The sequence below is a fragment of the Pelophylax lessonae genome, assembly GCF_965119305.1.
Source record: "Pelophylax lessonae genome assembly, chromosome: 1".
NCBI classification, from domain to species: Eukaryota; Metazoa; Chordata; class Amphibia; order Anura; family Ranidae; genus Pelophylax; species Pelophylax lessonae.
Window position 1 is genome coordinate 179,288,989 of NC_138768.1, and position 288,358 is coordinate 179,577,346.

Here is a 288,358-nt window from a genome sequence, read left to right on the forward strand (position 1 = left end):
TGTGGATACTCATAACCCTCACGCAGCGCACTGTCCCCACTGTAAGACACCAAGCCCAACCTTGGCTCATCGCTTTTGGCACCGCAAATCAATCTCTGCCTTCTGGGACCAGGTCATATCTTTTGTCTATGGCAGCCGTCATTAAATGGCGGCCTGCGGTCCAGGAGCAGCCCACACGATGCTTCCGCCCGGACCCGTCAGGCTGCCACTGTAAATAGTCATTGGTTTGCTGGGACCGCAGGTGTCCCAGCAACCAATGACATCCCGTGTGTGCGCCCCGCCCCCTGCTTCTTCTTCGGCTTCCTCCCTGCCGGTGTTCTGTCAGAAGTGTCATCGGCAGCGAGTTGGGGCGTGACGTTTTGTGCACGCCCCGCCCCCCTGCTCCTAACTGCGGCTCCTGACTCTCTCAGCCTAGCCGCGAGCTGGGGCGTGATATCACATGCACGCCCCACCCCCCTGATATTCGCGGCTCCTTTCTCTGGCATTTTCCGCTCCTAAAAGGTATGTGGGGCACATTTTTTTGTTGCTTATTTTTATAAAATGCAGACTTATGGGCATGTTTTGTTAAGGGGCAGACTTATGGGCATGTTTTGTTAAGGGGCAGACTTATGGGCATGTTTTGTTAAGGGGCACACAGATGGGCACATTTGTGCCCATTAGAGTGCCCCATAAAATAAAATATGCCCATTAGAGTGCCCCCTAACATAAAATGTGCCCATCAGCGTGCGCCTTATTTTATGTTAAGGGACACGCTGATGGGTATATTTTATGTTAAGGGTCACGCTGATGGGTATATTTTATGTTAAGGGGCACTCTAATGGAGATATTTTATGTTAAGAGCAACGCTGATGGACACGTTTTGTTTTGCCCATCAGTGCCCCTTAACATAAAATGTGCCCATCAGAATGCCCTCTAACATAAAATATGGCCATCAGCGTTCCCCTTATTTTATGTTAAGGGTCACTGATGGGCAAATTTTATGCTAAGGGTCACGCTGATGGGCATAAATAATGCTAAGGGTCACCCTGATGGGCATAAATAATGCTAAGGGTCACGGTGATGGGCAAATTTTATGCTAAGGGTCACGCTAATGGGCACATTTTATGTTAAGGGGCACTCTAATGGGCAGATTTTATGTTAAGGACCACTCTAATGGGCATATTATATGTTAAGAGCAATGCTGATGGACACGTTTTGTTTTGCCCATCAGCGTGCCCCTTAATATAAAATGTTCCCATCAGAGTGATCCCCAACATAAAAAATGCCCATCAGAACGCCCGCTAACATAAACTGTGCCCATCAGCGTTCCCCTTATTTTATGTTAAGGGTCACGCTGATGGGCACATTTTATATTAGGGGGTACTCTAATGGGCACATTTTACACATTTTATGTTAGGGGTCACTCTGATGGGCACATTTTATGTTAGGGGCACTCTAATGGGCATATTTTATGTTAAGAGCAACGCTGATGGACACATTTTGTTTTGCCCATCAGCGTGCCCCTAACATAAAATGTGCCCATCAGAGTGCCCCTTTACATAAAATGTGCCCATCAGAGTGCCCCTTTACATAAAATGTGCCCATCAGCGTGGCCCCTAACAGAAAATGTGCCCAACAGAGTGCCCCCTAACATAAAATGTGCCCAACAGAGTGCCCCCTAACATAAAATGTGCCCATCAGCGTGCCCCCTAACATAAAATGTGCCCATCAGCGTGCCCCTTATTTTATGTTAAGGGTCACGCTGATGGGCAAATTTTATGCTAAGGGTCACGCTGATGGACACATTTTATGTTAAGGGGCACTCAAATGGGCATATTTTATGTTAAGAGCAACGCTGATGTACACGTTTTGTTTTGCCCATCTTTCGGAGTCATAGCACAGACTTCAGATTCGGACCTCGGCCCAAAGAAAATTTTAGCGACCGGACCTCCTTGAATTTTAATTCATTACCCCTGGTCTATGGGATCACATTGGTACGCATACCCAAAGACCCCTTTCTACTACTTTTTGGTCACTGGGATCCCCAAATTCGTGTCAGACCCCCGGACACAACTACAAAGAGTGGATTTTTCTCTGTCTTCTAACGGCAAGAAAGTGCATATTTAATAAATGGACCTCCCCCTTTAGCCCCAGGACTTCTCACATCAGACAAGTGCTTTTACTGCTTCTATATAATGAAAAACTAAACGTGGATGATGCGAATGCGAACTCCCTCAAAAGTTTCTGAAATGATGGAATGTTTTTATTCTTTCTATGCTTTCTCCTGAGGAACAATTTAACCTCCACAATCGTCCGGCTTATCATGAAGGTTATCTACAACAGTATCGAAAGAAAGACCTACCACAGCTCTGAACTGTTCATGATCAATCCAGCTGCCTATCACACATAGGGCTAACACCACTGTTTCATGTGCTTTTGTTTTATTGTTTCAGATGAAATCCTCCATTCCCGGCTACACTCCTTAAGCCTATCTCCCACATCTTATTCTCTTTCTCTTCCCTTCTCCTCCCCTCCCCTATTTTCTATTTGCTCATTACCAAATCTCTCTGTCTTTTTGACCTTTTTGAACTTTGCAATCGACTCTATGGTTATCCCCATGGCCTAGTTCTACATTCCCTTTGACCTCCCCCTCTCAACTTCGTCGACAGGCCTGATAGCCTGTCTTGACTATACTCTAATTTTATTGTTTTGTTCGTTAATGGTTATTTTGTTACTATTCCTCTGTTACACTGCTCTTACCTCGATGGTTGTTGAAATTGACTATATTCTACTGTATTGCGAAATTCTCAATAAAATTTATTTAAAAAAAAAAAAAAAATACACAAAACCTATATTTAGGTTAACTAAGAGCGTCGATAACTTGATGCTTGCAAATCAAGAGATCAGTGATCAAGCTCTTGCAAGAGCAATATATGCTTCAGGATCAGCATTGTCAATTACTGAAAACACATATTGGCAGGAAGCTTTTACATTATTATGAGGGAAGGGGGGGGGGGAGTAGCTGTTCTCATATATTTCTTAACATATACAGTCTTTGTTATTCTATTTGTAATAAAAAAATACAAGTTTAGTTTATTTACTAAATAAGCTGTACTTTTATTTCAACAATACTACTTTTATATACACTGCATTTCATGTTTCCAGTGCAGCATCTCTAGTCTGAATATATGCCTGCCAGCAGGAGAACATAGCAGCGGAGAGCCAAGTCTGAATGAGGACACCCAGGGGCAGAGCAGCACCACCCACATCACAGCACTTGCACCGCAGCATCCCGGGGACTGGTGAAAGGGCTATTTTTCTATTGCTGATAATGCTAGCAGGAACTGAGCCACTGAGAGTAGGATACCAAGTGTACCAAATCCATACCAAACCCATACTGCACCCAATACCATGCTAATTCCAAACCTAGACTGCACCTATACCAACATATACTGCATTGTACTGAATCTTTATTGACTCTGAACCACATCTACCCTGTACCTGTGCTGAGACTATACCATATATTAACTGGGACTGCCGATCAGTGCACCGATGCTCATAAAGGGCTCCAACAATAGCCGGCACAAGTATATCTCAATGGACTTGCCTTCCCATAATAATTATTCTGCAAACCCCCTCTGTTCCCCTGCCCCCTCTGCCACCATCCTCCTGGTGAATTTAAAACATGGAAAGGTTATATCAACCCCAGTGTTTTCAGTGTATATAATCAGAGGAATTCATAAAATAGTCTGGTGGGGCAAATGATGGGGAACTAGCATCTCAGCTTCCCCATCAGGCTCTGCCAATGGGGAGGAAGAAGATGGTGGCAGCAAACATGCCACTTTGTGTCTTTGTATGCCAGCCTATACTTGGCCTTAATTGAACTGAATATGGCAAAGGGCCATAGCACCAGAAAAGTGTTAGGAAATATTAAATTCCCCCAATTATCTTTCCTAAACATAAACAATATGCACAGTAAAGTCCCCTAGCTAGAAATTATTATAATGTTTTTTTTTTTTTCTTTAAATTCTTTATTTACAGGTATGCAATAAAAGAAGACTGCAGTAATACATGGCAACACAGTCCTGAAATCGGTTATGTGTGGTACATAATAGGAAAGAAAAACTAATGTAGGTTGATAGTTATTGACCACAACATATACCAACTGTCAGTTCATTAACAGAACATAACTAGCAATTCAAAATAATAGGTAATTGTAGAAAAAGACATTGCCATGTGATAGACAGTACTAGATGGAACATGCCTTGTATGAATAGTGAGAGGATCAGGTTCCCTACCAGCACCTATCTCTTGGCCAGCATGAGGACATATATATCCATAGGGGTAATGAAGACCGCACACATGGGATAACACGCAGGATTATTTATTCTCCAACAATCTCTAGACATGCAAATAACACAATTAGACTTCTTACTGGCAAAACTTTTGGCCACGGCCTTTATTAATTGGTTTTCAAAATATTACACTTTTATTAAACTTCAACTTCACATGAATAACGACATCACTTATAACTTTTAACTTCCAAACCAAATTTCAACTCAGCTATTAAAGCTTGAGCTGAATAACCATATCACCATATTCTTACACTGTCCCCCTTTTCTTATGAAACAAGGCCGCGACAAGGGGAGGGGGGGGGGGGTGGGTGAGCTCTGCAGCTTCTCATATCCCGCGGCGTCTGGCGCCAGTTTTCAGTCAGCACCTAATATTTATAAACCCCAGTGGGCTTCCAGAAGCTTCTAGTAGCCTCCAAAGTTCCCACCTATCAGGTACCACCTTTATGTAACCACGCCCTCACCTGCAGGGGGAACCTAGAAACCTCCCGCTGTGGTAATCCCATGAGGAAAAGGGGGGTCCTTGAAACCCATTCCCCTTTTCCCAACATGGGATAACACGCAGCATTATTTATTCTCCAACAATCTCCAGACATGCAAATAACACAATTAGACTTCTTACTGGCAAAACTTTTGGCCACGGCCTTTATTAATTGGTTTTCAAAATATTACACTTTTATTAAACTTCAACTTCACATGAATAACGACATCACTTATAACTTTTAACTTCCAAACCAAATTTCAACTCAGCTATTAAAACTCGAGCTGAATAACCATATCACCATATTCTTACACTGTCCCCAAACAGACAGAGGACGTGCACCTAGCACCTCCTCTGTCTACCCCCAAACCGCGGCCTTCTCAATGCATGCCTGGAGATTGTTATTGAATATATCCATCCCTATTTCGGACAAATGAATCCCATCGCCCCTATACAACCCTTTAATGTTGCCTTCTAATTCTAAATGGCGAAAGGAAAACCCATAACCCAAAGACATGAACTTCTCCATTATTCTATTGATTCTTTTACGAATCTTATCCCCATACCGGCCAACACTTAAACTTATCTACTGCAACCTGGGAATGATTTCGGAAAAAAACACTACCGAACTAGGGTATATAGCTTTTATCGTTCGGACATAGTGTTTCATCTGAAAAACCAGATCCAACGTTCTCATATGCCCTATGTCATTTCCACCCAAATGTATTATCAATACATCGGGTGGGAACACATACCTGCCATAATTCCTAATTCTGTCAGAAGATCCGCCCACACCATACCCCTAATTCCATGCCAACAAACGGTATATAAACTTGTATCCAAACCAAGGGATTCAGTATAGCTTCCAGTAGCTGCTCTTCTTTTCGCCCAAAAGATATATGAATGTCCGACTATCCACACTATCCGGTGAATACCTAGGTAATTCAAAAAATATAGTTAGGTCTCACATACAACTTAAATGCATTTGACTTCCATCTTCCAATTTGCTTAATTTTCTCCGTTTTTAAACCTAACTTTGCAGCCTCAGTGGCCGCTCCTATTCGGAATGAATGTGACGATATTACTACATCATTTAACTTACAATATCTTACCACTTTTTTCAATACTGACTGGAATTGAAATCTAGTCATGGGCGAACCATCCTGATGGATAAATAAAAAACCTTCCTGCTTTGGTCTATCAAGTAAATATTTGTTTAGCAAACTCACTGGGCATACCAACCTTTTACCACACCTTGCTAGAGTAATCCAACAACCCTTACCTTCTTGATCCGTCTTTGACCGCTGCAAGAATAACTTAATGCCCTCCGAAGCAGCCCGAACATTATCAATCCTTAAACCATCCTTACCTTTTCTATTTTTTGGAACTAATTCTGATATCCTCAGGGCCGCGAAAAAACAAATTGAAAATGCTGCCCTAAACATATCAGCCTCAAACGGTGAATAACAAATTTTGTCCAAGCCTACACATAACTCGCTTAGCATCTGAACTGTAATAGGCTTTCTTTTATCTACTGCTAGGTTATTTTTTTTATACCCTTTCAACGCTTGTCTTATAGAGAAAAACTTTGCTAATGAAGGAAATGAGTGCAGCTGCAAGAAAAAAAGATACTCCTAATACAACCCTATTAATATGGGACCAGGAGTACCTCCTTTCCATTAAATTGTTCACAAATAACAAAGCTAAACTTTCGGACACTTAAAACTTTCTTATGCCAATCGAATTAAAAAAAGACAGCCATAATAACCACGCTGCCCTGTAACCCGACCAGGTCGAAGGAGCCAGCGACTTTATAACGTTATCCGTGATCACACTATATCCCATAGTTGCGGGGGGCAAGTAGATCCTTCCGCGTCTGCTTCTGGAAAAAGCTGGAAGAAATTATTCATGTGAAATCTCGATAAAGCATCAGCTACCACATTACTTTTTCCTCTTACATACTTCGCTTTCACCCACAATTTAAGGCACAAGCATTTATAAACCAAATATCTTAACAGACGAATCACCGGTTTGGACCTGGATGTTAGACAATTCACTGCATATACCACTCCCTGGTTGTCAGTAGAGCATACAATCCTTTTGTTCCTAAAATAAGGACCCCACAGCTCTATAGCAACAATTATCGGAAATAGTTCCAATAAAACTATATTTTTAACTAAACCGTTCTTAAACCATTCTAATGGCCATCTAGCTGCACACCAATGCGTTCTCCATATTGTACCAAAACCAACAGATCCTGCAGCATCAGAATATAAACTAAAATCCTGATCAATGATAAATTCATCCTGCCACGCTGATCTTCCATTGAATTCTCTCAAAAATTTTTGCCAAACTAAGAGGTCCTCTTTCAATTCTGCTGTAACCCTAATATGCGCGTATGGGTTTGTAAGACCTGTAATCGCTAAGTACATCCTGCGAGAGAAAATTCGCCCCATTGGGAGTACCCTCGTTGCAAATGCCAACAAACCCAACAGCTGCTGCATGTTTTTTACAGTAACCTTTTTAAGCCCAATTACCTTTGCAATTGTACTGCAAATGCTTTCAATTTTTTCTTGAGGTAATCTATATTCCATATTTACTGAATCTATTGTTATCCCTAGGAATTCAATGCAGGTGGTAGGATATACTGTTTTATCTTCTGCCAATGGGGTGCCAATGTTCCTGCACACTTCAAAGAACTTTTCAAGCAAAACTACACACTCTTGAGAGTCTGGACTTCCTATAAATAGGTAATCGTCTAAATAATGCACTAGATTACTCGATCTTGCCTCCTTTGCCACTACCCACTCCACAAATGACGAAAAACTCTCAAAGTATGCGCATGAAATAGAGCATCCCATTGGTAAACATTTGTCAAAAAAAAAATACATACCTTCAAATTGGAAACCCAATGAGTTAAAACTCTCTGGATTAATTGGCAGCAATCTAAATGCTGATTTTATGTCGGCCTTTGCCATCAAAGCCGCCTGACCTATTTTTTGCAATTTACTAATCGCTTCCTTAAAAGAAGTATATGTAACAGAACACAGGTCTTCACTAAATTGATCATTGAGGGAAGATTTTTTTGGGTAGGATAGATGATGTATTAATCTATAACTTCCTAACTCCTTCTTAGGTATGATTCCAAGTGGTGACAAGCGAAAATTTGGAAAAGGAGGAAAACTGAATGGACCTGCTATTCTTCCTTCTTGTAACTCTTTAATTAATTTGTTTCTAACAATATCCGAAAATTCATTTACCGATTTTAAATTCTGCACCCAACTACAGCCTAAACCTTCAAAAACTGGCAAGTTAAACCAGACATAAAGCCTTGTCTAATTAGCTGTGCTGTCACTTGGTCTGGGTAACTGCACAGCCATGGCTCCATGATTTCCAATTTCACTGGCGTTTTGGCTTTTTTGAAAACTATCCCTTCCAGATTGCTGAGACAATTTTTTGAAGCATTTGCTTATTGGGTGAGGTCCAGTGCAAAAAGCACACTCATGCCGAAATTTACAAGAATTCGGCCATCTGCATTGCGCGTCATTAAATGCAAAGCAAATACCTTTCTTGTAGCCCCCGGCCTGGTTACTCAACACTGTACTGTTCAAGCGGGGCAAATTAGGTCTCTGGGGAACAAATAGGTTCAGCCAGAGCCCAACATCCTTACTACCCCAAGCCATACTTGCATGTACTGCCATTTTTTGCCTGAACGCCTCATCATAGAAAAACCAACCTAGTCCTCGAAAATTTCTATAGGCTTCCAGTATTATCTCTATGTGCTGGAATAAACCTGTACTAAGCTCAGGAAACTTTTCACATAGAATGCTGGACAATGTTACAAAGGCTTGAAGCCAATTATTGAAGGACCTAGGTACCGGCTTCTTTTTATCCTCCTCATTTTTTTCTTTTAAATAATATTCCTTTTGACTAGGAAGTAAGGAAAATAATTCTTTATACTCTCTCCGCCAGATCTTTTCCTTTGTGCCCATGGGCACATGAAAACCAAGCGGCGACAGTATACAAGGCATCACCTCTCTATATGATTTTTCAATCTCTGGTGAAGGTACCCGCCTCTTTACTCACACACCAATTCGCTGGTGCTTCCATTGGCAGCTTTAATTCATTACCATTCATATGTGTTGCCCTATGCTCACCCCCCCATACTGATGCAAAATCATCATTCCTATCAGTTGTGGGGGCTGCTGACAATTTATTCACAAGCTGCAACAAAGTTGCTGACAATGAGGACAACACACCCAGCTGCCCACACTCACCACTATTTAGCCTTTCTTGGTCTTCAATTACTTCAGCCTCATTAACTGAAGCCACACCTCTTCTGCCAGGACCTGTGTTAACACCCACAGCGTCCCGCCTTGCATAATCTAGGTCTTCTCTTCTCCTTTGGTGTTCATGCAGGTTTACTTCTGTCCCCGCCTCCCAGCGGGACCTATATGTCTTCTGCTCTGCCCCTTTACTCTTCTCACAGCCTCTTTTCTTCTTGTCTTCCAACTCCTCCCTCCTTTCTTCCGCTTTGCTGTGCACTGGCCGTGGGCTATATGGCTTCTTCATTCCTCTTCCTCTGCGCTCCGTCCTTCTGCCTCGCCCAGCTCCACTCCTCCCTCCACCTTGCTGCTCCTTAGTCACCTCCTCAATATCTTCCCTCACAGACTCTGCACCGCTGCCTGCTTCTTTAATACAGCCTTCCACCGCTTGAGGTGACATACCGCTCACTCCAGCTATCTCACCAGTCTCTTCATGCCGCGCAGGCAGGCTCAAACAATGCCGAATCCACGCCTCTCCACCTTCAGCTTCAGCCCTTTCTATCAGCTGTCTGAGCAGAGTCTTCATCCTGAGGTAAACCGCCGACCGCCACAGAAAATAACTCTTGTCTGAGCTCTGCAGCTTCTCATATCCCGCGGCATCTGGCGCCAGTTTTCAGTCAGCACCTAATATTTATAAACCCCAGTGGGCTTCCAGAAGCTTCTAGTAGCCTCCAAAGTTCCCACCTATCAGGTACCACCTTTATGTAACCACGCCCTCACTTGCAGGGGGAACCTAGAAACCTCCCGCTGCGGTAATCCCATGAGGAAAAGGGGGATCCTTGAAACCCATTCCCCTTTTCCCAACAAGACATTCCTACCAGCTGATTTGTGCATACCGAAAGGCATTTTCAAATGTTTCCAGACCGTAAAGAGACACCCTCAGTGTCGTAGAGAAGAAGAAAAAAGTGGAAGGAGTGAGACAGATGAAAAGGATGGGGAAAGAAAGAAAGAAAGAAAGAAAGAAAGAAAGAAAGAAAGAAAGAAAGAAAGAAAGAAAGAAAGAAAGAAAGAAAGAAAGAAAGAAAGAAAGAAAGAAAGAAAGAAAGAAAGAAAGAAAGAAAGAAAGAAAGAAAGAAAAAAGGGGGGGCCACAGTGGGGGTTGTCAATATTAAGCAGTAAGCTCTCAGATAAATAGCCTCCGTTTTTTATGAGTAGGATAAATATTCATCCGAAAAATGACATGTCCCAATGAAACCAGCGCATATTGTGCTCCTCTGTCTATGTTTTTTTTTTAAACAATGTTTAAATGAAAACGTGTTTTATTCGTAAATACATTGGTTGAGTGTTTATTTTTGGTGAATGTATAGTCACTGTAATGTAATATAATCCCTGATACAGCACCGGTGAAATATTTAAAATCATAAACTGACGTGGATAGTTATAAAAACGAGGTTCCCTTTGCGTAGAAAGTGATATGATCAAGCTCTTGAGTTAATAAATCACATTTACAAATACAGCTGCAAATAATTACTGTCTGTGAGTAAGATTTTCAATAAGGTTAAATGGTTAGGTATTATTTTTAATTTGTTAATCCCCATGTTATATAGGTACACAATAATAGCCATCTACTGACCTAAATTAGAAGTATGAGTCAAAGGCTAAATAATCAAGTGGACATGTGAACAGCACCTGCTGAGTTAATAAAGTGGTTGTAAAGCTTAATTTTTTTTCTAAAATAATAAATGTGTTATACTTACCTTCTCTGTGCAGTGGTATTGCACAGAGCGGCCCCAAACCTTCACTTGTAGGGTCCCCTGCCAGGACTCTAGGATAGGATCCACCTTTTCTCTGCGTGCCACCAAAGGAAGTCGCATCCTATAGGAGCGTACCTGCGGGCTTGCTCCCAATCTGGGCTGTGTGTGTCTATTGACATGCACACAGCATGGCTAAGCCCTACCCCTGCTCCTTCCTCACAAGATTTTGCTCTCACTTAGTCCTGTGAGGAAAGGAAACTAAATCACAAGTCAGGAGAAAAGAGAACCGCTCCGGTGATAAAGCAATCCCACAAGCATCCAACACAGGTGCAGGCAAGGATCCGCGATCCAGGTAACAGAGATGTGTAGGGAAAAAGAGCCGCGCTCCAAGTTGCAGATGAACAATGAATAAAATCTGTTTATTGGTGTCAAAAACGAAGTAATAAAAACATTTCAAAGAGTATCCATAGCCAGAGACATGGGAAAAATGCACAGCGGTTGACGCGTTTCACGGAAAACGTCCGCTTAGTTGTAACCATGGTTACGACTAAGCGGACGTTTTCCGTGAAACGCATCAACCGCTGTGCATTTTTCCCATGTCTCTGGCTATGGATACTCTTTGAAATGTTTTTATTACGTCGTTTTTGACACCAATAAACAGATTTTATTCATCGTTCATCTGCAACTTGGAGTGCGGCTCTTTCTCCCTACACATCTCTAGGAAAGGAAACTAAAACAGCGCTGCTGCACTTGGGCACATCGCTGGATTGAGACACGACTCAGGTAAGCATTTAGGGAAGAGAAGGAGTGATACAAATACTGGGACACTTTTTCCCTTATTGCAGGGAATGCATTAAGGTAAAAATATCCTGCCTTTAGAGCCACTTTAAAGATTTAATTTACTTTTAAATAGTTCATTTGGACCAAGTCGGTCCAAACAAACTATTTACTTCATTAACAGTTGCAGCAGCTAGAAATGCTGCATAACCTGCATGCATGGGTAAATAATAGGGCAACCCGGCTTAACTAATTTAGAGCTTATTATTTATTATTCAGCTAAATAAAAAGTGAAAAAAATGTTTTGCAAATCCAAAAATTCTCCTAACCAAATTGCATCAGCAAGTGCGTCAATACAAGTGAAAATTTTCATAAAAGTGCAAACATTCAAAAAGAAAGTCCAAAAATGAAACGTTTAAAGTGCAAGTGTTCAAACAGTTAAATAAATATGTGTATTAGTCCAATTACACATATCTCAGGCTATCTAAGGCCACCACATCTAAAACTCCATTTACACCTGGGCATTCTGAATCACGGGCAGAATCGCAGCGATTCTGGTCATGATTCAGAATCGTGGCAAAAAGCACAACGCGTTTGAGATGTCATTTTTCCTCAATTGCACCCCGAACATGTTGCAATTTTGCGACAATCCCGACAAAGTTGCGCAAACAAAATTGCAGGTCGCATCCTGCTACTTTGCCACGATTTGTCAAGCAACAATCGGGGAAAAAACGCAACCGGATTCAGAATGCCCAGGTGTGAATGGGGCCTAATGGCTGGTAAAATGCCATATTTATGACATTTTTGTTTTTTTTATTTTGCTGCCAGTTCTGTATGGACCTGACAGCGGGGGGGGGGGGGGGGGGGGCGGGGTTCACACACAATCCAGTGGCTGCAACTACTGGAATTATATGTAAAAGTACAGGCAGGAGTCTGCCTCTCAGATGGAAGCATTAGTACTCAGTACCAGTGCACCCCCGAGTGCACCCCCACTGAATGTATTGCAACGCACATCACATTGCAATACATCCTTTCCCAGGTATGCTAGCCGGGGAAGGTGACAGGTGACCCAGAAGGGACATCATGCACATCGTTTTCCGGATCACTACAAGAAGGGAAGGAGAGCAGATGTGTGTCCCCTCTTCTCCCTCTCCTCCACCTGCCAGAACCCACCGCCACCTGTTATGTCAATTCTGGGCCCGCAGATGGGCAATCAGGGCCCGTAATATATGTAGGGTGCCAGGGGGTAGAGGGGGGGGAGAAGAGTGGACTGCTCTCCCCTCCCTTCTTTTAGTGACCCAGAAAGATACGTGTATGATGTCACTTCCGGGTCACCTATCACTTTCCCTGACTAACATACCTGGCAAAGGGCGTAATGCAATGCAATGTGCACTGCAATACTTTTAGTGGAGCCCGGGGAAGACATGCAGGGTCTTTTAAAAACATGAGAGGGGTTATAACCTTACCTTACTCTATCCAAAATGAGAAAAAAAAATGTTTTGCCTCTAGTTACACTGTAAGCAGAGAGAAACCCGTGGGTTCAACAATTTGGCTTGAATTCTATTAATGAAACAAAAAATGTAAGAGTTAGATTGCAGCATCCAGCAGACAGCAGGACCTGGTGTTTTCTTTAAAAAAAAAAAAAAGTCCTTTTGTGTTTAGGAAATGCTTTTACAATTCAGGAAATGCTTTTACAATCCTGTCACTCCAATCCTAATTTTACATCATTTCAAAACATTATGTAACAGATATCTCTCCTACATATCACTGCTATGCTGACATTATCGTTAATCGTTTAGTTGCCGGAGGCCTTTTTCCACTTTTTGCACACGTTTAAAAAACAATTTTAGGTCTGAAGATAACATAAACTCCCCAAACATTATATATTTTCTGAAAGCAGAGAAAGCAGACACCCTAGAAAATAAAATAATGGTAATGACAATTTTTTATGTCGTACAATATTACTGCAATGGTCTAGGGAAAGCAAAATTATAATTATAGCACAAGAACTCCTCTGTAACACTAACCTACAGGGAGTTTTTAAAGTATCGCCTAAATAAAATATAGTATACTGAAGTTTGTCGCCATTTCACGGGCACACACAAATTGAAGGTTTGACATATTGGGTATCTACTTATGGTGCAACCTCGTCATTTATATTTTACCAAAAATGTGGTTAGTTTATAGCGTTTATGTATCTTAACCACCCCCCATCCGCGCTACAGCCTATATACGCCTGCAGCGCGGACTCGAATTTTCGGGAGGCCGTTTTTAAACGGCCTCCCAGTGACACGCCCCCAGCGCGATCCCGCGAGCGCGCTGCGGGGAAAATCTGTGTCGGCCGTGTCCCTTGGACACGGCCGATCACAGATCGTGGTGAATGGCCAATCACAGCGGCCATTCACCACGTGATCTGGCCGTCCAATGAGCGATGATCTCATATGTAAACATATGAGATCATCTCTCATCGCCGGCGCTCCTTCCTCACACGGAGCCTGCAGTGTGAGGAAGGAGGGGGAGCCTAACAGCGTCGGGGACACAGGAGAATGTAATCAGGGCACCGATTACCAGTGCCCTGATTACACAAGGTAAAAACACACACACAGTGCCCCCCCATCAGTGCCCACAGTGCCCGCCATCAGTGCCCCCCATCAATGCCCACAATCAGTGCCCATAGTGCTGCCAGTCAGTGCCCATCAGTGCCGCTCATCAGTGCCACCCGTCAGTGTCCAGTGCCATCTGCCAGTGCCCATCAGTGCCGCCTATCAGTGCCCATCAGTGCCACCTCTCAGTGCCCAGCAGTGCCACCTGTCAGTGCCCAGCAGTGCCACCTCTCAGTGCCCAGCAGTGCCGCCTATCAGTGCCCAGCAGTGCCGCCTATCAGTGCTCATCAGTGCCGCCTCTCAGTGCCGCCTCTCAGTGCCGCCTATCAGTGCTCATCAGTGCGGCATATTAGTACCTCCTCATCAGTGCCCATAAGTGCCACCTCATCAGTGCCCATAAGTGCCACCTCATCAGTGCCCATCAGTGCAGCCTATCAGTGCCCATCAGTGCCGCCTCATCAGCGCACATCAGTGAAGGAGAGAAATTTATTTTCAAAATTTACTCACAGAAAATAAGAAAAACTTTTTTTTTTTTCAAAATTTTTTGTCTTTATTCTTTTTTTTTTGTAAAAAATAAAAAACCCAGAGATGATTAAATACCACCAAAAGAAAGCTCTATTTGTGTGAAAAAAATGATAAAAATTTCAAATGGGTACAGTGTAGCATGACCGCGCAATTGTCATTCAAAGTGTGACAGCGCTGAAAGCTGAAAATTGGCCTGGATGGGAAGGGTGTTTAAGTGCACAGAAGGCAAGTGGTTAAAATTCAATTGTATGTTTTTACAAAAATTTTGCGTTTCCTAGACCTTTGCGGTACTATCGTATGACATAAAAAATTAGAACTACCATTATTTTATTCTCTACGGTGTCTGCTTGAAGGAAATTTATAATGTTTGGGGGGGGGGGGGGGTTTATGTAATCTGTAGGATAAAAATGATTTTAGCATTTGTGTGTCCTACAATTCACTTTAGTGTGTTTTTTTACTGAAATTTTGCATTTCCTAGACCTTTGAGGTACTATCGCATGACATAAAAAATTGAAACTTCCATTATTTTACTCTGTAGGGTGTCTGCTTTCAGAAAATATATAATGTTTGGGGGGGGGGGGGGGTTATGTAATCTTTAGGCCAAAAATGATTTTAGTGTTTGTGTGTCCCACAAGCGTTTATGTGTCTTACAATTCACTTCTGGAAAAAATAGGAAGTTCCCCTGGGGTGGGATTTTTTAGGCAGAGCAATTCACTTCTGTGTTGTTTTTACTGAAATTTTGCATTTCCTAGACCTTCGCCAGAGGCAGACTGGCAACTTTCAGCCCAGGGTACAAACAAGAGTCCCATGGTGCAGCGACTTAGCCCCGCTCCCACTCTCCCTCTTCCTGTCCACCTCCTGACCCTCATTCCAGGCTGAAGCTCCGCTCCCGGTACTCTCTTCTCACCGGCTGAATCCTGGTTCCCAACCTGGCCAGCAGGGGGCAGTTGGGAGGGGCTGGGACAGCTTGGTTGGGGTTGGCCAGGGGAGGAGTGTCTCCTGTGGGGTAATAAACCGGCCTCTGCTCAGACATCATTTACGGCATCCATGCTGGGGGGGAAGGCTTGCGCTCTGTCCTTGTCTTCAACCTGCACTTGGTAGGTCAGCGGCAGGGGCTTTTTACTTCTCTTCACCAGGAATCCTTCAGGCATGTCTGTAGCAGAAGCGGTGCAGCCTTTTTCTGGGGCATCAGAGCGGCCCAGGGGGCAATTGCCCCCCTGCCCCCATGGCCCGGTCCTCCCATGACCTTTGCGGTACTATCGTACGACATAAAAAATTGGAACTACCATTATTTTTATTCTCTAGGGTGTCTGCTTGCAGAAAATATATAATGTTTGGGGGGTTTATGTAATCTTCAGGCCTAAAATGATTTTAGCGTTTGTGTGTCCTACAATTCAGTGTGTTTAAACTGAAATTTTGCATTTTCTAGACTTTTGCGATTCTATCGTACGACATAAAAAATTGAAACTACCATTATTTTATTCTCTAGGGTGTCTGCTTGCATAAAATATATAATGTTTGGGGGTTTATGTAATCTTCAGGCCTAAAATGATTTTTTAATCATGTGTGCAATAAAAAGGCAAAGACGGTTCTGGCAGTGAAGTGGTTAACGATAATGTCAGCACAGCGTGTGATATGTAAGAGAGATATCTGTTACATAATACACATTTAAGTTGCCAGTAATGACAGATTATTTGTTGCATCAAGAAACTCCCCATAGTACCAGAAACTACTGCTGAAAGAGATTTTCATGTTTCAATAGAATTCATCTACAAGAGACTGCGACATTTCACAATCACAGATTGTAAAGCAAATCTGCTGCTTCAGCTTTTGGTCTGGCTATAATTCAAGCCAAATGTCCCCAAGCACCCTTTGTCACACTGTCATGTGCAGTGTCTGTGATGTTGTATTCAGCAGCGCCATAAGAAATACAGGGCTGCAGTAACAAGATGACATGTTTAACCACTTTACGACCGCCCACCGCAGATATACTGCGGCAGGCAGGCACTCCTGGGCAAAGTGACGTAGGTATACGTCACTCGCTCTCAGGAGGCTAGAGGGCGAGCGCGTGCCGGCGGTCAGCGGGGAAGCCGATGCATGTGTCAGGCTGCTCTGATTGCCGCTAGACACCCGCGATCGTTCCCGGCTGAGAGGGAAGGACGGTCGGCTGTTGTAAACACAGCTGACCGTTCTTCTCCCTGCAATGATCATAGAGCCCCTGTGATCCTTCTATATAGGATCACATGTCTCTATGGTCATTTCAGAAGCCCCCCCCCCCCCGCCCCCACAGTTAGAATCACTCCCCTAGGCTCACATTTAACCCCTTGATCACCCATAATGTTAACCCCTTCCCTGCCAGTGTCATTATTACAGTAACAGTGCATATTTTTAGCATTGATTACTGTAGTAACGTCACTGGTCCCCTCAAAAGTGTCAAAAATATCAGTCAGGGGTCCGATCCGTCCGCCGCAACGTCGCAGTTCCGCAAAAAAACGCAGATTGCCGCCATTACTAATAAAAAGAAAAAAACAACAAAAATGACATAAATCTTTCCCGTAGTTAGTAGACGCAATAACTTTTGCGCAAACCAATCAAAATACGTTCGTTGCAATTTTTTTTACCAAAAATATGTAGCAGAAAACAAATTGGCCTAAAATGTTAAAAAAAAATTTGATTTAACGTTTTTTTTTTTTTTGAGAATGTCATATAGCAGAATGTGAAAAATATTGTTTTTTGTTTTTGTTTTTTTCAAAATTGTTGCTATTTTTTTGTTTATAGCTCAAAAAATATAAATCCCACAGGTCATTAAATACCACCAAAGGAAAGCTCTATTTGTGGGAAAAAAAATGGATTTTTGTAAGATCTTACCGTAAAATCCTTTTCTCTTAAGCTCATTGACAGACGTAGTCTTCTTGATTCTCAAGAGCTGGGTTATGTTGTCTCCGCAGGAGTAGGACTAGGCAGAAAGACAAAACGTTCTGGCTCCACCTTAGGGGCAGTCCCTGAGGGTATATCCTCCCTCTCTCTGCTACAGGGAATCAGTTCTGTTCTAAAGCAGTAACAGAGAATTTAACCCAACTCAACTCAATGATAGAGGGGCGGGTACTACGTCTGTCAATGAGCTTAAGAGAAAAGGATTTTACGGTAAGATCTTACAAAAATCCATTTTTCTCTATCGCTCATTGACAGACGTAGTCTTCTTGATTCTCAAGAGCTGGGACATCCAGAAGCAGTGCCACAAATGAGGGGTGGGATTGACAAAATCAAATCCAATCTAGAAGGCCCAACCGGTGCCAAACTAGAAGTTTTAAAGGCTCATTATAAACAAAGAATGAGACTAAAAGAAAAATTTCCAACGGAAAAAACCCTCGAGGTAGACCACTGGTCTCCTCAAATTGCGGCCTGCAAAACCTTGCGGCCAAACGAGGCATCAGACGATGCCATTACATCAACTTTATAATGTTTTGTAAAGGTATGCACCGACGACCAGGTAGCCGCCTTGCACACCTGGACCACTGACGCCTGATGGCGAAAGGCCCATGACGCACTAAGCGCCCGAGTGGAGTGCGCCTTAACAGGGAACGGGGGCTCCCGACCCTTAATAGAATAAGCCTGTACTACCGTCTGTCTGATCCATCTGGAAATGGTCGCGGCAGATGCAGGCAACCCCTTTTTGGGTCCATCCGGGATCACAAAAAGTGAATCCGTCTTGCGAAACGAGTCTGTCGTTTTCAAGTATACCCTGATCGCCCGGACCACATCCAAGGAGTGTAAAGCAAACTCCCGAGGATGACTGGGCTTAGGACACAGGGAAGGTAACACAATTTCTTCATTCAGATGAAATTCTGAAACCACTTTTGGTAGGAAGGATGGATTCGGACGAAGAACCACCTTATCTCTATGAACCACCAGATATGGTGAACGACAAGATAATGCGGCCAGTTCTGACACCCTGCGTGCAGAAGTAATAGCCACCAAGAAGGCCACCTTCTGGGAAAACGTAGGTAGAGGAATCTCCCTAATATCTTCAAAGGGAGGTTTCTGAAGAACCGACAACACTAAATTAAGATCCCAGGGGGGTAATGGCGCGTGCACTGGCGGAGCCAGATGTCGCACCCCCTGAATGAAATTCCGCACCAAGGAATGAGTAGCCAAAGGCTTCTGAAAGAAGATAGCTAATGCTGAGACCTGACCCTTGATAGTACTCAAGGCCAGTTTCTGCTCAACCCCTTGTTGCAGAAAAGCTAATATTCGACTAATCGAATAAGACCGAGGACGGAACCCCAAAGGTTCACACCATGCAATGTAGGACTTCCATGTGCGATGATAAATCTTTCTGGAAGTCGCTTTCCTTGCTTCAACTAGAGTAGGAATAACTGAAGCTGACAAACCTTTGTCCTTCAGCACCTGGGTCTCAATAGCCAGGCCGTTAAAGCCAGCGATCGTAAAGCAGGATGGAAGATCGGTCCCTGAGACAGTAGGTCCTCCCTGAGAGGAAGTCTCCACGGGACGTCCGCCACCAGTCTGACCACGTCAGCGTACCAAGCTCGACGAGGCCAGTCCGGAGCTACCAGAATTACTGGAATTCCTTCCTCCTCTATCCTGCGAAGAAGTCTTGGCAGTAACGCGAGAGGAGGGAAGGCATACATTAGCTGGTATTGCCCCCATGGGGCGATCAGTGCGTCTGCGGTTTCTGCTAGAGGATCGCGGGAGCGAGCCACGAATCTCTGAACTTTCCTGTTGAATCGTGATGCCAACAGATCCACATCCGGGGTGTCCCACCGTAGGCACAACTGGTGGAAAACGTCTGGATGGAGGGACCATTCCCCCTGATCCAGAGTCTGACGGCTGAGATAATCTGCCTGCCAATTCTCCACCCCCGGAATGAACACCGCAGAGATTGCTGGAACAAATCGTTCCGCCCAGCGAAGGATGCAAGCCACTTCTTTGGCCGCTCGGACACTCTTGGTGCCCCCCTGGTGATTGACATAAGCCACGGCCGTGGCATTGTCCGACTGGATCCGAACCGGGCTGCCCTGGAGCTGCTCTGTCCAGTGAATCAGACAAAGTCTGATCGCTCTCAGTTCCAATACATTTATCGGTAACCTGGATTCTTCCGGGGACCAAAGTCCCTGGACAGATAACTGACCGAGAATTCCTCCCCATCCGGATAGACTGGCATCCGTGGTCACTATCGTCCAATATATTGGCAGAAATGACTTTCCCTGGCTGAGCATCGGAGACCGAAGCCACCAGACCAGAGACTCTCTGGTCTGTTTGCTCAATCGGATCTGATTGTCCAGGGATTCCGGATTCCGATTCCATCTGAGAAGAATCTCTTGCTGAAGAATTCGGGTATGGGACTGGGCAAATGGGACTGCTTCGAACGAAGCCACCATCAACCCCAGAACCCTCATGCAAGTCCGAAGGGAAGACCAGCTGTTGGACAGTAACAACTGGACTGCTGATTGAATCTTTCGGAGTTTCCCTACCGGAAGAAAAACTCTTGTCCTGACTGTGTCTAGAATTAGACCCAGATATTCGAGCCTCTGGGTGGGAACCAGAAATGACTTTTGCTGGTTCACCAGCCACCCGAATTCCTGTAAAGAAATCATAGTAATTTCTATGTTTTGTAGCAAGGTCTGAGGAGACTCTGCATGAAGCAGAAGATCGTCTAGGTAACCAAGGATCGATATGCCTCTTTGGCGCAGAAGTGCCAACATTGGGGCCAACACCTTCGTGAAGACCCGCGGAGCCGTGGCGAGACCGAAAGGTAACGCCACAATCTGATAGTGGTTCTCTTCTACGGAAAATCGTAGAAACCGCTGATGTCCTGCGAAAATGGGAATGTGAAGATATGCGTCCTTGATGTCTATGGACGCTAGGACATCCCCTGGATGCAGGAAGGCTGCTACTGTGCGAATGGACTCCATTCTGAATCTTCTTATGTTGACAAAAGAATTGAGTGCCCTTAAGTCCAGAATTGGACGCACTTTGCCCTCTTTCCTGGGTATTGTAAATAGGTTTGAATAAAACCCTTGAAACCGTTCTGTCCAAGGAACGTGGACTACCACTCCTTGTTGTAGTAAATCTGTGACTGCTCTCCGCAGATCTTCTAAACGATCCGGGGATAGTCGGATATTGGAAGGGAAGAATCGCGCCGGTGGGAGAGATCGAAACTCGATCTTGTACCCTGACCTTATGACTTCGCAAACCCATCTGTCCGGGATTCTGGAAAGCCATGGATCCGGGAACCGGCGAAGACGTCCCCCCACCCCAGTTATGGGTGGGGGCGCACCTTCAGGCTTTGGACGGTTTATCTTCAGGTCTGGAGGGGGCGGGCTTTTGCTTGCCCGACCAACGACCCCTGACGCCTCCTGCAGGAGCTTTGGAGGACTTAATTTTTTCACCCGCGGGACGAAAAAACCTCTTGTGAGCAGAAAAAGAAGGCCCTCGTCTTTGACGAGTTCCTTTACCTTTAAAATTTTGCGGTAAAAAGGTGCTCTTTCCACCCGTGAGATCCTAATGATCTCATCTAAGTTGGCTCCAAATAGACGCTCTCCTAAAAAGGGGATATTAGCCAATGCTTTTTTGGAACCTTGGTCGGCTAACCAACCTTTTAGCCACAGTGTACGCCTGAGAACCACTGCTGAGACTGATGCTCGCGCCAATAATGGAGTGGCGTCTAACGCCGCATCACATACAAACTGTAACCCCTGTATCATTTGTTCCAACAAATCTGATACCGCCTGAGGGACCTCTTCTAAGTCCCGGCGTAACCACTTGGTCCATTCAGTTACAGCCTGCGAAACCAGACCAATAGCTATTATAGGTCTGAAAGCTGATCCAATCAAGGAAAACATGGTGCGAGACATAGCTTCTATCTTGCGATCCACTGGATCTTTAAAAGACGGAGCGTCTTCTAGAGGAATAACCGTGGCTTTATTCAATCTAGCAATTGGTGAATCCACCACAGGTGGTTCTGTCCATTTCTTAATGAGGGTTTCCTCAAACGGATAACGCCTGTTAATGCGTTTAGAAATAGTAAAAGTGCGCTTTGGCAGACGCCATTCTTCTTCGATTGGATTGCCAAAACATTTGGGCAATGGAAAAACCTTCGCCACTTTGATGCGTTTTTTAGTCCCAAAAGGGATTTCAGTTTCAGCTATTTCCGATGGAATACCCTGTAATCTTAAGGTTTCTTGAACAGATACAATGAGTGCGTTTACCAACGCTTCCTCTCGGGCTATGGCTGATGCCGAAACATCCTCCTCGCTGTCTGAAGAGACAGGACCCGAGACACCAATCCCAGATGAAGTACCTGCAACTGCAGAAATAGGCTCAGAGTCTGAATCCGAGGTTTCAGATAAAATGGGGGTAGGCGGGGGTCGCTTTCTTGCGACCTGTCCCTGACAAGCCACTTCCACCCGGGACACAAAAGTTTCCATAATAGCTGACAATGATTCAATTGTCAGTGGGGTGCTGGAGGATCCTGCAGACCCCACGAGGGGATCCGGAGGAGATACATGAGTGGCAGGGTCCATGTTAATTCAGGACACCTTTGCCAGCAAAAACAAAAAAACTTTTTTTTTTTTTTTTTGTGTGTCTCCCCCTAGCGCAATAGCACCCCTCAGAGTACCTGCTTCTCGATCCCACAGAGAGAGAGAGGGACCCCCAAGGCTCACCAACCGATGCAGTGAAGTTTCCAACCAACTGCAGTCAGCGTCTGTCTTTTACAGACTGGAAGGAGCTGTTGCTTTTTCCCGGGTAGAAGGACGTGGCTCCGCCCCCTGTGTACGCCTTCCGGCGTTCCCAGCTCTCCACGAGGTAGCTGGGCTCACGAAACATGGCCGCCCCCATAGAAGAGACATAAGACTCCAAAAACATGGCGGCCGGCGTGACCTGAGGACATACATGTACTTGGTCTACGGCAAAATGGCGGCGGACCGCCGAAATCGTTTTCCCAGCACATCCACCTGCATCTCTGCTAAGAGGCGATATATGGATCTACAGGAGATACACTACAAATAAGGTAGGATTATACCTCCTATGTCTGCTGTAATGTTACAGTCTGCTGGGTAGAGTGTTAGCTCTCAAACCAAGTCCACTTCCCACAAACACATGCTGTATTACAAGGGGGACTTATTAGTATCAGATATATACTGACCATATATGGAGGGGCCCATAATTCATACTGCCTCATAACGAGGAAAGAAAAAAGGGAACGTTTACTCACCATACCAAACCGACAGGCACCCTCTCTTCACAATACCCTCTCCACCGGGGTGGGGGGTTGTGGACCACTCCGGATGCCTCGACTCTCTGGTTCCTGGCGTCCAAGCGAGACTTTTAACTCGCAAGGTCAGTCCCTCCACTGGGACTCCGTCGCGGCCGACCCAGCGCGGAGCTCTGGTCTGCACGCGCTCGTAGGCAGAAACCGGGGTGACCACTGGATCTCAACATCCAGCCCGTCGCCCGGCCCCGCATACTTACTTGAATGTGTCGCGGCCGACCAAGCGCAATGCCATGGTCTGCGCGCGCTCGTAGGCCGGCTGGGGTGACCACAAGTGTCGCCCAGTCCGGCATTTTTGCTTGAAGATCTCACAGGAAAAACACACTGGAGAAAAACTACCTAAAAAATGTCTTTTTCTAAAGAAAAAAGTCTTGCCAGGACCAAAAGATCCCAGCAAGGAACTTAGGTCCTTACTCCTGACTAGACAGAAAAAAACTGATTCCCTGTAGCAGAGAGAGGGAGGATATACCCTCAGGGACTGCCCCTAAGGTGGTGCCAGAACGTTTTGTCTTTCTGCCTAGTCCTACTCCTGCGGAGACAACATAACCCAGCTCTTGAGAATCAAGAAGACTACGTCTGTCAATGAGCGATAGAGAAAAGGACATCCATTTTATTTGGGTACACCATCACACGACCGCGCAATTGTTTGTTAAACTAACACAGTGCCGAATCGCAAAATAGGGCCTGGTCATTAAGGGGGCAAATCCTTCCGGTCTTAAAGTGGTTAAAAAATCTGCGCAGTATTTTAAATTTTTACATGGATTGAAAACATTGCACAAGCGCAGTAGGTAGCCTAATAACATTTGTTTTCTGCCCTGTTCGCACAGATTGAATGTATCTGCACTTTTTCGCTGGGTGAATGCAAATATTTATAAATTCATTACTAAGTGAAGAGTAAAGGGATAAGATACACAATCTACACATTTTTTCTTGTAGCCCAGGTGTAGAGCACGGGACATGAGTACATTTTCATAATAGGTTTACTTAGCTTATTAAAGAAAATTATGGTTTTATTTACATATCTAAAAAGCTCTGCCCAGCTCTGAGATTAGAAACTGTAGTTAGTTCCTCATAAGATAAGATAACAGGAATATAATGCAGAATTCATTAAAAGATAGACTATATTACCAAAAGTATTGGGCCTGCCTTTACACGCACATGAACTTAAATGGCATCCCAATCTTAGTTCGTAGGGTTCAATATTGAGTTGGCCCATCCTTTTCAGCTATAACAGCTTCAACTCTTTGGGAAGGCTGTTGACAAGGTTTAGGAGTGTGGCTATGGGAATGTTTGACCATTCTTCCAGAAGCGCATTTGTGAAGTCAGACACTGGTGCTGGATGAGAAGGCCTGGCTCGCAGTCTCCATTCTAATTCATCTCAAAGGTTTTCTGTCTGGTTGAGGTCAGGACTCTGTGCAGGCCAGTCACGTTCCTCCACCCCAAACTCACTGAACTGTTGCTTTACATTTTTTGTTTAGCACTTTTATTGCTGTCACAAGTAATGTAAACATCCCTTGTGACAGCAATAGGCACATGACAGGTATTCTTATGGAGAGATCTAGAGTCTATAAGACCCCAAATCCCTAATTTGCACTTGAAAGCATTCAAAACACCAAGATCTGCATTTTTTTATGTTTTTCGATTTTTTTAAACTGGTGCCTTTAAGACTCCAGTAAACCATAAATGATGTCATGAAAACTTGTAAAACAGTGTTTTAGGTCTTTTTCTTTAAATAACAATTTTGATCTCTGAGTCTGATATGTACCAGATTCAGCCTCTAATAGTATGTATCATTCTTCTGTCATTCTCAGCATGCATTAGAAATTTTGTTTCGTAATCAAATAGTTGGTTATTTATATTTGCCACTGCATATAGATATTCAAGAATAAAAAACTTTACATATTAACTAAATTATACACTGCACTTTTTTGAGGTTTTTAATTGAAACAATAATTGACCAACTAATTGATTATGAAAAAATGTGTTAATTGCAGCCCTAGACAAGTACTGTATATGCTGGCGGTGAGCTGAAAGTTTGCTTTATTTTTGAGATTTATGGATTGTTTTGTTTATTTTTCACTTTGAGGATAAGCTGTTTTTCATTTATCATTGGAAAAAAAAAGGCCATTTGCTTTACGAATATGGCTGGCTGGATATCCGAACCCCCAAACATATTATACTCCACAATAAATTAATGGATTCTAATAAAGTAAAACCCAAATAAAATAAAGCACAAATACAAAGAACGTAAATAAAAAATTAACCCCAAAGACCCACCTGAAAACATCAAAGCAAAGTAAAACAATTATTTTTATTTTTTCTTAATGACTGTTTAAGAAAAGCATAGAAACACCTTAAACATTATCAACGCTAGAACACAGACTTTGGGGTTAAACTATTTGAGAACGATTTAATCCCATAAGGTAAGACAATGCTCAGGGACCTCCTGACACCATAAAAAAAAAAAAAACAACTTAATTTCAATGAAGTCGTTACGGTGCCTAACTGTTCCTTTAACATTTGTCGTCTTATAACAGTTAGCTATTATTATTTGATTATTTATGTTCGAATGCATGCTACGTGTTGTTACCATGCAATCTTTTACTGCTCTGAATTGTTCATATATATTGTTATCGTTAAACCGGAATTTTTTGGTAAGAGTAAAATACAAAATATGCATTGAAATGTTTTTTCTCTATCTTATCTTCTTAACCTTTGGTAGTCATATCCCGGAAAATTCTAAGAAGTATCTTTTTTTTTATCTCATAGATGAAATGTGAGAAATAATGTATATATCATACCATCATTCCATAAACACATACCACTTACACTGCATATATAATTTGAGGAAAATATGCTTATAGAATTGTAGCACTGTCCCCATAGGGCTTGCTGTGTGATGACTTGTTGGGCCTCCTCTGATTACCTGCAGACAGTCACTCAGGGACAGTTCACACATCCATCCTTACTCCCAATTACTCGTTACCCAATAAACAGTCCAGGGGTTTTGGTTTTTGGTATTTATTGTGGAACTTGGATGGAAGAAGGGAATAGTGGGATACTCCAACTTGAACTATTTACCGTTGATAAGGACAACTCTCACTTTGCCTCACCAGGTTACTTGTGGAAGCAGTCACACTGCTTTTACCATACTGCCATGTGTATGGAAAGCTTTAGGTCTCCTTGCTCTCTCTCAAGCAAGAGACTTGATGAACTACATTATCTTCTCTCTAGTATCTGCTTTACTAAAACCTGTCCACTGACTCTTCTAGATGAAGGGATGTCCCCCCTCAGGACAGGCCCCTTGACACAGATCTGTACTCACTGTATGCAAACTTAGATCCCTTCCTCTCTAGCTCTTAGGCTCTCAGGTCGACTACCAGAGGCCGCATGGCAACTTCTATAGAGGAGGAGGCACCCCCTCCCTCTGGGACTCCGCTCTCCAGCTGAAAGACCCCGAGCACATGTGCATTTATACAGTATCCCAGCATGCACCAAGGCACTTTCCTCTGCCAAATCACCAGGTCTGTACTAAAAGCCTGTGCACTCATTTGTCAGGTTTCCTCCTACTGTCCAATATGTCTCCCTATTGGACCGGTGTGAAACAGTCTTCAGACAGACTGAGTTGCACCTGAGCACATTGAGCAGACCTCACTAGCAGATCCTGCCCTCTGGTAGGCAGAGAACAATATAGATTTACCTGGAAATCCTTCTGGTAAGCAGAAAGGATCCAAAACTATACTCTCTCTCTAGCACCTACCTAGGAGTGTGCTACAAAATAGTTTACCATTTGCCAATAAAAAAAAAATATGTCCCCGGATTTAATTTAAAAAATATGGTCACCTTACTCTACATGTGTGCTAGATGTAAATAGGTTTGCTCTTAGAGTAAGCAAAACAGTTAGCTCAGGCCTAAGCCTGAGCTGGGAATCTGGGTCAGGGTTTAGTGACTCAGGGCTGGGCGACTCATCCTAGCAGCTTCTCTGGTGCCTCCCTTTGTGGAGGTTAGGAGGATCTGCTTGGAATATGCCTCAGTGAAGGGCTGGCAGGGGGAAGGCCACCTCATAAATAAGTATGAGATATGGAGCCCTTCCTGGAGACAAGGAGAGAAGACAGCAGGAGCAGCACGTTTGTGAGAACTCCTGAGAGTCAATTGGGTGGGCTGGTGAGTGTCAGTCTGGAGGACTGTAGGGAGAAGTTATCCTGGAGGGCTAGTGAAAGGGACAGCTGCAGCCAGATGGGTTGGCGGTGCCTGAAGAGGTGGTGCTGGGGACCAGTAGCCACAGGAGTGATGCAAGCTGGATGCTGAAATACTGCTACACAACCAAGGGGCCTCGGGTTCCTGCCTGTAATGGGTAATTGCTTTAGTCTGACTGAGTGACTGTCAGATATTCAAAGTGTTTCAGCTGGGTTCTGAAAGCAAGTGAGTGCTGGAGGAAGAAGTGTAGCTGTACATAGAGCTATATATTGAGACTGTATATACTGTAGGAAGAGTTGTCCTTGAAGTTTTTTGTTGAAGTCAAATGGCCATCCCATAACCTCCCATGCCTATTCAAGTTATTTACTCAAAAAAACAAAAAAAAAGAAAGTCACAGACTGTTCTCTGACTCAAGTGTGTCTGTGAATATTAGGTGTGCCTGGCTGTGCAAGGTGGAGGATCCCAGTTATTTGCAGCTCCTTAGGGGGTGCACTACACTCCACTGTACTAGATGTAACTAGATAGTGGGGACATGGTAGTACGTATATGATGGATAAATTAACTTTTCCTTTAATTGTGGCTCACTATGTACTGTATAATAAAGCCTCCAAATCCAGGTTAAGGAGCCATATATAGACATAAGAATGGCTTTACCTTAACAGACCTAATGGACCTAATGGCTATAGGAATGTCATTGTTAACTGATCAGAATGGTCGAGTCCACTTTCTTCTTTAAAAGGGCTTTTACTCTCCAAACAGTTATGATTGGTCATTTACTTTCACACTAGTCCTGTAAATCCCACAGACAAAACTTGTAATAATTGTTACTTCTCAGGGCTGCTTAAATGCATGTGCCTGGCTTAATCATCTCTGCCAAGCTGCAAGGATAGGGGACCCTTATATTAGAATAAGTATTCTTATTCTTATATTTTCTAATATTATTACATTTGTTATCTGTGTCTGTCATTACTTAATTAAATGTATATATCATAGGTAAAAAGGCGCTGGTAATCTTAATATATCACGTGTTATAAAAATTAATAGGTGATTTAAAGTGTAATATATGTGATTAAAAATTGCTACAAATATATATATGATCTACTATTGGTGCAATTAGCAAAGAAAAGTGCATACCAGTGCAATTTCAATTCAGAAGTGTTTGTGCTTCTCAAAGTAAATTAATCCACAAAGGTGTGGATCAGTGAACCAATAAATAGATATATAAAGAATTCCATACAAAAATCACATAAGAATATATAAAAATATAAATATATAAATGTGCTCCAAGTAGTGTTTAAAAGTCCAGGCAATAGCATGCAATCAAAATTGTGCTTGGTGGATTCTTATTAATCCCTTCACAGTGCTCCAGGTGCTGGGATGTGACAACCGTCAATTAAGAAGTGCTTGTGCTTCTCAAAGTAAATTAATCCACAAAGGTGTGGATCAGTGAACCAATAAATAAATATATAAAGAATTCCATACAAAAATCACATAAGGATATATAAAAAAATCACATAAGAATATATAAAAAAGTATAAATATATAAATGTGCTCCAAGTAGTGTTTAAAAGTCCAAGCAATAGCATGCAATCAAAATTGTGCTTGGTGAATTCTTATTAATCCATTCACAGTGCTCCAGGTGCTGGGATGTGACAACCGTGGCCTCTTACCAGCTAGCAGCAGGTCACAAGGACCCCCAACGCCTGTGATCCCTTTATTGGGTGGATCAGACCTCTCCTCGATTGCTTGGATCTCTGGCTCCTATATTACTCGAGTTGGACCATGTAGTCCCCCCATACACATAAAGATATAGAAGAACAAATAGCCTCCAATAGTGAAATACTGTTTTATTCTCCAAAAAACATACACTATAAGGTGACAATTAGCCTCTTACTATTTGTTGTGCCCTCCTGGCACTGGGCAATTCGGCAGTACAAAATCGTTTTTTTGGGTCTTAGGAAGATATTCTCCGGGGATCTGCAGCACCCTGTATCTCCTTAACTTAACTGAGGACGCTCGTTAAGCGAAATATATTACACTTTAAATCACCTATTAATTTTTATAACACGTGATATATTAAGATTACCAGCGCCTTTTTACCTATGATATATACCTATTTATTGTTTTATTACAATTAAAAGGGCAGCAGGTTCAACAATCTTTTATTTAAAGGGCCAGGCGCCTTCTCTTTTCTTTTTATTACTTAATTAAATGTAATACCTAAAAGTGTTTGTGTGATCTCTCTTTGCACATCCCGAATAAAGACCCAAAAACATAAATTATCACGTAACAGTATATTATATTTTCCTGACAGACTCCATTCGCAGACGTTTGGGTAGCTCTGCCCTCGCTTTTACCCCATAGGACGCCATTCAGAAGTATCGGCGACTGGGTCTCGCGTGGGACAGCTGTGCCGATGTCAGGAGCATCCTGTGGTATCCAGAAGTCTATCAGGATGGGTTGAGTGGTCACCGAATCCCCAGTTTTCAGCAGAGTGGTGTTATGGCACATATGTGCAGAGGAAAGATGCCTGAGAGTGGGACCTGCCATCAGCGGGCGTTTGCATTGGCTAGGAGCCTTGCTGTTAGTGGGTGGCCATTAAGTGTGCCCATTGCGAATACAGCAGCTGCGTTCCTGTCACTGTTATCTGGGTCTCTGTGAAAGAGGTCTAGGATATAAAGTATATGAGTGTGTTTGGCCTGAGGTCAGCAGAAGGGACCAGTTGCCATTTGGGCTGTTAGGAGGTAACTACACTTATGCAAAAAAAAAAAAAACATATGAAGGTGACTAAGCTCTTGGTGATCGATATGCATTGCAGAATTTTATCAAAGTTTTTCTTTTTTTTTGTTTCAGTAATCATCTGTTGGAGTGGTGCTCTGATGTGAGAAGCTGCAGTGTCAGTATTCCTTTAGCAGTAGTTAACCCCTTAGGGGTTTTCTCATCTAGAAAGCAACTATTAGCCCCGGTTCACACTTATGCGATGCGGGAAGGCTGCGAATTCGCAGCCTGTTCCCGCATCGCAAACGCACCCCCGGCAGTTCACACTGCCATATGCGATACGCTGGGGGTGTCAATGTAATCTTAACGACGCCCCCAGTTTGATCGCATATCGCAGTGCGATCTTGCAGTTCGCACATGATCGGATCGCACAAGTGTGAACCGCTGTGCGATCCGATCGTGATGCGGCTGCAAAAAAGAGTCCTGTGCGTGTTTGCTGCGGGTGCGGTGCGAATTTAGCCATACAAAGTGTATGGCTAAACTCGCACCGCACAGCCGATCGCAAGTAATGAAGGAGCAGTGCGCTCCGACATTACATGCGAACGCTGCAGCCGCATGAGTGTGAACCGGCTCTTAGGGCTCTTTCACACGGGCGTTCCGTATGTCCGTTTTTCATCCCATCCGTTTGCGGATGAAAAACGGACATAATGTATCTCTATGTAAATACGGATGTCAGAGGATGACCATCCGCTGACATCCATTTTTCGTCCTTTCAGTTCAGTTCAGTTTTTTGGAACGAAAGAGAAACCTATTTTTTCTTCCGCTCAAAAAACGGAACGGACACAAAACGGATGTCAGTGGTGTCATCTGCTGACATCCATATTTACATAGAGATATATTATGTCCGTTTTTCATCCGCAAGCGGATGGGATGAAAAACGGACAGACGGACCGGATGACACAAGTGTCATCCGTGTCCGTTTGAAAAAAAAAAAAAAGGACCTGATCGGGCAAAAAAAACTGAACGCCCGTGTGAAAGAGCCCTTACATTGCATAGCTGCCAACATTTAAAAAAAATTTCCAGGGACACTTTGTAGCACAGCTATCAATTACCACACCCACTTCCCTGAAGCTCCACCCACTCTACATAATTAATCTTGCCTACTTATCAGATTATAGAGTCTACTCAATATAGAGAGAATTACAGGAAATTATAAAGGGAATTTCAAACTTAAGGCCACAGTAGCAGAGTTGGAATAAGGCTCCCATTCAGCTGCACTACTTCTGTGTAACATTTATGGGCAGTCTAACAGGCGCTTCCAGGGATAATATAAATTACCTGGGACAGGCTCCTATTTGCAGGGACTGTCCCAGGAAAAAAGGGACAGTTGGCAAGTATGACATTGTCTTTTTGACAGTTTAGGAAACTTCAGCAGTTGCAGTTTTAATTGGGACAGTTATGTTACAAATTACTACATGGTTTGAGTAGCAATTGTACTGTACATGTTATAATATTTTTTGTTACCAATGTGGAGTTCTCCCTTAGACCTATTTAGCAGATATTTTTTTTCTTACTGCGACAGGTCCTTGTGCAGCCAGCAGTCTAATCCTCTATGCTGTGGCTGCGCTATGCAGTTTATAGCTGGAGAGGGGCAGTGTCTTCCTTATTGGTACTGTTTCCTGGATTGCCAGCCTTTCTGTGGGCCTCTTAAAGCTGGTGTGTGGGAAGGTGACTAATAGGCACTTGCTATTAGGTCTTTCCAGATCTGCATGTACATTATTATGCACCCCATAAACTGGACCCTTGGTGCTCATGCCTTGGCAGGCAAAACCCTGTATGAATTTCCTGCTTATTCAGGCATCCTGAGGAAGATGACAGTGACCAACAGGTTGCCACAGGTATTCAAGACACTCTAAAGGAGTCTGTTACAACTCTCCCTGTGCAAGGATTCTTTACTCTGAATATCAAGCTTTTTCCTTGCAAGTCCAGTCAACTGGCAATTTAACCCTCTTCAAACAATTCCTAAAAGGAAGATGTGGATAAGGATGATCTATATGCAGGTTTTTGCACCTCCTTTTTGTGAGGCTGTTAGGATGCCTAAAATGTAAGATCCTGTAGAGGTACCTGCAATGCAAATACTTTTAGCGCTTCCAAAGGAGTGTGTTGCCTATTTTCCCCCCTATGATTATTAAGCTAGAAGCCCATTCTAGAAGAGTAGTGCAAAACTGAACAGAAGGATAGAGCAGCAGAATGTCTTAGTGGTCAGCTCCTTGCAGCACTGGGTTGCTAAACTGAAACCCCCAACCAAGACACTTCTACCGGCACTGCAGGATGTCAGTTTAGGCACTTAGGAGAGGTTTTCCAGCATAATGAATCACCTATTTGGTTGATGTGGCCTTCTTGAGCTTAGTCCTATGCATGGAATTGCCATTGGAGGATGATGTGTCCTTCAGGGGTGAACTCAATCATGATGATTGGGTGCGTCTTTGGAGGGGAGTGTGGTATCTTCTGGTGGTAACTTTATGTGTTGGTCTTGTCCTTAGGGGGTATATCTGTCTGCAGTTTCAGCCTGTGAACCTGCCTTAACGCTTGCCTCTCTTCCAATGCAATGTAGGTTGTGATAAAGAATATTAATTCTACCCTAAATAAAAAATCTGACAAGTGTGACAATCTTGTCTGCATTGTGGGAGTTTAAACTGTCCCCTTCAAGAGCTAACTTCCTTTGATAGCAAAGAACTGGGAATTATTCTAACAAGTGGGACAATCTTGTTTGCATTGTGAGAGTTTAAACTGTCCCCTTCCAGGGCTAGCTTCATTTGATAGCAAAGAGCAGGGATTGTGTTTAGCCTGGCCTCCTGCCTCATAGTAAATGTCTGCTGAATGAAAGAAAATTACAGTTCTAGAGTGGGTGTCTAACTCCAAAGAAGTTTGATCCTGCAGTCCAGAAAGAATTGAAGAGAGAGAGTCCTCAACTAAGAAGTCAGCAAAGAGCTCAACTTCTGGAGAGAGGTTGCTTAGTGTTTTTTTTTTTTTCAGATTGTGCCACCTATGCATATCTTATGGGAACCCGGTTGCTCCAGTTCTGATAGGAGCGTACAGCTTTGGTCTCAGATGCTTGGACCCTCAGGACAAGAACTTCAGGCCATGTTGGACAATCAGTAATCTTCAAGCGTCTGACTGTGCCAGGAGGAATCCTTTGCTCCAGCAACAATAGTCACCTGACAGCAGGCTTTTTAGTCTCTATCACAATGGTGTTCTACATCAGGGGGCAGGTCAGAACCTGCAGGGTCAGTCCACTCAGAGAGGTAGAGATGATTGTGATCGAAGTGGAGAAGAATCTCTCTAACATCTCATTGAGTCTACATTCAGAAATTCTGCGAAGATTCCATATTTTGTGGACCAATTGGCCAAAAAGTGGTTCCTTTATTCAGGTTCCGCCAAGTGGATTTCATCTCTGGACAAGTAAGATCTGCTAGCATCCCCTTACTATTACAAGCTGGAAAGCTTTTTCCTTAGGGGCCTGGGCCAAGTTCTGAGTGCGGATGCTGTGACTGGTCAGAAAGGGTCTCACAAGCCATATACTTTCCCTCCAGTCCGTTCCATATACAGTTTTTTGGGGGTCTTTTGCTAGAGACAGTGGCAATTATTGCAGGAATTCCCTCCCTTGGCCAAACAGACCTTGGTTCCTGCTTTTGTCACCGAGTAATCAGATTAAAGTCCTTTATTTCGGATGAGATCTTGTTGCAGATTGCAATACTCCACTTTGGAGTTAGGATTGAGCCATGATGTCAACCTTTCTAAGGGCCACATCCTCAACAGGAAGTTTGCTAGAATAAGGGCCTTTAGGTCCCTTTAGTGGCTTGCAGTTCCAGATGGGATCTCTTTCAGTCCAGTTTTGAGTAAGGCTCAGTTATGAAGGCAGCCCCTCTAAGGATTCTATTTTTTCCTCAGTCAGGAGGCTTGCCAGGATCTGGGCCTTGGGCCATGAGGGATCTTTGGTGGCATTCTGCCTATTATTGGTAGTGTTTATATCCATACTGGGTTGCAATCTGAGGCGGCTTCCTTCCCAGTGTCATGAGTGCAGCCTCATCAGTACCCATCAGTGCTGCCTATCAGTTCTGCCCATCAATTCCATCTATCAGTTCGTACTCATCAGTGATGCCCAACAGTGCCTCCTATCAGTACCCATCAGTGCCATCTAGCAATGCCCATCAGTGCAGTCTATCAGTGCCCATCAGTGCCACATATTAGTGCAGCCTCATCAGTGCCTCCTCATCAGTGTCCATCAGTGCCGCACCATCAGTGGCCTGGGCAGGAAGTGGGTGAAAGTGCCCAGTATTGAATTGGTTAATGTGTGAACCTGAAAATGCATGATACACACATTTCCATGCATATTTGCACCTGAAGAATTCCTCTATTCCTATAAAACTGCTTTCATCTCCTTGCCCAGCCCAGGAAACAACCACTTAAAGCTTGATACACATGCGAAAACTTTTCTATAATGCAATATGGCTTTAAACACCGAAGAAAAGCTTCTTGCAGGGAAGGGAATATGCTCTGCTATGTTTTTTTTACTATTTCAGTTGTAAGGTTTGACATGTTTGTTATTTATCTATTCAATGCAACCCTATCTTTTATATGTTAACAAAAATCAGGTATTATGTTGTTTTGCACTAAAATTCATTCAATGTATATTCTAAAAATGTGTGTTTGATAAACATTTACGCATATATTGTGCAACATAAAAAATTGCAACTGCCACAAAATACCTCCTAAAATTTGAAGTTGAGAATATGGGACACTTCAGGGGGACAGCGGTGGTAAAAAGTGGGTTAAAAGTGTAGTAATACGCACAATATGTCAGTGAACAGTGGGTGTGGCCTACTGTTAACAGTTGGGGTGCATGGCTAAACAAACCTGGGCTTCCTTATACCAACAAAATAAGCTTTGATTGCTGTGCCACAAGCAAGAGTCTCACAAACACATTTAAACCTCAGCACAATCAGTAAAAAACAAAAAAAAAAAAGAGTTAGGTACCTGGTAACTCCTTTTCTAGGAAGTCTTCCAGGGCAGCATCTGAGATATAGGGCTCCTCCCACCTGCAAACAGGAAACACAATCTCCACCATTATAAAACCGGTGCACATACCTGCATGCCTCAGTAATATAAAAGTGCTGAAGGGACAACAGGTAGTCACAATGCCTTCTCACTGAGACAAAATAATTCCCCCTTTTTTTTTCAGAGGGACAAGCGATGCCCTGGAAGACTTCCTAGAAAAGGAGTTACCAGGTACCTAACTCTGTTTTTTCAAGTTGTCTTCCAGGGCAGCATCGGAGAGGATGTAGCAAGGAATACTTACTAGGGAGGGTCCACTGCCTGGAAAATGTTACTGCCGAACGTTTGATCTTGACTAGACAGGCGGTCGATGTGAAAGTGTCTTATGAAGGTTTTAAAGCTTGACCATGTCGCTGCCCTGCAGATCTGCTCTGGTGTAGCTCCTGCTTTTTCTGCAAAAGAGGAGGCCCAAGCTCTTGTAGAGTGGGCTGTAATGCCATTAGGTGGAAGTAGGCTTTGAGACGGATATGCCAGCTGGATGCCCTTCTTAATCCATCTTGCTATTGAGCTCTTTGAAGCTTGTTGGCCTCTATTTATTAGTGATGGGTGAACCGTTTGGCCCAAACAACATGTTTTTCAGAACACCCAAATTTCCTGTGCGTTTGGCAGGATGTTCACCCACGAGCGCACAGTCAATATGTTGTTAAAAAACGTGGCCAGGAGCCTGGTCCTTAACAATGAATGAGTCATCAGTTGTTAGCGGGCATCCCCTCTGGCAGAAGAAAAAAAAACAATTATTGTTGACAATACAAAAAAAAAAACACGCCAACATTTTAAAAGAAACGCGTGGGGTCCCCCTGAACCATTCCAGGCCACATGCCTTCAACCTCTGGGGGTGGGTGCTTTGGGGCTCTGTCCCCATGGCCGGTGGCTCATTTACCAACAAAAACTGTCAAAAATAAATAAAAACACTACAAGGGTTTTTGACAAGTCCTTTAGTAAAAAATAAAATAAGAAAACAATGTCACCTGATGTAGATCCATCGTCAATCACTCCATCCACCAACACTGCCAGACCTGAAAAAAGAAAAAAAAAACACTCTGCACTCGTCAAAGCAGCAAAGGGTGCATGCACCGGTTGGTGAGGTCACAAAGGTGCAGGACCACCAGGTGACGTCATCAGGTGGCCCTGCCCTTGCCTATTTAAGAACTGTCAGGCAGCAGAGGAGGCATTCGGCGGTCTGCCTTCAACTAGTGCAGAGCTTTTTTTTTTTGTTTTTTTCAGGTCCGGCTGTGCGGCAGGTACGAGTCGCGATTGACGATGGATCTACTTTAGGGGACATTGTTTTATTGTTTTTTTTTTAAATAAAGGACTTGTAGTGTTTTTTTTTATTTTTGACAGTTTTTTTGGTGAATGAGTAGAGGTACAATGTACCCCATACTTATTCACATGTGGGGGCTGGGATCTGGGGGACCCCTTGTATAAGTGGGGGTTCCAGATTCCGATAACCTCCCTGCCCGCAGACCCCCACAATCACCACTCAAGGTAGTGTGGAAGAGGCCCTTGTTTCCATTAACATGGGGACAAGGTGCTTTGGCACTTTGACAGTGCCTAGACCTCGCTGACTCTCCTGACAGACACCAGGGATACCAGTAGTACTGATTTAGGTTTAGTGTTTTGTCTGAACACTTGTCTAGAGGTTCAAAGGGAGTTGAGAGGAAACCCTTTAATACTGAAGGGGAATTTCAAATGACTTGGCAGTTTTTATTTGTTTACCCCCCCCCCCCGACTTTCTCTTTTCAAGCACCAAGATACAAACTTTTTCTGTACCTTTCTGAATATTGCCTGAGTGACTTTCTGCTGGCTAAGATGGTATTCACCACTTTGTCTGACAGACCTTTGCTCTGTAGCATTACCCTTTCAATAGCTAGGTTGAAAGCTTCAGTATTTTGATGTTTGGATGCCGGACTGGCCCTTGAGTTAGTAGTTCTGTCTTGTCCAGTATCGGGAGATGTGGCTGACAACTCATGTTCTTTAGATGGCTGAACCATGCTCTTTGAGGCCAGTATCATGCAATCACGATGACCGTGACCTTTTGATTTTTTGGATAACTCAGATTCAGATTGGGGATTCGATTTATTAGAGGGAACACATAGCATAGCGAGGAATGACTAATCTTGGGTAAAACTGTTCAATCCCAAACTCCCATCCCTTGGGGAAAAGGAAAAGAACCTTGGCACCTTGTTGATGTGTTTTAACGTGAATAGGTTTGCCGAAGGTGTCTCCCAGATCTGAGTGATCCAATTGAAGGCTGATTAGTCTAAACATCATCCTGTGTGCCTCACCATGTTTTCACTTAGGTAATCCGCTAGAATGTTCTCTGTCCCTTTCAGGTGTTTAGTGGATATCGACTAAGTTAGTTTCTGCCCATGTCAGAGTCGTGTTTACCGGAGACATGAGTTGAAGGGATCCAGTTCCCCCTGTCTGTTTATATATGCTGCTTTTGTAGCATTGTCCTTTTGTATGTTCCTTGATCGACTCTTAGAAGGCCTTCAGTGCTAGATGCACCACTTCCATCTCCCTCATGTTCGATGAGGCTAGTGACCAATCCTGCCTTGGGCTAAGCCCTCTGCTGAGTGCACTTCCCAGCCTCAGGTGCTGGCATCTGTGGTAATACAAATTACATTTGTTTGTGTCCATGGGCGCTCTTGGTTGTATAGGTGTTTGTTGAGCCACCATTGCAGAGGTGATCTGACCTGTTGTGGGACTGTGATCAAGATCTCCATAGATCACGGGTTCCCGTCCCAATGTGTCAGAATGATGTTCTGTAGTGGCCTTGTGTGCAGTTGTGCCCACGTGATGGCCGGTATAAATGACATCATGAGGCCCTTCCTGATCGGGTTAGAGTAACATAAAGATGCTGCCTCTTCCGTTAACCTCTGTTTTTTTTGTCCTGTGGGAGAAAAATCTTTGCTTTCTTTGTGTCCAGCACATACCTTAGATAGTTTACCTTTTGACTGGGTTAGGTAGGACTTTTGATTGTTTATGATCCACCCTAAACTTTATAGGTAATTCACGCTTGATTGCTTTTCTTCTGTTGACGAAAGGGTGCCTTGCTTTGCTTTGCTTTTTTTTTTTTTTTGGCTGAGGAAAACCCTTTTTCGTATCCACTGAACTGACAAGTACCGGTTCCAGATCTGGTCCGAAGAGAAGCATGCCTGTGAAGGGGATACCGCACAACTTGTTTTTGGAGGAAATATCTCCTTTCTACTCCTTAACCCATTAGGCCCTCCTGATGGAATTTATCAGCACCATGGTCCTGGCCATGGTCTTGACTGCCTCAGCGAAAGCATCTGCTACAAAGGCCACCACTCTTGTCGAAGTTGGATGTCACAAGTTAGCCTGTATATTCTTACCTCCTTGCAGCTATGCTTCTGTCTTGGCTCCCTTCACATGTGGTGTTTGGGCTTCTATGGGCGTCGCCTGCTCCACTGTGGGTTATATCCTGTTTCTATCAATTACTTCCTGGGTCACCTCCCTGTTTGCTTCCCTATATATACACAGGCTCAGTGCACTGTTCCTTGCTTGAGCAACAACCCTGTTCTCTGAGCTCCCATCCGTGTATCCCTTGGCTATTGTATCTGATCTCCTGTGTACCGACCCGGCTTTGTTTCTCCGTCTACGTTTGTCTGCTGCCTGTCCTGACCTCGGCTTGTCTCTTGGATCTCCTTATAGTCTCCTGTTTACCCTGCACACGCCAGCGGTCTCCACATTCTCAGCTGGGCCTACCTGGGGGCCGCGACCTGGTTCCAGTCTGCTGCAAGTCCATCCCCACCATCAGGGGCAAGGGTGAAGAAGCAGGCTGGGGCTTAGACTCCGCGCCCCGGGGAATCCTTAGCTGGGGATCTATAAGGGCTCACTACCACAGACCCGTGACAGTTTGCTCAAGCCATGAGCTCGTCGGAGACACCGCAGCCACTTCAGGATCAACTTCAGAGTTTGGAACAGAGAGTTAACGTTCAGCAGGCTTATCAAGAACAGATTATGCAGTGTCTGCAGGCTCTTTCTTCCCGTTTGGATCAGCTGCAGATTGTTCCTACTCCCGCTTCCTCCGTTCCAGCTCCTGTGTCCGCCCCTGTTGCTTCCGCTTCCGCAGTCCCTCCAGCAGAGGTCAGTCCTGCAAAACTCCAGCTGCCTCCGCCATCTCGCTTCTCTGGGGACCCCAAAGCTTGTCGGGGATTCATTAATCAGTGCTCAATCCACTTCGAGCTAGCAGGCCATTACTTTCCTACTGATCGTTCCAAGGTGGCGTACATGATTTCACTCCTGTCGGGACCAGCGTTGGCTTGGGCCTCGCCGCTGTGGGAACGTCAAGATCCTACCGTTTCCAGTCTCTCTGCCTTCCTACAAGCTTTCCGTAATACCTTTGATGTGCCTGCCAGGGCCTTATCTGCTTCCGGAGCCCTTCTTCGTCTTCGTCAAGGAAACATGACTGTTGGTCAATATGCAGTTCAGTTTCGCACCCTGGCTTCGGAACTGGCATGGAACAACAAGGCTCTTACTGCAACATTTTGGCAAGGTCTTGCAGATCGTATTAAGGACGAACTAGCTGGCAGAACTGTACCCACCACCTTGGATGGCTTGATTTCCCTTAGCATCCAAATTGATGTCCGCTTCCAGGAGCGAGATCTGGAAAGGACTGTGTCACGTCACCCCCCACTGGGTCACCTTGCTCCTGTTGTCCAGAACATTCTGGAACAACCCATCTCTCCCGCAGTATTGGCTTCTGAAGAACCCATGCAATTAGGCCGGACACGCCTCGCTCCAGAAGAAAGGTCCCGTCGCCTGAGACTCGGCCTGTGTCTTTACTGCGGAGCTGGTGGTCATATGATAAAATCCTGCCCCGTCCGTCCGGGAAACTCTCGGGTCTAGGTCGCTCAGAGGGAAGCGATCTAGACCAGAATCTGAACTCAGCCACCTACCCTCGATTTGTTATTCCCGTCTCTATTCATTGGGCCCTAAATTCTTATCAAGTTTCTGCATATGTAGACTCTGGAGCAGCCGGGAATTTCATTGAGCAGTCTTTGGCCACTGAACTTGGCATTCCTCTAGTTCCCCTGGCTATGCCTCTAGCTGTTTCGGCAGTGGATGGCTCTACCTTGGCCTTTGGACCTCTACGCTTCAGAACAGCCTCCATCACCATGCATGTCGGTGTTCTTCATCGGGAGGAAGTCTCCTTCCTGATACTTCCCAAGTCTTCTAGTCCCATCATTCTTGGACTTCCATGGTTGAAGAAACACTCACCTTATTTGGATTGGAACTCTGGCCAAGTATTATCTTGGGGGTCGCAATGCCATCAGACCTGTCTCCCTAAGGTGTCTCCACCTCTCCGTGTACCTGTGGCTGAGGTCTCTACCTCTCCAATCCTTCCTCAGCAGTATCTGGCCTTCCGAGATGTCTTTTGCAAGAAAGCTGCTGACAGTTTGCCTCCTCATCGTCCCTACGACTGTGCGATTGACCTCCAACCCGAGGTTTCACCACCCCGAGGTAGAGTCTACCCTCTCTCCATCCCAGAGACCCAAGCCATGTCCAAGTACATCCAGGAAAATCTGCAGAAAGGATTTATACGTAAATCCAATTCTCCTGCTGGGGCTGGGTTCTTCTTTGTGGAGAAAAAGGATGGTACACTCTGGCCCTGCATTGATTATAGAGGTCTCAACGCCATCACCATTAAAAATCGGTACCCATTACCCTTGATTTCCGAACTTTTTGACAGGCTACGAGATGCTCATATTTTCACCAAGTTGGACCTCCGTGGAGCATACAATTTGATTAGGATTCGAGACGGGGATGAATGGAAAACCGCTTTTAACACCAGAGATGGGCACTATGAATATCTTGTAATGCCTTTTGGCTTGTGTAACGCCCCAGCTGTCTTCCAGAACTTTGTTAATGAAATTTTTTCTGATCTCCTATATGTTTGTGTCATCGTGTATCTGGATGACATACTCATCTTTTCTCCAGATTTGAATACTCATCGCCAGCATGTTTGTACTGTTCTTCAACGTCTTCGGGACCACCGCTTATATGTGAAGTTGGAGAAGTGTCTCTTCGAGCAAACCCAAGTTCCTTTCCTAGGCTACATAGTCACAGATAAAGGACTGCTTATGGATCCTGCCAAACTTCAGGCCATCTCCAACTGGCCTCAGCCTTCTGGTCTAAAAGCTACGCAACGGTTCTTGGGATTCACCAATTTCTATCGCCAGTTCATCCCTGATTACTCCTCTCTGGTGGCACCCATTACCTCCTTGACCCGGAAGGGTGCCAATGCCAGAACCTGGCCCCCTGAAGCTGTCAAGGCTTTCCACAAGCTCAAATCGGCCTTCCTATCGGCATCTATTCTCAAACGTCCTGACATTCTTCAGCCTTTCTTCTTGGAAGTAGATGCCTCGTCCTTGGGAGTGGGGGCCGTCCTTCTCCAAAGACATGACAGTAAGCTCCGCCCCTGTGCCTTTTTCTCGAAGAAGTTTTCTGATGCAGAGAAAAACTACACCATCGGGGATCGGGAGCTTCTGGCTATCAAGCTGGCACTGCAAGAATGGCGACATCTACTGGAGGGGTCTCCTCATCGTATTCTGATCTATACCGATCATAAGAACCTCCAGTATCTGCAGTCCGCCCGACGTTTAAATCCCAGGCAAGCACGATGGGCTCTCTTTTTTGCCAGGTTTAATTTTGACATCACCTTCCGGCCTGGCTCCAAGAATGCTCGTGCGGATGCCTTGTCCAGATCATTTGACGTTGCTGACTCAGAGTGTCATATTGAACCTGAACATATTATTCCTGCCAATTGTTTCCTGGCCTCCACTCACCTTCAGTCTCCACGTATCCCTCCCGGAAAGACTTTTGTGAGGCCCTCCCTTCGCCCCAAGCTTCTCAAATGGGCACATGATTCCAAACTCTCTGGACATCCTGGTGTGCAACGCACCTGTGCCTTCCTGCTGCGTTACTACTGGTGGCCCTCACTCCGGAAGGATGTTGAGGAATATGTCCAGGCTTGCTCCATTTGCGTGCAGTCTAAGTCTTCTACTTCAGCTCCAGCAGGTCTCCTGTTACCTCTACCTGTTCCAGATGTACCGTGGCGCTGCATTTCTATGGACTTTATATCTGAACTACCCCCTTCAGCGGGCTCCACCGTTATCTGGGTGGTGGTGGACAGGTTTTCTAAAATGTGTCACTTAACTCCACTTCCAGGCCTACCCTCTGCTGTCACTTTGGCTTCCATCTTCATTAGGGAAATCTTTCGTCTCCATGGTATGCCCTCACACATTGTCTCAGATAGAGGAGTTCAGTTTACGGCCCGCTTCTGGAGAGCCCTGGCCACGTCATTTGGAATCAAGTTGGATTTCTCCTCAGCTTTTCATCCGCAGTCAAATGGTCAAACGGAAAGGGTTAACCAGAATGTGGAACGGTATCTTCGTGCCTTCATTTCTGCCCATCAGGATGATTGGGTAGACCTTTTACCCTGGGCAGAATTTGCCCTCAATAACCATGCTAATGCCAGCACTGGTGAGTCTCCCTTCTTCACGGTATTTGGCCGCCATCCTTCAGTACCATTTCCTGTTCCGATCTCTGCTGAAGTGCCGGCAGCCGCAGAGGTGCAACGGTCTCTCAATTCTATCTGGGCAGATGTTTCCAAGAATTTACATCTGGCGGCTTCCAGGTACAAGGTAGCTGCAGATCGTCATCGCCGTGCGAGCCCCAAAATTCTCCCTGGTGATAAGGTTTGGCTCTCTACCAAGAATATCCGTCTCAGGGTACCCTCTATGAAGTTTGCTCCCCGTTTCATTGGTCCCTTTACAGTCCTCTGCCAGGTTAACCCTGTCGCTTTTAAGCTCCGTCTCCCGTCACATCTAAAAATCCCCAATGTTTTCCATGTTTCTCTCCTGAGACCATACATCATCAATAGGTTTTCTCGTCCTATTCGTCGTCCTTCTCCAATAGCCAGTACTTCGGATCAGTACGAAATCAAGCAAATCTTGGATTCCAAATTCTCCAGGGGGAGGCTCTTGTATCTATTGGACTGGAAAGGATATGGTCCTGAGGAGAGATGTTGGATTCCTTCCACTGATGTTTCTGCACCTCGTTTGGTGAAACTTTTTCATCAGAAGTTTCCTCTCAAGGCTGGGCCCAAACGAGTGGGGAGGCCCCGTAAGAGGGGGGGTACTGTCACAAGTTAGCCTGTATATTCTTACCTCCTTGCAGCTATGCTTCTGTCTTGGCTCCCTTCACATGTGGTGTTTGGGCTTCTATGGGCGTCGCCTGCTCCACTGTGGGTTATATCCTGTTTCTGTCAATTACTTCCTGGGTCACCTCCCTGTTTGCTTCCCTATATATACACAGGCTCAGTGCACTGTTCCTTGCTTGAGCAACAACCCTGTTCTCTGAGCTCCCATCCGTGTATCCCTTGGCTATTGTATCTGATCTCCTGTGTACCGACCCGGCTTTGTTTCTCCGTCTACGTTTGTCTGCTGCCTGTCCTGACCTCGGCTTGTCTCTTGGATCTCCTTATAGTCTCCTGTTTACCCTGCACACGCCAGCGGTCTCCACATTCTCAGCTGGGCCTACCTGGGGGCCGCGACCTGGTTCCAGTCTGCTGCAAGTCCATCCCCACCATCAGGGGCAAGGGTGAAGAAGCAGGCTGGGGCTTAGACTCCGCGCCCCGGGGAATCCTTAGCTGGGGATCTATAAGGGCTCACTACCACAGACCCGTGACATTGGAATTGTTTTTAGTAACTCTTCCCTGGGGGTGCCCCCTAATAGGAGGTTTTGCAGCTGATTTAGCCATAGTAGCAGGGTTCTTGCAGTGCATGTGGATGCAATCACAGGGTTGAAATTTCATGCTCCTGCTTCCCATGCCCTCTTTAGCATGGAGTCTGCTTTCTTGTCAATGGGGTCTTTAACCACTTTAATACAGGGCACTTCCCTCCCTTCCCGCCCAGGCCAATTTTCCCCTTTTAGCGCTGTTGCATTTTGAATGAAAATTGCGCGGTCATGCAACACTGTACTTACACCAAATTTATATCATTTTCCCCCCACAAATAGAGCTTTCTTTTGGTGGTATTTGATCACCTGTGCGATTTTTACTTTTTGCTAAACAAATAAAAAAAGACAGAAAAGTTTGAAAAAAAAAAAAGTTTTTTTGTTTAGGTTATACAATTTTGTAAATAAATAAGTTTTTTCCTGCACTGATGAGCACTGATGAGACTGCACTGACAGGCACTGATGAGGAGGCAATGATGGGGTGGCACTGATGGGGTGGCACTGATGGGGTGGCACTGATAGGCGGCACTGATAGGCGGCACTGATAGGCACTGATATGTGTCACTGATAGGTAGCACTGATATGCAGCATTGGTGGGCACTGATAGGCGACACTGCTGGGCACTGATAGGCGGCACTGACGGGCACTGATAGGCGGCACTGACGGGCACTGATAGGCGGCACTGACGGGCACTAATGGGCACTGATAGGCAGCACTGGTGGGCACTGATGGGCGGCACTGATCGGCACTGACGGGCGGCACTGATGGGCACTAATGGGCACTGATAGGCGGCACTGGTGGGTAATAATGGGCACTGGTGTGCGACACTAAAGGATGGCAATGATGGGCACTTGTGGGCAGCACTGATAGGGAGGACACTAGTGGGCATAACTGATGGGGAGGGCAATGGGGGGCTCCCTGAGCCCTGATCGCCATCCCTGGTGGCCATAGTGGGCATCCCTGGGGTCATAGTGGGCATCCCTGGGGTCATAGTGGGCATCCCTGGTGGATCTAGTGGCATCTCCCCCCCCCCGAGGGTCTGCACTGGTAATCAATGATCTGATTACCAGTGCCGACCCCCCCCCTGTCAGGGGAGCCGCCGATCGGCGCTCCTTTACTCGTGCCTGTCAGGCACGAACTAAGGAAAGCCGATCAACGGCTGTTCCTGTTTTACTATGTGACCAGCCGTGATTGGACACGGCTGATCACATGGTAAAGAGCCTCCGTCAGAGGCTCTTTACCGAGATCGGAGATGCAGGGTGTCAGACTGACACCTCGCATCACCGATCGCCGCTCTGCGCGCCCCCGGGGGGCGCCTAGAGCGGTGTTATCCTGCCGCCGTCATATGACGTCCGGTCAGGATAACTCAACCACATTCCCGCCGTCAATTTGTAATAGGGCGGGCGGGAAGTGGTTAAGGTTCCAAAGTCCTCAAAAGAGATGTCCAACTTGTTAGCTATATTTGAAAGTGATGCATCTAGCTTATGGCATTTTGCCCAGGTTTGAGTGTCATCTTTGCTCAACAGATACCTGTGTTTTATTGCTGTTGGCGTAAATTTCTGTTCGAGTTCTTCACATTCCTTTTTGATATTTTCTTTTAGGGTTTGATGCACAGGGAAGGTCCTAGGTTTCTTTGGTTGCAGACCTTTGTACATCTTATCATGTAAAGACAACTCTGTTATTTTTTTCCAAAAGTATCTGTAATTGCCTTCAGTGGGTCCTCCATGTCCTTGTGCAGGAAAGAGGAGACTCTGAGAATCTTCCTCTTCACCATCCAAGTCTGAGCATAGGCCTACATCAGATTCTGAGGCAGAGGCCTCTAAATCCTTCTATTGGTCAAATCTTCCAGGGCCTCCCCTGATACAGGATAGAATGAATGCCTGACTGGTGGAGGGGTTGCTCCCTGATGCTTCGTGGGCTGAGGGTTTAAAGCTTTTTAATCACTGTGCATAAAGGGTTGAAAGTGTCCCACATTTCCTTTTTAAACATTGAAATTAGATCTTTAAAGAACCCCTGCAATTCCTTTGCCATCAAGTTGCTGATACATTTTTGGCATAAAGGTTTCACCCAACCTGACGCTAAATTGTGACATCATGAAGCACATGCTTTACTGCTGGTCCTGGCCTTTTTTTCTTCTGGGGCTTTTGTCTGTGAAATAAGTAATAAGGACCCAGAGTGAGGGGTGAGGTAAAAAAAAAGAACCCGCTGCATTACTACTACAATAGCCTGAGGCGCATAGTGGTTTGGAAAGTACCGACTAGTGATGGGCCGAACACCCCTCTGTTCGGTTCGCACCAGAACATCTCAAACAGGGAAAAAGTTCTAGCGAACATGCAAACTCTATCTATTAAAGTCTGTGGGACACGAAAATTAATTTTAAAGGCTTATTTTATGCAAGTTTTTGACATAAAAGGTGTGTGGGGACAAGGGTACTGCCCTGGGGGACATGTATTAATGCAAAATAATGTTTTTCAAAACAATCATTTTTATAGGAGCAGTGATTTTAATGATGCCTAAAGTGAAACAATTAAAATGAAAAATTCTTTAAATATCATGCCTGGGGGGTCCCCTTAGTCTGCCTGTAAAGTGGTGCATTTGTACAACGTATGGAGCCTGCGGCAGAATTACTAACATTTCTAAAGGAAATAAATGTCATATAAACTTGCTCGCAGCTCCTGGCAATACAGATAAAAAATGTTTTTAAAAACGGCGTAGGGCCCCCCCCCCCAGTCCATACCAGGCCCAAAAGTATAGATTTTAAGGGGAACCCCACGCTAAAGTTAAGAAAAAATACGGCGTGAGGTCCCCCCCCAAAATCCATACCAGACCCTTATCCGAGCATGCAGCCTGGCAGGTCAGGAAAGGGGGTGGATGAGCGAGCGCCCCCCGAACAATACCAGGCCACATGCCCCCAACATGGGGGGGTGGGTGCTTTGCGGCAGGGGGGGTTTTTCCCCCCGCCACCCAAAGCACCTTGTCCCCATGTTGATGGGGACAAGGGCCTCTTCCCGACAACCCTGGGCTGTGCTTGTCGGGGTCTGCGGGTAGGTGCTTATTGGAATTTGGAATCCCCCAGATCCCACCCCCCCTAAGTGAATGGGTACATAGGACCAGTACCCATTCACCAAAAAAGTGTAAAAAAGTAAAAACCACAGAACACAGTTTTTGACAAGTTCTTTATTAAAAAGAAAAAAAATTGTGTCCCTCAATGTAAATCCATCGTCAATCACGACGCTCGCCGAATCTAAAAAATAAAAAAAAAATTCAAAAACGCTTCGACTTTACTGGCCTACTGATTAGTCACAAATACATCATATTTATTAAATAATATTTAAAATCAAAAAGAACATGCATTGTGTAACGGACCGTTTCAGCAGACAAGGGGTTAAAATCCGTTTAGGCGATATGCCCCTTTCTGAGAGACAGGCACAGCTACTGCAGAACACCAAACTCTCAAACTGGATACAAAATAGCACTCCAACCTGGAACCTCACGAATAGCTGCTAGCAGACGAACAGGAAAAGCATACATCAGCTTACACTCCTAGCAATCAGTCTCCAACAGCATACAGTGAATCTTCCCAAGAACGAGACAAGGCTCCGCGTTGAGGTTAAAACAGGAACAACATTTATTGGAAGAACACAGCACACTTTTATACAGAATTTGGAACATCCTTCCCCCAACAACCGCTTTCCCATTGGTCAATTGCACAGTACCTGCAGTTCCCAATAAGGTCCTCTCCAGCCATGCAAATGAGGGCTTGAAAATGAGTCAGCAGTGATTGGTCAGATAACTTGACCAGAAGGACTGCCATGCAAATGAGGACTTGAAAATGAGTCAACAGGTATTGGTCAGATACAGAACAATGGTTCCCTAATGAGCCCTCAATACACATTACTCTGAGTGTCAATACATCCCTTAGCAGACAACAGGTGAGGTCATTAGCACACCTGACAATAGGTGAATGGAGAGCCACCTCAGACAGCCCGTCTCCTCAGAACTTCCTGTAATGACCATATTAGGAGTTGACTTCCTGTTCAGAGACCTCATGGCAAATGGGAACAAAAATCTTCATATTACAAGGGAGACATTTTTCCTGAATATGACTGTCCCATTTGTAGTAGTCCAAACCATATTTTCAGTGTTCAACACCCTCCTGGTCACCCTGCATTCACCAAATCCATACGAATTAGAACCAGGGGCTGTTTGTTCGGTAGATAGAATCTACCGAACGGCTGTGCAGAAAGGGAGAAATAAATCCTTCTGCACCGTAAAATTAACCCTTTAGCTGCCGGTCCATAATCCAAAGGCAGCAGGCGGGCAACCAGGCTCCTCCAATGCAATGTGGCGAGGTTGGTCTCGTCACACATTGAAATATGACATGGTGGCTACAACATAGAACCTATAATGGCACATATGAAAAAACCTTTTTTGACTACATGTGTACAAGATGCTGTACAAAGTGAGGGCCTGTTGCCTATCATGGGACCCTAGTCCAGAGAACACCCATCGCGTTTCTGACAGTTTCCTTCTTCAGGGGTGTGAGGTTCTCGAATGTTCGACACATTTATGGTTGTAGAGGTTATACAAAGAAGCCACCTAATATATATAAAAACAATGATAAGAATTGTACATGCTTTCTTGGTATTATGACTGTCACACTCGAGCACCCTCCGAACACTATACCTTAAACAACTATACAACAGACTCCGTGCCTGTACACTTCATTCTTGGTCTGCCGGGTCTCGCTTGAGCGTGCGGATGATGACAACTGAACTCACTATCTACTAAATACCTGCCTAATCTCTATCGTAACACACTACACACAGCTGCTGTGTAAGCAGCAGCCTTATATAGTGTGGGGCATGGACTTAGCCCCTGAGCCATGATTGGCCAAAGGTACCATGCCTCTATCAGCTCTGGGTTCTGGGATTTAGCCGAGACGGTGGGATTTCAATGAAATCTTGGGATGGTCCTGCCCATTCTGAGACAGTTGAGAGGTCTGCCACTATTTTATTCTACAGGGCCTCTGCTTTCAAAAAATATATAATTGTTTTGGGGGTAAAATAATTTCTAGCAAAAAATACAGATTTTAACGTGCGTGAAAAATAAAAATTGCCCTGGTAAAAAGTGGTTAATGTTAATGCAAGTAAACCAGAAAAGCCTATAGTAATGGGACTGAATGTCTAGTATTAGGGAAACTACAGTATATTCATGCCTGTGAAAGTTCTCTACCTTGTGGCTGAATATGAAATTCTTAAGCATAGCCAGGCTGAACAAGGGCACAAGGAGCATGGAGCTCCACCTACTGGCTGAAAATGGATTAAACTAGACAACATTTGCAATGCTTTCTGTCCATTCTACTAAAATTCCCTTTTTTATTTTTGTAAATGTTCTACCAGTGTTTAATGTAATTTTTTCCTCCCTATGTTCACCAAATATTTCTGAACTCAGTGAGTTAAAAGATAAGCTGATTGCTTAAGGACTGTACCAATTCACTTATCAGGAATAATAGATTTTAGTGGTAATGTTTTTATAATCATTTCAAATAAATGACTTTACATACTCAAAATAAGACCTTTTGTGAAAATGTTATAAAAAATTCAAAATATGTCCTATTTAAACCCCAAACAGCTAAGAAGATTTTGGAAATGGTTGCACAGTTGGCTGAAGTTTAGATTGTTCACCTTACAGTGGTTCTAAAGCAGGGGTGGGGAACCCTTTTTCTGCCAAGGGCCATTTGGGTATTTATAAAATCATTCGGGGGCCGTACAAAATTATCAACTTAAAAATGTGCCTGTTATATTTGGTCAAACATTTAATTAAGTCACCCCTAATGTGATGGCTGCAACTGCTTCTCTTTGGTGATGTGTGTGATGTTAGCAGGTATTGATGATGTTGCTACTCGCAACTGGTTTTCTAGGTTTGCGTCGGTCAGTCTGGAGCGCAGTCGACTCTTTGTGGTGGTAAGTTTTGAAAAGAACTGCTCACGGGTACTGCTGGTGGGGATAGCTGGGTGGTACTGCTGTGGGTACTGCTGGCTCAGGCTGGTACTGCTGGCTTGTACTGTGCTGTGGGTATTGCTGGCTGGTACTGCTGTGGGTACTGCTGGCTCAGGCTGGTACTACTGGCTAGTACTGCTGGCTGGTACTGCTGGCTCAGGCTGGTACTGCTGGCTGGTACTGTGCTGTGGGTACTGCTGGCTGGTATTGCTGTGGGTACTGCTGGCTCAGGCTGTTACTCCTGGCTGGTACTCTGCTGTAGGTACTGATGGCTGGTACTGCTGTGGGTATTTCTGTCTGGTACTGTTGTGGGTACTGCTGACTCTGGCTGGTACTGCTGGTTCTGCTGTGGGTACCGCTGGCTCTGGCTGGTACTGTAGTGAGTACTGCTGGCTCTGGCTGGTACCGCTATCGGTACTGCTGGTTCTGGCTGGTACTGCTGGCTCTGGCTGGTACTGCTGTGAGTACTGCTGGCTCTGGCTGGTACTGCTGGCTCTGGCTGGTACTGCTGGTTCTGGCTGGTACTGCTGGTTCTGGCTGGTACTGCTGTGTGTGCTGCTGGCAGGAAATGCAGGCTAGCAGCGGCGCAGCGCTGGAGGAAGAGGCAATGTTTCCTGTATTGGTCACAGACGGAGTGCATTTGATATCACTCCGCCTGTGACTCACTCAGACTGTCAGAACAGAGGCGGAACTATACAGGAAGCATCGGCTCCGTTCTGACAGATCAGCTGAGAGACACAGACTCGGCTGCACAGGGGGCCGGACCAAATGACTTCGAGGGCCGCATACGGCCCCCGGTCCGTAGGTTCCCCACCCCTGTTCTAAAGCATCCATGTTTTTATTGTATTCATTCTATGCATTAACCACTTACTGACCAGCCATCGTGTATACAGTCAGGTCCATAAATATTGGGACTTCGACACAATTCTTATCTTTTTGGCTCTATACACCACCACAATAGATTTGAAATGAAACAAACAAGATGTGCTTTAACTGCAGACTTTCAGCTTTAATTTGAGGGTATATACATCCAAATCAGGTGAAAGGTGTAGGAATTACAACAGTTTGTATATGTGCCTCCCACTTTTTAAGGGACCAAAAGTAATGGGACAATTGGCTGCTCAGCTGTTTCATGGCCACGTGTGTGCTATTCCTTCATTATCCCATTTACAACGAGCAGATAAAAGGTCCAGAGTTTATTTCAAGTGTGCTATTTGCATTTGGAATCTGTTACTGTCAACTCTCAATATGAGATACAAAGAGCTGTCACTATCAGTGAAGCAAGCCATCATTGGCTGAAAAAACAAAACAAACCCATCAGAGATAGCAAAAACATTAGGTGTGGCCAAATCAACTGTTTAGAACATCCTTATAAAGAAAGAACGCACCGGAGAGCTCAGCAACACCAAAAGACCCGGAAGACCACAGAAAAAAAATTGTGGTGGATAACCGAAGAATTCTTTCCCTGGTGAAGAAAACACCCTTCACAATAATTGGCCAGATCAAGAACACTCTCCAGGAGGTAGGTGTATGTGTGTCAAAGTCAACAATCAAAAGAAGACTTCACCAGAGTGAATACACCACAAGATGTAAACCATTGGTGAGCCTCAAAAACAGGAAGGCCAGATTAGAGTTTGCCAAACAACATCTAAAAAAGTCTTCACAGTTCTGGAACAACATCCTATGGACAGATGAGACCAAGACCAACTTTTACCAGAGTGATGGGAAGAGAAGAGTATGGAGAAGGAAAGGAACTGCTCATGATCCAAAGCATACCAGCTCATCAGTGAAGCATGGGGGTGGTAGTGTCATGGCATGGGCATGTATGGCTGCCAATGGAACTGGTTCTCTTGAATTTATTGATGATGTGACTGCTGACAAAAGCAGCAGGATGAATTCTGAAGTGTTTCGGGCAATATTATCTGCTCATTTTCAGCCAAATGCTTCAGAACTCATTGGACGGCTCTTCACTGTGCAGATGGACAATGACCCGAAGCATATTACGAAAGCAACCAAAGAGTTTTTGATTTCGTTTACTAGCCACTAGATGGTGACATTGCGATGTGATTGGCTAGCGGGGGATGTCAATCAACAGGTCCGGCGGACTTCTTCCAGGCACCTGCAATCATCCCCGGGAGAGGCAGAACAGCGATCTGCCTATGTAAACAAGATAGACCATCGTTCTGCAAGGGGACAAGATGGAGATCCTGTGTTCCTGCTAAAGAGGAACCCTAATCTTTGTCTTCCCCCAATAAGTGCAACCCCCCTGCAGTTAGTAAGCACCCCCTAGGGACACACTAAACCTTTGATCTCCCCTGATGTTAACCCCTTCCCTGCAAGTTTCATTTGTACAGTAACAGAGTGTTTTTTTTTTTAGCACTGATCACTGAATTAGTGTCACACTGGTCCCCAAAAATTGTAAAAAGTGTCAGCCCCGATACAAATCACTGATCGCTGCCATTACTAGTAAAAAAAATATAAAAACAATAATAATTCCATAAAAATTTTGCATCTTTGTAGAAGATATAACTTGCTCTAGGGATGAGCTTCGAGTTCGAGCTGAACTTAGCTGAACATCAGCTGTTCGTGTGTTTGCTGAACACACGTGCACATGGGGCGCTCAGGGGGAAGTTTGTCCGCCGATGAGCGCCCCATAATGCACTGCGCTAGTGCAGTGAATAAATTACCGATGATCTGATGATTGGCCAAAGCATGCACATGACCTCTATGCATTGGCCAATCACAGCACAGTGTCCTGTCAGAGGCATGATTGGCCAAAGGCAGGCTGCCTTTAGTCAATCATGGCTCAGGGGCTAAGTTCACGCCCCACACTATATAAAGGCTGCTGACTACACGGCAGCCATGTATAGTGTATGATAATAGAGGTTAGGCAGGTAGTTAGTGGATAGTGAGTTAAGTTAGATTAGTGCAGTCAGTGTAGTGAACAGGCATACCCCACTTTTATAATGTATAGATATGTTGGCTGGCCAATATCCAAGGGTATTCGGTGTACCGGAAGGACAGGGTAGGAAAAAGAGGGGGAGGGGTATGTCTCTATGTCAAGAATAATGTAAGGGTGATAGAGAGGAGTGATATTATGGAAGGGATGAGTATGGAGTTAGAATCCGTGTGGGTAGAACTCCATAGGGAAGAAGTAAAGGGAAAAGTAATTGTGGGGGTTTGCTATAGGCCACCCAACCAAAGGGAGGAGGTAGAGCTGGAATTTTTATCACTGTTGGGTAAAGTGGCAAAACTGGGATCAGTCATCATATTGGGGGACTTCAATTATCCCGACATTGACTGGGAAGAGGGGACTACACACTCACAGAAGGCCTGTCTATTCATGGAAAAGTTACAGGATAACTACATGTCTCAGTTGGTGGATTCTCCTACTAGAGAAAATGCAGTCCTGGATCTATTGATCACTAATGACCCAGACCTATTCTAGGAGGTAGGAGTCCAGGACAACCTGGGCTCTAGTGATCACAGGATGATCACATTTAGCGTAAATAACAATATAACAAGGCAAGAGGGGAACATAAGAACCCTAAACTTCAGAAGGGCAAACTTTCCCAAATTATGCTCAATGATGGAAAGGGTAAACTGGGACCAAACCCTGGGAACACTGACCACGGAGGAAAAATGGGAATGCTTTAGGAACATATTAAACAAATGCATCTTGCAGTGCATTCCTATGGGAAATAAATTTAGAAGAGACAAAGCCAAACCTGGCTGGCTAAACCGTAATGTTAAAAAACGTATTAGGGGAAAAAAAATGGCCTTCAAGAAATATAAATCAGAGGGCACGGTATCGGCTTTCGAGCAATACAAGGAGGCAAATAAGAAAAGTAAATACGAAATCAAAATGGCTAAAATCAACTTTGAGAGACAAATAGCGGATGATAGTAAAAGAACCCAAAGTAATTCTTTAAATATATCAACAGCAAAAAAACTAGGGCAGAGCATGTTGCACACATATTTAACGATGATGGGAGGATGGTTACAGAGGACACTGAAAAAGCAACCATGCTGAACGCTTTTTTCCCGTCAGTCTTTACTCATGAAAAGGAGGGGTACACTGACCATGACTGTATGGTTAGTAGTAATACACAGGACTTGCCGCTATGGCTAACAGAGGGTGAAATCAGGAAAAGGCTGGATAAAATTAACACAAATATATCACCAAGCCCGGATGGCGTACATCCAAGAGTACTCAAAGAACTTAGTAAGGTTATATCTAGACCACTGTTCGTGATCTTTGCTGACAGTATTATGACAGGAAATGTACCAGGGGATTGGAGGAAAGCAAACGTGGTACCGATATTCAAAAAAGGGCAGAGGCATGTCCCAGGAAATTATAGGCCTGTCAGTCTGACATCGATAGTATGTAAACTTCTGGAGGGGATGATAAGGGACTATATCAAAGAGTTTGCTAAAGACAACAACATCATCAGCAGTAATCAGCACGGGTTTTCAAATGGGCATTCTTGTCAAACCAATCTCTTAACATTCTATGAGGAGGTGAGCTGTGAGCTAGATAGGGGGAGACCAGTGGATGTGGTGTACCTGGATTTCGCTAAGGCGTTTGATACAGTTCCCCACAAGCGCTTAATTTATAAAATAAGGTCTGCAGGCATCGACCGCAGGGTTTGCTCTTGGATACGGAACTGGCTAAAAGGGCGTGTCCAAAGGGTGGTAATAAACAGCGCATACTCAGACTGGTCTGAGGTGGTAAGTGGGGTCCCCCAAGGCTCAGTACTGGGACCAACCTTGTTCAATTTATTCATAAACAGCATTGAGGACGGGATCAGTAGTTCTATATCAGTTTTTGCAGATGACACAAAATTGGGCAGGGCAATAACTGCACAGCATGAAGCAGATATCCTACAGAATGACCTGGACAAAATAACCGAGTGGGCAACGACATGGCAAATGAGGTTTAATGTGGAGAAGTGTAAGATTTTGCACTTGGGGACTAAAAACATAAAAGCACAATACACGTTAGGAGGGGAACCCTTGGGGGAATAAAAAATGGAGAAAGATCTGGGAGTCTTGGTAGAGGATAGACTAGGCAATAGCATGCAATGTCAAGCGGCAGCTGCCAAAGCCGGCAGAATATTAGCATGCATAAAAAAGGGATGTATTCCAGAGAAAAGACTATAATCCTTCCACTTTATAAAACTCTGGTCCGACCACATCTGGAGTACTCTGTCCAGTTCTGGTCACCAGTCCTCAGGAGGGATGTGCTGGAGCTGGAGAGAGTCCAGAGAAGGGAAACTAAACTAATTAGGGGATTGGAGGACCTTAATTATGAAGAGCGTCTGCAATCGCTTGATTTATTCTCCCTGGAGAAGAGACGCCTGAGAGGGGACATGATAGCAATTTATAAATATCTCAATGGGGATCTCAGCATAGAAAAAAAGCTATTCAGTCGAAAGGATTGCATGAGGACTTGGGGGCATACAATGCGATTGGAGGAGAAGCATTTTAACCTCAGGCAACGTGGGAGGTTATTTACTGTTAAGGCTACAAGATTGTGGAATTCTCTACCACAAGAGGTGGTTTCTGCAGGAGGTATGGAGGCTTTCAAAAGACTCTTAGACGTACATCTCAAGGAGAAAAACATTCAGGGGTATGAGAGATGATTACGGCCACACACACCTACACAGGTTGAACTGGATGGACTATGGTCTTTATTCAACCTCACCTACTATGTAACTATGTAACTATGTTGTAGTCCTGGTACAGATTTTAAGGGAAACTCCACACCAAAATTGAAAAAAAAAAAAAATGGCGTGGTGTCCCCCCCCAAAATCCATACCAGACCCTTATCCAAGCAAGCAGCCTGGCTGGCCAGAAGCTGTGCAGGAATGACGTGCCTAAACCGGACATGACGAGCGGGGCCGGTGCAGGGAATTCTGGGACGAAGAGGACACAGAAGAGGACGCCGAAGAGGACGCACTGGCTTCAGCTGCCCACACCTGAGATGGCAGCGCTGGACAAGACATTTTTAAGGTAAGTATTTCTTCTTAAAGGTAAGTGCGACCTGGGACAGTTCAGAGGCTATTCATTGTGGAATGCACTAGTCCTGACTGTCCCGGAGGTATTTTTATTCAAAAAAACTTTCCAAGGGTGGAACTCCGCTTTAAGTTTAAAATTCCCTTTTCAATTTCCTGTAATACTCTCTTTATTGAGTAGACCATATAATCTGATGATAAGTAGGCGGAGATTAATTATGTGGAGTGGGTGGAGCTTCAGGGAAGTGGGTGTGGTAAGTAATTGATAGCTGTGCTGCAAAGTGTCCCTGTAAATTGTTTTCAAATGTTGGAAACTATGTTAATGTAGCCTAACTTGTACAAGTTCTCTTCTTCTTGATATTGAACAGTAAACCAAAAGCAGCCAACCTTCCAATGTGTGAATGGGTTCTATACATAGTTATGGATACGGGGATACGAATACATCAGATGGTAATTGAGATGGCAGGATTGGCATCCTCAGGAAAGTTGTCTTTAACCACTTATGGACCACCCCACGCAGATATACTGTGGCAGGGCGGCCCTCCTGTACCTGTACGTGACTTTGTGCATAGGGTCTGGGGAATGCGCACCGCCGACGCGCTTACGCTGTGATTGGACACCCGTGACCAGCTGATCATTCACTGCCTATGTAAATAAGGTGGACCGCCATTCTGTCAGAAACGAAGATGGAGATGCAGAAACACAGGTCTCTGTCTTCCTCCACTTAAACCCTCCCCCACACACTTAGTAAGGACTCCTAGGAGCACACTTAACCCTTTGACCGCCCCCGATGATAACCCCTTCCCTGCCAGTGTCCAGTGTCATTTGTACAGTGACAGTGCATTTTTTTAACACTGATCACTGTATTCGTGTCACTGGTCCCTAAAAAGTGTTAAAAGTGTCAGTTAGGTGTCCAATTTGTCCGCTGCAATGTCGCAGTCTTGCTAAAAATAGCTAATCGCTGCCATTACTAGTGAAAAAATTTTTTTTAAAAATTAAATTAAAATATCCCATAGCTTGTAGATGCTATAACATTTGCGCAAACCAATCAATATACACTTATTGTGATTTTTTTTTTTTTTTTTACCAAAAATATGTAGCAGAATACATATTGGCTTAAATTAACCACTTTAGCCCCAGAGGATTTGGCTGCTCAATGACCAGGCCCTATTTTGCGATTCGGCACTGCGTTACCTTAACGGACAATTGCGTCCGATGCTGTAACCAAACAAAATTGATGTCCTTTTTTTCCCCACAAATAGAGCTTTCTTTTGGTGGTATTTGATCACCTGTGCGATTTTTATTGTTTGCGCTATAAACAAAAAAAGAGCGACAATTTTGAAAAAATTGCAATATTTTTCACATTCTTTTATATGAAATTCTCAAAAAAAAAAAAAAAAAAGTAAAAATATAAATTGTTTAACATTTTAGGCCACTTAGTTTTCTGCTACATATTTTTGGTAAAAAAAATGGCAATAAGCGTATTTTGATTGGTTTGCACAAAAGTTATTGCGTTTACTAACTACGGCAAATATTTGTCATTTTTATTGTTTTTTTTTTAATAGTAATGACAGGGATCTGCGATTTTTTTTTTTTTGCGGGACTGCGACATTGCGGCGGACAGATCGGACCCCTAACTGACATTTTTGACACTTTTGGGGGTACCAGTGACATTACTACAGTAATCAGTGCTATAAATATGCACTGTTACTGTAAACTGGCAGGGAAGGGGTTAACAGTATTAACAGTATGTGTGATCAAGGGGTTAAATGTGTCCCTAGAGGCGTGATTCTTACTGTCAGGGGGTGTGGCTTGTGATCTAAACACAGAGACATGCAATCCTATATAGTAGGCCCACATTGCCTCTGTGATCACTTCAGGGAGAATGACAGACGGCTGTGTTTACATCAGCCGTCTGTCCTTCTCTTTCTGCTGCGGGAGATCGCGAGTGGCCGGCGGCCATCGGAGCCGCTTTTCACAAGCACTGGCTCCCCAGCTAATGAGCGGGGTAGGAGCGTGCCGCCGGCAGCGCGCACTCGCCCCCTAGAGTCTCCTGAGCGAGCGACATAGTATAACGTCGCTTTGCCCAGGAGCGGCTCCCTGCCGCAGTAAAATTGCGGTAAGCGGTCGTTATGTGGGTAATGAGTACATTTGATTTTTTACATTTTTTTTATTGGATATATTTTATAGCAGAAAGTAAAAGATGTTTTTTTTTTTTTTTTCAAAATTGTCATTTTTTTTTTTTGTTTATAGCGCAAAAAATATAAACCGCAGAGGTGATCAAATACCACTAAAAGAAAGCTCAATTTGTGTGAAAAAAGGGCATGAATTTTATTTGGGTACAGTGTCACACGTTTGCGCAATTGTCAGTGAAAATAACCCAGTGCTGTATCACCAAAAATGGCCTGGTCGTGAAGGGGGGTAAACCTTCTGGGGCTGGAGTGGTTAATAGGCTGCATATTCTGGGAACACTGAGCTAATACACTGACAAATAGAAACAGAAAAAACTAGGTCTCTTGCTAGGAACCAACATGCAGGGAAAGCGGGAGGCGGAGGAGTTAGGGAACTGCACGCTCACCCGGAAGCTCTAGCGATAGGCTGTGTTGTGAAGCCACTAGCGGCTTGCACCCACGTGGTTATCGCTTTGCTGCCTGGAGTGAACATGGCAGCGGAGAAGACAAGTCGGGGCAGCGTTCTGTTCACCGGGTACCGGTCTTTGGGCTTGTACAGTAACCACATCCCCCATGTAGTCAGATACCACAAGAGGCACAAGGAGTTCTACGTGGTGACCGCCGTGGGGAAAAGCTTCCTCACTTATAATGTGAGTACGAGATACACAGGGCAGTGCAATGCTAATCACGTGTCACCCCCAGGCTGAGGCTGCAGGGAGCCCAGTGTCAGCACACACAGCTATCTTATCCTATACTACACCACAACACAACCTTCCAGGGCTTACTGACCCCCTAGGAATGCAAGTAATATTTATCTCAGAGAACTCATGTAATGATATAGTCAGTCCAGACATCCAAACCCCAGCGCATGGAGTTGGATCTATATGGTGCAATTGAAAGCAGGTGTGTTCCCCACGTGTTGGGCAGTCCATTCATTTCAATGGACTGCCCGATGCGTGAGAAATGTTAAAAAGTAGTCCCCCGAAACACACACCGTGTTTGTGTGTGAAAATCTGTGCGTTCGTAGATGCCATTAACAATGGCACCGCTGTCCGTCTGATAAATGGCAGCATGTTTCTCTGCATGTCAGGAAAGCACACATTTTGCAAGCATTCTAACACACAGGTCAGAACCTAGCCTTAAGTAGAACTAAAGACAAAACTCTTCATTTTGGATAGAACTGAAAGCGGAGTTCCACTCATTTTTACGTTTAATAAAAGTCAGCAGCTACAAAAAGCATAGCTACTGACTTTTAATAAACACACTTATCTGTCCCATAGTCCACGATGCGGCCACCCGAAGCTTTGCTCCTCTCTCTCGCCTCTCCCCGGCGCTGGCATCACAAATGTGACAGCTTGCAGCTTCGTAGCCGGGTGTGCACTGCGCCTCCTCATTGCCCGTGCAATTTTCTGGGACCTGTGACGTGTCTGAGAGGAGAACTTCTGCTCGAGTCGCCTAGGCTGCCCGAGTGGGAGCTGGGTACCTCTCAAAACTAGGTACCCGCTACCCCCCCCCCCCCAAAAAATAAAATTAAATGCCAAATGTGGCATGTGAGGGGATAAGTGTTGGGGACTTTCAGAACCGGACAGCTGGGGAACTCCCTACGAGGCCTTGGGAGCACAACAGAGACTTCTGACAACGGAGTAGAGTCAAAGCATGTTTGTTTATTTCAGGAAATGTCCCGAGCATATATACAATTTGAACAGCAGAGAGATTGATTCCATGATCAGGGGTTTGGTTTTAGTATGACTCACGGTCACATGACATGTTTTGGCATACTACACAAGTTAGAATATTGTCATAACAAACTTACCAATCAATATGTTCTCATATGAAACTATTTCTGCAAAGCCAGGCATATCTGATTAAACAAGATGTTATGACTATGAATCAAGCATAGTTGCATAAAAAAAAAAGAATATACAGCATGAAAACGCTATCAACCCTTCAGTAAGGAGTGCTTAAAACAGAAGTTCCACTTTTGGGTGGAACTCTGCTTTAGGTCAGAAAATAAAGTCCTGATAGAACACGTCAGGGTGGCCCCTTTTGCTGGTATAGCTACAGTGCCTTTCGAAAGTATTCGGCCCCCTTGAACTTTTCGACCTTTTGCCACATTTCAGGCTTCAAACATAAAGATATAAAACTGTAATTTTTTTAAGTGAAGAATCAACAAGTGGGACACAATCATGAAGTGGAACAAAATTTATTGGATATTTCAAACTTTAACAAATAAAAAACTGAAAAATTGGGCGTGCAAAATTATTCAGCCCCCTTAAGGTAATTTATTACATCTGGCCCTTTGACTACAAACGTGAACATCCTCTACTGCAGTTTGAAGACCCTCAGGATATCTTATGAGCCTATTTGACCCTTTTGTCATATAAGTTGGGTCCATTTGTTCCGGTGAGCATAATCATATGTCTTTCCTCTTGGTGTTGGAATCTGTTGTCCTACGTGGATCACGCACATCACCCTGGAATTGATTTTTACGTTTTTGCACTTGGGACTTTTATGATATTTTAGTCACATTGCTCACTTTAATCATTGTACTTCTTTATTTTTAAGCGCTGCATGTAAGTCCCCATTCACACTAGCGCGACTTGTCAGGCGACTTGGTCGTCTGACAAGTCGCGGTGGGTCACCTGCCATTGATTAGCACAGGACCCGTTCTAATAGGAGCGACACAAGTCGCTCCGACTTAGAAAAAGGGTCCTGTACTACTTTGGGGCGACCTGCATTGACTGCAAGTAGCGTCGCCCCTGTCTGAAAGGGGTCTTATTCTATACATAGTTGTTTTTTCTGCCAAAAGCTTTACTACATTGCATTATTACATTTGTAAATGTTTTTGAAGAGAAGAATAAACTGTTCCTGATGGTGCTTGTTATCGTTTTCTTAGGTCAACAGACTTGGTCAAGTTGCCGTCAGTAAGTATAACATATTGAAATGATTCCATCTGTCATTTTGGTTTAAATTCTCCTCTTGCTGTCCCCTTCCCCTTTTCTGTCACTGATCTATGGCATATGTTAGTGGCATCAGGGGTAGGATGTGGGGAGTGTATATGTGTGGTAGAGCTGCACAATTAATCGTTAAAAAAAATCACAAGCTCAATTCCCCCCCCATCTTAAAACAGCATTTCCTCGATTCTTACAGAGAGTGTTCTCTGCTCCCTCACAGCTTATCAACAGGCTGCTAGATAACTATAAACACAATGCTTTACAATGTATAATTTCATTCTTTTATATCAAGGAATTAACTTCTGTAAGTGAGGACAGTTTAGTCTCACATGTGTTCAATGCAGGAACGCTGCTAATATGCAGCGTGATCCCGCATCGCATCCGCACCTCTGGCAGTTCACACTGCCATATGCAATACACAGGGGGTGTCAATTACAAGTTAACGACACCCCCAGTTGCGATCGCATATCGCAGTGCAATCTGCAAGTTCACACAGAATCAGATAGCACTAGTGTGAACCACTATTCGATCCGATTCTGCTGCGAGTAAAAAAAGCCTCAATTCGTACCGCACATGAGATCGCATGTAATTTAGGAGCAGTGCGCTCCGAATTGCATGCGATCTCCGCAATCGCACTAATGTGAACCAGGGCTTAAAGAGGAAGTAAACTGGCTGAAAAAAGATGTGGAAAAAAAAAACCTGTAAAGACAAAGTCATAATGAGCTAGTATGCATCGCACAATTTATGAAGTACTTACCTAAAAACAAAGCCCCCCCGCAGTGCCGACAGGACGGCCGACATGTTCGGCCATCCTGCTTCCTGGATCTCGTCCTCCGGTCATCTGATTGGCCAGAGGCGCGGTTACATCACTCCCGCGCATGCGCGCAGGAGCCACCGTTCACAGCACTGGGCTCTGAAGGAACGGCACGGGTGGCCGTTCCTTCAGAGCGCATGCGCCAATGACGTCTTCGGCTGCATGCACTGTAAATATCTCCTAAACGGTACATGTTAGGAGATATTTATAGCAGCTATAGGTAAGCCTTAATTTAGGCTTACCTATAGGTAGATGTCAACAAAGTGGGTTTACAACCACTTTAAAGACTAAGCCTTTTTGTGATACAAGTTAAAATCAGTATTTTTTGCTAGAAAATTACTTGGAACCCCCAAAACATTCTATATGTATTTTTTAACAGAGACCCTGGAGAATAAAACGGCGATCGTTGCAAACTTTTATGTTGCACTGTATTTGCGTAGAAGTCTTTCAAATGCAGTTTTTTGGGAAAAAATACACTTTAATGGATTTAAAAAACAAAAAAACAAAACAGTTAAGTTAGCCCAATTCGTTTCTAGAACGTAAAAGATGCTTTTGCGCCCAGAATCGTGTTCTTTATTCTAATCCTTATTCTCATTTTATCCAGAATCGCGCAGCTCTAATGTGTGTGTATATGTATATATATATATATATATACAGATATATCTCATAAATTTAGAATATCATGAAAAAGTTAACTTCTTTCAGTAATTCAATTAAAAAAATGAAACTCATATTTTATCTAGATGCATTACACTCGGAGTGATATATTTCAAGCATTTCTTTCTTTTATTTTGATAATTATGGCTTACAGCTGGTTAAAACCCAAAATTCTGTATCTCAGAAAATTAGAATGTTACATAAGACCAATTAAAAAAATAAATAAATAAATACAGAAATATTGACTTTCCGAAAATACTTGGTTGGGGTCCTTTTGCATGAATTACTGCATTAAGGCTGCGTGGCATGGAGGTGATCAACTTGTGGCACTGCTGAGGTGTTATGGAAGCCCAGGTTGCTTAAGCCTTCAGCTTGTCTGCATTGTTGGGTCTGGTGTCTCTCATTTTCCTCTTGACAATATCCCACAGATTCTCTATGGGGTTTAGGTCAGGCGAGTTTGCTGGCCAATCAAGCACAGTGATAACATGATTGTTAAACCCGGTATTGGTACTTTTGGCAGTGTGGGCAGGTGCCAGGTCCTGCTGGAAAATGAAATCAGCATCTCCATAAAGCTGGTCAGCAGAGGGAAGCGTGAAGTGCTCTAGAATTTCCTGGTAGAGGGCTGCACTGACTTTGAACTAGATAAAACACAGTGGACCAACACCAGCATATGACATGGCTCCCCAAATCATTACTGTCTGTGGAAACTTCACACTGAACCTCATGCAACTTGGATTCTGTGCCTCTCCACTCTTCCTCCAGACTCTGGGACCTTGATTTCCAAATGAAATTCAACATTTTCCAGTCTGTAATGATTTGGGAAGCCATGCCATCTGCTGGTATTGGTCCGCTGTGTTTTATCAAGTTGAATATCAGCACAGCCCTCTACCAGGAAATTCTAGAGCACTTCATGCTTCCGTCTCCTAACCAGCTTAATGGAGATGCTGATTTCATTTTCCAGCAGGACTTGGCATCTGCCCACACTGCCAAAAGTACCAATACCGGGTTTAATGATCATGGTATTACTGTGCTTAAATGGCCAGCAAACTTGCCTGACCTAACCCCCATAGAGAATCTGTGGGATATTGTCAAGAGGACGATCAGACACCAGACCCAACAATGCAGACGAGCTGAAGGCCGCTATCGAAGCATCCTGGGCTTCCATAACACCTCAGCTATGGCATGCCACATTGATGCAGTAATTAATGCAAAAGGAGCCCCGACCGACTATTGAGTGCATACTATACTGTACATGAACACACTTTTCAGTAAACCAAATTTTCTGTATTAAAAATCCTTCTTTTTTTTTTTTTTTTGGTCTTAAGTAACATTATAATTTTCTGAGATACTGAATTTTAGGTTTTAACCAGCTGTAAGCCATAATTATCAAAATAAGAGAAAGAAATGCTTGAAATATATCACTCCGTGTTTAACACATGTATATAAAATATGAGTTTCACTTTTTTAATAGAATTATTACTGAAATTACATTTTTAATGATATTCTAATTTTATGAGATGCACCTGTGTGTGTGTGTATATATATATATATATATAATATAAATATACAGGTCCTTTTCAAAAAAATAAGCATATTGTGATAAAGTTCATTATTTTCTGTAATGTACTGATAAACATTAGACTTTCATATATTTTAGATTCATTACACACAACTGAAGTAGTGCAAGCCTTTTATTGTTTTAATATTGATGATTTTGGCATACAGCTCATGAAAACCCAAAATTCCTATCTCAAAAAATTAGCATATCATGAAAAGGTTCTCTAAACGAGCTATTAACCTAATCATCGGAATCAACTAATTAACTCTAAACACCTGCAAAAGATTCCTGAGGCTTTTAAAAACTCCCAGCCTGGTTCATTACTCAAAACCGCAATCATGGGTAAGACTGCCGACCTGACTGCTGTCCAGAAGGCCATCATTGACACCCTCAAGCAAGAGGGTAAGACACAGAAATTTCTGAACGAATAGGCTGTTCCCAGAGTGCTGTATCAAGGCACGTCAGTGGGAAGTCTGTGAGAAGGAAAAAGTGTGGCAGAAAACGCTGCATAACGAGAAGAGGTGACCGGACCCTGAGGAAGATTGTGGAGAAGGACCGATTCCAGACCTTGGGGGACCTGCGGAAGCAGTGGACTGAGTCTGGAGTAGAAACATCTAAAGCCACCGTGTACAGGCGTGTGCAGGAAATGGGCTACAGGTGCCGCATTCCCCAGGTCAAGCCACTTTTGAACCAGAAACAGCGGCAGAAGCGCCTGACCTGGGCTACATAGAAGCAGCACTGGACTGTTGCTCAGTGGTCCAAAGTACTTTTTTTGGATGAAAGCAAATTTTGCATGTCATTCGGAAATCAAGTTGCCAGAGTCTGGAGGAAGACTGGGGAGAGGGAAATGCCAAAATGCCTGAAGTCCAGTGTCAAGTACCCACAGTCAGTGATGGTTTGGGGTGCCATGTCAGCTGCTGGTGTTGGTCCACTGTGTTTTATCAAGGGCAGGGTCAATGCAGCTAGCTATCGGGAGATTTTGGAGCACTTCATGCTTCCATCTGCTGAAAAGCTTTATGGAGATGAAGATTTCATTTTTCAGCAGGACCTGGCACCTGCTCACAGTGCCAAAACCACTGGTAAATGGTTTACTGACCATGGTATTACAGTGCTCAATTGGCCTGCCAACTCTCCTGACCTGAACCCCATAGAGAATCTGTGGGATGTTGTGAAGAGAAAGTTGAGAGACACAAGACCCAACACTCTGGATGAGCTCAAGGCCGCTATCGAAGCATCCTGGGCCTCCATAACACCTCAGCAGTGCCACAGGCTGATTGCCTCCATGCCACGCCGCATTGAAGCAGTCATTTCTGCAAAAGGATTCCCAACCAAGTATTGAGTGCATAACTGAACATAATTATTTGAAGGTTGACTTTTTTTGTATTAAAAACACTTTTCTTTTATTGGTCGGATGAAATATGCTAATTTTTTGAGATAGGAATTTTGGGTTTTCATGAGCTGTATGCCAAAATCATCAATATTAAAACAATAAAAGGCTTGCACTACTTCAGTTGTGTGTAATGAATCTAAAATATATGAAAGTCTAATGTTTATCAGTACATTACAGAAAATAATGAACTTTATCACAATATGCTAATTTTTTTAAAGGACCTGTGTGTATGTATATATGTATATATATATATATATATATATATATATATATATATATATATATATATATATATATATATATATATATATATATATAATCTCAAAGCCAGCTTTCAGATGTGATTGGGCAGCTGTACAGATGCCTGAAAGCTTTCACAGACCCCCCCGAAATTGCAGGTCAAACCCATATCCCCCATCATGCATCCTGGGCTCCGCTGTCCCACCTGTGGGTAAAAGGGAGGCCAGTAAACATTTGTTTGCTGATCTTCCCTACCTAGTAAGAACCTGGAAGTAACATGTCATCTGGTTTCTGCTGTCACTTCCAGTGTCTGGGGCCAGGAAAGAAGCTAATAAAATACCACGAGCACCTTGGAGTGAGAGAAATAATTCTAAGCCCATTATAAATGGTTAATTCTAAAGTAAAAGCCTTTACAGGCCATCAAAAATTTGCTGATATGTTGTATTTATGTGACCTGACATTAACTTATTGTTTTTACTGGAAATTTCGGGCTTCATAAACCTTTGCACTAATATTGCTTGACATACAAAATTGGAACTACCACTATTTTATTCTCCTGGCGCTTTGCTTTCAGAAAGTACATAAAGTTTGAAGTTTCTAATCTTAAGGCCTAAAATAATTTTTTTAAACGGGTGCAATGGTTAAAGCATTTATCAATATTTTCACACTTATGATGATAGTGTGTGTACCTGACCATTTGTCTAAACTGAAAATTCAGTCTGATTTATCAAAGTCATTTCAATTAAAATGTTAATCTCAGTCCACCTCATAGTTGTAGCAACCACACTTATATGTGAACTTGCTATCTCCTGCAGGTTTTATTATTATTTTGAAGGGTAATAAACTACTAACTACTAAAGCTCAGTGATGTAACCGCTCCATACCACAGACTTCATGCCAATTTGGATTTAATCTACCTTTTTTGGCAATTTTAGGCAATGCTCTTCCAGAAGACATTAATTGTCTGGCTGCAGATCGCATGCTGGTATTTGTATCTCATGGGAACCTTCTTAAGGCATTTGCAAAAAACAAAGAGGTATGTGATTAACAATATTTTTTGAAGATTTATAAATTCTCTCATTTCCACACTAGAGCCATTGATGATTGTTTTAAAATGTGATGTAAGTGAACCTGTCAAAGTAATCCATAAAAGTAAAAAAAAGTAAAAATAACAAACACGCAAAAAAAAAATTGTATAATCATCCACTTGTCCCACTGCCCCTTCCGCAAATCTTCACCCTGTTCAAGTGCTATTACCTTTGGCAGAATCTTCACATCCAACACATTTGTAGGTGTGCTTAATGCTTGGCCTCCCACTGCACTGTGATTTCTTCCTCTGGCCCCCTACATCGGTACTGTGTCAGAAGTGTGTCTGTTGTAAAAATGTTGCCATAGATCTTGGACAGTCAGGGACATGTAGGAATTAAGTCATGAATTGCTTGAGTTCCAAAGTAAACCAATTTTTTTTGTACCAAAGAAGTACAGCCAATGCTCGTTTGGCTGTGCGTCTATAAATCACAGGAGTGCAGTTAGTTTTTCTCGCCTGTGAACTTTTTTCAGCAGAGTTTCGCAGGGTAGAGGTGCCGGTGGACAGGTGCTGCATCGGTCTGATGCTGCATCCTCCTAGGTAAGAATGTTTGTTTTTTTTTGCCAAACTAACCTGCCTCTCTTTTAAAACTGAAGTCTAGGCAAAAACTTTATTGGGTCATGAGCTAGATCAGGGTTTCTCAACCAGTGTGCCGCGGCACACAGGTGTGCCGTGAAGAGTCCCCAGGTGTGCCGCGGCAAAATGACCCTAATTTGCAGCAATCTTATAGAAAAAAAGCTTTTTCTTGCAGCAATCTTATAAAAAAAAAAAAAGTTTTCCATATGGTTTTGCCAGAAGGGACAGCTAAATTCCCTTCCCGCTGCCAAATACGCTCGGGAAGCTGTGCGGGCCTCCCGACCGTGTCGTGCCAACCAATGACGTCATCGGTTGCTATGGGAGGATCGGCATACGAAGTGCTTGCTGGGAGGTGAGAGCTGCGGGTCCCAGGAGATGCTGTTGGCTGGCGCACTTTGAGTTACAGCAGAGTGTGTGAGAAGAGAAATAACAGGGAAGAGGCGCTTCAGTGACGAATCTGGCTTTGTGAATTACATGAATTACATTGAATGATATATGACTGTCATTAACTTTACCTGGTATTGCTTTCACCAATATTTTTTTTTTTTTTTTTTAAGTAATATAAGTATACATAAGATATGTAGGTTTTAAATACTGTATTATTGATAATGGAAACTGCACTTCTTTTTTTTATGTTGTATTCCGCTTGCGCATCTGCTTCAGTTTGGCCGCAGTGCAGGTGCAAGTGGAATACAAAATAAAAAAGACGTGCAGTTTCCGTTAAAAAGAATCCTGCAAGAATAGAGCGGTTGTGTAGATCGTCCCAGGCTTAAGTATCCCATTGACTTAAGTAACAATTTAATTTTTTGGACATTTTTTAGTTGGTGTGCCTCGAGATTCTGCCAGATTGTAAACGGTGCCTTGGTTGAAAAAGGGTTGAAAAACACTGATAGATACCAATATTTGTTTCTCTTATGGTGGGTGCTCCACTGGTGTCTACTGCTTATTCCTTGAATAAAGGGTATTTACATGCAGCCTCTGACAGTGATGTCACCGCTGATCTGGTTGTGAAATTGATAGTTAGGACTTATCTTAGCAATCAAAGCAGTTTTGTTTGCTGTGCAGCTCCTCTATTCAGAAAATGTTTTCTATTCTTTTAAAAAAATTCAAGTCATTCTCTGATTGAACAGGGGACGTATGAACTTCACAATTTATCTTTTGCTCAAGCACCAAACTTTTTTTTTTTTTTTTTTTTTGCTGGCAGATGTTTACACATATCTGATTGTTTTTGACCTTGGCCTAATTTTTTTGTTAACTGATGTCCTTTTCTAGATAGAGTAAGTGCCGGTTCACATTTGTGCGATGCGGCAACGCTGCGAATATACAGCGTGTTCCTGCATCGCATCCGCACCCCTGGCAGTTCACACTGCCAAATGTGATACGCTGGGGGTGTCAATTCAAAGTTAACGATACCCCCAGATCAGATCGCATATCGCAGTGCGATCTGAGAGTTCGTACAGAATCGGATCAAACTAGTGTGAACCACCTTGCGATCCGATTCTGCTACGGACCAAAAAAGGGTCATGTGCGTGTTCAGTGCGATTGCGGTGCGAATTCAGCCATACAAACTGTATGGCTGAAATTTGCACCGCACAGACATCGCATGTAATTTTAGGAGCAGTGCGCTCCGAATTACATGCGATCTCTGTGATGGCATCAATGTGAACCGGCACTAAGGGAGGGTTATATAACCCCTGTTGGCTTATTTTTTGCCATATGTGCCCTGTTGTGGAGATTTCCTTCACTTCCTTTCTTATAGCTAAAACAGGAAGTGAGAGGAAATCCCTGCAATTAAGGGAATTTCTTTGGGGACCCCCAGGTCACTGGAACTAGTAATGTCCATTGGAAAAGTTCCACTCTTCTCTCGGGACAGCCCAAAATTTGGATTTTACTTTTACTTTCACTTTTAATGCTAATGGTAAACACTAAACAGGGCATACAGAGAAGGTGGATCTCATCAATGGGGACACAGACAGCGATAAAACCTGACACAGCTTCGAATCAATCTCCACTCTATCCAAAACGAAAGAAAATGTTTTGCCTTATAGTAGATGTTCTTGTGTTAATATTTTTTGTTTCCTTTTCCAGGTAGTTCACACATACAGTGGACATGAGGCAGAAATTCATCTAGTGCTCCCATTTGGTGATCATGTAATATCTGTGGACACTGATAATAACATGATAATTTGGGATGTTGCGTCAGAAGGTAAGATTGTTGGTTATTGCTAAATATGTATGTTTTTATGCCAAATACACCAGTGTAGTGTCTTAGCCAGAGATCTGCAAATTGTTAACTCTATTATGGTTTTATTTATTTTTTGCTTTTTCTAACCTTCAGAGGAATACTTACAGATGAATTTTGACAGAAGCAATTTCACTATCTCCGCTATAATGCACCCAAGTACTTACTTGAATAAAGTTCTTTTGGGGAGCCAGCAGGGAACTCTTCAACTTTGGAATGTCAAATCCAAGTAAGTAAAGAATAATGCAGAGAAACTTCTAACAGATGTATTTGGTAGTTTGACATTTTGGGGGAGATTTTCTAAAACTGGAGCACTCAGAATCTGGTGCAGCTGTGCATGTTAGCCAATCAACTTCTAACTTCAACTTGTTCAATTAAGCTTTCATCATAAAACTTGGAAGCTGATTGGTTTCTGTGCAGAGCTGCATCAGATTTTGTACTCTCCAGTTTACAGTGGGCACGGAAAGTATTCAGATCCCCTTAAATTTTTCACTCTTTGTTATATTGCAGCCATTTGCTAAAATCATTTAAGTTCATTCTTCTTCCTCATGAATGTACACATAGCACCCCATACTGACAGAAAAACACAGAATTGTTGACATTGTTGCAGATTTATTAAAAAAGAAAAACTGAAATATCACATGGTCCTAAGTATTCAGACCCTTTGCTGTGACACTCATATATTTAACTCAGGTGCTTTCCATTTCTTCTGATCATCCTTGAGATGGTTCTACACCTTCATTTGAGTCCAGCTGTGTTTGATTATACTGATTGGACTTGATTAGGAAAGCCAAACACCTGTCTATATAAGACCTTCCAGATCACAATGCATGTCAGAGCAAATGAGAATCATGAGGTCAAAGGAACTGCCTGAAGAGCTCAGAGACAGAATTGTGGCAAGGCACAGATCTGGCCAAGGTTACAAAAAGATTTCTGCTGCACTTAAGGTTCCTAAGAGCACAGTGGCCTCCATAATCCTCAAATGGAAGACGTTTGGGACGACCAGAACCCTTCCTAGAGCTGGCCGTCCGGCCAAACTGAGCTATCGGGGGAGAAGAGCCTTGGTGAGAGAGGTAAAGAAGAACCCAAAGATCACTGTGGCTGAGCTCCAGAGATGCAGTCAGGAGATGGGAGAAAGTTGTAGAAAGTCAACCATCACTGCAGCCCTCCACCAGTCGGGGCTTTATGGCAGAGTGGCCCGACGGAAGCCTCTCCTCAGTGTAAGACACATGAAAGCCCGCATGGAGTTTGCTAAAAAACACCTGAAGGACTCCAAGATGGTGAGAAATAAGATTCTCTGATCTGATGAGACCAAAATAGAACTTTTTGGCCTTAATTCTAAGCGGTATGTGTGGAGAAAACCAGGCACTGCTCATCACCTGTCCAATACAGTCCCAACAGTGAAGCATGGTGGTGGCAGCATCATGCTATGGGGTGTTTTTCAGCTGCAGGGACAGGACGACTGGTTGCAATGGAGGGAAAGATGAATGCGGCCAAGTACAGGGATATCCTGGACAAAAACCTTCTCCAGAGTGCTCTGGACCTCAGACTGGGCCGAAGGTTTACCTTCCAACAAGACAATGACCCTAAGCACACAGCTAAAATAACGAAGGAGTGGCTTCACAACAATTCCGTGACTGTTCTTGAATGGCCCAGCCAGAGCCCTGACTTAAACCCAATTGAGCATCTCTGGAGAGACCTAAAAATGGCTGTCCACCAACGTTTACCATCCAACCTGACAGAACTGGAGAGGATCTGCAAGGAGGAATGGCAGAGGATCCCCAAATCCAGGTGTGAAAAACTTGTTGCATCTTTCCCAAAAAGACTCCTGGCTGTATTAGATCAAAAGGGGGCTTCTACTAAATACTGAGCAAAGGGTCTGAATACTTAGGACCATGTGATATTTCAGTTTTTCTTTTTTAATAAATCTGCAACAATGTCAACAATTCTGTGTTTTTCTGTCAGTATGGGGTGCTATGTGTACATTCATGAGGAAGAAGAATGAACTTAAATGATTTTAGCAAATGGCTGCAATATAACAAAGAGTGAAAAATTTAAGGGGGTCTGAATACTTTCCGTACCCACTGTAAGTAAATCCCCTGTGTGTTAGGCTTTTGTTGATGTGTGCGGATGTCCATACTACTGTTAAAAAAAAATAAAATAAAAATCCACATGTTTTTAAGCTCAAGTATACTAAACTTCACATTTATTTATATATAGTGGGTATAGAAAAGAATCCCTCCCTTTTTAAAATCACGTTTTGTTGCTTTGCGGTGTGAAATGAAGACACACATGATTTGTTTTACACAGCTGTATTTATTGGATTTATATAATATCCAAGGAAAAGATATAACCCCAACATGCCAGAATTTTTTTCAAAAAACCGAATCTCTGAGTCACTACAAGTAACAAACTAGGCTCCATCAGGTCTCCTTTGATAATGGTTGCTTGTATCCATTGTAACAAAAAACGTTTAAGCCTCTGAAACCTAGGCATCCTGCAGTAGGCTATTAGGACATTTGTGCTTACACTCTATAATGAAGCCAGAGATTTGATATGCAAAATTCACAATTGGGTTTGAAGTAACCAAGATCAAACCGGTGAAAGAAAAATTCCAAATGTCTGCTTTTTGATTAGTACGTTTGTTATATACTTTTGTTTTTGTCTAAACAAATATTTGTTATTGTTTTGTCTAAACAAATAAGTTTGACTTTCAAACTTTAAAAAACAATCAAATTAACACAAAGAGAGCTGCTGTAAATATTTGATGGTATGAGATGGCATGAATGAAACCCTTAACATGTTTTGCTTAGTAAAGTACCATCTCCTACCTGCTGTTTAGAAGTACAAGACTACAGATCAGGCAACATACCATTGTACAGCTGCTTGGTATAACAATGCCATAAGTATGGGTTTATAATCCTGGAAGCATTTGTTATTGAGAGAAAATCGCTAACTATAACCGGACATGTCTGCATCCTGAATCACTCTAATGCAGGGAGTAGATAGAATCCAGCTGGTGCTGGGACCTACAATAGCTAGTCTCTCAGTGCTAGTTGTTTTGCTATCCTTGGCTTCAATACTTTAAGTTCCTTACCTAGTAAGAGCAGTAATCTTAAAATTTCTGGAACTATGAAAGCAATCAGCATGACAGTCAGGAAACTAGCATTCTTAAAAAGGGCTCAGTAATGGCAGCCACATTTTTTTCGTATATAAGTAAATTACCCCCAATGGCAAGTACTTCTGGACTCTGACAGCTGTGGCTTTTTGTGCTGTCTGCTTCCAGACCAAGAAAAAAATCTTGTGTGATGCTGCCCTGCATGCATCTGCGTTCCCTTCCACTCCGAATACAGACCTGCAGGGTTGCTTACAAAGTGATTGTATTGAGGGGCTAGAAAAAGGGGCTAGGGCATTTTTGTGTCGACATGAATTTGTGCTTTTAACCCCTATACAGACATAGAACACATATGGACTTTAATACCTGGGCTCTGCATTAATGTGTTCAGCTGTTTATGCTGGAAGCGCGCTCCTAGCAGTGAGACCGAGCTGTCAGTGACAGCTTCCAGTCTCATACTAATAATCGGGAGGTGGTAAATCCAGATCCTGATCATTGGATCACTGTGATTAGCCAATCGGCAGGAAACATGAGCTTTGCATGGGCTTGAGAGGAATATTTCTGTATGCATAAAAATATCTTTTTTTTTTTTTTTTTTTATTCTTTCTTAGCAAACTTCTGTTTACATTCAAAGGCTGGGAAACTGGCGTGACTGTTCTTCAGCAGGTATGTAAAAAAGGTTGTGGTTTCATCACAATTTATTAAATTACAACACCCACCGTGCTTTTGTGAGTACTTTAAAAACATTAACCTTATTCCAATCAACCCAATTCATTATAAAAATATGGTTCCAACAAACCAATAAAGAGGGCACATTAAAAATCCCTAAAATAAAATATAAATAAACCAGAAGAAATAAGCTAGATCAATACAGTGCTAAGTGCATATACTGTATATCACCTTGGTAATGTGCCACCAAAAAATAAACATACTGTATATAAAGGAATATATAATCATACAAACACAAGTCCCATGGGCCGAATCCAGTCCGCCAGGCCTTGACACGTAGCCCTCCCACACAGTTTTGCAGCCAGAATGTTCTGGAGCTCCATTCTGCCACCTCCGGCTCTCATCCTCCGCTCCCACTCTCCACGGTCACTTGTAAACACAGAAGCCTTCTGTGCTTACAAGGAACAGCTTTGCTCTTAACAGCTCCTGGATCTAACAGATCCCTGCACGTATTCAAGGCACAGACCAATCTCCAGAATGTGAGAGAGAACGGAGCTCCCTGCAAGGCAAAGCCTCTTACACAGGGAGCTAATAGAGCCAAATACATGGGTAGTAGAGGCACCTATACTGGGAGGCACTACAGCTGGGCCAGATGGGAGACAATGGAGGCTAAGGGGGGAGGGCTTGCATACTGTGAACAGTGCAGCTCTAGACCCTGCACCCCTGAACTCTGCACTCGGCGCGCCCCTGAACACTGCACTCTGTACGTAGCGCACCCCATTTACAATCCTCTCTTGGAGGGCAACCACACTGCTGATGCGGCCCGCAATTAAATTGATTTTGACACTCCTGATCTAAACTATATCCCTTTAAAACAGGTAGCGGTAAAAATTTGTACATAAATTCAAAAAAACAGAAGTCCTACAAAAGAGCTGAATCGGCTATAAAGTTATACAGTATCCCGAAAAAAGAAAAAAAAACAAATGTAGCAAAGCTTTTTTCTTCACTCTGTGTGGTGATGACCAAACCTCCGCCCTTAGTACTCCAAACCAAAAACCACATGCTGTCCACCCACATGGATCGGCACTCACCAAAAGTTATTGTCAGGCTTTCACAAACATGGCAATTGCACTCATCAATTACTGAGCCGTTTTCTGATGTTTACATGTAATCTCTCCACCAGCGAGCATACAAAGAGGCCACATACATAGTGCGATACTGTAGGATTAACAGCCTTTTATTAACACAAAACCATTATATAGAGAGTGTGTGTTGTTGCGCCTAATGCCCTTAGTAGTGTCAGTAAAAGAATTGTGTTGTAATGTGCAAACAAAGTCTAAAGTCTTCCTCAGTGTCTGGTAAATAGTATTTGGGTCATATATAAACATCAATATAAAATCAAACTCTGGTTCCTAGCTAAACTCTAATACACTGAGTGATTATAAATGTGAAACACAAATATGTACTGGAAAAAAAAAAAAACACGCAACTGAATGGCGTGATCGCATTATAATCACATAAAAAAAATCCTTAAAAATGCAACATGTATATGCAATTTATAAGTGAATCCCATATTATTACCAAAAACAAGTGCAACCAAAGTCAGAAACTTTCCTCCTTAGTGTCCTTTATAAATAATATTGGTGAATACACAAATATAAATCGATATCAATTCAAACCCTGGTTCCTAGGTATGCTCTCAAACAGTGCAAATAAATGTGAAATACAATGTGTAATGTGAAAAAATGCAAAATCACAATATTGCAGTGTAATCGGATAAACTGAAATAGTCCTTAAAAGCGCGACATGTATATACAATTCATAAGTGATTTCATAATAATCCGTAATCAGAAAAGGGCTGGTGCTTCGGTGATCCCCCCCACCACCTCTCATCTAATGTGCATACACACACAAAGCCTGGCTTTACCTTAATGCACTTTGTCAGTCTGATGAATTGTCAGTCTGATGAATTCTTCCAGAGGTAGCCCTGGTGGATGAGGTCCCTGTCTTTTAAAGATGCCACAGATAAGAGGGTAGAGTCCCTCTGTAAGACAACCTTCTCTCTGGTAAGAGAGAGATGTTCCAGGAAAACTGATCTGGAAGCTCCTGCCATATGGCAGCTTCCTATGGTGATACTCCTTCAGGCTAGATCCCGAGTTTCACTGTCCATAGACGTTCCTCGTCACTAGCTTTGAGCGGATGTGCCTTAGTAAAGCCTGTGAGAGGAGAGAGACACTGCTGATGGGCACAGTGCTGGATCTAGTGAGGACTCTGGTAAGCATAAAGGGGGGGTGAGGGGCAATACTTTTACCTAAACATTTTTTTACCTTAAGGCAAGAAATGCATTACAGTAAAAAAAATAATGTTTAGGCTTTAAAACCACTTTAACCACTTGCCGACCGCCGCACGACTATATACTGCGGCGGTCAGCCCCTCACAGGCAGAGTGACGTATCGGTACGTCACTAGCCTGGGAGGGTCTGGGGAGCGAGCGCGCGCCGCCGGCGGCGCGCTCCCGCGTGGTCACGCACCCCCCCCCCCCCGCGCGCGCATAACCAGCGGACCCCATGTATGCCGGTCACTCTGCGATCGTCGGGGGAAAGGGATCACAAGCTGCCTGTCAGTTCTCCCTGTGTAGAGACACTGATCATACGGTTCTACTATGTAGAACCGTTGATCAGTGTAACTACACCTCAAGCCACAGCCAATCACAGTTAGAATCACGCCCCTAGGGACACACACAGCCCCTCCCTCTCAAATAAAGTTAACCCCTTCACTGCCAGTGTATTTTTACAGTAACAGTGCATATATATAGCACTGATTACTGTAGAAATGTCACTGGTAACCCCAAAAGTGTCAAAAATATCAGTCAAGGGTCCGATCTGTCCGCCGCAATGTCGCAGTACCGCAAAAAAATCGCAGATCGCCGCCATTACGCGTTAAAAAAAAAACAACAAAAATGACAAAAATCTTTCCCTTTGTTAGTAAACGCGATAACTTTTGCGCAAACCAATGAAAAAACGCTTTTTATTTTTTTTTTTTTTTACCAAACGTAGCATAAAACAAATTGGCCGAAAATGTTAGAAAATTTTGATTTTTACTTTTTTTTTGGGAATTTCATATAAAAAAATGTTAAAAATATTGTATTTTTGCAAAATTGACGCACTTTTTTTGTTTATAGCGCGTGATCAAAAAATCGCACAGGTGATCAAATACCACCAAAAGAAAGCTCTGTTTGTGGGGAAAAAAAGGACGTCAAATTCGTTTAGGTACAGCGTCGCACGACCGCGCAATTGTCCGTTAAAGTCACGCAGTGCCGAATCGCAAAATACCCCCTGGTCAGGAAGGGGGTAAAATCTTCCGGGGCTTAAGTGGTTAAGGTGATGCAATAGAAAACTGTGTCCCTTCAGAATAAAAAAAATAATTCCTTTCATGAACAAGCAGAAGCCCACATTCCAGCTCTCAGCTCTCAGGTCCTCTGGTTCTGGGTGCATATCCTCCACACTGTAAAGATGCACCCCTGCTTGTGTGAGTGGGGTACATCTATTGACCTTTGTGGTTGTCTGAACTACAGCATGGTGTCTAGTGGCTACAAGCTGGAGTTTTGCCATTTTTTTTTCCCATCCGTGCTTAAGGGCTCATTCACACCATACGTGCATGAAAACTGAAGGGAACTGATGGTTTTTATGTGCATTTCAGAGTTTTTATGCAGGTTGACATCAGTTTTTATGCACCTCAGTTATGTGCCCTGTTCACACCAATGTTGATGTCATGTCAGTTTTTTTTTTTCCTGTGCAGAAAAAAATCTTCACATGATACCAATTTTGTGGTGTGAACAGAGCACACAAATAACCATTTTTTTTTTGTCCTTTGCAGAAAAGTGATGTCTCTGCACCATGGTGGGATCAAGGCCTAATGTTATCTTCAGATTCACAAAAAAAGTTTTTTATTTTTTTTTTGCCCTGGAAAGACTTCTTTCCCAAGGATTCATCCCACTTGTACCAGTACATGACATGCTGTACAGCTTCTACTGAAACTTGGTATGCTAGATGGAGGCGCCACACACTGTCAGTTCAATGTGTATCAAATAGCGAGAAGTGGACTTGGCTCAACCTGAGACCACACCCCATGATGCATTTCATCCCACCTCTGGGACTTAGTCATGACTGATGGTGATGCAAATTGAGCTGTTTTTGGCACCTCTGTATAATATATCTCATTAGGCTGCTGGAAAGAGAATTTTAGACGCCAGCGCCCCTTTCGGCTGTGAATCATTTGAACAGCATCTTTTGGCACCTAGAGAAAATCCAGGGTATCCCCATTGTGGGGTACCTGAATGACCTGCTTTTAGGGGAGCAATCGGCTCAGAAACTGGCATCCAAAGTAGTTAGGCTTAGTCCTCAATTCGGCTCAGGTAAGGGTACTGCTCATGCAGGAGAAATGCCTGTCTTTTCAAGTCCAGATGCCACCTTTGATGTGGTCCCCTTTGCCCAGCTTCTCTCCAATCCTACATCAGGAGTCCTTGGATCTACTGATGCAATTCAAGGCGAAGACTAAATTGACTCTGGAATTGTGGATTTCCATGTAGCTGCTGGATACCGGGAAATCTTTCCTTCTGAATTTGAAGTTCTTTATGATAGATTTCAGCCTTTTGCGATTTACCTGCACTAGGGAATGCCAGATGGGGATCTCCTGGTTTCCAGATTCAACAACAAACTGGACACATTCTGATAAGGGATACTTAGGCATATGTGATAGATGCCCTGATGTTTCCTTGGAACAGTTTTCCATGATCTGTGCATTAACTGCCTAAGAATATTTTCTTCTCCAATTCCTTAACCCATAATTGCTCACGTAGAACCACCTGCCACAGTACTTCTTTGAAATACAAATATATAAACTTTAAAGAGCACTGAAAAGAGTATGTAAAAATGGAGTTAAAGTGGTTGTAAAGCCTTAAGGTTTTTCACCGTAATGCATTCTATCCATTGCAGTGCAAAACCTGTGCTGCAGCTCCCCCCCCCCTTTTTTCTACCTATGCCTGATCGGCTCCAGCTACTGTCGCTCTCCTCATTGGACAGATTGATAGCAGCAGGAGCCCTTGGCTCCCCCTGATGTCACTCAATAGCTGAGACACGGGGGCGGGGCCGAGTCAATGAACACCGCAGGGAAAGTGGCTTTCAGTGAGGGCATCTGATGAAGAGGGGCCTAGAGCTTCGGCAGGGGACCCCAGAAGAAGAGGATTGGGGCTGCTTTGTGCAAAACAATTGCACAGAGCAGGTAAGTATAAGCATGTTTATTATTTTTATTAAAAAAATCAAAAGTTAAGTATCACTTTAGTATGGAAATTTCATGAGACCACAAACCTATAAACAGAGATAGCATGAAAACAAAAATGCTTTAATTTTTATGAGGAAATGATATGTATATACTTTGTTTTTGGGAAGGCAGGGGATATAATTTTTAATGCAACAAATAAAGTTTTATAGCAGTAAGAGAAGTTTTTAGTAAATAACTTCAATTTTATTTAATGTATTTTTTTTTTTTTTTTTTTTTTTATTGAAACAAAAATAATTTGTAATACAAAGATCATATAGCGTGATAAAAATTGACAAGGTTTATATATGCTTTATGCTATACTGGTGGCATTTGAAATTTTACTTTTGAAATTGTAATTCTAGGCTCCAGCAGTGGATGTGGTGGCTGTAGGGCTGACGAGCGGTAAAATTATTGTGCACAACATCAAATTTGATGAAACACTGATGATTTTTCATCAAGACTGGGGTCCGATTACTGCAATATCCTTCCGTACAGGTGAGTCCACATATTTGTTATGCAAGTTCCAATAACCTTAATTGAAATCTGTCATGAGAAAAACATAGTGTCTGCCACTTTTGAACTTTCCTTCTGAAAATGCTAGATGCCTGACTGTCAGCCTGTTATTTTTGCCTCAGTATTTGCCCACAATATTTCTATATATTTTTTCCAATACTTGACCGCAGTTACCAGAAGCGTAGTTCCACACCTTCAGCTGCAGGATAAGTATCTGATCTGCTATTGACAACTTGGAATATTCTCTGCTTGAGTCCCTGCCATCCTCTGTCTACTTTAGCTTAATCCGGTGTAACCTCTTCTTGGTTTGAGCCTGGGAGTATGTCACTGCACTTATGCAAGATTTCATGGTCCAAATTGCAATCTTGATAGCTTACTGCCTGCAGATGCTATAAACTTACTTCTGTGCCTTCCCCTGCATAATAACGGTCTGATCTGACTGTGGCCTCTGAACATTCCGCAGCAGATGCTTTGTCTGGTGCCAAGTCTCCAAAATCCTTAATGGACTGTGTTTCCTGTGATGAGTTGCAGGCCACTGCCATTAGAGGCTTAAAGCGGATCAAATAGTATCATTGTGTATTATAAACAATGTAAACTTCCACTTCTGTGTCCTGTGCCGTGGTCTCAGAACTCTCACCTCATATAGAATAAAGACAAGCCTTTGTATAATATATTTAATAAACGAGTACGCTGCTCCACCATTCTCTACCTCCAATAGGTACAATTCTCAGGGTTACTCAGGTATTGGTCCCTTTTAAACACATGCGGTCCATTTAAATCTCTGGTACATCTGCTCAGCAACCTCGCCTGGATGAAATTCTGTCACATGTAAAGTAATGCCTAGATACCAGCAACTAGGAAAGTCCCTATTAGCACTTGCACTTTATATTTGACTTTTATGAGCTGACACTTGCACTTATGTTTACTTATTCGTTTTATTGCATTGATTTTCACATATTTGATTTAGGCTGCGCAACCCTATTTTTCCACTATTATCTTATCGCATTGTGGGAACACTGTTCAGGGTTGCAGCAACCCATGCACCTATATTTGTATTCACTTTTGTTAAACCGATACTTTTGTTATACAGAGACAGTTTTGCAACACTTGATCCCATACACACAGCGCAGAGGTTCACAACACTGATTTTATTCACCTTTAGAAATATTTGTACCTAGAAAATGGTGACATGTTCAATACCTATTTTACCTACTGTATTTGCAAAATTGTATAACCGAAACTAAGGAGGTTTTTTCTTTTCAAAGTTTTCGATCTTTTTTTGTCTACCAAAAAATAAACGCAGTGGTGATAAAATTCCCCCAAAAGATCGCTATCTGTCTCAAAAAAATAATACAAATTTCTTATAGGTATAGTGCTGCCTGACCGAAAGCTAAAAATTGGCCTGGGCAGGAAGGTGGTGAATTTGCTCTACATTGAAGTGGTTCATCAAGGAAGTCACAAGGGACCTTTTCACTCTCCTAAGGCATTAACTTCCAAACCAATGCTTCGTTTTTGATTTCGTTGCAAGCCTTGGAACTTTAAAGATGAAGTAGGTGCCAAAGCTGTTCTGGAGCAAGGGGTCTTTGCCCCAGTTGCAAACAAACACTAAAGAGCTGCCTAATTAAATGCTACCATGCATAAATAACAAATTCATTTTCACACATGCAAAAAAAAAAAGGTCCATATCCACATGAAATGAACATATGTGCAGTCTTAGTAGTGCCGCGTGCTATTCCCTTAATTGAAGTGCAATTTTTTCAGTGCGGTGCTCCCCTCCAGTGTCCCACTCACTCACCAACTTTTGTGGACTCTTACATATGAGATAAGTGTCATATGTGCTTGATACTCAGTTGTCCTGGTGTTTCTGGGTCTTCTATTCTTCCTCAGGGACCACTCCTTTTTTGCAGCAAATAAAGAAAGGAGAAAGGGTGCCAGGTCAATGAGTAAAAGCAACCACAATTTATTTAATATCCACTTGCATAAAATAATCTTGCATGCAGAGGTGGTGTGGTGTACTGTTTGAGAAGACAGTGGACAGGATGGATTGGAGGACGGCCGCCAACACCAGCACAGACCTGCTGGGTGAGACACCAGAGACCGGCGTCAGCAGGCTCCAACACGCCATCATCAGGATGCCAGAGGATCGGACACCAGATGGAGAGTCAACAAAGTGCTAAAAAGCTGGTGGTGACAGCAGGCTCTCGCATTCCACTGTAGGCTGCTAAGAGAGGATACACGAGCTGGAGAGGGGGCGAGCAACCTCCTTTGGGATGAACCGACCCCCCTGGATGGACAGGCAGGCTGGTGATGTTAGGACCAATCAGTGAGGGGATGGGCGTAGCAAGGCTGCCCTGATTGGGACTCAAGCTAAAATTCTAAATTACTATATGTCGGGCAGCAATCTAATCGGGACTTATGGGGCATCACAAAAGCATAACAAAAAATATTTTGGGAAAATGGGATGATCTAGAAAGAATCCAATTATATAAGGAAAGAAAAGCAGGAAAAAAAGGGAATGCCAAGTCCCCACCACCAACAATGGATCTTCACCTTCGCTAACTAATGCTGAGATTAAGTTTGTTACACAATATCTTTAGTTACACAGAGAGATGGAAAAAATCAACAGGCGTTGTTTTTTTTGATGTCTCACATGTCCAGATTTAGGTTGTTGCCCGACATCCTCAAAATTTAGTTTTAGCATGAGTCCGGATCAGGGCTGCCGTGCTACTCGCCCATCACCTCTATGATTACCCCTAACATCACCAGCTTGAGAGTATAAATCCTCCCTGTCCGGGGGGGGGGGTGCCTCGGAAACACGTTGCGGCCTGCCCCCTCCCTAGCTCGTGTCTCGTCTCCTGGCAGCCTACTTGTATGTCTTTCACTACCACCTATTGAATCATCCAATTGGCCCCTCTTCCTCCCTTCTTTCAAACATCTTCCAGCTGCATATGGACTATATAGAATTTGCCCTTCGCATTTTAATTATTTATTTCTTCTGATATCAGTGAGTGCTGATTCACTTTTAGTTTGTGGTGTGTTTGGGTTTTTTTTTTTTGCAGCGGCACTTTTAGGATTGCTGGGGCTTGTGTTCTTTCTCTGTGACCTCTCCTTTAGTGTAGAGGAGGAACACAAGCCCCAGCAATCCTAGGAGTGCTGCTGCAAAAAAAGGAATGGTCGCAGAGGGGGAATACAAGTCAACACCAGGACACCTGAGTATCAAGCGCATATGACTCATCTCATATGTAAGAGTTCACCACAGTGAGGGGAGCACTACACTGAAAAGATTTTGCATTTCAGTTAAAGGAAAAGCACACAACTCTACTAAGACTGTACTTTTGTTATTCTCTTAAGAATTTGGCCAGTTCACACTGGTGCGATATGATCTCCGACTTTGAGAGATGACCTGTAAAAAATCAAGGTTTCCCTATGAGAGCCGTCTTCACTTGTCCGATTTGTGTCAGGTTGACTTTGAAAAAGGTTCCTGCACTACTTTAATCTGACATCTGTCCGCTTTCAGCCCATATAATTGAATGGAAGTCGCATCCAAGTCGGATCCTCATCTTAATTGATGTGATTTTAATCTGATATTACAGGAAAATTGCACAGGAATTCCCTGAAGTTGCTTTGAAGTCGCGTGACTCATGTCAGGGCAGTGTGAACCCGGCTGTAGATATGCATGTGTTTAAATGCATGGTAGTATTTAATTAGATTTGACAGCACCTTAGTGTTTGCAATTTTGAGGGTTCAGAACCTTACCAAAGGTGCAGTCTAATATAATAATTTGAGGTTTTATTTACTGGTTTAATTGGTACTGTAAAGATCTAAACTTGCACCGTTTAGGAGATTTTTACTGTATTCTGCGCCGATGACTTAATCGGCACATGCCTTCTGAAGGAACGTCCGCCCGTGCGGTTACTTCAGAGCCTTGTGCCATGACTGGCGGCTCCGGTCAGTCACTCAACCGGAGTCCGCGGACCCGGAAGAATGACAAGCGAAGATGGATGCGGGCTGCAGCGGGGACAACGAGGGTTTTTTTGCAGGTAAGTGTCACATAATGTGCTAGTACACATTGTGCCTTTCCTGTGCAGGTAAGAAAAAAAAAATGTTACTTCTTTAATTTAGTCTTTGCCCCAGTAGGTTATACTCCAATCTGTTCACAGTTCCCAAACCAAAAGGGCATACTGGCCTCATCTTCGATCTCAGGGCCCTAAAATATTTTTATTCAGGCTCAAAAATGTTGAATAAAATTACCCAGATCTTTCTCAACCTTTCTTCACCAGGGAAACTGTCTGGCCTCAGTGGCTTTGATTATGCGTACCAACATGTCCCCAGTTTTCTAGTGCGTCAGTGATTCATTCACTTAGCTGTGAGCTCCCAACGCTTACAATTTTTGCCCTTACCTTTTGGCCCGTCCTTGCCACTGTGAGTGTTGACCAAGGTTTTGGTCCCTCTGCATGCCATGCTGAGCTCTTAATGCTCCCCCCTATTGTGGGATATCTGAACGGTCTTGTTCTGAGGGAGCAGTTGGCACAGAACCTGACTGACAACGTAGCTTGAACTGTCCAGAACTTGCAGGAGTTTAGCTGGGTCCTAAACCCTCAAGTCTACGCTGGAACCGACTTATTGCTTGGAGTATCTGGGGTTCATCTTTTATGCAGCTCAAGCCAGAGTTTTTCTTTCCTTCCTTCTCTGCACTCAGACTTTGGACCCTCTGTCCTGAAGTTGCCTCACTGATAATTCTGGGAATAATGGTAGCTTCCTTCAAGGCAGTTATTTTCACCAGTTCCACTCTTAGAATTTACAACACAACATCCTGTCATCATGGGACAAGTCAATCTAGTCTTTAAAACAGACTGACCTGCCTATCTCCAAAGAACAGGCTGTCCCTGGCCTAGTGGCTTAGGAATCCAGCTCTGGATTTGGGGAGCAATCTTCCTTCCAATGTCTCTGAAGCTCATCAGGTGCCAGTTTACCAGGCTGGAGCAGAATTCTAGATACCCTGTCAGTGCAGGGATTTTGTATGTCAGACACATACAGGGTTATTCATATTGTTGGACCGTGCCCTGGCAATTGTCAGGAGTGTACCAGAAGTTATGCCATGGCAAGGGTGAGAGAAATAAGTGTGTCCTGGGCAGACTTACACAGTACAGCCTTATCCATCGTTTACATCCCAGGTGTGAACACTTGGTAGGTAGACTTTCTTACCTGGCAGTGCATAGACCTGGGGGATGGTCCCTACACCCACAGGTGTAGACAACCCTCGATGTGGACCTCCTGACCTTCATGTTTGACAACAAGCTTGGCAGGTTTATCTCTAGATGCAAAGATCCTGGAGCAGAAGCAGTGGATACACAGGTGGCTCTGTGGAATCCGTGTACTTTTTCTTCTCTTAAAACCCTTCTTTGTCTGCTTTCCAATATAGAGATGGAGGGCATTCTCATAATATTCACAACTCCGATCCCTCCCAAGAGGATGTGGCACTCTAAATTTCTTAGATTTCTGGCAGATGCACTTTGGACCCTTGCAGATATTTTTCAGCCTCATGTTATTACTCCACGTTTAGGAATTTTAGGGTTGGCTGACCTTGGAATACAGCCATTCTTTTTCAAAACCTATTTTCCCTTGCACTTGATTTAATTGATTGCGTAAAAGAGTATCATTTGGCTGTTTTCTTTTTTTTTATCCAGCATGGTGTGCATAGATTTTAGCCTTAGAAAGCTCATGTCTGTGTTTGCTGAAGGTAACCGGAAACTTTGAGATGCCCATAAAGGAAATAGTACCCCTAACATTTTTCTTTGCTCAGCTGCAATTACTCTTTATAAAATAAAGTTTATAAAACCTGTTATGCAATGTTTCTGCCACTTGTGAGCACAATTTGATGACATCTTTGCAGAGATAATCCCAAACTGCTTCTGTTCTTAATTTTTTTTTTCTTTGTGGTAATTCTGACAAGTTCCCCATTTTGAGACTTTGTTTATTGGAACTCAGATTCTCCATTAAATATTTTGTGTCCAGCAGCCTATATAATAGTAATAACTGACATTTATGCTCTACATAGAAGTGATCTCTAACCTGTTGAAATACAGTCACCCTGCATGTTCATTAATATTTTACAAGCACCCATCCTCAAATTTAAAAGTATTACTGCTAAAAGTTGAAAAAACAAAGCCATAGCCTGCTGTTTGCTGAAAACAGGTCACGGGAGTGTAGAATTAAATTGCACTCCCGTTATCCATAGAAGTACAGCCAAGCGAGCTTTGGCTGTACTTCTTTTAAATAGACGGATCTGATTTGTAAAGACCGATGTGGATGATAGACCTGGCCCATAAACGTGCTCTGTTTTCCAAAAATGGTCAAACATTTTATTTTTGCTAGACAGGCGAAGGACAACCTGTTTCAGATGAGGTAATAGATTGAAACTATCTTAGTATAGTCTGTTGCTCCATCAAGTGAATGCATGCCAGTGCATAATTTAAAGTTTCTATGAGTACCTTTCCCAGGAATCGGAAAATGAAAGGTAAGCAGTTCATTCTAGAAACTGATTTAATCAAGCACTTGTATTCAAGCCAGGTCTTTAAGTTAAAATAATTGTATATAAATAAAATATCTTGTTGTTCTAGGCTTTAGAACATGGTTTATTTCTGAAGTCCTCTGTTTTCCCCCATTTCAACCATTTTTAAAAAAAAAAATATTATTAACATACAATTGCTTCGCAAGCCATATTATAATTTTGATCAATCCCCTGTAATTTTCTGTAAACTTCAGTACAATATGGCAACCTGGAGGTGTTCAGTACACAGTTGTTCCTGCTTGTGTGATCAGCTCACTGATTTTCCCAGAATGCACACAGATACAAGTAAGATGTTGGGCATAATCTGCAACAAACATTCAGTTTTGGTGAGATGCTTTTAAAGGGCTAATCACTTCTAAATGACTGCAGACTCTGCCTCGTGAGAACCATACAAGTGCATAAGCTGATCAAACATGAAAAAGTCTCTCCCATTCAGAATCTAAAGAGCTCTTCCTTCAGATCAGAAACAGGGAGAAGAGACTGAAGGAAATGTTAAAATCCTTGCAATGTACATTGATCACTCGGAGGTGATTGCGTTTTTTTTTTTTTTTTTCAAAAGTATATTTACTTTTAAAATATAATAGTCACTTACTATTAATCTGTATAGAATAGGTGTTCCAATATGCCCTCTTTTCAACAGTTTATATTTTTAACACTGCTTCTTGCTTTGCAGATGGACATCCAATAATGGCAGCTGGAAGCCCCATTGGTCACATAGGCCTGTGGGATTTGGAGGAAAAGAAACTGATGAGCCAGATGAGGGATGTTCATTCCACTGCTATTGCTGGGCTAACATTTGTTCATGGAGAACCTCTGCTCATTACCAATGCTGCGGATAATGCGTTACGGGTATGACAATATGTAGGCCTCATCTTGTGCACGGTTCACCAACACTCAAAAAGAGATTTGAAGTTGTAATTGTATTATTGACTACTTGGGTTATGTTGCCATCTTCAGGTGAATGGGCACTGGCCAAAAAAGCAGGACTCCCAGGTATAACTCCTCCAAAGCTCAGTTAAGCCTGTTTTTTTACTAGTGTCTACAAGTGTTTGGATGTGCACTCCCTGTGTCCTGAAGATCTCCCTCATAGACTGTAGTGTATATGCAGGCCTTCCTTATGCCCCCAGGAGGGCAGAGGTCGACCCTATCTGAATCATTTGCTATGGCCAGGAGGCTAAGTAAGACTGTATCTGGATACCAAATACAAAAGTGGGAACAGCCTGTAATGTCTACAAGCCAGTGCTGCACTTTGTGGACAGTGATCTCTGGTGTACTAAGTAACTTGTTACCTCGCTTTTGGAGTGCTCTACAGGTCCAGGGAAGTGATCCCCCTACAGGGGAGTCTAGTCCCTGTCGGGCCTGCCAGGCTCACTTGCTGTGATGTGTGAAGATTAGGCCAGCTGGCGCTGCAGCTATTTGACTGGTTAGTATCTTTGTTAGTGGAGGAGTGTGGCAGATCCCCTTGACAGTGTTTTCTGTGTATTGGATTGTTTCTGGGCTCCACTGAGATGACATACAGTAGTGGTGGTGCATTAATGGGGTTCTGTCATGGCAACATCATTGCATGGGTACCTGTGCTTTTATTTAGGAGACCTGTCGTGCCTCATTCCTTGGTTAAAAGCTTTTGGCAGGGTGTCGCATGGATTGTTCTGCCTTTGCAACCTCTTTTGTCTCAGTGGGACCTTAATTTGGTCTTGTCTGTTTTGCAGTCTTCTATTAAACCTCTCAGAGAATAATTCCCTTGTCACCCTTTGCATGTAAGGTTGTCTTTTTGGTGACCATTACCTTGGCTCACAGGGTCTGGAATATCACTGGCTTTCCTGCAAAGTAACTAGGGCTGAAACAACTAATCGACGAAATCGATAATTACAATCGTTGTCAACGATTGTCATTACCGATTAGTTGCTCCGTCGATTAGTTGTGCTGCTTTCCCCGTCTGTCAGCGAGCTCCGTCTTCTCTGTGAAGCTGCAGCGTGCACACACTGTCTCTCTCTCTCACAGCACGGCTTCCGTGACCTCCCACCTCCTTTCCTCTCTGCCTTTCCTTTCCGCCCATTTCCTGACGTCAGTGAGGGAGTGAGTCATATCGAGGTCAGGGAGAAAAGAAACAGTCACTTCAGAAGAGGGGCCCGGGCATCTGCAGGAAAGGGGAGCTGGCTGTACTGCCTTGTGACTCCAGGCTGTGGAACCCCCTTTCTTTCTGTGTGTGTCAGGGACAGCTGCAGAGTCTCTCTCTGCCTTTGCTATGAAATCGTTACTGCTGACCAGGTCCTGAAACTCCCCCTCCCCTCCCCCTGTGATCGGCAGTGTTATCTATTGCAAAGAAGAAAGATAGAGGAGATAGGAAACTCTCTGCCTGCTCCACCTCCTCTCTGAGTCCTGAGCTCTGCTCTGCCAACCTCCACACCGTTCTCTATGTGCAGACACTGTAACCTGCAGTGGTTGTAGGGCCTGAATGGAGTAGTCATTCTGCTGGAAGGGTGTGAGTTGGAATGTAGCTGCAGAAAGCTGAGAGAGGGGGGAAATGTGCCAGCTGCAGGTAGACACTGGCAACCACTGCAGTGCTGGAGCTAGGGGCCAGTGAATACACCTCTCCCTACACCTGACAGACATTTCTATTTGGCACCCCTGAGGTCCCATTCACATCGTAGTGGGAATGCATGTTCCTGCACTAATTTTTTTTAGCTTGTTTTTCACACATAAGGCAGGCTATTTATTTAAATGGACAGCGCTACATTTGACAAATGCACCATAGAAGCTCTAGAACATTTTAAGGCATCCTACTTTTAAGTTTGCCACATTCTGCTAACTGTTTTTGGGGTGCCATTAACAATTAATGGCACCACAAGCACTATGCGAGTTTTGCAGTGCAGGGCCCTGTCAGGTAGGCTGTACGGGGCCCCGTGGTTTCTAACAGCAGCCCTGCCTGTACATACAAAGCAGCCCGCCAAAAAATAGAATAAAAGCTTATCCACATAAAAGAGTTAATATTCCTTATAAAGTGCAATATTATAATAGAAAAATAAGTGATTAAAAACGTCCATATAGCACATATGGGGGTCTTTCTATGCTCCCTATTTCATATCTATGGCTGACAGGGATGTTTTTATTCACTTATATTTCTATTATAATATTGCACCTTATAGGGAATATTAACTTTTATCTAGATAAGCGTTTATTATATTTACAGTATATAGGAGCTTAATTAAAAAAAAAAAAAGTTTTGGTATAAGTGCCGGTTCACACTTGTGCGGTTTGCGAGATTGCATGTAATTTGGAGCGCACTGCTCCTAAATTACATGCGATCTCATGTGCGGATGCGAGTTCAACCATACACTTTGTATGGCTGAATTCGCAGTGCATCCGCAGCAAACTCGCACATGAGGCTTTTTTTGAGCCGCCTCAGAATCGGATCGCACAGTGGTTGACACTTGTGCGATCCGATTCTGTGCGAACTTGCAGATCGCACTGCAATATGTGATCGCAACTGGGGGTGTCGTTAACATTTAATTTACACCCCCTGCGTATCACATATGGCAGTGTGAACTGCCAGATGTGCGGATGCGATGGCCTTAGGCTCGGTTCACATTTGTGCGATGCGGGAATTCTGCGAATATGTTCCCGCATCTGCACATCTGGCAGTTCACACTTCTGGCAGTTCACACGCAGGGGATGTCAATTAAAAGTTAACGACACCCCTAGTTGCAATTGCATATTGCAGTGCAATCTGCAAGTTCGCACAGAATCGGATCGCACTAGTGTGAACCACTGTGCGATCTGATTCTGAGGCGGCTCAAAAAAAAGCCTCATGTGCGAGTTTGCTGCGGATGCGCTGCGAATTCAGCCATACAAAGTGTATGGCTGAACTCGCATGTAATTTAGGAGCAGTGCGCTCCGAATTACATGCGATCTCGCAAACCGCACAAGTGTGAACCGGCACGAACACTCTGTTTGTTCATTATTATTTTAAATATATGAAAAAAAGGCATATTGAGTTTTTTTATGATTTTATCCGATTAATCGAAAAAATAATCGGCAACTAATCGATTATTAAAATAATCGTTAGTTGCAGCCCTAAAAGTAACCCTATCCTGGTTCTTCCCCAGAATAAGGTGGTATTAAGGTCCACGTCTTCCTACTTAAGGTGGTTAATTCCTTCCACCTGGTTTAGGGCATTGTGTTACTACTTTTTTTTTGGCCTAGACAAATAACTAAGGAGCAGTGTTTGGTCTTGGTATTTTATGCTTCTCACAAAAATATTAAAATCTCTATTAAAAATATAGCTTATTTATCGTTGAGAGCAAGTAGTAGGAGAAAATCTTCCAATGGGGGCACGTTTGGATAATTGTCTAGGGTGGGAATTTCTCTCACTCCCTGTTGCATCTGCAAGACGGGATAAGGTAAAATCGCCACAGCAGGACACATTTTTTAATTTTGGGTATACTAAAGTCTCTGAACTCTTTTTACCATTGTCTTTTTCTAACCAGGTCTGGATCTTTGATGGCCCAGGAGGCCAAGGTCGTTTGCTTAGGTTCCGTATGGGTCATAGTGGTCCACCCACTTTCATTCGACATCATGGTCTAGATGGCAAGCAGATTCTTAGTGCAGGTAGATATAAACAATTTTTGTATTTGAGAACATTGTCCTTGCATATGGAATATATATTTTGTACTAGTATCCAACAGAAAACTAGTTTAGCTTTGAACATGTTTTCTTGCTTTTCATTTTGCAGGCCAAGATGGGGCGTTGCATTCGTTTTCCACAGTTCATGACCGATATAGTAAAAGCCTTGGTCATGGTAAGTTTTTAGAGCCAGATCCAGATTTATGACTCTGCATTTTAGGTCACTTTCAACTGTCCTCGTGGCAATAGGATATTTTTTCCATTTATGTATACCTTAAAGTGATCATAAACACACACTGTTTTAGTTTACATTGTTCTATTTCTGTATATGGCTGGTAATTATTTTAATTTAAAAAAAAAAGTACTTTTTTTCCATCAATATACAGCTGTCACATGACCCAGATCTTTCCCACCCTGTCTGCTGGGAAACCTAAGCAGGATGGGCTTCTAGTCCTCTGCTGCTTGTCACATGTTCAAAAAAACGCCTTTAGAATAAAAAAATAAATATCATTAACTGTTTTAAATTGTCATACAAATATATATGTTTGAAATCAAACCTTTATTTTTTGGCAATAACATGTGAGCGAATTTCAGCTAGTCACAGGCTGGCTCACGCCCCTCCAGCCTGTGTCTTAGAATAAGAGGGAGGTGAAGCCTCCATTAATCTACATGTAATATCTTGCCCCCATTGTGTTAAGCTGGTTAGTGGGCATGGAGGAGGGAGGGAGTGGGCTGTCATTTACCACTGTGTATACGCCGACATGAGTGACTCTATATTCATATGGGCTGCTCAGATGTGATGGGGAGGAAATGTTTAGCATAAAAACTCACTGTAAATGGAGCATGTGCAAAGCTGCCAACACTGCTCTGCAAAATCCCTAGCTGAATTGAGGATTTGTACAGAAGGGGAAGAATGCAGAATACAAAAATTAATCCCAGTGTGTGTGTATGAACAGCATGTACTATAGCATGTGTTGATGGGTTTTTATGATGTGGGTTTAGTGACACTAAAGTGTCACTAAAGGCAAAACTTCTTTTTTTTTTTTTTTTTTTTTTTTTTTAGTTTTGGAGATGCATTAGAACACCTGTCAGTTTTGTCATTGCTGTCTGTGTCCATTTTTAGGGAGGTTCACCATCTATATTTGTCCCGTTTACCATTACAATTGAAACTAAAAGAAAATAATCCCTACAGGGGTTTTTACCCTCCCTTAATCCAAAATGAAAAAAAGGTCTTGCCTATAGTTCTACTTTAACTATATTCTGCAGGTAGCGTTTAGTTTCTAATTATGGTAACACATTGTTTTTAAAAAACAATTGTATTTGTCTGTGAAGGTCATCATTTATCCAGGTCATGGTATAACTAATAGTTGTTGGTCACGTTCACCGGTTGAAGAAGCTTTTCCGCTTATTTATGCCACTTTTTCAGTTCTAAATGGGAACATTTCCCAGCATATATTTCCATAGAGGTAACACACATACCTTATTCTAATCAACATGGAATATTGTCAAGGCATATGTTGATTGTCCATGAACAGGATGGGAGTTGTAAATGTTGTGAAAGCAATATGGCTGAAGGTGTGAATTATCAAATCACCAGGGCAGAGATTTTACCAGCCTTAGGGCCCTTTCACACGGGCGATCCGATCAGATCCGCCTGTCAGTTTTTTAGGCGGATCTGATCGGATCCTCCATGCAGATCTATGGGGCAGCGGATGTCAGCGGAGACACCTCCGCTAACACCCGCTGCCATCAATAACAGAACAGATTTAACCTGGGAAAGAAAGGGGAACAATTTGGACAGAGATGATGACTGGGTTGATGTGGTTGACCTCTTTCATGTCTCTTACATACTAGAATAACCATCCCCATGTAAGGGCCTTTATTACCATCTGTTTTCCATATACAATACAGTTTTGACATCTGGGCGTTAGCATTTTGACAACAATTCACATCTTCAGCCTTGTGACTCAAAGGGTTATGCCTAATACACATGGGACGGATGTCAGGTGTCGGTAACCTGTTCAGTAGAAACCGGCTGACATTCGGCCTCTGTGTTTGGCAGTCGGTCCAACATAAGTCGGTCAGCTGGCTTCTGTTGAAAGGAGCATGACTGAAAAAGGTCTGCCTATTGCGTCCCGATTGCGGCTCTCACCCGATGGCTGAAAGTGCTGACTGAAGTGTTCTGGCGAGCCCCTTCCATCAGAACACAATAGCACAGCAGGGGAGAATCCTGTACGAACATTGTATCGTTAGTACAGCGGCTCCTCTCGAGCTGTCGGGTTTTTTTCTTCGTTTAGCTCACTGGGTTGAACGAAAAAAACTAGTAGTGTGTACCAGGCTTTAGGGTACAGTATATGCAAACTTCCTCCAGCCAGGAGGTAGCGGTTGTTTTTGGATACAAAGCTCATGCAATGTTCTTTGAAAATTGACTCTACATACAAAGCACTGCAAAAGTGATGATGTAACTTGCATGTGATAGTCTGTGTTACAGTAATATATGGTCTAGTTTACCAGTCCCAATGTACCCTTGAACCTGCCTTACATCCCTATAATTATACAGATTTTCTTTTGTATTACCAGGTTCTATAAATAAAGCCAAAGCTAAAAAGATGGGTTCGCGTGGAGCTGTTTTAAGACTTCCTCCTGTCATATCCTTTGCCTCTGGTATGTAATCTACCTATATATTCTTCTGTTTAAAAACATTACCAGATCAAAGAATACTGTATGATTGTTTGATTAGTCGGAAGGACTATAGATTTGTATATAAATGACATTTTTTTTTTTTCAGAGTATATAGTCAGGATAAGGTACTCTGATATTTCTTAAATGTAATCAATTTCTCACTGTATATTTGCATAAGTTGTGTTATTGTAACTCATGATGAAAATTCCTGTATATACATTTAATGCTCAAATCCATATTGTCGCAGTCTCTTTTCAAAAGACCTCCAGCTTAGTGTCTTAGAGTCTGTGACAAGAGCCTGCTGTTGCTTTGTGGGCACTCAGCTGTTTGTGTTTCTCCTACATTGGGCTCCTCCAAGTAACATTACACTGTGTAACTTGGTTCTGTGTTCCTACAAAGGTTTCCATGTGATATATATAACGGATTGTATCCATTAGGGGTCGACCAATATCGTTTTCTCGGCCGCCTTTCAGGCCGATAGCTGATATCAGGTGCCAATATTCTGTACATTTTTAAAGTTGTTTTTTTTTTTTTTTTTACACTTTCCTTTTTAATATTTTATTTTTTTTTTTTTACTTTTATTGCTGTAACAAGGAATTTAAACATCCTTGTGACAGGTACTCCTTTATGAAGGGATCTGGGGTCTATAAGACACCAAACTCCTCCTCTGCACTTAAAATTATTCAAAATGGCAAGTAACCGAAAGTGAGGTCATGACATTGCTTCCGGGTTACTACATCGGAGACCTGATCTGAGCCGATTCCGGCTTTACTCGGTTGTTCTGCCGGCCGGCGGACATGCCAGCTGGTTGCTCGGGCCTCCCGGTGGGACAGGAGACCTGGGGTGGAAAGGATGTCCCTTCCCGCTGTGTGTAATAACAGCCGAGCGGCTGCTTAGCCGCATTGGTTGTCATCATAAGAAAGCCGACTGTCGACTCTAAAAAACAATACCGGGGTGATGCCTGCAACCCCTTGAAGTGATATCAGTGAGTTTGTGACCCATACCGATTCTTCAAAAAAAGTGAATATTGGCCCCTGATAATCAATAATTGGTCAACCCCTAATATCCATGCTCAAATTGTAGTATAATCATCCATAATGCACTCCAGCAAGGATGTCGAAGTTGCTTTATATCTAGTAAAGTCCTTTGCTGGATCCAGTCTCCTGGTGTATAACGCACTCAACATTTCACCAGTACAACTGGCCTTGAACATGGGGCCGAATTACAGTGCCTTGGGGAGCCTGATTTAAGGAGGATACAGCAAACACAGCTGATCCTCGGGAGCTGGTGAGTTGGGCATTTGTGATGACTGCAGACACTAATCTGCTAGTTTTTGAGGAGGATGACCATGGCAGCATGGATTTTGGCAGTGGAACTCTTGAGTATGTACAGCTTTAAGTATTAAGTTCCACTGTGAGTTACAGTAGCATAGCAACATATGCAAATATACAACAAAAAATGTCTTGCATCGGAGAAATGTCAGAGTAAATTATACTGACTGACTGTGCTTTTCAAAAAAACTTTGATCAGTTGTAAGTAATTAGTCATAGCATATGTATCAGAACTTGCTTGACTAGTTTTTCTGTAACTGTAGCTTTTTAGTTTATATAGATAGCTGAAGTAAAGTAGGGGTCTGACATGTCACACATGGTTCTTTTCCCTCTTTGTTTTTAAGACATTTTTTTCAACCACATCTGCAATCAGACCATTATTTTGTATGCTGGACATCCTGATACAGGGAGGAATTTATTTAAAAGCTTTTCCAGTTTATATTACATTCCTGTTGAAAGTTTGCAACATTATCACTGTCGTAAAAGGCAACTTTTGCAGCTGTTATTCAGTGCTGTTACTATGTTTCACATTAGTAAGAGCTAAAGTGTTGGTCTTGACCAACGAAATATGGAGATTAGCATATATTTATTTAATACGTAGGCTTATATTTTTGAATTGTTGGGAATTTGTGACCAGTTTCAAATTATAGCTGCATCTCGCAAGTTCTAAGTAGAAAGGCATTTGTAAGTCTTAATAAATTATTCATGCTCTAATTAGGAACATTTATGATTGTCATTTGTTTACAGAGAATATATGACATACTGCTGTTCTGTATTTTAGAGACGGCACGACAGAATGACTGGGATGGTATAATTGCATGTCATCAGAATTCACTAATGTGTACCACTTGGAATTATGTCAGGTCCACTATGGGCGCACACAAGCTAACGCCTCCTGATCTCGTGAATACCAAATCACATGACGTTTATGCAACAGTGAGTATGGACACCTGTAGTCGAGGTTAAGAACTCAAGAACCTAAGGCTGGCCATACACTATACAATTTTCTTATTCAATTTCCTTTAGATTTACCTTAAAATATGTAGTGCAAGGGCCTGCCTGATTGCATACAAATTGAAAGTTTGTAGGTTTGACCCTATATTACATGGTTTTGGTAAATCTAAAGGAAAGTTGCCCAAGAAAATTGTATAGTGTATGGCCAGCCTAAGTCATTCAAAACAAATGCTTAGAAGTGGTGTGTTATGCACTGTTATTATTTATTATTATTAATATTATACAGGAGTTGTATAGCGCCAACAGGTTGCGCATCGCTTTACATAATAAAGGGAGACAATTCACCAACAGTACAATTCAAAACAGAGTCTTAGAAGGGCCCTGTTCCTGTGAGCTTATAAAGTGTTGATGGCAGTGTGGACAGCTTTGCTTTTAAAGCCCAATTCTGAGAAACCTGTAAATTATTAAAATCCTTTATGGTGGTGCTGTGCCCACACTGCAAGGGTTAAGAGTGATTGATTGTAATGTGAAACATTTTTTAAAATTAAAATAATAAACATGTTATACTTGCCTTCTCTGTTAAATGTTATTGCACAGAATGGCCCCGAACCTCCTCTTCTGGGGTCCCTCGCCATGGCTCTCGGCTCCTCTCTGTTCTTAGTGTCCCCATAACAAGCCATTTGCTATAAGGCCACTTTTGAGGGGTCGATCCCAAGCCAGGCTGGGTGCGTCTATAGACACACAATAAGGCTCTGCCCGCCCCACCCCAACTCCTTCCTTACAGGATTTGATTGACAGCAGCAAGAGCCAATGGCTCCCTCTGAATCCTGGGAAGTGATCGAGAGTCAAATTTCTGTTCTCAGGCACATCGCTGGGAGGGGAACTGATCACTGAAGGTTTTTTTTACCCTAAGGCTAAAAATGCATTATGATAAAAAAAAAAAAAAAAAGCATTAAGAACCACTTTTTTATGTCTAAGGGACACAGAAGGTCTACTTACTCAACCCTCCATGCTGCTAGACCAGTCCCTATAGTGTCCTCTCCCCACTGCTCTAGGGGTCTGAAGCCTTGACATCATCAAAACCAATGCAGGGTCCTTAGCCCTACATTGGACATGTGTATGCCTAGGTACGGACCACAGCTGGAGACTCAAGTTAGTAAAAGCACTTCTCTTCCCTAGACAAAACAAGCATTTAACTTTTGCTCCGCTGCAAGGGATAATTTTAAAGCTTCCCAGAGTTGGATTTTACAGTAACTTTTTTTTTTTTCTTGTTGTGTGTGTTTTTTTTTTTTTTTCTTTTTTACCTAGCAAGAGTTTAGCGAATCGGGTATTTACCTGTTTCATTGCCATCAACATAGCGGGGGAGTTTAAATGGGTGTAAACCTGCAAGCCAATATTTGGCTGTCAGGTGGAAGCAGTCTAGCGGATGGATACTGGCAGACAGGTGAGACATCAGGAGTCCAATAGACCCTTGATGTTTCATTAACCACTTCAATACAGGGCACTTATACACCCCCTTTCTGCCCAGACCAATTTTCAGCTTTCAGTGCTCTTACACTTTGACAATTACTCAGTCATGCTACACTGTACCCAAACAAAATTATCATTTTTTTCACACAAACAGAGCTCTCTCTTTGTGGCATTTCATCACCGCAGTTTTTTTTTTTGCAATATAAGCAACAAAAAGCGAACATTTTGAAAGAGAAAAAACTTTTTTTTTAGTTTATAAATATAACATTTTGCCAATAATTTTTCTTCATAAATTTGGGCCAAAATCTATACTGCTACATATCTCTGGTAAAAATAGCCCAAATTAGTGTATAATATTTAGTCTGTGTGGAAGTTAGAGTCTACAAGCTATGGTGCCAATCATTGAAAATTGATCACACCTGTTGTGCTGCCGGCCTATGTCTTTTCTTGAGGCCCTGAAATGTCAGGACAGTACAAATACCCCCGAAATGACCCTTTTTTGGATACACAAAATTGTCATTGACCACTTCATCCAGGCAGACGTCATATGACGTCATGGGATTTAAGTGGGGATATGCAGGCATAATTCAGATATCATTTTTTTTTCCTCAGGCGATTCCCTTACTATAAGAACAATCATATCGGCTGAACCGTCGCTTGATTGTTGTTACAGGCGGCTGGAGGGGACATCTTCTACCAGCTCGCCCGCTGCTTCTACCTGGCGAGCCGGTAAAGGAATCGGCCGCCGGGAGGAAGTGTACCATAGAGACTGTGAGGACCAGATGGTCCCCAGCAGTCTTTATGACTCCCGGAGGCCCGGGCGTGATGTGATGACGTCATGCCCGGCCTGGCCGTTTCAATACTGCCGAGATCTCTGCATTTAAATGGAAAGTGTAAAAATAAAATAAACAATAAGAAAAAAAAAATTAAAGTGCCCCTGTCCCCGTTAGCTTGCACGCAGAAGTGAACGGATGCGTACGCCGCGGCCACATATGTAAACGACGTTCAATCCATACATGTGAGGTATCACTGTGAACGTTGGAGCAAGAGCAACAATTCTAGCCCAAGACCTCTACTGTAAATCTAAACTGGTAACCTGTAAACATTTTTAAAGTGTCGCCTATATAGATTTTTAAGTACCGAAGTTTGGTGTCATTCCACGAGTGTGCGCAATTTTAAAGCGTGACATGTTGGGTATCTTTCACATTATACAAAAAAATTGGGCTAACTTCAGTGTTTTGTTTTTTTTTAATTCACAAAAGTTTATTTTTTTTTTTTTTAAAACGTGTTTGAAAAATTTCTGCACAAATACCGTGTTACATAAAAAGTTGTAATGACCGTCATTTTATTCCCTAGGGTCTCTGCTAAAAAAATATATAATGTTTGGGGTTCCGAGTAATTTTCTAGCAAAAAAAAAAGATGATTTTTACATGTAGGAGCGGAGTGCCGAAAATCGCCCGGTATTGAAGTGGTCAAGTTTTTTCTCATGCACAGCATATGCATACTTGCAATTACAACCCAAAATACATTCTGCTACTCCTCCTGAGTATAGCGATACCACGTGTGAGACTTTTACACAGCCTGGCCACATAAAGAGGCCCAGCAATTATTTTATTTTAATAAATCCATGTGTTTAAAATGTTATTATGCTATTGGCGGTCCTTCTTTCCTTATGAGGGGATTACCATCATTGGAGTCTATATGAAGGAGTGATATTCATATTTGAGGATAACCATTGACTGACCCGCTGGTACTGAGCTTGGTGAGCCTATTCCATGTAAGTGGTTGGGCATGGAGAGTTGGTGAGTGGCCATTCATTCTGTCTCGATACGGTGGTGGTGGAGCTTGATGGTGACCCCCTTTAAATATCACAAAGTACTTATACTAGCCTGCTGAGTGAAGTCTCCCTCCCTGCTCTGGTGGAGAACCTGGAGATCACAATACAAACTCTGCGGGGGTTCGACTGGATTTTGAATTTTCAGAAGTCTGCTCTGGTTTCGTCCACAAAGCTGGAAATCTGGGCCTTACTCGGGACTCCGCCTTAACCAGAGTGCTCCTTTCTCTGGACAAACTCCAGAAGTTGTAGGCTGCAATTCGCCTCCTGCTGTTTAACAAATGGTCATTCCTCCGGACTTGCGTGCGGGTGCTGGGCCCGAAGGTGTCTACTTTCGAGGCAGTTCCGTTTTCACAGTTCCATATGAGGTCCCTGCAAAGAGAAATTCTGACAAAATGGGACAGGATTCTGCAGTCTCTGGACAATCCGATCCAGACTCGGGGCACTAAGGAGTCCCTGAAATGGTGGCTTCTTTCTCCAGCGCGTCATCTGGGAAAATCCTACCTCCCCTTGTATTGGACAATGATTACCACGGATGCCAGCCTGTCCGGGCTGGGGAGGCGTCCTCGGCAAACATTCTGCTCAGGGGATGTGGACTCTAGAATAGTCCAGACTCCCGATCAATGTCTTGGAACTCTGAGCGATCAGACTGTGTCTGTATCATTGGACGGATCATCTTCAGGATTGTCCAGTGTGCATTCAATCGGACAATGCTATGGCCGTGGCTTATGTCAATCACCAAGGGGCCTGGCGAATCTGAAGGCATTCCATGGGGTCAGTATCGTCTGATTTATGCCTTCCCTCCTCTCAAGTTTCTGCCCAGACTTCTATGCAGGATCATCGAGGCAAAAGGGATTCCGGTCATCTTAGAAGCTCCGGACCGGCCTCGCAGAGCTTGATACGCCGATCTGGTGCGGCTGGTCGCCGATGTTCCTTGGCAGCTTCCTCTCATGGAGGATCTGCTGTCCCAAGGACCAATCTTCCATCCTGCAATTCTGCTTTACAGTCGCTGGCTATGACAGCTTGGCTGTTGGAACGCCAGGTGCTGAAGGATAGGGGTTTATCTGAGTCAGTGATTCCTACACTATTGAAAGCCAGGAAATCTACCTCTAGGAAGATTTACCATTGTACGTGGAAGACATACATTGCATGGTGTGAGTTTCTTGGTGTTCTTCCTTGCTCCTTCTTGGTGGCTCAGATATTTACCTTCCTTCAACGGGGGGGGTTGAATAGAAATTGGCCTTGAGTATCATCAAGGGCCAGGTGTCTGCTTTGGCAGTCTTCTTCCAACGACCTTTGGCCACACACTCCCTGGTGCATACCTTTCTTCAGGGTGTCCGACATTTGGTTCCTCCAGTGGGGGCTCCGTTGCCGCCTTGGGATCTTAATTTGGTGCTTTCAGCTCTACAGAAGCCTCCCTTTAAAAATATTGGGAATATTCCCCTGCTTACACTGTCCCAGAAGGTGGCCTTTTTAGTGGCTATCGACTCTGCTCACAGGGTGTCGAAACTGGTGTCTTTATCCTGTCATTCACCTTACCTGGTGATTCACAGGGATAAGGTGGTTTTACGCCCCTGTCAGTAGTTCCTTCCTCAGGTTGTCTCTGATTTTCATTTGAATGAAGACATTGTGTTGACTTCCAGGTGTCCCAGGCCTAAACATTTGAAGGAAATTGCCTTGCATGCCTTGGATGTGACCTGGGCAATTAGGGCATACTTGGCAGCTATTGAGTCTTTCAGGAAGTCAGACTCTTTGTGCTCACGGATGGACCTCGAAAAGGGTTGTCTGCTTCCTCTGCGAGCTTTTCCAAATAGATCATTCAGACGGTGGTTCAGGCCTATTCCATCAGGGGTCAGGTTCCTACTTTCCCTGTCAAGGTGCATTCTACTTGGGCGCTCAGTGCCTCCTGGGCCTTCCGTCATCAGGCGTCGGTGATGCAGGTTTGCAAGGCGGCCTCCTGGTCATCGGTTTTGCAGGCTGCGGTTTAAAAGGACCTGATCCTCTTTGAGGGTGTGTTGTTTTTTTCAGGTGGGCTCCAGTTGTTTGGTTGAGCTTCTGTTTCCTGGTTGGCTAATGTTTAGCTTTGGGAATTTTTTTGTTGTTCCCACCCTTCATGTTTACACTGCTTTGGGACGTCCCAATGGTTATGAATATCAGGAGCTGTGTCCGTCAGTGAATGAAAGAGAAAATGCAATTTTTGACTTACTGTGAAATCCATTTCACTGATGTTCATTGATGAACACAGCACCCACCCCTCTGTGGAGTTATAATTCTCCTTACACTGCTTGTAACAAAACTGAGTGGCTGTAGCAGAGAGAGGGTGTATACCCCCTGGGACTGCCCATGGGTTTAGCCAGAATCCTTTTCTGCCTAGTGTCCTACTGCTGTAGGGGGCAGTATATCCCAATGGTTATGAATATCAAGAGCTGTGTCTGTCAATGAACATCGCAGAAATGGATTTTACAGTAAGTCAAAAATCCCTTTTTTCTTTTTACACAAAGTTGTCAATTCATATATTTCTAACACATAGCATGTAAATAGTAAAATATATTCTGCTGCTACTCCTGAGTATAGCGATACCATGTGTGAGACTTTTACACAGCCTGGCAACATACAGAGGCCCAACACCCAAATAGCACCTCCAGGCGTTCTAGGAGCATAACTTACACATATAATTTTATGACGAGCTATCACACTTTTTTGAAGGCCCTGGAGTACCAGGACAATGGAAACTCCCACAAAATTACCCCATTTTTGAAAGCAAACACTCCAATGTATATTCTATGAGGCATTTATGAGTCTTTTGAACATGTCATTTTTTAGTTTTCCGTAAAAGTGGAAAGAAAATGAAAACCTATTTTTTTTTTTTTTAACACAAAGTTGTCCATTTATAATAGAAGACACAGTATGAACATACCAAAAATGACACCTTCCCCCCCCCCCCCCCCCCAACAAAAATACATTCAGCTACTCCTGAGTATAGTGATACATGTGTGAGACTTTTACACAGCCTTGCCATATGCAGAGGCCCAACATTCAAGTAGCACCTCCAGGTGTTCTAGGGGCATAAATTACACACATAATTTCCTGACAACCTACTGCATTTTTTAGGGCCCTTCATATTTCTAACACGTAGCATGTACATACCAATTACACCCTAAAATACATTCTGCTGAGCAAAGGGTAAACAAAAGATTTCCGGTGGTTTTAGTAGTGCAGTGGTCCACAGTGGAGAGCATCCATGTAGCAGGCAGAGATGTGGTCAGCGACTGCGCGACAATGAAAGCAATCGTCCAGGCAGCAGGCAGAGCTGCTGTCATCACAGCCAAAGCATTGGTCTAGGTAGGCAGAGGTGTGGTCCATAAAGTCCTGGGTCATTACAGGCAGCGACATGGTCAGCACAGCCAAAGTATTGGTCCAGGCAGCAGGAAGGACCATCAAGCTTGGGGCCTCTGTTAGAAAAGAATGGGGACAGTGGTAGAGGCTTCTCCCACCCAAATCTCTTTTGAAGACTCCAGACCCTGTTCTGGGAACACAAAAAAAACAAAAACTGTTTTTTCTACTCAGAACATTATTCTGAAGCCCTGTCACGTATGTGAGACCCCTGTGTACCAAAGTAGAAGTGGCAGGCAAAAAGAGTGGCCAATAACAGGCCGAGGTCGGTGCATGTGGAAGTCAGAAACATGGTTTAAAACGGCAGGCAAATGCAGAGTTGATAAACAGCCCAGGGTCAGTTAACGCGGAAGGTAGAAACTTGGTAGCAGGCTAATGATCCACACAGGTATTTGAAACAGGGAAATGGCAGCCTGTTAAAAATAAGGGGGAACTAATCTTACGATGTGTGATCAATTCTGAAGCATTCTCCGATGCATAGGCCAGGTTGGGAGGGACATTGGGGACAATATCTAGTGTCTCTTCTAACTCCTCCTCTGCTGCACACATTTCTTTTGGCGTCTTCTTCCTGATTCTGTGGGGGGAATGTTATAGGGAAAATGTGGCTTATGAAGTCGGCCTTTTAGAGCGAATGCTTCCTAGGGTGGGCCCTTGCTGGTAAATCAGGGCAGTGACAATATCGTTTTATCAATTATCAATTTATTTGAGGTAGGTGATGGGTTAGCTTTCTGTTGACTTCTGATGCAGGCATTAGAATTATACATGGCCATATGAAAGAGATGAAATGCAACTTTTTTACACCAGTAACAGGACTTTCCGGTTGATAAATGTGGTTGTAGCATCTGCTCATTTAAATCCACCCCCAACTCCCCACAAACTAATTATATGAGGCCGCGTCTTCTGTAAATCTCCACCAAGGTGTTCTTTTGGATGGCGGAATAACATAAACATCTTTCTTGCCCCTCCACGTCACGGTTAACACTTCATCGTTGCTCAGAAATGCCAATTCCCCCTTTGTAGCCTTTTTTTACTAAATTTTATGGGAAGCCCTTCCGGTTTTTTCTGGAGATACCACAGGACACGTTTTTTTTTTTTTTACGTTACAGGTGACGAAAAAGGGACAAACTGGTGTAATAGTTGTCCACATATATATGATATCCTTTTTTGAACAGGGGGGTATGCCAGGTCCCCAGACAATTTTCCCACTGGTTCTGGTATATGTTGGGCACTCAGGGGGCTGGAGCTGGTGGGAGTCTTTGCCTTCATACATGCGGGAAGGTGTGCTCATATCCAGTGGCTCTATCGCAGTTTGTTTAGTTTTAACCCCTACCTGGCTGTCTGTTACTGGGCATATACTGTTTGAAGTGCAGCCAGCCAATAAAGTGAATAAGGGATTCGTCCACGCAAATATTTTGGTCTGGGACATACCTTTCAGCAAATCGTGTGGAAAAATAATTTATTAGGGGGCGTATTTTATACAATTTATCATGGTTGGGATGATCTCAGAGAGGGCACTGCGAGTTGTCATTTAAATACAGGAAGCACTTAATCATGTCATAGCGTGTCGTGGACATGACAGCAGAATAAATCGGCATGTGGTGGATGGGGTGGGTGGACCAGTAGGCATTCACTTAATTTTTCTTTGTAAGCCCCATATATAATGTAAGGCCTAAAAACAATTTGAATTTGTCTAATGTGAGAAGATGCTAGTAGGACAAATTGGAGTTGGAGGCAATAAATTGCTCTGCAAAGAGGTTTGTTTGGTCTACCATATACTGCAGCAAATCTTGTGGGAAAAAACAAATAAAATGTGTTTAGACACAGCGAGAGTTGGCCCGGGGGTGGAGAGGCGGCGATCGCCGCCTCCCTTCCCCATTGTCTGGGAAAGTGTGAGAAGACAGGCGGATCTTCTCAGTGACAGACAGGGAAGAGATCACAGGACCGATCACAGGACCTGCAATCTCTGTCACAGAAGCCCCCCCACACACACACACACACACACACACACATCAGGAAGCGTGAGGCATACATTTAACCCCTTGATCACCAACGGTGTTAACCCCTTCCCTGCCAGTGTCATCATTACAGTAACAGTGCATATTTATAGCACTGATTACTGTAGTAATGTCACTGGTCCCCCCCAAAAGTGTAAAAAATGTCAGTTAGGGGTCCGATCTGTCCGCCGCAATGTCGCAGTCTCACAAAAAAACGCAGATTGCAGCCATTACTAGTAAAAAAAAAAAAACAATAAAAATGACATAAATTCCGTAGTTAACGCGATAACTTTTGCGCAAATCAATCAAAATAAGCTTATTGCGATTTTTATTTATCTTTTTTTACCATACATATGTAGCAGAAAACAAATTGGCCTAAAATATTAAAAAAATTTGATTTTTAAATTTTTGGGGGGGAATGTTGTATAGCAGAAAGTAAAATATATATATATATATATATATATATATATATATATATATATATATATATATATATTTTTTTTTTTTTTTTAATTTTCACTATTTTTTTCTTTATAGCGATCAAATTAAAAACCGCACAGGTGATCAAATACCACCAAAAGAAAGCTCTATTTGTGGGGAAAAAAGGACGTAAATTGTTTGGGAATGGCGCAATTGTCCGTTAAAGTAACGCAGTGCCGAATCGCAAAATAGGGCCTGGTCAGGAAGGGGGTAAAATCTTCTGGGGCTGATGTGGTTAAAACAGTCTTTTGCAAAATAGTAGTCTCAAATGTGCCCTGTAAGGTAGGGGTTGCACTGTTTGTGTGCTTGTTAAATCAAATGAATGGGTTATATGGCTCATTGCTGCAAATGCAGTTTTTTTTAATAATAAAGTTAAGGTAAGTAATCTACAGACTGCATCTGGAGATCTAATTGGTCACGTACCAGGGTGTAAAGTAATTGTTAAATCTGTCTGTTTCTCTTTCAGGCTGTAGAGTTAACAAGTTGTGGCAATTTTGTGGTTATTGGCCTGTCAAATGGAAATGTAGATGTGTATAATATTCAGTCTGGAATTCACAGAGGCCGCTATGGAAAAGACACAGGCAAGTATTTAATTGTTTTATCTTATTTGACAGTGAAAAGTCAAACCAGTATGGGCAATTTCTTCCAAAATTTAGAAAGTGGCAAATGTATAATAAAAAATATAAGCTGCATATATTATAGTTCATTTCCAGGTTCTTTACAAATACAATTCTATAGCCCTGTAGGAGTTAAAATATATGGAAAACAAAAAAATAATCAGTAAACATACATAAAAATGTTACTGTCCAAGCAGTCTTAAGTGCCGGTTCACACTAACGCGGCACGACGTCGGGGGCGACCTGATAAGTCGCATGCACCGCGACTTCGGCGAGACTTGCACGGACTTCATATAATGAATGTCTATGCAAGTCGCTCCGATGTCGCCCCGAAGTAGTACAGGAATCTTTTTCTAAGTCGGAGCGACTTGAGTCGCTCCTATTAGAATGGTTCCCGTAGCACACAATGGACCGCGACTTGTCAGGCTGACCAGTCGCCTGACAAGTCGCAGTAGTATAAATGGAGTCTTACGGTTTATTCAGCAGCCAGGGGTGAACCTACTGGGATCTGATGCTCCCTGCAGTATCCAGGTACTAACAAGCAGCTGTCCCCCACCCCTGGAGAGTTCGACCATCTCCTCCCTGGGATGGCCACACCCCCGGGTTCCCATCCCCCCCCGCCCAGCCCCTATAAAATATTAGTCATTGTGGGTCTTTGGGGCCCCCCCTCCCCTCCCTGGCTGGCTATGCCACATGCTCTTAAGGGGGCCTGGTTGAAGTTGCTGCTGATTGGGCTGATCAGGTTTTCCTGGGGAGCATCAGGGGTTGAGCAGGGTTCCCTGCCACCCTGGGGGTTGGTGACAAGGGAAGGGATGTCCTCCCTACGGCGGTTGTTGGGCTGGGGGAGCGGATGTTTTACCATCTGCGTTCACGCGACTCACGCAGCCGGCAAAAGATTTAGGCCTTGGCTTTGCAGCCTACTCGATGGAAACTATGTGAGGGGGCCCCTGTGAGGGTGGCTGATGCCACTGCCTCCCCTTTGGGAACTCGCCTTCGCCTCCACTGCCCCTGGGTGGTCAGTGGCCGAATCAGGCGCTGCTGTTGGGGGGCAGCCTCAAGCCCCTACTCCTCTTTTGGGCAATTGCGGCTGGGCCTCCACAAAAATTTAGGCCATGGCTTGCGGCCTGCTAGGCCATGTGGTCAGCTTGGCACCTCCCTTGGAAGGGGTAGTGCTGTGGGGGTGCTTCATTTTTTTTCTAATGACCGCCTTACCGCCATTGTTGTGTGGGTCACCTGCCCTGTTTTAGTGAGGGTACCCTGCCTGCGCTTCTGCATCACGGCGGGCGGCACCCTTTTAAGGAGGCTATGTCCTCTATGGAGGGCGAACCCCCCCCTTGTTTTTTTTTTGCAGGGTTCGATAGGTGGTCCATTGTGGGCCCTTGGCCGGCGTCCCCTTTGCGGGATTGCAGTCGGCGGCCTTCTCTGATTTATGTTTTTCAGGGTGAGCTTAGTATACGGGGGCCCTACTGGATCTGCGTCCACGCGCCCTGAGTGCTCAGATAGTGAGGACGATTCCTCTGCTCCTCTAGCAGCGCTTTAATAGGCACTGGTGGATGCACTGTTTTGTGTCAGTGCATGAAACTTTAAAAATGGAGGTTTGCGGCTGATGTCGCCTCGGAGGCACCGGTTCCTTTTGGCACCCACCGGCCTTCCAAAGCGGCAGGGGTGTTCCTGTGGTTACCTTGACAACATTGTCACAAAACAGTGGGGTTGTTCCAAACGCAGTGGTTGCTAAGCATTTTTGCTTGCGGTATCCTTATGAGTATTAACTGCGTTACAGGTGGATGGTTCCATCTGTAGTGGACTCACCAGTTTCCCGGTTAAATTGAGCTACCTTCATTCTAGTTAAGGAGTCCCCGGCCTTTACAGGTCCAGCTAAAAAGAGGGTGAGGCTCTGGCCCGCCATTTGTGGCTGGTTTAGGCGATTAGGCCGTAATTACTATTGCCCTGCTGTTCTAACCGAGTGGGTTAAGCTTTTACGCCGGGACCTGGAGGAGAAGCTGCTCCCCCCTGTCTTGGTGGTTGGTCCAAGGGCTACAATTTGTCTGTGACGCCTCTTTGGATGCCACTCCCCTGCTTTCTAGACTATCTGCCCCAGCAGTGGTCCTGCGGTGCATTATCTGGCTGAAATGATGGACTGCAGACCAGGCTTCTAAGAAGGCCTTGTCTGATCTTCCATTCATGGGGGGGGTCACCTGTCACCTGTTTGGAGCTACTTTGGATGACATCATCAAGGGCCTCACAGGGGGAAAGAGTACTCTTCCTCAGGCTTCCAGGTGTTAACGGTCCTGTTGCAGACAGGACCTTCCTCAGGGTCTCAAGACAAGGAATCCAAACACTTTCGGGCCTCCGCTCGGGGTCTTGGTTGTGCAAACCACAAGCAGATCGAGCAGATGCTGCCAGACCTGCTGACAAAAATTCATCCGCATGAAGGGGTGCCCTTACCCGTATCTGGGGTGGGGGGGGACGTCTTAACTGCTTCCAGATCCGTGGACCTCCCTGATCATGGACAAGTGGGTCCACAAAGAGGGCAAGGTGCACCCAAGGCGCTAAACTGCTTTGTGCGAGTACGGAAGTTCGGCATGGAGTCCATGCGCATGATGCTGGCGTCCCTATATCAGGGGGATTTCCTCGCCTCCACTGACTTCAAGGATGCTTACCTTCACATCCCAATATGTGTTGCCCATCAACGTTTCCTCCGCTTTGCCGTGGGCGAGGAGAATTTTGAATTTGTGGCGTTACCCTTCGGTCTTGCTTCCGCTCCTCGGGTCTTCACTAAAGTGTTGGCCCCGGTTCTAGCATTACTGCGTCAGCAGAGGATCGCAGTACTGGGGTACCTGGATGATCTCGTACGCCTTGTTGGACTATTCAGGGACTACTCTGAAAAAACCCTGAGGGAGTTCAGTTGGATTCTGAATCTTCAAAAGTCTGCCCTGTTTCGGTCCACAAGCCCTAGTCTATCTGGGTCTGACTCTGGACTCGTCCTCAGCCAGAGTGTTTCTTTCTCGGGAGAAACTTCAAAAGTTGCAGGAGGCAATTCGGCTTTTGCTGAAAAGCAGATGGTCGTCTCTTTGGACTTGCATGCACCTGTCCGGGTTGGGAGGCGTCCTCAGGACAGATTGGGCTCAGGGGGTCTGGTCTCAGGAAGAGTCCAGGCTACTAATCCATGTACTGAAGCTCCGAGCGATCAGACTTTCTGGATCATTGGACAAGTCCGTCTCCAGGGGTGTCCGGTGCGGATTCAATCAGGCAATGCCGTGGCCAATGTCAAGTCTCCTGGTGGCTCGGGAAGTAGCCGGCATTCTAAGGTGGGCAGAAAGATTAGTTCCAGCCCTCTCTGCTGTGCACATTCCAGGGGTGGAAAATTGGCAAGCAGACTATCTGTCGACAGGCGTCCAACCAGGGAGAATGGGCTCTTCATCCAGAGGTGTTTTTCAGTTGTGTCTCTGGTGGGGTACTCCAGAGGTGGATCTGTTGGCCTCTCGCCTCAAGAGGAAGGTTCAGAGGTTTGTGGCACAGTCTTGGGATCCTATAGCCATTGCTACAGATGCTTTAGTGGCTCATTGGAGTCAGTATCGTCTGATTTACTTCTTTCCTCCTCTCCAGCTACTACGCAGGATCGAGGCAGAAGGGATTCGGGTCATCCTAGTGGCTCCAGACTGGCCTTGTCGGTCTTGGTACGCCAATCTGGTAAGGCTGGTCGTGGATGCTCCTTGGAGACTCCCTCTCTGGGAAGATCTGCTCTCCCAAGTGCCAATCTTCATCCTGCTTTACAGCCGCTGATTTGACGGCGTGGCTGTTGAAAGCCAGGTGCTGAAGGTTAAAAGCTAGAAAATATACTTCTAGGAAGATTTACTATAGTTACATAGTAGGTGAGGTTGAATAAAGACCATAGTGCATCCAGTTCAACCTGTGTAGGTGTGTGTGGCCGTAATCATCTCTCATACCCCTGAATGTTTTTCTCCTTGAGATGTACGTCTAAGAGTCTTTTGAAAGCCACCATACCTCCCGTAGAAACCACCTCTTGTGGTAGAAAATTCCACAATCTTGTAGCCCTAACAGTAAAGAACCACCCCACGTTGCCTGAGGTTAAAACGCTTCTCCAATCACATTGTATGCCCCCGAGTCCTCATGCAATCCTTTAGACTGAATAGCTTTTTTTATATGCTGAGATCACCATTGAGATATTTATGAATTGCTATCATGTCCCCTCTCAGGCGTCTCTTCTCCAGGGAGAATAAATCAAGCGATTGCAGACGCTCTTCATAATTAAGGTCCTCCAATCCCCTAATTAGTTTAGTTGCTCTTCTCTGGACTCTCTCCAGCTCCAACACATCCCTCCTGAGGACTGGTGACCAGAACTGGACAGAGTACTCCAGATGTGGTCCGACCAGAGTTTTATAAAGTGGAAGGATTATAGTCTTATCTCTGGAATACATCCCTTTTTTATGCATGCTAATATTCTGCCAGCTTTGGCATTTGCCGCTTGACACTGCATGCTATTGCCTAGTCTATCCTCTACCAAGACTCCCAGATCTTTCTCCATTTTTGATTCCCCCAAAGGTTCCCCCCCTCCCAAAGTGTATTGTGCTTTTATGTTTTTAGTCCCCAAGTGCAAAACCTTACACTTCTCCACATTAAACCTCATTTGCCATGTCATTGCCCACTGTTATTTTGTCCAGGTCATTCTGTAGGATATCTGCTTCATGCTGTGCAGTTATTGCCCTGCTCAATTTTGTGTCATCTGCAAAAACTGATATAGAACTACTGATCCCGTCCTCAATGCTGTTTATGAATAAATTGAACAAGGTTGGTCCCAGGACTGAGCCTTGGGGGACCCCACTTACCACCTCAGACCAGTCTAAGTATGCACTGTTTATTACCACCCTTTGGACACGCCCTTTTAACCAGTTCCGTATCCAAGAGTAAACCCTGCAGTCGATGCCTGCAGACCTTATTTTATAAATGAAGCGCTTGTGGTGAACTGTATCAAAAGCCTTAGCGAAATCCAGGTACACCACATCCACTGGTCTCCCCCTTCCTAGCTCACAGCTCACCTCCTCATAGAATGTTAAGAGATTGGTTTGACAAGAATGCCCATTTGTAAACCCGTGCTGATTACTGCTGATGATGTTGTCTTTAGCAAACTCTACTATATATAGTCCCTTATCATCCCCTCCAGAAGTTTACATACCATACTGACGGGCCTATAATTTCCCGGGACATGCCTCTGCCCTTTTTTGAATATCGGTACCACGTTTGCTTTCCTCCAATCCCCTGGTACATTTCCTGTCATAATACTGTCAGCAAAGAGCACGAACAGTGGTCTAGATATAGCCTTACTAAGTTCTTTCTTGGATGTACGCCATCCGGGCCTGGTGATTTTTGTGTTAATTTTATCCAGCCTTTTCCTGATTTCACCCTCTGTTAGCCATAGCGGCAAGTCCTGTGAATTACTACTTACCATACAGTCATGGTCAGTGTACCCCTCCTTTTCATGTGTAAAGACTGACGAGAAAAAAGCGTTCAGCACGGTTGCTTTTTCAGTGTCCTCTGTAGCCATCCTCCCATCATCGTTAATCATGTGTGCAACATGCTCTGCCCTAGTTTTTTGCTGTTGATATATTTAAAGAATTTCTTTGGGTTCTTTTTACTATCCTCCGCTATTTGTCTCTCAAAGTTGATTTTAGCCATTTTGATTTCGTATTTACTTTTCTTATTTGCCTCCTTGTATTGCTCGAAAGCCGATACTGTGCCCTCTGATTTATATTTCATGAAGGCCATTTTTTTCCCCTAATTTTTTTAACATTATGGTTTAGCCAGCCAGGTTTGGCTTTGTCTCTTCTAAATTTATTTCCCATAGGAATGCACTGCAAGATGCATTTGTTTAATATGTTCCTAAAGCATTCCCATTTTTCCTCCGTGGTCAGTGTTCCCAGGGTTTGGTCCCAGTTTACCCTTTCCATCATTGAGCATAATTTGGGAAAGTTTGCCCTTCTGAAGTTTAGGGTTCTTATGTTCCCCTCTTGCCTTGTTATATTGTTGTTTACGCTAAATGTGATCATCCTGTGATCGCTAGAGCCCAGGTTGTCCTGGACTCATACCTCCGAGAATAGGTCTGGGTCATTAGTGATCAATAGATCCAGGACTGCATTTCTCTAGTAGGAGAATCCACCAACTGAGACATGTAGTTGTCCTGTAACGTTTCCATGAATAGACGGACCTTCTGTGAGTGTGTAGTCCCCTCTTCCCAGTCAATGTCGGGATAATTGAAGTCCCCCAATATGATGACTGATCCCAGTTTTGCCACTTTACCCAACAGTGATATAAATTCCAGCTCTACCTCCTCCCTTTGGTTGGGTGATCATCGTACGTGGAAAACGTACATTGCGTGGTGTGAATCCCTCCGGGTTCACCCTCGTTCCTTTTTAAGTGACTCGGATCTTGGCTTTCCTACAATGAAGGGTTGTGCAGTGCCTGGCCTTAAGTACCTTCAAGGACCAGGTTTCGGCCTTGGCGGCTTTCTTTCAACGCCTGCTGGCAACACTCCTCCTGGTTGCTCCAGTGTGGTCTCCATTGCCGCCGTGGGACCTCCATTTGGTGTTGTCCATTCTCCAGAAGGCTCCCTTTTAAAATATTCGGGAGATTCCCCTGCTTACGTTGTCTCAGAAGGTGGCGTTTTGGTGGCCATTACTTCAGCACGCAGGGTGTCTGAACTGGTGGCGTGGTTCACAAGAATAAGTGGTTCTGCCTCCATGTCCATCGTTCCTTCTGAACGTTGTCTCTGACTTTCATCTGAATGAAGACATTGTGTTGCCCTCCCTGTGTCCCAAGCCTAAGTATCCTAAGGAAGTTGCCTTGCACTCCCTGGATGTGGTTCGGGCAATAAGGGTGTATCTGGCAGCTACGGAGTCATTTAGTTAATCAGACTCACTACTTGTCCTCACGGATGGACCTCACAAGGGGCTGGCTGCTTCTGCTGTGTCTATTTTCAGATGGATCAGACAGACTATGGGTCAGGTTCCTTAGAATTTAGAGGACTTTTCCTCTTTGAGGGAGTTTTTTTCAGGTGAGCTCCATTTGTTGACAGTTGAGCTCAAAGTTATCTGGTTGGCTATGTTTAGCCTTGGGGAAGTTTGTTTTTTCTTTTGTTTGACACTGCTTTGGGACGTCCCTACGTAAAATCAATTTCTCTGATGTTCATTGACGGACACAGCACCCACCCTTCTATGGAGTTGGGTTTTTTCCTTCTGACACTACTTGTTACAAAACATAATACCTATAGCAGGAAGTGGGAGTATACCCCCAGGGACTGCCCCATAGGCGGGTTCAAGCTTTTTCTCTGCCTAGTGTCCTACTCCTGTAGGGGACAGTATAACCCTATGGTCAAGAAGATGAAGAGCTGTGTCCGTCAATGAATATCAGAAAAATGGATTTTACGGTAAGACAAATATCCAATTTTTCGCTTTTGTCCCTCGTAGAGGTGAGTATTTCATAGTGTACTAGTATGCGATGCATATTAGCACACTATGCCTTTATCTTGCAGCGTTTTTTTTTTTTTTTCTCCAGCGGGTTTACATCCGCTTTAGCAAAATGCTCCAGACTTCATGTTTTGCTATTGTCTTAAGAGGCTGAATGTCCTTTCTTAAGCTCTGCTGAGAAAAATCTACCCACTTAACTGTTGTGTTAACTAAACCCCTATTTTTAACCTGTTTTGTTGGACAGGTTTATTTGGTTTGTTAGCAATCATAGGTCACAGGGATATCCAGTGTATAACCATGGAAATAAAAAGGGGAAATACTCCCATAGTGCATTACCATTGTATAACTTTAATAAATAAAAAGGGATGCACTCACATGTAAAAACGTATGTCAAAATCGTATGTCAGCGGAACAAACAATGATATGCAGCCGCAGCGTTCCTGCAGAACATTCCTCCTCGGATCGATAAACCACAGTGGTTTATCCTGACGGTGCGAGAGTTCGTATTGGTCCCTGGTGTTTAGATGGATCATCAGCATTAGCTCTCCACCATACTGCCGGGTGACCCATGATCCGAGGAGGAAACTGCAGGAACGCTGCGGCTGCATGTCATTGTTCTGCTGACATACAAAGTTTTTACATGTGAGTGCATCCCTTTTTATTTATTAAAGTTATACATTGGTAATGCACTATGGGAGTGTTTCCCCTTTTTATTTCCATGGTTATACACTGGATATCCCTGTGACCTATGATTGGTTGTCCCCGGAGAGAGTGCTCCTGCCTGGCCATTCCACTACATTGGAGGATCCCTCTTTCATATGAGCGTTCAGCCATCTATAATCTAGTGGCAAGAGCTATTTGGTAAGGAGCAATCTCTCACTATATTGTCTGGTGGATTCATTTCTACTCCTTGGCACACCTGATCTTCACCTTTCTTCATTTGTTTGGAGTTTTTCCTTTCCTGGAAACCTGTTTCAGCCAATACCTTCCTTTGTGGACTTTTTTAGTGTTTATTTTTTGGACTGTACATGTTAACATCATACTTTGATTCAGTATAGGTGTTTGTCATTCATAATTTAGCACTACACCATGCTGTTTTTATTATTCTTTTTGGAACTTGTACTATTGTTTCAGGTGTTAGCTGCTTCTCCTAAAGCGCATTGTTTTTTCTGTTTTTATATATTTCTGTGCTCGTATCGATGATGATATGACAGAATGGTCAGCCTCACTAATCTCCTTATGTCGTATGGATAATCACCAAGCAGTGTGGACCTGTGTTCCTATCAGGCGGCCGCCATGTTTCTGAAGACCGGGGTGTGCACGTGACTTCCCCCTATCGCTGTGTAAGGCGCACTGAGATTGGTCAATTAGGGATAGGTGGTTCCCCTACTTGGAACCTCATGAACCATAGCACTTTTCTGTCGTCCTCTGCTTCCTGGTGGTTGCTTACTTCATGTTTATTGGTTCAATGGTGCTATTTATCCATCATGTTTTCTGTCATACTTTTCTTCTTTTTCCTTTCGTGTTTCCCAGCATTAGGGTCTTTTTCCAATGAATCCTCTGTTTGTTATTAGATGGCCAAAGTATTAGAGTTTCAGCTTGAGGATCAGTCCTTCCAGTAAAAATTCAGGGTTGATTTCCTTTTAGGATTGACTGGTTTGATCTTCTTGCCATCCAAGAGAATTTCAAGAGTCTTCTCCAACTCTATAGTCAAAAAGCATTAATTCTTCGGCGTTCAGCCTTCCTTATGGTCCAACTTTAACAGCCATAGGTTACTACTGGGAATACCATAGCTTTGACTATATGGCACTTTGTCAGTAGTGTGATGTCTCTGCTTTTTTGTAATGTTGTATAGGTTTGACATTGCTTTCCTCCCAAGAAGCAAGCGTCTCTTAATTTCATGGCTACAGTCACCGTCTGCTGTGATCTTGGAGTCTAGGAAGATAAAATCTATCACTGTTTTCATTTCTTCTCCTTCTATTTGCCAAGAAGTGATGGTACCGGTTGCCATGATCTTAGTATTCTTAATGTTCAATTTTAGGCCAGATTTTGCGCTCTCCTTTTTCACCTTCATTAAGAGACTCTTTAGTTCTTCACTTTCTGCCATTAGTGTAGTATCAACTGCATATCTCAGGTTGTTAATATTTCTCCTTGCAATATTAATTTCGGCTTTGATTAGTCTATCCTGGCATTTGGCATTATGTATTCATACAAGTTAAGTAGGGTGACAATATAAATCCTTGCCGCACTCCTTTCTCAATTTTGAACCAGCCAGTTGTTCCATGTCCTGTTCTAACTGTTGCTTCTTGACTTGCATACCGGTTTTTCAGAAGACAGGTGGGGTGGTCTCCCATTTCTTTCAGTATTTGCCACATCTTGTGATACACACAATCGAAGGCTTTACTGTAATCATTAAAGCAGAAGTAGACATTCTTCTGGAACTCCCTTGCTTTCTCCCTGATCCAGCGAATGTTGGCAATTTGATCTACAATTCCTCTGCCTCTTCGAAATCCAGCCCGTACTTGTGGTAGCTCTCGGTTCACATGCTGCTTAAGCCTAGCTTGTAGAATTTTCAGCATAACCTTGCTAGCGTGTGAGATGAGTGCGGTAGTTTAAACATTCTTTGGAGCTGCCCTTCTTTGGTATTGGAATATACATGGACCTCTTCCAGTCCTGTGGCCATTGTTGAGTTTTCCAATTTTGTTGGCATATTGAGTGCAGCACTTAAACAGCATCATCTTTTATGATTTTAAATAACGTAGCTGGGATACCATCACTTCCGCTAGCTTTGGTCTCTCCAGGATATCCGGTTCAAGGTTAGTGATTGCATCATTGTGGTTATATGGGACATCCAGACCTTTCTTGTATAGTTGCCATCTCTTCTTTATCTCTTCTGCGGCCTATATAGTCCTTGCCATTTTTGTCTATTATCATGCCCATCTTTGCATAAAACTTTCTCTTGATATCTCCAATTTTCTTGAAAAGCTCTCTAGTCTTTTTCCGTTCTGTTGTTTTCCTATAATTCTTTGCATTGATTGTTTAAGAAGGTCTGTTTGTCTCTTTTTGCTACCCTGTGGAAGTATGCATTCAGTTGGGTATATTTTCCCTTTTCTCCATTTCCTTTTGCCTTCCTTCTTTGTTCAGCTATTTGTATGGCCTCATCAGATAGCCACTTTGCTTTCTGGCATTTCTTCTTCTTTGGGATGGTTTTCATCTCTGAGTCTTGTACGATGTTACACACTTCCTTCCATAGTTCCTCAGGCACTCTGTCTATCAGATCGAATCCATTAAATCTGTTCGTCCCCTCCACTGAGTATTCACAAGGGATCCAATTAGGGCTGCAACTAACGATTAATTTGTCTGTCGACTAATCTATCGATTATTTTTACGATTAGTCGACTAATCTAACGATTATTTTTATTTTATTTTTTTTTGTTTAATTGAGTGTTTTTTTGATTAGCTAATTAATCCTGTAATTAACCACTCTACTACCGCTCACGGTAATAGTACTGCGGCAGAGTGGCTCGTTCCCGTCCAGTCACGTAGTATTAACGTGACTGGACTCCTCCCCTTCTGGGCGGCGCTTGCGCGCCGCCGGAGGCTCGCTCCCGCTGTTTTCATTCACAGCGGGAGTCGGGCCAGGGGAGGAGCAGCGGCGATCGCCGCTGCTCTTACCCGATCGTCGGGGATCGAGTCTGGAGATCCGCCCGCTGTGTGTAAACACAGCGGGCGGATCTCCATAGTGACAGGGAGTGACAGATCGGACTGTTCAGCATAGCTGGACATCCGATCTGTCCATGAATCACATAGTCACCTCCCCCCCTACACGTCAGTAAGCACCAGGCATACATTAACCCCTCCCTCTCCAATAAAATTAACCCCTTCCCTGCCAGTGTCATTTTTACAGTAACAGTGCATATATATAGCACTGATTACTGCAGTAATGTCACTGGTACCCCCAAAAGTGTCAAAAATGTCAGTCAGGGGTCCGGTCTGTCCGCCGCAATGTCGCAGTCCCGCAAAAAAAATCGCAGATCGCCGCCATTACGCGTTAAAAAAAAAACACCAAAAATGACAGAAATCTTTCCCTTTGTTAGTAAACGCAATAACTTTTGCGCAAACCAATCAAAATACGCTTATTGCGATTTTTTTTACCAAACATATGTAGCATAAAACAAATTGGCCAAAAACTTTTAAAAAAATTGGTTTTTACATCTTTTTTGGGGGGGAATTTCATATAAAAAAATGTGAAAAATATTGTTATTTTTTCAAAATAAACGCTCTTTTTTTGTTTATAGCGCAAAAAGTAAAAATCGCACAGGTGATCAAATACCACCAAAAGAAAGCTCTGTTTGTGGGAGAAAAAGGACGTAAATTTCGTTTGGGTACGGCGTCGCTCGACCGCGCAATTGTCAGTTGAAGTCGCACAGCGCCAAATCGCAAAAAGTGGCCTGGACGGAAGACAGCAAAATCCTCCGGTTGTAAAGTGGTTAATACAGACCCCTCAGTAAGCCCCCTCCCAGTACAGACCCCACAGTAAGCCCTCCCACCTAGTACAGACCACTTAGTAAGCCCCCCCTCCCTGCAGCCAGTCAGTAGGAAAGACCCTATATGTCTCGTATGTAGGACTGTGCCTACCCATCATGTCCCAGGAGCTATGCCTAGTCATGTCCCAGGAGCTATGCCTAGTCATGTCCCAGGAGCTATGCCTAGTCATGTCCCAGGAGCTATGCCTAGTCATGTCCCAGGAGCTATGCCTAGTCATGTCCCAGGAGCTATGCCTAGTCATGTCCCAGGAGCTATGCCTACTCATGTCCCAGGAGCTATGCCTACTCATGTCCCAGGAGCTATGCCTACTCATGTCCCAGGATCTATGCCTACTCATGTCCCAGGAGCTATGCCTACTCATGTCCCAGGAGCTATGCCTACTCATGTCCCAGGAGCTATGCCTACCCATCCATGTCCCAGGAGCTGTGGGCACCCACTCATCCATGTCCCAGGAGCTGTGCCCACCTACCCACTCATGTCCCAGGAGCTGTGCCCACCTACCCACTCATGTCCCAGGAGCTGTGCCCACCTACCCACTCACGTCCCAGGAGCTGTGCCCACCTACCCACTCACGTCCCAGGAGCTGTGCCCACCTACCCACTCACGTCCCAGGAGCTGTGCCCACCTACCCACTCACGTCCCAGGAGCTGTGCCCACCTACCCACTCACGTCCCAGGAGCTGTGCCCACCTACCCACTCACGTCCCAGGAGCTGTGCCCACCTACCTACTCACGTCCCAGGAGCTGTGCCCACCTACCCACTCACGTCCCAGGAGCTGTGCCCACCTACCCACTCACGTCCCAGGAGCTGTGCCCACCTACCCACTCACGTCCCAGGAGCTGTGCCCACCTACCCACTCACGTCCCAGGAGCTGTGCCCACCTACCCACTCACGTCCCAGGAGCTGTGCCCACCTACCCACTCACGTCCCAGGAGCTGTGCCCACCTACCCACTCACGTCCCAGGAGCTGTGCCCACCTACCCACTCACGTCCCAGGAGCTGTGCCCACCTACCCACTCACGTCCCAGGAGCTGTGCCCACCTACCCACTCACGTCCCAGGAGCTGTGCCCACCTACCCACTCACGTCCCAGGAGCTGTGCCCACCTACCCACTCACGTCCCAGGAGCTGTGCCCACCTACCCACTCACGTCCCAGGAGCTGTGCCCACCTACCCACTCACGTCCCAGGAGCTGTGCCCACCTACCCACTCACGTCCCAGGAGCTGTGCCCACCTACCCACTCACGTCCCAGGAGCTGTGCCCACCTACCCACTCACGTCCCAGGAGCTGTGCCCACCTACCCACTCACGTCCCAGGAGCTGTGCCCACCTACCCACTCACGTCCCAGGAGCTGTGCCCACCTACCCACTCACGTCCCAGGAGCTGTGCCCACCTACCCACTCACGTCCCAGGAGCTGTGCCCACCTACCCACTCACGTCCCAGGAGCTGTGCCCACCTACCCACTCACGTCCCAGGAGCTGTGCCCACCTACCCACTCACGTCCCAGGAGCTGTGCCCACCTACCCACTCACGTCCCAGGAGCTGTGGGGACTGACTGCTGGTACCAAAAAGAAAGCCATGTTCACTCACTTGTCGGGCCCCCTCATTGAACTCCTGCAGGCTGAAGTCCTGATCCAGGAAGGCGCTGACTGCTGTACTCCCGCCTGATACATCGCTGCTCCGCTGCAGCCGGGGGCAGGAATGGGAGCCGCACGGGCCGACATACCGAGCTTGGTCCCTTCAGACTCAGCCAGGACACTCGGAGCGCCGTCCTCCACATCCTGTGCACATCCTGTGCGGGGCTAAGCATGGCAGTGTGGACGGAGCCCGGGAAAGGGGATTTCACCCGGCCAGCAATGCTTCAAGCGGCACTGCGGCCGGCCAGGGTGCGTGTGGCGTCACGTGTTGACGCCTTTCACGCACGTCGACGATTTTTTGTAGTCGACACGTCGTGGCAGCCCTAGATCCAATTTAGATCATATCTGAAATGTCTAGTGGTGTTTCCCACTTTCTTCAAATTAGGACTGAATTTTGCCAAAAGAAGCTCATAGTCTGAGCCACAGTCAGCTCCAGGTCTTGTTTTTACTCACTCTATAGAGCGTCTCCATCTTTAAGCAATAATTGTTCTCTTCCTGGCCTTGAGCATTAGGTTGATTCATGCATCCTTCCCTCGGTCATTAACTGCTCCCCCTTCAGGATTGGGACTCATGAGCTTCGAGTGTTGGCCATTCAGGCAGCCATTGGGCTACTAAGTAGCCTTTCAGCTCTGTATGTTGGGCCTAGGTTGTTTCTCTGTTGACTGCTTTTGTATGTTCCAACAGTATCACAATGTGTGTGTGTGTGTGTGTGTGTGTGTGTGTGTGTGTGTCCCTCAATGGACGGGAAAGATAATAAGAATTTTGTACTTATCGTAAAATACTTTTTTAGGAGTATGTTGAGGGACTTTGATCCCACTCCCTGAGACAGGCTTGGAGTAGGAGGGGTTATTATGGGCTAGCCCCAAAACCTTTTTTTCTCTCTAGTTTCCAGTCCCAGAAGCTTTATTATCGTAGTTGGAAATCTTCTGGTATGAGTGCAGTCAATTTAATCCCAGAGATGGATCTGTACACGGCCTTCTGGCCTTTACCACAAACAGGTCTTGACCAGCACCTAGCTCTCAGCACCCTCAATGGGTAAATGTTGTCCTCCTCCATCCTTTTCCATAGGTGTTTCTCTTATCGGACCCCCTTTTCAGGAGCCTGTACTCTGCTAGTGCTTTAAATTGATTCTTTCTGCCTTGCAGTAACCTCCCTATTTCCCAGTAAGGCAGCATTTCTGGTGGCCATCACATCTGCTACACGTATCTCAGAGCTGGAGGTTCTTCACTGTAAAGAGTCCTTTCTCAAACTTCACAATGACAAGGTGGTATGCTCTAGACCATCTTTCCTTCCAAAGGGGGTTTCAGCATTCTATAGGCCATTGTTCTACCATCCTTATACCTTGCTCCTAAGAATCCAAAGGAAGTCTCTCTCTCTCTCTGCATTAGTTTGACATTGTCAAAACCATTAGCGTGTGCCTTAAAGCTACTGCTTCCATTAAACATGTTCTTTCTTCAGGACCTTACAATGGGCACCATGCTTCAAAAATCCACCATTGCTAGGTGGATATGGAATTTGATTGATTGCTTATGCTCTGAAACACACACCTCCTCCTGCGCTTACACATTCCACCAGAGCTTTCAGAGCATCCTGGGCCTTTAGGCACCGAGCATCTGTCACCCAACTCTGTAAGGTCACTTACCTGGTCTTCTGTTCATACTTTTTCAGTTTTAATAGGTACATGTTCAGCTGGTAAACCAAAACCTAGAGAAAAGTCGGACTATATAGGCCAAAACACGAAGTCTTCTAAAAAAAAAAAAACATAATTTTTTTATTTTACATGGTGTTTAAAAACAAAGAGCTTTCAGAAACACAATTATCATGGTGCTTATCGAATCAACTGTATATATAGAGCAATTGTTAAAATTTTGTATCATTGGAATTATCAAGCAAGGAGTCTTCATGTGTCAACGTGTTTCACCGAGATATATAGCTTCATCAGGACGCATGAACGTTCTGTGTCATTAGAATTATCAAGCAAGATTTTAACAATTGCTCTATATATACACTTGATCTGATAAGCACCATGATAATTTTTTTTTTTTTTTTTTTTTTAAATCTTTGTTTTTTAAAACCATGTATAATAAAATGTATAATTTTATATAAGACTCCAGATTTTGACCTAATATAGTCCGACTTTTCTCTAGTTTTTGGTTTATCTATGCAATACGGATGTTGGCCTAGAGTGTCACATTATAAGGTATATTTCAGTGTTCAGCTGATGCAGGCTTTGGCCACACGGTTCTCTCAGCGGCACTCCGAACCTGAGTTTTTTACTCCTGTTGTTTTTGTGCCTTTTCGCTCAGTTCTGTTGCCCACCTTTATTTCCATTGCTTTTGAGCATCCTATGGTGTATGTATAACTTGCCTCAGCCCACCTGTAAATTCCATATCTTGGAGTACAGGACATAGGCCACCCTCCCTGAACTCTCCTTGTTACTTTTTATTGTTTACCTCAAAATTGAGGACATACAGTGTGGGGCGGGGTTATAGAGGATTTGCCCCATTGGGACATCTCCTAAAACTGGCCAGTGTCCAATCATCTGAAAGTGCAAGCCGGAACCCATGACCCATACACTAAATTGATATTTGAATCTGGCCTGCTTAATATTTCTGATCTTTTCCCTTTTGAACAATTAGAAAAATGTAATGTAAAAATAATTGATAGTTTGTTGTTTTTTATTTTAGTTTATTTTAGAAGGTTACTTTCCGAACCGTTTGTTGAGTTTCCCCAGGGAAACAAAGGCTGCCGATATAAATTCATCAAGCAGTAATGTTTGGAACAGCTGGTGAACCTGGTCCTATGGACACAAGGTGATATTGGCTGTGGTCCCACCCTGATAGATTTATCACTACATCTCATTTGGCCGTCATGGAAAAGTAGGGGGAAATCCAAGATTACTGTTACTGGTAGTCTTGTTTATAAGCCAGTATTCCCTCCTAATACTGTGAGTAGGGTCTATTCAAACTCTGAGGAGGAGATGGTAGGGTGGGACTTTTATTTTTCTATGTGTGTTTTCTGTCCCAGTTGAATGGGAGGAGCAGTTTCTCAGTTGACTATCATGGAAGTAAGTATACCATTTAAGAGTAATTCTGGATTTTTAGTCAGTTTGAGCAGAACTGCATAAATAAAGCAAAGCTGGCTGGCTGCTCCACTTCTTTGTGTGTAGATCAGTTTATTTCATAGATTTTTTATGTCTTACTTTAGCCCATGATGGCCCAGTCAGGGCAGTGGCTGTAGATGGCTTAAACCAGATGACAATCACAGCTGGCAACGACCAACTGATCAAGTTTTGGAAGTTCAATTCGAAAGAGTTAATTCAGACGGCAGACCTCAGCATTTCTCCAACGGCCATTTTACTTCATAGAGAGAGGTAAAGGAAACAGTGTATTCTCTTCAGTTTTCTGTAAATTATGATGCTGTTTTAGAAAACATATTGTACGCTATGTAAGGGCTCATTTATACGGGCATCCAAAATGCAGCTTTTACATGTGTACAGCGTATAGTTGTGTATATATTTAAATGCAGCACTATGGGAATTTGGGGGGGGGGGGGGGGGCAGGCATACACACAGCTGTGTCTACAAATAAAAATGTGAAACGCGTTTAGTGGCATACAATAAAGTTGGACACGGCTGTGTCAGGGGAAATATATTTGTAGGTTTTACACATGTATTTATTGGAAGAATTGCACACATCCACGTGCACTTTAGGTACGTATTTTACACAGGATCATCTTCTAGTTCTGCCACCAAGAACCTGTTTCATTAGGAAAATATGCATATGGCCGTGTAAATAAATCTGAATGCATATGTGTGCTGCCCAGGAGGTCGAGAGACCAAGTAAATGAAGATATCTTGAAGGAGAAGCCCAGAAAATCTTCAAAACGGATGTGAAAGGGGCCTGACTGCTGGGTGTCTCCATCCACTCTGTCTTTTGTACTGTTATAAAATAGAAAAGTGACTGCAGAAAAAGACTGAGTAGTCCATCAAGCCTGCCCATTTTTTTTTTTTCAATAGAAACATGGAAAAGTGACGACAAAAAAGACTGAATATCTAAAGATGACCATACACTATGCAATCTCCTTTAGATTTACACAAACTATGGAATAGGAGAATCCATCTGAATATTCTATTAAATTTGTATTAAATCAGATAGGCCCTTGCACTTCATAGCTGACGGTAGATCTAAAGGTGTTTACATTAAAGTGGTTGTAAACCCACTTTAATTACTTTTACCTATAGGTAAGCCCAGTGTTTCTCAACTCCGGTCCTCAGGGCACACTAACAGGCCAGGTTTGCAAGAAAACTGAAATATATCACAGGGGATATAATTTGCTGCTCAGTTATTGCAGTATTCTAGTCTGCATCTCCCAAAGGTGATACTTAAAATCTGGCCTGTTAGTGTGCTCTTAGGACTGGAGTTGAGAAACACTGGGTAAGCCTATATTAAGGCTTACCTATAGGTGCTGGGTGCTGTAAATATCTCCTAAACTTGCACCGTTTAGGAGATATTTGCAGTGCATGCAGCCGATGACATCATTGGCGCATGCGCTCTGAAGAAATTGCCACCCGTGCGGTTTCTTCAGAGCCCAGTGCCGTGACTGGTGGCTCCCGCGTCACCCGGTTCCGGCCAGTAATACTGTTGGGAGTCCGCAGACCCGGAAGAAGACGGGTGAACATGGATGCGGCCAGCAGCGTGGACATTGTGGGCTTCGTTGGAGGTAAGTGTCACATAATGTGCTAGTATGTGATGCATACTAGCACATTATGCATTTACTTTGCAGGGAAGAAAAAAAAAAAATTGAGGAGTTTACTTCCTCTTTTAACCACTTTACGACCGGCGCACGACGATCTACGTCGGCACTCAGCCCCGGCCAGGCAAACTGACGTAGGCCTACGTCAGCACAATTTGCCGGCCCTGTGCGCGCTCCCGCGCGTCCCCGCCGCCGATGATGACTCGATTGGGTTCAGAACCGATCAGTCATCAGGTCCAGGCCAATCATTTTTGGTCTGGACCTGTTGATCGGTCCTGCCCAATCAGATCATCCTCTAAGCCTGTGAAATGTAAACACAGGCTTAGAGGAGATGTGCCCTCCCCCCACAACGGTCTTTTTGGATCCAGCGTGAGAGGAGAGCACATCTTACTGTGAGTACTGCACCAAGCACACCCACACACAGTTAGATAGGCACATTTCACCCCCGATCGCCCCCCCAATTAACCCCTACAGCACCTGACACAACACACACTATATACAGCATATAGCATATACATATATACCTGTATAAGTGTGATTTGTGAACAGGTGTAGCCCTTGCGACCCCCCCTTTTCCACTCAAATTACCCCCCACCCCCCCTAATAAAGATTTAACCCACTGATCCCCCCTGAACCCCCCCTGATCACCGCCGTTAACCCCTACACCCTCTGTCACATCAGCACTAATACAAACGCAATATACGGTGTTATTGTATTTTTGTATTAGTGTCATTGTGATCAGAATTAGCGCAGGCGACTAAGTTTCTGTCCCAAGAAGGTTTAGGGTCCCCGCCACCCGCCCAATAAAGATTTAAGCCCCTGACCCCCCCCTGATCACCCCTACACCCCCTGCCATAACACACACCGTATACAGTATATAGCATTTTGCTATATACCCGTATAAGTGTGATTTGTGGTCAGGTCTAGCGCTTGCGACCCCCCTTTTTCCACTTGAATTACCCGCCACCCCCCCCCTAATAAAGATTTAAGCCCCTGATCCCACCTGATCCCCCCCTGATCACCGCTAGTTAACCCCTACACCCTCTGTCACATCAGCACTAATACAAACGTAATATACTGTGTTTTTGTATTTTTGTATTAGTGTCATTGTGATCAGAATTAGCGCAGGCGACTAAGTTTCTGTCCCAAGAAGGTTTAGGGTCCCCCCCACCCGCCCAATAAAGATTTAATCCCCTGATCCCCTCCTGATCACCCCTACACCCCCTGCCACAACGCACACTGTATACAGTATATAGCATTTTCTATATACCCGTATAAGTGTGACTTGTGACCAGGTTTAGCGCTTGCCACCGTTCCTTTTATCCTTAGGATACCCGCCAGTCCCTTCCAATAAAGATTTAAACCCCTGATCCCCCCCTGATCACATCCCGTTAACCCCTACACCCTCTGTCACATTAGCACTAATACACACATAATATACTGTTTTTACTGTATTTTGTATTGGTGTCATTGTTACTTGAGGTTGCGCTAGCTAGCTAGTTTCTTTCCCAAAGGAGGTTTAGGGTCCCCGCCACCCCCCCCAGATCCCCAGCGCATAGTTTAGAAGTAACCCCTTGATTGCCACACACGCACGCACGCACCTACACTTCCATTTCTAGTATAGTGTTTGAACAGATCAATATCTGATCTGATCAGAACTATACTAGCGCCCCCATAGTTTAGGGTTCCCAAAACGCAGTGTTTGCACGATCAGTACTGATTCCGGCCAGCACCTGCGTTTAACCCTTTCACCCAGGCAAGTGTAGTAATCAATAGATTACTGTCACTTGCAAAAAAACACAAGACACAAAACCGCTGTGTTAGCAGAGTCAGGCCTGATCCCTGCTAGCATTAGCAGTTTTTTTTGTAGCGCTTGAAATAATCTTCGACAACCAGGTGCTTTTATTACCTGTGATTTGCATCACTGTACGAGTAAATTTAGTTACCAAAATGACCAAACGTTCGTACAGGGATGAAGAGCTTCTCAGTTCTATGCTGACCGAGTCATCTGATAGCGAAGGGGAAGCTACAATGACCGAATTAGTGTCAGTATATGAACCTGATGACGGCAGCGGCTCCCTGACAGATAGCTCCGACGACAGATGGGTCCCTGTTAGACCCAGGCGTACCCGACCCCATTCTGAAGTTGTTGTGATGCAGGAATCGCAGGGTGCTCATATGGAGCAGAGTGTGGGTACTAGTGCCGCTCATCCTTCTGGCGACCTGGCAAGCGCCAGCGGCCTAGTACAACCTGGACCTAGTACAACCAGCACTGCAGTAAGACCTGGTGACGTGGCGAGTCCCCTAAGTGCAGTTGAAGCTGGTGCGGTGGCTAGCACAAGTAGTGGCCCGCAGCCACCGCGTATTCGAAGACAGGCCCGTAGAGCCCATAGTGCCCTCCCTGATGCGCTGGCATTTCCTAATTGGCAACCCACTGATACTACAGCGCCAGTACTTCCCCCCATTCACCGCCCAACCTGGAATCCACGTGGAGACAGCTGGTTTTACGCCCCTGAACTTTTTTGAGCTGTTCTTCACGGAAGATCTTTACAGATCTATTGTGGATCAATCAAATTTATATGCACAACAGTTCATCGCCGCCAACCCAAATTCACACCTTGCCAGACAATTCAGCTGGAAACCTATAACGGTTTCCGAATTTAAGATCTTTCTGGGCCTTTCCCTCCACATGGGCATAACTAAACAGAGTGAATTGCGGCTATATTGGTCCACTAGCCCAGTTCACCATATGCGCATGTACTCTGCCTCTATGTCCAGGACGAGATACGAGCAAATTCTGCGATTTATGCATTTCAGCGACAATGAACTCTGTCGTCCTCGGGGAGACCCTGCATACGATCGTCTCCACAAAATTCGGCCCCTCATAGACCACTTCAATCAGCGGTTTGCAGCCTTGTTTACCCCCGAACAAGTTGTCTGCGTTGACGAGTCCCTGATTAAATTTACTGGCCGCCTTGCTATGAAACAGTACCTCCCCAGCAAGCGTGCCAAGTACGGGGTCAAACTGTATAAATTGTGTGACAGGGCCACAGGCTATACAGTTAGTTTCCGGGTCTATGAGGGAAAAGATAGCTGTGTGGAGCCCCCCAACTGCCCAGACTACATAGGGAGCAGCGGTAAGATCGTTTGGGACTTGGTGTCACCCTTATCCGGAAAGGGGTACCATTTGTACGTGGACAACTTTTATACAAGCGTGCCACTATTTAGTCACCTTCTTGATTTACAAATTGGCGCATGTGGCACCGTGCGACCTAATCGCCGGGGCTTCCCCCAACGGCTTGTAGATTCCCGTCTTAGTCGGGGGGCGAGAGCCTGCTTGAAAACGGACAAATTACTTGCGGTGAAGTGGAAGGATACACGGGATGTTTATGTTCTGTCCTCCCTTCACCCAGACACGACGATCCAAATTCCTACGGCAACTGGCGTTGTGGAGAAACCCCTCTGTGTCCACGAATATAACCTTAACATGGGAGGGGTGGACCTTAACGACCAGCTTTTGGCGCCGTATTTAGTTGCCCGTAAAGCCAGACGCTGGTACAAAAAAGTGTCTGTTTACCTATACCAATTGGCTATGCTGAACGCCTTTGTCCTATACAGGGCGTCAGGACGAACTGGATCTTTCCGGGAATTCCAGGAAGAGATCATCCTTGCCTACCTGTACCCAGGAGGCATGCCTGCCCAACTTCCCCTTCCAGATGCAGTGAGCCGGCTGCATGAGAGGCATTTTTCACATGTCCTCCCGAGTACCCCTACCCAAAGATGGCCCCAAAGAAGATGTCGTGTCTGTAGCAAGCGCGGATTTAGGCGTGACACCCGTTATTATTGTCCCAAATGTCCTGACCAACCTGGTCTCTGCATCGGGGAATGTTTCGAGCGCTACCATACACTAGTGGATTATTAGCGTAGGGTACAGCACGACACAGTGTAGGGCACATAAACACAGGGTCTCGAAGGATGTTGGATGTCCATCGACATTTTGAGAGACCCAAGCTGGAAGAGAAGATCGCAGATGATCGCAGTCCCTCCCAAATCAAGAAGTAAAGGAACAGTTAGAAAGAAAAATAAAAGGATCCAAAAACTGTTGTGGTGTCAGTAATTTTATATGTCCTTCTACTCCTTCCTACTATACTTTTTTTCAATGTCCTTTGTTTGTTTTTTCATTCTTTTGTGACCTGTTTCTCTTGCAGGTCCCTCGTCGGCTACCACGCATTGATTTTATATATTCTGACACAAACAGCGTTTGCGCTCAGCATATATGGATACCTTTGCTGATAGCAGCTGTGGTGATTTTCTGATTTCAGCACTGCAGTTAAAATCCTATTTTGGTATACGTGGATAGCGCCGTGTATACCCATCATTAAATTCAGTGGGTGGTTGTTTGGGCGGTTAATGATGAAGATCCAAAAACTGTTGTTGTCAGTCATTTTATATGTCCTTCTACTCCTTCCTACTATACTTTTTTTCAATGTCCTTTGTTTGTTTTTTCATTCTTTTGTGACCTGTTTCTCTTGCAGGTCCCTCGTCGGCTACCACGCATTGATTTTATATATTCTGACACAAACAGCGTTTGCGCTCAGCATATATGGATACCTTTGCTGATAGCAGCTGTGGTGATTTTCTGATTTCAGCACTGCAGTTAAAATCCTATTTTGGTATACGTGGATAGCGCCGTGTATACCCATCATTAAATTCAGTGGGTGGTTGTTTGGGCGGTTAATGATGAAGATCCAAAAACTGTTGTTGTCAGTCATTTTATATGTCCTTCTACTCCTTCCTACTATACTTTTTTTCAATGTCCTTTGTTTGTTTTTTCATTCTTTTGTGACCTGTTTCTCTTGCAGGTCCCTCGTCGGCTACCACGCATTGATTTTATATATTCTGACACAAACAGCGTTTGCGCTCAGCATATATGGATACCTTTGCTGATAGCAGCTGTGGTGATTTTCTGATTTCAGCACTGCAGTTAAAATCCTATTTTGGTATACGTGGATAGTGTCATGTATACCCATCATTAAATTCAGTGGGTGGTTGTTTGGGCGGTTAATGATGAGTAATACTACGCATTATTCCTGTGCTGATTTCTGATAGGTTCTCTTTTTTTCCGTTCAGCCCACAGGCTGCATGAAAAAAAAAAAAACCTATATGCCAAACAAGGACCAGCAATGTACTGGTACGTTGCTGGACTTTGAGTGGTTATACCAGGATGATGCCTGCAGATTTAGGCATCATCTTGGTATCGTTTTTTACAGCCAGCGGTCGGCTTACATGTAAAAGCAATTCTAGCAGGTAATTGACCGCTAGACTGCTTTTACATGCAGTGGGAGGGGCCTCCCCCCCCCCACCGCCGCCTTCCGCAGCCTTCCATGGTTTTTCTCTGGCTCTCCTGTCCCACCGGTTAACCCGAGAGTGCAGCCGGTGGTTCAATTATCTAACCATAGAGCTAATTGGAGATGAGAATGGCTCCAATCATCTCTATGGCCTAAGATGCCGGAGGCTACGAGCATTTTATGACTTCTGTTTCGCCAGAAATAAACAGGGCCATTGGGAAATTGGGAAAGTATTTTATCACACCAATTTTGGTGTGGTCAGATGCGTTAAGGTCAGAGGAGAGATCTAGAGTCTAAAAGACCCCAATTTTTTTTAAAAAGAGTACCTGTCACTACAGATTGCTATCATAGGGGATATTTAAATTCACTATGATAACAATAAAAATGATTTAAAAAAAAAAAAAAATTAAAGGAAAGGTGTCAAAATAACATAAAAAAGCAAAAGAAAAAAAAAAATTGAGCCCCCCCCCTTACCCCCGGTGCTTGCGCGCAATGGCGCACGCAAGCGGTGGTCTAGTGTCATATGTAAACCACAATTGCAGCATGCATGTGAGGTATCGCCGCGATCGCCAGATCGAGTGCAGTAATTCTTGCAGTAGACCTCCTCTGTAAGTCTAAAGTGGTAACCTGTAGAGACTTTTAAAGGTTTTCAAAAATGTACATACGTTTTTGTCGCTGCGCAGGCATGCGCAATTTTTAAAGCATGTCATGTTAGGTGTCTATGAACTCGGCATAAGATCATCTTTTAAATTTTACCAAAAAAATTGGAATTATATAGTGTATTTGTGCAATAAATTAAAAAAAAATGTATTTTTTTCGCAAAAATTGCGTTTGGAAAATCTGTGCGCAAATACCGTGTGACAAAAAAATTTGCAACATCCACCATTTTATTCTATAGGGCCTCTGCTTTAAAAAAATATATAATGTTTGGGGGTTCAAAGTAATTTTCTAGTAAAAAAAAAATATTTTTTCATGTAAACAAAAAGGCACAGAAAAGGCTTGGTTTTCAAGTGGTTAGAAGAGTGGGTGATGTGTGGATAAGATTGAGTATAAAATGCCGGAACTGTTCAAACACCCCCCTAATGACCCCTTTTTGAAAAGTAGACACCCAAAGCTTTTTTCTGAGAGGCATGGTGAGTCCATGGAGTATTTTATATTTTGCCACAAGTTTCGGGAAAATTATTATTTTTTTTTTTTTTGTTGTTTTTTTACAGAAAGTTGTCACTAAATGATATATTGCTCATGCATGCCATGGGAATATGTGAAATGACACCCCAAAATACATTCTTTTGCTTCTCCTGAGTACAGGGATACCACATGTGTGAGACTTTTTGGGAGCCTAGCTGTGTACGCGCCCCCGAAAACCAATCCACATCTTCAGGTTTTCTAATGGCGTAAATTGCTGATTTTACCCCTGACTACCTGTCACAGTTTCAGAGGCCCTGAAATTTCAAGATGGCACAAAACCCCCCCAAATGACCCCATTTTGCAAAGTAGACACTCCAAGCTACTGGCTGAGAAGTATGGTGAGTCCATGGAATAGTTTATATTTTGCCACAAGTTTCGAGGAAAAAAAATTTTTTTATTTTTTTTTATTTTTTTACACAAAGTTGTCAGTAAATGATATATTGCTCACACAGGCCATGGGTATATGTGAAATGACACCCCAAAATACATTCTGCTGCTTCTCCTGAGTACAATGATACCCCATGTGTGAGACTTTTTGCCAGTCTAGCCGCGTACAGGACCCGGAAAACCAATGCGCACCTTTAGGCTTTCTAAGGGCGTAAATTGTTGATCTCACTCCTTACTACCGATCACAGTTTTGAAGTCCATAAAAAGCCAAGATTGCACAACCCCCCCCCCAAATGACCCCATTTTGCAAAGTAGACACTCCAATCTATTTGCTGAGAGGCATGGTGAGTATTTTGCAGCTCTAATTTTTTTTGGAAAATGAAGAAAAAACAGGAAAATGCATTTTTTTTCCTCTTTTTTCAATTTCCAAAACTTTGTGACAAAAAGTGAGATCTGCAAAACACTCAACATGCCTCTCTGCAAATAGCTCAGGGTGTCTACTTTCCGAAAAGGGGTCATTTGGGGGGGGTTGTGCTGTCTTGGCATTTCATGGCCTCCAAAACTGGGATAGGTAGTCAGGAGTGAAATCAACAATTTACGCCCTTGGAAAGCCTGAAGGCGATGATTGGTTTTCGGGGTCCTGTACTCGGCTAGACTGCAAAAAAGTCTCACACATGGGGTATCCCTATACTCAGGAGAAGCAGCAGAATGTATTTTGGGGTGTCAGTTCACATATACCCATGGCATGTGTGAGCAATATATCATTTACTGACAACTTTGTGTAAAAAAAAAAAAAATATATATATATATATATATTTCCCGGAACTTGTGGCAAAATATAAAATATTCCATGGACTCACCATGCCTCTCAGCAAATAGCTTGGGGTGTCTACTTTCCAAAATGGGGTCATTTGGGGGGGTTTTGTGCTATCTTGGAATTTTAGGGCCTCCGAAACTGTGATAGGTAGTCAGGAGTGAAATCAACAATTTACGCCCTTGGAAAGCCTGAAAGCGGGGACTGGTTTTCGGGGACCTGTACTCGGCTAGACTGCAAAAAAGTCTCACACATGGGGTATCCCTGTACTCAGGAGAAGCAGCAGAATGTATTTTGGGGTGTCATTTCACATATACCCATGGCATGTGTGAGCAATATTTCATTTACTGACAACTTTGTGAAAAAAAAAAAAATAAAAATATATATATATGTATTTCCCGGAACTTGTGGCAGAATATAAAATATTCCATGGACTCACCATGCCTCTCAGCAAATAGCTTGGGGTGTCTACTTTCCAAAATGGGGTCATTTGGGGGGGGTTTGTGCTATCTTGGAATTTTAGGGCCTCCGAAACTGTGACAGGTAGTGCAGAGGTGACATGCACAATTTACGCCATTAGAAAACCTGGGAGTGTTGATTGGTTTTCGCGGTCCTGTACACAGCTAGGCTCCCAAAAAGTCTCACACATGGGGCATCCCCATACTCAGGAGAAGTGGCAGAATGTATTTTGGGGTGTAATTCCACATATACCCATGTCATGTGTGAGAATTTTATCTTTTAGTGACAACGTTGTGTAAAAAAAAAAAATAAAAAAAAAAATAGTAATATTCCCAAAACTTGTGGTAAAATATAAAATATTCCATGGACTCACCATGCCTCTTAGCAAACAGCTTGGGTTGTCTACTTTCCAAAATGGGGTCATTTGGGGGGGTTTTGTGGTATCTTGACATTTCAGGGCCTCCTAAACCGTTAGAGGTAGTGAGAAAATGCAATGAAAAATGTACGCCCTTTGAAATTCTGATGGTGGGGATTTGTTTTTGCGGTCCCGTACACAGCTAGGCTCCCAAAAAGTCCCACATATGTGGTATCCCTGTACTCAGGAGAAGCAGCAGAATATATTTTGGGGTGTAATTACACATATACCCATGGCATGTGTGAGCAATATATCATTTCAATGACAACTTTGTGTAAAAAAAAAAAAAAAAAAAAAATTTTTAGTCATTTTTCAAACACCTGTGACAAAAAAATGAAATATTCAATGAGCTCAACATGCCTCTCAGAACATTCCTTAGGATGTCTACTTTCCAAAAAGTGGTAGTTTGGGGGGGTTTTGTACTGCCCTGCCATTTTAGCACTTCATGAAATGAGATAGGCAGTCAAAAATTAAAGCTGCGTAAATTTCTGTATTTACACCATAGTTTGTAGACGCTATAACTTTTGCGCAAACCAATAAAAATACGCTCATTGAATTTTTTTTTGTCAAAGACATGTAGCTAAATATATTTTGGCCAAAAAAAAATACATAAATTGAGTATATTGGATATTTTTTAAAAGACAAAGTTGAAAATGTCATTTTTTTGCAAAATTTTCGCTCTTTTTTTATTAATATCGCAAAAAATAAAAAGCGCAGAGGTGATCAAATACCACCAAAAGAAAGCTCTGTTTGTGGGAAAAAAAGGACGTAAATTTCGTTTGGGTACCACATTGCATGACCGCACAATTGTCAGTTAAAGTCACGCAGTGCCGAGTCGTAAAATACCCCCTGGTCGGAATGGGGGTAAAATCTTCCGGGGCTTAAGTGGTTAAGATTGTAATGTGGATCACCTTAAGGGAAGAAGTAGAAAAGTGGGTGGAAATAAAGAAGCAATGGCTCCCACGGTTGTGTCTGAGTCATTGAGGATAGAGGGAGAGAGCAGCAATCCGGCTCTTGTGCACATCGCTGGATCAACATCAGGCTCAGGTAAGTATAAAAGGGTCCTGCAGACAGGTTTTTTTACCTTAGGGCATTAGGTTAAAAAAAACACCTGACTTTAGAACAACTTTAACAACTGTTTTCTTTAAAGTAGAAGTATGAGCAATTTTTTTTTTTCATTTGATGGATCGAGTAAGGGAGGGTATAACTCCCATCATTTTTTTTTTTTTTTCATCTGTGTGCCATTGGGGATGTTTGGCTTCAATTTTGTCCCATAGCCAAAACAGGAAGTGAGAGGAAATCCCTGCAAATTAAGGGAATCCTTTGCACCCCCCCCCCCCTCCCAGGTCACCATTGGAAGATTTCCCCTCTATTACTTATTTGGGGACAACCCAAAATTTTGATTTTCTGTTCACTTTAAATGATAATGGTAAACAGGACTAATTGGGTATATGGTTTTGGACATCGCCAGTCATGGCTAAAATCAACTACTATAAAATGCAATAAATACGAGCGCCTTTATAGCAGCAAACTCAAAACACTGGTATGTAAATCTGTATATATCAAAAATAGAGTTGCGCTAAAACTAGTGAAGAATAAGTCCCAACAGTCCACATGCAATCAATTGCTCAATATGTGTAGGAAACTGGAGAATCTTGATAGCAATAGTGTGTCAATGCAGCAATACAAGAAGTGGGAGGTACTAATAGGACATCCACCCAGGTGATAAACCGACAAAGACAGAGTGAATTCCCAGCCACCATATACTGCCTCTTACCGGACAAAAGTGGATCTGGAGCAGTGAGTGGTTAAGGACCACTGCAACCTTTCACAGAATCATACAGCTCCCAGCGCTTCCGCTTCAAGATGTTGTACAGTCCTATTCTGACTCCCATAGGTGCTGCATCTCACATGTATTGGGGGATATTAAACAAAAGGGACACTCCCATAGTGCATTATATTTAAACAACCTTTATTTGGGTATACACACAATTATGCACTCACCCATTTGATATATAACAAGCACATATCACAGCAGATAGTAATCAGCCTGAGTCTGTCCCGCAGTGTTCCTTCCGCAAACCAAAAAAGATGGCCGTGCTTAGACTTCCGGGTGTGACGTAAGACGCTCGGCTAGCCCCTCCTGATTAATTTCGTCATTCTAACGTTCTCAAAGGAGGACTTGCCTGTCCCTTTTGTTTAATATCCCCCAATACATGTGAGATGCAGCACCTATGGGAGTCAGAATAGGATTGTACAACATCTTGAAGCGGAAGCGCTGGGAGCTGTATGATTCTGTGAAAGGTTGCAGTGGTCCTTAACCACTCACTGCTCCAGATCCACTTTTGTCCGGTAAGAGGCAGTATATGGTGGCTGGGAATTCACTCTGTCTTTGTCTGTTTATCACCTGGGTGGATGTCCTATTAGTACCTCCCACTTCTTGTATTGCTGCATTGACACACTATTGCTATCAAGATTCTCCAGTTTCCTACGCATATTGAGCAATTGATTGCATGTGGACTGTTGGGACTTATTCTTCACTAGTTTTAGCGCAACTCTTTTTGATAAAATCAACTACTATACACGTAACTGCAGTTCCTTAACTTTTGAAGCATACGCCATAAGTAATACAATTTTTCATTAAAAGGCCAGGCTCTGTTACACTCTTAGATGAATATCAATATTCCTCACCCTGCATTTGTGCATATATAATAATATAAATAAATGTAAAATAATGTTTTAATGTATATAAACTTATGCATAATTGTAATTCATGAACTATTCATCCCATGTAATCAACCACAAAAAGATCAATGTGCATGCGTCACAGTGATTAAAATCTAATAGTGGTAACTCAATAATTATATCTATATTATATCTAATATATGAAATGTAGGCAAATTCCAAAATAGGTGTTGATTAACTTTAGAAATATTGTTCCAAATCGTGCTCCAAACAAATAGTGGTGGATAGAAAAAAATAAAGAATACCACAAAAAAAGCCAGTCCTAAAAAAACGTGAAATAACAAAGTCCATATATCCATATCCATGTAAAATCTGTGCTGCTTCCAAATAAAAAGTGCTCCACCACTTGCAAAAATGAATGTGTGATGCACTCATCAGAGCCCCCAAGGACCAGCAGACTTTACAATGACCAATGAACTATAATCTTGTAGATGACCACTTCTTCCTCTCAGATGTAAAAAGTCAGTGTGTATGGAAGACAAATGGCTTACTGATATGCAACAACGTTTCTTAAAAAACAATATTCTATAACAAAACTGCAGCAGTTGCCCTTACATACATTAAAAAGTGCCCTGACCGACACCAGCTCTGTATACAAATATTTGCCATATAGTCACCATGGGGTATGACAGGAACTCAATCTCCTCCGCTCAGTCTGCGTGTGTTCCAGCGTTCCCGGAAATGAAGTCAATGGTTAGTATTTTTTTTTTTTTTTGTATTCACCACTATTTGTTTGGAGCACGACTTGGAATGATATTTATATTGTTCGACACCTATATGTTGAAATTTATTTGCCTACATTTAATATATTCAATATAATTGAGTTACCACCATTAGATATTTTAATCACTGTGAAGAATGCCCAATAATCTATTTGTGGTTGGTTACATGGGATGAATAGTTCATGAATGGAATTACAATTGTGCATAGGTTTATATACACTAAAACATTATTTCACATTTATTTATATTATTATATATGTTCTGATGCAGGGTGAGGAATATTGATATTCATCTAAGAGTGTAACAACGCCTTCCTTTTAATGAAACAAAAGGACAAATAGGGCGAATCTCTCTAATGGAGGCACAGACAGCAATAAAAACGTAATAGGTGTTCTAATCCCTCTCTACTCTATCCAAAACCAAAAAAAGTTTTGCCTTTAGATATACTTTAATGACACTTCAAAGTGCAAAAAATACTAGATATAGTTTTAAAGGTATTTGGAAAAGCAATTATCACCATTGTTGTAACATGTTCTATAATTTTGTGTTCTTAATTTTCCCAGTGGAATGTTGGCAATTTCTCTGGATGACTTCAGCATTAATGTTTTAGACATTGAAACACGGAAACTTGTAAGACGGTTCCCTGGACACAATGGGAAGATAAATGACATGGTAAGAATTTCATGCCACCCACTCGATTCAATGTAAAATTAAATCTATGAAATAGTCGATATCTTAATGGTTTACTTTAGAATATTAGAAATGGGGGGGGGTAGTAAAGTTTAACACTTTTTTTTTTTACCTAAACCGTTAAATTTCTCTTACGTCCTCCGACAGTCGCCGCCTCCTCTAAGTCCTCACTGATGGGTATTGTCGTCTGCTCCGCAGGAGTAGTTAGGCATATAGACTTAGTTAAAAACAAAAGGCATTTGCATGTATACACCCCTGGGGGCTGTCCCATCTGGCCAATACCCCCCTGCAGTGACCACTCCCAACTCAGTTTTAATTTGCCTAGCATCAGGAGTAGTTAGGCTTTCCCTGTGCTGGGGCTTCGGTCTCAGCCTATCTTATTTTTTATTTGATTTTCTTGAAAAATTTCAGTTTTTTCTTTCTTTACTAGCTGTTTATTTTGTCAGCTTTAGTTTTTAGTCAACTCTTCGGACGAAGATGGACATGCGGTGCTGGGATTTGGACTGGCCGCCCTGGTTCTCCAGGGCACGGAGGGTCAGATGGACCCCCAGCCCGCCATCGAGCGTTCAGCTATGGTTCGCCCTGGCACTATGAGCGACCCATCCCTGTTCGCAGCAGGGATGCAGCTGTGAGGTGGCTACCTCACTGGACGCATCTGCGTATCAGCAGTGCAATGTCCCTGGCAAACGGCATTCCCTGTCAGATGAGGACAGAGGCTTTCCGTTCTGTGAGGCTCCCCACGCCATCGGGTACAGGTAAGTACTTCTGTGTGGGACCTCTGTGTGGGGTGGCAGTCCTGGTTGCTGTGTGTTCCCCATGTCTGTACCTTGTGTGACTCCCTGCGGGGATCTCTTGTACATGCGCTGCGGCGCTGTGTGTGTTTGGGGGTCCCCTTCCCTGGGTCACTTCGGTGTTTGGGGGTGCAGACTGTGTATGGACCGCGGCGGGGTGACACACATTTTTTATTACACTGGGCAGGCATGTGAGCTTCTCTGTGGGCTATACAACATGCTGATTTGGCGCCATAGGCCGCCATTTTTGCGGTGACCGAGCGCTCGGTTCGGCCGCATGTCGGCAGCCATTTTGGTGGAGTCTCCCATACGTTTCTATGGGGCAGCCATTTTCCCTGGGTCATGCAGCAGATTAGTTCAGCCTACTTTTGCAGCACTTCCTCTTTCCTCTGACGCAGGACAGTGGTGGCAACACTCTGCGGGGCTCTGCAGGTTATTGCTCTCAATATATCTCTGTACTGTCGCTTCTGACTCAGTTTTGTCTCCTTTCCTGTTTGGGGGTCTTTTGGTCTGTATAGCTGGAGCGGTGGGCTGCGCACTCGCAGCGCTCTTAAGGGGACAGCACCTAATTCTTGCACTGTCCTTTTTTTTCTCACTTGAGCATGGATTCTCAGGATAGCAATTTTCCACCAGCCTTGGTGTGGGCCCCCAGTTCTCCTGTGGCCCCTCTGAGACCTGATTTGGCCGCTGTAGTGGCGACTTTGGTGTCCAATAGGGAAATGCTGATGGCTGAACGTGCTGCTCGTAAGAGACCCAGATTGTCCCTCTCCTCTGATTCAGATGGTGATATGTCTGCTGCTGCTGCGAGCGTGCCCTTTTCAGGGTCCCGCTCATACTTGGACCACTTGGGGTCTGAGGGGGAGGCTGTGATGGAAGGGGTTGATGCCCCCTCCCCGGGGTCGCCTGCAGAACGGGAGACCATGGATGATTTGATTGTGTCTGTTAAGGACACCTTACATTTAGATGATGAGCCCTGTCCTCCGGGCGTTGTGTCCCTGTTTGGGACGCACAGGACCCGCAAGTCTGCGCAGGTTTTTCCCTGCCCGGAAGAATTCCATGACACTGTTAATGCACAGTGGCGCACGTTAAAACGTCCATTCCTGGTACCTAGTCGGTTTGGGTTGCTTTATCCTTTTGATCCGGCTACGGAATCATGATGGTGTGTGCCTCCACAGGTGGATCACGCTGTGGCCGTGCTGAACAAGGCTACCTTAGTTCCTACTGAGGATGCCCCGGTTTTCCGGGGTCCCACGGACCGGCGGTTGGAGTCCCTATCTCGCCATTCCTATACTGTGGCGGGTTCGTTGCTCAAACCCGTTTTCGCGTCCGTTCTGGTGGCTCAGGCGGCTGCTGATTGGACTAAGATGCTTAAGCGCAATCTTGTGTCTGCTGGTGTTGCACCTGCCCGGCTGAAACTGGTGCATCAAATCCACCGAGGAGTGATGTACTTGTGTGATGCAGCCTTGGCCGAGGCCCCCTTAGTGGCTCGCCTCTCTAGTGTCGCGGTGCTTCAACGGCGACTGTTATGGCTGAAGGGCTGGTCGGCCGACCAGGCCTCAAGGGAAACGGTTGCTGATTTTTCCCTAAGCTGGCTCTCGCCTTTTTGGCGAGGCTTTGGACACCCTGGTTTCAGGCGTCACGGGGGGCATGAGCTCTATGCTGCCCCAGAACCCGAAGACCAAGTCTTTTCGAGGCAGGCGGGGGTTCTGCGTCTGGTTCTAATCGGAAGTCCTTTCGGGCCCATCCCAAGGGCAAGACCTTCCAGGCCCAGGGCGCCCAGAAGAAGCCCTGGGCAGGTGAGCATGGGATCGCGTGCCAGTCAGGACCTTGTGCGCGGTCTGTTCTTCACGGTACAGACGCTCCAGGAGTTCGGATGGGCCATTAATGTTCAAAATTCAACATTGTCTCCGCCGCTTCGCCTTCCCTAGCGGGAAATGGTTCTGAACTCTGCTCAGGCAAAGGTTTTCTTGCCGGAGGACAAGCTCCGGACTTTGCGGGACGAACTCGGGTCCCTCAGGGACAATCCGTCCTCGTCACTCAGGACCTGCATGCGGGGCCTGGGGTTGATGGTGTCTGCCTTCAAGGCGATTCCCTTTGCCCAGTTCCACACGCGGGCTCTCCAGTCGGAGATCCTGGCCAGGTGGGACAGACTTCCTCAGTCCTTGGATCTGGGTGTCTCCCTGAGTCGCCAGATCAGATTGGCTCTTCTATGGTGGAACCAGTCCCCGTCGGTGGTGGAAGGCAAGTCCTTCCGTCCGTTGATGTGGACAGTGGTTACCACGGATGCCAGCCTGTTGGGCTGGGGTGGAGTCCTGGGCAACCTGTCTGCCCAGGGCACTTGGTGGGAGGAGGAGTCCTCCCTCCCGATGAATGTGCTGGAGCTACGAGCGATAAAACTCTGTCTCTTCCAGTGGTCGGACCGTCTCCGGGGCCTTCCTGTCCGCATACAGATGGACAATGCTACTGCGGTGGCTTACATCAACCACCAAGGGGGCACCAGGAGTGCTCGGGCGGCCCGGGAGGTGACCGACATTCTGTCTTGGGCCGAGATTCATGTCCCGGCAATCTCAGCGGTTCACATTCCGGGTGTGGAAAATTGGCAGGCCGACTATCTGAGTCGCCAGACCATGGACCAGGGGGAATGGTCCTTACACCCGGAGGTCTTCCAAATGCTGTGTGCGAGGTGGGGATCCCCGGACGTGGATCTGTTCGCATCTCGGCTAAATCAAAAGGTGGAAAGGTTCGTGGCAAGAACGCGCGATCCGTTGGCGGACGCCTCGGATGCGTTAGTGTCCCCTTGGCATCAGTATCGTCTGATGTATGCCTTTCCTCCAATTTAGTTGCTGTCTAGGTTCCTCCGTAGGCTAGCCTCGGAACCGCACCTGGTGATTCTGGTAGCGCCGGATTGGCCTCGCCGGTCCTGGTACACCGACGTTGTTCACCTGGCAGTGGCGCCTCCGTGGCGACTGCCAATGCGGGAAGATCTTCTGTCTCAAGGACCGATCTTCCATCCTGCTTTACAGTCGCTGGCTTTAACGGCCTGGTTGCTGAGACCCAGGTCCTGAGGGACAAGGGTCTCTCCCCTGAGGTTATCCGTACTCTAATCAAGGCTAGGAAATCCTCCTCTGGTAAAATCTATTACCGTACCTGGAAAACTTATTTCGCCTGTTGTGAGTCCAGGGGGTTTTCCCCTCGCTCGTACTCTGTGTCAAGAGTGTTGGCTTTCCTCCAGTCTGGAGTGGATCAGCGCTTGGCGCTGGCCACGATAAGGGTCAGGTGTCTGCTCTGGCTATCCTTTTCCAACGCCCTGTGGCATCTAATTCCTTGATTCGCACCTTCATTCAAGGCTGCGACTTGGTCGTCGGTGCACACTTTCTCAAAATTCTACAAGGTAGATGTTCTGGCATTGGCTGATGCTTCCTTTGGCCGCAAAGTTCTCAGTGCGGCAGTGCCATGAAGGACCCTTGTTTTTTTTATGGATCCCTGGCTGTTGGTATTTGCTTTCCTGGGCTGTTGCTCCTGTTGAGCATTGTTTTTTTCTGTTGCCCAGGAGGTTCTCTTACAGTGCATGTAAGATTCCTTTCTCTGATGTGGGTACTGTGTTGCTTTGTTCTACGGTTGCGTCTTCCACCCCTCATGTCTATACTGCTTTGGGACATCCCATCAGTGAGGACTTAGAGGAGGCGGTGACTGTCGGAGGACGTAAGAGAAAACTGAATTTTTGTAAAATCTTACCTGTAAAATTCCTTTCTCTGAGTCCTCCGACAGTCGCCGCCCCCGCCCCTCTATGGGGTTCTTGTTACTTACTGCTATGCTACCAAACTGAGTTGGGAGTGGTCACTGCAGGGGGGTATTGGCCAGATGGGACAGCCCCCAGGGGTGTATACATGCAAATGCCTTTTTGTTTTTAACTAAGTCTATATGCCTAGCTACTCCTGCGGATCAGATGACAATACCCATCAGTGAGGACTTAGAGGAGGCGGCGACTGTCGGAAGACTCAGAGAAAGGAATTTTACAGGTAAGATTTTACAAAAATTCAGTTTTTATCTTAACCCACATTCAAAAAAAAAAATTATACCTTTTAGATAGGAAGGAAGTTTAGCTGGCAATAGCCTTTGTCCTGTGCCTTTTTAACCACTTCAATACAGTTCCCTTTCACTTTCCCTTTCACCCCCTTCCTGCCCAGGCCAATTTTCATCTTTCAGCGCTGTCACACTTTGAATGACAATTGTGCGGTCATGCTACGCTGTACCTATATGATTGGACACAGCCGATCACATGGGTAAAGAGCCACGTCATTGGCTCTTTACCAAGATCTGGGTTGCGCCGTGTCCTAGCAACACGGTGCTGCCACGATCGCTGCACTGCGCATGAGAGAGGCTGTTCCAGAACGAAAGCCGCACCGTTCCTGCCGTCATTTGACAGTGGGCGGGCGATAAGTAGTTAATTACCTGAAAAATCATTTGTAAAATGTCTTGATCCACACTTTTGCTGACCGTTCCACTGCAGCAGGTGAACCCAGGAGCTTTTACTCTTTACCTTCTAAAGACACCGACTTCTGTAATCTGGAATGCAGTGACCCGGTAGTTATGAAGTTTACATCATCGGAGTCTCCTTTAGCTCTTAGTTAAACAGTGGTATATTGCCACTGTTGATCTGACAATGACCCACCTTAACAGGAAGCCTAAGACCAACCAGGCCCTAGAGAAAAAGACCAGCCAGTCTACCTGGGAAAGCCATAAGCCTTTACCCCCATGACTCCCTAGGATCAGGGAACAGGATCTCTTCAGGACCTGTTTTTCAAGGGGTTGACCCAATTTCTTGTTGACCACATAAACTTGTCCTTATGCCTTAATTTTCTGCATTAAAATTTGATTGTTCCACCTGTTTTTGATGGGTTCTAATTGATCAACTTTTCAGTGCTTCAGGTTTGACGTTGGCCTCTGTTTGAAATCATTCCCCTCTGGTTCTTTTCTGTCTTGGTCTTAAGAAAAATATTCATTCTCTGTGCTCTCCTTCTGTTCATGTTGGCAGGTCCCCCCACAGATAAAGCACAGCCTTATCTGTTTTTAGCTTTGAGTGTTGGTCCTTCAGGCAGGCCATACACACTATAAGATTTTCTGAAGACTTTTTCCTTTAGACTTACCAAAACCATATAATATGAGGTCAAACCTAAACACTTTCAATTTGTATGCATTTAGGCCGGCCCCTGCACTACATAGAAAAGGTAAATCTGAAGGAAATCTAACCACAAAAGTTGGATAGTGTGTATCCAGCTTTAAGCCCCGTACACACGATCAGATTATCGAACGATCTGTCGTCCATTTTTTGTGGCATGCTAGTCTGATGTGGTAAGTGAAGAGGTTATTTTCATACGAATTTTCCCGTATGACAGAATTCTACTTCAGAAGTGATGTCATGTGTTGGATTGTTTTGTATGTATTCTTTCGTCTCTGAGCATGCCTAGTCTTGCTCTTAAGATTTTTTTCCGTCAAACTCTACTAATGAGACGAAAATTGGACGTTGTGTTGACGGAGGATAAAAATTTTTTAGCCTGCACATCAGGATTTATTCGGCCGAAAAGTCTGAGTCGGCTGTCGAAAGCACCATACTAACAATCCGAAAATCGGTTAATTGAGGGAAACGGGTCCTACCCCTCATGTTTGGTAGTGCATGAGAATAGATGAGGGGTTTTCCAAGGGATAGCCCCCAGTTTTTGTTTTGCAAACATCCAATCCCCCTATAGGCTGCAGTATAACCTGCCAGTATCCAAATTCTTGTGTCCCCAAATTGACTCCAAGAGATGGCTTTTACAGTGAGTACAAAAATCCTATTTTATACGGCATATGCAAATATTTTAGGCACTTGTGAAAAAATGTTGTAATATTATTAATATAAACTTGGTGGGAATGTTGTTCTGAACATCTAAGGAACTAACTACTGTTCTCTCTCATCATGTGATCTCATCTAGGATCATTAATGTTAAAGTAACTATAGGCAAAACTTTATTTTGGATAGAGTAATGGAGGGTTATAAACCCTGTCAGATTTTTTTTTTTTTTTTTCGCCATCTGTGCCCCATTGCAGAGATTTTCCTTAATTTCTTGTCCCACAGCCAAACAGGAAGTGAGAGAGAATTCCTGAAAGTTAAGGGAATCGTCAGGTCACCAGAACTAGTGTTCCCATTAGAAGATTTTCCTATTTTACCTTTCTTGGGGCCAACCCAAAATGTGGGACTTTCTTTTATTTTCACTTTTAATCATGGTAAACAGAACAAATAGTGAGGGTGAAGCTCCTTAACAGGGGCACTGACAAATGTTCTAATCCACCTCTACTCTGTCCAAAACGAAAAAAAAAAAAAAAAAGTTTTGCCTTTAGTTCTACTATAAGGTCATAGTTCTGTGGGTGTATGATCTCTCCCAGAATTCCCTGTTTTTTTTTTTTTTTTTTTTTTTTACTATAGATAGTTTTTTGACTTTTATGTTTGAGGTCATTGTCCTGTTGCAAAATTAATTTGGGACTGATCGGACTCCCTGGTGATATTGCATGATAGAGAAGTATAAAACAAATAGAAAGTGCACCAGTATTGTGTTATACCTTCAATAAAACTTTATTAAATGACAATATCTAGTGCACACAAACAATCTTGATCACACAGTTTATTGCTTAAAACCATCTTGAATGAGACCATCCTGAACATCTGTTATCTGGAGATCCTGCAGTGCCAATCCTGCTAAACATCACATAACCCTCCCCAATTTTATCTCTTACTCATATGCTCCAGACTCACAGCTAATGTCCATAGTAAAACGTATGTGTAGACAAGTACTCCACATACAAGGGGGCAAAGCTAATAAAGAACTAATACACAATTACATATATATTAAAGCGGTAGTATCCCGCTTTTTGACACTTTTACCTACAGGTAAGCCTATAATAAGGCTTACCTGTAGGTACAAATAATATCTCCTAAACCGGCATGGTTTAGGAGATATTTACAGTGCATGCAGCCGCTCTCGCGAGCGGCGCATGCGCTCTGAAGGTCCGGGGGGACCTTCAATTAATTTGCCGGGAGCTTGCCGGAAAATCACTCCTGCGCGCATGCGCGGGAGTGACATCATCACGGCTCCGGCCAATCATCGCGCCGGAGCCGTCTCTTCCGGCCAATCACCGCGCCGGAGCCGCCGAACCCGGAAGAGACGGCGAGGGATCATGGCAGCGCCCGCAGCGATGTCCGGGGGTCTGTGTCGGGGCTTCGTTCTAAGGCAAGTTACACATAATGGGCTAGTATGCAATGCATACTAGCCCATTATGCCTTTGTCTTGCAGGTTTTTTTTTTTCCAAGGGTTTACAACCGCTTTAAAGGGTAATTCAAGTGAAAAATGAAAATTTTCCTATTAATAGCATGTCTCCCTTTATCTGAATTTGATAAGCTGTCTTTCACTTCCTGAAAAGGTTGTCGGTCCTTCTTAAGCCCCGTACACACGTTCAGATAATCGGATGGTTTTTGTCGTACGATTCGGGAAAAGCTTCCTGGTTGCTTAGCTACGTATCAGATGGTGCAAAACAAAAACAATGGCAGCCAGGCTTTTTCCGTGCTATTTTAGTGTTTCTGATCATGCACGGTCTTTGTTGATCGATTTTTAGCAGACGCATGGTGTACCGATGAAACCATTGTCATTCGCGGGACTATCGTTCGACAGAAGTTTTCCTGTTTGTCCCTTCGGATTTTTTTGGACCAATTGTAGTGAGCGGCTGTCGAAACCTGTGTACTAACGATCAGATTATCATGCGATCAGGTCGAAAGCGAGTTTTATCGTACGATTATCGGAACGTGCGTACGGGGCATTAGACAGGCATGCCTAGTCCTGCCCAGCCCCACCCCCAACATGATCTCCTCTTGTCTCCATAGCCTTGTTTTTGCTAGCAACTTCTCCTAAGAGAGAGAGGGCAAACATTAAAAGTATGTTATGTTCTCTCCCCATGGTTCCAGCAGCACACACACACACAGTGTTAGAAACTGTAAAATGGATTACAGTGCAGCATGCTGCAGATTTTCTATAGTGTAGAACCACATGGTTTTCTGCTTATATTGTGTGAAATGCACATTAAAAAGAGCAATCATTTGTCATTTTTTGCTTACTTTGCAATACACACGCATGACCATTTTGGATCATGTTATTTTTTCAGCTTACTGTGTATTAAACATGTACTAAAAGGAATCGTGAGGGGTTTTAGGCTTATTAATGGGGAGTTCTCTGCTTGTCATGCGTTGCAATAACACTACAGTGTTGGATTATGTGAAGTTCTCTGCTGGTCATGCATTGCACTTGCACTACAATGTTGGATTATGGGGAGTTCTTTGCTTGTCATGCGTTGCAATAACACTACAATGTTGGTTAATAGGGAGTTCTCTGCATGTCATGCGTTCTCTGCTTGTGATGTGTTACACTCACACTACAAGGCAGAATCATGTGGCGTTAATGTATAGTGACCATTGTGAGCTGAGACCCCAGAGTACTTCCAAATACACTTACCGTTCTCTTCACCTATGGTAGTCTTGATTCACTGCCCCGTAGCTCCCACCCCCCGTTCTGTGTGAATGCCTCTTTTTTTCTCTCATAAATTAAGATGTACAATGCATTCTTATTTATGAGAGAACACTGGGCAGGAACCTATGATCTGCTCCTCCAATGCTGTATATGCCCACTGGCTACACAGAAACAGTGCCCCTCCCTGGAAGTGATGTAACTAGCTTTCAGTAACCACACCCACTTGCTGCTCTTATACTCAGAAGGAAGAGGAATTGAAGTCATGTGACAGGCACTGGATACTGCAAAATAAAGGTAGAAAAACTGTGATTTCTTCATTCTGAGAGATAAGACTGAACTCTGCTTACATTAATGATTGCAGGGGAGAATTGAAATATTAGGCTTTACTTCCATTTTAACTTATATATAATGAATAAATTAATAGTCAAGTTCTACTGGAAAGGATTGTTCCAAATATGAAATTGTTCCTATTATTGCATACAATTCGCATAGCTCAGGGGCAAACCTGGCACTCATTGCTGTTTTTCTTATCTGTATATAAAAATCATGTAAATGCAATACTTTTCAAAATGAAAGAGGCCTGTTTGTAGTGTACAACGGTATTTTTGGGTAAAAAATGTTACATTGCCTGCAGGCCAAATTCAGGTCTTATAGAAGCACATAACAATGACGCGTTCAGTAATACCCATTTTTAGCCTGATTTCCATCCATACTGTGCCAAAAAATCAATCATGTGGTCAGAATCTCTATCAGAAGAGTGCAATCACTTTGTGAGCAATGCTAATCTTTATAAGATATTGGAAATTGTTCCATATTTGTAACATTTTGGCCCCTTACAGTTCACTTTAGGTATAATAAGAGAAATACACTGAGGTTTTTTTCAGTCTCCATATATTTTGCAGAAAGACACAGAAGATAAGAAAATAATCTGGAGGTTCTTAAACTATTTGGCATTGAATTTATAGATCTGGTCATAGACACAAATTGGTATGACAGGCTGAGGCACCTGAGGGATCCTATGATACGGGTTGTTTACCTTCATGCATAGAATATTTGGCTGTAAAACATTTTTAGGCTTTATAATCACTTTAAATAAATTAGGGTTTAGTATAATTTTAAGATAACAAAGTAATACATACACTTGTGTTTTTTTTGACAAGCAAGGCTTTCTTTTTTTGCTGTGCTGTCTTGCAAAAATTACTTTTTTTGTTATAAAGTCAATTCATTGTTCAACTTGGGTACAACCAGCCTGTTGTGTTTTTTTTTTTTTTTTTTTACATTCAATTACTGCTGGTGGCCAAGTCCGCTAGCAGTAGTCATGTTGTGCCCGCTGTGAAGGCTCCCCGCGCCCCCCTGCCAGAAGAACACAATAGTGATGCGGGAAGCATTCCCAGGCAGTTTTCTTTCAAGAAACAAAATGAAGTCATCTATGGTCTGCTTAACTGGTTAAGCACATGCTGTTGTAATCCAGCCAACTCCTTGTACTGTATGGGTGCATATTATCCAGCTCTTTTAAAACCTTTTCTTGCCAGTTCTTATCACTATGTCTGTCTGCTGTTTGGACTGCTCGTGCGCATCACCACACTTTTGTCTCTTATCTTTAACTCTCTTCTTTCTGTAAGTCTGATTATGTATCTTTTTACCAATACCAACAACTTTATTAGCAAGCCCTCTTAACACAAGCCTGACTTCAACTAATCCCTTGGCAACTAGACACCTAACAGGAAGTAAAATAAATACATTTTTATACTTTGTAATGTGTTTTTCATTTGCAGACTTATAGCCCAGATGGCCGATGGCTACTGACTGCATCTATGGACTGTACAATCAAAGTCTGGGACTTTCCATCTGGATGGTAAGATTTTGGGCTGTTACAAAGTAACGGATGCTAGTACATTTTAGGACAGCAGGATCTTCAAAACAGCAGACTCTGGTTCTGTAATGTCTTGCATCATACATGCATACCTACAGGCTATTTATATCTTTACTTGCGTTTTCGATAGAACCTAGACTAGGTGTGTAGTTTCCTTTACTCATTTTTTATCCACTTATTTGGCTGTATTAGCTGCAGCCACCTCCATTGATGTAACTCTGCATTAAGAAATAATTCCCAAATCACTTTCGAATGGCACAGTTTTACTTCTCTGGAAAATGAGTTTTGTCAGGACGTAAGCTAGCTTCAGGTTTTTTTTATTTCTCACATCAATTATTATAATGTTCATTAAGCGTTAAGAGTGGGTGCACAATGGAATTTGAGTTTACAATGGAAACCTAAAAAGGAGTCCTTTCAGTTAACTGGAGCCCCCTGCTGGAACCCAGCTTGCTTATGTCGTCTTTTTTTCTTTTTTTGCAATACTGCACTGCGTTACTTTAACTGACAATTGCGTGGTTGTGCGACCCTGTTCCCAAATAAAATAGAGGTTTCTTTTGGTGGTATTTTATCACCTCTGGGGTTTTTATTTTTGTGCTATGAACAAAAAAAAAAGGCAGACGTTTTTGAAAAAAAATCAAACAGTATTTTCGCTTTCTTTCATTGACGGACACAGCTCCTGATCTTCATAACCATTGGGTTATACTACCCTACAGGAGTAGGACACAAGGCAGAAAAAGAATGTGGCTACACCTATGGGCAGTCCCAGGGGGTATACCTAGTCAAGAGTAAGGACCTCTAGTTCCTTGCTGGGATCTCTGGTCCTGGCTCTTTTTTCTTTTTAGATAGAAATTTTTCTCCTATTTTTTTCTATGAGATCTACAATCAACTGCTGGACTGGGCAACTGGCTAGATAATCTATATCCATTAGTCAACCCCAGTCCGGCTAGCGCGCGCACACAGACCTTAGCTCCCCGCTAGGTCGGCCGCGACATAGCCCCACCGGACTGGGGCGGGCCTGGCCGGTCGTATGCGACCTCGCAAGGTCGCATACGACCGGGTCTCGGCCCAAGTCGAAGCGTTCCTCCTGGCCCCCCATTTCAATGGAGAGGGTGCTGTCTGGAGCGGTGCCCACCCAGTTCCTGGTATGGTGAGTAGCTGTCCCCCTCTGGAGAGTTTTGGGTTGGACATGGACCCCCCTTTCATCTGTACCCCATCCTACCCCCTCCTGGGGTGGGGACAGGGCACTATATGGGCGATTGGGGCTGGGGGGGTTCGTCGCAGGCAACCGAATGATCGGCTGTGCGGTGGGGGGGTTGTACCTGGTGGAGGCTCCTGCTGGGGTCTGTCCTTGAGGCCTAGGGATCCCTCCTGAGTCCCTGGATGCCTTGTGGTGCCAAGCGGCGCTGCCATTTTTGTTGTAGTCTGTGTGTTTCTATGCACGGCGGCCATGTTTGTGTAGTCCGGCGGCCATTTTGCTGTGGTTTGCCATTGAAAATAGTGCCAGCCATGACAGGGCTCACATAGCCCTTTGTGCAGCAATTTCGGCTGTGTGAGCCCCTCCTCATCCCCTGGTGCTGACTCCTGGATCTTCTTACTTCCTGATCGCCGCGCATGCAGTGCAGATTATCCTGGTGGCTGCAGGTACCTGTTTCTGCTGGGTGGTGAGTCTGCTGGGGTTCTTTCCCTCTCTCTTTCTCTACTGAGGATCGCTTGGTGCTTTGTGACTGGCTACCGGGTGGTGCTGCCAGCACGGTGGGGGTTTCTCGTTCAGTATTTTACACCTTTTTTGTGGGGTACCCCTGGTGACTCATGGAGTCTTTGGAGCATATCTCCCCACCTGATCACCTCTCTGAGGCTGCGGGGCCCTCCGGGTCCTAACCATTGATGCTCTGAGGGCTGTCCTGGAGTCCTTTGTGTCCCAGGTGGAGGTGGCTTTTGGGTGACAGGCTAGCAAAAAGCGACCCCTGCCTCATCTGTCTCATCGGATCCTGAATCTGATTTGGCAGGCACAGACGTGGGTCGCCCTGCAACCACGCGCCCAGAATCCTCTGATAGTGAGGAGGATTCCTCCACATCTGCAACCGCGCACGAAAAGGCACTGGTGGATGCACTGATTGTATCTGCGTGAGACCTTAAAGATGGAGAACGCAGCTGCGATGGAGACGCAGGTTTCCTTTGGCAGTCCCAAGCCATCCTCAGCGGCAAAGGTGTTTCCTTTCCCCGCCTATTTTGACAACATTTTTGCTAAAGAGTGGGGACGATCAAAGCATCCCCTTGGGGTCTCTAAGCGATTTTCTAGGCGTTACACCTATGAGGAGTCTCTTATTAGGAAGTGGACTGTTACACCGGTGGTGGACCCTCCGGTTTCCAGATTGAACAAGGCAACCATGATTCCGATTGAAGAGTCCCTGGCCTTTAAGGATCCGACTGACAGGAAGGCTGTTGCCCACAATATGTACACTCTCTGGCTGGTTCGGCACTGAGGCCGGTATTCACCATTGTTCTGGTGTCGCAAACTCTGACCAAGTGGGCTAAGCTTTTACGCCGTGACTTGGAGGGAGAACAGCTCTCACCTGCGTTTGCTAAGCTGGCGGACTGGCTGGTCCAAGGGCTGCAATTTATTTGTGATGCCTCCTTGGTTTCAACATCCCCTAGTGGCTCTGCTCTCCGTTGTGGCAGTGGTCTTTTAGCATGTCTTTTGGCTCAAATGCTGGTCTGCGAACCAGACTTCTAAAAAGGCCTTGACTGCACTACCCTTTCAAGGAGATTGTCTGTTTGGAGCTACCATGGATGACATCATTAAAGGTCCTACGGGGTGGGGTGGGGGGGGGGGGAGTAACTTTCTTCAGCAGGCTACTAAGATCAAGGAACCTCGTTGTAGAAGTAAGCCCTCCTTCTCGGCTCATGTGATCTTTTTTTTGTCCCTCAGGGTCGACTAACAAGGGCTCAAAGACTTTCAGGGTCTCCTCTTGAGGATCCAAATGAACTTGGTCTGGCAAGCTGAGAGCGGGCTTCTCCAGACCCGCGGACAAGGCTCCTTCAGCATGCAGGTGCGCCCTCACCCGTATCAGGGCTGGGGGGGGGCGTCGTCGCTGGTTTCTGGACCCGTGGACTTCCTAGGTACAATACCTGTTAACTTCAAGGGGTGATTGTCCCGACTTGGGAATATTTTCAAGGTTTTACTCAGAATTGAGTCCATTTGCACGGTGGTGGCATCCCTGCATCAGGGGGATTTTCTTGCCTCTATTGACATCAAGGGTGGTTACCTTTTACATTCCGATATGTGCCGGTCACCATCGCTTCTTCCCCTTTGCCGTGGAAGAGGAGCTTTATCAGCTTGTGGCGTTACCCTTTGGTCTCGCCTCTGCTCCTCGGGTCTTCACAAAAGTGTTGGCACTGGTGCTATCTTTATTACGCCAAAGGGGGATCGCATTACTGGGCTACTTAGATGACGACCTTCTGAGAGTGGAGTCTCCTACTGCTCTGGTGGAAAACCTGTAGATCTCCATAAGAAATCTGTGGGAGTTTGGCTGGATTCAGAATTTTCAGAAATCTGCTCTGGTTCCATTCACGAAACTGGACTATCTGGTTCTGCCTTAGCCAGACAAACTCCAGAAATTGCAGACTGCAATTCGTCTCCTGCTGTCCAGCAGATGGTCGTCCCTCCGCATGCTGGTGCCGGGCCAGATGGTTTCTACCTTCGAAGCGGTCCTGTTTGCACAGTTCATACGAGGTCCCTGCAAAAGGAGATTTTGGCAAAATGGGAAAGACTCTGCAATCTCTGGACAATCAGATCAGGCTGAGTCGTGTAACGAAGATATGGTGGCTTCTTTTCTTTCTCTCCTTTTGCATGGACCTCGTATGAACTGTGCAAACAGGACCACCTCGAAGGTAGGAACCATCTGGCCCAGCACCAGCATGCAAGTCCGGAGGGACGACCATCTGCTGGACAGCAGGAGACGAATTGCAGCGTGTGTGTGTGTGTGTGTGTGTGTGTGTGTGTGTGTGTGTGTGTGTGTGTGTGTGTGTGTGTGTGTGTGTGTGTGTGTGTGTGATCTAGCATTAAATTAAAGCTGTTCCACTTTTTTTTGGCTTAGCCCAAGTGTGGATATAAAATGGTAGGGTTCTAAAGCTAAATGCTTGGCTAGGTTTGGGAATCTGGAGAAGCTTGCATTTAAAGTATGTGTTAGACGCCTCAATCTGTAGCAACTGCATTGAGGTTCTCCATCCAAGTTTTTAGATTTTTTTTTTTATACCAATAATCTAATGATAGTATAATTATTATTTGTAAAAGGTTTATGTATAAACTGGAGGATAAACATAAATTATTTAGATTACAGTGAAAGTCAGGTTTATTTGAGTGTAATTGAAGGCTACTAGGCCTAAAATATTTTTAAATGTAGCAACAATGCAGAAAGTACTTCAGATCTATTCCTGTGTACCCCATCATTCCATCCCAGGGCCAGGATGTACATTGGGTCTTAAATTGTGCTGAATTAGAGATCAAGCTCTGTCCTTATCTGGCACTAAGCCCCATACCCTGTCATTCTGCTGTCGCATATCAAAACCCCTGGAACCCATTAACATTTTGGAAATGAACAAAACTTGGCAGAAGTTGTGGCCCCATTTACACCCTGGGCCTAGGATCCAAAGAGACATAGAGATGCATAGGAAGGCTCCAAAGAGTTAAAGGGGTTGATTTGAAGACTAAAATAATTCCAATGCTCTTGCTACCTTAATACATTGTTTAAGCCAGGTTCACTGAAGGCTGCATTTTAGTATTGTTGTATTGAGGCATATGCCTCAACACATGAATAAATTAATCTGCACTATTTTTGCTAATGCGGTGCACCACAACACAATATTCGCATCTGTGCATTGTAGTGTACTTGTGCAGAGGAGCATTTTGACTTGCCCTATATGTGCATGAGCATGGCATTCAACATGAATTGAAGTGCACTATAACACACACGTACTCATTCATTACAGTGCACAAGTGCAAAATACAGCCCCTCAGTTAAAGACTTAGGTTGAAGGTAAGGGTAATGGGCCACTCTTTTTTTTTTTTTGGCTGTGATAAACTAGATCTGAAATTTTATGGTTATTCCAATAGCCAAAGCAGCCACCTCAAATGTAATATAATTAAAATTAATTTACTGTTACTGGTGAATTATTTATCGAAATCTTTAATCAGAAAATGTATTATGTTACGATAACAGTCATAAAAATGAAACCTAGTGGAAAGCAGGTAAAAATTGGATGCCATCTGTTCTGCTCAGAGGTTATGGATTGTTAGTTTGGACCTCACGAATAACATTAGACCTACTATAGCAGTTTGTCTATTGGGCCTGGTAGATCCATTAGCATCCAAAAAGGTGATCTGTACGCCACTTACCCTGCTGCTGTTTAATGTGCGTAAAATAAATATTCTGTCGTGGAAGAAACCGGTGGCCCCTACCATCATGTTGGCCCCTTAGTAGAGGGCTTCCATCTAAATTTCAAAAGGTTTTGGGTGGTTGGATTAATGACAATTCTACAGCTTCAGATTGATTGTTGATATTTTGAAGGCTTGTACTGTGGACTGAATGCTGAGTATCTGCGGGCCTTAGTGAGCACTTGGTACAATCGCTATTGGTATTCTTGGGGTGATATTATTTGAATCTGTAAGTGCTCAATATGCGCTCTGTATTTACTTCTGTAAACATTTCCCGCCCCCATATGACGTCGCCTCAGTGTCACAGCTCTCGCATGCCCTCAGGACACATGTGGACATGGCACGACGCAGCTTTTTACCCATGTGATCTGCTGTGTCCACATGTAAACAAGGAAGTGCCGTTTATCGCCTCACACTGACAGTGTGTGAGGAGAGGAGAGCTGATCAGTGGCATCTCCTCACGGGGGAGACCTGTACAGGTAATCAGGGCACTGATCGTCTGTGCAGCCCAAACAGTGCCCATCAGTGATGCCACTTTCTAACCATCAGAAATGGCAATCAGTGCCGCCTATCAATGCTGGCTATCATTGCCCATAAGTGCCACCTATCAGTGCTGCATACTGCCACCTCATCAGTGCCCTTCAGTGATGTTTCATCAGCAGTGTTAGTTTCAGCTACTAAAATATTTCAGTCACCTAAAATTCGACTAAAACTAAAAAAATGTAGATGACTAAAACTATAATGGCATTTTAGTCATAAGACTAAAATACGACTAAAACTAAAATATTTTAGTCAAAAGACTATGACCAAAACTAAATAGAAAATTGACATAAAAATTAACACTACTCTGCTGGCCATTTCTAAATCTGCAATACAATTCCAGCCAGAGCCTGTAATAATAGCACATTAAAGTTTAAACCTGTATTGCACCATCACATATGTAAGGGGAATCTACTAAGCTGCTGAAAGAGAAAATTAAGATAAAGGCTTTTCTTTCTTTCTTGTATTCAGGTAATATGTGCAACGACATTACAGCCAATAGAGTTCAGAGTTTTTTGTATTTTAAAGTTGCACTTCTGTTTGTCAAAAAGCAATATTTTTGTTTGTTTATGTTGGTATAAAGACACACTATATATCACAATGGCTAAATCTGTGTCTGTAGCGCATGTTCAAACCTTAATAACATAAATAATATGTTATTATATTTTACTGCAGGAGTATATAATTAGTTTGGAAATTCTAGAGAAATGTTTAAATAATGCACTACAATTTACCTAATCCCATTCGTTTTGTAGTTGACTAAAATGTACTGGAGATTTAAGTCTACTAAAATACGACTAAAACTAAAATAGCATTTTAGTCAAAAGATTAAAATGGCATTTTAGTCGAAAGACCATAACTAAAACGAAATCAAAATTTGCTGCCACAATTCACACTGCTCATCAGTGCCCATAAGTGCCATCTTATCAGTCAATCAGTTCAGCCAAGCGCTCACGCCTAAGGGGAAGACCGGCGTGCTGCTCTCCTCGGACGGGGAACTCCAACTAAGATACATATAGGAAAGAGAAGGAGGCGCAACACCTAGTGCATTACCCGTGGTCCCTGTATAAAATGTTTTATTAAAATGCCAAATGCATACTCACAGACAAGAACAATGTAAAATCGCATTAAAAGATTCCACCACACATGGAATGGAACACATCCTGTGAATGAGACCGCTAACGCGTTTTGGGAGTCAAGCTCCCTTCATCAGAGCTGGTCATATCAACAGCAAACCCAAATATATACTGATATCAGTTGAACCGGTTCCTCCCGCCTCCTACGGGCGATGGGCGGAGCCGTCCAGTGCACAGTTGAGCCCCCTATCCTCATTTGCCTCAAAACAATCACAAGTGTCTCATAGTATCCACTGGCCTGTGGCCAATGACAGAACCAGACAAAAAAAGTATGCAATTCTGAGTCCCAATGCTGAATGCATATGCACCTTGTAAATTCATTTGAACCTGAGAATCAAGTGTAAAGGGCAGTGTGTATTAGAAACTTACCCCGCCTTGTTCACCCCTCATGGTGCTTTGTGTCTACCATGGGGGCATGTATTCTAAATGCCCCCCGCCACGGATTCCCCGTAATCATAACTCCCATGTCTGTCTAAGGTCCGTGTCTGCTGCCATTCCCTTGATGGAGTGTCGCTTCCGGGTTCTGAAACGCACGCCACCCACTCTGCGTCCAAGGACTCGTGCCACGTAACTTCCGCGGGCGGGTGAATAGCTGGGACCCGCCCTTCCCTGTTGCCATGGCTTCCTTTTGAAAACAACTCCGCTCGGTCTCCGGCCAGCTTCTCTGGCTACCATCAGCCAAAGGGGAGACAGGCTCCGGAGCTGAACTGCATGGACAATGTGTGTATAATTAATACGCCATTCACTTGCTCAATTATGGAATGAAAATAAAGTGAAATAATAAATTATGAAGTGAAATGATACAATAAATAAATTAATGAATAAATATATAAATAAAAATCGTAAAAATAAGATTTAAAAAATATATATATATATATATATATATATATAATATATATATATATATATATATAGGGAGGGGGTGGTCAAACAAGGATCATTAGAGCATGACCCCCCTCTTTCTATGCACTGGACAGCTGCACCCGACTCCCCCCTCACGGGACCGGCTTACATGTAGAACAAAAAAAAAAAAGGTATATACATGCCAAATTCATGTGTACATATATGGGTGTATGAAATCTAGTAAAAATCTGTTGGTATTAAACATATATATATATATATATATAAAAGAAGACAAATAAAAGACTTCTCATGCACGCATAGCAAAAGTATAGCAAAAATATTATTAGATTTTCTAAAACCATTTAAACCGTTTCACCTGCTGAAGACACATTGTTACTGGGGCTACCATCAATTACATGGTTGATAAATTTGATGAATGTTGTTGACAAAATACACCCAAATTACTCATACCCAAATGCCTACACTATGATGGTGGAACATCTTATCAGTGCCCATAAGTGGCATCTTCTCGGTGCCCGTTGGTGCCGCCTCATCAGCGCAGATCAGTGAAGGATAAAAATTACCTTTCCAGATTTTCTGACAAACGAAACTTTTTTTTTTTTTTTTTTTCAATATTTTTGGTCTTATTTTTTTGCTAAAAAAAAAAAAAAACAGCATTGATTACATACCACCAAAATTAAGCTCTATTTGTGTGAAAAAAAAAGATTAAAACTTCATATGGGTACAGTGTTGCATGACTGCGCAATTGTCATTTAAAGTATGACAGCGCTGAAGATTGGCCAAGGCAGGAAGGGGGTAAAAGTGCCTGGTATTAAAGTGGTTAAATGGAGCTTGTCACAATTGTCTGGGAGCTGCATTGTTCACTAGTGCTGATGCAGTGTTGAATGTTTATACCTTTGTAACTTTATTATGAAAATGGAAATAAAAAGACAAAAAAAAAAAAAAAACTGGATGCCATTTCAAACTGCGAGCACAGATTTTACGGATTCCGCCACTGGACATTGGTGCACCTGTAATGTAAATTAGAAGCCTTTTGGGTAAAGATAATTTCTTATATATAATTTCTTGTGTTTTCTTTCCAGCCTCATTGACTGTTTCCTGCTGGATTCAGCTGTTGTCAGCCTAACAATGTCCCCTACTGGAGATTTCTTGGCCACTGCTCATGTGGATGACCTTGGTATCTACTTGTGGTATGTGCTATTTCGGCTTATGACATGTGGATCCCCTGTGTTTAAAATGATCACCGCTATTTGTAATGTATAATAGACACTTCATAAGATTCAGATGGTCTAGAATAATGTTTACCTTTGATTTAGCTGTGACCATTTTTAGTGCCTCGAGCCTTTGAATTAGTTTTCCAAACTTTTCAGGTGTCATTTTTCTTAGGTGTACGCAATAACAGCAGTCTGTATGGGGCTATAACAGTGCTTTTCTATACAACAAAATATACTTACTGCTGGCCTTGTATGTTATGTGTTGCCTTTATAACCAGTCTCTGCATCAAAAGTGGACATAAATTCAAAAATATCTTTTCTTTAAAGCCCAACTCCGGGGACACACAAAAATGTTCCTTGCAATAGGGCTGTGCCTGCACTGCAAGAAGGGTTGACTGCTCATTTTGATCTATGGGATTGTAGAAGGGAGATATGCTTACCTGATGCTCCCTGTACAAAACCAGTCCTTGTGGTTCCTCCATCCCCCCCCACAGTCTTATGTGGTGGACTGTTCTTGATGTCATCAAGCCCAAAGACCTGCTCGTGGCGTGAGGACGGAGCAGAGAATCAGGTGAGTATAAGCTTATTGTTCGACCCTAGACAAAATGAGCAGTCAAACCATGCAGTGTGGGTACAGTCTCATTGCATAGGAAAACTTTTTTTGCTTGGAGTTTTACTTTAGCCACTTTTAACCCACGCTATAGCTAAAAGATGGCTACAGCGTGGGCTTCCAGTTCCAGGAGGGCATCCATAGACGTCGCACTTTGTGATTGTGGAGTCCTTTAGACTCAGCTGATCACAGTTTGAGGTAAAAAGCCAATCACAGCACCTCTTTACCATGTGATCAGCTGTCAGCCAATGACAGCTGATCATGGAAGTAAACAGAAGCCGGTTATCGGCTTTTTTTCTCCTCACACTGATTACGTGAGGAGAAAAGAAGAAAGCCTAGTAACCAGCTTCGGTTACAGGAACGTCAGTCTCAACATTGCCCACCAGTGTTGCTATTCAGTACCCACCAGTACCACCTATCAGTGTCCACCAATGCCACCTATCAGTGAAACCTCATCAGTGCAGCCTCTTTAGCGCACATCAGTGAAGGAGAAAAATTACGTGTTTGCAAAATTTTATAGCAAACTATGAACCATGTTTAGTTTTTTTTTTTTTTTTTCTTTTCAAAATTTTCGATCTTTTTTTTTATTATTACTTTAGCAAAAAATAAAAAACCCAGTGGTGATTAAATACTACCAAAAGAATGCTCTGTTTTGTGTGAAAAAAATGATAAAAAGTTAGGCTTTGGTACACTGTTGCATGACTGTGCAATTATCAGTCAAAGTGTGAAAGCTGAAAATTGGCCTGGTCAGGAAGAGGGTATAAGTGCCCGGTAAGCAAGTGGTTTATTGCCTGTAAAACCTTACCATTGATCTCCTATTTACATGTTTTGGTCTGTTAAATACACCATTGTACGCATTTTGTTATATATGGTATATATGGTAAATGCAAAAAAAAAAAGTTGATCTTGTAATTAAGATCGGTCTGTGCCCTCTGAATACTTGTTATCCCAAACATTCCTCAGACTAAAGATCTGAGAGAGGTAGTTAGTGGTTGACTAGTTTAGCAAATGACACTGGAATGACGAACACGAATTGGTCCATGAAAAGCTGTGGTGGTAGCCCAAAAAAGAGCACTTTCTCTTACGTCCTCCGACAGTGGCTGCCACTTCATAATCTTCACTAATGGGGTAATTGACCTTTGCTCCGCAGGAGTAGCTAGGCAACAAGATTTGTTAATATCAAAGCTTTTAGCATATCACACCCCTAGGGGGTGGTCCCCTCAGTCAATACCTCCCTGCTTCCTGCATTCTCAACTCAGTTTCTAATGCCTAGCTTAGGAGTAGCTGGCTGATCCTGTGCTGGGGCTTTCAGTCTCAGCCTTCTATCCTCTTTTTGATTTTATTTGGAGTATTTTTCTCTTTCTTTTACTTAGCTGTTCTTTTTATCAGCATTAGTTTAGTTTCTTCGGATGAAGATGATCATGCGGAGCTGGGTCTCGGACTGGCCGCCCTGGATCCCGGGGGTTCAGGGCCAGGGGCTTCCCAGCCTGCCATCGAGCGTTCAGCTCAGGTTTCCCTGGCATATTGAATGACCCATCCCTGTTCGCTGCAGGGATGCTGTCTGTGAGGTGGCTACCTCACCGAACGCCATTTGCGGTTTTCGCACCGCAGTTCCACTGCGTCCTGACTGCGACACTCCCTGTCCTCAGTGCAGCGGTTTGGTCGCTGGAGAAGGCTCCCCACGCCATCCGGACTGGTAAGTGCAATTCTATGTGGGGACCTGTCTGTTTTTGGGTGTCAGTCTGTGACTGTGTGACCCTGCATGTCTGTGTATCTGCTGAGCTCCCTGTCAGATTCCTGTGTGGAATAGCTGCCTTTCTGTGGGCTGCGGGGGGGGGGGCTCTCCCGCTCTGCTATGTGAGAGTATGGGGCAGACTGGGTTTTGGACATGCTGTGCTGCGGCCGCTACTGCGTCCTGCCATTTTTTTGCGGCAAAATTATGGTGACCGGCCCTGTGTGGTGAGGCGCGGTGTTTTGGCGCCAAACGTCGGTGTTTTGGCGCCAAACGTCGCCGTTTTGGCGGCGACCGATCGTACAGCCACATGTCGGCGCCATTTTCTCATTGCCTAAAATGCCTCAGCCGAGCGGCCATGTTTGTGTAGCTTGCATAGACTTTATAGGGCGGTCAGTCATTGCATCACTTCCTTTTGCTCTGGAACAGCGATCGGTGGCAGCAGCCTGTGTGGTATCTCCAGGTTTTTACCTTTTTACTTTTTCCTGTAATTCCTTGCTCAGTGTCCTTATCCCTGTGGGGGTCGGTGCATACAGTAGTGTGTGGTGGGCTGCGCTCGCCGCGGTCTTAAAGGGCAGTCCTCCTTTTTCAATAATTGCTGGGGCATGGATTCTCAGGATTGCAAGTTTCCTCCCACCCTGGTAGGGGGCCAAGGGGCTGCTGCATCCCCCGAGGGGGCTGATCTGGCTGCTATTGTGGCGAACCTGGCTTCTCAGGTGCAGATGCTAATGGCTGATCGATCCGCAAAACGGCCCACATTGTCTATTTCCTCTGATTTAGAGGGCGATGGGGCTGCTATGGCTGGAGTGCCCTTCTCAGGGTCTCGCTCATCTCTGGACCTTGGGGGGTCTGAGGGGGAGGCTGAGGTGGAAGGGGTTGATAATTCTCCCCCTGGCTCGCCTGAAGAGCTTGCACTCATGGATGAGTTGGTTGCTTCTATCAAGGAAACACTGCGTTTGCAGGATGAACCATGTCCTCCTGCTTTGATGTCCTCTTATGGGACGCAAAGGAAACGCAAAACAGCGCAGGTTTTTCCCTGCCCTGCGGAATTTCAGTGCGCTGTTGATGAGCAATGGCGCAATTTAAAGAAGCCATTTACTGTGCCAAGTAAGTTCAAGCTGCATTATCCCTTTACACCCACCACTGATGAGCGTTGGTGTGTGCCGCCTCAGGTGGATCACGCGGTGGCGGTTTTGAATAAATCCACTGCGATCCCTGCTGAGGATACCCCGGTGTTCCGGGACCCTACGGACAGGAGATTGGAGTCTCTTGCCCATCATGCTTATACGGTTGCTGGTTCTATGCTGAAGCCTATTTTTGCTTCCATTTTGGCAGCCCAGGCTATTGCGGATTGTGCGCAGGTGCTCAGGCGCACCCTGGTGGCTGACTCTGCTCCACCGACAACATTGGCTATGGTGGATCAAATTCATCAGGGTGTCATGTATTTGTGCGATGCGGACTTGGATTTAGTCCCTTTGGCTGCACGCCTCTCAAGTGTGGCGGTATTGAACCGTCGCCTGATATGGCTGAAATGTTGGTCGGTTGACCAATCATCTCGCAAGACTTTAGCTAATTTGCCCTACGCGGGATCTCACCTTTTTGGCGAGTCTTTGGATACTCTGATAAAGGGAATTTCAGGGGGTAAGAGCACTCTCTTACCCCAAACTCACAAGAATAAGTTTGTTCGCGGTAAGAAGAATACTTCGTTTAGGCCCTCTCATGGGTCCTTTCGTGCCTTTCGGTCGCAATATAAGGGCAAGCCCTTCAAGGGCCAAGGCTCCCAGAAAAAGCCGTGGACGGGTAAGCAGAAGTCCGGCCAGTCCGGGTCCGCTGCCCATGCCAATTCGGCCTGAAGGGGCGCCCTCACCCGGTTCCAGGGTGGGGGGACGTTTGCTCGGTTTTCTTCAACCTTGGCTGGCCCGCATTCGGGACAGGTGGGTTCAGGAAATCGTTCGATCTGGATACAAGATCGAGTTTCTCTCTCGGCCGGCGGGCAGATTTTTTCCCTCAAATCTTCAGCTGTCTCCGGAGCGCTTGCAGGATCTGCACCTGGCGGTGCGGGCCCAGGGAGTGGTGGTTCCGGTACCTCATCGGGACAGATTTCGGGGGTTCTATTCCAATCTGTTCACTGTGCCCAGAAAGGAGGGCAAGGTACGTCAGATTTTGGACTTAAAAGCTCTGAACCGCTTTGTGCAGGTTCGCAAGTTCCGCATGGAATCCCTGCGCTCGGTGGTGGCTGCCCTGGTTCCGGGGGAATTCATGGCCTCCATCGACTTGAAGGATGCGTACCTTCACATCCCCATTTTCGAGGGTCACCAGAGGTACCTTCGATTCGCCATTGCGGAGGATCATTACCAATTCGTGGCGTTATCCTTTGGTCTCGCTTTGGCTCCGCGGGTTTTCACCAAGGTGCTTGCGCCGGTCCTGGCTTTATTGAGAGCCCAGGGCATCTCTGTCCTGGGGTATCTGGACGATATCTTGATTCGGTCTGCGACCAGTCAGGGCCTGGTGAACGACCTGTCCATCACGATGCTGACTCTGCAGGAGTTCGGTTGGACGATAAATTTTCCAAAGTCAATGCTGTGTCCGTCGGCTCGTCTCCCCTACCTGGGGATGATCCTGGACTCTGTTCAAGCGAAGGTCTTCCTGCCGGAAGACAAGCTTCGGACACTTCAGAACGAAGTCAGGTCCCTCAGGGACAATCGGTGCTCGTCCCTCCGGACGTGTATGAGGTGCCTGGGGTTGATGGTCTCGGCTTTCGAGGCGATTCCCTTCGCCCAGTTTCACACGCGGGATCTTCAGGCGGAGATCCTGGCCAAGTGGGACAGGTGTCCGCAATCTCTGGATCTGCGGATTTCATTGAGCCGCCTCACCCGAAGGGGTCTTTTATGGTGGCTCCAGTCCCCGGCGGTGTCGGGGGGCAAGTCCTTTCGTCCTTTGTCGTGGACGGTAATCACCACGGATGCCAGCCTGTCGGGCTGGGGTGGTGTTCTGGGCGTTCTGTCCGCCCAGGGAACTTGGTCGGAGGAGGAATCCTCCCTTCCAATCAACATTCTGGAATTGCGAGCGATAAATCTCTGCCTTCTGCGTTGGACGGACAGGCTTCAGGGCCGTCCGGTTCGGGTGCAGACGGACAATGCCACAGCGGTGGCCTACATCAACCACCAAGGGGGCACCAGGAGAGCCCAAGCGGCTCGGGAAGTAGCCGACATTCTGTCTTGGGCCGAGATGCACGTCCCGACGATATCTGCAGTTCACATTCCGGGGGTGGAGAACTGGCAGGCGGATTATCTGAGCCGCCAGACCCTGGACCAGGGGGAATGGTCCCTTCACCCGGATGTCTTTCAGATGTTGTGCGCAAAGTGGGGTTCCCCAGATGTGGACCTGTTCGCATCTCGTCTAAACAACAAGGTGGAAAGGTTCGTGGCAAGGACGCGCGATCCTCGGGCAGACGCCTCAGACGCGTTAGTGGCGCCCTGGCATCAGTATCGTCTGATGTATTCTTTTCCAGCTGCTGTCCAGGCTCCTTCGCAGGTTGGCCTCGGAACCGCACACGGTGATTCTGGTGGCGCCAGTCTTGGTACGCAGACCTCGTGAACCTGGCGGTCGACGCTCCGTAGCGTCTGCCTCTTCGAGAAGATCTCCTGTCTCAAGGACCGATATTCCATCCTGCTTTACAGTCGCTGGCTTTAACGGCCTGGCTGTTGAGAGCCAGGTCCTGAAGGATAGGGGTCTCTCCCCTGCGGTCATTCTTACTTTGATCAAGGCTAGAAAAGCCTCTTCGGGGAAGATTTACTACCTTACTTGGAAGGCGTATTTTGCCTGGTGTGAGTCCAGGGGGTTTTCTCCTCGCTCATACTCGGTATCGAGAGTGTTGGCTTTCCTTCAAACGGGCGTGGACCAGCGTTTGGTGTTGGCCACGATTAAGGGTCAGATTTCTGCGCTGGCCGTTCTCTTTCAACGCCCTGTGGCGTCTAATTCTTTGGTTAGCACCTTTGTTCAAGGGGTGCGACACTTGGCCCCTCCTCGGAGGGACCCTTTACCTCCATGGGACTTGAACCTTGTTCTGTCCGTGTTGCAGCATGCTCCCTTTGAGAAGATCAGGGAGATCTCGTTGTCTCTGTTGTCCAAGAAGGTTGCCTTTTTGGTGGCGATCACTTCGGCTCGCAGGGTATCGGAGCTAGCGGCCTTGTCCTGCAGCTCTCCCTACTTGGTGATTCACTTGGATAAGGTGGTCTTACGACCTAACCCTTCTTTTCTTCCGAAGAGGATCTCGGAATTTCACCTCAATGAGGACATTGTCTTACCTTCGCTTTGCGCGAAGCCTAAGCATCCAAAGGAGGTGGCTTTGCATCCCTTGGATGTGGTTTGGGCGATCATAGTTTACCTGTCGCCGACGAAATCCTTTCGCAAGTCGGATTCTCTATTTGTCCTTCCAGAGGGACCTCGGAAGGGCATGGCGGCGTCGGCTGCTACCATCGCCAAATGGATCAGACAGACCATTGTGCAGGCCTATGCTTTGAAGGGGAAGGTTCCTCCTTTCCCTGTGAAGGCGCACTCTACCAGGTCTCTGAGTACGTCTTGAGCCTATCGTCCTCAGGCTTCTGTGGCCCAGGTGTGTAAGGCGGCGACTTGGTAGTCCGTTCACACCTTCTCAAAATTTTTCAAGGTGGATGTTCAGGCATCGGCAGATGCTTCCTTTGGCCGTAAAGTTCTTAGTGCGGCAGTGCCTTAGGGTCCCTTGTTTGGGTCCTTGGCTGTTGGGGTGTTTTTACCCCTAGGTTACTTGTTCTTCCTGGGTTGTTGCTCCTGTTGAGCACGTTTTTCCTGTTGCCCAGTTGGTTCTCTTACTTTGGTAAGGTTCTTTTTTCTGATGTGGGTACTGCGTTGCTTTAGGCACGGCTGCTTTTTTCACACCCCTCATGTCTACACTGCTCTGGGACGTCCCCATTAGTGAAGATTATGAAGTGGCGGCGACTGTCGGAAGACGTAAGAGAAAACGGAATTTTGTAAAATCTTACCGTAAAATTCCTTTCTCTGAGTCCTCCGACAGTCGCCGCCCCCGCCCCTCTTTTTGGGGTTTGTTTATGTACTCTACTGCTATGCTACTGAAACTGAGTTGAGGAAGCAGGGAGGTATTGACTGAGGGGACCACCCCCTAGGGGTGTGATATGCTAAAAGCTTTCATATTAACAAATCTTGTTGCCTAGCTACTCCTGCGGAGCAAAGGTCAATTACCCCATTAGTGAAGATTATGAAGTGGCGGCGACTGTCGGAGGACTCAGAGAGAGGAATTTTACGGTAAGATTTTACAAAAATTCCGTTATTTCAGGCAGATCAACTGATATTTTTCTTTACTTTCAGGATATTCAGGGGATAAAGCACAGGAAATTGTTATTGCATTAATATACTTCATTTTTATTCACTTGCCGTGACATACATTTTAAGTTTTTATTGCAGCTTTTTGTCTTTTTCAAATAGTAGGCAGAAAAGGGGACAAGGGGCTCCATTTTATTTTTCTGTTAGAATTAAGTGCAAGTACACATGAACATACAGTAGGTCTGTTGTGGTTGAAGTGTGTGATCTAGACTGATCTTAGTGTGTTCTAAGCTATAGAGCTGCTTGCTTTAGCTTGGGTGCAATCTAGGTGCATTTACCTGGCTGTCTCTTCATTCATTCTCTACAGGTCAAACAAATCTCTCTTTTCCCTGATCTCGTTACGCCCACTTCCATCAGATTATGAGCCTATCGTGATTATGCTTCCTGGAGCAACTGATGAAACTGAAGGCAAGTGTATTTTTCAAAATATATATTTATTTAGTTTATACTATTAAAGTGCACACTTCACATGGTCCAGAGCCACCACCTTCTTCATGTAACCTAAAGCCTAGGCAAAGGCTTATATGGTTTCAACTACATGAACAACTTGTGGTGTTTCATGTTTTTAGTATTGCAGGGAGGTCATTGTTTTCAGGTACATCCTGTTGGATAGACCTCAAGCAAGATAAGAGCCTCAGCCAGTCAAGACCAGTAAGCAGAGCCTCCAAGAACAAATCTAGAATCCCCTCATTTGCTTCCAAGAACAAATATAGAATCCCCTCATTTAAATTTCAATGCCCACAGTGCAAACCGTAGTCAACAAGATTTAGAAGAAAATAACCGATTAGCATATTTAAATGCTCTTGCATGACTTTCTAAAAAGAAAAAAAAAAAAAAAGTCCAATATCTAGGTATGATGTGATGCACGCTTTTTTTTTTTTTTTTAAAGTAATAAAAAAAATAAAATAGATGCTTAATTGTACGTCACAGGATTTGGTATTCTGGAACCTTTGATTATTCTGCCTCCTTCAGGAGACTGGCCGCTTGCAAAGCAAAGCTGTAAGGATAGCCCAGTATAACTGCTCTCACTCCAAGCACAAGCTTAAGTTTTATTTCAGTTTCCTTAGGAGATGGCCATCTATACTCTGCTCTGAGAAAAGCGAACCACTTTTTTCCACTTGTTTTGTTTTTTTCTACTGCAGTCAAGATTCCTAACTGCTACAAAGCCACTGCAGCACATTTTAGCTCCTTCCAGATCAGTTATCTGCACCCCACCAGAAAGAAAATGCAAGGCTGGCCTGTAATGTTGCCCTGGGCACTGGATCCTGCATTGGGCGCTCACCTTGGCACGTAATGTATTATGACCCTGACTGTCATCATGACTGTCCCTTGCTTTCGGGCCCAAATCCGAGAAGTCAGCTCTACCCTTTTGGGAGTCTGGGGATGCCATTGCTCTGATTGAGGGGTTACAAAGTCCATGCTCTCATCATCTTGGCACCTGTGTGCGGATCGGCTTTACAGTCGTCTTCCTCCTCTAATTTCCATTTCAGCAGCACAACAATTTCTGGACTTTTCTGGGCTCTCTGCTGCTTACAGTGATTGATCACAGAAGGCTTAACTGTTCCTGTTCAGCAGTGCGGTGATTTAGTTCCTTTAATCGGGCATACTTCTCACATTATGGCAGATCATAGGCATAAGGGTAGCAGCCAAGGTCGACCTGGTCAGCACAAGCTCAACCAATAGTTCAGGGGTTCTATGCATTATTTCCCCTAAGGAATCTGATTCTGCTAGCCCAGACCAGAGTCTTCAAATTGAGTCACTTCCCTCTTCAGAGACATAATTGCCCAGAGGTCTTGCTCTTTTCAAGAGAGGAGTTTTCTGCCACAGTATCTCAGATTATGGGGGGACTGTTGGTCCTGGTAACAGCTTCAGTATGCAGGAACCATAAACTGGCTTCATGCGTTCTCTTTCCTGGAGGCTTTCTGACTTTCATTTTGGCTGCTTCTGCACCCCTTGAGGAGGAGGAGGGGGATGAGGTTACCTTGTCCTATTCAGAGAACTCTTGAGGCCGATATTCCTTCCAAAGTAATGGATACAATTTCTGTTCTTATTGATAGTGTGCTTGTGTCTAAACCTAAAGCAGCCTGCGTCAGCCATGCCCAGGGTCACCACTTTCAGGGTACAATATCCTATTGAAAGGGGTTTCTGCAGAAGTGGGCTATACTGGTTGTAGACCTGGCCATATCCAAAACAGCAGAAGGAGTTGTCACTGACCTGGACCAGGACGACTGGGAAGAGATCTGGGAAAGGCCATTCAAACAACTTGTCCCCATTAGGGATCACCTAATTCAATTTAAAATGGCTTATTGTGATTATTTTAAACCGCTCAGGCTTCACAAGGTTAGCCCAGGGGGAACTCTTCCTCCTGCTGGCAGTGCGATCACTTAGTGGGGAACTTTTCAAATATCTTCTGAACTTGTTCAGCCATCACTCAATATTGGCATAACATTGTGAAGGTTATAATCCCTGTTGCTCACACCACCTTTTCTCCATCCCAGAATTTGCCTACTAGGCTTGGTGGAAGATCTGGTCTCTACAAATGCGCAACGTACACTCCTTGGTCCCCTATTGTTTTATGCTAGAAAATCTTTTACGTTACATTGGAAAAAGCCTTCTCTTCCCTCCTTTTCATTTTTGGAAGCACCTAGGAACTCCGCTTTACCTTTCTACCAAGCCACTTACAGTAACAGAGGTTGTCCTAAAAAATTCAGGCTGGCTTGAGGATCCCTCTACGGCTACACCACCTAATGTTCAATAACACCTTTACTCATGGTTGAATTAACACTTGATGCAACTTACACCTCTACTTCTTTTATTTGAGGTTTTGTGCTGAAGGACCATACAGTTAATGTGTACTGGGTGTGCATTGTAAGTTTATTGGTTTCAGATCTCCTACCAATTTTACATGAGCTACACGATACAATTGGGTTTACTTTATTTTACTTTTAATGGTTCTGTTAACAGTGTTTTCTGTGGTGTCCTACCTCTGCAATGGCTTGCACAAACAGCTTTTGTACACGTTTTTGGAAAACTTAGGAGAAGCTTCAAGATCTGGCCATATCATGACTGAGGAAAACCTTGACGATTCTTGTTAGACATGCCAGTTTTCAAGAACCCTGTGGATCCTTGTTTTATCAAGCTAGCAAGTACTCTGGCCCATGTATCCAGGATGGGTCTGCTTACGGCACGTAATGAAGGGGATCCTTTGCTTTGAATTCTTGTCAAGGGAAGAATGCATTTTCTTTCCAGATCAAGAAAGTCAGGGGGGTGGTAAGAGTGCTACTTTACTACAGAAAATCAAGAGAGAACCCCAGTTGGTAAAACTAATTCTTGCCAAAATTGCCAACATCTATACAAAGGTGGATGGTCCATTTCACTGCTGATGAGCAGCTTCTTTCTTTGGAGGTCATGGCTACTGACCCAGAAGAGGAAAGGTTCCAGGGTTTTTTTTTTTCTTTTTTTTTTTTTTTTTTTTTTTTAGACGTTTGTACCAGTGTTAATTTCGTTGACTAAAACCGACTAAAACGTTTTCATCGACTAACACAATTCAGATGACTAAAGTACGACTAAAACTAAAATGGCATTTTAGTCAAAAGACCATAACTAAAACTTAATCGAAATTTGCCAAAAATTAACACTGGTGCATGCTCAAAGCCTAAATAATAACATATTAGATTTTTCACTCCAGGACCAGCAGTAGTATAAAATGAGTTTGGAAATTGTAGAGAAATGCTTAAATAATGCATCACAAATTACAATTGAACTACACCCATTTGATTATAGATGACTAAAATGAGTTTTAGTCGACTAAAATGTAGGGCGTTTTAGTCGACTAAAATATACTGGAGTTTTAGTCGACTAAATACGACTAAAACTAAAACACTTGCAGAAGACTAAAATAGGACTAAAACTAAAATGCCATTTTAGTCCTAAGACTAAGACTAAAACTAAATTGAAATTTGCTGCCAAAATTAACACTGGTTTGTACCCTCCCCAAGGCCAAAGGAGGCACCCCCCAATTCTGGATCTTTATTTTCCCAACAGATTACTTTGGGTTCCAAAATTGTGTAAGGAATCCACCTGAGGTTTCCCTTCACCTGAGAGACTTTCTGCCCACTGTAGAATTTAAAGATGCTTACTTACACGTGCCTATTTATTCAGCATTACCTATGTTTTGCTGGGAAAAAGTCTTGCCAGCATTTTTTTTTTTCTAAATGTACAATGAACTGTGCCTGTGTTTAGTGTGGGGGAGATGGGAGGGCACTGGAATGTTAAAATTTACACTAACCTGGAGCTCAACCATTAATATTCACAGGGTACACATCCTTGTTGTGTTGGCTTTTTTCACTCAGAAAATTGAATACAAATGTAATGTGACCAGGTGTGCCAAACCTTTTTGCAGATCTCCACGATAAAAAAACAGTTTAGAGATTGATAAAATATGTAAGAGCAGGATAAAAATCTACTTTTCTTCCAATGTGGCATTGTTATCACAGGAATATATGCATGTGAGGTTTTTACACTTTGGGAGAGACAACTGTTTCTTTGAAATAACAGGGAGAGATTTTTGATATAAACCGTGATACCTGGAAGTTGTTAAAGTAGAATTCCTGGCAAAACCTAAAAATGCTCCCTCCTCTCCTAACCCTATTCTGACTAACCTGTGTAAGAAAGATCTGTATACTTAGATATTTTCAGGCTTCTCTGGTCAGGTCACATGATACACCTCCCCCCTGTTAGCCAGCGAACAGCAGGGGAGAGGAGTGAGTGCAGACATAGGATAGGCCATAGAAGCCTACGGGTGACCTCACTGCTCCCAAGCATTACCAGCCATTGTCAACCACTCTCTCCTCTGCAGTCAGTGTTGGCTCACATGAGGAATTATGTGACCAGAGCAGCCTTAAAATAGGCAAGTACAAGTAAAACCTTGAACTGTGAGCATAATTCGTTCCGGAAACATGTTTGTAATCCAAAGCACTCGTATATCAAAGCTTTTTTCCCCATAAGAAATAATGGAAACTCAGTTGATTTGTTCCACAACCATTTATTCATAAGTCCTTCAGGTTATAGTCCATAAAAAAGATTAGAGCATTGTGATAGGTTGTGTAACCATAAATTGTCCATCGACAAATGGCAGCCTCCACAAGGGGATTAGAAGCAAAATCCAGCAGGAGCTACAGTGTAAAAAAGAGAAGAGAGGCGCCTCTAAGTGTAGCAATATGGTTACATTTAACCGCTTGCCGACTGCTCACAGTATATTTACTGCGGCAGTCAGCCCCTCACAGGCAGAGTGACGTAGGTCTACGTCGCTAGCCTGTGAGGCTCTGGGGAGCGAGCGCGCGCCCCCGCGCGGTCACGGAACCCCCCCCCCGCGCGTGTGACTGGCGGACCCGATGTCCGCAGGTCACTCGGCGATCGGCGGGGGAGAGGGAGAAAGTCAGGCGGCTTGTGTAAACAAGCCACCTGTCATTCTCCTCGGTGTAAAGACACTGATCACACGGATCTACTATGTAGATCCGTTGATCAGTGTCCTTACAGTTCAAGCCACAGCCAATCACAGTAGAAAGCACGCCCCTAGGGACACACACAGCCCCTCCCTCCCAAATAAAGTTAACCCCTTCACTACCAGTGTATTTTTACAGTAACAGTGCATATGTATAGCACTGATTACTGTAGAAATGTCACTGGTAACCCCAAAAGTGTCAAAAATGTCAGTCAAGGGTCCGATCTGTCCGCCCCAATGTGGCAGTACCGCAGAAAAAAATCGCAGATCGCCGCCATTACGCGTTAAAAAAAAAAAATGACAAAAATCTTTCCCTTTGTTCGTAAACGCGATAACTTTTGCGCAAACCAATAAAAATATGCTTTTTGCGATTTTTTTTTTTTACCAAACATATGTAGCATAAAACAAATTGGCCGAAAATGTTAAATTTTGATTTTTACATTTTTTTGGGGGGGAATTTCATATAAAAAAATGTGAAAAATATTGTTATTTTTGCAAAATGTACGCTCTTTTTTTGTTTATAGCGCAAAAAGTAAAAAGCGCACAGGTGATCAAATACCACCAAAAGAAAGCTCTGTTTGTGGGAAAAAAAGGACGTCAAATTTGTTTAGGTACAGCGTCGCAGGACCGCGCAATTGTCCGTTAGTCACGCAGTGCCGAATCGTAAAATACCCCCTGGTCGTTTAGCAGGAAAATCCTCCGGGGCTTAAGTGGTTAAAGAAGGTTCAACATTTAGCAACTCACATGGTTAATGATTAAAAGAGGCACATCTAAGTATGTTGGCATCTGGGGTAAAGCTGTCCATATAGACCGTCCTCCGCACCGCCGGCAGTCTGCAGTCGTGACTGGGAAGACTACCCTGCAGTAGAGTGATCTTGAAGCGCTCGTGGTGCGCAGCGTGGAAGGGATGACGATGGACAATCTATGTGGACATAGATAAGTGCTACACTTACAGGCACCTCTCCTCTTTTTTATACTCAGTTGTGACATGACGCTACTTGTATATCAAGACATCGCTTGTTTAGCAAGTCAAAATGTATTTTAAAAAATTAGCTTGTCTTGAAAAAAAATCTCAGACCAAGTTGCTCTTAATCCAATGTTTTACTGTATATAGATCTTTCTTATACAGGTTAGTCAGAATAGGTAGGAAAGCGCTTTTTTAAGCGTAGGTAGGTTTTGCTGGAATTCTACTTTAATATTGTTGATGCTTCTGGAATTCTGGGAAAATGTACACAGTGCAAGCAGAATATTAGTTTTTCCATAGCTAATGACTTTTGTCTGCAGCCTAACAAATAGCTAACAGAATGGCCAGAGAACTCTGGTGTAGTAGCTTTATAATACACCACTATACAAAGTCCTAAAGGAAAGCGTGACGGGAAAAGCCAGGTTCTCATTTTAGGTAAATTGTATTGTTTTTTACTGCAGAACAGTAACTGTTTACTATTGAATGTACTTCCTAAATTTGATTCATAATATTCTCATCTACTTTGTGCTAAAGAAAATGAACTTGAAGTAAGGGAAGACCCCAGTGAGGATATGATGGAATATGAGTCTCCAGAACAGTTAGCAGAGCAGCTGGTGACCTTATCACTGTTACCTGAATCAAGATGGAAGAATCTCCTAAACCTTGATGTCATTAAGGTACTGTTATTTTTAGTCAGTTCAAAGTGCCAATATAGCCTATTAAGGTTTTAAGTTTTTAGAATCAAAGTTCATTAAATATTGCTAGTACTGATCAGAAATTGAAGGACTGTCAGTCAACATGTTATAGGATCACTTTAAAAAGTTCACCTTTTGTAACATCCATATTCAGTTTGTAACCTGTTACATATGCGCTTGCCCCAGCTCCCCCCATTCTGACAGGTTGTGGGGGATCTTCTCCCCCGCTAGCTGACATATGCACGGGCCCCAGCTCCCCCCATTTTGACAGGTTGCGGGGGATCTTCTCCCCCCACTAGCTGACATTCATTCACAGTGTTCTGTGCTGCTGTCGGCTTGTAGTTCTCAATAAACTACCACGGTGCTGTTGAGTGCTGTTGTAGTTCATTGAGCTTCCTGTCTCAAGTGTAATTGCTTGCAGGTGTCAGAGGTACGGGCAAACTGATACACAGGCAGTCTGCAGGACCATGGCATTACACCTACAATCTGCTGATCATGGGTGCAATGCTTTACAGATCCCTAAAAAAAAAAAAAATAATAATAATAAATGCATAATAACCTGCAAAAGTATGTGCATTTATTATGTTTTTTTTTTTTTTTTTGTAAAGGTAAACTTATCTTTTAAAGTGTATTTCCAATTTTATGGTCAAATTTGAGAAAACCCCACTATATGTTTGCATTTTATTCACACAGCTTACTTTCTTTTTTTTCCCCTCAACCCCTCAATAAGTTTATAGTGATCAGTCCCAATAGAAAGGTACACATGGGGCAAAAATTGTCAGCTAATTTTCGGCCAGTGTGTACAGCTATCTGTTCTACAGAAACTGGTTTTGCGACTGGCTTCTGTTGAACAGGCATGCTGGAAAACCAGCAGCCAATGGCTGCGAGCGCTGATCAGTGTGTTCTGGCGAGGGGGACGGTCCCCCTATCAGAACACAATATTACAGCGGGGAAGATCTCTGCACTAACATCGCTTGTGTTAGTATGACGATCTTTCATTTATTTTTTTTGTTCAGCCCGCTGGGTTGAATGAAAAATAACTTCTTGTGTGTTTCCTGCATTAGGACAGGATGAGCTCCCTCTCATTAAAATACAATGGAGAATCCCGGTTGGCAAATATTTAACCCTTTATTTGAGCAGTGTTCAAGTCTGGTATACGGAGATGAGATCTGCTAGCACAGTACAGAGAAGGTTAATTATGGCAAGCACAGCTCCACAACCCTCTCGTAGACAAAGATGACTAGATCACATTTTCAGTTTTGGAGTTTCCAGAAGAGCGAAACAATGCTTTGTTTTTTTGTTAGGTGTTATTCTAATTTGGATGTAAAAGGGGAGATACAGTTTTTAAGTTTATTCATAATCGCATATGTGGAAGTGTACTTTAAAATAGGCAGTACTCCATATAGCGAACTTTTTGAATTTTCATAGATTTATGAAAGGAGACATCATATAAACACATAACAGTAAATCAAAGTGCATGCACGGGATCTCCCCACAATTTATCTATCTAGACAAAGGCAAACTCCCAGCTACAAGCAACCTATACATTTTAATTTAAACAGGGAGGCTACATTTTAATTTAAACAGGGAGGCGATCCAGGCTAAAAGTACAGCAATTAACAAACCTCAATACAAATGGACAGATAACACAAAAAACCTTCAACTGGCATGTGGGCATTTATGATGAGGTGGAGGAGGGGTTCACAATGTTTCAGAGTAAAAACCTCTTTCTCAAGTGTGATCCTTAGGTGGATCGCACTTGAGAATGGATTTTTTTACTCTGAAACCTTGTGCACTGATGTTGTGATTTAGGTGTAGATTTAATGTCACTGGTAAGATCATTTCTGCAAAGTAATATTTCTTTCTTTTTTTTTTTTTCTTTTCACTTTTCAGAGAAGGAACAAACCCAAAGAGCCTCCGAAGGTGCCTAAGTCGGCACCATTTTTTATTCCGACTCTTCCAGGACTTGTTCCACGCTTTGGTTCTGAGAACCAGGAGAAAGATCCTCAAGTGAGTTATTTCATTTTCTTACGATTTCTTACCTATTTGTAACTATAGTTAAAGATTTTCAGACACCATTATGTCCTACTTCTCTTTTGATTAGGGATCGACCAATTATTGATGGGGCCGATTATCAGAGGCCAATATTCACTTTTTTTGAATTGTTGGTCACAAACTTGCCGATATTGCTTCAAGTGGTTGTACCAGAGTAATGCCTGCAGCATCACCCCGGTACTGTTTTTTAGAGCCGGCAGTCGTCTTTCTTGTAATAACAACCAATGCGGCTAATCACTTGCTCGGCTGTTATTACATGCAGTGGGTGGTGACGCCCCCCCTCCCGCCGCCTTCCACTGCGCCGTCCGGGTCTTCAATCCCACCAGGAGGCCCGAGCGACCAGCCGGCATGTTCGTCGGCTGCCCGAAGACCCGAACAAAGCTGGAATCGGCTCTGATCGGGTCTCTGATGTAGTAACCTGGAAATGTCATGACATCTTAAAGGCTTAAATCAGCTATCAGCCTGAAGGGTGGCCGCAAAATCGGTATCGCACGATCCCTACTTTTGATATCTCCCTTTGTAATTCATGTATGCTGTAAAGGACTTTGTTCACCTGCATTTCTCCTGTAATAGTTATTTGATGACTTGTATTTTTCCATGTGACTTGTCATTTTCTCAATAAAATCTAGGGGAAAAAAAAATATTAATTTTGCTGTTTGCAAACACAACTGACAACTGTATTACATAGGAGTTTGGACTTTTAAGAGCTTTCGTCATTAAAGAATGGTAATAAAGTGAACCCAAAATGATGCTAAAGCAAATTTTGGTATAAGATATATTTTAAAAAGTGCACAAGGGAGTGCAGCATAATTTAGACAGTACGTCTGTTTTCATGCCTGAAAATTCCCTCTTTTGATGAATTAAGAATTATTACCATTTGATATTGCTCATTATGCTATGTCCATCATGTGATCTATATCAGCTTCAGAAATCTGGCTCTAGGAGCTTAATATTTCACTTATGGACTATACCCTCCTTACAGCCAGCTAGCTAATCAATATAGCTTGCCTTTATAAGCCTTTTTTTTTTTTTTTGTAAACCAAACTGCTTTTTAGTGTGCTCACAGAAGTACTCTGTTACAATCCAGTAGATATTTAGAAAGCTGTTGTACATTAACAGTCGAAGACAGTGATGTGGTCTTTAATATTTACAGAGGCATACAGGTATTGGACACCGTGTGAAGCATTATAATTATGTCTGTAAGATAAATACTGCGCATGACGTTTGTTTGCTAAGGTGAACTAAAATGTATATTTTACTTTTAGTCTAAAATTGTGAATCTTGGAGTTCTTGAACAGAAATCTGCTTTCTGTGTCCAGCTTGAAGAAGCCCTTAATCACCAAAACTGTAAGTCTCAATACCGTCTAGCTGAAATTAAAATAAATAGTTGCCTGTCTACAGTAGGACAAGTGTGTATGTATATGTGTATATATAATATATATATATATATGTGTATGTATATATATATATATATAAAATGTTTCATAAAAAAAAAAATATAGAATGTTACACTTAAGTACATTATGTCCTTTTTTAACAAAATTTGGGCTTCATGGAACATAGATCCTTGAAATCCACGGATGCATTTTATGGTACAGAACCCTATTATTCGAAGAATATCTAGACATCCAGTGGAATAAAACAATTCATCCTAATAGTCTCAGGCATTTATGTTCTTATCCTACTAAAATAGACTCTTATTGCAGGAACATTGCTTCCTTTTAACTTTAGCCCTTAACCCATGTTGATAACGCAATGTGTTAGTGTTCCGCTCAGCTATGTTATTCACATTTTATCCAACATTATGGGTCTAATGATCCATATTTCTTTTTCATCCATTGAAGGAAGCCTTTCACCTTAAGGTTACACTGCTGCCTAGAATAAGACTGTACACTCGCAAACAAAAACTGTAGGCCAATCCAGACTAATCCCTCCCACTACCAGCATGCCTCAGTTTTTTGCAAGTGTCCTAGGAGGATGGCCTGAGAGTTACAGGCCTAGCTTTAAATTGGCCCTCCAAACCCTGTTCTGGTAAAATTAGCCACAGAGTTCTTTCCAGGTTCAGAGCTCTTGCATTGCTTTAGTGCTTGCCTTGTGTCTGAAGACAAAGTAAATAGGCTGATCTGTTGGCACTGGGAGCTACCGTATTTATTGATTGCTGGGTCCTTCTTAAACTCCTTCTTTCAATGGGTTTACAGTGTGTAAGGGGGTTAACATTTACACAACTATATGCATTATATTGAAATTGTGCCTTTCTAAAATTAAAACTAAATGGTGGAATAAGTATTCCCTAATAAGTGCCTTGATTTGTTGTAAAAGCACAAAGTAATGCAGTTTTCACTGATGTAAAAACGACTTGCAAATATATAAAATGATTTTGTTTATCCTAAGATGACATTCCACTGGAAACCATAAAGGAGATGGGACCTTCCAACATTGACACAGAGATTCGGAACTTGACTCCAGAAGGCGGTGGTTCTGTTGAAGTAATGCGGAGCTTCTTGAAGATGATTGGCAGAATGTTGGACATAAAACGGGATTTTGAGCTTGCCCAGGCTTACCTTGCTTTATTCCTGAAGGTAATTGTTGACTCTGTTTTTGTTATGTGATCCATTTTCTTCTCAGCTACTTGTGTATTTGCTACATTAAATTATGTTTGGGATTGACTTAGTATACGCTTGTGTGTTTGTGTGTGTTTGTGTGTGTGTGGTGCATGTATGTGTATATATATACTACTAAATATATTCTTAGCAGAATGTTTGGTTAAATTATATCTAGTTTAACTCGTTCTCACCCAGGTGGATGTCATATGAGGTCCTCCCGGATCGCGGCACGATCTGTCACCAGCTGCGTCCACCAGACACAACCAATAAATGATCACTGCACTCGCTCACTACAATTGCCATGTGACCACTGTAACCAATCACAGCAGGTCACATTACCGTTGTAAACAAAAGATGGCTTCCTTTCAAGCCATCCATTTTTTTACAATTGTGTTGCTAGCTGTGATTGCTTAGTGTGATCACATGGTATACACTGGGTCAATCGTGATCAGCTGTGGCCAATTACTGGTAATCACAACAAAACAAACTGAATGAATTGATTTCATTCAGTAAGATGCTAGCATATAGCAATGAAATGCATTGCCATATGTAAACATAAGGTGTAAAAAAATAAATACTGATCACTTCCCCAGAGTAGCACAATGTTACTATGGTAACATTGCATTGCTCTGGTCAAAGTGTTTTTTAAAAAAAAAAAAAATCTAATATTTGTACTGTCACCAGTCAGTGTCCCTGATCACCCCCGCACCCATTATATGAAGATGCTATACTGCACTGGTAACAGTATTTAAAAAAAAAAAAAAAAAAATTGAATTTCTCTTTCGTTCAATAACAAACACAGCTCCTGATCTTCTGCGCCCTACAGGAGCAGGACACGAAGCAGAAAAAAATTCTGGCTACGCCTATGTGCAGTCCCAGGGGGGTATACTCCCTCTCTCTGCTCTAAGGTACTCAGTTTTTTTTTTCTTGTCTAGTCAGGAGTAAGGAGCTAGTTCCTTGCTGGGATCTCTGGTCCTGGCAATTTTTTCTTTTTTTCAGTTTTTTTTTTTTTCCTGTGAGATCTACAATCAACTGCCGGACTGGGCAACAGGCTGGATATTCTCGATCCAGTGGTCACCCCTGTCTGATCAGCAAGCACGCGCAGACCTCAGCTCCACGATGGGTCGGCCGCGACATAGCCCCACTGCACAGAGGCTGGCCTGTGAGTTAAACGCCTCGCGAGGTCACATACGACTGTGTCTCGACCCGAGTCGCAGCGTTTCTCCTAGCCCACAGCCCCCCATTTCGATGGCAAGGGGTTATGTCTGGAGCGGAGCCCACCTGCTTCCTGGTATTGTGAGTAGCTGTCCCCCCCTCTCCCCCTGGAGGCTTTTGGGGTGGACTTTGTCCCCTCCTTGGGACGGTCGGACCACTGGGTTTTCTCTCCTTCCCAACTATCCCCCCCCCCCCCTTGCCAAGTCCCTCATCCTGCCCCCCCCTTCACATATGCTGGGGATGTATTCTTTTTTTGGGGGTCTGGCCACTTTCCTGGGGTGGGGGCAGGGCACTAACTGGCGATAGGGGCCGGTAGGCGCTTGCAACCAGCGCCTAGACGATCGATTGTGCGGGGGGGGGGGTTGTACCTGGTTGGGGCTCATGCCAGTGTCCCTGTATGCCTCGTGGTGCCCCCATTTTGTTGTACCCTGTGTGTTTCTATACATCGGGGCCATGTTTGTGTAGTCCGGCGGCCATTTTCTTGTAGTTTACAATTGCAAATAGCGGCGGCAGTGACAGCGGAGCCCTGTGGGCGGCGTTTTCGGCGGTGTGGCCCCTCCTTATGCCCCGGTGCTGACTCCTGGATCATTTAGCTTCCTGATCCCTGCACGTGTAGTGCAGATTCTTCTGGTGGTTGCAGGTGCCTGTGTTGGCGGGTGGTGCGTCTAGTGGGGTCCTCTCCCTCTTTGCTGAGGATCGCTCTGTGCCTTCTGCTTGGTGACCGGTGGTGCTACCTGCGTGGTAGGGATTGTTCCTTAGCAGTGTGTTACACTTTTTTTTGTGGGGTCCCCCTGGTGACTCATGGAGCCTTTGGAGCGTGTTTCCCCACCTGATCCCCTCTTTGAAGCTGCGGGGCCCTCCGGGTCCCAACCATCCATCCATCCATGCATGCACTGAAGGCGGTCCTGGAATCCCTTGTGTCCCAGGTGAAGGTGGCTTGCGGGCCATGGGCTAGCAAAAAGTGCCCCCTGCCTCCTCTGTCTCATCAGATCCTGAATCTGATTCGGCTGCTGCGGACATGGGTCACCCTGCTGGGTCTGCGACCACGCGCCTGGAATCCTCTGATAGTGAGGATGATTCCTCCGCATCTGTGACCGCGCACAAAAAGGCGTTGGTAGATGCACTGATTGTATCTGTGCATGAGACCAAGAAGCTGCGACGAAGGCGTACATTCCTTTAGTTACTCACAAGCCATCCAGAGCGCAAAGGTGTTTCCTTTCCCCGCCTATTTTGACAGAATTGTCACTAAAGAGTGGGGACCCTAAGCGCTTTACTAGGCTTTACCCCTATGAGGAGTCCCTCCTTAAGAAGTGGACTGTGGCACCCGGTGGTGGACCCTCCGGTTTCCAGATTAAACAAGGCAACCATGATTCGGGTGGAAGAGTCCCCCGGCCTTTGAGGATCTGGAAGGCGGAGGCTGTGGTCTGCATTATGTACACCTTAGCTGGTTCAGCAATGAGGCCGGTATTTACCATTGCCCTAGTGTCACAAACTCTGACCGAGTTGGCTAAACTCCTACGCCATGACCTGGAGGGAGAACCGCTGCCTTTGCTAAGCTGGTCCAGGGGCTGCAGTTTATCTGTGATGCCTCTAAGAACACGGCTCCCCTGGTGGCTCGCCTCTCTGTTTTGGCCGTGGTCTACGGCGTGTCTTTTGGCTCAAATGCTGGTCTGCAGAGTATACTTCTAATAAGGTCTTGACTGATCTTCCCTTTCAAGGAACTAACCTGTTTGGAGCTACCCTGGATGGCATCATTAAAGGTCTTACAGGGGGGAAGAGTACCTTTCTTCAGCAGGCGACTAAGGGCAAGGAACCTCACCGTAGACATGGACCTTCCTTCTTGGCTCATAAGAAGTTTTTTTTGTTCCCTCATGGTCTACTGACAAGGGCTACTTTCAGGGCCTCTGGTAGATCCAAACAAACCTGGTCCAGCAAGCCAAGAGCGGGCTTCTCCAGACCCACGGACAAGGCTCCTTCTGCATGAAGGTGCGCCCTCACTGGTATCGGTGTGGGGGGATGTCTTCGTTGATTTACGGACCTGTGGACTTCCCTGGTGCAAGACAAGTGGGTCCACAAAGTCATTTGGTCCGGGTACAAGATCGAATTTCCCTCCTGTACCCAGACCGGTTACAGGGTCGGTATGGGGTGGTACAAGACCTGTTACTTCAAAGGGTGTGATTGTCCCGGTTCTGACTTCAGAACGTTTTCGGGGCTTTTATTCAAACCTGTTCACACTCCCCAGGATGGAAGGCAAAGTGTGTTCAATCCTGGACCTCAAGGCGCTAAACTGCTTTGTGTGGTTACAGAAGTGAATGGAGTCCATTCAAAAGGTGGTGGCATCCCTGCATCAGGGATTTCCTCGTCCCTATAGATATCAAGGATGCCTATCTTCACATTCCAATATGTGCCAGTCACCAGTGTTTTCTCCGCTTTGCTGTGGGAGAGGAGCATTATCAGTTTGTGACGTTACCGCTCCTCGGGTTTTCACAAAACTGTTGGCTCTGGTGCTAGCCTTGCTATGCCAACGTGGGATCGCGTTAATGGGTTACTTGGATAGTCTCCCTCTGCTCTGGTGGAGAACCTGGAGATCACAATACGAACTCTGCGGGAGTTAGGCTGGCTTCTGAATTTTCAGAAGTCTGCCCTGGTTCCATCCACGAAGCTGGACTATTTGGGCCTGACTCCGGTCGTAGCCAGAGTGCTCCTTCCTCTGGACAAACTTCAAAAATTGCATGCTGCAGTTCGCCTCCTGCTGTCCAACAAATGGTCCTCCCTCCAGATATGCATGCGGGTGCTAGGCCTAAAGGTATATACCTTCGTGGCTTCGTTTGCACAGTTCCATGCGAGGTCCTTGCAAAGGGAGATTCTGACCAAATGGGACAAGACTCTGCAGTCTCTTGACAATCAGATCCGGCTGAGTCGGGTAACAAAGGAGTCCCTTATATGGTTTGTTCCAGCCCTCTCCGCCGTACACATTCCTGGGGTGGAAAATTGGCAGGCAGATTGCCTCAATCGGCAGGCGTTGGACCAAGGGGAGTGGTCCATAAATCCGGAGGTATTTTCATCAGCTGTGCCTCTGGTGGGGCGACCCTGAGGTGGATCTGTTGGCGTCTCGGCTCAACAGAAAGGTGCAGAGGTTTGTGGCTCGGTCTAGGGATCCTCTGGCAGATGCCACAGACACGCTGGTGGCCCCTTAGGGTCAATATCATCTGATCTACGCCTTCCCTCCTCTCAAGCTTCTGCACAGACTCCTACACAGGATCGAGGCAGAAGGAATTCCAGTCATGTTAGTGGCACTGGACTGGCCTCATCGAGCCTGGTACGCCGATCTAGTGCAGCTGGTTGCTGGCGTTCCTTGGAAGCTTCCTCTCAGGGAGGATCTGCTGTCCAAAGGACCGATCTTCCATCCTGCTTTACAGTCGCTGGCTTTGACGGCTTGGCTGTTGAACCCCAGGTGCTAAAGGATAGAGGTTTGTCTTGAGTCCGTGATTCCTACGTTGTTAAAAGCTAGGAAATGTATCTCTAGGAAGATCTACCATTGTACGTGGAAGGCGTACATTGCGTGGTGTGAGCCTCTTGGGGTTCATCCTTGCTCCTTCTCGGTGGCTCGTATCGTAACCTTCCTTCAACGGGGTGGGGGGGGGGGGGGGGGGTTGAATAAAATTTGGCCTTGAGTACCATTAAGAGCCAGGTCTCGGCCTTGGCAGTTTTTTTCCAATGACCTTTGGCCACACACTCCCTGGTGCATACCTTTCTTTCAGGGTGTCTGACATTTGGTACCTCCAGTACAGGCTCCGTTGCCACCTTGGGATCTTAATTTAGTGCTTTCAGCTCTACAACTCTCAGGGAATATCTGCTGTCCAAGGGCCAATCTTCCATCCTGCTTTACAGTCGCTGGCTTTGACGGCTTGGCTGTTGAAAGCCAGGTGCTGAAAAACAGAGGGTTGTCTGACTCTGTGATTCCTACGCTGTTAATAGCTAGAAAATCTACTTCTAGGAAGATTACCATTGTACGTGGAAGATGTACATTGCGTGGTGTGAATCCCTCCGGGTTCAGCCTTGTTCCTTTTCGGTGACTTGGGTTTCCTGGCTTTCCTCCAATAAGGGGCAGAGCAGCACCTTGCCTTGAGTGCCATCAAGGGCCAGGTCTCGGCCTTGGCGGTTTTCTTTCAATGCCCATTGGCCACACACTCCTTAGTGCACACTTTTCTCTAGAGCGTGGGACACTTGGTTCCTCCAGTGCGGTCTCCATAACCACCGTGGAACCTCCCTTTGAAAATATTTGGGAGATTCCCCTACTTAAGTTGTCTCAGAAGGTGGCCTTTTTGGTGGCCATTACGTCGGCGCGCAGGGTGTCTGAACTGGCGGCATTGTCTTGTTGTTCACCTTACCTGGGGGTTTACAGGGATAAGGTGGTTCTGCGTCCATGTCCATCGTTCCTTCCGGAGGTCGTCTGACTTTCATCTGAATGAAGAGATTGTGTTGCCCTCCATGTCCCAATCCTAAGCATTCTAAGGAAGTTGCCTTGCACTCCCTTGATGTGGTTCGGGCAATAAGGGTGTATCTGGCAGCTTCAGTTTTTTTTTTTTAAGAAATCAGGCTCCCTTTTTGTCTTTACGGATGGACCTCGCAAGGGGCTGGCTGCTTCTGCTGTGACCATTTCCAGATGTATCAGACAGACTGTAGTTCAGGCTTATTCTATTAAGGGTCAGCTTCCTCCCTTCCCTGTCTCAAGGCGCACTCTACTCAGGCGCATAGTGCCTCCTGAGCCTTCCGTCATCAGGCGTTAGTGATGCAGGTTTGCAGGAAGCTACCTGGTCATCTGCACACACATTCATAAAGTTTTATAAAGTCGATGTGTTTGCATCTGCGGATGCTTCTATTGGCCGCAAAGTTTTGCAGGCTGCTGTTTAGAGGACTTGTCCTCCTTTAAGGGGATTTTTTTTTTCAGGTGAGCTCCAGTTGTTGACAGTTGAGTTTCAAGCTACCTGATTGGCTATGTTTGGCCTTTGGAGAAGTTTGTTTTTTCTGCTGTTCCCACCCCTCGTTTAGCACTGCTTTGGCGCGCCCCTATGATCAAGAAGATGAGGAGCTGTGTCTGTATATGAACGAAAGAGAAAATGGGATTTTTGTCTTACTATAAAATCCATTTCTCTGATGTTCATTGATGGACACAGCACCCGCCTCTCTATGGAGTTGGGTCTTTCCTTCTGACACTGCTTGTTACAAAACTGAATACCTATAGCAGGAAGTGGGAGTATGCCCCCAGGGACTGCCCCATAGCCATGTTCAAGCTTTTTCTCTGCCTAGTGTCCTCCCATAGGGGCGCAGTATAACCCTACAGTCAAGAAGTTGAAGAGCTGTGTCCGTCAATAAACATCAGAGAAATGGAATTTACGGTAAGAGACAAAAATCCAATTTTTTGTGGGGTCCCCCTGGTGACTCAGTCTTTAGAGCACACCTCCCCACTTGATCCCCTCTCTGGGGCTGCAGAGCACTGCACTGATGGAGGTCCTGGAGTCCCGGGTAGAGATGGCTTTTGGGTGACGGGCTGGCATAACGCGTACCCAGCCTTCCCCTGCCTCATCTGTCTCCCCAGCTCCTGAATCTGCCAGAATGCTCCTTCCTCGGATAAACTCCAGAAACTACAGGCTGAAATTCATCTCCTGCTGTCCAGCAGAGGTTATCCCTCCGGACTTATATGCGGGTCCTGGGCCTGATGGTGTCCACCTTTGAGGAGGTTCCGTTTGCACAGTTCCATACAAGGTCTCTGGCCAAATGGGACAAGAATCTGCAGTCTCTGGTTCCCCCCCTTGTATTGGACAATGGTCACCACGGATGCCAGCAAATACTCTGCTCAGGGGATCTGGACGCTGGAAGAGTCCAGACTACTGATCAATATCTTGGAACGCCGATCGATCAGACTGTGCCTGGGACATTGGACGGATCATCTGCAGGGTTGTCCAGCGTGTATTCAATCGGACAATGGCACGGGCGTGGCTTATGTCAGTCTCCAGGGGGGGCACAAGAAGTGTCCTGGCGGCTCTGGAGGCAGCTGTCCTTCTAAGGTGGGCAGAACGGTGCGTTCCAGCCCTCTCCGCCGTACACCTTTCTGGGGTAGGAAACTGGCAGGCGGATTACCTCAGTCGGCTGGCGTTGGACTAAGGGGAGTGGTCTCTTCATCCAGAGGTGTTTCATCAGTTGTGTCTCCAGTGGGGCATCACCAAGGTGGATCTGTTTGCTTCCCGGCTCAACAGAAAGGTTCAGAGGCTGTGGCTCCATCACAGGATCCTCTGGCCGACTCCACAAATGCACTGGTGGCCCCGTGGGGTCAGCATCGTCTCTTTTACGCCTTCCCTCCTCTCAAGCTTCTGCCAAGACTTCTACGCTGGATCGAGGCAGAATGAATTCCCGTCATCTAGTGGCCCCGGACTGGCCTCGCCGGGCTTGGTACACTGATCTAGTGCGACTGGTTGCCAACGTTCTTTGGAATCTTCCTCTCAGGGAGGATCTGCTTTCCCAAGAATCAATCTTCCATCCTGCTTTACAGTTGTGAGTTGGTGTTTCCAACGCTGTTAAAAGCTAGGAAACCTACTTCTAGCAAGATCTACTGTCATACGTAGAAGACGTACATTGCGTGTGGTGTGAGTCTTGGGTTCATCGCTCTTGTTCGGTGGCTCAGGTCTTGACCTTCCTTCAACATGGGGTTGAGCAGAATATGGCCTTTAGTACTATCAAGTGTCAGGTGTCGACCTTAGCGGTCTTATTTCAATGGCCCTTCGCCACATACTACCTAGCATGTACTTTTCTTCAGGGAGTCAGGCACTTGATACCTCCAGTGGGGTCTCTGTTGCCACCTTGGGACCTCAATTTGGTGCTCTCAGTCCTCCAGAAGTCTCTTTTTGGGAATCTTGGGGAGATTCCCCTGCTTACGCTGTCCCAGAAGGTTGCCTTTTTGGTGGCTTTCACCTCTGCGCGCAGGGTGTCGGAATTGGCGGCGTTATTCTGTCGTTCACCTTACTGGTGGTTCACAGTGATTAGCTGGTTCTTCGTCCCTGTCTGTCATTTCTTCCTCAGGCTTTCTCTGATTTTCATTTAAATGAAGTCATTGTGTTGCCTTCCCTGTGTCCCAGGCCAACACATCCGAAGGAAATTGCTTTGCATGCCTTGAATGTGGACCAGGCATTCAGGGTGTACCTGGCTGCTACGGAGTCTTTTTTAGGAAGTCAGACTCACTATTTGTGCTCATGGATGGGCCTCGGAAAGGGTTGTCTGCTTCCTCTGCGACCATTTCCAGATGGATCAGACAGATGGTGGTTCAGGTCTATTCCATCCAGGGTCAGGTTCCTCCTTTCCCTGTCAAGGCGCATTCTACGCGGGCGCTCAGTGCCTCCTGGGCTTTCCTTCATCAGGTGTTAGTGACGCAGGTTTGCAAGGCGGCCTCCTGGTTGTCCATGCACACTTTCACAAAGTTCTATAAAGTGGATGTGTTGGCATCTGCGGATGCTTCCTCTTGCCGCAAGGTTTTTGCAGGCTGCTGTTTAGATGATCTGGTCTATTGTTTTTTTCAGGTGAGCTCCAGTTGTTTTAGTTGAGCTCCTGTTTACCTGGTTGGCTATAGTTAGCCTTGGGAATTTCTTTTTCGCTGCTCCCATCCCTCATGTTTAACACTGATTTGGGATGCCCCGGTTGTTAAGAAAATCAGGAGCTGTGTCCATCAATGAATGAAAGAGAAAATGGGATTTTTGACTTACCGTAAAATCCATTTCTCTGATATTCATTGCCAGACACAGCACCCACCCCTCTGCGGAGTTGTATTTTCTCTGACACTTCTTGTAACAATACTGAGTATCTATAGCAGAGAGAAGGGAGTATACCCCCTGGCGTAGCTAGACTTTTTTCTGCCTAGCGTCCTACTCCTTTGGGGGCAGTATAACCCAATGGTTAAGAAGATCAGGAGCTGTCTCCGTCAATGAACATCAGAGAAATTGATTTTATGGTAAGTCAAAAATCCCATTTTCTTCATTTTCCAAAAACGTATGACAACTACTTGAAATAACTTGCCATGCCTCTTACTAAATACCTTAGGGTCCTTTCACACAATGCTCCCTCTGACAAGGTCCGTTCTCTGCTCAGCGGGGATTGATCCACCGATTCAGGTGACAGCTCCATCTCCGCTCTGTGTGCAGAAATGGAACGGTCAGATCCCAGCTGTCCTCTATGGGGGAATCGGATGAGAATGGACCGCCTGTCCGTTCTCATCCGATCTCCTGGAAGGAGGGAAAATAGGGTTTCCATCCGTCCGGATTTCACAGATGGGATCGGAAGCGGGTGTCAGCGGAGATGTCTCCGCTGACATCCGCTGCCCCATAGGGATACATGGAAAATCCGATCAGGTCCACCTGAAAAACTGACAGGCGGATCTGATCGGATAGTTCATGTGAAAGGACCCTAAGACTGTCTACTTTCCAAAAATTGGTTATTTGGGGGGGGGGGGGGGCATTTGTACAATCCTGGCATTTTTGGGCCTTAAGAAATGAGATAGGCCATCAGCACATCAGGATTGATCCATTTTCAGATATATACTATAGTTTGTAGACTCTATAACTTTCCTACAGACTAAATAATATACCGTGATTTGGGTTATTTTCACCAAAGATATGTAGCAGAATACATTTTGGCCTACATTTATGAAGAAAGAATATTTGCTAATTTTCTTTTAGCAGAAACGAAGAAAAACTTTTTTTTTTCAACATTTGTTTTTTTTTTTAGATTAGTAAAAAATTAAAAACCCCATGGCGAATAAATACAACGAAAAGAAAGCTCTAATTGTGTAAACAAAATTATAAAAATGCTGTTTGGGTACAGTGTTGCATGACCGCACAATAGTCATTCAAAGTTTGACCCTGCTAAAAGCTGAAAATTGGCCTGGGCAGGAAGGGGGTGAAAATGGCCTATATTAAAGTGGTTCATTTTACATTCAGTATATGTTCTATGTTGTTTTAAAGCCACCCACTAGACATTCAGCCTTCATTCTTCGTCCCGACTTCATGTGAAATTGCACGATTTCAATGCGACTTCGGGTGCGACTTGAAAGACATCTATGCGGCGCTGCAAAGTCAGCATCGCACCAATTTGAACGCTGCCATTTCCAGCAATAGGCTGCGACTTGTCATGCGATTTGACCTGTTAAATCGCATGACAAATTGCTGCAATGTGAGCGAGGGCTTAAGAAATATAACCGGTTTAAAAAGCCTAAAAATAACCAATATTTATTTTTTATACAGGTTTGCTGATGTAGGAGAGGGTTATAGAGTAAGATTAGCCCCAACGAGCTGCAACAGCTTAACTTTGTAACACTACGTTTACGTTACAGTGAGTGACCATTGCAACGCTAAGCTATTAGATCATGCTCACAGTTAAAAGTAACTGTCTGCTAAAATTAGATTTTGGGAAGTGCCAGGGTTCCCTTAAAGCCGCAGCACTTGGGAAAACCTCTAGGATTAAAGAAAATCAATTTTGTTTTAGTTCTTGACCATATTCTCTGCCAATCAGTTCACCCACCTGTGTCTGACAGTTCTTTGTTTTAGGAATGTGGATGGGTACCAAAAATTCCACACTTCAGCTTGTGGAGTTAAGACCCAATTGAGGAATTAAAATAATGGACAATGATGGACCATACACACTATAAGATTTTCTGAAGACTTTTTCCTTTAGATTTACCAAAACCAGATAATATGAGGTCAAACCTAAACACTTTCAATTTGTATGCAATCTGTCAGGCCCTTGCACTACATAGAAAAGGTAAATCTGAAGGAAAAAGTCTTCAGAAAATCTTATAGTGTGTATGGCCATTAAGAATGGTGTATCCTTCGTTATTGGACTAAAGTATAGCATATAGCCAAAGCCTCACTGGGATTGATTATTTAACTATTAAGGTTGTTTAATGTCCTATGTTCAGATTTTTTGTCGTCTAAACAAGTCCTGTGCATTTTTTCTAGATCCATCTTCGGTTCATTTCAGCCGAGCCAGAGTTGTTAGAAGAGATTTCTCTGCTTTCACCGCACCTCGATGAGACATGGCATCACATGCAGACCTTGTTTAATCAGAGCTTGTGTGTTCTAAACTACATGAAAAGTGCTTTATTGTAAAAAGTGCTTTGTGTCATGGCTGCTTTTATTTTTAGGAAACAAAGATTTGAGATAAGAGGTTTTTCAAATTATGTCTAAATACTTTCAGCAGAAAAGTATGTTTGTGGGTGGCCATACTAATGGCTGGTAAAATATTGTGTCATAAGTACTTTGTGTATATACAGTATCTTTGTATATGTTTTATTATGAACCGCGTCTCCTGTGAGATGATTGCATATAGTAAATCAGCTGCAACACCATCTACAGAGGAATTATTTCCCAGTTATACAGAATTTTTTGTGTGATAGATTCAAATAACCAGTATTTATAAAATGAATCCAGTGTTTATATGGTCTTGTAACAATGCAGAATATTTACATTTCAAATTTTCATGATAAGTACGAGAATTTTCAGATCCAATAAACATTTGTTTGGACTTTTTCACATCTCTGCTTATTATTTCATTTATCCACCCATGTTGTGTTGTATAGTATACTCATAATGCATGTCTGGTGTATAATTTAGAAATAGACATTAGCCCATAGCAATATTATCTTTTTTACAGTTGGAGCCCACAAATGGGTCAATAATACCCTATTTCTCTTACGTCCTCTGACAGTCGCAGCCCATTCGGTATACCCAGGGCCGGTACAAGGGGTGGGCGGGAGGGGCGGCTGCCCTGGGCGGAGTATGGGAGGAGTGTGGGAGGGGGCGCCAAAACACTGAAGAATCACCTTTATTCTAAGCTCCTGTGTTGCTAAAACATGTCCAAAATCAGAGCCAACAATGCGCCCATGCCTTCTGCAGGCTTCCCGCCCCTTGCTGGAAAGGAGAGAAACACTCTCCTGGGCACAGGTTTCGTACAGGCTGGCTGGTTGGATCGGGACCGTGAGAGCTCCTGTACAGGTGGGCGGAGCAAGCAGAGCACACTACACTGCAGCCTCGATCACTGCTTTCTGCCCAGCAGACATCGGAGCTCTCCTCTCCTCTCCTCTCCTCTCCTCCTCTGCAGACTGAAGATAAGAGACAGATAGCAGACTGCATTTCCTCCTCCTGTGAGTCCCGATCTGTCCTGTCCTGTTTTACACTGTGCAATGCTGTAAACCTGTACTGACCCTTGCAGTGCAGGTTTACTAAAGAGAAAGTAAAATGCTTTGAATAGGTTAGGAATATACTGGGACTTTTCAGGCTCCACATACTGTAGATGTATTCCACACATACACACTGTAACTTAATGAAAATCCTGCCTTTTAATAAGATATAAAGTGTGTATGTGGAATACATCTACAGTATGTAGAGCCTGAAAAGTCCCAGTATATTCCTAACCTATTCAAAGATTTCATCATAAACAAGTGATGTGTTGCAGCCCAACTCCAGCAAAGTGAAACAGTCCACCCTTGCAGTGCTGGGGGAAATAGCCTCATGTATACTTTCTCCAGCCAGCTACAGTGCTCTCCTCTACCACCCAAAGTCTCATCACATACCATACAGGAACATTAACCCTGTATGGTATGATGAGGCTGGAGTGTGACCCAGTCACAGTTTACCCAGGAGCTCCCGAGGACCAGTCACAGCACTGGAGAGAGCCTACTGGAGCAAGGAGTAAGGTAAAGCTCGGTACACATGAAACAAAATTAGTTCGGTTCAGCAGGGACCAGCTGAATTTTGATCTATGTGTGGCCTTGCCTGTTAGAAGCCGCCTGTCAGAATGGGAGCTTCTGTAGAATGGGAGCCTGCTGGAAAACCTTGTTCGATCAGCATTGCAGCCAATCGGCTGTAATGCTGATCAGTGTATTCTGACAGAGAAGAGTCCCCAGCATCAGAATACGTCTCGTGGAGGGGATTTCTTCATCCACCTCTTGTGTGGATGGATGAATCTGTAAGTGTTTTTTTTCAATTCAGCCCACTGGCTAAACCAAAAAAAAAAACCTATGCATGTGTGCCAGTTTAAGTGCGAATCACACTATTGCAATGCCAGACATCGCATGTGATTTGCACCACATTGTGGTGCAGATCACATGCGATGTCTGTGCAATATGATTTCAGCCATACAAACTTTTTGGCTGAAATCGCATCCTATTTGCACAAGAATGGAGCAGGGCCCTTTTTTTGGTTCGCACTGGAATCGGATTGCATGGGTGTTCACACCTATGCGATCCAATTCCTGCACCATTTCACAGTTTGAACTGCGATCTGCGAACTAATCTGAAAGTGTCATCATTACCTTTACATTGACACCCCCCAGAGATTTGCAGGTCTCAGTGTAAACCACTGTGCGATTCTGGTACAATGCGGGAACCGGCACTGAATAGCAGGGTTTCCCGCATCACACCAGTGTGACACGGGACTAAGTGGTTTTACCCTAATCCTCTGCTCCTAGAATAAAAAAGTCCCATACACACAATGAGAATATTAAACCATTTTTTTTTTTTACATTCTAGTCTTAGGAATATACTGGGACTTTTCAGGCCCCATTGTAAGGGTTGATTTTTTGTTTTTTTCCTGAAGTTGGGATTTAAACGTTTATTATGAAAAAAATTCAGGGAATACATTTGGGTTAGACAGGTATATTAGTTGGTGGTTTAATGTATATATTGAGTGTTTGCATGTATGTATTCATGCATATATGAAATGCCTCATAGGGGTAAATTATTCAGTCCTGACCTTAGCACTCTATACATAGGTGTAATTATCAAGTGTGGTTATCAGGCATGGGTAAAATGATTGGTCATGCACAACCCGGGGGGGGGGGGGGGGGGCGCAGTTTTGCACGTTCGCCCTGGGCACTGGATGACCTTGTCCCAGCACTGGGTATACCTTCACGAGTGGGTAATGACGCTCTCTGCAGGAGTAAGCTAGGCAGTGAAAGGTTTATAAAAAAAAAAAACTTCACACTAAGACACACCTCTAGATGGTCGTCCCTCAGCCATTATCCTGACACAGCACTGTTCTCCAGTTTCATGCTGCCTAGTGTCAGGAGTAGGTCTAGGTCTTCCCAGCTGGGACCTATGTCTCAGTTCTTTTGTTTTTTTATTTTAAAAACAATTTTTTTTTTTGGGGAAATAGTCTTTTATTTTCTTCTTCACTCACTATCGCTAGGTAGTCAGGGGAATCCTTAGAGGACTACAAGCGACAGCAGAGCTGGGCCTCGCGCTGGATAATCTAGATCCTTATGGAGTCTCAGCCTGCCAACGAGTGTCGCAGGTCATTGGTGTGCCCAGGCCTCGCAACGACAGTGTCCCTGAGGACGGGGACGAGCCTGCGGGGATCCAAGTTCGCCAGATGTCTCAACTTCAGTGTTGCTAGCATCCCTTCCTGGCTGACGGCACCCCCACTCAGGGTGGGAGGTATTCCGTATCGGAGCGGAGCCCGCTATCTGTGAAAAGGTGAGTGATGCTACCCCCTTGTCCCTGGGACAGTTGTCTGTGGGCCCACTCCTGGGGGATGGCAGAAAAAGGTGGTCTCTGTGATATCCCCCCTCCTGGCCTTTTTGTGCAGTCCCTGCCTCCGCTGGAGGCGCACTGTGGTGTACACTGCTATGGATCGGGGGTGTGGGGGGGCTTAGTGCATTATATGGGGTATTTCTGAGGTTCCCCATGGTGGCCAGCTAATGGGTTTTACACTGCCTTGGCACTGATCGCTTGGCCGCCATTTTGGGTGAGGGCAGGCTGTTTTGGCTTCTTTGTGTGGGCAGCAGCCATTTTTTGTCATTTTGGCGCCGGTTCGGGCGCCATCTTTACTATGGGTGCCGCCTAGCAAGGGCGGCGGCCATTTTGCGAGTGCTTCCTCCCATTTGTTTTCTATTAGGCACCATTTTACTGTGGCTCAGGGCATGCAATGGCCTCTAGTGCATGAGGTCCCTTCCTTTTTTACTTCTCTTCACTGCAGCAGCGTGTGTGGAGGTCTGGGCAAGTACACTGTGACACTGGTGGGGTGATTTTTGGCTGTTTTTTCTGGCATTTTCCTGCAAAACTGTACTTTCTCTGTGGCTATAGCCATTTTTAAGAACAAACCGAATATGATCTGCCAGTCCCAAGATGTGGGACTTTAAATGAGGTCAACTAGACAAATGAATTTTATTGTATGAATCACATGTACAACCAATAAGGACACCTACAGAGAAGTGACATGCAATAGGTTGTATAATTATTAACCACTTCCATACCGAGTCATGTAATATGACGTCGGCAAAGTGGTTGTACAGATCCGGGCCGCCGTCATATGACGTCGGCCCGTTCTAGCAGCCAGTGCGCGCCCCCGGCGACGCGATCAGGGATGAGGCTCGTCCCTCGGACATAGCCCATCCCTGATCAAGGTAAACAGCCAATAGAAATTGGCTGTTTACCACGTGATCGGCTGTGTCAACCACAGCCGATCACATGAGCGGCTCCAGCACGAGCCGCTCGTTCTCTATGCAATGCGCGCCCCCGGGGGCGCGCAGAGCAGCGATCGGGGACGAGGCTCGTCCCTCGGACAGAGTCGATCCCCGACCTAGGTAAAGAGCCAATGAAATTGGCTCTTTACCACGTGACCGGCTGTGTCCAATCACAGCCGGTCACAAATGTCAACAGAGAACACGGTAACTAGCTGTCACCGTGTTCTCCTCCTCACACACTGATCCTGTGTGAGGAGGAGATTGTGGTAACAGCTAATTACCGATTACAGTGCACGCTTAACACACTGATTGCCCCCCCCCCCCAATAAAGAGCACCCGTCACTAGCCCATCAAAGTACCCGAGTACCTGTCACCAGCCCATCAGGTACTCTGATGACAGGTACTCGGGTACTCTGATGGGCTGGTGACAGGTATTCGGGTACTCTGATGACAGGTACTCGGGTACTCTGATGACAGGTACTCGGGTACTCTGATGACAGGTACTCGGGTACTCTGATGACGGGTACTCTGATGATGGGTACTCGGGTACTTTGAGTACCTGTCAACGGAGTACCCGTCATCAGAGTACCTGTCACCTACCCATCAGAGTACCCGAGTACCTTCCACCTGCTCATCGGAGTACCTGACGCCTGAAGTACCCGAGTACTTGCCGCCTGCTCATCAGTACCCATCACTACTCATCAGTACTCATCAGTACCTATCATGTATCAGTACTGATCATCAGTACCCATCAGTACAGTATCACCTATCAGTATCAGTACTACTCATCAGTACCTGTCACCTGCCCATCAGAGTACCCGAGTACCTGTCACCTGCCTATCGGAGTACCCGAGTACCTGCCACCTGCTCATCAGTACCAGAGTACCTGTCACCTGCCCAACAAAGTACCCGAGTACCTGTCACACTTCATACAGCCACCATGTCCAAGTCCAAAAAGGTTTATATACGTCCTCCGTTTAAACCTAAATACCAGTGTTATGGCAGCAGATAGCTGCCATAACCCTGGTATTTTTTTAAATGGTGGACGGTTGGCTTTCCGATAAGGGTGGTCCCATCGGCGGATTTGCCGTGGGATCACCCTTCCGGGATGGCGGAAGAGGTGCCCCCCCCCCCTCCCGCCACGTTCCGGTCCTTTTCCAAGCTTACCGGACCCGCCGGCAGCGGGGAAAACGATCCGGTCCCAGATCCTCACAGACAGAATGTCGAGTGAGGGCAAGCTTGCCCTCACTTGACTCTATGGTCTTGGAGGACCGGAGCTACGGAAAATGTTGTTGCCTAGCAACCGGTTTAAAGGTCCTTTTTTTTTTTTTTTTTTTTTTTTCTATCTTTTAGTGTACTTGCGAGATCTGAGGGCTTTTTGACCCCAGATCTCACAAAAAAGAGGTCATGTCGTGCCTATTTCTATTACGAGGAATGTTTACATTCCTTTTAATAGAAATAAAAATGATCAATTTTTTTTTTTTTAAACGGTATAAAAAATAATAAATAAAATAGTAAAAAAAAAAAAAATTAAAGCTCCCTGTGAGCTCGCGCGCAGAAGCGAACGCATACAGAAACCCCGCCCACATATGTAAACGGTGTTCAAACCACACGTGAGGTATCGCCGCGATCGTTAGAGCAAGGGGAATAATTTGAGCCCTAGACCTCCTCTGTAACTCAAAGATGGCAACCTGTAGAAATTTTTAAATTGTCGCCTATGGGGATTTTTAAGTACCAAAGTTTTTCGCCATTCCATGAGCGTGCGCAATTTTGAAACATGACATGTTGGGTATCTATTTACTCGGCGTAACATTATCTTTCACATTATGGAAAAAAATTGGGCTAACTTTTTTGGTTTCTTATTTTTTAATTAAAAACGTGAATTTTTTCCAAAAAAATTGCGTTTGGAAGACCGCTGCGCAAATACGGTGTGATAAAAAATATTGCAATAATCTCCATTTTATTCTCTAGGGTCTCTGCTAAAAAGAAATATATATAATGTTTGGGGGTTCTAAGCAGTTTTCTAGCAAAACAACTGATTTTTGCTGGTAAACACCAAATGTCAAAAATAGGCCTAGGCAAGTGGCTAGGATGCATGATTATGCTCCTTGGATGTTAGGCCCCTCTATATGGCTAGGCTGTGAAAAAGTCTCACACATGTGGTATTGCCATACTCAGGAGGAGTGGCAGAATGTATTTTGGGGTGTCATTTTTGCTGTGTACATGCTATGTGTTAGGAATATCCTATAAATTGACAACTTTGTGTAAAAAAAAAAAAAAAAAGTTCATTTTTTTCCCACATTTTCCAAAAACCTGTGGAAAAAAATATGTTCAAACGACCCATAATGCCTCATAGAATATACGTTTCCAAAATGGGGTCATTTTGTGGACTTTTCCATTGTATTGGTGCTCTAGGGCCTTGAAAAGTGTGATAGGTAGCAAGAAAGTTTTATGTGTATTTATGCTCCTAGAACGCCTGAAGGTGCTTCTTGGACGTGGAGTCTCTTTTTGTGGCCAGGCTGTGTAAAAGTCTCACACATGTGGTATCGCCATACTCGGAAGGAGTAGCAGAATGTATTTTTGGGTGTAATTTTTGCTGTGTACATGCTATGTGTTAGAAATAGCTTATAAATTGACAACTTTGTGGGAAAAAATTACAACTTCAAAAAACCCACCATGCCTCTTACTAAATACCTTGGACTGTCTACTTTACAAAAAGGGGTCATTTGGGCGGTATTTGTACTGTCCTGACATTTCAGGGCCTCAAGAAAGTAGATAGGCAGTCAGTACATCTGGTGTGATCAATTTTCAGTAATTGGTACCATAGCTTCTAGACTCAATAACTTTCACACAGACTAAATAATATACACTAATTTGGGTTAATTTTACCAGAGACATGTAGCAGTATACATTTTGGCCCAAATGTATGAAGAAAAATAAATTTTTTGCAAAATTTTATAATTGAAACTAAAAAAAAAGTGTTTTTTTTTTTTTAATTTTTGCTCTCTTTTTGCATATATCACGAAAAAAAAAAAACCCCAGTTGTGATCAAATACCACCAAAAGAAAGCTCTGTGTGAAAAAAATGATAAAATTTTGTTTGGTTACAGTGTAGCATGACTGAGCAATTGTCATTCAAAGTGTGAGAGTGCTGAAAGCTGAAAATTGGTCTGGGCAGGAAGGGTGTCTAACTGCTCTGTATGGAAGCGGTTAAATAGGAATAAATACAATTTTACAAGAATCAAACATAGATCTCTAGGGGGTATAGCAAATTCAATATGGCATCATACTCTCTGTAGGCTCACAGTCTCTAATTGTATCAAACTTGGATAAAACATCTGAGTTATTGTAGGCTCAACGCGTTTCATGGACCTCCGTCCATTCATCAGGAGCTTAAACATAGGTTGTATATCTGAAAATTGATAATCTAGGTTATAACAAAGTATTATTGGGGAATGATTATAAAAATAAATAGGTAGAATAAGCACTACCTTGGGTAATATCATTTGTTTAAAAGCGATCCAATCCTGGGATGGGAGGATGGGGCTGATCAGGGGGACGCCTGACCCGGGGCTGAGGCATGGACAACACCCAGCATACAGGGGGGGCAGCAGGGAAAAGGAAACCACATGTGAAGTGAAAATCAAGAATTCAAGGGCAGCTCTCCGAGGAATGATCTTGAAGGCACACTGGGACCAAAAAGATCTGAAAGTGTGTGTATATATAATATATATATATATATATATATATTTCTCTTACGTCCTCCGACAGTCGCCGCCATCTACATATTCGTCACAATGGGGTATTAGACTTTGCTCCGAAGGAGTAGCTAGGCAACAGAATATATTAACATTAAAGCTTTTAACATATCCCACCCCCAGGGGGTGGTCCCCTCAGTCAATACCCTCCTACTTCCTGCATCCATATCTCAGTTTCAATGTCTAGCTTGTCAGGAGTAGCTGGATCTCTCTATGCTGGGGCATTTTGTCTCAGCCTTTATCTTCTTTTTTGATTTTTTGTTTGAGTTTTTTCTCTCTCTTTACTTAGCTGTTCTTTTTGTCAGCATTAGTTAGTTCTTCTGATGAAGAGGATTCGTGCGGGCTGGGTCTCGGGCTGATTCCCCTGGTCTCAGGTTGTGGGTCAGTGGCTTCCCAGCCTGCCATCGAGCGTTCAGCCAGGTAACGCTCCTGGCACAGTGAACGACCCATCCCTGTTCGGTGCAGGGATGCTTGGTGAGGTGGCTACCTCACTGGACGCTGTGCGGTTTCTTAACCCCGATTTTTCTGCGTCCTGAATGAGACTCTCCCTGCCACATGTGCAGTGGCTTGTTCGCCTGTGCGGGTTCCCCACGCCATTTAGGTAAGTGTATCTGTGTGGGGACCTGTCTGTTGGGGGGGTGTCAGTCTGGGACTGTGTAACCTGCCTCTGTTCACACTGTTTGGCTCCCTATCGCTCTGGCTGCATGCTGTGGGCTGCAAGGGGGGGGGGGCTGTGCTGCACTATCTGTGTCAGACTGTGGGATGTGTGACAGGCTGTGTGCTGTGGGGCATGTTTTGTCATGTTTGGGCACAATACAGCGATCGCTGCGCCGGTCCGCCATGTTTTTTACATGCTGTAGTGTTATACTGCGGTCCTCACAGTAGTGGGGGAGCGGCGGTTTCGGCGCCATTTTGGTTGCGCTCGCCCCGGCCGCATGTTTGCACTGCGGGCGGCCATTTTCTTGTAGCCTTCCATAGGCTTTAATAGAGCGCCCTGATGATCACTTCCTCTTTCCTGGGTGCACCGATTGAGGCGGCAGCAGCAGTGGTCTCTTCAGGTTTAATCCTCTCTTCTTCCTATATCCATTGCCTGTATTCAGTTTTATCCCTGTGGGGGTTTGCTTGTGCTAGTGTGTGTGTGTGTGTGTGTGTGTGTGTGCGGTGGGCTGCGCTCGCCGCGCTTGTTAAAAGGGCAGTTAACCCTTTATTCTCCAGCATATTTTTTTGGGGCAATGGATTCTCAGGAAGGCAAATTTCCTGCCACCTTGGTGGATAGCCAGGGGACTGCTGTTTCCCCCCCAGGGGGGGATTTGGCTGAGGTGGTGGCTAACCTTGCTGCTCAGGTGCAGATGCTTGTGGCTGCTCAATCCACTAAAAGACCCAGTGTTTCAATGTCCTCTGATTCAGAGGGTGATGGTGATGGGGCTGCTATGGCTGGGATCTCCTTATCGGGGTCCCGTTCCTCCCTGGATCTCGTGGGGTCCGAGGTGGAGGCTGAGGTTTAAGGGGTTGATAATTCTCCCCCTGGCTCGCCTGAAGAGCTTGCAATCATGGATGAATTGGTTGCTTCTATTAAACAAACTCTGCGTTTGCAGGATGAACCGTGTCCTCCTGCTGCCCTGGCGGCTTATGGGACACAGAAAAGACGCAAGACATCGCAGGTCTTTCCCTGCACTGATGATTTTCAGCGCGCTGTTAAGGAACAATGGCTCAATTTACGCAAAACTTTTGCTGTGCCAAGTAGGTTCAGGCTGCGTTATCCTTTCACGCCTACCACTGATGAACGGTGGTGTGTGCCACCCCCGGTGGATCACGCGATAGCGGTTTTGAATAAATCCACTGCGATTCCTGCAGAAGATACTCCGGTGTTTCGAGATGCCACGGATAGAAGACTGGAGTCTCTTGCCCGTCATACTTATTCTGTTACGGGTACGATGCTTAAAGCTCTGTTTGCCTCTCTTATGGCAGCCCAGGCTGTCGCGAGTTGGACGCAGGTGCTTAGGCGCGTCCTAGTGGCTGATTCGGCCTCACCGGCGACATTGGATATGGTGGATCAAATCCATCAAGGTGTCATGTATTTGTGTGATGCGGATTTGGATTTAGTGCCGTTGGCTGCACGTGTACACAGCGTGGCGGTGTTGTCTCGCCGCCTGGTTTGGTTAAAGTTTTGGTCTGTGGACCAATCTTTGCGCAAGACCCTAGCCAATCTGCCTTATGATGGATCTCGCCTTTTTGGGGAATCCTTGAATACGTTGATAAAGGGGATCACGGGCGGTAAGAGCACACTCTTGCCCCATTTCCCCAAGGCTAAGGGGGCTCCTGGTAAGAAGCATACTAATTTTCGGCCTTCTCAGGGGTCCTTTCGTGCCTTTCGGTCGCACTACAAGGGCAAACCATTCAAGGGTCACGGCTCCCAAAAGAAGCCGTGGTCTGGTAAGCAGAAGTCCGGTCAGTCCGGACCCGCTGCCCATAACAATGCGGCCTGAAGGGACGCCCTCACCCAGTTCTGGGGTGGGGGGACGCTTGCTCGGTTTTCTTCAACCCTGGCTGGCCCGCGTTCGGGACCGGTGGGTTCAGGAGATCGTTCGATCTGGCTACAAGATCGAGTTTCTCTTTCGGCCGGAGAGCAGATTCTTTCCCTCGAATCTTCAACTGTCTCCAGAGCGTTTGCGGGATCTGCACCTAGCGGTGCGGGACCTGAGGGCTCAGGGAGTGGTGGTTCCGGTGCCTCATCGGGACAGATTTCGGGGGTTTTCTTCAAATCTGTTCACCGTGCCCAGGAAGGAGGGCAAGGATCGTCCAATTCTGGACTTGAAGGCTCTGAACCGCTTTGTGTGGGTTCGCAAGTTCCGCATGGAATCCCTGCGGTCGGTGGTGGCTGCCCTGGGAATTCATGGCCTCCATCGATTTGAAGGATGCGTACCTTCACATCCCGATTTTCGAGGGTCACCAGAGGTACCTGCGATTCGCCATTGCGGAGGATCATTACCAATTCGTGGCGTTACCTTTTGGTCTCGCCTCGGCTCCACGGGTTTTCACCAAGGTGCTTGCATCGGTTCTGGCTTTGTTGAGAGCCCAGGGCATCTCTGTCCTGGGGTATCTGGACGATATTCTGGTTCGGTCTGCGTCCAGCCAGGTTCTGGAAAAGGACCTGTCCGTCACGATGCAAACTCTACAGGAGTTTGGTTGGACGATAAATTTTCCAAAATCGACGCTGGGTCCGTCGGTTCGTCTTCCCTACCTGGGAATGATCCTGGACTCGGTCCAGGCGAAGGTCTTCCTGCCGGACGACAAACTCAGGACTCTTCAGGAAGAAGTCGGGTCCCTCAGGGACGTTCCACACTCGTCACTGCGGACGTGCATGAGATGTCTGGGGTTGATGGTCTTGGCCTTCAAGGCGATCCCCTTTGCCCAGTTCCACATGCGGGGTCTCCAAGCGGAGATCCTGTCCAGGTGGGACGGGCGACCGCAATCTCTGGATCTTCGGATCTCGTTGAGCCATCGCACCAGAAGGGATCTTCTGTGGTGGCTCCAGTCCCCGATGGTGTCAGGGGGCAAGTCCTTTCATCCTCTCTCGTGGACAGTGATCACCACGGATGCCAGCCTGTCGGGCTGGGGTGGTGTTCTGGGCGTTCTGTCCGCCCGCCCAGGGAACTTGGTCGGAGGGGGAGTCCTCCCTTTCGATCAACATTCTGGAATTGCGTGCGATAAATCTCTGCCTTTGTCGTTGGACGGACCGGCTGCAGGGATGTCCGGTTCAGGTGCAGATGGACAATGCCACGGCGGTGGCCTACATCAACCACCAAGGGGGCACCAGGAGTGCCCGAGCGGCTCGGGAAGTAGCCGACATTCTATCTTAGGCCGAGACTCACGTCCCGGCGATAACGGCAGTTCACATTCCGGGGGTGGAGAACTGGCAGGCGGACTATCTGAGTCGCCAGACCCTGGATCAGGGGGAATGGTCTCTCCATCCGGCTGTCTTCCAGATGTTGTGCGCGAAGTGGGGTCTTCCAGATGTGGACCTGTTTGCGTCTCGTCTGAACAACAAGGTGAAAAAGTTCGTGGCAAGGACGCGCGACCCTCGGGCAGATGCGTCGAGCGCGTTGGTGGCCCCTTGGCATCAGTACCAACTGATGTATGCGTTTCCACTGATTCAATTGCTGTCCAGGTTCCTTCGCAGGTTGCACTCGGAACGCAGCACGGTGATTCTTGTGGCACCGGACTGGCCTCGCCGGTCCTGGTACGCGGACCTCGTGAATCTGGCGGTCGACGCCCCGTGGCGTCTGCCTCTTCGAGACGATCTCCTGTCTCAAGGGCCAATATTCCATCCTGCTTTACAGTCGCTGGCTTTGACGGCCTGGCTGTTGAGACCGAGGTCCTGAAGGATAGGGGTCTCTCCCCTGAGGTCATTCACACTTTGATCAACGCGAGGAAGCCTTCCTCGGGAAAGGTCTATTACCGTACTTGGAAGGCCTATTTTGCCTGGTGTGAGTCCAGGGGGTTTTCACCTCGCACGTACTCGGTTTCTCGAGTGTTTTCCTTCCTTCAAACGGGTGTCGACCAGCGTTTGGCGCTGGCTACGGTCAGGTGTCTGCGCTGGCCGTTCTTTTTCAACGTTCTGTGGCTTCTAACCCCTTGGTTGGCACTTTTGTTCAGGGGGTGCGACATCTGGTCCCTCCTAGGAGGGAACCTCTGCCTCCTTGGGACTTGAATCTCGTTCTCTCCGTGTTACAACGTGCTCCTTTTGAACAGATCAGGGAGATCTCGTTGTCTGTTGTCCAAAAAGGTCGCCTTTTTGGTGACGATCACTTCGGCTCGTAGAGTGTCGGAGCTGGCTGCTTTGTCCTGCAAGTCTCCGTATCTGGTTATTCACTTGGATAAGGTGGTCTTGCGCCCTAACCCTTCTTTTCTTCCGAAGCGAGTTTCGGAATTTCATCTCAATGAGGATATTGTTTTGCCTTCGCTTTGCACGAAGCCTAAGCATCCGAAGGAGGTGAGGTTGCACTCCTTGGATGTTGTTCGGGCGATAAGGGTTTACCTTAAATCGACTGAGTCTTTTCGCAAGACGGACTCTGTTTGTTCTTCCGGAAGGTCCTCGGAAGGGCATGGCGGCGTCGGCTTCTACCATCGCCAAATGGATCAGACAGACCATTGAACAGGCATATGCTTTGCAGGGAAAAGTTCCCCCTATGCCTGTGAAGGCGCACTCTACTAGATCTCTGAGTACGTCTTGGGCCTCTCGTCATGGGGCTTCTGTGGCCCAGGTGTGTAAGGCGGCGACCTGGTCGACCGTGCACACTTTCACAAAATTCTATAAAGTGGATGTTCAGGCATCGGCAGAGGCTTCCTTTGGCCGCAAGGTTCTTAGTGCGGCAGTTCCTTAGGGTCCCTTGTTTTGGCCCCTGGCTGTTTTGGGATACGTGTTTTATCCCTGGGTTATTTGCTTTTCCTGGGTTGTTGCTCCTGTTGAGCAAGTTTTTTTTTTTTTCATGTTGCCCAGCTGGTTTCCTTCCTTTGGTAAGGTTCCTTTCTTTGATGTGGAGACTGCGTTGCCTTACGGCGCGGCTGCGTTTCCCACCCCTCATGTTTGCACTGCTTTGGGATGTCCCCATTGTGACGAATATGTAGATGGCGGCGACAGTCGGAGGACGTAAGAGAAAACAGAATTTTTGTAAAATCTTACCTGTAAAATTCCTTTCTCTGAGTCCTCCGACAGTCCCCGCCCCTCTTTTGGGGTTTAGTTATATACTCTACTGCTATTCCACTGAAACTGAGATATGGATGCAGGAAGTAGGAGGGTATTGACTGAGGGGACCACCCCCTGGGGGTGGGATATGTTAAAAGCTTTAATGTTAACATATTCTGTTGCCTAGCTACTCCTTCGGAGCAAAGTCTAATACCCCATTGTGACGAATATGTAGATGCGACTGTCGGAGGACTCAGAGAAAGGAATTTTACAGGTAAGATTTTACAAAAATTCAGTTATATATATATATATATATATATATATATATTAGTCATTAAAATGGAAAGAAATCAATCTCAAAATTCGTATAGGTTGACAGGTATGATGATACAGACAGGTTAGCCCAGGAAAAGTGCCAGAAATACAACCACCGAGATACTATTCTAATGAAAAGTGCCAAGAAGTTGTACATAGATCTAGTACATCCATATGAAACTGAAAATAGAAGGATGAGGGGAAAGGGTATGCGAGAAGGTGAAGGAAGAAGAGAGGAGAAAAAGAAACCACCTGACAGGCAATGAGTGCCAAATTGAGATACTGAGTTGAGAAGGAGGAAGGTGAAAGAGAAAAAAAAAAAAAGATTGTGATAAAAATATGTTCACAGATAGATGACCACAGCAACACATGCTTATATCGAAACCAAGAGTGCTCAAAACCAGTGAATGAGAACAATGAAGACTAGATAAAGAAATATTACCAGAAATACCAAGTCAAATGGGTGAAGGGATTACCCAGAAAAGACTAGTGAAAATGGAGACTGAGCCGATCCCAGTTGCGTGCCTCGATGTGCAGAGGTGAGTCCACGCCAACGCCATGCAAGCATCTGGTATATATGGATGGAAAGTGTAAACCCCCCACATCCGGTCAGTAAGACCGGATATGGGTCAGAACAGACCGCCCCTGACGTAGGTGGAAAAACAAGCGGTTGCCTTAATAATATGACGCCGCAAGGCGCCACACACCTGGCATACCCAGCATGGCGCCGATGGAGGGCGTGATGCCCCAGCCCGGACGCGCCAGCAGGAAGGGGCGGCCGGCCACCCATCGCAGCCCCGGAACAGGAGACCCGTAACAACCCAATGAAAACTCCAACTCTACATTGGATAATGGAAAGGCTTAAATATTCACAATTTAATATGGGGATACACAATGAATAATAAAGTATTAAATATTGAAATAAATAATGCTAAATGTAATGATGAATTAACATATAAAATATCATGTAAAAAGGTGTGGCAGACCATAGAATCACGGGTGACTTCCACCCAATTAAGTCAGAAAAAACAGAAAATAAACTGCCACCTTGAATGTCTAGTTTCCTCCATCCCTAAATGTGTACATGAACAAAGACCAAGATGTGGGACTTTAAATGAGGTCAACTAGACAAATGAATTTTATTGTATGAATCACATGTACAACCAATAAGGACGCATACAGAGAAGTGACATGCAGTAGGTTACATAATTCATATTAAATAGGAAAAAATAAAATTTTACAAGAATCAAACGTAGATCTCTAGGGAGTATAGCAAATTCAATATGGCATGATACACTCTGTAGGCTCACAGTCTCTAATTGTTTTTCTCTAGCTATTTTTAAGGGGTCTCCACTGACGGTGCAGATTTGCAGTGTGGACCGTGGGAACCGCCGTTTTAAAGGGCCAGTGTCCCAAAAAAAAAAATGTATTGCAAAATGGAGTCCCAGGATAACAAATTCCCCGCAGTGCTTAAGGAGCCCCTGAATCCTCTTCCATGGCCTCCTTATCTGCTGCACTTGCGACTTTGGCATCCAAGGTGGATCTGCTGATGTCTGAATGCACTACTCAAAAACGGCCGATGCCCTCTGTCTTCTGACTCAGAGCCTGATTTGGTTGCCATGGACAGCATCCCCCCCTGAGGGGTCCCAGTCCTCGCATTCGGATGGGGAGGAGGAGGAGTGCTCTTCTACTGCGGCGCGGGAACGTGCTATAGTGGATGCACTCATTAGCTACATCATGGAGACTTTAAATATTGATGATGAGCCCACCCAGTCAGGTAAGCGGGTTTCCTTCGGGTCCCGCAAAGCCCAGAAGTCGGGTCAGGTTTTTCCCTGTCCCGAGGAGTTTCACAAAACCGTGAACGACTAATGGCGTCGCATCAAGCATATGCTGGGGGTGCCTAAGCGGTTTAAATACCGCTGTGCCTTTGCGGATCCTGTAGACAATCGCTGGACGCTGTCACCAAAGTTGGTCCACACTGTTTCTAGGTTGAATAAATACACATCGATGCCCATGGAGGACTCCCCAGTGTTCAAGGTTCCGGCAGATAGGCGCGTGGAGAGCCACATGTATTTGGTAGCGGGCTCCCTGCTAAAGCCTGTGTTCACTTCGGTGATGGTTTCTCAAGCTGTCACGGTATGGTCCAAGGTGCTTAGGCGCACCTTAGTGGCGGAGTTGGCTTCTCCGGCTGCCCTTGACATGGTGAATCAAATGGCCCAGGCCGTGATGTACCTGTATGATGCGGCCTTGGACGAGGCTCCTTTGGTTGCAAGGTTGTCTGCGGTTGGGGTCGCAATCCACCGCATTATTTGGCTAAAGAGTTGGCCGGTCGACTGCGCTTCCAAGAAGACGGTGTCAGATGTCCCTTATGTGGGTAATTGCCTTTTTGGGGATACCTTGGATGAGTTGATCAAAGGTCTTACGGGTGATAAGAGTACCCTTTTGCCCCAAGCCTCTAAGGGAAAATCTCCCCGCGCTAGGCAGGGTCCTTCTTTCAAGGCTCATCGTGGGTCCTTTCGTGCCTTAGGGGCACAGGAAAAAGGTAAATCCTTCAAGACTTCAGGCGGCCCCAGGAAGCCGTGGTCCAGGAACCCCAAGGCCGGTCAGGCCGGTTCGGAGGGGTGGGGGGACGTCTGCGTTACTTTCAGGAACCCTGGTTGTCCCAACTTCGGGACAGGTGGGCTCAAAAACTGATTTGTTCAGGGTACAAGATCGAGTTTCGATCTCGCCCCGCAGACAGGTTCTTTCCATCAAATCTCTGTTGACTCCCAATCGTTTAAGGGATCTCAAAGGGGCGGTGCAAGATCTTCTTGCCCAAGGAGTCATTGTACCAGTCCCTCAGTGGGACAGGTTTTGCGGGTTCTATGCCAACCAGTTCACGGTGCCCAGGAAGGAGGGCAAGATGCGTCCAATTCTGGACCCTAAGGTTTCTAAACCGCTTTGTGCGGGTACAGAACTTCCAATAAGAGATTAGTAGCAGTTGAGGCAACACAAATAACTTAAAGTAGAATTCCAGAATAACCCCGAATTAATTTTAAAAATTATCCCCTCCCTCCTCACACCTATGCATGATACCTGTGTAAGATAGATGTGTATACTTCTTTTCATGCCACCAGCATGACAGCAAACTGGCCATTTCACACATTTGCACATCAAACCCTCCCTATTCACTTTAAATCCCTGATCTATTCTTGCTGCTCTCTGTTACCAGTGAGCGAATCACTGGTATGATCAGCATAACTCTCCCGTCCCCTGGGTATTACATAGAAGGCGAAAGTTGGTGTGACCCGCGATACATGCTTAGGGGCCCCTGCGCAGACTGATAAGGTCCAATAAATTGGATGCCGCTTACTAGTGAGGCCACAGGCTGTGGGGCACTGCAGAAATAGCCGGCCGCTGTACACCTTGCCTAGCCTGGGTATTTAGTAGGTAAAAGCAGCCTCCGCTCGATTTATCCAGGCCACACCATCAACATGCTTCGCCCCATCCTTAGAGCTTAATCACGGAGGTCAGGGCGAAACATATTCGGGGCATGGCCTGGATGAATCAAGGTGAGGCTGCTTTTACCTACTAATTAGCTGGGCGAGGTGTGGGGCGGCTGGGCTATTTCTTTTTAATTATAAAGTTGATGTTTTCCATATTCCGCTGCAAAAGTGGCAAAGTTAAAGGCAACTAAAGGAGTCATCTATGAGAACCTGCAATGTAGTCTTGCTGCAGTGCAGGAAAAGGTCCAGTGGATTATTGTAAACTTTTCTCACCCTCAGCCTCTCAATATACCTGATGTTACTGCTGCTGTGCACTCAGCATTGTCGCACTTGATTCTCCTACCTTTCGCCATGCTAAAAAGTCACACGAACAAATAAAATGGACAGTTAGGTTAACTTTTAAAACATAATCACGCCTCCAAGAATCATTGCCGCAAAAAAAGTTCACTGAAAAATAGTCTGTTTAGGTGGTAGACCTTGCCATCTCAATCTTAAACATCTTGGTGTCTAAAGAAAATGTTCCTTCATTTTAAGATTCTGTAGACAGACAATTTGAGATGCTTTTAAGGGTTCTCTTTACTCTTGACCTATCCCATGCACCCAGAATATTCACAAAGGTACTTGCACCTCTTCTTGCCCTCTTGGGAACCCAGGGCAATAAGATCAAAGGGTTCGCACAGTCCTGTGCAAAAGTTTTTGGCAGGTGTACAAAAAAAAAAATGCTGTAAATTAAGCATACTTGTAGAAGTGTTTGGCCACATGCTCACTAATACTGTTAAACTCACGTTTTTTTCGGGCTTAGGCATTTTAAATTTTTTTTAAACAGCCCTTAAACTCCCCTCTAGACTATCCTATGTGCACACATGGATGTTTGTAGCAGTTTATCAGCAGGGGAACTTACGTTGTCTGAATGCCCTAAAATCACATTCAAGAGCAATTCTTCTGAACCCAAAAAATGCTGAACGCTGAAAAACGCCCATAAACACTTAAGTGCTAAACGTGCCTAGAGTTTACGCACATTTAGCACTTCTTTTTTGTCAATGGCCAGAATAAATTAAAAATCTGACCAATGAAATAAACTTGCAAACTCCTGTTAAACTCTGCTAAATGCTTTTAAAAAAATGTTGCTTAATTGAGTTTATAAAACTGATTTTCTTCTGTCCGAATAAATTGAGTTTACAAGAAACCAGTGTGCATGAGGCCTTAACCACTTTAATACCGCTCACGGTAATACTACTGCGGCAGAGCGGCACGATACCGCTCAGCCACGTAGTATTAACGTGATGCGCGATCACGGCTCCAGAGCGCGCTCCCGCGCGCCGCGGGTCCCGATCCCGATGTCATTCGGTAGGGAACCGATCAGTCATCAGATACTGACCAATGATTTTTGGTCAGTGTCTGTAGATCGGTCCCCACCAATGGCAATCTGTCCCCTGTCTGTGTAATGTAAACACAGACAGGGGAAGTGATGTCACTGTCCTTCCTGGAGTCCTTTCGGTTCCAGGAGAGAGACAGAGACACACCAAAAACGTGAGTTCCACCAAGCAGCACACTGACACACCTCACATAGGTACATTTAACCCCTTCATCACCTCTGATCACCCCCTGATCACCCCCAAAACCCCTCACAGTGAACACTATATACAGTGGTATACAGATATTTTACTGATCACTGTATAAGTGTCACTTGTGAGCGTAGTTTGCGCCTGCGTTAGGCCCAAATAGGGTTAGGGTACCCGCCACCTATCCCCTAATAAAGTTTTTACCCCTTGATCAGCCCCAGTTAACCCCTTCACTACCTATTACTCTGTGCACTAAATACAGTATATAGGTAAATACTGATCACTGTATTTAGTGTCACTAGTGACCCTAATTTGCGCTTGCGCTAAGCCCATATAGGGTTAGGGCACCCGCCACCTATTCCCTAATAAACTTTTAACCGCTTGATCTTCCCCAGTTAACCCCTTCACTCCATATAAATCAGTGCACTAATATATACAGTATATCAGATAACTACTGATCACTGTATTTAGTGTCACTGGTGACCCTAATTTGCGCTTGCGCTAGGCCCGAATAGGTTTAGGCCACCCGCCATCTATCCTCTATAAAGGTTTAACCCCTTGATCTCCCCCAGTTTAACCCCTTCACTTCCCTGTCACAGTGTTCACTATATACAGTGATTACCGATCACTGTATTAGCGTCACGGGTGACACAACTTAGGCTAGCTAGTTAGCGTCAGGGTCCCATTACACCACCGTTACTTAGCGTCAGTTAGAGTCAAGTACACTAACACACACACACCACCGTTACTAGTATAGTGTTTGAACAGATCAATATCTGATCTGATCAGAACTATACTAGCGTCCTCATAATTTAGTGTTCCCCAAACGCAGTGTTTGCACAATCAGCACTGATTCCTGCTAGCACCTGCGTTTAGCCCCCCTGCCCAGCCCACCTTACCCAGGCAAGTGTAGTAATCAATAGATTACTGACACTTCCAAAAAACACAAATCACACAAAACCGCTGCGTTAGCAGAGTCAGGCCTGATCTCTGTTAGCACTAGCAGTTTTTCTTTGTAGCGACCAAATAGTCCTCGACAACCAGGTGCTTTTATTACCTAGTAGTCGCATCACTGTACGAGTAAATTTAGCTACCAAAATGACAAAACGTTCGCTCAGTGATGATGCTATATACAGTATAATGGCCATGTCAAGTGAGAGCGATGGGGAAGCCTCACTGTCAGAATCAGGGTCAATATACGAACCAGATGACAGCAGCGGCTCCCTGACAGATAGCTCCGACAGAGGGGTCCCTGCTAGGGTCAGGCGTACCCGACCCCATTCTGGAGTTGTTGACTTGCAAGAACTGGAGGTTTCTGGTATGCAGCAGAGTGCCAGTACTAGTGCCGCTCACACTTCTCGTGAACTGGCAAGCACGAGCGGCCTAGTACACCCTGGACCTTCAACCAGCACTGCAGTATCACCTGGTGACGTGGCGAGTCACCTGAGTGCAGTTGAAGCTGGTGCGGTGGCTAGCACGAGTAGTGGCCCGCAGCCACCGCGTATCCGAAGACAGGCCCGTAGAGCCCATAGTGTCCTCCCTGAAGCGCTGGCATATCCTAATTGGCAGCCCACAGATTCCACAGCGCCAGTACTTCCCCCATTCACCGCCCAACCCGGAATCCAAGTGGAAACAGCTGGTTTTAATCCCATAAACTTTTTTGAGCTGTTTTTCACTGAAGATCTTTTCAGATCTATTGTGGACCAATCAAATTTGTACACTCAACAATTCATCGCCGCCAACCCAAATTCACCCCTTGCCAGACCATTCGCCTGGAATCCTATTACGATTCAGGAGTTTAAAACCTTTCTGGGCCTTTCCTTCAACACGGGCATTACAAGAAAGAATGAATTGCGGTTATATTGGTCCACTGACCCAATTCATCAAATGTACGTGTTCTCTGCTGCTATGTCCAGGGCTCGATACCAACAAATATTTCGGTTCATGCATTTCAACGACAATGAACTCTGTCGTCCTCGGGGAGACCCTGAATATGATCGGCTCCACAAAATTCGGCCCCTCATAGACCACTTCAATCAGCGGTTCGCAGCCTTGTTTACCCCCCAACAAGATGTCTGCGTTGACGAGTCCCTGATTAAGTTTACTGGTCGCCTTGCTATCAAACAGTACCTCCCCAGCAAGCGTGCCAGATACGGGGTCAAGTTGTATAAGCTTTGTGACAGGGCCACAGGCTATACAGTTAATTTCCGTGTCTATGAGGGAAAAGATAGCACTGTGGAGCCCCCCGACTGCCCAGGCTACATAGGGAGCAGCGGCAAGATAGTTTGGGACTTGGTGTCACCCTTATTCGGAAAGGGGTACCACTTGTACGTGGACAATTTCTATTCAAGCGTGCCACTTTTTAGACACCTCTATCAATTGCAAATTGGCGCTTGTGGCACCGTGCGATCTAATCGCCGGGGCTTCCCCCAGCGGCTAGTGAATGCCCCACTGAGCTCGGGGGAGAGAGCCTGCTTGAGGTGCGAGGAATTGCTTGCAGTGAAGTGGAGGGACAAACGAAACGTTTACGTGCTGTCCTCCATTCACCCAGACACGGCAGTCCAAATTACTACGGTCACCGGTGTTGTTGTTGAGAAACCCCTCTGTGTCCACGACTATAACCGTAAAATGGGAGGGGTGGACTTCAACGACCAGATGATGGGACCGTACTTAATTGCCCGTAAGGCCAGACGCTGGTACAAAAAAGTGTCTGTATACCTATTTCAATTGGCTGTTTACAACGCTTTTGTCTTATACAAAGCTTCTGCTGGAACATTATCCTTCTTTCAATTCCAAGAAGAGATAATCAGAGCCCTTGTGTATTCAGCTGGTGCTCCTGCCCAACTTCCCCAACCAGATGCAGTGAGGCGGCTGCATGAGAGGCATTTTCCGCAATACCTCCCGAGTACCGATACCAAACGATACCCCCAAAAAAGATGCCGTGTCTGCAGCAAGCGCGGATTTAGGCGTGACACCCGGAATTATTGTCCCGACTGTCCTGACCGACCTGGTCTTTGCCACGGTGACTGTTTCCGTCGCTACCACACACTAGTGGATTATTAGCATAGGGTACAGCACGGCACAGTTTAGGGCACATTTACACAGGGTCTCAAAAGATGTTCGATGGCTATCGTCATTTTGAGAGACCCGAACCTGGAACCTGGAACTCGACGTTTGAAGAAAAAAAAAAAAATACATAAAAGCCAAAAATAGTTGTCGTCTCAGTCATTTTTTATGTTCTTCTACACTTCCTATGTACTTTTAATGTACTTTGTTTGTTTTTCATTCTTTTGTGACCTGTTTCTCTAGCAGGTACTCGTCGGCTACCACGCATTGATTTCATATATTCTGACACAAACAGTGTTTGCGCTCAGCATACATGGATACCTTTGCTGATAGCAGCTGTGGTGATTTTCTGATTTCAGCACTGCAGTTAAAATCCTATTTTGGTATACGTGGATAGCGCCGTGTATACCCATCATTAAATTCAGTGGGTGGTTGTTTGGGCGGTTAATGATGAGAATCCAAAAACTTTTGTTGTGTCAGTCATTTTATATGTCCTACTCTTCCTAATGTACTTTTTTTTAATGTACTTTGTTTGTTTTTTCATTCTTTTGTGACCTGTTTCTCTTGCAGGTCCCTCGTCGGCTACCATGCATTGATTTTATATATTCTGACACAAACAGCGTTTGCGCTCAGCATATATGGATACCTTTGCTGATAGCAGCTGTGGTGATTTTCTGATTTCAGCACTGCAGTTAAAATCCTATTTTGGTATACGTGGATAGTGTCGTGTATACCCATCATTAAATTCAGTGGGTGGTTGTTTGGGCGGTTAATGATGAGTAATACTACGCATTATTCCTGTGCTGATTTCTGATAGGTTCTCTTTTTTTTCGTTCAGCCCACAGGCTGCATGAAAAAAAAAAAACCTATATGCCAAACAAAGACCAGCAATGTACTGGTACGTTGCTGGACTTTGAGTGGTTATACCAGGATGATGCCTGTAGATTTAGGCATCATCTTGGTATCGTTTTTTACAGCAAGCGGTCGGCTTACATGTAAAAGCAATCCTAGCGGATAATTGGCCGCTAGACTGCTTTTACATGCAGTGGGAGGGGACTCCCCCCCCCCCTCCTGCCGCCTTCCGCTGCCTTCCACGGTTTTTCTCGGGCTCTCCTGTCCCACCGGTTAACCCGAGAGTGCAGCCGGTGGTTCAATTATCTAACCATAGAGCTGATTGGAGATGAGAATGGCTCCAATCATCTCTATGGCCTAAGATGCCGGAGGCTACGAGCATTTCATAACTTCTGTTTCGCCAGAAATAAACAGCGCCATTGGGAAATTGGGAAAGTATTTTATCACACCAATTTTGGTATGGTCAGATGCGTTAAGGTCAGAGGAAAGATCTAGAGTATAAAAGACCCCAATTTTTTTTAAAAAGAGTACCTGTCACTACAGATTGCTATCATAGAGGAAATTTAAATTCACCGTGATAACAATAAAAATGATTAAAGAAAAAAAAATGAAAGAAAAGGTGTCAAAATAACATAAGAAAGCAAATTAAAAAAAAAAAAAAACAAAAAAAAAAATCAAGCCCCCCTGTCCCCCCGTGCTTGCGCGCAAATGCGCGCACAAGCGTTGGTCTAGTGTCATATGTAAACCGCAATTTCAGCATGCATGTGAGGTATCGCCGTGAACGCCAGGTCGAGGGCAGTAATTGTTGTGGTAGACCTCCTCTGTAAGTCCAAAGTGGTAACCTGTAAAGACTTTTAAAGGCTTTTAAAACCGTACGTAGTTTGTTGCCGCGGCACGGGCGTGCGCAATTTTTAAAGCATGTCATGTTAGGTGTCTATGAACTCGGCATAAGATCATCTTTTAAATTTTACCAAACAATTTGGAATTATATAGTGTATTTCTGCATTAAAAATAAAAAAAGTGTTTTTTTACGCAAAAATTGCGTTTGGAAAATGTGTGCGCAAATACCGTGTAACAAAAAAAATTGCAACATCCACCATTTTGTTCTGTAGGGCCTCTGCTTTAAAAAAATATATAATGTTTGGGGGTTCAAAGTAATTTTCTTGTGAAAAAAAAATATTTTTTCATGTAAACAAAAACTCACAGAAAAGGCTTGGTTTTCAAGTGGTTAGAAGAGTGGGTGATGTGTTGCTAAAATTGAGCATAAAATGCCAGGACTGTTCAAACACCCCCCAAATTACCCCTTTTTGGAAAGTAGACACCCAAAGCTATTTGCTGAGAGGCATATTGAGTCCATGGAGTATTTTATATTTTGCCCTAAGTTTCAGGAAAATGACAATTTGTTTTTTTTTTTTTTTTTTTTTACACAAAGTTGTCACTAAATAATATATTGCTCACGCATGCCATGGGTATATGTGAAATGACACCCCAAAATACATTCTGCTGCTTCTCCGGAGTACAGGGATACCCCATGTGTGAGACTTTTTGTCAGTCTAGCCGCATACAGGACCCGGAAAACCAATCCGCACCTTCTGGCTTTCTAAGGGCGTAAATTGTTGATCTCACTCCTTACTACCTATCACACTTTTGAAGGCCATGAAATGCCAAAATGGCACAAAACCCCCCCAAATGACCCCATTTTGCAAAGTAGACTCTCCAAGCTATTAGATGAGAGGCATGATGAGTCCATGGAATATGTTATATTTTGCCACAAGTTTCAGGAAAATTATTATTATTTTTTTTTTTTTTTTTTTACACAAAGTTGTCAGTAAATGATATAATGCTCACACAAGCCATGGGTATATGTGAAATGACACCCCAAAATACATTCTGCTGCTTCTCCTGAGTACAAGGATACCCCATGTGTGAGACTTTTTTGCAGTCTAGCCGCGTACAGGACCCGGAAAACCACTCCCCACCTTCAGGCTTTCTAAGGGCGTAAATTGTTGATCTCACTCCTTACTACCTATCACACTTTTGAAGGCCATGAAACGCCAAGATGGCACAAAACCCCCCAAAATGACCTCATTTTGCAAAGTAGACACTCTAATCTATTTGCTGAGAGGCATGGTGAGTATTTTGCATCTCTCATTTTTTTTGGAAAATGAAGAAAAAACAGGAAAATGCATTTTTTTTCCTCTTTTTTCAAATTCCAAAACTTTGTGACAAAAAGTGAGATCTGCAAAACACCCAACATGCCTCTCTGCAAATAGCTTAGGGTGTCTACTTTCCGAAAAGGGGTCATTTGGAGGGGGGTTGTGCTGTCTTGGCATTTCATGGCCTCCGAAACTGTGATAGGTAGTCAGGAGTGAAATCAACAATTTACGCCCTTGGAAAGCCTGAAAGTGGGGGTTGGCTTTCGAGGACCTGTACTCGGCTAGACTGCAAAAAAGTCTCACACATGTGGTATCCCTGTACTCAGGAGAAGCAGCAGAATGTATTTTGGGGTGTCATTTCACATATACCCATGGCATGTGTGAGCAATATATCATTTAGTGACAACTTTGTGTAAAAAAACAAAAAAAAAAATAATAATAATATATTTCCCGGAACTTGTGGCAAAATATAAAATATTCCATGGACTCACCATGCCTCTCAGCAAATAGCTTGGGGTGTCTACTTTGCAAAATGGGGTCATTTGGGGGGGTTTTGTGCTATGTTTAAATTTCAGGGCCTCCGAAACTGTGATGGGTAGTCAGGAGTGAAATCAACAATTTACGCCATTAGAAAACCTAAAGATGGAGATTCATTTTCGGGGTCCCGTACACAGCTAGGCTCCCAAAAAGTCTCACACATGGGGTATCCCCATACTGAGGAGAAGCGGCAGAATGTATTTTGGGGTGTCATTCCACATATACCCATGTCATGTGTGAGAAATTTATCTTTTAGTGACAACTTTGTGTTAAAAAAAAAAAAAAAAAAAAATTGTAATTTTCCCAAAACTTGTGGCAAAATATAAAATATTCCATGGACACACCATGCCTCTCAGCAAATAGCTTGGGGTGTCTACTTTGCAAAATGGGGTCATTTGGGGGGTTTTGTGCTATCTTGAAATTTCAGGGCCTCCGAAACTGTGATGGGTAGTGAGGAGTAAAATCAGCAATTTACGCCATTAGAAAACCTAAAGATGGAGATTGATTTTCGGGGTCCCGTACACAGCTAGGCTCCCAAAAAGTCTCACATATGTGGTATCCCTGTACTCAGGAGAAGCAGCAGAATATATTTTGGGGTGTAATTACACATATACCCATGGCATGTGTGAGAAATTTATCTTTTAGTGACAACTTTGTGTTAAAAAAAAAATTTTTTTTTTTTTTATTCATTTTTCAAACACCTGTGACAAAAAAATTAAATATTCAATGAGCTCAACATGCATCTCAGAACATTCCTTAGGATGTCTACTTTCCAAAAAGTGGTAATTTGGGGGGGTCTTGTACTGCCCTGCCATTTTAGCACTTCATGAATTGAGATAGGCAGTCAGAAATTAAAGCTGCGTAAAATTTCAGTATTTACACCATAGTTTGTAGACGCTATAACTTTTGCGCAAACCAATAAAAATACGCTCATTGAATTTTTTTTTGTCAAAGACATGTAGCTAAATATATTTTGGCCAAAAAATATGACATAAATTGAGTATATTGGATATTTTTTAAAAGACAAAGTTGAAAATTTCATTTTTTTGCAAAATTTTCGCTCTTTTTTTATTAATATCGCAAAAAATAAAAAGCGCAGAGGTGATCAAATACCACCAAAAGAAAGCTCTGTTTGTGGGAAAAAAAGGACGTAAATTTTGTTTGGGTACCACATTGCATGACCGCACAATTGTCAGTTAAAGTCGCACAGTGCCGAAGCACAAAAAGTGGTCTGGACGTAAGACAGCAAAATCCTCCGGTTGTAAAGTGGTTAAAAGTTCAAATCAATATCTGTTGTGACCACCTTTTGCCTTCAAAACAGTGTCAGTTATTCTAGGTATATTTGCACGCAGTTTTTGAAGGAACTCGGCAGGTAGGTTGTGCCAAACATATTTGCAAACTAAGCACAGATCTTCTGTGGATGTAGGCTGCTTCAAATCCTTCTGTCTCTTCATGTAATCGCAGGTAGACTCTATAATGTTGAGATCAGGTCTTTGTGGGGACCAAGCCATCCACCTCCAGAACTCGTTGTTCTTCTTTACGCTAAAGATAATTTTTAATGACACTGGCTGCATGTTTGTGGGCCAATGTCCTGCTGTGGAATAAATTTGGGGCCAATCACATGCCTCCCTGTTGGTATGGCATGATGGATACGTATCTGCCTGTACTTCTTAGCATTGATTCTGACCAAATCTCCAACTCCATTTGCAGAAATGCAGCCTCAAACTTACAAGGAACCTCATATATGCTTCATTGTTGCCTGCAGATATTCCTTGTACTGCTCTCTAGCCCTCTGGCAAACAATCTGCCTCCTGCTCCACCAAATTGAATCATAAGTCCAGAGCACCTGCTGTCATTTTTCTGCACCCCAGTTTTCATGCATTGTTGAGTTGCTTAGCTCTAAAAGACCCCAAACCCCTCCTCTGCAATTAAAAGCAAAAACGCCAAGTTTGGCTGTTTTGAATGCTGTAATTATTTTCAATTTGGCGCCGAGTACCCGGAAGTGAGGTCATGACATCACTTCCTGGTTTTTACATGGAGAACCGATCAGACCCGAATGCAGCTGTGATCGTTGTCTTCTCTTCGGCGACCAGGATGGTTGCCCGGGTCTCCCAGTGAGACGGGAGACCCGAGCGAACCGCGGGAGGGGGGGGTGGGAACGTCCCCTCCCGCTCCTTGTAATGGCAGCCGAGCGGCTTCTCAGCCACATCGGTTGTCATTACAAGACAGCCGACCGTTGGCTATGGACGCCGGTACTGGGGTGATGCCTCTAGCTGCAGGCATCACTCTGGTACAAGCACTTTCCTGAAATATCGGCAATATCATTAACCTCAGGGGGCGATTCCGATATATCAGGAAAAGTGCAAATCAGCCCTCGATATATCGGCTTTGCCGATAATCGGTCGATCCCTACATTTTTGTTGCAGGGGATTCCAGAAATCTGACTTGTATCTTATTGCAGACTTCTGGAAAAATTAGTGAGCCAATCACACAAGCAGGAAATGTTTCTGGGGTGTGGTCAGTACACATTCTGTGTATAGAACAGCTCCAGGTAGCCATATTGTATTGCATTTTTAGAAAATTTCAACAGCTGCAGATTAAAACAGAAAGTAAATTTTTAATAACATTCAATTACAATATGACTTGTGTCGCAATTGTATACGCTATATTGATTTTTCTTTATTTGCTATTTTTTTTTTCCCCACGAAAGTGGAGTTACCCTTTATAGTCTAGGAGAAATCAAAATCTTGCTCAGGCTCTAAAAAAAAACAAAATATCATCTTTCAGATATTTTCACCATTCATGATAGCTTAACGTAGAGCCTCTTTCATTAGGTAAAGCAGTAATCCTGTCTTGTCTGCAGGGACATAATAACCCAAACCAATCTGTGACCTTGTTAAGGTGAGACATGAGGCAGTCTTCCTTGAAAGCATCTACAGCTTGAAAGTGATATGATTTGTCACTATTGGTCTTCAGAGACTTACCAGCAAGCCTGTTTACCGCACACTGAACCCAAATACTTCTTTTTCACATCCAATGTCACATTTGTCAAAAGGATGAGTAACCGTAAAAAGGTCATCACTAATTTCTGCAGGTCAGTTGAGACATGATTATCTAAAGAACCTCCAACTAAGCACTATTTACTACTGAACAAGGAAAAAAGCAATGTGCAAAATTTCAAATCCCACAGCAAACTGGAATTCATTTATTTTTGCTGCCCTGACTTGGTTCTAAAGGCTGAAGTTTTTTTTTACCTTCATGCATTCTATGCACGAAGTTAAAAAACCTTCTGTGTGCAGCTTCCCTCCCCAAATACTTACCCGAGCCCCATCGCAAACCAGCCATGTGCACGAGGGCGGCTGCTCTCCTGGGTCTGTGCCTACTCATTGGCTGAGATGCAGCAGAAAAAAACATTGGCTCCCGTGGCTGTCAATCAAACTCAGAGATGAGGAGGGGGGGCTGTGCCCTGTTCTGTGTGTCTTTTGGACACACTGAGTAGGGCTCAGGAGCGAGTACGCACTAGTGCCCCCAATGCAAGAAGCTTGCTATGGAGGCACTCGGGGAAGAAAGGAGGAGCCAGGATTCTACTTTTAATATCACTTTAAAGGCTAACTTCACCAATTTGGAAAGCTGCTGCAAGAACACTGTGGCCAAACGCTGCATGTGCAGAAGCTTGAACGTGCACCAGGTAGAATTTGGAGAAAGTATAAACTGAAAACTAGATAGAAGGCTTGCAAGCGAAATGGTGGAGTGAGCATGTAAGAGTGCTGGAGGCCTCTTCTTATCTATAGGGCCCCTTTTACACTTGTGCGACTTGTCCTGCAAAGTTGCATGACAAGTCGTACTCTATGATTTCCAATGAGTACAGTTCATATCTGTGCGACTTCAAGTCTCAGAGACTTCAAAGTAGTCCATACACTACTTTGGTCCAACTTTGATACGTTTTGAGGTCCATAGACCTCAAGATTACACAGGCATTGCTTCAAGTCCAGTCAAAATTGCGGAAAAAAAAATTTTGGCAAAAGCAAGGGACTTTTAGGTTGCAACAAATGTAAAGGGGCCTTAGAGTGGACGGTCTAGAGATGAGCTGCTTTATTCACCTGGAAATAGTGGATTTTTGAAGCAGGATGTCCTTTGCAAGGCCCTGATGACAAGACAGTCCTGCTGGAAAACCAGCATTCGATCAGCCTTTGCAATGCTGATCAGTGTATTCTGACAGTGGGACCCACTAGAAGTAGTCTTCATGGAAGACCTTATGCGGAAAGATGTTCGATGGCTATCGACATTTTGAGAGACCCTAAGCTGGAAAAGTATAGGGACAAATATAAAATAAAAAAGCCAAAAACAGTTGTTGTGTCAGTTATTTTTATGTTCTTCTACTCTTCCTACTGTACTTTTACTGTACTTTGTTTGCTTTTCATTCTTTTGTTAACCTGTTTCTCTTGCAGGTACCCGTCAGTTGCCACACTGATTTTATATATTCTGACACAAACCGCGTTTGCGCCCAGCATATATGGATACCTATGATGGCAGCGCTGTGGTAGGTTGATTTCACCACTGCAGTTAAAATACCTTTAGGTATACGTGGAATATTGTTATGTATACCCACAGTTAAATCAGTGGGTTTGGTTGTTGGGCGGTTTATGGTGTGTAATACTACACAATATTCCTGTGGTGATTTCTGTTAGGTTCTCTTTTTTTTCGTTCAGCCCACAGGCTGCATGGAAAAAAAAAAACCTACACTATATGCCAAACAAGGAACAGCTATCTACTGGACTTTGAGTGGTTATACCAGGATGATGCCTGCAGATTTAGGCATCACCTTGGTATTGTTTTTTACAGCCAGCATTCGGCTTACATGTAAAAGCAATCCTAGCGGATAATTGGCCGCTAGACTGCTTTTACATGCAGTGGGAGGGGACTCCCCCTCCTGATGCCTTCCACCGCCTTCCGTGGTTTTTCTCAGGCTCTCCTTTCCCAACGGTTAACCCGAGAGTGCAGCCGGTGGTTCAGTTATCTAACCATAGAGCTGATTGGAGATGAGAATGACTCCAATCATCTCTAAGGCCTAAGATACCGGAAGCTACGAGCATTTCATGACTCTTGTTTCGCCAGAAATAAACAGCGCCATTGGGAAATTGGGAAAGCATCTTATCACAATATCATGGTCAGATGCGTTAAGGTCAGAGGAGAGATCTAGAGTCTAAAAGACCCCAATTTTTTTTAAAAAAGAGTACCTGTCACCACAGATTGCTATCATAGGGGATATTTAAATTCACTGTGATAACAATAAAAATGATAAAAAAAAAAAAAAAAAAAAAATGAAAGGCAAGGTGTCAAAATAACATAAAAAAGCAAAATTAAAAAAATCAAGCCCCCCCTGTCCCCCCGTGCTTGCCCGCAAAGGAGCACGCAAGCGTTGGTCTAGTGTCATATGTAAACCGCAATTGCAGCATGCATGTGAGGTATCGCCGCGAACGCCAGGTCGAGGGCAGTAATTCTTGCAGTAGACCTCCTCTGTAAGTCTAAAGTGGTAACCTGTAAAGGCTTTTAAAAATGTACGTAGTTTGCTGCCACTGCACAGCCATGCACAATTTTTAAAGCAGGTCATGTTTGGTATCTATGTACTTAGCATAAGATCATCTTTTAAATTTTGCCAAGCAATTTGGAATTATATAGTGTATTTGTGCATTACATTTTAAAAAAAAATATTTTTTTCGCAGAAATTGCGTTTGGAAAATCTGTGCACAAATACTGTGTGAGAAAAAAATTTGCAACATCCACCATTTTGTTCTATAGGGCCTCTGCTTTAAAGAAATATGTAATGTTTGGGGGTTCAAAGTAATTTTCTCGTAAAAAAAAAATATATTTTCATGTAAACAAAAAGTCACAAAAAAGGCTTGGTTTCCAAGTGGTTAGAAGGGTGGGTGATGTGTGGCTAGGATTGAGCATAAAATGCCGGGACAGTTCAAACACCCCCCAAATTACCCCTTTTTGAAAAGTAGACACCCAAAGCTATCTGCTGAGAGGCATATTGAGTCCATGGAGTATTTTATATTTTGCCCTAAGTTTCGGGAAGGTGACAATTTTTTTTTTTTTTTTTTTTCACAAAGTTGTCACTAAATGATATATTGCTCACGCATGCCATGGGTATATGTGAATTGACACCCCAAAATACATTCTGCTGCTTCTCCTGAGTACAGGGATACCACATGTGTTTTTTTTTTTCTTTTTTTTTTAAAGCCCGTAGCGTGTGAAACACACTCAAAAGACTTCACCCGGTGCATAAAAAAGTGCACACACACAAACGTGAGGAACACAAAAAGTGCACAGGGTGTGCAAACAAATGGTCTTCCCTCCGAAGAGGTAGGACCCGAACCTCGATCCCCCGGGGCGCAAGACTCCTGACAGGGATTTAAGGTACTCATGGTCTGTCTGGCCGAAACCAGACTGACCCCGTTCTTCAGGGGGACTGCCGAAACAGCCCCCACCGAGTACTAAGTGGGGCTCCCCCGAAGGGAGACCCCATGAGAGAGGGCGGACCAAGCCAAAAGGCCATATCCACCCCCTCCCAAGACTCAAGGTAGGGCCCGAGGACCCACACCCTACAAGTCGTGCAAGTGAAAAAAGGTGATAGCAAGTGACAAACTACAAAGAAAAGGCACACACAAACAAAAAGGTGGGGGAGGGGAAGTGGAGAGGTGAATTAGTGCCCTTGTGAAAATACAAGGGCAGGCCTTCCGGCCGGAATAAAAATTCCTCTGGTCGAAGCCAAAAGGCCTTGCCCAAGAGGCAGGTGCTTAAAAAAGTGTGCGTAGGTGCAGTGACCATGGTGCCGAAAAACTCAAGGCGAGCTGCCCCTCACCAGTGAGAATTAAGGCACCCCTGGGCTGCCACCCCAGGGGCACATACACTACGGGCTTTCTCTACCCCGGCCCAAAGGCCAGACCAAGTGTAGCCCTATCCTACCAGGAGGCATCAGAACTTTGGACAGCTTAGGGAGAACCTACCTTCAACTGGGGACAAGCCTTTTGCAAGGCCAGATTCAACCCAGGAGGAAAGGCTCCCCCACCACCGCCGCCGTTCCTTACCAATCACATCCAGGAGCAGTACTAACTGGTCACGGTACAACCCAGTTTTCTCGCTCCCTTCAAACTGGTAGGGGCGGACCCATTCAAATCAGAGGCAATGGACCCATCCGGCTTTCTCTGATGTGGCTTACTTCCCAGTCCCCCGGTTGTTCCGGAGCGCCCTGGTTCATTTCGGCCCCCACCGATACTAACCATCAGGTTCAGTTCAAACACCCCCCAAATTACCCCTTTTTGAAAAGTAGACACCCAAAGCTATCTGCTGAGAGGCATATTGAGTCCATGGAGTATTTTATATTTTGCCCTAAGTTTCGGGAAGGTGACAATTTGTTTTTTTTTTTTTTTTTTTCACAAAGTTGTCACTAAATGATATATTGCTCACGCATGCCATGGGTATATGTGAATTGACACCCCAAAATACATTCTGCTGCTTCTCCTGAGTACAGGGATACCACATGTGTGAGATACTAGCTGTGTACAGGACCCCGAAATCCAATCCCCACCTTCAGGTTTTCTAATGGCGTAAATTGTGTATTTTACCTCCGCACTACCCGTCACAGTTTCAGAGACCCTGAAATTTCAAGATAGCACAAAACCCCCCAAATGACCCCATTTTGCAAAGTAGACACTGTAAGCTATTAGCTGAGAGGCATGGTGAGTCCATGAAATAGTTTATATTTTGCCACGTTTGCCAAGTTTCGAGAAAGTTATTATTTTTTTTTTTTGCACAAAGTTGTCAGTAAATGATATATTGCTCACACATACCATGGGTATATGTGGAATGACACCCCAAAATACATTCTGCTGCTTCTCCTGAGTACAGAGATACCCCATGTGTGAGACTTTTTGCCAGTATAGCCGCGTACAGGACCCCGAAAACCAATCCCCACCTTCAGGCTTTCTAAGGGCGTAAATTGTTGATTTCACTCCTTACTACCTATCAAACTTTTGAAGGCCATGAAATGCCAAGATGGCACAAACCCCCCCCCCACCCCCAAATGACCCCATTTTGCAAAGTAGAAACTCAAAGCTATTTGCTGAGAGGCATGGTGAGTATTTTGCAACTTGCATTTTTTTTTTTTTTTTTTTTTTTGGAAAATGAAGAAAAAACAGGAAAATACTTTTTTTTTTTTTTTCCTCTTTTTTCAATTTCCAAAACTTTGTGACAAAAAGTGAGATCTGCAAAACACTCAACATGCCTCTCTGCAAATAGCTTAGGGTGTCTACTTTTCGAAAAGGGGTCATTTGGGGTGGGGGGTTAGTGCTGCCTTGGCATTTCATGGCCTCCGAAACTGTGATAGGTAGTCAGGAGTGAAGTCAACAATTTACACCCTTGGAAAGCCTGAAAGTGGTGATTGGTTTTCGGGGTCCTGTACTCGGCTAGACTGCAAAAAAGTCTCACACATGGGGTATCCCTGTACTCAGGAGAAGCAGCAGAATGTATTTTGTGGTGTCAATTCACATATACCCATGGCATGTGTGAGCAATATATCATTTAGTGACAATTTTGTGTAAAAAAAATAATAATATATTTCTTGGAACTTGTGGCAAAATATAAAATATTCCATGGACTCACCATGCCTCTCAGCAAATAGCTTGGGGTATCTACTTTCCAAAATGGGGTCATTTGGGGGGGGTTTTGTGCTATCTTGAAATTGTAGGGCCTCCGAAACTGTGACAGGTAGTGCAGAGGTGAAATGCACAATTTACACCATTAGAAAACCTGAAGATGGTGATTGATTTTCAGGGTCCCGTACACAGCTAGGCTCCCAAAAAGTCTCACACATGGGGTATCCCCATACTCAGGAGAAGCAGCAGAATGTATTTTGGGGTGTCATTCCACTTATACCCATGTCAAGTGTGAGAAATGTATCTTATAGTGACAACTTTGTGTTAAAAAAAAATTGTAATTTTCCCAAAAACTTGTGGCAAAATATAAAATATTCCATGGACTCACCATACCTCTCAGCAAACAGCTTGGGGTGTTTACTTTCCAAATGGGGTCATTTGGGGGGGTTTTGTGGTATCTTGACATTTCAGGGCCTCCTAAACCGTTATAGGTAGTGAGAAAATGCAATGAAAAATGTACGCCCTTTGAAATTCTGATGGTGGGGATTGGTTTTCGGGGTCCCGTACATAGCTAGGCTCCCAAAAAGTCTCACATATGTGGTATCCCTGTACTCAGGAGAAGCAGCAGAATATATTTTGGGGTGTAATTACACATATACCCATGGCATGTGTGAGCAATATATCATTTCAATGACAACTTTGTGTAAAACAAAAACACATTTTTTTTTAGTCATTTTCAAACACATGTGACAAAAAATGAAATATTCAATGAGCTCAACATGCCTCTCAGGACATTCCTTAGGATGTCTACTTTCCAAAAAGTGGTAATTTGGGGGGGGGGGGGTTGTACTGCCCTGCCATTTTAGCACTTCATGAAATGAGATAGGCAGTCAGAAATTAAAGCTGCGTAAATTCCAGTATATACACCATAGTTTGTAGACGCTATAACTTTTGTGCAAACCAATAAAAATACGTTTTATTGAGATTTTTTTTGTCAAAGACATGTAGCTAAACACATTTTGGCCAAAATATATGACATAAATTGAGTATATTGGATATTTTTTACAAGACAAAGTTGATCAATTACCACCAAAAGAAAGCTCTGTTTGTGGGAAAAAAAGGACGTAAATTTTGTTTGGGTACAGCATTGCATGACCGCGCAATTGTCAGTTAAAGTCACGCAGTGCCAAGTTGAAAAAAAGGCTCTGGTCTTTGAGCAGCCAAATCCTCCGGGGCTTAAGTGGTTAAAGCATGACCTGTTAGGTATTTATTTACTCGGCGTCATATCATCCTTTACATTCTACAAAAAAAAATTGGGCTAACTTTACTGCTTTGTTTTTTAATTTATGAAAGTGTATTTCTTCCAAAAAAATTGCATTTGAAAGATTGATGCGCAAATATCATGTAACATAAAATATTCTTTAGGGTCTCTGCTAAAAAAAATATATATATAAGTAAAATGTTTGGGGGTTCTAAGTAATTTTCTAGCAAAAAATACTGATTTTAACTTGTAAGCAACAATTGTCAGAGGCTTAGGCCTGAAGGGGTTAAGATGAAAAGAATGGAATATTTTGCTACAAATTTTATTCTCAATAACAAGGGAAATAAAGTCTCAGTAGTGAAACAATTCAAACTCTGCATGTAAAGCTGGCCATGCATTAGTAGATTTTTGAATAACCTTTTGTACGAACATTCGTAAGGACATAATAAAAATGATCCGCAGCACTGAGAAACTTTGACCTTGAATCTGATTGGATTTCGATTAATCAGATTATGAGATTGCATGGTGGAAACAGAGATGCATTCGATAATTTACAATTGCATATATCAACTTTTGATTGAAATCCTCATCCTTTTGTGCAGCAAATTGATTGATTCGGTTGTTAACTACTATTCAATTATTCCTAATAGGGCAGATCGATCAGAAAAGAAATCGATCATTTATTGGAACGTGTATGGCCACCATTATACCTCCTTGGATCCTAACTTGGAAAGATCTCTGCATTTAATATGCCAGCAGCTTTTTCCACTTGCTGAGGTCATTACAAGGAAGATTTGTGTTCTATGTTTTATTTTTCATTTATTTTATATTATGGAGAATGTCAAAGGAGTGAGATTGCCCAAGCTGCAGATGGAGAATTAGGACGCAGACAAAGATAGCAGGAAAATGATGACCACGAATACACAGACAGCCAGAGATATGAAAAGCCTGGTCATGATTTTGCCCACCAAACTGTAAAATGTGATTCTCTTCAGTCTCTGAATCAGGACGCTATTTTTTTATTTACAGTAATATGCCTGCTTAATCTGTGATGCAAATTTGTATTATTTTTCCATTTTCAGTCTCCTAAAATACATTATTTTTTATTTCCAGTTGCATGTACTTGTTCCTTTCTTCGGAAATTGTAGCCTGTCCAACAAAGGTTTATAGGGAAAATACAATTAGGTCCATAAATATTGGGACATCGACACAATTCTAATCTTTTTGGCTCTATACACCACCACGATGGGTTTGAAATGAAACAGACAAGATGTGCTTTAACTGCAGACTTTCAGCTTTAATTTGAGGGTATTTACATCCAAATCAGGTGAAAGGTGTAGGAATTACAACAGTTTGTATATGTGCCTCCCACTTTTTAAGGGCACAAAAGTAATGGGACAATTGGCTGTTCAGCTGTTCCATGGCCAGGTGTGTGTTATTCCCTCATTAACCCATTTACAAGGAGCAGATAAAAGGTCCAGAGTTAATTTCAAGTGTGCTATTTGCATTTGGAATCTGTTGCTGTCAACTCTCAATATGAGCTGTCACTATCAGTGAAGCAAGCCATCATTAGGCTGAAAAAACAAAACAAACCCATCAGAGAGATAACAAAAAAATTAGGTGTGGTCAAATATACTGTTTAGAACATCCTTAAAAAAAAAAAAGAACGCACCGGTGAGCTCAGCAACACCAAAAGACCCGGATGACCATGGAAAACAACTGTGGTGGATGATCGAAGAATTCTTTCCCTGGTGAAGAAAACACCCTTCACAACAGTTGGCCAGATCAAGAACACTCTCCAGGAGGGAGGTGTATGTGTGTCAAAGTCAACAATCAAGAGAAGACTTCACCAGAGTGAATACAGAGGGTTTACCACAAGATGTAAACCATCGGTGAGCCTCAAAAACAGGAAGGCCAGATTAGAGTTTGCCAAACAACATATAAAAAAGCCTTCACAGTTTTGGAACAACATCCTATGGACAGATGAGACCAAGATCAACTTGTACCAGAGTGATGGGAAGAGAAGAGTATTGGGAAGGAAAGGAACTGCTCATGATCCAAAGCATACCACCTCATCAGTGAAGCATGATGGTGGTAGTGTTATGGCGTGGGCATGTATGGCTGCCAATGGAACTGGTTCTCTTGTATTTATTGATGATGTGACTGCTGACAATAGCAGCAGGATGAATTCTGAGGTGTTTTGGGCAATATTATCTGCTCATATTCAGCCAAATCCTTCAGAACTCATTGGACGGCGCTTCACAGTCCAGATGGACAATGACCCGAAGCATACTGCGAAAGCAACCAAAGAGTTTTTTAAGAGAAAGAAATGGAATGTTATGCAATGGCCAAGTCAATCACCTGACCTGAATCCGATTGAGCATGCATTTCACTTGCTGAAAACAAAACTGAAGGGAAAATGCCCCAAGAACAAGCAGGAACTGAAGACAATTGCAGTAGAGGCCTGGCAGAGCATCACCAGGGATGAAACCCAGCGTCTGGTGATGTCTATGCGTTCCAGACTCCAGGCTGTAATTGACTGCAAAGGATTTGCAACCAAGTATTAAAAAGTAAAAGTTTGATTTATGATTCTTAATCTGTCCCATTACTTTTCGTTCCTTAAAAAGTGGGAGGCACATATACAAACTGTTGTAATTCCTACACCGTTCACCTGGTTTGGATGGAAATACCCTCAAATTAAAGCTGAAAGTCTGCAGTTAAAGCACATCTTGTTTGTTTAATTTCAAATCCATTAAGGTGGTGTATAGAGACAAAAATATTAGAATTGTGTCGATGTCCCAATAGTTATGGACCTGACTGTATGTACTAGTTTTCATTCTTTAATCCTGGAAAGCAGAAAATTGTTTTTTTAGTCTGCAGTCGGAAAAAAAAAAAAAACACTCTATTGTTTGTTTAATCAAGATAAAATCTGGATCCCTCTTTCGTAGCATCTTGGCAAAAAGGAGTAAATACTGCCCAACAAACACTTGCCATATCTCTATGTGTTCTATTAAAGCCTAGTAAAAGCATTTACATGGTATGCAGCATGTCCATTAAATATTTCTGGCTTTTTTCATCATTTCTCCCTCTAACATAGTGGCTTGCAAAATGTGCAGCAAGTCTATAAAATATTTATATATTTTATATTGATATTATATTATATTATTATTATTTTTATTATTTTATTATTATATTTATATTATTATTATATTATTTTATATTGATATACATCTTATATTTTGTTTAATTATTGTTTCTTTTTTATCGCTTGTATGTTTTTTCACATGCCTATTACTTAAAATGTTTTATTGATGAAACACCTGTATGTAAATTTTACGTTTACTATACTATTTGTATTGAATATATTTTTCAATAAAAGTTTATAATCAAAAAAAAAAAATATTTATGGCTGCTGTCCAGAACCATTTGCCTACCGGGCACTTCCACTCTCTTCCTGACCAGGCCAGTTTTAAGCTTTCAGCACTGTCACATTTTGAATAACAATTGAGTGGTCATCCATATGAATTTTTTCTCATTTTTTTTTTTTTTTTTACAGAGCTTTCTTTTGGTGGTGTTTAACCACCTCCTTCCCAAGCCTATTCTGACACTTCGCTCCTACATGAAAAAATCTACTTTTTTTGCTAGAAAATTACTTAGAATTCCCAAACATTATATATATTTTTTGTAGCCGAGGCCCTATAGAATAAAGTGGTGTGTGTTGCAATTTTTTTATGTCGCGCGGTATTTGCACAGCGGTTCTTTAAACGCAATTTTTTTGGAGATAAAATCCATTCATAAATAAAAAAAAAAAACAGTAAAGTTAGCCCAATTCTTTTGTATAATGTGAAAGATACGTAGAGTAAATAGATACCTAACATGTCATGCTTAAAATTGCGTCTGCCAGTGGAATAGCGGCAAACTACGGTGCTTAAAATTCTCCATAGGAGACACGTAAACGTGTTTACAGGTTACCAGTTTAGAGTGGCACAGTAGGTCTGGTGCTAGAATTATTGCTCCTGCTCTCACATTCGTGACAATACCTCACTTGTGTGGTGTGATCACCGTTTACATATACGTGCGTCAGTAACGTATTCATTCGCATTTGCGGGTAAGCACGGTGAGACGGGTGCACTTTACATTTTTTTTTTTTATATATATAATTTTTTCTGTGCAGTTTTTTTTTTTACAAACTTTATTGCTATCACAAGGGATGAATAAAATCCCTTGTGAAAGCATGGACCGTGACAGGTCCTCTTTATGGAGAGATTTGGGGTCTACTAAACCCCAAATCTCTCCTCTGGCCCCCCATGCAGCTGATTGGACCAGGAGGGGAACAATGTCAGTTCCTCTCTCTCTTTCCCAGGCAGCCATCGCCCGCCGTCGGGCCAGGTCTCTCCCAGTCTCCATGAAGGGACCAGAGAGCCCGGGAGAGGAAGTGGGAGAGGGGTGGGACCCCCTTCCACCACCCGCAGAAGTGATTGAGTGGCTAATGAGCCACTCAGATCACTTCAGCTTTGTAGGGAATCGCCAGCTGAAACCAACAGTACCTGGATAATGCCTGTAGGTGCAGGCATCATCCCAGTATAACCACTGAAACCTAAGGACGAATGGGCACGTCCTTGGGTGGGAAGTGCTTATTCACCACTGAGGTTTTTATTTTTTGCTAAACAAAGGAAAAAATACCAAAAACAGAAACCCGTTTTCTTCGTTTCTGTTATAAAATTTTGCAAATAAGTAATTTTTTATCTTTACTGATGTGCGCTGATGAGGCAGCACTAATAGGTACTGATGAGCAATGATGAGGCTGCAGTGAGGAGGCTGCAATGAGATGTGGCACTGATGGGGCTGCACTAATAATCAGGACTAATAATCAGTGCCTTGATTATCAGTGTAAATATGTGCTGTCACATGATTGCTGGTAATGGGCTTTCCTTTCCTCACACAGCACTGGGGAAAGGAAATGCTGATAACCAACATTTGTTTACATGGGATCAGCTGTGATTGGACACAGCTGATCACATGGTAAAAGGATGTTGTGATTGGACCTTAACCCCCGATCTGTGATCAGCTGTGTCCAAATGATCAGCGATCACAGAGCAAGCCCGATGCGGGGGGATAAAACTGGATTTTGTCTTTATTTTATTTTATTTCTCTCACAGGAGAGAGATTAGATGGGAGAGGTGAAGGGGCTTCACTTGTAAACTGGAGATCATAGGTGAAACGTCCTTCCTGGCTGCCCTGGTGATGCCTTTTTCTGTAATTCTGCTAAGGAGGATAGACATTGGTGGGTTGAGGTCCTTGACGAGGGTCCAAAACGTGGGACCCATCTCAGGTATGGAGTCCAATGGTTGGTTTGGTTCAGTCTAGACCGACCAGGTAGTATATGGTGGTAGGGGTCTGTGGTCAGTTGGGATAGTCCTTGAGGCAGTGTTTTGGCGGCTGGGGACAGAACCCATACATAATGGTACCACAGACTCCAAAGTTGGGGAGATGGTATCATCAAGGATCTGCAACCATTCTTTGATCTGGATTGGTTTGACTGTTTTATGTTTTTCTGTTATTTATAGTTTTGTTTAATAAAAGGCCGAACCGGCCATTTAATCCCAATCCTAAGTTAGCGTTGTCATTTAAAAGGTAAAGGGGGGTGGTGTTGGGTACTGACCCAGGTAGTATGGGTAAACAGGTGGGATCTGAACTACCCGAGTCATTTAAAAGCAACTTTTTTTGATAACATGGGGAAGAGTTAAACCCATGTTTTTTGGCATGCTGTATCCCTACTTGGAAGATACATGTCTCTGTTTCTACTGATGACCAATGTCACTGATACAAAAAAAGGAAGGGGAATCCACAATTTCAGAGTCTTCACCAGAGCTAGAGATGAGGCTAAAGCCTCGTACACACGCCACAAATTTCCACCGACCGGTCGTCCGTCTTTTGTCCAGAGTGGGTGTCTGTTGGTTGGAATGTGCTCTAGACTGCACACAAATTTTCCCGTACGACAGAATTCTACTTCAGAAGTGATGTCATGTGTTGGATTGCTTTCTATGTGTTCTTTCATCTCTGAGCATGCCTAGTCTTGCTCATAAGATTTTTCCCTGTCGAAATCTGTACTAATGAGATGAAAATCGGACGTGTTTTGACGGTGGACAAAAATTTTAATGCCTGCACACCAGGATTTTTTCGGCCGAAAAGTCGGAGTCGGTTGTCGGAAGCACCATACTAACAAGCCGAAAATCGGCAGATCGCTCGTCGGATGAAAATTCCCGGCCAAATTTCTACTCGTGTGTACGGGGCTTAAATTATCAATTTAGGACACACGTGCCAATGACCACTGTTTAGGGTAGGAATTAGCCTCACTTTGAAAAGATTTTCCATGCTTTTGCGTCTCCAAGACAGGAAATAAAGGGAAATCTCTGCAGCAGGCCTGGGGAATGATTTTGGGATTAGCCCTTTCCCACCTTATCCAAAACTAATTAAAAAAGGCTACACCTCTGTGCAGCATTTTAGAGTGATTCAGGCTTCACGTTTTTTCACTGCATGGCGTTTGGGTTTAAACAGTGTAATAACAATGTTTTCAAGATTTGCGTAGCAATAGATTCAGTGCCAAGTATATTTAAAGCTAAACAAGGGCCACAGATTTTATCACATTTTATGAAAGCGCCTTTAATCTACAGTTCTTGCTGGGGAAATGCAAACATTTATGTGTAGTAACTGTATTAACATTTAAAGATACATCTGCAGCTGCTGTTCTGTGGGGAAAAGACTATTTAATACATCCATGTCAAGGCGGTGAAATATATTTCTTATTAATGACCAAGTAATATGGGTAGCATTGGTTTGTCCTTCGCCCATCTCCTAACCTTCCAGTGATGAAAATACATATTTGAATGTCATTTCCTTTCCCAAAATCTCCGGGGAGTGCAGAACATGAAGCTGATTAAAAATATTAAATTGTTCCTAGCAATTCTTGTGTTTTGATATCTGAGATTCCTTAGCTTGCCCTTGAAAAAGGTGTATCCCTGTTGGAGTTTTATACTTTTTTTCACTTTAACAAATAATAATTTTCCACATTGAGAAGCAAATCATTCCCACCATCTGTCACATATATACAGGGCTGGTCCCAGACATTGTGCTGCCTGGGTCCAAGAGTGAAATGCGGCCCCCCCCCATAAACAAAAATCACGCCCATCAAAGCAGAAGAAGGCGGGCCGGGCATGATGTCAGACGCATCTACTCCTCCAGTTCCACCCAATAGAAATGCAAGCTGCACCCGAACATCGGCTGCTGGCGGAGCATGTGGGAAAGGGATCTTCATGTGTGCTCGGGTGTTTAACAGCCAGTTTTAGACTGTGTGAGCACCCTCAATGCCTGGCAACTATGAGTATGTGTGTTGAAGGCAGCGGGGCGGCCCTTTTACAGGGCAGTTGTAACACAAAACTGCTGGAAAAAAAAAATTGGACATCAGTTTGCTGCCCCTTTCAAAGTTCTGCCTGGGTCCAATGGACCCAGCGGGGCCCATGGTAGGGCTGGCCCTGCATACATACAATAAGATGTATTCACGTAGAGGAAAACTGACATCATAGCAAAAGGACTGGCAAAGAAAGCACTACTCTGGTGCACAGCTCTGACCATTATTCAAGAATATGGGGCTGATTTACTAAAAAAGGAGAGTGCAAATCCTGGTGCAGCTCTGCATAGAAACCAATTGCCTGCCGGGTTTTATTGCCAAAGCTTAAAGTATAACTAAAGGCAAAACTGTTTTTTTTTTTAATTTTGGATAGAGTGGAGAGGGATTAGACCCCCTGTCAGTTTTAATAGATGTTTGTGACCCTTTTAAGGAGATTCACCCTCTCTATTTGTCCTGTTTACCCTTATCTTGTAATATGAAAGTAAAAGGAAATCCCAAATTTTGGGTTGTCCTCTGAAAAGTATTAGAGGGAAAATCTTCAAATAGGGACACTAGTTCTAGTGACCTGGGGGGTCCCATGAAATCCCCTTAGTTTGCAGGGATTTGGGACAGGAAGTTAAGGGAAATCTCTGTGTAGCACCCTCCTAGGTAGGTGCTAAGAAAACTATAACTATAAACTGTCTGCTTATCAGGGGGGCTTGGTTGCTCAGCTAGGCTGTCATGTGTTTCCAGGTGTGCCTGTTGAGCTTGGGGGGTCTCCCCACTATGTCCAATGAGGACTGTTATTGGACAGTGGAGAAAAACCTGTAGCACAATAGCACACCAGGGCTTGTATCTATCCCAGAGGGCAAAATCTGCCGCAATGCATCCTGGGATGGGGTATAAGTCTGAGGGGGGCACATGACAGAGTGTCTTTGGCGGGAAGCAGAGTCCCAGGAGGAGGGTGACAGCTATCTCCCCTTCTGTCAGCATGAGGAAAGTGTCCTGAGCAGTCGGCCTAGAGGACAGAAGGTTGAGCTGAGCTGCAGAGAGGGATCCAGTGTGCTGTGGAGCTACTGGGCAGAGGTTTCCAGGAAAGCAGTGTCGTGAGTACTGTAAACTGCCCAGGGGTCTGCCTAGGATAGGGGACCACTCCAGAAGGTCAGAGGGATCTGGGAGCCAGCTAACCAGTAGAGAAGGCTTAGAAAAGGGGGTGCCAGTGTCTAAGCCCTGAAGATAAGTGTGTGAGAGAGGGTGCTGGTGCGGGCCCTGAAGCGTACGAGTGTTCAGCAGTGCAGCAGTGATAATGTAGCTACCTCAGCAAGGAGTGCCAAAGGGAGCTTTAAAAAGGACTTTGAGTCACAAGGAGGTGATCAGATGTCAGTTCAGAGTTAACAGGCAGCCGGCCAGCATTAACCGGTGTTGACCGGCATCAAGACAGCATCAAGTCAGCGCCAACAAGCATTTTTCAGTTGTCCCTAACAAATTGTGTATAGTTAAGACAAAGGAGTATCCCACTCATCCCTTCCATCCCTTCTCCCATCCAAGTTCTCAATAAATATAAAAACCCAAAGATACTGGACTGGTCATTGTCTCAGTGCTCACCCTTGGAGAACATGCTTAAATGTGCTGTTGTTGTTAGCGGTAACCCAGGCGGACCCACATCTAGCACAATGGCTGGGAATCCTGCTACATCCGCAATGGGACACAGATGGTGAAAAGAAATCTGACAGGGGTTATAAACCTCCCTTGCTCTATCCAAAATAAAATAAAAAAGTTTTGCCTATAGTTTTACTTTATTGAGCAAGCTGAAGTCAGAAGCTGATTGGTTTCTACGCACAGCTGCACCAGATTTTGCACTCTTCAGTTTTAGTAAATCATCCCCTATGTGTCTTCTTACCCTTTACTGAAACAACTGCATCATCATCAGGAAGACACTTTTATGCTGATGAGCATGTTAAATTGTGTTCACACTTTTCACAAGGGCTAGGAAGATGTGAACTACACCACTGAATAAATCATGAATAACCTCCAGTATCACATCATTGTTAGTGAAATAGGCCTGAGCATCGCTAATCAGGTAAGTGGAATGTCTTGAGCGTTTTGTTGGCTAAGGTGGAGAAATAGATGCAGCAATCAGAAAGCACACAGCTACCTGCACCTAATGACTACTGCTCTGACACTACAACCTACATTTAGCTGCTCCAGCAAGCAGAGAGTACAGGTGTCTACCTTCTAGATAACATAAATCTTTGGAGAATTCTCAAATATCGGTAGGAGAGATTTGGTAGCACCGTTACTGAACAATACCCACCCAAGAAGTGCAATACCAGCACTGTGGCACTGGCTAAGTGGTTAGCACTTCTGCCTAGCAGCACTAGGGTTGTAGGTTCAAATCCCAGCCATTATGCTACCTGCCTGGAGTTTGCCTGTTTTCCCAATCTCTGCATGGCTTTCCTCCAGGTACTCTGGTTTACTCCCATAATCCAAAGATATGCTAATAGGTTAATTGGATCCTGCCAAAATTGGCCTTAGTATGTGAATGAAGGTGAGCTAAGGACCTTCGATTTTAAGCTCCTTTAGGGCAGGGGCTGATGTGACTGTGCAATATACATTATATGTAAAGCGCTGCCTAACTTGACAGCACTTTATAAGTACCCATAATTATAAAAAAAAAGCTACTAACTGTAAGCAGAGAGTGGTTTTGTAGCAGAAAATAATGTTTTTTTTGAAATTATATTCAAATATTACTGCCATTTATGGTATATTTTTTAAATTAGGCTAATCTATAGAACATGCCATATACTGTGAACTTTCTCTGTGCTTTGTATGCTATAAGTGCCCTGTGCTGTGTACTTTCTTTGCTGTGTACATTCTATGGTGTCTATAGCAGACATCCCAACCTGCAAAAACTCATTTCAGGGGGGTGGCACTCCGCACCGCCGCTGCGACGCTTCCCATGAGCAATGTACTTGTTGATCATAATACGCCAAATACAGTGCATGGAGTCTTGAACATGCATATCCACCAGTGACAGGGGGTCTTCTTGCACTAAAAGCAAAATTTCTGAGCTTGCAGATTTTATCAATACAAACTTCTTGTGTTTATACTGTACGTCTCTAAGTGGGTTTAATTGAATGCAATGTCATTTTTTTTATAGATAAATAAAGTGCAGTGCCAAACAATGAGCAAATCTTAAGAAAAAAACAATTTCCTATGAACTTAGGAGATAATGTGTCTTAACAGATATGAACAAATAAGACATTATCCATTATACATCCATAGGAGCCACAAAAATAGGGACAGTCAATCCAAAGTTGAAAAGAATTATAACCAGATAAATGATGATAATAAGTCCCTAAGTGAAATAGATGGTAAATTGAAGACAAAGGAAAGATCCCAGCTGCCAAGGATGAGACCTAATTCCACCTCTGTGCCATACACGGATGTACTCTTACCGGAAGATGTGGACCCCAAAAAAAAATAAGTGGTAAAATAAGCCTTTATGTTAATAGGTAACCATCATCCCCAATTCGTATTAGGCAATCTCGCGCTCCCCAATCTTATCCAATGCAAATGAGAAAATCCCATGGCAGAAGATGAATGTAATGTGCATGCATGTAAACAAACAAGATGGCCGCGGCGTATGCGTGCTTGCGTGGAAAGTCCGAAAGCACGCCATAAATAAGCACATAAACTGGAAATGACGCGCCCGGAATAAGCACAAAAAACAGAAATGACGTGCCCGGAATTAGTCAGGCGCATCCCGGAAGTCACTAGTAAAGCTTGCGCTCCACCGTATAAACCGGAAATGGGGAACAATGTCAACAATGTCGATACCGCTGAATGGGAGAAACAGAATAAAAACAAGCCCATCCAACGCTGCCGACCTGTGTTCACAATTAATGTCCCTGCTATTTTGTTCACAATCACCTATAATAATGAGTATAATGAAAACCATATAAATTTATATAGTTCAGCAAGCAATATGACACAATCACATGTTAAATGAGTGACATAAAAATCGTGTGTAGAAATAACATCGATATCTATAAAAAACATTATAAAACATAACTGGAGGATGTAATATAAGATATAATGTAAAAATACATATATGTTTTCACTATAACAATAATCAACTCGCCCATGATTGAATATAGTTAGCAGGAAGTTGTATAATGTTGCCACTCAACTTCACACCAAAGTAAACGTGAGGGGCATATAACCTGGGCTGTATACAACTCATAGACAAATAGATAAACATTAAAAATAAAGGCTTACTGGTCCAACTTGTTAGGACCAAGCAAATTGAATTCAAATGTAAAAGCATATAAAATTATATATTAAAATCAAATCAAAACTCTTAACGTCAAATGACAGTAGTATTCTATGCAGATAATGAAAGAAACGGCAAAGAATAGGTAATCCGTCAGCTGTTACTAATGTAACAGTTGATGTCCCAATCAACATTCAAACCATGGGGGATATAGCATCTGAGATCATAGATCCAGCGGGTCTCTCTCTTCGAGATCTCCTGCCTGACATTGCTACCCCTCCAGTGTGCAGTATACCTATCAATGCCTATAATGGAGGTCCCAGTAATCTTCTTGTTATGGCACTCCAAAGAGTGCCGAGAGACAGAATGCTTGGGAAATCCCCGCCTGATGTTGCCAAGATGTTCATTCACCCTCACCTGCATGGTCCACGTATTGAAGGCCACACGGGCATTCAAAAAGATACACCACATTCTTTGTGGCGCAGGTGATGAATGACTCAATAGGGTAGGAGCGGTGCGTAGTATTGGGCTGGAAAGAACAAACCTTCCTGGCCTTAACGCTATTAGCCCTACACACTACGCATTTTCTACAGGGGAAAAGCCCTTCACATCAGAAAAAAGGTTGGCTTAGTGGGTATATCAACGATATTGGGAGCCACCCGTAGCCTCAAAGGAGGAACACCACGATATACCACTGATGGTTTTTCTCCGATAATTGGAGCCAGAACCTTGTCATTTTTTAGCACTTTCCAGTGCCTGGAGGAAATATTTTTGATGTCCCTATATTGATGAGTATATGAGGTGACAAAGGAAGTGCCAAAAGTTTTAATCTGAGAATCATCCTTCACCCTATCAAACAACATTTCTGACCTGTTCATATATGCCACATCCTTGATTACGGTATCTACTTCGACCAAAGAGTAACCCTTATCATCAAACCTTTCCCTTAAGGTTTGGTCTTGTTGATAATAGTCCCCCAAGTGCGTACAATTTCTACGCACTCTGATAAACTGGCTTTTGGGGACTGACCATAACCAGGAAGGATGATGACAACTGTCGGAACTAATAAAACCATTTAGTGGCTTTAAAATATGTTGTAGTAATCAGAGAGTTATCTTTGATCAAAATATTGAGGTCTAGAAAGTGAATATTCTCCTTACTTGCCTCATTCTGAAGGCGAATTCCAAATATATTATCATTGAAGGTTTGGAAAAACTCATTCAATGATTCCATACTACCATCCCAAATAAGGATGACATCATCTATATACCTCTTCCAGATGATCAGTTCTGGCCTCTGGTCTCTCAGGACAAACTCCTCCTCCCACTTCGCTATGAAGAGGTTAACCATGCTTAGCGCGAATTTCGCGCCCATGGCCACCTCTCTGGTCTGGAAGTAATAAGAACCTCCAAACCAGAAATAGTTATGACTCATGGCGTAGGAGAGGAGTTTCAAGATCCACTCCCTCTGGTCGGGAACAAGCAGAAGATCTTGTCTCAGAAAACTATCCACCGCACTATAACCATGCTCATGAGAAATTATGGTGTAGAGGGAGGCCACATCAGCTGTGGCCAAGATGTAGCTATCCCTCCACACCACATCCTGTAGGATCATCAGAACCTGGGTAGAGTCCCTGAGAAAAGAGGGAGTAGAGACCACCAAAGGTTGAAGGTATCCGTCAATGTATTTACCCACCCTGGACGTCACCGAATCTATCCCACCAATGATGGGACGTCCAGGTGGGTTGACAGGATCCTTATGTACCTTCGGAAGGTACTAAATTACCGGAACTCTGGGGGCTGTGGGTACTAAGAACTGCCTCTCCTTCTTGAGAATCAGATCACGATACCCCACCTCCACCAACCTGGTGAGTTCAGTTTTGTATTTAGAGGTGGGATTGCCGCCCAGTCGTGAGTAAGTGTCATGATCCTATAGGATCTTGGACATCTCACCCAGATAGGCTGATTTATCCAGGACGATAATCCCACCTCCCTTGTCAGCAGGTCTCACCACCAATCTCATGTAATAAACACTAAGTGCCAAAAGCTTTGGATATATTTTGGTGAGGAGTGTCACCTACCTGCTCCTGGATGCCGTGCTCACCATCCGCGGACTCTCAGTGATGCCACCTGCCGCTTCCAATCCTATTTCAGTGCCTACCCCATGGCCTCCCAAGCCCCGAGCACACAGGCTGAATGGGGCGGGGTCGGAGCGCCAGTGGAGCTGGCTGGGGAATACACAGCGAGGCGGATTAATCCGCCTAGACCCGAAACTGATAAAATAGTCCACTTACTGTTCCTGCTCCCACTGAACACAGGGGGCTCCGGGCCTTTTTTTTTAAATAGCTAGACAGTGGGGGATTGCAGACATCCTAAGTCTCCCACGGCAGGAGGGAGATCGCTCGGCATTTGCGGGTGTCCGTGAGCCGCCGGCCAAAGGTGGGAGACTCCTGCAAGTTGCGGGAGACTTGGGATGTCTGCTATAGACAGGTGGTTGGCTGCAGTATGTTTGCCAACTTCAAGGTGGTGCTGTGCTGTTCTTTCAGCCTGACAGGAGACCATAGAGGACTTTTCTGTACCCTATTATGAGCTCTAGATATCCCCTGTTGCAGGGGTCTCCAAACTATGGCCCTCCAGTTGTGCGGGAACTACAATCCCCATCATCCCTAGTCATGTCTGTGAATGTAGAGTTTTACAATGCCTAATGGGACATTTAGTTCCGCAACAGCTGGAGGGCCGTAGTTTGGAGATCCCTTCTCTATTGGATGCTGAAATTGAAAAAAGATAAATTTGGGCAGCCATCTTGACTCAGTACTGCTTAATTAGCAGGTTCTGCATCATTTGTCACACTTGGAGTGTAGGAGTAAGTTAGGGATGAAGCCCCACTGATTAGGGAGAGGGTATGAGCAGCATTAGAGGGAGGTACCTGATAAGGATGGAAAGAATAGGTTTCCTATTACTGGCTGTCTCTTGTGTCAGCTCCTGGGAACAGTTTCCCACTGGCAGCTGGATATCTACAAGGACTTTTGGGTATCGCAGTGTGACCCAGTGGTACCCTTGCACCTTCAAGCCAAGTGCTCCCCCGGCATCCTGTGGCCTGTAACTGTAACGTTAGGGAGTCCGTTGGCTGCTGGTTTTCCAGCATGCATGTCTGACAGAAGCCAACAAAAACTGCCAGCTTCTGTCGGACAGACTGACATTCACACTGGCCGAATGTTGGCCTTTTTTTTTTGGAACTGACACATGTAATCTGACATTCCGCCCATGTGTACCTAACTTAACAAATGAAAGGCAAACTCCACCTGACACTAATGGGATAAAGGTTTTACATAAATAAAAGCAGGCCATTGTAAGCACCCTTGTCAGTGTTAAATGGTTTATCTGGACAGGTTGGTCCTTTAAAGTAGGTTAGTAAGAAAACTAATAAAGCAAACACATCTAAGAATTGGTAAGCTGCAATATAGTAAATGTTTTTTGGTTGGTTTAATTTGCCAACCGCCCGCCGCATATATACTGGCTTGGCTGAGCGAATCGCTGTACCTGTACGGCGATCTGCGGGAGCGCTCCTGGGGCACCACTTGGCAGCGGGAATGCCAATATATGGGACTGGCAGCACCATTTTCCGCCAGGCACCTGCAATCGCTCCCCGATGAGAAAGGACGGTCAGCTGTTGTAAACACAGCAGACCGTTGTTCTCTCTGAAATTATCTCTCTACATAGGATCACAGGTCTCTATGGTAATTTCACAAGCCCCGCCCCCCCACAGTTAGTAAACACTTCTCTAGGCTCACACTTAACCCTTTGATCACCCCTAGGTCATCCCCTTCCCTGCCAGTGTCATTATTACAGTAACAGTGCATATTGTAATGTCACTGGTCCCCCCAAAGTGTCAAAAATGTCAGTCAGGGGTCCAATCTGTCTGCCGCAATGTCACAGTCCCGGTAAAAATCGCTAAATGCTGCCATTACTAGTAAATGAAAAAAAAAATTAATGAAATGAAAGCTCTATTTGTGGAAAAAAAAGAACATCAATTTTTTTTAGGTACAGCATTGCACAACCGCGCAATTGTCCGTTAAAATAACGCAGTGCCGAATCACAAAAAATTGCCTGGTCATTAAGGAGGCAAATCTTTCAGGTCCAGAACTGGTTAATACCACTTTAAATGTACTGTATGCCGATATTAGTTTAAAATAAGTTTAACTGTGCAAGCTCAGCACATGCCTGTGAGAACACACCAGGGATGTGTCTGGAGCTATTTCTGATGTGGTTCCATACTGAATCTGTACTTAACATGCTTTCCCAGGTGAAATCTAATTAGATGGAAATCAAAAGTGAATTGTGCAGTCTCAGTGGAAATTCCAAGTAGCAAAGACAAAGACTAGTAATCACTGGCTACAATTGTGTGCCTGCATATGTTCATATCCATATGCTCACAATATGACTCTTTATACACACAGCACATTTTCTGGTTGTGTTTATTATGTTGTGTTAGTATCAAGTGGGTACTTTGTAAAGTATAGCTCTCAACTTTGAAAGAGAGAAAAAAAGGGGGATCTTTGAGTGGAACTATATCCACGGCACTTAAAAAGTGTTAGTTACCCCAGCATTTCATATTCCTGATATATGCCTGCTGTACCATGTAATTGTATGAAAATGTATCCTGTTCTCTTTGTATTACTTCCTTTATGTGAAATCCTTGCTGTTCCTGTTAGTCACTCTGCTTTCCTATTAAAAACTGGCCACACTAAGCAGGAGAACACTCCATGGTCAGTTCTATAGCTATGATGGGAACTCCTGCTCTCCAATGACCAGTGAGATCTGAGATTTATCACTCAAAGCTCACTCCCCACTATCAATGTCACCAGTGAGATCTGAGATTTATCACACACAACTCACTCTCCACTATCCATGTCACCAGTGAGATCTGAGATTTATCACACACACAGCTCACTCCCCACTATCCATGTCACCAGTGAGATCTGAAATTTATCACACACAGCTCACTCCCCACTATCCGTGTCACCAGTGAGATCTGAGATTTATCACACACAGCTTACTCCTCACTATCCGTGTCACCAGTGAGATCTGAGATTTATCACACACAGCTCACTCCCCACTATTTGTCACCAGTGAGATCTGAGATTTATCACACACAGCTCACTCCCCACTATCCATGTCACCAGTGAGATCTGGTATTTATCACACACAGCTCACTCCCCACTATCCATGTCACCAGTGAGATCTGAGATTCATCACACACAGCTCACTCCTCACTATCCATGTCACCAGTGAGATCTGGTATTTATCACACACAGCTCACTACCCACTATCCATGTCACCAGTGAGATCTGAGATTTATCACACACAGCTCACTCCCCACTATCCATGTCACCAGTGAGATCTGGTATTTATCACACACAGCTCACTCCCCACTATCCATGTCACCAGTGAGATCTGAGATTTATCACACACAGCTCACTCCCCACTATCCATGTCACCAGTGAGATCTGGTATTTATCACACACAGCTCACTACCCACTATCCATGTCACCAGTGAGATCTGAGATTTATCACACACAGCTCACTCCCCACTATCCATGTCACCAGTGAGATCTGGTATTTATCACACACAGCTCACTCCCCACTATCCATGTCACCAGTAAGATCTGAGATTTATCACACATAGCTCACTCCCCACTATCCATGTCACCAGTGAGATCTGAGATTTATCACACACAGCTCACTCCCTACTATCCATGTCACCAGTGAGATCTGAGATTTATCACACACAGCTCACTCCCCACTATCCATGTCACCAGTGAGATCTGAGATTAATCACACACAGCTCACTCCCCACTATCCATGTCACCAGTGAGATCTGAGATATATCACAGACAGCTCATCCCCCACTATCCATGTCACCAGTGAGATCTGAGATTTATCACACACAGCTCACTCCCCACTATCCATGTCACCAGTGAGATCTGAGATTTATCACACACAACTCACTCCCCACTATCCATGTCACCCGTGAGATCTGGTATTTATCACACACAGCTCACTCCCCACTATCCATGTCACCCGTGAGATCTGAGATTTATCACACACAGCTCACTCCCCACTATCCATGTCACCAGTGAGATCTGAGATTTATCACAGACAGCTCACTCCCCACTATCCATGTCACCAGTGAGATCTGAGATTTATCACACATAGCTCACTCCCCACTATCCATGTCACCAGTGAGATCTGAGATTTATCACACACAACTCACTCCCCACTATCCATGTCACCCGTGAGATCTGGTATTTATCACACACAGCTCACTCCCCACTATCCATGTCACCCGTGAGATCTGAGATTTATCACACACAGCTCACTCCCCACTATCCATGTCACCAGTGAGATCTGAGATTTATCACAGACAGCTCACTCCCCACTATCCATGTCACCAGTGAGATCTGAGATTTATCACACATAGCTCACTCCCCACTATCCATGTCACCAGTGAGATCTGAGATTCATCACACACAGCTCACTCCCCACTATCCATGTCACCAGTGAGATCTGGTATTTATCACACACAGCTCACTACCCACTATCCATGTCACCAGTGATATCTGGTATTTATCACACACAGCTCACTCCTCACTATCCATGTCACCAGTGAGATCTGGTATTTATCACACACAGCTCACTCCCCACTATCCATGTCACCCGTGAGATCTGAGATTTATCACACACAGCTCACTCCCCACTATCCATGTCACCAGTGAGATCTGAGATTCATCACACACAGCTTACTCCCCACTATCCATGTCACCAGTGTGATCTGGTATTTATCATACACAGCTCACTCCCCACTATCCATGTCACCAGTGAGATCTGAGGGTTATCACGCACAGCTCACTCCCCACTATCCATGTCACCAGTGATATCTGGTATTTATCACACATCTCTCAGTCCCCACTATCCGTGTCGCCAGTGAGATCTGAGATTCATCACACACAACTCACTCTCCACTATCCATGTCACCAGTGAGTTCTGAGGGTTATCACACACAGCTCACTCCCCACTATCCATGTCACCAGTGAGATCTGGTATTTATAACACACAGCTCATTCCCCACTATCCATGTCACCAGTGATATCTGGTATTTATCACACACAGATCACTCCCCACTATTAATGTCACCAGTGAGATCTGGTATTTATCACACACAGCTCACTCCCCACTATCCATGTCACCAGTGAGATCTGGTATTTATCACACACAACTCCCTCCCCACTATCCATGTCACCAGTGAGATCTGAGATTCATCACACACAACTCACTCCCCACTATCCATGACACCAGTGAGATCTAAGATTTATCACACACAGCTCACTCCCCACTATCCATGTCACCAGTGAGATCTGAGATTTATCACACACAGCTCACTCCCCACTATCCATGTCACCAGTGAGATCTGAGATTTATCACACACAGCTCACTCCCCACTATCCATGTCACCAGTGAGATCTGGTCAGTGGCTGCTGGTGAAGTTTTAAGATGGTGTGGCGCAAGACCCCGCCCTTCCATTTTGACCCCTCCCATTTGTCAAAAGCCCCACCCCTATAGACTCCACCCATTTTGCTTGCGTGAACAAATTCTCCCAATATATCACATATTAAGGGGTCCATCAGTACTAGTATATCCCATAATAGGGAGCAGGGGCCCTATTATGGGATATACTGTTGTAACGCTCCTGCGTTTTATGTATGATGTGGATTTTCAGCTGCAGAAATATTCCACTTCAGTAGTCATGTAGAGAAACGCTGAGACACCAATCCCAACTCCCAATGACTCATCATGTGTGGATGATCTCAATTCAGCAAGTAAATACACACACTGAATAAGATGTTTCCTAGAGTGACTTATGTATATAGTAACACAGTGATGATAGGCTGAAGAGACAGGTTGGGTAGAGATGGTAGATGACAGACACTTGAAAGGAAATGTTCTTGAAAGTAAGATAGTAGCAGATGGGATGCAGATAGGTTTAGCAATCATGTATGGTAGCAGATGACAAAGTAGCAGGTGGACATACAGGAGAGATCAACCCAGTGCAAGAACAGGTGGTAATAGGCTCAAGAGCTAGCAATCTTAGATAATGCAGATGTAGTAATAGTCCTTAGTATGCAGAGCTAGATAGTGTAAGCTTTAGTATGAAGGTTATAGAGGTTTCCCCTGTGGGGTACTTATCACTAATAGCAATGTAGCAGAGGAGAGGTTCGGCAAGAGCGGATGATCCGGTAGCGGGATACAGGGATCAGCGCAGCGTGGTTCCGACAGCGAGGTATGCTTGCAAGCATGAGAGCTTCAAGACAGGTTAGCATCAAGGCACAAAGCAGTTTGAACGAACACACGTGAGTGAGAGCCGGCGATCTAAATAGCCATCCAGTCCGGCGCTCAGTGATGACAGCATCAGTCTTAAAGGTGTATGCGCACCTTACCAAAAGAGAATGGTGGGGCGCATACACTTATGAAAGAGTAATTAGGGTACCCAAATGTACCAGAACATTACAACTGTAAGAGACACCCTATTATGGGATACACTGACTCAGAGTGGCACAAACCCCACAGTACAGACCCCCCCAGCACAAACCCCTCAAGCCCAAACCCCGCACAAACCCCTCATGCACAAACCCCCTAGCACAAACCCCACAGTACAGGCCCCCTAGCACAAACCCCACAGTACAGGCCCCCTAGCACAAACCCCACAGTACAGACCCCCTAGCACTAATCCCACAGTACACACCCCCTAGCACAAACCCCACAGTACAGACCTGCTAGCACTAATCCCACAGTACAGGCCCCCTAGCACAAACCCTACAGTACAGGCCCCTTAGCACTAATCCCACAGTACAGGCCCCCTGCTCACTCCCCACAAACCCCACAGTACAGGCCCCCTAGCACAAACCCTGCAGTAAAGGCCCCCTTTCAGTGCAGTGACCAGCGTACATGCCCCCTTTCAATGCAGTGACCAGAGTACATGCCCCCTTCAATGTAGTGACCAGCATACATGCCCCTTTCAATGTAGTGACCAGTACACATGCCCCCTTTCAATGTAGTGACCAGCGTACATGCCCCCTTTCAATGTAGTGACCAGCATACATGCCCCTTCAATGTAGTGACCAGCATACATGTCCCCTTTAATGTATTGACCAACATACATGCCCCCTTCAATGTAGTGACCAGCATACATGCCCCCTTCAATGTAGTGACCAGCATACATGCCCCCTTCAATGTAGTGACCAGAGTACATGCCCCCTTCAATGTAGTGACCAGCGTACATGCCCCCTTCAATGTAGTGACCAGCGTACATGCCCCCTTCAATTTATTGACCAGCATACATGCCCCTTTCAATGTAGTGACCAGCGTACATGCCCCCTTCAATGTATTGACCAGCGTACATGCCCCCTTCAATGTAGTGACCAGCATAGATGCCCCTTTCAATGTAGTGACCAGCGTACATGCCCCCTTCAATGTAGTGACCAGTATACATGCCCCCTTCAATGTAGTGACCAGTATACATGCCCCCTTTAATGTAGTGACCAGTATACATGCCCCCTTCAATGTAGTGACCACTATACATTCCCCCTTCAATGTCGTGACCAGTATACATGCCCCCTTCAATGTAGTGACCAGTGTACATTCCCCCTTCAATGTAGTGACCAGTATACATGCCCCCTTCAATGTAGTGACCAGCGTACATGCCCCCTTCAATGTAGTGACCAGCATACATGCCCCCTTCAACGTAGTGACCAGTATACATGCCCCCTTCAATGTAGTGACCAGCTTACATGCCCCCTTCAATGTAGTGACCAGTATACATGCCCCCTTCAATGTAGTGACCAGTATACATGCCCCCATTAATGTAGTGACCATTATACATGCCCCCTTCAATGTAGTGACCAGTATACATGCCCCTTTCAATGCAGAGACCAGGGTGCATGCCCCCCCCCCCCGAGACTTCACTTTCCTCTGGTGCCACTGCCGTCACTGTGCCTGGCGTGCTGCTCGGGACTCGGTCGGACATCTTCTTCCTCCGAGTCCTCGTCCTGCATGTGCGCCGCCCGTCACCGTCCCTGGCGTGCTGCTTGGGAGTCGACTTCTTCTTCCTCCATGCACGCCGCGACTCGGTCGGACCGGTGTCCTCCGACAGGACACCAGGCGTCTTCTTCCTCCATGCACGCCGCCCGCTGCCCTCTTCACTGACGGCGGGCGGGAAGGTGATGTCGGGACGATGCGTGACTAACGCATGCATCGCACCCCACGCAACGTCACCCAGGATGTCCTCTATGATTGGTCCAGGCTGCAGACTGGACCAATCACAGCCAGGACATCCGGAAAGTGGGGAGGAGTGAGCTGTGTGTGATAAATACCAGATATCACTGGTGACATGGATAGTGGGGAGTGAGCTGTGCGTGATAACCCTCAGATCTCACTGGTGACATGGATAGTGGGGAGTGAGCTGTGTGTGATAAATACCAGATCTCACTGGTGACATGGATAGTGGGGAGTAAGCTGTGTGCGATGAATCTCAGATATCACTGGTGACATGGATAGTGGGTAGTGAGCTGTGTGTGATAAATACCAGATCTCACTGGAGACATGGATAGTGGGGAGTGAGCTGTGTGTGATGAATCTCAGATCTCACTGGTGACATGGATAGTGGGGAGTGAGCTATGTGTGATAAATCTCAGATCTCACTGGTGACATGGATAGTGGGGAGTGAGCTGTCTGTGATAAATCTCAGATCTCACTGGTGACATGGATAGTGGGGAGTGAGCTGTGTGTGATAAATCTCAGATCTCACGGGTGACATGGATAGTGGGGAGTGAGCTGTGTGTGATAAATACCAGATATCACTGGTGACATGGATAGTGGGGAGTGAGCTGTGTGTTATAAATACCAGATCTCACTGGTGACATGGATAGTGGGGAGTGAGCTGTGTGTGATAACCCTCAGAACTCACTGGTGACATGGATAGTGGAGAGTGAGTTGTGTGTGATGAATCTCAGATCTCACTGGCGACATGGATAGTGGGGACTGAGAGATGTGTGATAAATACCAGATATCACTGGTGACATGGATAGTGGGGAGTGAGCTGTGCGTGATAACCCTCAGATCTCACTGGTGACATGGATAGTGGGGAGTGAGCTGTGTGTGATAAATACCAGATCACACTGGTGACATGGATAGTGGGGAGTAAGCTGTGTGTGATGAATCTCAGATCTCACTGGTGACATGGATAGCGGGGAGTGAGCTGTGTGTGATAAATCTCAGATCTCACGGGTGACATGGATAGTGGGGAGTGAGCTGTGTGTGATAAATACCAGATCTCACTGGTGACATGGATAGTGAGGAGTGAGCTGTGTGTGATAAATACCAGATATCACTGGTGACATGGATAGTGGGGAGTGAGCTGTGCGTGATAACCCTCAGATCTCACTGGTGACATGGATAGTGGGGAGTGAGCTGTGTGTGATAAATACCAGATCTCACTGGTGACATGGATAGTGGGTAATGAGCTGTGTGTGATAAATACCACCCCACGCAACGTCACCCAGGATGTCCTCTATGATTGGTCCAGGCTGCAGACTGGACCAATCACAGCCAGGACATCCGGAAAGTGGGGAGTGTTGGGGCGCATTGCTCTGCGCCCCCCGATGACCCCCAGAAGGCCGCCAATCGGCGGCTCTGCTGCAAGCACGTGGGGTGCAAAATCCGACCCCCCCCCCATAGCCACCAGTTAGTCCGGCGCCCCTAGTGGGCTGAAAATTGTATTTTTTTTCCTTTTTTTATTGGTAACAGAGATTTGGGGGGGGGGTGGCGCCCCTGCGCCCCTATAGACCGGCCGCCACTGAATCTGGTATTTATCACACACAGCTCACTCCCCACTCTCCATGTCACCAGTGACATCTGAGATTTATCACACACAGCTCACTCCCCACTATTCATGTCACCAGTGAGATCTGAGATTCATCACACACAGCTGACTCCCCACTATCCATGTCACCAGTGAGATCTGAGATTTATCACACACAGCTCACTACCCACTATCCATGTCACCAGTGCGATCTGCACTCCTGTACACTCATCTCACTCCCCAGCATCTTTATATTGCACAGTGCCATATGTCTTGCCCTTTTTCCTCTCTGAATAGCAGTATCCCATGCCTATTACATGCAGTGTCTCATGTCTCTGCACTGCTTTGTACATGCAGTGTCACGTGTTTACCTGCTACACATACTGCCTCATGCCACTACATCAGACCTTTCTACTACACTCAGTGTAACATTTCCTTTCCACTACAAAAAATGTCTCATGTTTCTCTAATACACACTCTTAGGAATTTATCAAAACTAGAGCAGACAGAATCTGGAGCAGCTTTGCATGACAACCAGCCAGCTTCTATCTTCAGCTTTTTTAGTTAAGCTTTGAAAATAAAAGATAGACACTGACTGGTTGCCATGCCCAGCTGCTGCAGTTTTAATAAATTGCTCTCACTGTACCTTATGTCTCTTTACTACATTAAGGGTATACAGCTCCTCTACTACTTTTTTGGTCTCATTAATTTCTGTTCAAGGCAGTAGACGTGTGGTTCGGTTTGTTCCGAATCTAAATTCGGACAAATTTTTTATTATTTGGAAATTCAGATGTACCTGAATTTCTGAATCACAATTGTAACGAATTTAAATGAATCCAAAATAACGAAACAAACTTTCAGGTGAAATTCGAATAGTTTTCAGATCTAATTCAAATCGTTTTTGAATCGAATTAGAATTTCTGAAGAGAATAAAACAGTATAGAAAATATATGAATACAATAGAAATGAAAAGAATAGAATATAAAATAAAAGAATGGAATATAATAGAGTAAAACAGAACAGAACAGAAAATTTAAATAAAAGAATAGAAAAAATAGAATAGAAAATAAAGGAACAGAATAGAAAAAAAAATAATATAATAGAAAATAAAGGAATAGAATAAAAAAAAGAAATAGAATAAAATAGAATATAGCCAACTTCTGAATTTCGAATTTCAAGTAGAATAAATTTGAACAGAATAGAAAAAAAATTGAATAAAAAATAAATCAAGAAGAATAGAACAGAAAAGAATAGAATAGAATAAAATAAAAAGAATATAACCACCTTTGGAAATTCCAATTTGGAATAGAATAAATTCAAATTCGAGTAGAAAAGAATAGAATAGAAAATAAAAAAATATATTTAAAAAACGAATACAATAGAAAATAAAAAAAATAATCATATCCCAAAATTCGAATAGAATAAATTGGAATTTGAATAGAATATAAAAAAAAGATAAGAATAGAATCGAAATTAAAAGAATAGAATAGAAAATAATAAATTAGAATAGAAAAAAACAATAGAATAGAACAGAATAGAAAGAATACTGTGTAACCATTTTCTGAAATTCGAATAGAATACTTTTGAATTTAAATAGAAGATAATAGATTAGAATAGACAATATAACAGTATAGAAAACAATAGAATAGAATATAACAATATAACAATTTTCCAAACTTCAAACTTTGAATAGAATTAATTTGAATTCAAATAGAAAATGAAAGAATATAATAGAAAAGAGTAGGATAGAAAATAAAAGAATAGAATAGAATAGAAAAGAAAAGACTAGAAAACACAATAAAATAAAATGTAATAGAAAGAATATAACCATCTTACAATTTCAAATTACGAATAGAATAAATTTGATTTCAAATTGAATTTGGTTCATTTTTGAATGGAATTCGAATTCAAATTGTTCTGAAGAAACAAAACAAAAAAATCCTGAAAACAAATTCAACTAATTTGAAAGAGTGTATCAACGTGCCTTGCTAAAATATGATATTTCATATTTTATCTAAGCTAGGGCTCATTCTACGATGGAATGTGGCCCCCTGCAATTACAGATTTAACGAGCCAGGCTAACACCCATTCATCCACCCTGGACAGCAGACAGCTGTATTTTGCATTTAAACGACATGTTAAACCACCTTTCCATTCATTCATTTGAACACTTGACAGTTGGATATTTTGCATTTAGATTACAAGACATTTTGCATAGAGATTACTGACACCACCCAGAAACAATTGACAATTGCTTACATTAACACATCAGGCAAGATGAACACAGATGGACCGACTCTCCAACAAAACACAGATTCAGATACAAGACACCTCATATTGACACAAATGCATAGGGAAACAAAATCCTTTTCATGTAACTGTTTCTGTGAGATATGTCCTATTGTTAATTTGACTGATGACTTATAACCAGTTTAAGGCAGTCTTTCCCGCTCAAACTTGCCTTAAATAGGAGCTAAACTTGTAATAAAATCAGATGTGACTACACTTTGTTTAGGTACTCTGTGTTCTTGCATCTCCCAGCTGGAAGAGGAGGAATTCGCTATCCGGGGGGGTTAGCACACTGAAGGGTCATAAATCATCTCATACCTGCCTCTTGACGTGGACGAGCTTACATAATTTAACTTAACAAATTTATGTAAACAACGAATCAAAACCAAACTAAACAAAACAAATTTTTTCGTTTTACCTCTCTACTGCATTTGGACTTCTCTATAACATTCAGTGTCTCTTGCCTCTCTACTACTTCATGCAGGATTATAACCCATTCTATGACACTTACCGTAACCCCTCTCCACTACATGCAATCTTTGTAATTCATACAATGCCTCCTGCCTGCCTATTACATACATACAGCACTTCATCCATTTTCATTATCTGCACCACCCAGTGGTGGCTGGTGCTCAACATTTTTTTTTGGGGGGGGAGGGGTGCAAACAGAAAAATATAATAGGCATTGCTTTGCGGAAAAAAACGCTGTAAAAAATTGTGCGACTTTGAGGTCACAAAAGTGTGAAAGGGGCCTTCAGTAATTAAGGTATAGTGTGCCCCCTTCAATGCAGAGTGATCATCGTGCCCCCTTTCAATGCAGAGTGACCAGCGTGCCGTGCCCCCTTTCAATGCAGAGTGACCAGTGTGCCCCCTTCAATGCAGAGTGACCATCGTGCCCCCTTTCAATGCAGAGTGACCAGCATGCCGTGCCCCCTTTCAATGCAGACAGACCAGCGTGCCCCCTTTCAATGCAGACAGACCAGCATGCCCCCTTCAATGCAGACAGACCAGCGTGCCCCCTTTCAATGCAGACAGACCAGCGTACCCCCTTTCAATGCAGACAGACCAGCGTGCCATGCCCCCTTCAATGCAGACAGACCAGCGTGCCCCCTTCAATGCAGACAGACCAGCGTGCCGTGCCCCCTTCAATGCAGACAGACCAGTGCACTTACCTGCAGCCGCGGCTTCTCCTCAGTCCCCCGCGTCTCCTCGAATCCTCCCGCCGCCTCCTCTCGGCCAATGGCATGATTTTTGCCTTTTCGGCCAATCAATCTGATTGGCCAGGAGGAGGATTCGTGTGACAATAGCACATTTTCATTCGCTATTGTCACACAATGGGTGGGCTCGGGCGCACTGCTCTGCGCTCCGGGTCCACCCTTTTCTGAAGCCTATTAGAGCCTCTGGCTCTAATCAGGTGATAAAAAAAAAAAACCCATTGAGCTCCATGAGTCCGGTGCCCTGCATGCAGATTAGGGGGCCGGGCGTATGGATAGGGGGGGCAGCGCCCCGGCGCCCCCAATGCACCAGCCTTCACTGGCACTACCTCAGCTGTCTGTTTTGCATGCAGTGCCTTATCCCTCTGGTTTATGTGCAGTGCCTCATCCCTCTCTGGTTAATGTGTTGGCTCATGCCCCTGTGTTCCATGTAGCACCACAATTCTTTATATGAGATGCAGTGCCTCATGCCTCTCCATTACACACAGGCCCTTATGTCTCACTTTTGTGAGACAGTTTGTTTACACATAAATGTGAAGGAAAAAAAAGGCACTTGTAATACAAAACACTACTATTGCCTATACTAAATGGATAGAGTTATTAGAATTTAAACTTTTTCATGGCAACAGGTCCGTTACCAAAAATTTAATTTTGATTCATTGGTAATAGTATAAAAAATGAAAATATCCATTAATCTAGATGTAAGAAAATAGCTTGAATGAATAGATTGTTAGTTGTGTGTGTGTCCAGTGTATTTACCAACTGTGTAGTTAGAAGGCCTGCCCTTTAGCTATATACAGTACAATTGATCTGGCCTTGCAATTGAGTTCTATCCAATTAAGAAGGGCTTTGTACTAATTAGTTATTGGTAGTCCTATGCACAGTACATGTATTAGTAGTCCTATGCACAGTGCATGTATTGGTAGTCCTATGCACAGTACATGTATTGGTAGTCCTATGCACAGTAGATGTATTGGTAGTCCTATGCCCTGTGCATGTATTGGTAGTCCTATGCACAGTACATGTATTGGTAGTCCTATGCACAGTGCATGTATTGGAAGTCCTATGCACAGTACATGTATTGGTAGTCCTATGCACAGTACATGTATTGGTAGTCCTATGCACAGTGCATGTATTGGTAGTCCTATGCACAGTTCATGTATTGGTAGTCCTATGCACAGTGCATGTATTGGTAGTCCTATGCACAGTACATGTATTGGTAGTCCTATGCACAGTACATGTATTGGTAGTCCTATGCATGGTGCATGTATTGGTAGTCCTATGCACGGTGCATGTATTGGTAGTCCTATGCACAGTACATGTATTGGTAGTCCTATGCACAGTACATGTATTGGTAGTCCTATGCACAGTGCATGTATTGGTAGTCCTATGCACGGTGCATGTATTGGTAGTCCTATGCACAGTGCATGTATTGGTAGTCCTATGCACAGTACATGTATTGGTAGTCCTATGCACAGTACATGTGTTGGTAGTCCTATGCACAGTGCATGTATTGGTAGTCCTATGCACGGTGCATGTATTGGTAGTCCTATGCACGGTGCATGTATTGGTAGTCCTATGCACAGTACATGTATTGGTAGTCCTATGCACAGTACATGTATTGGTAGTCCTAGGCACAGTACATGTATTGGTAGTCCTTTGCACAGTACATGTATTGGTAGTCCTATGCACAATACAGGTATTGGTAGTCCTATGCACAGTACAGGTATTGGTAGTCCTATGCACAGTACAGGTATTGGTAGTCCTATGCACAGTACAGGTATTGGTAGTCCTATGCACAGTACATGTATTGGTAGTCCTTTGCACAGTACATGTATTGGTGTGCTGGGGTGTCATTCATTGATAATGGCACTTTTATATACTGTATCTTCTCAATGAAAATACACCCTGGCCAATTCATTATTTTCCCAAGAAGCCAGGGTCATGGAGGGACCTACATACATAGGAGCGTTCCCCAATTTCTCTGTATTTGGCTCGATTGACGGAGCGTAATCAGATATTTGCAGGCACCTTTAGGAATCGTGTTTTACTGACACACATCTGTATGGCTCCCACTCTCGTGAACTCAAAGCTAAATGGGACCTCTTTAGACCACTTCCAGCAGCAGCTGCAGGCCACACTAAGCAGGGTTGTGATAGCAGCACTTCAGCTAAACAAAGAATACTCCTATTAATACCCTTGGCTTCCCTCCACTGCCAACCATGAACAGCTGGCAGCATCTTAAATGGTGAAAGGAAAAGCCAGTGACAAGCAGACAGATTCTTATAAGTGGCATCTACATAAGCATTCTGCCATGACTGCTTCCTGCTATTTGCACTTTGGCATCCACATGCTGATTGCAAAAGGGCGCTGGGTGCCAGTCCTTAACCAGCGGGGTCTCTTATCTATTCCACTGATATAGAAAACCAGACCTGGCCAGCATCCCTTTAGATGTGCATTATCCTTGCTTGTGCCAGCCTGCCCCTAGGCACCAATATTAGCTGTCATATCGTCTTCAGTGCCAGGACAAGGTCCTCTATCACCCAAAGCAAAGATGCCAACATTCACCCAACTCAAGCTAAGGCTCACTGGGGGAGGAATAGTCACCAGACAGATTTCAAATCACTAGGATGTTTCTTGTACAAAGCACAGCAAATGAATAAAAGGTGTTTTAAAAACTTTTCGAATTGAAAAATTCTCATGAAATAACAGAAGATAAAAAGTGAAAGAAAAATAGCCAAGAGAAGGAGAGAAAAAATGCTAATAAGTAATTAAAGTGTTTGTAAAGCCTTAAGGTTTTTCCCCGTAATTCATTATTTACATTAAGGTGAAAAGTTTGTGCTCCAGAGCCCCCCCCCCACTTTTTTTCTCTCCTCATTGGACAGCCGTTGGCTCCCGCTGCTGTCAATCAAATCCTGTGATGCTGGGGACGGGGCCGAGTCTCACTATCTCTGTCAATAGACGCAGCAGCGGGACTCAATAGTGAGCCCACATGGGTGCCCCCATGGAGAGCGGCTTTCTGTGGGGGGCACCTGATGAAGAGGAGAAGCCTGAAGCACTGAAGTGATCACATACCCTCTGTTCTCAGAATAAGAAACTAAGAGAGCTGGGGGAGGAGAATAAGCAGCACACTGGGTTTTCCCAGTAAATGGCTGTGGTTTTGTCAGTACAAGTCTGATCATTGGAGAAAAGCAGGCTGAGATCCCAGTATAGCTAGAGAACTGACCATGCTGTGCTCTAATGCCTAGTGTGGTCAGTTTTTAATAGGAAAGCAGAGGGACTGGCAGGATCCCCAGGGATTTCACACAAAGAAAACAATTAAAGGAGGACAGGATAGTTTTCATAAAGAACATGGTACAGGAGTCACATATCAGGAATATGAAATGTTAGATTTACATATTTTTTAACTAAGGGTCAAAAATAGAATAAGCCCACATTTACATTGGGCCGACATGTCAAATGAGAGCCAATTGTCAGCAGTGACACCGTCTGAATCAGTGTGACGCCGAATTTGGGGCACCGCACTGATTCCCAAAAGTAGTTTCTGCACTACTTTTGCCGACTTTGGGGGGGGGGGGGGGCGATATCAATAGACATCTATGCATGAACCCACACAGATGTCTGTGAAATCGCCCCGAAGTTGGACTGAAAATGGTGGTTTGAAATCATGCGCGTTCCAGCTGAACTCACACAATTTCAAACCCGCCTCAGTGTGAACCGAGGCTAAATGTCAATTTTATAAATTGAAGGTGAAATGCCATATGTGGTTCTCATCGTCATCATTCCAAATGTGCAAATAAACTGACAAAAACCAAAACAAAGCAGGGATATTGTTAATGCCTCTGATAACTACATTTGAACTGATCTGTAAAAAAAATATAATTTTATTAATTTACATATTTAAAAACCTACATTAAAATCATTATGTATACCATACAGTACCGAGCATAAAAGTAGCTGGTATAGGATTTCGTTTTTGTGGATCAATAATGCAATAATTTGTTGGTCTACGACGCCTTTTGTGGGAACGCCTGCTTCATCAGGACCATGTATATCATTAAATCATTCAATACATAAAGCTCTGACCAGAAGATAGGGTGCAGGTGATATCCAATGTTTTATTGATGTAATGCAGGTCGGTGCTATATGCATATATAAGTCACAGGGGGTTTAGACCAGGCCAGCCACAAAGGGTGCAAATGTCTCCACCTCATTCCATATTTCATTACAGGTACAGTGCCTTACAAGTAATGGCATCTGGAATGAGGTGGAGACTTTTGTACTCTTGAATGAAAGTGCTTTCTTTGACTGGGAGGGGAATTTCCTGTACACCCCTTTGTGGCCGGCGTGGCCTACACCCCCTTTTACTTGTATATGCATATAGCACCGACCAGGATATCACCTGTACCCTCTCTTCTGGTCAGAGCTTTATGTATTTAATTATTTAAATGATATACAGTACATGGTCCTGATGAAGCGGGCGTTCCCGTGAAATGCGTAGACCAACAAATTATTGCATCATTGATTAACGAAACAAAATCCTACACCAGCTACTTTTATGCTCTGTACTGTATGGTATATATAATGATTTTAATGTAGGTTTTTAAATAAAGTGAATTAATAAAATATATTTCTCTTTCGCGCATTGACGGACACAGCTCCTGATCTTCATAACCAGGAGTAGGACACTAGGCAGAAAAAAAGTCTGGCTATGGGCAGTCCCACCAGGGGGTATGCTCCCTCTCTGCTATAGGTACTCAGTTTTATTCTGCCTAGTCTGGAGTAAGGACCTAGTTCCTTGCTGGGACCTCTGCCAGTTTTTTCTATTTAGATAGCATTTGTTCTCCTGTTTTTTCTAGTGAGATCTACAATCAACTGCTGGACTGGGCGACGGGCTGGATAATCTAGATCCACTGGTCATCCCAGTCTGGCCAGCGAGCATGCGCAGATCTCAGCTCCGTGCTAGGTCGGCCGCGACATAGCCCCAACAGATGGGGGCAGGCCTGCTAGTTAAACGCCTCGTGAGGTCACATACGACCGGGTCTCGGCCCGAGTCACAGCATTCCTCCTGGCCGACAGCCCCCCATTCCGATAGCAAGGGGTTTTGTCTGGAGCGGTGCCTGCTATAGTTCCTGGTATGGTGAGTAGCTGTCCCCCCTCTCCCCCTGGAGGGTTTTGGCGTAGACACAGGCCCCCTCCTTGGGACGGTCTGACCCCCGGGTTCCCCTCCTTCCCATCAGGCACCCCCCTTCATCTGTCCCCCCATCCTATCCCCCCCTCCACTTAGGCTGGGGCTGTGTGGGTGGTCTGGCCACCTCCTGAGGTGGGGGCAGGGCCCTATGCTGGAGATGGGGCCAGGGGGGGGTGCCGCCGCCGACTAGATGATTGGCTGTGTGGATGGGGGTTATACCTAGTAGGGGCTCCTGCCAGGCCCCCCCCCCCCCCCATCTTGCCTGGGCCTGTCTTTGAGGGCTAGGGATCTCTCCTGGGTCCCTGGGAGCTTTGTGGTGCTGCCATTTTTTTGTAGCCTGTGTGCTTCCATGCACGGCGGCCATGTTTGTGTACTGCAGTGGCCATTTTGCGGTGGTTTGTCATTAAAATTAGCGGCGGCCATGACAATGAAGCTCTCTGGGCGGCGATTTTGGCAGTGGGATGTCCTCCTCATCCCTTGGTGCTGACTCCTGGATCCATTTATTTACTGTTTGCTGCTCGTGCAGTGCAGATTCTCCTGGTGGATGGGGTGCCTGGTTTCTGTGGGATGGTGAGTCTGGCGGGGTCCTCTCCCTCTCTGCTGAGGATTGATTGGTGCTCTGTGACTGGTAACCGGTTGATGCTGCCAGAGCAGTGCAGGTTGTCCCTTAGCAGTGTTTTACACTTTTTTTGTGAGGTCCCCCTGGTGACTCATGAAGTCTTTGGAGCACATCTCTCCACCTGATCCACTCTCTGGGGCTGTGGGGCCCTCCAGGTCCCATCCATCCATCGATGCACTGACGGCGGTCTTACTGTCCCTTGTGTCCTGGGTGGAGGTGGTTTTCGGGCGACGGGCTGGCATAAAAGCACCCCCGCCTTCCCTTGCCTCATCTGTATCCTCAGATCCTGAATCTGATTCAGCTGCAGCGGACGAGGGTCACCCTGCTGGGTCTGTGACTATGCTCCCTGAATCCTCAGATAGTGAGGATGATTCCTACGCTTGTGCAACCGCGCACGAAAAGGCGCTGGTGGACGCACAATTGTATCTGTGCTTGAGACTTTAAGTTGGAGGACGCAGCTGCGGCTGGGACGGAGGTGCAGGTTCCCTTTGGCACTCACACGCCATCCAGAGCAGCAAAGGAGTTCCTTTTCTCCTTCTACTTTGACAAAATTGTCACTGAAGAGTGGGGACGACCAAAGCGTCCCCTTGGGGGTTCCTAAGTGAGTTGCTAGGTGATACACCTATGAGGAGTCCCTTCTTAAGAAGTGGACTGTTCCACTGGTGGTAGACCCTCCAGTTTCCAGATTAAATAAGGCAACCATGATTCTGGTTGTAGAGTCCCCAGCCTTTAAGGACTGGCTGACAGGAAGGCGGAGGCACTGAGGCCGATATTCACCATTGCCCTGGTGTCATAGACTCTGATCGAGTGGGCTAAGCTTTTACGTTGTGACCTGGAGGGGGAGTAGCTCCCCCCTGCCTTGCTGAGCTGGCTGGGGCTGCCGTTTATCTGTGATACCTCTTTGGATGTGGCTCCCCTACTTGTTCAGCTCTCTGTTTCGGCAGTGGTCCTTCGACGTGTCCTTTGGCTCAAATGCTGGTCTGCGGACCAGACTTCTAACAAGGCCCTGACTGATCTTTCCTTTCAAGGAGATAGCCGGTTTGGTGATACCCTAGCTGGATGACATAATTAAAGGTCTCACAGGGGGGAAGAGTACCTTTCTTCCGCAGGCTACTGAGGGCAAGGACCCTCGCTGTAGACATGGGCCCTTCTTCTCGGCTCATAGGAAGTTGTTTTTTTGTCCCTCAGGGTCGGCTGGCAAGGGATGGGAGCCCTTCGGGAGCACTCGTCTGGAGGATCCACGCAAACTTGGTCTGGCAAGTCAAGTGCGGGCTTCTCTAAACCCACGGACAAGGCCCCTTCAGCAGGAGGGTGCGCTATCACCTGTATCTGGGATGGGGGGATGTCTTCGCTGGTTCCTGGACCCATAGACTCCCGTGGTACACACACATTTGGTTCGGCTACAAGTTTGAGTTTCGCTTTTACCCTTCGGTAAGGTTCTTCCTTCCAACGTGCGACTGATCCCCGGTCTGCTTACATGCTCTTTTTTGGGCAGTGCAAGAACTTTTCTTTACGGGTGATAGCCCCGATTACCATTCAGAACGTTTTCAGGGGTTTTACGCAAATCTGTTTACAGTCCCTGGGAAGGAAGACAGAAGGCAGGTGCGTCCAATTCTGGTCCTCAAGGCGCTGAACTGCTTTGTGCGGTGCAGAAGTTCAGAATGGAGTCCGTTCGCACGGTGGTGGCTTCCCTGCATAAGGGGGATTTTCTTGCCTTCATCGACATCAAGGACGCTTACCTTCACATTCCAATATGTGTCAGTCTCCAGCGCTTCCTCCGCTTTAGTGTGCAAGAGGAGTGTAACGGAACCGCGACCCACACTGCGCTTGTGGGCTTCCGTCAGAATACCGCTTCATCCAGTCTGAACATAGATATCAGATATTCTAGCCGTCCCCATACAAAACTAGCCGACAACTTAGCTTGTAAGTTCTGGAACCAACAACTTTATTGAACAGTCTCACACACAATATATAAAGCACAGGGAAAACATCCCCCTCCTGATCGAATTACCACACCAGGTCAGGTGCCTGATTACATTATCATATGCAGATGAAACTGTGTACAGAAATATAATTAACATACCCAAAAGAACAACCAACACAAACAGTATTCTACTTTTCCACCAGTGACTAATAGATGACAGTGATCCAATCAACCTGAGCCAATTAACCAGCAGACTGACGTCCTCGAGCTCCTAAAGTACAGTACACATTATCATAAGTGTAAACACAGAACCCACAGTAGATAACAGGTGAGTAAATCAGCATATTCAACAATGTGTGAAAAACAGGTGGCTGAGCTGATATTAGCATCTGCTATGAGTCTGACTGTGTGAAGTAGTCTCTTAGTGGCAATAGGCAGCTAGGCCTTAACATGAATCCTAGGTCTAGAGTCCCAGAGTCTTCATATGTTCCTTGAGATATATTGTTGACAAATATTACTGTCCCATTTGAGTAATGAAAACCATATTTTCGGTGTCCATTAAGTCCACCATTTTCTTGGTCACCCTGTGTCCCTAATAGACACAGGGGGACTTACACATAAGAGGGGCCTAGGGGGCTGAGAGAGGGATTTCCCAACCTCTCTAAGGTAAGTTGTGTTCCACGGGCCCCCCAACCAAAGTGACTCCCGTCACAAGGAGCATTATCAGTTTGTGGCATTACCTTTTGGTCTCGCCTCTGCTCCTTGGGTCTTCACGAAAGTGTTGGCCCCAGTGCTTGCATTGTTATGCCAATGGGGGATCACGGTACTGGGCTACTTGGATGTCCCCCTCCTGCAAGCGGAGTTTCCTACTGCTCTGGTGGAAAACCTTGAAATCACCATACGAGTTTGAGGGAGTTTGGCTGAATTCTGAATTTTCAGAAGTCTGCTCTGGTTCTTTCCACAAGCTGGATTATCTGGGTCTGACTCTGGACTCGGCCTTAGCCAGAGTGCTCCTTCCTCTGGACAAACTCTAGAAACTACAGGCCTCAATTCATCTCCTGCTGTCCAGCAGATGGTCATCCCTCCAGACTGTCAGGGTGCCAGGAAACTAGACCGCACAAAGATGCAAGTAAAATAAAGCAATTTATTTATGCAACGATAATAATTGCACAGCAAGAGAGAGGCGCAAAATCCAGAACAGCCGGGGTCAAGTTCGGAAGAGGGTAGTCACCCAACCCGGGATCAAGTCCAGGAACAGGTAGTCATCCAAGCCGAGATAGAGTCCAGAAGCGGGTAGTCTGCCAAAGCCGGGTCGTCGTCTGATGCGGGGTCATCTGCCAATGTGGAATCCAGAGCCAGGAAGGTCGTCAGCCAAGCCAAGTCATGCACAGAAAAACCACAGAGACCAGAGGACTGCTAGCAGTGATGCACCATGGAGCATGAATGCAAGGGCAAGAGTTGAAAGCCATCAGGTGATATATATAGTCAGGTGTGCAACATCATCACTGAGCAACACCCAGGCAGCAGACAAATGATGATGAAAACAGAGTTTTCTTAAGAGACAGCAGTCTGCACAGGTGGATCTGTTGGCTTCTTGGCTCAACAGAAAGGTGCAGAGGTTTGTGGATCGGTCACAACATCTTCTGGCGGACGCCACAGATGTGCTGGTGGCCCCATGGGGTCAGTATCATCTGATTTTCGCCTTCCCTTCTCTTAAACGTCTGCCAAGACTTCTACACAGGATTGAGGCAGAAGGGATTCTGGTCATCTTAGTGACCCCGGACTGGCCTCGCTGGGCTTGGTACAGAAGGAAGATCCACCATCGTACGTGGATTATGTACATTGCGTCGTGTGAGTCTCTTGGGATTCATCCTCGCTCTTGTTCTTGATCCTGACCTTCCTTCAAAGGGGAGTTGAGCAGAAACTGGCCTTGAGTACTATCAGGGGGCAGGTGTCGACCTTAGTGGTCTTATTTGAACGGCCTTTGGCAACATACTCCCTGGTGCATATTTTTCATCAGGCAGTTAGGAACTTGACACATCCAGTGTGGTCCCTGTTGCCGCCTTGGGACCTCAATTTGGTGCTCTCAGTCCTCCAGAAGCCTCTTTTTGAGAACATTGGGGAGATTCCCTTGCTTACGCTGTCCCAGAAGGTGGCCTTTATGGTGGCTTTCACCTCTGCACGCAGGGTGTCGGAATTGGTGGCGTTATCCCGTCATTCACCTTACTTAGTGATCCACAGAGATAAGGTGGTTCTTCGCCCCTGTCTGTCATTCCTCCCAAAGGTTGTCTCTGATTTTCATTTGAATGAAGACATTGTGTTGCCTTCCCTGTGTCCCAGGCCAAAACATCCAAAGGAAATTGCCTTGCATGCCTTGGATGTGGTCCGGGCAATTAGGGTGTATCTGGCATCTACAGAGTCTTTTAGTAAGTTAGACTCACTATTTGTGCTCACGGATGGGCCTCGGAAAAGGGTTGTCTGCTTCCTCTGTGACCCTTTCCAGATGGATCAGACAGATGGTGATTCAGGCCTATTCCATCAGGGGTCAGGTTCCTCTTTTCCCTGTCAAGGCGCACTCTACTCGGGCGTTTAGTGCCTCCTGGGCCTTCTGTCATCAGGTGTCAGTGATGCGGGCTTGCAAGGCAGCCATCTGGTCGTTGTGGACACTTTCACAAATTTCTTTAAAATGGATGTGTTGGCATCTCTGGATGCTTTTTTTGGCCGCAAAGATTTGCAGGCTGCTGTTTAGAGGACCTGATCCTCTTTGAGGATGTACTTTTCCACTGGGACAGGGCTTTCAGGTGTGGAAATGGAATTCTATTTTAACACAGCAACAGGTAAAACATTGCAGTAGACTTCCATGGCTGCTTCCACTTCTGTTGCAGCACCATGCTGATCCCCTCCCCCACCATCAATCAGCTGGTCAATCAGCAATGGAAGGCTGGGAGGCTCAGGTGAACATGAAGCAGGCTCTTTGGAGCTGGCAGCCATTTTGCTTGCCGTGGGACTACTGGTCTCAGCAAAATCCATACATGGGGTGTTAGATGCAGGTCCATCCACATTCCTCTGATGGTCTGGTGACTCCTCTGTCAGGGGTTTTCCTTGCATGTCTGCACTGGGTTTGTTGACAGCAGAATCTCCAACAGGCAGCTGTTTTCAAAGCTCCTTCTCACATGGGACATCATCCACCACATTCTTCCCACTGACCACTGTCACGAACCAGCAGGACTGATAGTGGATCCTCTGGACCAGAGAGGCGATGGCGCAGGATGTACTAGAGGACCGGTTCTAAGCAGTTACTGGTCTTCACCAGAGCCTGCCGCAAAGCGGGATGGATTTGCTGCGACGGTAACTACCAGGTCGTGTCCCCCAGTAACAACTCGATCTCTCTGGCAGCTGATATGGCGTGGTACACAGGGAGTAGGCAAGAGCGTAGTCGGACGTAGCAGAGGTCAGGGCAAGCGGCAGAGGTTCAAAGGCGAGTAGTCGGTAGCAGCGGGTTCGGCAACAGGTAAAGCAAACAAACTCAGTAGGGAACGCTTTCTCAGAGGCACAAGGCAGGAAGCTGTGGGAGGAGAAGGTATTTATGGGTAGTGCACAGGTGAAACCTAATTAAGTCAGCACTGCCTCTCACAACCCTTAACCCTTAATAACCAGTTTGGACCAGGCACCAATCACCTGTGCACTGGTCCTTTAGATCTAAGAGTCCCGGTGCGTGCGCGCCCTAGAGAGCAGGGACGCACACGCCAAGACGCAGGAGCGCCACCTGGGGACACACGCTGTGAGCGCTCCGAGGCCAGCAGGGGGCCCAGAGTGCTGAGCGTAACAGTACCCCCCCTTTGGTCTCCCTCTCTTTTTGGTACCCAGGAACTCGCGGATGAGGCTGCGGTTCAGGATGTTCTCCTCCGGCTCCCAAGATCTCTCCTCAGGACCGCAGCCCTCCCAATCGACCAAAAAAAATCTTTTCCCCCAGATGACCTTGGTCGCTAGGACTTCTTTGACCGAAAAAATATCAGAGGTACCAGCGACAGGGGTGGGAGAAAGAAGTTTAGGAGAGAAGCGGTTAAAAATAGCAGGTTTGAGAAGGGAGACATGGAAAGAGTTATGGATTCGGAGAGAGGGAGGAAGATGGAGCTGGTAGGACACCTGATTAATGCGGCTCTTGATTTTAAAGGGACCCAAGTAACGAGGGCCCAACTTGTAAGTTGGTACCTTAAATCTGATGAACTTCGAGGAGAGCCACACTTTGTCACCGGGACTGAATTCCGGAGGAGCTCTGCGACTTTTATCGGCCTGGAACTTCATACGGGCCGAGGCCTTAAGGAGTGCTGAGTGGGTCTCTAGCCAAATAGAAGAGAGGTCCTGAAGGAGGTCCTCTACAGCTGGTACAGAAGAGGGAGCTGAGGTCCGAGGCAGAGGTGGCAAAGGATGACGCCCATAGACCACAAAAAATGGGGACTTATTGGAGGCAGAAGATTGCTTGAAATTATAAGAAAACTCTGCCCAAGGGAGTAAATCCGACCAATCATCTTGACGGGAGGACACAAAATGGCGTAGATAATCTCCCAGAATCTGGTTCACATGTTCTACTTGGCCATTGGACTGAGGGTAATACGAGGAAGAAAAGTCCAACTTGACTCCGAGCTGACCACAGAGAGCCCTCCAAAATCTGGATACGTACTGCACCCCACGGTCCGAGACAATGTGTCTGGGAAGGCCGTGAAGGCGGAAGATGTGTAGAAAAAACTGTTTGGCCAACTGAGGCGCGGACGGGAGACCAGGCAGAGACACAAAGTGAGCCATCTTTGAAAATCGGTCCACCCCGATGACCGTCATACCATGGGAGGAGGGAAGATCAGTGATAAAGTCCATGGCGATGTGCGACCAAGGGGTCTCAGGAACAGGAAGAGGCAGAAGAAGACCTGCAGGTTTCTGACAAGGAGTTTTGTCATGAGCGCAGATCACATAGGACTGGACGAATTCTGTGACGTCTCTCTCCAGAGAGGGCCACCAATATCTTTGGGAAATTAATTGAAGAGATTTCTTAATTCCAGGATGACCGGCAAAAAGGGAAGCGTGGCCCCACTTGAGAATTTGTAAGCGCTGACGAGGAGGAACGTAGGTCTTGCCGGGAGGAAGAAGACACAGGTCCACAGGAGCAACCGAGATGAGACATTCTGGAGGGATAATGTGTTGAGGAGTGGGTATGTCGCCCACCACATCTGAAGAGCGAGAAAGGGCATCTGCCCTGATGTTCTTAGCAGCTGGGCAGAAATTAATCTGGAAATTGAAGCGGGCGAAGAAGATGGACCAACGGGCTTGGCGGGGATTTAGTCTTTGAGCTGACTGGAGGTAGACTAGGTTCTTGTGGTCCGTAAAGATGATCACAGGGTGAGGAGCACCCTCGAGAAGATGTCTCCATTCCTCCAGGGCTAATTTAATAGCCAGCAGTTCTCTGTCCCCAATAGAGTAATTCTTCTCGGCGGAGGAAAAGGTTTTAGAGAAGAAGCCACAAGTTATGGTCTTGCCTCTGGATGACTTCTGAGTTAGCACAGCTCCGGCTTCCACTGAGGATGCATCCACTTCAAGATAGAATGGCTTGGGAGAATCTGGCCGGGACAGAACAGGTGCAGAAGCAAAGGCGGCTTTCAGGGACTGGAAGGCCTCTTCAGCGTGAGGAGGCCAGGTTTTGGGATTAGCACCTTTTCTAGTCAAGGCCACAATGGGAGCCACCAGGGTGGAATAATGAGGAATAAATTGTCTGTAGTAGTTGGCGAAACCCAGGAACCTCTGTATGGCTTGGAGGCCAGAGGGGTATGGCCAGTCCAGAACCACTGAGAGCTTGGCAGGATCCATTTGAAGTCCTTGGGCAGAGATGATATACCCCAGGAAGGGCAAGGAGGAATGCTCAAACAGACATTTCTCAATCTTGGCATAGAGGCGATTACTCCTGAGACGGGTGAGTACTTGTTGGACATGGACTCGGTGTTGCTCCAAATTAGAGGAAAAGATAAGGATATCATTCAGGTATACTACTACACAAGTGTAAAGAAGGTCCTGGAAGATATCGTTAACGAACTCCTGGAAGACTGCAGGAGCGTTACAGAGCCCAAAGGGCATCACTAAGTATTCAAAATGGCCGTCCCTGGTGTTAAAAGCGGTCTTCCACTCGTCTCCCTTTCGAATGCGGATCAGGTTGTAGGCCCCGCGGAGATCCAGCTTGGTGAAAATCTTGGCTCCTCTGAGACGGTCAAACAGCTCAGAGATTAGAGGCAGAGGGTAACGGTTTTTAATGGTAATTTTATTGAGTCCTCTATAGTCAATGCAGGGGCGGAGAGAACCATCCTTTTTAGACACAAAGAAAAAAACGGCTCCAGCAGGGGAAGAAGACTTCCTAATAAACTCTCTCTGTAAGTTCTCACGTACATAGTCTGACATGGCCTGAGTCTCTGGAGGTGGGAGAGGATAAATTCTGCCCCGAGGTGGAGTAGAGCCAGGTAACAAGTCAATAGGACAATCATAAGGCCTGTGAGGAGGAAGAGTCTCAGCTTGCTTTTTACAGAAGACATCCGCAAAACGGTGGTAAGGCTTGGGGAGACCTGGTGGCGGAGGAACTAGCGGGTCCCGTTTGATAGGAGCAGGCTTGAGACACCGGTCAGAGCAGGAGGAACCCCAACGCAAAATCTCACCGGTGGACCAATTCAGGACAGGACAATGGCGTTGCAACCACGGTACACCCAGCAGGAGTTGGGAAGAGCAAAAGGGAAGAACAAAAAATTCTCTGTGTGTAACGCCCCAATGTCCATCCGCAGAGGCTGGGTACGGTATTGTACCACAGCAGAGATTGTCTCCCCGTTGACCGTAGAAATGAGGATCGGCTTGGGAAGACGGATTATAGGAATTCGGTACTTGTCGACCAAGGAGGCATGAATGAAGTTGCCGGCTGAACCTGAGTCCAAGAAGGCTGCAGCAGAGAAGAAGGACTTGGACGAAAGGAACAACTGCACGGGTATGATGAGACGTGGAGAGGAAGAATCCACACCTAGTAATGCCTCTCCCACATTCACTAGGTGTGAGCGTTTCCCGAACGTGGGGGACGAAGAGGACAGTCCTTAAGGAAGTGCTCGGTACTAGCGCAGTACAAACACAGGTTCTCGTCTCTAAGACGGCTTCATTCTTGCGGGGTCAGGCGAGACCGGTCCACCTGCATGGCCTCCACAGTGGAAGACCCAGAGACAGGTTGAGGTAGACGCTGGAACACAGGAGCCAGACGAGGGTAGCGTTTAGGACGAGCTCTTTCCTTTTCAAGATGGAGTTCCTCTTGTCTCTCGGAGAAACGTTTATCGATCCTGGTGGCCAGCAAGATGAGGTTACTCAGGGTAGTAGGCAGGTCACGTGCAGCAAGGACATCCTTAATGTCACTATTGAGTCCCTTCTTAAAAGTGGCACAAAGAGCTTCATTGTTCCAGTTCAGCTCGGAGGCAAGGGTACGGAACTGGATGGCATAATCACCCACGGTAGAACTTCCTTGGGACAAGTTTAGCAAGGCAGTCTCTGCGGAGGTAACCCGGGCAGGTTCCTCGAAAACATTACGGAACTCCTGACAACATTTCTGGACAGATGCGGTGGCTGGATCAGCGCGGTCCCAAAACGGTGTAGCCCAGGCCAGGGCCCTCCCGGAGAGCAGACTGAGGATGAAGGCTACCTTGGCTCGCTCAGACGGAAACTGGTCAGACAGTAGCTCGAGGTGAAGAGAGCACTGAGACAGGAACCCTCGGCACAATTTAGGATCTCCGTCGTACTTGTCCGGCAGAGACAAGCAGATTCTGGACCCGGTGGCAACTGCTGGTGTGGGAGGTGCAGCAGATGCTGATGGAGGAGCTGGCTGTTGCTGAGTTGGCAGGAGCTGCTGCAACATAGTGGCCAGCTGGGCCAACTGTTGACCTTGTTGGGCCACAATGGTGGTGAGGTCCGCTAGGCTTGGCAACGGAACATCAGCGGGATCCATGGCCGGATCATACTGTCACGAACCGGCAGGACTGATAGTGGATCCTCTGGACCAGAGAGGCGATGGCACGGGTTGCACTAGAGGACCAGTTCTAAGCAGTTACTGGTCTTCACCAGAGCCCGCCGCAATGGATTTGCTGCGGCGGTAACTACCCCCAGTAGTCCCCCAGTAACAACTCGATCTCTCTGGCAGCTGATATGGCGTGGTACACAGGGAGTAGGCAAGAGCGTAGTCGGACATAGCAGAGGTCAGGGCAGGCGGCAGAGGTTCAAAGGCGAGTAGTCGGTAGCAGCGGGTTCGGCAACAGGTAAAGCAAACAAACTCAGTAGGGAACGCTTTCTCAGAGGCACAAGGCACAAAGATCCGGCAGGAAGTTGTGGAAGGAGAAGGTATTTATGGGTAGTGCACAGGTGAAACCTAATTAAGTCAGCACTGCCTCTCACAACCCTTAACCCTTAATAACCAGTTTGGACCAGGCACCAATCACCTGTGCACTGGTCCTTTAGATCTAAGAGTCCCGGTGCGTGCGCGCCCTAGAGAGCGGGGACGCACACGCCGAGACGCAGGAGCGCCGCCTGGGGACACACGCTGTGAGCGCTCTGAGGCCAGCAGGGGGCCCGGAGTGCTGAGCGTAACAACCACCAATGTAAGTAGCATTCTTTTTACTGAACACCAATGTAATAGGCATTCTTCTCATTGACCACCAATGTAAGAAGCATTCTTCTTCATGACTGCCAATGTAAGGAGCATTCTTCCCACCGATCACCAATGTTAGTGTAGCACTACTCCCTTGGGAGCTGCATATTACCGGTTCTCCTGGGTTACCACTAGTAACAGCAAGACAGTTCAACACATTCAAAGTGATTTTGGCTCAGTCAGGAAACAGTCTAGGATCTTTGGTTTTTGTGCTTTTATTAGAGAACTTGGATGGGAGAAGGGAATAAGTGGGATACTCCAACTTTTAATAACTATGCACAATTGGCTGGGATGACTGAATAATGCTGAGTAACGCTGAGTAGCACTGAGTAACGCTAGTTGCGGCTAGGCCACTGCTTCACCTTGTCATTAGCAGTGAAGTAGAATTATGTGAAATTTCTGAGGTAAACTGTACTGTAGAATAATCTTCAGGGCCCTTCCTGGCACCCCTTTCTTCCTATTCTTCAGGGCCAACTACACGGCACCCCCTTTACTGTTACACTTCCTGTGTGAGCTAGCTCCTTGATACCCTGACTTCTCTGGAGTGGTCCCCTCTCCAAGGCAAATCTCCTGGTACTCACGGACACTGTTTTTTCCCGAGAGACTCGGCTACAGCAGCTACACTTGTCAACACTCTGGATCCTCTGCAGCTCAGCTCCACACCTGGTTCGCTAGGCCGACTGCCTGAACCACCTTCCTCACACCTGCAGGAGGAGAGACAGCCGTCCACCTCCTCCTGGGACCTGGCTTCCCGCCCAAAGATGCCCTGTCACATGTCCCCTCAGTATTTATGGTTGTGCTGCCACGCAGCTTTAACTGTCTAGCAGTTGTTATTACATGTTATGTTATGCTATGTTATTGGTATCTTCCTACACCCCTGCTGTTTCTGGCTAGTTGGTTGCTCCCACCTCCATTTTCCTGCTGTAACTCCCATTTTGTTTAGTTGTTATGAGGAGACTGCAGAGTGTGGAAGCTGTGTAACTTCATTGGAAATTTACCTATGGAAAAGCCTCTATGTTTATGCCTTTGCTAACTTGAAGCATAAAGAAGCATTGGAGAACACCTCTGGAGTCTTTATTCATTGAGTAAACTATCTGTTAAAGCCATCATTCAACCTGCTGCACACACTTACAGACTGGGTCTACAAGGAGGTCACAGGTACAATCGATGCTGAGACAGAACAGTAAATTTCCATGAAGAATCCATCACAGGTATCTCTGCAGCTTAAGAAAAGTAAATTTCCAATAATCCATCACACAGTTATCTCTGCAGCTTCAGAAAGTAAATTTCCAAGAATATACAGCTTCAGAAAGTAAATTTCCAGGAAGAATCCATCACAGGTATCTCTGCAGCTTCAGAATAGTAAATTTCCATCTTCAGAAATGTGAGTACCCACTTGCCTGTGTGTTAACTTCAGTCACCAGAAGCATTACTCTGCATATGAAACCAGACACCTACTGAATGCTTCATTACTATTACAGCCTTCTGTGCTGAGCTTCCAGTCTGAACTAGTTCCAGCACTAGTCAACTATTGTAACAAAAAATACCTCAGCCCAGCCTGCTTACTAACAGAAGTCACTACTTACAGAGCAGAGCTCTGGCAGATTTCTAACAAGACACCAGAAATACAGTACTTATTATGTCTGACAGAGATCTCACAGAATTACCTGCATTTAGTCAAGATAAAGCAGACTCCTTACTTCATTCTGCTCGTCCTGTCAGAGCCCCTCATCCATCCTTGAAGGCAAGGGAGGTTTATGAAGCAAGTAAGGAAGAAACATCTAGTAACCTGACTGCATTGTGGGAAAAGACTTTAAGTTGTATAACAGCCACTAATGAAACTAGCAACAATTCTGAGCAATTTAACACTGCTCTCTCAAGGGTTAAGAAGGCATTTGAAAATTATAAAAGACTTTCTGAGAAGTACTATTCCCTATTGTCACATTCCAACATAGAGGAAGCTGCATTGGAATTAAAGGACTTTACTTCTAATGACCAGCAGAGGCATAGCACATATCTTGAAGCAAAGGCACAGATAGAAGGTAGATTGGCACAGCTACATGAAACTACATCCTGTAACTCTGCTTCTTCCAGACACTCAGGAAAATCTTCTAGGTCTGCCCGCTCATATCATAAATCTTCTTCTAAGTCTTTGCGGTCCTGCTCTATAAGGTCAATACTGAGTGACCAAATACTCAAAGCTCGCCAAAAGGTTGCAGTAGCCCAGGTTCAAGCCGCCTGCTCTGAAAAAGAAGCAGCCTTCAAAGCAGAAGCTAAACGCATTCAAGCAAGGATACAAGCAGAAACAGAGGCTCAGCTAGAAATTCTTCAGAAGAACAGAGAAAAGGAAGTAGCTTTAGCAGAGTTATCTGTCTTGGAACAAGCCCTATTGGAAGAAGAAGGAGCAGCTTGTACTAGCTTGCCTGCTTGTCAAGACCCTGTTGAAAGGACCCTACAGTTTGTCCTAACTCAGAACCACGACAATACAGTCCCACCTACAGTTGGAGATTCTTCTCATAATCATCCAGCAAGTGGATCAGAAGGCAATGTGTCGCCAAAGCAAGCTGGTCAACTAGACGCACCTACTAACAGAGACCCTCCACAACTACCGCACGTCACAAAATCAAGCGAATCAACCTACGCAGCTCATGTGCCACCACAACCCTATGTGCATAGAGATTACAAGGGCACAGCAGAAGACTACAGAATGAAATCTATACCCCCTTTGATACAGCTCTCTTTGACTTCAAATGCTCAGAGACCTTCAGACGACAGACCCTTACCTAAATTAAACCCATCTGCAACACCTTTCTCTCTACCTACCAGCCAACATCAGATACCAACCATGGTCCAAGACGGCGCACCATCAGTAGACCCTGTGGCTATAAAAACTGAAAGCACTGACATTGCAGAGTTCAGCAAGTATATGATTCGACGAGAGTTGATTACAACTGGACTGTCTAGATTTGATGACCGCCCAGAGAACTACAGGAGTTGGAGATCTACATTTAAGGCGGTAACCAAGAACTTGGACATTGAACCTCAAGCAGAACTTGACTTACTAATAAAGTGGTTGGGGCGTCAATCTTCAGAACAAGTAAAGAGACTTAAATCTGTCTACATCTTTAACTTTAAAGCAGGCCTTGATGCTGCCTGGGAACGTCTAGAACAAGACTATGGGAGCCCGAAGTCATTGAATCTGCCTTATTCCAGAGACTTAACGACTTTCCTAAAATCTCTGTTAAGGACAATCATAAGCTTAGAGAGTTAGGTGACCTCCTTCAAGAACTTGAAATTGCTAAGTTAGATCCTAGTTTACCAGGTCTTAGCTATTTAGACACTGCTCAGGGCGTAAATCCTATTGTAGCAAAGTTGCCTAGTCATCTTCAGGGAAAGTGGACTAGTGTAGGATCTAAGTATAAGTATGAACATCATGTTTCCTTCCCTCCCTTTTCTTATTTTTCAGAGTTCGTGCGGAAGGTTGCAAGATCCAAGAATGAACCAAGCTTCTTCTATCCAGATACAACCACCATTCCTTTAAGTACTTCAAGGGGTATTGCCACCAACAGTAAATCCAAGGATTTAAGGCATCCTATTGCAGTGAGGAAGACCGCAATAGCATCCAACGTCTTAGCTACAGACATCAAAGCAAGCAATCTTAATCAACAGTGTCCTATTCATAATGTGCCACACTCTCTCTCCAAATGTCGTGCATTTAAGGACAAGCCTATTGAAGAACGCAAGTCATTTCTCAAAGAGCATAATATCTGTTTTAAGTGTTGTGCATCCTCCGATCATTTAGCTAGAGACTGTAAGATCGCCATCAGATGTTCTCTCTGCAACAGTGCTTAACATGTGGATGCTCTTCATTCAGACCTGTTCAAAAGGAAACCTTCACCTGGCAGCAACCCCAAGACTACATCAGATGATGGCAGGGAGAGAACTGAGCAAAATTCCGACCCCGTAACCACAAGGTGTACAGAGGTATGTGGAGAAGGGCTTCATAGCAAGTCTTGTAGCAAGATATGTATTGTAAGGGTTTTTCCAGAAGGATGTCCACAAAATTTTTATAAAAATGTATGCCATACTCGATGATCAGAGCAATCGCTCATTGGCCAGTACAGAATTCTTTGACTTATTCAACATTCAAGGAGAGACCTGGTCCTATACCTTGCAGACATGTGCAGGAAAGATCAATACTTCTGGAAGAAGAGCCCATGGCTTCCTAATTGCATCAGAATATGAGGACACAGAGTTTCCTCTTCCAACGCTAATCGAATGTGATCAGCTACCGAACAACAGAGAAGAAATCCCCACACCAGAGGTTGCACGTCATCACCCTCATTTGAGTCACATTGCTAACTAAATTCCACCACTTAACAAGGATGTTAAGATTTTGATTCTACTAGGGAGAGACATTCCTAGAGTTCATAAAATAAGAGAGTTATGTAACGGTCCAGATGATGCTCCTCAGGCCCAGAAACTCGATCTTGGATGGGTGATAATAGGAGAAGTCTGCTTAGACCAATCTCACAAGCTCTTGGATGTAGCTTCCTACAAAACTAATGTTACCTGTCAATTGATGAAACGTCCATCGCACTATTATATGAAAGAAAGACTTGATTTTAAAAACGAAGTTCCATATCAAGCACTTCAAAGTATTAACTGTAAGCTCACTTCTCAAAAGGACTTTGGTGATTCAGTGTACCAGACTACTTGTGATGACAACAAGATTGCCCCTTCAGTCGAAGACAAGGAGTTCATCAAGATTATGGATGAAGAGTTCTTCAAGGACAATTCCATCAGTTGGGTAGCTCCATTACCCTTCAGAGTACCAAGGCTTACTCTCCCTAACAATCGAGAACAAGCTTTAACCAGATTTGCTGCACTTAAGAAAACTCTCCGTAACAAACCTGAGAAGCGAGAGCACTTTCTAGCATTCATGCAGAAGATTTTAGTGCCAGCAGTTGTCCTCACACAAACCATTTGGTTTTCAGGACCCAAGTTTTTAATGGACCAGTCTTCTACAAACTCAGAAGAAATTATCGATTTCCACCTGGAGGATCCAGATACTGATCCGGAAATCCGGACTGAAGTTGTAGCATTGAGTTCCAACATCTGCTCAAGAAGAAATTTGGAGGATGAAGATGACTCCACAGATATGGGGGATGGAGCTGATGAATGGATGCAGGCCAAGACTCTGGTTAAGCCTACGGACCAGCTGGAACTCAGCGAGGCTGAACTTAAGGAGGAATTCACTCGTATCCTGACTGCAAACAACCTTCATGCCCCCCAGAACATTGTGAGGTACAGTTTTAAGGAACGGGCCTACAAACCCATTAGCATCGTGGACCAGCTGGCCGTACACTTCTCCCTGGATGGAAACATGTCACACAAAGACTCTGATGAAGCGCGGCGACAGGGGGCGAAGTTGGGAGTCATTGAAGAGACTCAGACCAACGACTCCACAGAGCCGGGAGACAAAGACACAGATAGGAAGTCTGACGCTCAGGCTAGTGAAGAATGGACAGAAGGTGAGGAAATACCATCCAGGAACAAGAAGGAGAGAAAACTGACCAACCAGTTCATTTATAGCGAGAGAGCGTCCCAGAGCATTAACAAACCCCTGCGGGAGCGAGCTTCTCAGACAGAGCCACCTCCAAGGGCCACCTTCTCCGCCACTGCAAACCAGTGGAAATTCAACCCACCACACGCTTCACACATGGGCGGAGCATGGGAACGTATGATTGGGATGGCAAGGCGCATACTGGATTCTATGTTGCTTGATGTGAGTTCTTCACGTCTTACCCATGAAGTACTTACTACATTCCTTGCTGAGGTCGCAGCAATAATCAACTCAAGACCACTGACAGCTGTATCCACAGACCCAGAATGTCCAACTGTTTTAACTACAGCTGCATTATTGAGCCAGAAAATTGGACAGATCCCAGCGCCAAAGAGCATCTTTGATGAAAAGGACATATATAAACGTCAATGGAGATATGCTCAATACCTTGCAGATTGTTTCTGGGACAGATGGAGGAGGGAATACCTCACACTTCTTCAAGGACGTAAAAAGTGGCAAACCCAGAAGCCTAACTTAAAGGAAGGGGACCTGGTTATTCTAAAAGACAAGCAAACCAATCGGATCCAGTGGCCAGTTGGAGTTATTGCAAAGGCCATTGCTAGTGATGATGGAAAGGTCCGAAGTGTGGAAGTCAGGATTGTAAAGGATGGGAGCCCAAAAACCTTCCTGAGACCAGTCACTGAGACAGTCCTAATTATACCTGCTTCCAAAAATTCTGATTCAGTGTTATGTGTAGGAGTCACTTAGACCTCTAGCATAGTTAGCTTAGAGGAGAGGGCTACCTGGCATTCTACTGTATGCAATGTTAATTGTATGTTTATGGAAAATAATTGTGTAGTGGTATCTCACGATACCAGGCGGGGAGTGTGCTGCCACGCAGCTTTAACTGTCTAGCAGTTGTTATTACATGTTATGTTATGCTATGTTATTGGTATCTTCCTTACACCCCTGCTGTTTCTGGCTAGTTGGTTGCTCCCACCTCAATTTTCCTGCTGTATCTCCCATTTTGTTTAGTTGTTATGAGGAGACTGCAGAGTGTGGAAGCTGTGTAACTTCATTGGAAATTTACCTATGGAAAAGCCTCTATGTTTATGCCTTTGCTAACTTGAAGCATAAAGAAGCATTGGAGAACACCTCTGGAGTCTTTATTCATTGAGTAAACTATCTGTTAAAGCCATCATTCAACCTGCTGCACACACTTTCAGACTGGGTCTACAAGGAGGTCACAGGTACAATCGATGCTGAGACAGAACAATGGTCAATCCCAGAATGCATTGCAGGAATGCCCTCCCACTGGAACTGCCATAATACCTGCTGTGTTACTGGCTGGGTTTCGTCCACTGTCCAACAAGCTCCCTCATTGGATACAGTGGGGACACTCCCTCAGACCCAGTGAATCACACCTGGAAACATGTGACAGGCAAACTAATAGATCAGGCTCCCCTGATAAGCAGAAGGAGCATAGATACTTTTACCTAGCACCTACCTAACTAGGAGGATGCTACGTCAGGAACATTCTTCCCACTGATCACCAATGTAAAGAGCATTCTTCCAGATGACATGGCTCTCCAAATCATCATTGACTGTGGAAAATGTTGCATTTCATCAAGGAAATCAAGGTGCCAGTGTCTGGAGGAAAAGGGGAGAGGCACAGAATCCAAGTTGCATGAGGTCCAATGTAAAGTTTCCCAGTCAGTGATGATTTGGGGAGCCATGCCACCTTCTGGTGTTTGTCCACTGTGTTTTATCTAGTTCAAAGTCAGTGCAGCCCTCTACCAGGAAATTCTAGAGCACTTCATGCTTCCCTTTGCTGACCAGCTATATAGAGATGCTGATTTCATTTTCCAGCAGGACTTGGCACCTGCCCACACTTCCAAAATGTGAGATTATCGCAATACCCATGGTATCATTGAGCTTGATTGGCCAGCAAACTTGCCTGACCTAAACCCCATAGAGAATCTGTGGGGTATTGTCAAGAGGAAGATGAGACACCAGACCCAACAATGTAGATGAGCATAAGACTTCTATCAAAGCAACCTGGGCTTCCATAACACCTCAGCAGTACCACAGGCTGATCGCCTCTATGCCACGCTGCATTGATGCAGTAATTCATGCAAAAGGAGCCCCAACCAAGTATTGAGTGCATACTATACTGTACATAGACATACTTTTCAGTAAACCAATATTTCTGTATTAAAAATCCTTTTTTTATTGGTTTTATGTTCTAATTTTCTGAGATACTGTATCTTGGGTTTTCACTAGCTGTAAGCCATAATCATCAAAATTAACCACTTGCCGACTGCCGCACGACTATTTACAGCGGCAGTCAGCCCTTCACAGGCAAAGTGACGTAGGACTACGTCACTAGCCTGTGAGGCTCTAGGGGGCGAGCACGCGCCGCCGGAGGCGCGCTCCCGCCCCCGCTCGCTCCCTAACATGTCCGCGCGTGTGACCGGCGGACCCGATGTTCGCAGGTCACTCGCGATCGTCCGGTACAGAGGGAGAAAGGCGCTGCTAATGTAAACAAAGCCGCCTGTCATTCTCCCCTGTGTAAGTGCAGAGATCATACGGTCCTGCTATGTAGGATCGTATATCTCTGTAGTTACACAAACAGCCACATCCCTTAACAGTTAGAATCACGCCCCTAGGGACACACTTAACCCCTCCTTCTCCAATAAAGTTAACCCCTTCCCTGCCAGTGTCATTTTTACAGTAACAGTGCATATGTATAGCACTGATTACTGTAGTAATGTCACTGGTACCCCCAAAAGTGTCAAAAATGTCAGTCGCAGATCGCCGCCATTACTCGTTAAAAAAAAAAAACAATAAAAATGACAAAAATCTTTCCCTTAGTTAGTAAATGCAATAACTTTTACGCAAACCAATCAAAATACGCTTATTGCAATTTCTTTTACCAAACATATGTATCAGAAAACAAATTGGCCTAAAATGTTAAAAAATTTTGATTTTTACATTTTTTGGGGGGAATTTCATATAAAAAATGTGAAAAATATTGTTATTTTTGCAAAATTGTCGCTTTTTTTTGTTTATAGCGCAAAAAGTAAAAATCGCACAGGTGATCAAATACCACCAAAAGAAATCTCTGTTTGTGGGAAAAAAAAGGACGTTGATTTCATTTGGGTACAGCGTCGCACGACCTCGCAATTGTCCGTTAAAGTCACGCAGTGCCGAATCGCAAAATAGGCCCTGGTCAGGAAGGGGGTAAAATCTTCCGGGGCTTAAGTGGTTAAAAGAAATAAATGTTTGAAATATATCACTCTGTGTGTACTTTTTGAATTGTTTCTAAAATAAATGAACTTTTTGCTGATATTCTAGTTTTATGAGATGCACTGGCTGTAGATCGCTCCGGGGTTCCCCAGGATTGCTGTACACAGAAGGGAATCCTCTTATTATTTAAATAGTAACCGGGCAGAACATCTGATGAGCAGAAGCAGAATGAGCTCCAGTACAGCGGCCTCTAGTGCTCAGTGTGTGGCGGTGCACGTCTAGAGGGACTCGTTAGCCGCCTATGTGATGTAGGCTGGATATCGGAGGTACCCGGGCGCTCTGTGATCCTCCTCCTCCTCCTCCTCATTCTCCTCCTGCAGCTGATCGTGGCTCCATTGATCGGGGGTCTGTGCTGCTCAGTGTCCCTGTGTCGGTCCCCCTCCTGGATCTTCCCGAGATGCTGAAAGTCACTCTGCCCTCCTCATCCTCGTCATCTTCCTCCTCTTCCACTGCCTTCTCCTCCACCTCCTCCACTTCTTCCAGGTCCGCCAGCGCTGCCCCCGACTACTGGATCGATGGCTCCAACAAGGACACCTTGGCCCATTACTACGAGCTGGAGTCCGAGCTGGGACGGTAAGTGGAGGGCATCCCCTGTCATTTCATGGAGGACATCCCGATGTTACTGTCTCCTCTGTGGCTGGCTGTGCCATGGGGGGTTCCCTGTCTGATCGGAGGAAAGTTGTACTGGATGGAGGTACCAGATGTCAGCCTGATCCCTCCTACATGGCCAGCAATGGCAGGCTGGGAGAAGACAAGGGGTACCATACATGGTCAGGGATATGGGGACACTATGATGGTCAGTAATGGATAGACTATGATGGCCAGGGATGGGGGACACTATGATGGCCAGGGATGGGGGACACTATGATGGCCAGGGATGGGGGACACTATGATGGCCAGGGATGGGGGACACTATGATGGCCAGGGATGGGGGACACTATGATGGTCAGGGATGGGGGACACTATGATGGCCAGGGATGGGGGACACTATGATGGTCAGTAATGGATAGACTATGATGGCCAGAGATGGGGGACACTATGATGGCCAGGGATATGGGGACACTATGATGGCCAGTAATGGATAGACTATGATAGTCAGGGCTATAGGGACACTATGATGGCCAGGGATGGGGACACGATGATGGCCAGTAATAGATAGACTATGATGGTCAGGGATGGGGGGCACTATGATGGTCAGTAATGGATAGACTATGATGGCCAGGGATGGGGGGCACTATGATGGTCAGTAATGGATAGACTATGATGGCCAGGGATGGGGGGCACTATGATGGTCAGGAATATGGGGACACTATGATGGGCAGTAATGGATAGACTATGATAGTCGGGGACATAGGGACACTATGATGGCCAGGGATGGGGACACGATGATGGCCAGTAATAGATAGACTATGATGGTCAGGGAAGGGGGACACAATGATGGTCAGTAATGGATAGACTATGATGGCCAGGGATGGGGGACACTATGTTGGTCAGTAATGGATAGACTATGATGGCCAGGGATGGGGGGCACTATGATGGTCAGGGATATGGGGACACTATGATGGCCAGTAATTAATAGACTATGGTGGTCAGGGATGGGGACACTATGATGGTCAGGGATGGGGACAATATGATGGCCAGGTATGAGGACACTATGATGGCAAGGTATGAGGACACTATAATGGCTAGGGATTGAGGACACTATGATGGCCAGGCATATGAGGACACTATGATGGTCAGGGATGGGGAAACTATGATGGCAGGGATTGAGGATACTATGATGCCAGGGTCGGGGACACTGTGATGGCCAGGCATGGGAATACTATGATGGTTAGGGATAAGGACACTATGGTCAGAAATAGGGGCACTGTGATGGCCAGGGATATGGGGATGCTCTAATGGCCAGGGGTGGGGACACTGTGATGACCAGGGTCAGGGAAGCTGTTATGGCCAGGTATGGGAATACTATAATGGCCAGATATGGAGATGCTGTGATGACCAGGGATTTGGGGTGTCAAGACAGCCAGAGATATAAATGCTGTGATGATCAGGGATGGGGATGCTGCGATGACCAGGTATGGGAGTGCTTAGATGGGCAAGGATGGGATATGCTTTGATGACCACAGATGAAGATCTAATGTTGGCCAGGGATAGAAGGTGCTTAGATGGCCAGGGATGGGGATTTTGTGATGGCTGGGGATGAGGTTGCTGTTATGGCCAGGGATGGAGAGGGATGGGAATGCTTTTTTGACCAGGAACTGGAATGCTGTGACAGCCAGGGATGGAATTGTTGTGATGGCCAGGAATGGGAACACTGTGATGGCCGGGGCTGAGAACACTGTGACAACCAGGGATAGGAATACTAATGCTGCTGATGGATCAGCACAGCGTCTATGGAGACAGCAGGCATTCGTATGCACACCACATCCCAGGACAGCACAGGGTGGCTTATCTGCCTAGGAACTGCACTCTACCTGTTATTAAGCTATTAGGACTGATCTCTAGGGAGTGTTGCATTAGATTATGTCTGGCTGAAGTGGAGGCATCCTTAGAGTCTCCCAATCGCTGTTTTCCAATGCTCTTACACGTATAAACAGTATAAGCTGTGTTGAGCATCTCTGAGTAGCACAGTTGGTAAATGACATCGATTTGAGCTTCCTGCCCCCCTGTTGAAGATTACAGTATACCTACTTATTTTAAGTCTCTAGATACACTTTCCCTGCTGGGCAACAATGACATTGGCTTATATTAATATCTCTATGTGGTGACATACATTTCCTTTATTTTATGTGGGTCTTATGTAATGAATGCTCAGTAAGTCCAAGCTGGTATATACATATTTAGGTTTGAAAAAGGTAAAGGTCTTGGGTGGACTGAACATTCAAAAAGAATACAAAAGGACCTCGTGTCCTGAGAAACCCACATGGAAGAAAAATATATTTAAAATATATTTTTAAAAAGATTAATTTTTTCCCCCCAAACATATTGGAAATATATTTGAAATGCTACAATTTTGGCCATATTCAATATATTTCTAAAAATTGTTCCCTAAATATATTGGAAATCTATTTTTCTTCCATATGGGAAACCCTAGCTATTCCAATCATCCAGGGAAAGGAAAAAACCCCAATAAAGTATGGCCAATGTGCTGTAAAGGGTAATGGTCCTTCTTGATGTGTAGTGGGGCTTTAAAAAAAAAACCTCTATCTGTATTCTGCTTGGTATTTTGAAGAGTTTAAGCCTATGCTTTTTTGTTTGAAATTACCCAACAGGTTTATGACCAGCCCATGTTTGAAAGAGTGTTCCGACCCAATATACTAGATCTGGAGCAGTAAGGACACTGTTTAACTTGACATGTTCATTGCCAGCCCATGTTTTTGGAAGAGTGTTCAGACCCATCATACTAGATCTGGGGGACTGAGGACACTGTATAACTGGACAGTTTCATGGCCAGCCCATGGTTGGAAGAGTGTTCAGAACCATCATAGTTGATCTGGGGCATTGGGGGAACTGTATAACTGGACAGGTTCATGGCCAGCCCATGGTTGGAGGAGTGTTCAGACCATCATACTAGATGTGGAGTAATTTAGACACTGTATATTTATGGCCAGTCCATGGTTGGAATGGTGTTAAGACCCATCATACCAGATCTGGGGCCGTGCAGACACTGTAAATCTGGATGAGTTAATGGCCAGCCCATGGTTGGAGGAGTGTTCAGACCCATCATAGTCGATCAGGGGCACTGAAGCCCATGATTAAAGGAGTGTTCAGGCCCATTATTCTAGACTAGACATTAAGCCCGTTAAATTAATGGGCGCTATAACATATGTGGTCAAACATTTGTAAAAACAGACTTGTTCCTGTAAGGCGTACTTTGCTACTAAAGTCAGTTTGCTTATAAATGTCCCTTTAATAGCGTGTCTATGTTTTGCGTTTTTTTTTTTTTACAGTAATGCACTTACAGTGGTAGATTTCAATCAGGCAATGTCCCTTTAACAGCGTTTCTACAGTCACAGATTTGCTTTGCTGAGTGTGACAGTTTTTTTCCTCTGTTTAAATGATCCTTTTCCTGACAGCAACAGCTTTTTTCCTTTAAAAATTAATCATGGCTCTATTCGCTTTTTTCACCACAATAATTAGAGTCAAAGGGTTTGCCAAGTATAAGTTTCCTCATGCAATTCCAAGTATAAGTTTCCTCATACAATGACCTTTTAATATCTTTAAGTCTCTCCCTCATCAGCCTCCTTGTCCGACCTGTCACGCACTGTGCACTGCGTCCCTGTTGCTCTAGCAATCTAGCAATCCAATCTAGTGTCCCCATCGGAGTGCCTCCTTACATCAGTGTCCCCATCTGAGTGCCTCCTTAGATCAGTGTCCCCATCGGAGTGCTTCCTTACATTAGTGTCCCCATCGGAGTGCCTCCTTACATCAGTGTCCCCATCGGAGTGCCTCCTTACATCAGTGTCCCCATCGGAGTGCTCCCTTACATCAGTGTCCCCATCGGAGTGCCTCCTTACATCAGTGTCCCCATCGGAGTGCCTCCTTACATTAGTGTCCCCATCGGAGTGCTCCCTTACATTAGTGTCCCCATCAGAGTGCCTCCTTACATCAGTGTCCCCACTGGAGTGCCTCCTTACATCAGTGTCCCCATTGGAGTGCTCCCTTACATTTGTGTCCCCATCAGAGTGCCTCCTTACATCAGTGTCCCCATCGGAGTGCCTCCTTACATCAGTGTCCCCACTGGAGAGTGCTCCTTTACATCAGTGTCCCCACTGGAGAGTGCTCCCTTACATCAGTGTCCCCACTGGAGAATGCTCCCTTACATCAGTGTCCCATCGGAAAGCTCCCTTACATCCGTGTCCCTATCGGAGTGCTCCCTTACATCAGTGTCCCCATCGGAGTGCCTCCTTACATCAGTGTCCCCATCGGAGTGCTCCCTTACATCAGTATCCCCATCGGAGTGCCTCCTTACATCAGTGTCCCCACTGGAGAGTGCTCCCTTACATCAGTGTCCCCATCGGAGTGCTCCCTTACATCAGTGTCCCCATCGGAGTGCTCCCTTACATCAGTGTCCCCATCAGAGTGCTCCCTTACATCAGTGTCCCCATCGGAGTGCCTCCTTACATCAGTGTCCCCACTGGAGAGTGCTCCCTTACATCAGTGTCCCCATCGGAGTGCTCCCTTACATCAGTGTCCCCATCGGAGTGCTCCCTTACATCAGTGTCCCCATCGGAGTGCCTCCTTACATCAGTGTCCCCATCAGAGTGCCTCCTTACATCAGTGTCCCCACTGGAGAGTGCTCCCTTACATCAGTGTCCCCATCGGAGTGCTCCCTTACATCAGTGTCTCCATCGGAGTGCCTCCTTACATCAGTGTCCCCATCGGAGTGCTCCCTTACATCAGTGTCCCCATCGGAGTGCCTCCTTACATCAGTGTCCCCATCGGAGTGCATCCTTACATCAGTGTCCCCATTGGAGTGCCTCCTTACAGCAGTGTCCCTTTATGTGTCCGGGTCAGAGTTCCCCGGTTAAAGTGCCCCTGGTCAGAGTCCCCCTTTAATAATGCCGTTGGAGTCCCCCTTTAATAATGTGGTCGGAGTCCCCCTTAATAATGCGGTCGGAGTCCCCCTTTAAAAATGCGGTCGGAGTCCCCCTTTAATAATGTGGTCGGAGTCCCCCTTTAATAATGCGGTCGGAGTCCCCTTTAATAATGCCGTCGGTGTCCCCCTTTAAAAATGCCGTCGGAGTCCCCCTTTAATAATGCCATCGGAGTCCCCCTTTAATAACCACTGTATAAGTGAACAGGTTCATGGCCAGCCCATGGTTGGAAGAGTGATGGGTATAGTAGCAAGATTAGCAATATTAAAACAAAAAAAACTGCGCTTAGATCAATGAATTCACTTTAATGGAAACAAATAAAATATACACTTAAAATAACAGCTGCTGCACATATGTCAGGATAAACATAAACAGAATATTTAAATATTAAATAATGGCCGCTGGTGCCGTTCCTTCAGAGCCCCGTGCCGTGACCATCAGCTCCCGTGCGCGTGCGCAGGAGTGACGTCACCGCGGCTCCGGCCAATCGGATGGCCGGATGCCGCGATCCCGAATGACGGGCGACTGAACATGTCGCCCGTCATACAGGTAAGCGGGCGGCACGGCGGGGGCTCGTTCTAAGGTAAGTATTTGATAATGAGCTAGTATGCGATGCATACTAGCTCATTATGTGTTTCTCTTTCAGGTTGAAAAAAATTTTTTTTTTTATGGGTTTACAACCTCTTTAAAGGAAACCCCCCATACAGTGTTGCCAACCATCAGTACTTTTACTGGAAGCCAGTACAAAACGGGCTCTTTTCTCCTGCTAGTAAATGCCAGTGACAGGAAAAGGTTGCCAGTAAAAAATATGACTGTGACGCTCGGCTTGGAACTGCGCATGTGCAGTTCTGGTCTGGAGCCAACCAAGACCATCCGAGTGCCTGGTACAGTCTGTTTGGGCAGTGCTGCTAGGGAGCAGGTCTGCCAGAGGCGGTGCTTGAGGGTGTCGTATAATGTCATGCCAGAGCCTCGTGTGCAGGTCTAGCGGGATAGGAACAAGGCAAGCTGGGAGTGCTGTTTGGACTAGAGTGGACTGAAGGGACCACCTGGCATGGAGAGAGACTTTCACTGTGATGACATGATGATGACACCTCACTGACATAAAACGTGTAAAGGCACGTACATCTTCTAAATGCAGAAGAGAAAACATCATGATAAGGTGAAGTGCCATCATCACACTACGCCCACCATGGTGTCACCTTTCCCAGAACGCCGTGGAGAGCAGGTACCCCTGCAAGGACAGCATGTGAGTTTGGTGAATCTCTAACTGCAACATTAAAAATAAAGGAAGTCATTTAGACATTGTAACCATTATATCTTATCTGTCTCTGGACTAATCAGAGGATAAATGTTTACAATGTTTGAGAAGGAATTTACAATCTGACAAATTGAGTAGATGAGTTCAGCGTTTGTAACAATTTTCATTGTATCATAGCAGGTTCAGATAACATCTTAGGGCCAAGTCACACTGACTTGTGCTAAAATATATGGAAAATGCATGTACATTTCTATCCAATTTAGTCGAGTTTTAACACGCTGATGTCCGTTGACATGCATTTCGATGTCAGTTGACATGCATGCGCAGCGTTATGGTGTGAATAGGACACATTGGAAATGATTGTTGTTCAGATGTCCTTCCGTTAATCTGCATTTTACAGCTGTTCTAAAATGCAGATTAATGTACTGGTGTTAATTGGCCCTTAAAACGTGAAATACTTGTTGGATTGATCTTCACAAAGGGGATGTATATGCCTAGAACTGTAAGGGTCCTTTCACACGGCCGCTCCGTGTGTCCGCAAATCATCCCATCCCTTTGCGGATGATTTGCGGACATAATGTAAGTGAATGGCACTGTGGATGTCAGCGGAATACCATCCGCTGACATCCGATTTTCCTCCTTTCAGTTCTGTTCCGTTTTTACGAATGGAACAGAACCCCATTTTTTCTTCCGTGTAAAAAACGGAAAGGAAGGAAAATCGGATGTCAGCGGTGTCATCCGCTGACATCCGCAATGCCATATACTTACATTATGTCCGCATATCATCCGCAAGCGGATGGGATGATATGCGGGCACACGGAGCGGATGACAGAAATGTCATCCGCTCCGTGGAAAAAAAAAAAGTCCCGCAGCGGACCTTTCACATGGAGCGGCCGTGTGAAAGGACCCTTAGACTGCTACTGATGCTTAAAGTCATTGTAAAGGTTAGTTTTTTTTTTTCCAAATAACAAACATGTTATACTTACCTGCTCTGTGGAAGGATTTTGCACAGGAAAGCCCCGATCCCCCTCTTCTGGGGTGACCCACCTTTGCTCCTGGCTCATCCTCTTCATCGGGTGCCCCCACAGAGAGCCGCTTTCCTTGGGGGGCACCCATGTGGGTGCGCTCATGAGTCCTGCTGCTGCTGCGTCCATTGACACAGACAACAGGATTCGGCCCCGCCCCCCACGCTCCCATGTCATCGGATTTGATTGACAGCATCTATCCAATGAGGATGGGCTCGTGCTTGTCGCTGGAACATTTGGGTTCAGGTAAGAACAAGGGGAGGTCTGGGAACAGTTGCTGCACCAAAGGTTTTTCACCTTAATGCATAGAATGTATTGGGGGAAAAGCCTTGAGACTTTACAACTCCTTTAAAGTGGTTGTAAAGGCTGAAGGTTTCTTATCTTCATGCATTGTATGTGCATGCTTCACCCTCAGCCCCCCCCCTAATACTTACCTAAGTCCCGATCCCGATTCAGCAATGTATATAAGACCCGAGGCTCTCCTGTTTTTCTCCCTTCTGATTGCCTGAGATGCAGCAGCCTGTGGCTCCACTGCTGTCAATCACGGGCAGTGAGGCGGGAGCGGGGTGGGGCTGAGCCATGCTCTCTGTGTCTTATGAACACAGAGAGCGGGGCTCAGGAGCGAGCACGCATGAGTGCCCCACAGCAAGTAGCTTGCTATGGGGGCACTTGGCAAAGGGGAGGGGCCCAGAGTGCGGGCGGGGGACCTGAGAAAAGGAGGATCGGGGCTGCTCTGTGCAAAACCACCACACAGCAGGTAAGTATAACATGTTTTTAAACAATGTTCAAATCACACATCTGAGGTATCGCCACGATCGTCAGAGCGAGAGCAATAATTCTAGCAAAAGACTTCCTCTGTAACGCTAAACCGGTAATCGTTAATTATTTAAAACATTGCCTATGGAGATTTTTAAATACCGTAGTTTGTCGCCATTCCACGAGTGTGTGCAATTTTAAACTGTTACATGTTAGGTATCTATTTATTCAGCGTGACATGATCTTTAACAATATGCAAAAAATTGGGCTAACTTTACTGTTTAGCTTTTTTTAAATTCAGTGAAGTGTATTTTTTCCCAAAAATTTGCATTTGAAAGACCGCTGCGCAAATACAGCGTGACAAAAAATATTGCAACAACCGCCATTTTATTCTCCAGAGTCTTTACTAAATATATATATATATATATATATATATATATATATATAATGTTTGGGGGTTCTAAGTAATTTTCTAGCAAATACTTGTAAACAACATGTGTCGGGAATAGGTTTGGTACTTAAGTGGTTAATATGAGCCAGTATGTTGTATCAGCACAGTTTCATCTGTTTTTTTTTTTTTATATCAAATAGATTGCGTTTATATGTGATTTACATTTTGTCACTGGAAGTTTATAGTAATGAGGTATCGGCAAGAAGAGCAAAAACTCCTGACAGTAAGTCACTGAGGCCAGAGCTTCATGGAGAAAGGACCTTGTGGTCCAGGGCACGGCAGCAATCTCTGAGAGTTTTTTTTACAGATGAAAAACAGATTGATTGGCAGGAGTCTGTTGGCGGTCTTTGGCCTTTAGACCGGTCAATTCCTACTATTTCAAATGGTAAAAAGGGAAAAATTGGAGTATAAAAAACACTCAATCTAATGAAACCTTAGCCTGGTCATACACATGGCAACTGTTAGGCAATCTCCACCACTTACCAGTATTAAACCCCAAAGCACACATTTATTATATTGCAGCTTACCAATTCTGAAATGGGATAGTTGTATTATTTCCTTATCCAGAAGTTCTTTCTTCTATTTTCATCTGGTGATCCAGCCAGTAAGTCTGTTGTTTTTCACAGCACACGCTCTCAAGCAGAATGTATCATTACATGGATCAGACAAACCACTTAACACTGACAGAGGTGCTTACAATGATCAGCATTTATTTTTGTAAAACCTTTATCCCAAAAGGAAAACAACTGCTGTAACTGATTATAAAGTGTGAGCTGGATTTTGATTTTAATTTGTTAGTGTATTCTGCTAATAAGTTTAACACTACCCTCCCCTCAGACTGACAATGCTGCTGCTGTGCCCCCTGTGCTCATTCCTCCAGAGTTGTGTCTCACTAATACAGGAGGTGTGTTACTGGCCAGATCACCAGAGAAGAAAGCCAAAGAAAAGAAAACTGATGCAACCATCCCATCTAATGATTGGCAAGCTGCAATAGAATACATTTTTTTTGGTTTTGCGTTTAATACTGCTTTAGGACATTATTTACACTTGCAGTTAGGGACTGGTAAAAAACATGCAATTAAGCTGCAGTTATACCACCCCCAACCTCTCCTCCTTATGTTGCAAAGGCAGCGGACAAGGATGTACCCATGGCACACCTGCACCGCTTTGCTTTGCCAGCTGTGGCAGGAATTAACCGCTTGCCAACCGCCGCAAGTACATATACTGCCAAGATCAGCCCCGTGCAGGCAAAGTGACGTATGGGTACGTTACTCGCCTGCGTGCTAATAGGGGGCGAGCGCGCGCTGCTGGAGGCGCGCTCCCGCCCCCGCTAGTTCACGGACAGCCCAGCGCATGTGCCCGGCAGACCCGATGTCCGCCAGTCACTTGCGATCGTCCGTTACACCGGGAGAAAGGCAGGTGGCTAATGTAAACAAAGCCGCCTGTCATTCTTCCCTGTGTAAGTGCAGAGATCATATGGTCCTGCTATGCAGGATTGTATATCTCTGTAGTTACACAACAAGCCACATCCCATAACAGTTAGAAGCACGCCCCTAGGGACACACTTAACCCCTCCTTCTCCAATAAAGTTAACCCCTTCCCTGCCAGTGTCATTTTTACAGTAACAGTGCATATGTATAGCACTGATTACTGTAGTAATGTCACTGGTACCCCCAAAAGTGTCAAAAATGTCAGTCAAGGGTCCGATCTGTCCGCCGCAATGTCGCAGTCCCGTAAAAAAGATCGCCGCCATTACTCGTTAAAAAAAAACAACAACAAAAATGACAAAAATCTTTCCCTTAGTTAATAAACGCAATAACTTTTGCGCAAACCAATCAAAATACGCTTATTGCAATTTTTTTTACCAAACATATGTAGCATAAAACAAATTGGCCGAAAATGTTAAAAAATTTAGATTTTTACATTTTTTGGGGGGGATTTCATATAAAAAAATGTGAAAAATATTGTTATTTTTGCAAAATTGTCGCTCTTTTTTTGTTTATAGCGCATGATCAAAAAATCGCACAGGTGATCAAATACCACTAAAAGAAAGCTTGTGGGAAAAAAAGGACGTCAAATTCGTTTAGGTACAGCATCGCAGGACCGCGCAATTGTCCGTTAAAGTCACGCAGTGCCGAATCACAAAATAGGGCCTGGTCAGGAAGGGGGTAAAATCTTCCAGGGCTTAAGTGGTTAAACCCCTTGTCACATTTGGCAGCAGCTACTGCCCACCAAACCCAACCCATTATAGTGCATAGGGCTGCACTGGAACCATTCCACAACTGCGTTCATTGCACAGCGATGGGGCACCTACGGTGTTATATAATTATTCTGGTTGAAAAAAGACATAAGTCCATCCAGTTGAACCAACAGAGAAAAAAAAACCACACACAAAAACCTCCATACACACAATCCTATACACACAGTTGATCTAGAGGAACACTGAAAAAAAGCCTAATAAAGTATGATCCAATTTGCACCAGCAAGAGGTAAAAATTTCTTCCTGATCCCCCGAGAGGCAATCAGATATTCCCTTGAATCAACTTTACTTATAAATCGTAGTATCCAGTTGTATTATGTACATTTAGGAAAGAATCCAGTTCTTTTTTAAAAAAAATCTACTGAGCTGGCCAGAACCAGCTCTTCAGGGAGTCTATTTCACATTTCACAGCTCTTACTGTGAAGAAACCTTTCTGTATTTGGAGAATAAATCTTTTTTTCTCTAGATGTAAAGAGTGCCCCCTTGTCCTCTGTGATGACCATAAAGGGAATAACTCAACACCAAGTTCACTATATGGACCACGTATGTATTAAAACAGGAGGTGAGAAGGTGAAATATTGCCTACTCACCACTTGTCAGAGGCGTAACTAGAACCTTCAGGGCCCCGGTGCAAGAAACCATGAAGGGCCCCCAGGACCCCTGGCCCGGGGACCTTCCCTTCAAGCCTGGGGCTCTTCCCACTGATCCTGGGGCCCTTTACTCTCGTTGCAGGGCCCTTTATTATGGTCCCACAGCGGGACCCTTTCACAAGTTCTGCAGTGGGCCCCCTTCCTGCCATCTTGGGGCCTCCCCACGGTGGTGAAATGCAGGGCCCGGTCGCAAGTGTGACCTTTGCGATCCTGGAAGTTCAGCCACTGGTGTCAGTAGTTTTTATTTTTTTTGGTATTTTACTTGTATTATTTTTTATCGTTTTATTTTTTATTTTTTTTTACAATGTCACTGACTATGACTCTGTCCATTCAGAAAAGGAAGGGGCTGGTAAATGACATATTTACTATCGACCCCTTCCTGGTTCTCTATTGTGACATATCTCCTGCAGCAGACGGCAGGAGAGGGTAGGGAGCACAGTGGGGGGGGGGGGGGGGCAGCACAGTGGGGGGGGGGGGGTCAGGGGAGCACACAGGGGCCCAGAGAAAGCAGAACACAAGTGAACTGGGATAGGAGGAGTGGCAGGGGCAGCATACAGAGGAATCAATCTCCTCCATTTTCCTTCTGCAGCAACAAGAGGAAAAAGGAGTACAGTGATTTCTCTACATGCTGCCCCCCGCCACCCCTCCTATTCAGGTGTACAGGGGAGCCGCACAGACCCCCTGGA

The 288,358-nt window shown here is 44.6% G+C and overlaps 3 protein-coding genes across 3 annotated transcripts in view; all 3 read left to right on the top strand.

Moving 5' to 3' along the window:
* The first annotated feature begins 58,427 nt into the window (after positions 1-58,427).
* Positions 58,428-188,015, top strand: WDR36 (WD repeat domain 36). The gene is given in 23 exon segments (XM_082269281.1): positions 58,428-58,662; positions 60,909-60,936; positions 66,561-66,661; positions 69,377-69,494; positions 69,627-69,759; positions 73,257-73,311; positions 78,995-79,127; positions 86,390-86,565; positions 90,204-90,324; positions 90,449-90,514; positions 92,920-93,003; positions 95,134-95,288; positions 104,944-105,058; positions 121,969-122,134; positions 136,158-136,266; positions 147,403-147,482; positions 156,557-156,664; positions 164,717-164,822; positions 171,413-171,553; positions 173,465-173,581; positions 174,892-174,973; positions 176,018-176,205; positions 187,446-188,015. Coding segments are annotated over 23 exon segments (2,691 nt in total). The 5' UTR covers positions 58,428-58,503; the 3' UTR covers positions 187,596-188,015.
* An 80,424-nt stretch (positions 188,016-268,439) lies between these two features.
* LOC309544480 (uncharacterized protein) lies at positions 268,440-270,300 on the top strand (the record flags this gene model as incomplete). Its single annotated transcript, XM_082243388.1, has 2 exons — positions 268,440-269,869; positions 270,267-270,300. The coding sequence occupies 2 exons, from the start codon at positions 268,440-268,442 to the stop codon at positions 270,298-270,300; spliced, it is 1,464 nt and encodes a 487-aa protein (XP_082099514.1).
* Positions 270,301-275,912: 5,612 nt separating this feature from the next.
* Positions 275,913-288,358, top strand: part of CAMK4 (calcium/calmodulin dependent protein kinase IV) — a 295,961-nt gene continuing 283,515 nt past the window's right edge. The window contains exon 1 of the mRNA XM_082243470.1: positions 275,913-276,248. Within this exon, the coding sequence (XP_082099596.1) occupies positions 276,073-276,248 (176 nt within the window). The 5' untranslated portion in view covers positions 275,913-276,072. The remainder of the gene's footprint in view (positions 276,249-288,358) is intronic.